The sequence below is a fragment of the Poecilia mexicana genome, unplaced genomic scaffold, assembly GCF_051168715.1.
Source record: "Poecilia mexicana isolate PSO_F unplaced genomic scaffold, ASM5116871v1 scaffold_12, whole genome shotgun sequence".
Lineage (NCBI taxonomy): Eukaryota > Metazoa > Chordata > Actinopteri > Cyprinodontiformes > Poeciliidae > Poecilia > Poecilia mexicana.
In genome coordinates, this window is record NW_028263381.1 from 15,891,490 (window position 1) to 16,157,615 (window position 266,126).

Sequence of the window (266,126 nt, forward strand, 5' to 3'; positions counted from 1 at the left end):
TTTTTCATATTCCTATGATTGCACCACTGCATCATTTCTTTGCAGAGTAATACTGCTTGTTCCTGTGCTGAATGACGGGGATAAATGCAGTGTGATCAGCTCACTTTCATGGTTTAATGAGTAATGATAAGGTTTGTTGCCAAGTACAACCAGCCATTTGAAATGGGCAACATAAAAGTAAAAATCATGTGGTGTCCTACTTTTTTTTCCTTCTTATGGCTAAAGAGAGTAAAATGTTGCAGTACGGATCCAGGGTTTTGTTGCAACAGACCTTCTGCAAGCTTGCTAGATTAGGCAACGTGTTTGGAGACATGTCACATTCCTTTTATGTTATGTAAAATGTGAGCCTTCTTGTACTAAGCACTTGTCAATGTTGGGAAGTTGCCGAGAGCAACGAAGCAAATGGTTAAAATGATCCACAATTTTGCTTTGCATTGCAGCAAAGCTAAAAGTCCTGTATTTGGATATTTGTAGGTCTGCTTTGGCCATTAAAGCTTCTAGCCAGACTTATTTAAAAAAAACAAATGAATAACTCGAGCTGAAGCTTGAAGTAGACCTCGACCATCACACCACCACCACGCCAAACGGGCAAAACGATGTTGTTTTCTGAAATGCTGCTCATTAGACATTAGCACATTCCACGGTTTGATCCCCAGAGTATTTTTCTAAAGGTCTTGGTGATTATGAGGATACATATAAGATCCTATGAAGTGGGCTTCTATTCTTTATACAAATACTCTTTGCTATTGAATCATCAACACTATTGTTGACTGACACAAGTGGGGCCTGAGATACTATATATATATATATATATATATATATATATATATATATATATATATATATATACAATCCTCTAAATCATTTAATTCTTGAAGTAATGTCTTCTTCTGAGACTTTTTTTTTCACCTACTTCGTCAGACAGGTTGTGTTTATGTGATATAATTAGTTATATTGAGGGCTGTTTCTCAAAAGTAGGATTACGAATCTAGGACTTGAGATAAAGACAGGTTTGACGTAGCACCATCAGCTCTAGCTTTATCAGTTTCAGGAAGGCCGAACCAGGCGAGGTGCGACCTTATCAAGACAGGCATTCAGGTAAATATGCGTCCACAAATTTCTTCAGCTGACCATGATATCGATCAAATTCGCTGATGCTATGTCGGTTAAATTGCGTACGCCATACCCCACACCAAACAAACGTCATCGTTTGATGGAGGATTATGAGGAATTGAAGCGCGTTACGCAAAGCAAACTGCCGAGACAATGGTAAACAATAATGATTTGATTGATTGATTGCTCAATTACCCGCAAAATCCTACATTTCCAACCCGTTCTAATCAGACGCGATCATTTGCTCAAATAAACAACTTTAAACTTATATGTGAACAGTCTAGTTCACATATAAGCAGATTCGTTCATGTCACTCTTTTTTGTTCCGTATAGCGATAAACAATACAACAGGCCGGGATTAAATTGAATAACATTTTCCAGTATTTGGGAAATATGTGGATAAAATGTTGACTACAATGTGCACATGACTTGTCCCTCACTGCCTCGCCTTTAAATACCTTTATCTAGGTTAACTTCCTATTTTAGTTATGATGCTTTTGTTTTGAAGGGGCAATTTTTTGTATAGTTGTTAGCGTAAGGGCAGCTTAACGGCAATCAAAATACGGAAGCTAAATTGTTAAGGAATACATTTTTCTTGCAACCCCCATGATGAAAACAAAAGGTATGTTTATGTGCATGTTTAAAATGCCGTGTAATTTAAATTGGCTATTTGTTTTAATTGTCAAAACCAAAGTTATTTTCTTATTTCTAACATCATCAGATGATATTACTCGACTGAATACCAAACTGAGTGATGTTTTAATGCAGGGTGATAAAAAAGACCATAACAGAGGGATATGAAAACTTGATCGCGGACAAAACACATTGGTTTCTGATAGGCGTGACCGCTGACAGAACAAATAAGACTTCAGGATTAACTAAACTGCACAGAATAAATCGCCATGGTAACTTGCGCTACTGGTTTTGTAAAATCGAATCGAGGCTTGCAAATCTGGAAAATCTCGGCTTAGTCGGTTATTCTAGTTATATGAATCAGCCCTTTGGACAAAAAAAAAAGAGAAAAAAAAGGATTAATCACAGTTAATTCATAATTTAAAATGGTGTTAACTGGATGTTTTTTTCCCCTCTTTAATACAATTGTCATTTGATAGCTACTCCATATATGTTATTTTTTATACTAAAATGTATTAATGATGCTACTAATCTGGCACATTCTGCAGATTTTTAATTTAATCATTTAAGCCTGTTAGAAATAAATAAATCAATTAATTTTTTTAAATAAGAAAACAAACATTGTATTTCCAAAATGCAGTTGGTTACTTGATAATTTATAGCAAACTGTGGATCTGCAGCTGAAAAAAAAAATACTTCTGGTATTAACACGAGAAAAGCTCAGCGCCTTCTTCTTGACATGACATCTATACTGATCTGTTTATTTTATCGTAAGTGGAAAATGTATTTAGTTTAGTTTAATTACTACTCTAGATTTTTTTTCAGCAAATAGTTTGGAGTCTCTCCAGTTAACAATTATTTGATTAGCTGACAATTATTTCAATACCCAATTAGTCATGAAACAATTAATCCAGTTAGATTTTTAGCCCTAAAATATATTTACTAACATTAAACATTTAAATGTATTAAATGAGCAAAAACAAGGAAAATTTGTAAGTGGCCAAATACTCAATTTATAGCACAAACAAAACCACCCAGTGCCCTCGATGTGTTTATTTAGGATGTTTTTCAAATTCCAAAAATGTTTTCTGTGCAACTTCTGCATCACACGCTACTTTCTTTGAAAATCATTTCTATAGCTATCATGAACTCTAACCTATACCGGTTTGCTCCATCATTCATGCGGCTGCAGGATAGCCTGTGCCATTGTAATCATTCCAGTTAAATCCAGAAGGAAGAAGAATATCCAAATGCTATGCAGTCTGAAAGAGAGTAGTTGGGATAAGCCAAAATAGTAAGACTTCAATCTGCATAAGATTAAACTACTTGTATCTATTTAACATGACACAAGTAGAATTCACTGATTACTCATTGTGCAAGTGATAAGCACACAAAAAAAATCAAGTAGCAAATTAAACAAATCTGTACCAGTTAAGAAGCTAAGGACGATCATTGTCACAGTTTAGCTTTATCATCATTGCAGTATCAAGCATAGCTTGGCGGTCATCAAAGTTAAACTCTTCTTGCCCGTCACTTTAAAACTCAAGTTAAAATTGTTCATATCTCTTGCTCGTTCTGTTTACAAATGAGCTTGGTTCTTGTCTCTTGTGACGTAATTGATCCAAATGCACAATAAGCAGAATTATCTACTTTTTTCATCAAAGCTATTTTTACCAACCTTTTATTTCTTGTAATTCTGCAGTATTAGCTGGATGCGTTTAATTTAAGGTATACATTTTATTCTAAAAGTACAACAGCAGAGATAAGCTTTAAAAATAACTGCGCTTTTCCAATATCCGTCTGAGATTGCAATCAGATCAGTAATTTACCAGCTTGAAAATTTCCAGGTTAAAGGTCTTCAAAGGCAGAGAAACTGGTTCTTCTAATTAGCACATTTCAACATCCTGTCCTGCCTCATTCCTTGCTAATCTGTTGGCCTCTTTTGTTGACAGTGCAGTAGTAACTGAGTGGAGCAGAGCATGGTGAGGCAGGACTCATTTTACACTGTAACGGTCATTACCGGGTGGAGACGGCTGTGTGGGCTGGCCTGTTTGGGTCCTCACCATTTGAAAGCCAGAGAATTTAGCGGCTGGACTGGGTGGACAGACGGTGTGCACCATGGGAAATGAGCGTATGGGCGTATTCCAGATGGTCTCCACTGGTTTAACAACCAGTACACCTACTTTGACCTACCTTGTATGGTAAATGCTGACATAACATGATTCTTTATTATGACTAATCCCTGTGGATTTAACATGACTTTTGACTTATGCCTTTTGAAAGAATAGAAACCCTACTCCAAGAGTACTTTTTAGATTAAAGAAAAAGTAAACCGTATATATTGTTAGTAGTAGACAGTATCTCTTGTCCAGGATAAAGAAAGGGGTTAAGACAAATTGACAGTTCATTATCAATAGAGAAAAGTTCAGGGACCGCATTATCACTTACAGAACTCACACACATATGAGAACATTATGGGTCAGGGTTCTTCTTTTTTGCATGGATAAAGAAATTTCTAGAAACAATAACATTTTAGAAAGGACAAGTAGGCCTCCAAAGATTATTATTTTTGAAAATGTAATTACATGTGAAGAAGGCCTAAAAACCTGGAAGTTAAGGTGCATTTAACTATTAAAGCTTGGGTATGTACTTTAAATATATATATTATAAAATATATGTATATATTTTGTTAAAACTGTCACCATGCCGTGACTTTATAGTTCTGTAATTAGCATTGTGGGAAGTCAGAGGAACTTGATTTTTTTTTTTTCACAGATTATGCGTATCTTATTATACTGCCATGACATAGTGACAGTTAACAAAAAAAAAAAACATATACCAGCTTTAGTCTGTTGTAATTTGAGTGTGTAAAAGCAGGTTATGTAGGGCCATCCTGCCGCCTTCCACTTTTTTCCTGTAACCGGCAGTGATAAACTCATCCCTCACGCCGGCAAGCCACAAAGGAGCGGACCCCTAGCCTGCCTGGCCAATAAGCAAAGCCGCATTTCCTCTCCCACACCGCAGCAAACCCCACCTCTCCCGGACGAGACGTAATACCATCTCTCTCCATTGGTCCGCTCCAGCCGTCTGTCAGCGTTTATTCCTGATTCACTGATTTGACGCTGACTGACGTGGGCGGGCTCCTCTTAGAAAATTATAAGGTCATTTGAATTACGCCTGTTTGCGAGCTCACCGGTTACAATGAATCGAAGGATAATATAAATTATTGTGATCCCGATGATGATCGTGGGGTCAAAGTCGACGCGCATCGCTCGGGCATTTTCTCAGCAGCAGCAGCGGGAGGTCGTTGCGGGGTTGACGACAGGAGGAGAGCCCAGTGCGAGCGTCTGCCTGGGTGCGTTTCTCTGAATCTCTATCTAGCCGGAGGGAGCGACCAGGCTGGCCTGTAAGCCGATCAAGGTGGAATCTCCCACGAGTTTCACGTTCGGAGCGCTGAGCACCTACATGCTGTAGCAGTGAGAGGAAGGGGGCAAGGTACGTAAAAAAAAATCTCATCCCTGTACCACAACTAAGGGCTTGGTGTGCGCCAACTACGCGGTTTGGTGGTCAGGTTTTTATTCCCTGGGAGAACGGAAGATAGTCCTGACACTTTCTCGGCATTATGAGCGATTAACCCACTGATATGAATCAAAGGGTTCACTCTGATCTGTAATTTCAGGCAGCTTTAGATCCTTAAAAGGTAAATTATGCATATGGAGACCGCATGCCTGTTCATCACGAAAGATACAGCTGCTGCTGTCGTGCTGTCCATCCGCTTCCTTAAGCCGAGGCGCACACGTTACGCAGCGCATCCTGCCTGTGTAGAAAAGCCCGTCACCACGATGAGCCGCATCATGTCACAATACAATACACACAAACCGACCGGCTCACAAATGAAGGCCGTATCTGAGGCGCACATGGCATCTGGTTAGAGAGGTTACCAGCAGTGGGCTGAGCCTTCCTCTCCGTACCAGAGCCCCCACCGCAATATGATGCTCCGCGCCTTTAAATTTCCGGGTTCAGCAACGGCGGATGATGAAGCTTTTGTCTCTGTCCGTCATGTGGCTGCTTCTACCTTTCTGTCATTTGTGATTTTTCTCAAATCCCATTCGTTATTAATAGCAAAGTAAAATTAGGGTATGACACGGGAGGGAGCTTGTTTCGGTTTTATATGTCGGCTTAGCGATGAAAATCACAATCGCAGCCACATGTTGGAAGCAGAGCAAAAGAACACAATCACAATTTTGAAGCAAGAAAGCAAGCTATCCCTGAATGTACGGTCTTCTTTTAGGGTGGTTAAGAGACGAGGCTAGGGCTGGCAAATTTCTTATAAGCAAGGATGTAAACATATTATTTACAGACTGAGATCCTCTTTCCTTGCTACCATGTAGCCGTAGCCACTAATATCAGTAACACTTCAGATGCTTTATGTTTAAGTATGGTTTCCTCAAGGTCTGAAATGTTTCTCAGCTGCAAGAGAAAAGTAAATATTTTTTTTTTCAGGAAGCTGTGTATTTCGTTTAACAGTTTATTTTATTACTACACATAAGCAAATTTCACGAACCATTCATTATGATGTCTTGCTCGAATTTGTTATGATGCAAAATGTCGTTGGTAAACCAACACTACACATAATCCTGAACACACCATCACCACTGTGCATGATGTTGTTGGTGGTGGCAAAATGAAATCTAAGGGAAGATGGATGTAGCTAAATGTAGGACAAATGTCCCCTTTTTCTCTCATATGGTTAAATGAAATCAAGATATTTGCCTTCAGAAGTCTTCTTATCGGTGAATAGAATTAATGTGTTGCTCAAGCTCATTATTAATATGGCGCTGAGGCCCTTTGATGTTAAGGACAACTGGTGAACAAACTGTTAGTCACTGTTAGTCCATTATTTGTTGATGGGAAGCGTGTGGGACAACTGCAAACCAACCAAGCCATGGCCAGGAAGCTGAACGAACTGACCAGGCAATGGGATCATTAATGGGAGAAGCAGCAAAGAGTTCAGTGACTGACAGCTTAAGAAGGAGAATCTCGAAAAAGTCAGCTTGTAGTCATGCATTTCAAGAATCTGGCCTTTATGGAAGAACAAGAATAAAAATGACTCTAAGAAGTCATTTGTGCAGTTTGAGAAAAATCACAGACATGTGCACATTAAACCTTTTCATGTATCAGAAAACTAATGTTTCACATCATCCAAAATGCACCATGCTGAAACATGGTGGTGGCAGCATTGTCATGTGTGGACGCTTCTGTAAGAATGGTGGCGTAAGTCTGACACAATAACAAATTTTGTTGGACGATAAATTATCCCAGTAGTTATTGCAATAAATGATAATTTTGTTGTTTTGAGACTATTTTCAAATAATATAATGTTAATAGCATAATAATGCAAGAACACATAGATCAATAAACTTTAAATTCTAATAAACATTTTAACACTGGAACTGGAAGAGATTTTAAAAATTCAAATGAAATAACAGAAACAACAAATAAAATTCATTACAAAATCTCTGAACAAAATAGTTATTCAAAAAAGTGCTAGTTGAGATCAAAACACCAGCCTGAAGACTTTTGCCATCCAGTTGTATTAATATTCTTAGAAACCTACTTGGGAGATGGTTCTAAAAGTATTGATCCAGAATACAAATCCAATAATAACAGTATTGCATGCCATACTTTTCAGGATTTTTTTTGTGTGCAAAATGTTTAAGTCATGCATGGTTTTTCTTCTATTTTGCAGTAATGTGTTGCTCTACATATATATATAAAGTTTGTGAGAAATGTGAAATAATTCGAGGGACAAAGGAGTGTGCACACCAAGCCTAAGTTAGTAGTTCAAACTTGGCACAGGATGTGTAAACAGAATCACAGTCGATAACATTCTTTGGCTCTATGGCAGCGCAAACTCAAAAATCCCTTCCTGTGTACATACTCTACTAGCAGTATTTGTGTAAGTGGTCTATTGCTTGGCCTGAAAAGATTCTGATTTGTAGTTATATATATATGTGTGTGTGTGTGTGTATGTGTGTGTTTCCCCTCAGGATGATGCGTCTGGCATGTTGCACAGTCCTGCTGTTTGTGTTGAGGCTGGTGGTGGGCCTGCCTTGGTACCAGGTTCTTCCAGCCATCCTGATCTTCTACCTTGGAAGTGGAGGATGGAGCTTTCTGGATATTGTTGCCAAAACAATTGGCAGAGATCTACAGTAAGCACAAAACATATATTTACATGTCAAATGCACTTTTTGAAATTTTACAACACAGAATTGGAATTTCTGCCACCGACCTTTAACAGCCCCTGTATAGGTAATAATCATTCACTGATTAGCTTTAACACATGTAAAATAATAAAACAAGAGCTATATTTATGGGTATTTATGGCTTGCTTGTTTAAAATAGAGGAAAACGCTCTGATATAAAGTAACATCAATTTGATGTTAAAAGTCTTTGAACTGTTGTCTTGTCCTTTCATAAAAATATTAGTTCTATATTCCATCTCTTTTGAAATTTTATCTCATAAAATCATACATTTTAATCTATCAGTAATGATTTATAGATATCAAGATGTCACATTAATTATTCAGATAACATAAACTTCTCATTTAATTTCTCTCTGTCAGGACATAATTGCAAAGTGTCGTTTTGATTATTGATTCCTTCACAGGGCCTTCCAAGAGTATTCACAGTCCTATATTTTATTTTTTCTTATAAATTGTCACTAGACAATTTCAGATTTCGCTCAACCCCCCTACTTAAATACTTTATAGCGCCACCTTTTGGGAGCACTTACAACTGGCCCCAAAAGGTACTTTTTTGCAAAATAGCTCAACTTCTGCCAGATTTGATGAAAATCACTTGTAAACATCAGATTTCAAATCTTGTGATTGATTCTCAACCACAAATGAACTTTGACCTAAACAATTACTCTGCATGCACTTCCAAACCGCTTCACATGAACTTGGACTGCTTTACTTCTTCCTGCTTAATAATCTCACAGCTTTGATGCTACCACATTGTTTTGGTCTACTACATAAAGTCACAAGTTGTATTTTGCAAGTGACTGAAGCCCCATTTCCTTATTTAATACCAAGCCTAAAACATATCTTCAGGTCAGATTTTATTTGCAGAAATGTTGATGGGGCCACTTGATAGTATCCAAGGTGCTAGCTTGACGTATATTTCTGTGGAAAAAATGCCAAGGACGCAGCTAGACAGCGATTATTTAATGTGTGAACCTTGAGCTAATATTTACAGTTAAAGGTTACTATGGTAATGTGCTGTGGTTAACTTCCTTTCCCCCCGCCCCTCTACCACTGGTAAAACGGGAAACTGTAAACAAAAACCTGTCCTTTTAAAAACCTCCTCAGAACAAATACAGTGGTCCATCTAGTAATGGTGCATATTTCTGATTAGTACGTGTAAAATAAGGACTCCATCTTTGCGAGTTAGAGATACATATCCTCCTTTTCATATACACATACCTACATCTTCTTTTGATAAAACTAGTAAGCTTTTTAGTTTTACTCACAGTATCCTATGAATAAAGGTTAAGAATTCAACAATTTCACCTGGGCTGTGGCTGACATTTCCACACTGGCTCATTGGGTGGTATTGTGTGATGTAGTTTGACAAGCCATTGGCATTTTGTTGGCATGTACACTTGTGACAAATAGTGGTAGCTTTGCATTAGCAGTAGAACATTTGCTCAAAAAGGTTACACTAAACGGCTTATTACTGCTTTCAGTTTTGTTCTGTTGCAATAGAGAGAACCCCAAAGGTGATGTGAGTGAAAATTGGACGTCTGAGCTACAGTAAACTCCATTTATCTCGACAAGCATAAAACTAATCCCTTATGCAATGATAAGAATTTCAACAAGAACACAGTACAGCCATGAAATTACTTGGCTTGTTGGTTTTTATGAGGTTTCTGTAATTATTTACCTCACTCAGCCACGGCTTCTGCTTGTACCTCTGTGTGATAAATACAGAGAACTGATTGTTGCTGTTTAGTCAGACTTTGCCCCCTGGATATGCTTATTTAAATATTTTACTTCTCCTGCTGTGAATTGCATGTGTGTCGATAATGGATCCAGTTATATATGAACAATAACTTAAAGGTATATTTGTACCTTCTACGTATAGCTAATATAAATGCATGTTTTGTAACGCTTCCCAGCAAATGAGGCATGCTTCATAAAACTGCCAGCCATTACTTGAAGGTTGTCCTTGAAAAGATCCATTTTGATCATGTAAAACTAAGCAAAGTTGACATTTCTTGTTAAATATTACGTGCAGGTTAGGATTCTTTTGCAGAAGAAGCACTTTTATGTTTGTAGTATCATAAAATCAGTTCTAGAGCTGTAACTCTAAGGTGTGTTGTATTTTTCTCCTAAAGCGCGGCCTACGTGCTACTGCGCGTGAAGCTCAATGTCAAGCGACACGTCAGAGAGAAGAACACTCTTCCTAAGATCTTTGCGGAAACTGTGCAGCGCCATGGCGACAAAACTGCTCTCATCTTTGAGGGGACCGGAGAGAGGTGGACTTTCCGACAGTTGGATGAATACTCCAACCGAGTGGCCAACCTGCTGCTGGACCGTGGCTTTAAGGTGAAAAGCAAAACAAATAAAAACAAAAAAAAGGATTGAATTAGAAATAATTTGTGAAACTTGTTTTCTCTTTTTTTCATTTTTAAAAATGGATACAATTTTTTGTCACATTATAAACGCTAACCTCAATGTACAGTGTATATTTCTTTTATTGTACTGTCAGCACAAAGTTATAGAAGGAAACCGAGGCATGGTGCTCATAATTTTCGTCATGAAAAAGTTGAGAAGAGTTGCCTGTTCTTCAGAAGAAAAGCATCCCCACAGCATCATACTGCCAACATCTTTTTAGGGTGGCGTGTTAGGCCGGAAGGTCTGCTTGCATACACCATTTATTTAGTTAACTCTACTGTTTTAGGTGCCCTGAATTTAAAATCTGCTTCCCAATAGTATAATTGCCCAAGTGTTTGTACATTTTGATTCTAAACAACTGGGCAGTAGACCTGAAAGAGAGACTAGTGATGGGGGAAAAAAACAAACAAAAAAAACTGGTTCATCGCAATCAATATCACAATTTAATTTTTAATTATACGCAAACTGACTATTTATTCACAAGATAACTTTTGTAAGGAATTTGTTTCACTGGAATTTAATTGGGAGCATCAAAGTGGGAGGAATGAGTACAAGTGGATGCCACACTTTTCTGAATTGGTGGTGGCAGTATCATGCTGTGGGGGTGCTATTCTTCAGCAAGGAAAGGCCGGACTTTTCAGATTATTTGTAGGCAACATTTGACAGCCTTATAGGATTTCCTTCTGTCTTAGGTGTGCTACTTCCTGTTTTTTTTTTTAACTGCTTTAAAATTAATTGTAACGTGAAAAACTAAAGTGGCGTGTGTACTATAGATTGACGGCACGTGTCTCTTTTGTCATTCCCACTTTCAGGAAGGCGATGTGGTGGCCCTGTTCATGGAGAACAGATCCCAGTATGTGGGCCTCTGGCTGGGAATGGCTAAAATCGGAGTTGAAGCTGCTCTCATCAACTTCAACTTGAGACTAGATGCCCTGGTCCACTGTGTTACCATCTCCAATGCCAAGGCTGTGGTGTTTGGTTCAGAGCTTTCTGATGGTAAGATAAAGGGAAGAGCTCATGTTCTACAGCCACCCTAAGCCTCCTGCGTGCACAGTACTGACTTATGCTGATGGGTGCTGTTCTTCTTCCTTTGTAATGAGAGAGGCAAGTGCAGGGAGAAAGCAGCTGAGGTCATAAAAGATACATGGTTATTTGAGTAGGTGTCTCCTCAGTATCAGTCAGTGGAGCTGTCTTTATAGCCAATGTGTGGCATTCAAGGTCTGACAAGACTACCACCTGATAAGTGATAATCAGCCACTGATGAAGGTGGCAAAAATGTGTAGAACAATGTTCAACTCTTACAGATTTATGACCTAGAACTCAGAAATATTCGACATTCTCTTTTTGATGATTCAACTTTTTTCAAAATCAGTTGCATGTCTTCAATCCAAGCTTATGTGCACACATGCAGCACATTATGCATTTAAATGTGACTTTGTCCTACCAGTTTAAAATGGCTAAAAAGTAAAAAATCACTCAGCAGAAGCATTGCCTGACTCACTCGGTAGATAAATGAGTCATTAAAAGGTCATGTGCGTGGAATTAAAATTGCATTAATTATCTCCTGTCTACTAATGAACAACGTCTTAATAGACTAACCTTCTCTTGCATATTACATGAACATGCAATGTAACATTCATTTGGGATCTGTTTTACTCCTGGATCTATGCTCCATCAGGGGGAAAAAAAAAATCCTTGACCTCAACATCTATTAAGAGAGTGGAAGTGTACATTCGGAGATTGATGAAGCTCTCTCTGTATTGGTTCTTCAGCCTGTGATGTGCTTAATGCTTTTAAGTAATTGGAACTGCAGCCTTTTTGTGGTGCAGCCAAACATCATGCTTATAGCATCAGCACTGAGCCAGAAGGACATAAAGCTTCACTTACACACCGTTTCTGTTTATACAGTATGAAAAAAACCATTGAGACGTTTCAGTTTCACACTCATTGTCACGGTACTTTCTCCTGTTTTGTTTTTTGTTTTTGGTCGAGTTGCTCTGGGCTTATTTTTTAACCTTCTTTGACCTTATATCATGTGCTCTCCCTGCACCATTGGTTAAATTATGATAATTATCCCACAACATTTCAGGGCTCTTCTTTTTTTTTCTCTCTCTTTTTTTTACAGCGGTGTCAGAGGTCCACAGTTCGATGAGGAAGGCGGTTCTGATGTTTTGCTCCGGAGACTGGGACCCCAAGCGAGTACCGCAGGGAACAGAGTGCCTGGAGCCCCTGCTGGCTGGCGCCTCGTCTCGCCTGCCTCAACGGCCCGATCGCTGCTTCACAGGTGAACACGCGATGTCGGGCCGGATTTGACTTCCCTTACGACAAAGTTCATACAAACTGCCTTTTGTTACATTGTTGGGAGTTGTTTCAATAATTCACTTTGTTCAGATGTAGCTTATGTTTCTGGTTCCAAACATTTCAGCATGATAAGATACAAGTTTATCATACAAACTTTCATTTTTGGAAAACATTGCAGCACTGTTGCTTGTATGCAAACGGTGATCTGCCAGTAGTTGGAGGTATTGGATGTAAATGACTTTATTTCAGCAAACATATACTTATGGAGCTTGAGGTGGCATGACAGACATGTTAGCCAACCTGTGGCTGTCCAGAGTGGGACCCGCAAAGATCACAAAATGCATGCACATGTAGTATTGCCCCAGAGAGAAATGCAGTGTTAGATTTCTGGCACATGTAGCGTTCATCAGTTTTGGATTTATCTGACTAGAGCCGAGTGAGAAAGTAAAAAAAAAATATAAAAATTGTGGTGTACTTTTGTTTCCATCTCCCTGGCACTCTGCAGCCAAAAAATATTGAATGTAGTGAATCTAATTGCTTTCAGAAGCCACTGAATGAATAAATAACCGATTTGTGTATAAATGTATCTATGCAAGGGTACGGATACTATTGCAAAGCATTATATAAACATTACATTTAAAAAGAAACTGCTCTCTATCTGCTTATTCTGGTTCTCACATAAAGCACCTGACACACAAAAATTTCTGTCTACCAAACAATTCAAGAGAGGATGTAACATTTCCACCTGACCTTTACTCACACAGAGCCACAACAATTATTCACTCTGACTTTGTTTCACATCTATACAAGTCTTTTTGAAATTATTCTGCTATGTTTTTTTTATTTTTTCAATCCTTGTGAGTTTAAGATTTCAGGTTATAAGATCAGACAGTGCTGATAGGGCTTACTATGATACACTGCTCAATTCCATCTGTGCTCTGATCAAGAGTGAGTAAGTGAGGAACTCCTTCTAGAAAAGGTTCAACACTCAGGTAGAACACACAGTGTTTGCATATATATGCAGAAGTTGAAATTTAGCAGAAGAAACATTTTTAGACATTTATCGCATTTGCACAATATCAACCTGATATCATCTTCTGTTTCTGTGTTTTCTGTTTTAGATCGGCTGTTTTATATCTACACATCAGGGACCACAGGGATGCCTAAAGCTGCCATTGTTGTGCACAGCAGGTAGGAAGCAGGCATTTGGCCAACAAACGAACACACAGGAACTGCAGCTGTTCTTTTTAGATCCATGTTGTGTATAGTTCAAATAATCTTAGCACAGAAGGAGACGGAGATAAAGTAAATCTCGCTGCGTTTGATTTGACTGATTTGACTCGTATCTACCTCCGTTCTTGTTTTCAGATACTACCGCATGGCTGCTTTGGTATATTACGGCTTTAGGATGACACCAGACGATGTCCTCTACGACTGTCTCCCGCTCTATCACTCTGCAGGTATGTTTGCTTAAGTTTACTACTTTTACTTCCCTTTTGGCTCAATTTCCTACCGTACAAAAGCGATTTAAACAAACTGTAAAAACAAAAACATGTGCTCGAGCCAGTTTCTCACACTAAGGCTAATGAAAAGAAGGATTTACAAGTAGACTTTCACTCCGCCTCAAATGCAAATCAAACTAGATGAGGGAGAGGCTGCAGTCGTTGGCTGTGGGTTGGGTTACGGTTGTAGAAACGTCACATCCATGTTGGTTTGAGTCCTTGTTCAAACAAAGGCAAATTAGTTTGGCCTACTTACTGCACTTCCTCTGAAGAGCCTTGGCATCATGTTGATCTCAACACAATGTGTGTTTCAAATGTCCGAGAAGGAAAGACAGAATTAAACTGATTTTATTGTTCATTTCAGCTGCATCTGCAATTTCAGCTTTTCCATTTTTTGATGACCTCGTACAAAAAGAGTGACGGTGTGATTCTTCATATTCTTCTTTCTCAGGGAACATTGTGGGAGTGGGACAGTGCCTAATACACGGAATGACTGTGGTCATCAGAAAGAAGTTCTCTGCGTCCCGTTTCTGGGACGACTGTGTCAAATATAACTGCACCGTAAGACTAATTTCATTTACACGAGTCACTCTGTTACGTCTTGAAAATATTCCTCAAAACATTTGAACAGCCTGTTGTCAACCTAATTGAATTGCTATTAATCATTGGAATCGTTTCTGTTCCCATTTCCATATTCAACATCTAGATCGTGCAGTACATCGGAGAGATTTGTCGATACCTACTAAACCAACCAGTTCGAGATTCTGAACGTCAGCATCGGGTGCGCATGGCGCTGGGGAACGGCCTGCGCCAGTCCATATGGGAGGAGTTCATGAAACGCTACAATATCCCGCAGATTGCAGAGTTTTACGGAGCCACAGAGTGCAACTGCAGCTTGGGCAACTTTGGAAACAAGGTGGGAACACAACCTGCTAAGAAGCAGTGAGAATTCTTTAGGGAAAATACTTTATTTTATTGTGATGTCACAAACATAAAATAGAGATTGCACGGACTCCTTTAAGAAAGCAGCACATCAGTTGTTGCAGATTCCTTGTGTCTGCAGCATTGTCAGGCCACCTTTGCACCAGGTTAAAGAACAGCCTTGGACCTCTGTAATCTTTTGAACGTTGCTGAATCGCAGCAAATTTGACAAACCTGACTTCAGTGTGAAGGCAAAGATAAGGCTGCTATGCTCTTTGTACTCCTTTTCTTTCCAGGCTGTCTTAACCCCAGTGCTACCACCACAAAGAATCCTGTCTACACAAGCATGTTTCCTCACAGCATGCAGAGTTGTGGTATTAATAAATACAGAGGTTTCATCACATGCACCGTAGGTTTTAGCTTTGTTGTGGTGGAGAAAAAAAAAAAAAAATCTGCATGTTTATCAGCTTAGCAGCCACATGTGGGCCTTTTATTGGTATTGTAAAGCCAATCAGGTCTGGCTAAGTCTGTGCACAATGTGAAGATCTGGAATAATTGCACCTGCTTAATAACAGTGTCAGCATGATTAGTTTGGAGCCTTGGCCAGGCTGTATGGCCAGTCTGTCTTCAGATTCTCAGATGACTAAGCCGCACAGCTGCTCACTAAAGAATCCACGTGAAGTGGAAACGCTGCTATCACTGCCGCCACATTCCTTCCACCCTTCCTCCCAGATCCACATACACTGCAAAAATGAACCAGCCTGGCCTTTTTCTAACTTCTTTGTTTGCCGTCTAGGTTGGCGCATGTGGCTTTAACAGCCAGATTCTGCCCTTCATCTATCCCATCAGGCTGGTGAGGGTTGATGAGGAGACCATGGAGCTCATACGAGGACCTGATGGTGTCTGCATTCCTTGTAAACCTGGTGGGTTTTTACTTTCGTGAGTCATACATTAAAAATTGCTGTGTTTTTTTGTTGTTGTTGTTTTAAGAAACTGTAGACACAGATGTGGCTGCTTATATATTCACATACAAAATAGTTAATAATGAAAACTGGATTATTGATGAAAATATGAACTTAAATAATTAATCAAATGAATCGATTGGTAATATAACTGTCAACTAACTTAATGATTGATTTTATTGGTAACTAGAGTACACAAACTCTAAAAAAGGTAATTTGCTGAAAGAACAACACACAGCAGGATTAAAAGGATTTGAATTATTTGTCTTGTACTTTTAAGTACTTTTTTATTAAAAATTTGCAGACTATGCCAGTTTTTTTTTTTTTATCTGATTAATTGTTAGCATAATCAATTTCCACAATAATTGTTAGTTGTAGTCCTATGCATAACAATGTTTTGGAAGTTCACTTCTTCTTCACACATGAACAGTTTCTAACTATAATATAGCAAAATCCTGAAATTATGAACAAATATTTACCAAAAATGCCAGCAAATGTGAAGTAATCTGGTTCTTCTCTTGCTCAAGGCGAGCCTGGCCAGCTAGTTGGGAAGATCATTCAGAACGATCCCCTCCGAAGGTTTGATGGCTACGTTAACGAAACGGCAACGAGCAAGAAGATCGCTAGCAGTGTCTTCAAGAGGGGCGATAGCGCCTATCTTTCTGGTTAGAATCCTCCTCCAGCACATGTTATTGTATTATAATGTTTGAAGTACCTCATTTGAACAAACGGTTATTAAATCCTCCAAACAGGCGACGTTCTGATCATGGATAAGTACGGCCACATGTACTTCAAGGACCGAACAGGAGACACTTTCCGGTGGAAAGGAGAGAACGTCTCAACGACCGAAGTGGAAGGAACCTTAAGCAGGCTGCTAGAGATGAAAGATGTGGTTGTTTATGGAGTAGAAATCCCAGGTAAACCTTTTCACTTGGCTTGTGTTCATGCTGTATGTTTCCGACATTACATGGTAAGGGCTTAAGAAAATGTCTAACATGTCTCTAAAGTTGTTAGTTGTCCCAAAATGAAATGAGTTCAAAGTCCCACAAACCTGAATGTATTTTATTGAGATTGTATGGGCTCGCTATAAACAAATTAAGCAGAAGAATACAAACAAAAGGTGTTTTTATCGCTTTCAAATATTTCTACAAATAACATTTGAAAAGTGTAGCTTGCATAATTTTTCAGCCTGCCACTCTGAATGCTTTTTAGAACCACCTGTTACTACTAATAAAAGTCATTTGAGTCATGTCACCACCAGCTTTACAAATCTGAAAGTGAAATGTTCATCCAATCTTGGCAAAATGGATAAGTCATGAGCACAGGATATCCGTAGTGTTAAACAGGAAGGCTAGCAAATGAACTATTACATTTTTCTACATTGCCGTACATCAAGAATGTGCTCAGTATGAGCATTGGATTTGAAGGAGGATGAGCATGGATGGTTCTTTCCTCTATTGTTTTAATGGATTAATAGTATTGACTCCAGCTGTCCAGCTCCAACATAGACAATGCAGGTACAGAAAATGTCCAAATGGATGTAAAAATGGAGGCACATTCTCCACTACGGTATGACCAAGAGCTGATTAGTTTGTTGCTGTTTGAAAATATAAATAAAGGGTTTTGGTTGCTCCTGAACCTAGATCTCTACAGTTGTTAGTAGTGAATCATCTTGTATGTCTGACTCTGTGTGCACAGGAGCAGAGGGAAAGGCTGGAATGGCAGCCATCGCTGATCCGTCCCAATCCACGGACCTGGAGAAGTTGTTTAAGGACATGGAGAAAGTTCTCCCTCCGTATGCCAGACCCGTGTTTCTTCGCTTCCTTCCAGAAGTCAACAAGACGGGTATTTATTTGCTCATTTTATTTTCTAAAGGATCCATGTGCTGTGTAGGTGAAGCGTACATGCCCCCATTTTGGGTCATCATATCTTCATCTGTCTGTTGTCTAAACCTGCTGGGCGCTCCGCGGTCCATCTCCAGTGGCCACTGGGCAAGAGCCATATTATATTTGGGTCTTTAGTGATTAATATGAAAGATTTAATTTTCATAAATATTATACAATCAATAGATCAATTGAACTTTAAAAATAATGCACGTTTGAATTCATTATGGATTTCCTCTATACCACAACGGTTCAAACTATGCACACTTGCTCAATTATATACACACTCCACTAATATTTAGATTCATGTTTCTTAGAAAAACAATTAAGAAAAGCTAGATAGTTTTTGTTCTGTTGAGAACTGGTAGGCATAAACCTTTCAGCAATTTTTTTCTATAATGTCAAGGAAAGAATGAAAGTTGCAATGAAACAATGAATAAAGTTAGTTCCTTTCCCCCTCCCTTACTTTCATTGATCTTTCTTCCTTCTTTTCTTTTTCTTTGTTGCCCTCCTTCTTTCCTTGATACAGTGTCTTCACTCATTTATTTTGTCTTTAGTCTCTTTTTCCTTCCTACTTTCTTCACTTCCTTACTTTGATGCAGTCCTCCTTTCATTCATCGCACCTGTAATTCTGAACTGCTTTGGTTTTGGCAGGTTTTTTGTTTCATCTCAAACATTGATAGAAATATCTAACATAACTCCCCAAAATTCTGAAAATTTTAGTCTTGAATTTGGGCTTGAATAATGTGTATAAAACATGAAAGAAAAACAAAATAATAATAAAAAAAAACACAGCCTAGACTAATTTAAACAAAAAATATCTAAACAATTTTCCTCTGCCTCTCTTTTCCAGGGACGTTTAAATTCCAGAAGACAGAGTTGCGTCACGATGGTTTTAATCCCACTGTTGTGTCAGACAAACTGTTCTTCCTGGATTCCAGCAGAGGGCGCTATGTGCAGCTGGACGAAGAGCTCTACCGCTCCATAGTGTCTGGGAAGCACAAATTGTGACGGCCTGACAGACCACTACATCAACTTGTGCACACACTGACATGCAGACATATTTCAATAAAGAAAAGAGGACAACATTGCCTGCCCAGGTTAGCAGAGCATATACATGGATGCTAACGTAAGAGCCATACGCTTCCAAAGGCCAATGCACACACACATACGCTCAAACCTACTTTGCTCATTAAAGTTCTAAGAAAAGAAAAAAAAAAAACGAGATATATGGACAGCACGCTCAAAAGGATATGCTCTGCTCCATCCATCCCGGCTGAAATCTCCCCGGCAACCTCTCTCGCTACCTCAGCAGACAAAAAGAGAGGCACCAACCACAGAGACCAGGTTCTTTCTGGAACTTCAAACATCCTTTCATTGCAACACCGACCTTGAAGACCCCTTACCAAACATGCTTTCCCAGCAAGAAATAAGGCATACAAGCTGCCTGGAATCCAGAATGCAACAACTTGCGAATGCAGATTTAACACAAACTTCAAAGGATGCTGAAGAGAACTGTGAAACCAGTCCTGCATATAAAGTGTGAGGAACAACGAAGGGACCTTTGTGCACCTAAGTTATCTCTGTTCATGTTATCATGTTATGTTCTAGTGAGATTATCTTGTGAAAGATGGCACCTCTGCTTTTGACTTAACCTGCACAACTGGCCAGAAAGTGACGAACCACAATCTCTCACACCATCTGAAGTTCAGATTACCTGAAACATTAGTCATTCCGACCTCGCTGCTCTCCAAAGCGTCCGTGCGTTTCTACTAAAAGGGAACAATTTAAGAGCAGCTGGAAGGAACACGCATGTTAAATTAGACCAGTGGTTGCAGCTTTAATGTGCAATAACTCTCCAGCATCTGCAGTGCAATAATCAGCTGCAAGCCATCAGAACTTTGTTTTTATTTATTTATTAAAATATGTCAGCAACATACCAAATACTTCAAGTTGATGTTTACATATTTTAGTTGATAGAACTTGTATTTTATCATTCTTTTTTTTATGCTGTATGTCCATCCAAATCCATCCTACATTGGCATCTGGAGTCCATCAAAGCAAAGCTGTTGAACCTATTTTATATTGGCTGCTGGAACACAAAGTAAAGCAACAGGATAAAGTCAACCCTGGGCTAAATAATGTTTTTTTTTTTTTTTTTTTTCCTGGTTTGTGTGTTGAACTCTCATGGTAATGTGGCCAAATTGTGCAGGTTTTGTCTGAATAGGTAGACTTTGCTCATCTTGGGATGGGTGTGTGTGTGTGTGTGTTGGTTTGTTTGTGTTTGTGTTCACCTAAAGCATATGAAAAAGGGTGTGACAGAAGGCTTTCCTGATGAGTACTTATGAGGGGGATTCTGCGACGTCCAGGAGAACTGATTGACCAAAACAAAATTCAAAAACGAACAGGAGCTGAAACTGAAGAAGAGAAATCAGAAGTTTACTTTATGTTCACTATGGTTAATTTGGGGCTTTTTATTATTTATTTAAGCTTCTCATTTTCCAGTTTGGAATGGTTATGCAACATATAACTTGAAAGAACAAGCATTGGGTGTGCAAATAGTTGACTTTATGGCGGATTGTCTAATCAGCACAGAGTCAAAGATATAGCTATATATATTCATGTAACCCCATTAATATTTGGTTACATATCCCTTTGTGATTTTCAGCTTAATACATACTTTCTGCAACCATCAACAATATTCAGACTGAATATTTGACCACATTTCATTTAAATTGTTTTGTTTTTTTACTGCAATTTACCTAATTTTTAAGCTTTGTTTTTTGAAGACACGGTGGTGGCAGTATCATGCTTGGAAAAAGAAAATTAAGCTCTGGTTCACAGATTATCAAATGTAGATGTTTAAAAAGTTGGACTCCATTGAGTATAACCATGCCAGAAGTTTGTTGGTGGCAGCAATAAGCATATATTTGAATCTGTGAAATTTTGACCTAATCTAATTCTAATTCTTGTTTCTGAAAATGATTAAACAGAGCAGTTCAAATAAAAAAAAAATCATCAAAAGATCAAAAGTTAATGTAATTTGATCCCATGATGATTGTATGTAAACTTCTGACCAGAACTGTTCTTTCTAGTCAGTGTCGCTGTCCATCGCTTTCGTGAATGAACGAGCGCCATGGACCACGCGCAGAGCACTGTGCCTTACTGCGAGTTCACCTCCCAGTCACACAGGCCCTGGCCCTCTTCTTAATCTGACGTTTCAGCATTTATTTCTTATTTCAGTTTGTTCTCCATCATAGCAACTTGACTACATAGGATCATGAGATTTCCTTAAGTTCTGCAAAAACCAAGTGGGTAGCGTCTTCGTCCTGCCAGGAGCAGGAAGAATTTATCTCCTAAGACACTCCTTTAAGATTTTTTTTTTCCTACCTTGAACTTAATTTGTGTTTGCAGTGCTCGTTTACCGCCCCACCTTCTAATAGCCGCGCCTTGTTTTCTGTTTCCTGTCTACTCTGTCCCAGTTGAACTCACGTTGTCTCAGACGTTGATTAAAAATCGTCCCGGATATGACTGGCTTGTTCATGAATTCTGGCGACATTTAGCTTCACCTAAAAACGAATTTCAAGAAACTTTTTTTTTTTTTTTTTGCTCATTTGAGTTCTCTGCTGTTGCTCTGTAACCCTTGACCTTACATTGCATCCTGCAGTCACATGCAGTACACCAAAGCAGGATGTTGTTATTGTTTTCAGGATGCTGATGCTGCGTGCATTGAAGCATGTTTTCTTGGTTCATACATTGCATTTACTGACATAGGAAATCTTCTGTCATTTTTTTTTTCACCCATTGTTTCCTCATCATTTGAGGGGGGAAAAGTCCAACGGAGACGTTCTCGAGGTCCAGCTTCATTCCAGCCTCCTTTGTCTCTTTCGCTACTGAGTTTATTCTTTAATGATGAGTGTAAAATGGTCACATGAATGTGTTTGGGGGGGGGAATGAACAAATGACTGATTTGTTTTTGTGAGGTGAAGTGTAATTTGTGTGTCTAAGGTTTGGCTGTTATGATGCTTCTGATTGGTGGCGGTTGCATTTGTCAATTCATACCACCAGGGGGGCGAGTGATTAAACAGGCCTAGAGCACTGCACTCTGAAGAAGATGTTGTCATTTTTTTTTAAATAAATATATATATATTTTAAAATTAGCTTAAATTATTTCATTTTTGGAAGCCTGCCAATTATTCTTTGATCCACTGCTTTTTGTCTGTTTTTGTGTGAAATCATAACTTTGTGATTTTGTGGTCTAAAAGGGGTTTTGTGCTTGGATGACAATCGAGTGAGCAGTTTAAATTTTATCTCACGTCTGAGATGCACAAGGAAAGGACAGGAAAATAATTACTCGCAGTCTGTTTGATTTGCCATCTCCGTGTTGGAAAAATACTGATGGAAATTAGAGATGTGGTGTTTCCTTAACACTACAATTAATATAAGTTTAATTGGTAAAAATAAATCTTACAAAATAAACTTTATTGTTCAAATTTTCCTTAGAGAGTTTTGGGTTTGACAACTACATCCACATTTCTAAGGTTACATTTTATTTTCCCATTACTTTCGTGTTTTGTGGAACACAGCACTTCAGTCAATTAAACCATAACTTTGTAAGTTGTAAAATGTTAGAAGGCCTCAGAAGAAACAATTTCCAACATAAACTAATTGGTCAAGATTACTAGAGTCTCTGTGGATTCACCATTAAGTCAGATGCAATAAAGTTGAGTTAAACTTTGCTGATGAAACATGTTCTTGTGATGCATCTGTGTCCTCTAGGGCTCTTCCTGTTTTTTGCACATTTTTTTCCCCCCTCGTTCGTTATGGTGTTAGTAAATCTGCCTCTCTCTGTTTCTGTTGCTTTTGTTTTACTGTGTTGTTGCACTGCAGCAGTTCTCAACCTGTGCAGAGTGTGTAGACGAGGTCTCAGAGGTGTGTGACACACACACACACACACAGACAGTTTCCCTCCTACCCACACAAGGCTAGTTGTGCACATACTGTATTAAAGGAAAGGGAGATAGATGCAGTGCTGCAAATGGAAAAATAATTATTAATAAAACTATTTACATTGTTCACTTTGACTCTGGTTCAGTTTGTTTTTTTATTTGGCCATTAATTAACTGTGGGCTCAATGGCCTTCTTTACAACCAGCAGTTAAAGTATTATTTGTCCAGATTTATTAATTTAACTTCAGACTCTACTGTCAGGTGTGCCGAGTTAAAATGAGGCTTTCAAAGCAAAGAAACCCTCCTACTTTTTTCAAGTATCCTCTGGTGGGGCTGGCTAACATGGTAACTTGGTAATTTATCTTCCTTTAAAAAAATAAAATTAAAAAAAAATCAGACAGGAAATCAACCAATTTGACCAAGAAGAGCAAAATGGTCAGTCATCCAGAATCATGCCTGATGATGGCGACACCAAATGTTATTGCCTCAAATTCTTCTCTTTGAAAAGTAATTTAAAAAAAAGTTTTCTCCAACATAATAGTTTAATAAAGACATGCCAAACTTGAAATGATTACAACATTCATGTCATGACGGGTGTGTTTATGGTTTATGGTTGGAAACCTTTAAAACCACATTGAACTCGTGGCTTGTTGTTCCAAAGAGGAACAACAAATCATTTGTTTTCAAAAACAACAAAAATATATATATTTTGAGGGTCAAAATGTCCTTTTTTCCCACAAAGTTAATGGAACCAATAAAACCAGATTAATATAAAATATTTATCCTAACCCAATCTTAAATATTACTTTGAGTTCTTTGTAAGATATATTTTTTCTGATTGTGACCTTTCACTTCATGTCAGAGATTTCAGTTTGTTTCCTCTTTCTCTGTTTTTGAGAGATTTAATATCAGTTTCTCCCCTTCAACTCTAGATGTCATATTTACCTAAAATAAAACATAAAAAATGATCCTCTTTCTAATAAACTCGCTGCTGAAGAGAGGGTCATGGGGACACACAGGTCATGTGTATTGTCTGAACTATTTGTCAGTCTGCCTAAAAGTAGAGCTAAGTCAGCAATGTTTTTGGTGCAGATGCTTGCGGTTTGTTCCTCCTGGAACATCATCTGTAAATGTTGCGAAACGCCGTCCGGTCCGTCCTGACTTGCGGGGGCAGCACCTGAATCTCAGCTGACCTAAGTAAACCACATTCATGACTCTGCGTGTTTCTGAGAAGTCGGGGGGAACGTTCGCAAGCCACACGTTTCTAACAGTCTTGTTTCTGTTCTCTGATCCTTTGCCTCCATTGGCTGACGACCAGGTGGGTGGATCAGGAGTCAGAGCAAATATCAACCCAGCCTTTGCCCGTCTCTGTCTGTCTGTTGACTTCTGCTGTAGGCTTAGGGCCTGATAAATTGTTTCAAACTTTTTTTGTTATTTGTTTTGTTTTCAGCATATTCGTCTTGCAGCTTTGTGTCCCACCGCAGCCATGAAGACTGCCTTGCTCTCTGTCGCCATGGTGATGATGTGTGTGACGATGGCGCACTCAGTGAAGCCACTAAAGGATTTCAACTTGGAAAAGGTAAAACTCACATCTTGCTTGTACTTTAGGGAGGTTGTGTTTTCTACTAGAATATCTGAGTGTTGTCAGATTTAAGGACAGCTGCTGATGGGTGACACAAACAAACTGCTTTTATAAATGAGGATTAATGTGTGACACAACAGGTGCGGAGAGATGCTGGAGGATATTCCACGTGGCAGAAAGGGAAATTGTTTTAAAAGCGCCAATGTTTGTTTGCCTTCATTAGATTATTTCAGATCTGTCAAGTATTTAATAAGTTTCCCACAAGATTAAGATGCGAAAAATCATGTCTATGTTAACAAGTGTGGGGAGTTTGTCCATGTGTTTATAAAATACAGCTATGAAAAGATGGCGTGTATGACGAGCTGTGCTCAGAGGCACCTTGTTACACTGAGGAAAGCGTCTCTTCGTGATGATCAACATCGCTCATCTGCATTATTTTTAGTCAGTCCATGCCACCATCCCTCCTTAAATACTTCACAGTGCTCTGAGTGTCTACCCACCAAACACTCTCCACTCCCCTGAGGACAGAGAGCTACTTTGTGACTTGAGAAATTACAAACTGCTGAGTCTTTTATAATCTTTAGCTCCACGTAATCCTCTGTGGTCAGACTGCGGGTCAGACTGAGACACTGAGGGTGTGTGAGGTTAAATCTTCACCTGTAAATATGGAAATCTACTTCCATCAGTACCTGTTTGTGTAGCAAGACATTATGAAACGTAATGGTTAAAAGTGTAAATTTTATATTCTACATCAGGGGTAGCCAAAGTCTCTCATCAATAGCCAGCTTCCTGCACATTTTAGTCCTTTCCCTGGTTCCACACACCTGGATCAAATGATGGTTCATCAGCTGGCCTCTGCAGAAGTATTTAGATGGCTCACTACCCAGGGTGCCATTCAGTAAAAGGGTGGCATGAGTGCTTGGAAAAATGTTAGTTATCTTTAATTTTTATTTGCCTATTGTGATGTCCAGTAAAGGTCACTATGCGGTGGAATACATCAGTTTATATTTAACTGTGTTTAGTTTCAAACTAAATGTTTATTTCACACTTTTTTTATATATATATATAGACTCTGGACTTCATTTGATCATTTCAAGTTGCAAAATGTTTCACAGTGAAACAGTTTTATATGAAATTATTTCTGAACTGAGATTTCACAATGTAAGAAAGTTGCAAATATTTTTATGTTAATCACCTTTTTATTCTAACACCTCTAGATCTTGTTTTCATGCAGACTTTGAAGCAAACATTTGTGAATTTGTTAGCTTACATATGCAAAATATGTGTTATTCCAATGGAAAGCTACTAATTCAAACCAGTTTTCCAGATCAAATAGACTAATATAGTTTGCCATTATTTTTCTCCCAGACCTCTACCATGAAATAAGCTTTATTGCTTTTGTTTGGTTTTGCACTCACCTCAGATTTCTATGCTGTCATATGCATTAAGTTTGCAGGTAAATGGTACCGAGTGGGACTTGCCTATGACTCTCCAGGCTTTATCCCTTTTAGAGACAAAGTGAAGATCTCCATGGGCGTCATCACAACGCTGCCCGGCGGCAACGCCAACCTCACAATGTGGGAAGCTCTGTGAGTCCAAATATGTCAAATGATAAAGGGCAGATAAAATTAGCAATTACAGATTATTATCAGAGCTGATAGAAAAAATATATAACTGGTTAAGTGGATAAAGAATTCAGTCCAACACATGCCATTTTACTTATAGCATGATTCACAACTTGCTTGAGAGTCAGCACAAACATCTTATGTTTTTTTTTTTGTTTGTTTGTTTTTTGTGCTTCAGATCTATGGCCTGCATTCCTAAATTTTACCAGTATAACAAGACAAGCGTGCCTGGACACTTCATCTACTTCAGCACCCGTTAGTGGTTTCTAATTTTATCCTGAGGCAAATTAAATTGAGGGATTTATTTGTCTAAATCAGATTTTCTGGCCAATAAGTTAATAGTTACATCAGCAGGAAATTTCCTTTCGCTAACTGGTGCATGAGTAAAAAAATACATATATATATATATTTAATGTCATATGTGATGTAAATCTATGAGCTTATTGAATAAACAATCCAGAGTTGTGTGTGGAAAGACTAAAATGTGTACAAAGATTAAGCAAACAAATTCATAAAGTGCAGAGACCAGTGTGTGTTTTTGAGGAGACTGTTCAGATGCATTGAACGCCACAGGAGGTCATTCAAAGAAATGTTACAATATGACTGAGAAACATTTTAGATTAAGGAACATGAGCAAACACACAATGAAAATCTACAAAGTTAAAAAGAAAAATATGAAGAAGTGTATTGTGGTATCATTTCAAAATTCAAATAGAAACACAATTTAAATTAGGATTTAGTTTTTTAAATACTGAATGTTTACCAAAACGTAGCTTAATTTGTCTACATTCTTCCTATATTTAATTTGTTTTTCTTTTTAATTACCTTTTCCTACCACATATATCATAGTGTAAACATTCATATGATATTTTCAGATTTAATAAGTCATACCACCACACCCAACACAAAAAACGAGGCATTTTTGGTTTATTTTTCCAAGACATTTTCAAGAAATTCATTGTTGTTTTTCCTGTTCAGGCCATAACATGGTGAAGGACGTCACTGTTGTGGACACAAACTACTCTGAATATGCCGTGGTTCTCAAATACGAGAATTTTAACAGAGAATACACACAGGCGGCGCTCTACAGTGAGACCCAAAAAGACACTTTAAATTGACTTTTTTTTTTCCAGCTCCTGTGCTGAGTACATGTAGCTCACCCAGATCTGCTTGAACAGGTCGCTCACCGAGAACCAAAGTACAAGTCCTGCAGAAGTTTAAGGCCTTTGCTTTGTCCCGTGGTTTCCCCCGAGCATCTATTCTGACCCCTCCTCCAGCAGGTAATTATTGATGAAAAATGGTCTAAATATCTGCAGTTTAAATACTATGATATAAGTAAGTTTTCTTAAGTAATGGGTGGAAATGTCCTGTTAAGTTCATCATTGTTTTCTTTGTATTGTCTCATCAACAGAGAACTGTCCAGCGTTAGGATCTGGATAATAGGCAAGATGTTTGTTTGTTACCTAAAAAAGGTAAAAACAAAAAATATATATATTTATTGTAAATTTCCGTGCTAAATTAAATTTTGTTTCTCTTCTAGGTTTTATCTCAGAGGAAGCTGAAAGAAATTTATTCAGATGTTTTGCCCAATATCAACAATAGAGACGCGATCAATACATATAAGTCTATTTTCTCAGTTTCTTTCATTTTTGTTGTCCAATTTAAATAAAAAAAAATTACATATCCTTGTATTCCCCAAACCTCTGTTTTATAAATGTATGAAATTATTTGAAATTTGTTAAAAACCTTCAAACACTTTTAGGATTTGAATCCATCAGTATCTATGTTTTATGCTCCTCAGCTCCAGAAGCAACTGCCTGAAAATCTGAAATCTGCAGAAACTTCACATCTTAGGACTGAAAACATTGTTTACTGCAGATTACCTACAAAGGTCAAAGGGTTAATTTTGTTTTACAATTTCTCTATGATTTCTTTTTATTTACTCAAATTTGATTATTTTTACAGTTTTTTATGTGGTTTTTTTATGTTTTAGGTTGATTTTTTGTTTTGTTTTGTTTTTTATTTAGGTTTCTTTACTCTCCCTGTGAATAACCCCCCTAAATATTAGCCTAATTATTTGAAAGATTAATTGTTTAAGAAATATAAAAAGTTAGTTAAAACAAAAAAAATTGTTGTAATTGTTGTAAGGTGTGGCAAAATACAAGATTTTCATAGAATGTACTTCAATTAGAAAACATTTGAATCTGATGCAACACAGTCAAATTGTCAAATACCACTACTTCAAAATAAAAGTCAACATTATGTAATGCATGTTTTTACACTGCAACAGCAGTAATATGTCAAAAAATAAATAAATCCACAAAGGTGTCGGTTGAAGCACCTTGCATAAAACAATCAAGTCCATTTTGTAGCTCATCTTTAAAATAATCAAGATCTCAATTACCAACAAATTCCCCATGTGGAAAATAATAAACACCGAAGTAATTAAATGGGAAATTAAAGGGTTAAAATCGTAGTTTTGAACAAATCCAAAGTTGACATTTAAGGGGGAAAAAAATTAAAAATGTATTATTTTATGTGTTCTTGGGATGGATAATTTGCATTTGTGGCTTAAATAAATAAATAAATAAATTGAATTACAATAAATACTTAATTTCTAATTCCAGACACCCGGATATATTGTCTTGTAGTGTGATGTTGAAAATGACAGCCACTTGAGAAGTGCATGTCGAGGATTCAATTACTGTATAGCAGTAATAACAAAGAAAATGTGCTGGTCATGAAGGTTGACAGAACCTGGAGCATGGACAGAGTAAAGGACGTGGAACAGAAGAATCGAACAAAGAAACTGAAAAACCAGGAACTTAAGTGAAGTAGGGGAAGAAAACGACAAAGGAACCAGACGAACTGATCAGAGGCGACGTGAAACAGCTTTGACAGAATGAAAGCTGAAAAACTGAGGGAGGGAGACTAATTAACAGCCGAACAGGACTCAAAGGCTCTACACAATGCGGACTCCTGGAAGAATAGCCATTGTCATGGCAACAAGTAATAGGATCCTAATTAAGAAATAAACCAAAAGGGAAAAAGCATCATAATCATCTTAGAGAAATAAATACAAATGTAAAGGGAGCAGAACACAAAAACCGAGAAACTAAATGTGAAGAGATGAAGGAATGCAGGAGCACCTCTGTAACTATAACGAATGGCAAGACCTAAAAAAAACATACTATTGCTATACTATCAATCAAAACATTAACCTTTTTTTGTTAAATAAATAATTTATCCCTTGTAAGTATAATGCAATATAATTCACTAAGCTTTCAAAACCTTGATAAATCTCAGGAATGTCCATCCACCAGCAGATTATGTAGTATTTAGATCATTTAGGTTACAGACCAGAAACAGATTTATTACTATTAATTCAAACTCTGAGTGTCCTTTAGAGACCCTCTTGGAGCAGCAAACCAGCCTTTTCCCCACTGACCAGCTGTTAAAGCCTAACAGATATTGATTGGTTGCATGTTTACAGTTAGTTTCAAACTCTGAAGTCCAGGGATTTATTTCAGATTAGTCCGAACAACAAACACTTGAATGCACAGAAACTGAGAAGGAGATAAAGTGATGCTCGGACCTTCGCTCTCAGTCTTTGAAAGCAAAACGGGGTGGGAATCCAAAAAGCAAATCATGACGGTTAGCTTTGAGAAGGCCGGTTCTCACTGTAGGAACAGATTTTCAGGATGCAAAGAGTTGTGTTTCTGGTGCCTCTACTGGTTGTTGGATCGACATGGACCCACCAGATGGACCCAGTGATGGAAAATAGTCCAGCAACACCAATGGAGAACTTTGATTTTGAGCAGGTGAGTGTTTAAGACAACAGTTCTTCTTTCTCCCCCCCCCATTTTAGCCATCAGTTTGTGCAAAACTGTTCTTTTTTTCTCACCAACTAAAGCATTTAGAAGCTCCTCTGTGAAAATGTTTATGTTGATCTCATCAGTTCACCTGAAGATGGCTGGATGTAAACATTTTTTTCTTCAGTTTACAGGACGATGGTATGAAATGGCTGTGCTGTCCACTTGTCCTCACTACATGCAGCGCAAGAAGAGACACCCTGTCATTATGGCGCTAGACCTGAAACATGTTCCTACTCAGCATAACTTTACAATGACTTCCTCCACCTTCAAGTCCGTTTCTCATGTGTTGTAATTAACTGCAAAAGATGTAAGTTTTTGTGTGATCTACAACATGTTTCTTCTTTCAGGAATGGCACATGTGGGGAGACTTTGACAGTTTATAGCTTGACCAGCACTCCAGGGCGATTCTTTCACCGTGTGGCAAGTATGTTTCTGCCTTTCTCTACATCCTTTCTGCGACATAAGGTTATTTTTACATAGCATGCTACAGCACTCAGTAGCAGTAGCTCTCTGTAGTTAGTTTTGTGAGACTTTATAAGTTACGTTGCTGTGGAAGAATTTTGACTCAATTTCCTTTACGGGTTTGCTTCAATTTCTTAATGTTTGAAGTTTGTAATTTAGCATTTCAGTCAGACTTAGGTCTGAACTTTGACTGGTACATTTCAAACGTCTTGATTGTTTCCTTTGTCAGTCTTTCACTTCAGATTTGCTGCCGTGTCTCTGGTCTTTGTGCTGTTGGTGACTCAGTTTCACCACATTTGACTCTGGAATATTTTGGTATATTGATTAAATCTCGATCAACTCAACAGCTGCAAGGTGCTTTGGTCCTGTCTCTGCAAAACAGACCTGATTTTACCCCTCCACCATCATTGTGTTTTGCAGTTTTTCTGATAAATTTGCACTGAGAGCATGACACTGGTCTTTATGGCCAAATCTTTCCTTTGGTATTAGCTGTCCTGTGGACATTATTCTAGAAATCTTATGGTTCCTTCAGATGCAGCAAACCTAATTTGAGTTGCTCTGTTCATTTTAGAAAACAACTTCTGTAGAGCATGCAACAGGGTACAGATTGGGATTTTTGCATTTTCTTTGAGCAACGCATGGGCTGACCTTGGGGTAAACTTGCAGGGGTTTCCCCTCCTGGGAAGATTGACAGCTGTGTTAGAGTAATGGGCTGTTAACACACAGCTCATGCTCCCAACCAGCAAACCTCCAAAACTCTGTTCTTCAGAGTAGTTACTCCTACTTTCCCTCCTAAATACACTGTAAACAGTGAGTGTGCATTAAGTTTTCACACACGGCTTTTTAAAAAAATCTTCTTTATTTAATAAATAAGAACACTTTAGAATCTGTTTTGTGCTTTGCCCATTTATGATTTAAGCAATTTTACAATCTGATAAAGACCTCAAGGTTTTGCTGTTTGTAGTATGTAAAGTCCTGAGAGAGCGCGTACTTTCTTTTTTCTGTGAAAATCTGTGAAAGCGTTCCTCAGACATCAAATGAAATTTCCTCTCTGCAGGATTTGGAGCTGACGTTGATTCCTTCGTGACTCACACAAACTATGATGAGTACGCTCTGATGCTGCAGCTGAGCACAGAGCAACCATCGGGAAATAAAACCAGCACAGTTAAACTTTATGGTAAGTCAACAGAGGTTTCCAATCTGACTCTGACTGAGCGACCAGGAGAAAAAAAACCTGTGATTCAATAACCAAATCACAACTACAGTTAAAACCAGAGATTAAGGTTTAAAACAAACCCTTCATTTGATCGACATGCTTCCTTTAACTTGAAGTAAAATGAGTGTTTTTGAGTCGGCGTCATGACTCTGAACATGTTTGGTTTGTGCTATATTCAAAATGATTCAGTATACCTTTTCATTCTAATTTTATTTTTTTTAAAATTAGCCAGAAAGGAACTAAATCCAAACATTTTTCTCTCATTTGATTCATCAGTAGGAGACACAGCTACACAGCATCTTGGGTTTAAAAAAGAAACAAAATGCAACATGAGAATTTGTCGTCCAAATAATCTCCTATGTAGGAGTAAAATAATGACAAATGTCTCCTTCTCAGGTCGAACTATGAATGTTAGTGCTGCTGTTCTTGATCAATTTAAAGCACTCATCAGACATCATGAAATGAGTGAAGATGCTGCTATCATGAATCAACACAAAGGTACTTCTGATATCTGGTTATTTTCAATCACACAGTTTTTTGGCAGGAAAATGTGTTTTTTAAAATTATTATTATTATTATTATTAGTATTATTATTATTATTATTATTATTATTATTATTATTAGTCGAGTCATGTTAGCCTGATTTATTAATTATCAAGCTATGTTTTTATATTCCGGCCATTTTAAGATTTTGCATTTTCTCGGGATTAGAAGTATTGTCTCAGATTTGCACTTAAAGCACTTTCAAAAGGAAGTATTCTGTTTACATTATTCTATTTCTGTATTCATTTTTCTCATAGAAAAATATTAATATTTTAAACTAAAGAGATTTAGTTTTTCCTGTCTTTCCAGGTGACTGTTTTCCAGGTAAACAAATGATGGAGGAAAGTGCTAACCACCAGGTAGCCGTTTCCCACTATGATGAACCAGTTCATGACTCTCTATTTGACATGAGAATAATCATAAATAACAGGTCATGTGTTTGTTTTCAGCCTTTTGTTCCTCAGATCTCCAGACAGAATATTACAACAGAGGAAAAGCAAAGTGATGTCTGACCAGGTTACAAATAACTCATTGTTAGAAATTTTAAAAAGCCTTGTCTTAGATTTGATTTCTGATGCAGCTCACAGTCTCTCCAACTTTTTGTTTATGCATCTTTTAATATACAAAGTTCACTTTTGTTTACTTTAGATTTTTCAAGAACCTTAGTGGTCAACAATACCACTGTGCTGGAGCAGCTAAATTAATTTGCAGTCTTTGTCTGTGACATAACACAATTACCCAATGTTAAAAAAAATGTATTGTATTTTATTTTGTTATTATTACTAGTGTTTTTGTAGTATTAGTAGTAGTATAAGTATAAATATACTATAATAAATAATAATATAAAGTATAAATATATAGTATGCATAAATGAACATAATGTCTCAAAATTCAAATAGTCAGAACTAAAGACGAAAAATAATAAAGAACTATTTGTTTGTATGAGAACTGTCTGCTGAACTCTGGATCCTTTTTATATTTGTAATATAACTCAATGCCACATTGTTCTGAGGAGCTGGTTGAGTAGAAGTTCAACTTCAGCTTCACATGTTGAGCTGCTGAGTTTGAGCACGTTGGGGTGTCGCTAATGTGGTGCTGCTTTAAACGTACTTTGGCAGGCAGATGGATAGTGTTAGCAGGGAGACACCAAAGTGTAATTTAATGTCGGTATAAATCCAGCTGTTCAGTGAAGATGTCATGTTAAGGAACAAACAGCATCATGAAGATCAAGGAACACAGCAGACAGAGTGAAGCTGGTTGGAAAACGATATTCCAGACTAGATGCAACGAAGCACACAATGTGGGAGCTGCAGAGATCCTAAGATCAGCTTGCAGAATCCTCAATAATCATACATTCTGCAAACCTGTCTTTGGCAGAAGAGTGGCGAGAAAAACGCCGCTGATAAAAGAAAATGGTAAGAAGTGTTTACAGATTGACACGAGCCATGCAGGAAACAGCAAAATTGAGGAAGAAGTCGTTCTGGTCTTTTGAGGCCAAACCTGAGCTTTAGAGTCTTCATATTATTACGTTTGTCAGAAAATGAACTTTCACATCACTCCTAACGCACTACCTCCACAATGACAGATGGTGGCAGAATGGTGCCGTAGTTTGTTTTTCTTCATCAGGGATAAGGAAATGCATGCCACACTTTTCAGAATTTGTTAACAAATGTGAAAACTCTGAATCCTTTTCATTGCCCTTCACAATTATGCACTACTTTGTGTTGTTTAACACACATAAAATCCCAATAAACCAGTTTGGCGTTACATAATAATAAAATGCAAAACGGTTTAGGGGTTGTGATAAGTTTGTGTTGTTATGTTGGAGCTTTGATAAAGTAAAGATTTCAAAAGGCAGTGATCAGAGGAACACAACTGACCTGATGTGACCAATATGTTCACTTTCTGATCAGCAGGGCGTGCTGTGACAAATGGAAATGAACTTTTCTAGCCATAACGTAGAAATCGCAACAAGTCAACCCATGAGCAAATTCCTTATCGCTTTAAAACCAGTAAATAAAAATTACAGTAAAAAAAAGTATTGTCATTTGTTTAAAAATGTATGTGCACACTTATGTCTGTTTACAATTATGGTAAATGATTCAATGAAAGCAGGCATAGTTGTATTTTGCAAACATTTTTCCAAACGTGGGAACTATTACAGAAAAAAATTTCCAGATTTGTGCCTCTAGATCTGACAGTACTGTCAAATATATATATATAAAAAACAAAGTTTATGAAAATCGTGGATCCTGTTTATTTAATAGAATACCTAAACATTTAAATAAACCTAATTTCCTCGTTTCGTTTTTTTTTTTTGCTCATCTTGTAGCGCATATTGATCTGCCAGTACTGCAGCATCTCTGAAGTCCAATGTTTGAGTGGTTCACTGCCCCTTGTGATAAATCAAACTAAAGCAGAGACAAACAGAGAGACAGAACTTTGCTCCTTTACTTGTTTGCGTTTTTTTTGGAAGCCAGGCTGTGGGAGTGATTATATTCTGAGTCCTTTACAGTTCAATGTGCGGTCCTGTTCTCAGCAGTAGAGAGGGGCTGTCACTGTGCTGCACACCTACAGGACAAGGTTCAACAAACGTGGACACAAAGTTCCGACAAGATGCAAAAATCTGTGGCTTTGGTTTTTTTGCTGTTGTCCGGATGGATAGGGGCCCTCCAGGGACTCCCTGTTCTCCCAGATCCTCTTTACAGCACACAGGAGAACTTTGATCTGAGCAAGGTGAGAGGAGAACCTCTTAAGTTTCACAAGATTATTTGAATCATCGAGCATAACTGCAAGAAATAAAACTGTTTGATACTAAAGATAAAAGCAAGGAAGCACATGTAGAGCTATTTCTACCCGTTTAGTGTTTCTTGCCTTGCATGTTCTTCATAATACTTAAGGAGTACTTTACATATGCAGATAAAGACATTAAAATAAAAAATGTCATAACTTTTTTTAAGTACAAACTATGTATAGGGAAGAGGCTGAATGGCTGAAACAATGTTTTATAGTTTGGTTGCATTTTTAAAAAATGTCAGAATATCTTAAGTGTGTGATTTTCTACTTTCTGTATGTTTTTTTTTATGACAATCCTGTTAACTCTTCATGACAGTTTTTGGGAACATGGCACGATGTTGCGAAGGCGAGTACATCTCCCTACATGCAGCGCTACAGCGGAGAACGAGCCATCGGCAAACTGGTGCTGCAGAAGGGCAGCACGGATGAAAAGCTCAAAATGACCCGAACTGTGCTCAGGTTGGACTACAAATACTGTCATATGTCAGACTTAAAGGACAAAAGAGTCCAACCATATCGCTTATTTTATCAATCAGCAAATGTTTATCATTTCTTCACTTTTCAATGTCTTCTATGAATTGGAAATTTGTATTTAAAGTCACAGGAAGTCAGACAAACACACATGCAAATTAACAGATTGCAAAACATTTGAATTTTATCTGCTTGATGATCAAGGCCAAAATCGATGTTTGCCAAGGCTTTCAAAAGTTCAAACTCAGACACAGTCAAGTTTAATCGATGTGGAAAAAAACTAATGAGACAGTCTTGGCTCAAGTCGAATATTTAGACATCCAACTTACCGAAATATATACCAAAATATATTCTGGTTTCACCAGAAATATTCTTGGAAATTTCTGGTGAAACTCAAATTAAATTTGGGATTGAAGTGACAGCAGAACGTGAGTTTACCACCGCTTTTCCTTTTAAATGATGCACTCGGTCAGGGGCGTCACACTCATTTCATTTTGGGCCAAATCAAAATCATGAATGTCCTCCAAATTTTGTGGAAGGAGATATTGATAAAATCCATTAACGAATTGCAAAGATATTAATTAATGGCTGACCCTGCATTCAATGAGTACTTCTTGAAATAAAATAATATTGGACATCATTTCTCATTGATGTTATTTGGTAGTATACAGATAAAAACTGCCTTGATTTGGTGATAAAAAAGCGGAAACTTTTTGTTTTTCACAGGACAAACCATCATTCCAATCCTCTATAACTTTCAAGATCAAAGTCGCAATAAAAACAGGGGGAAAACAATGATTTAAAAAAAAACTGATGCTACATTTGATTTGTGTGACACAGATGACTCTTAAAATCACACAATTTAATAAAACAAAATATTTAAGCAAAATTCAGCAATTAGGCTCAGTCAGATGTTTCTGTGTTGGGACATTAGGAAGCATTACAAAAGGTACTATTCTGGAATTTGGTTACTACTATTTGCTTTGATCGCTTGAATTAAAGTGTATTTTGTGCAGACGGGGAACATGTCAAGAGAGAACTGGGGATTATGAGTTGACCTCCACACCAGGACGATTTTTCTACCATGTTGCAAGTATGTTGTCTCACTTTTACTCTCTATTAATTTGGTGTTTGTGCTCTGATGATCACCTGAGGAAATAACTCTTGCTGGACGTTTTCTCCCTCTCTGCAGAGTGGGGAGCCGATGTGGATGCTTACGTCGTCCACACCAACTACAACGAGTACGCCATCATGATTATGAGCAAGCAGAAATCAACAGGAGACAAGAGCATCTCACTCAAGCTTTACAGTGAGTTTCCACCTCCTGGAGAGTCACCACTGGAGAACAGATGATGGAAATTGTTGGCACATTCTCAACCAAATACTCTTTAAGGAAGCACAAAGCAAAAGAGAACAGACGTAGGATGTGGATTTCCTGTGGTACATTTTTAACAATACATCAAAGATAACGTGTGGAAAATTAATTAGCTTTCTGCCTGACTGCGATCCGTCTGGGCTATAGCAGGAGCAGGTGGTGATTTTGGTACAAAAAAAAAAACGTATAAATACTTGTCCTGTTCTCTGTAGGTCGGACAAAGACTGTGAGACCAACGATCCTGGAGGACTTTAAAACTCTGGCCAGAGAGCAAGGAATGGGTGACGACGCCATTTACATTAGAAAGGACAAAGGTAGACGAATGCATTTGCATGCAAACATATGCTAAATAGCAAAAAATATATTTTATGTGTCATGTAATACTTGTCCCAACAGAGGCTGTTTTAAAATCTGTACACATTGTATATTAGTTATTCAGTCATATACAAAAAAGATTTCCATTTTCTCTGTGTACAGGCGACTGTGTTCCTGGGGAGAAGGTGGCCGAGCCGACAAGTCAGCCTGAGCCTCAGCCTGAGTCTGAGCCTAAGGTAGAACCAATCATCCACGACCACTGGGCAATATGGAGTTAAAGTTTTACCACAATATTTTGTGGTACTATTGTAATAATGATAAAAGTGACAATAAGAACTACTCATTTCTTTTTTTAGGTGACTGCATAACAGAGAAACAGTAACCCAACAAGCATACATACTCCTCTTGAAAAATTTGTTAATAAGCTTCTTTAGGATGTTAGGAAAACCTAAATAATGTGTTTTTTATGATTTGTTTGTATTCAGTAGCTTTAAAATACCAGTAAAGTCCATGTAATACAACATTTTAACCACCGGGTTAGGGAAAAATGTGACTGAAAATGTCTTCACAATACCTGATATATTGTTTTCTAGGAAAGATAAATGCTTTGTGCTTTTAGCAATGGCTTGCTTTTTGAAATCTACAAACATGCAGTTGCATGGTAAATGGATAATATGATGATTTTGACAAAGAAACCTACACAATCAGTTTGCTCTGCAACCTTTCTGTTGATGCTGACTGGGTTTTGTCTCTCCGTGTTGCAGCGGGTGAGGAGAAGTATTGTCTCTTCTTTGACTCTTGACGACACAGAGGGCTCTGGCTTCGAAATGCCACTGTTCAATGGAACCAGTGAGAGATGAGCTACATTAAAACATCACTTTAGTACCTTTATAATATCTAAAGGAGTCACACACACCCTCTCTGTCTGTCTTTACAGTGGCATGTAACGCCGCTCCAGACACTGGACCGTGTTTCGGGTTGATCAATCGCTACTTCTACAACTCTTCCTCAATGAGCTGCGAGATCTTCCAGTACGGCGGCTGTTTAGGCAATCAGAACAACTTTGTGACAGAGAGAGAGTGTCTGCAGAGATGCCGCACAGAGGGTGGGAAGATATAACATTCTGTTTGGAATATGTCATTGGTATTTGACCAATAAGGAGGATTTAATCGAGGTTCAACTTACTTGATTCTCCAGCTGTGTGCCGTCTTCCCATGGCTGCCCAGCCCTGCACGGGTCAACCAGCTGTCTGGGTCTTCGACCTGTCCACTGGACTGTGCGTGCCCTACAAACAGGGCTTCTGTCAGCCCAATGCTAACAAGTTCTACACTAAGGCAGAGTGTGAAGAGTACTGCGGGGTGGTGAAAGACGGTGAGGCGGTTTGGAGATCATCCCAGACACACGTTTTGCAGCGAAAAAGCTGAACATGTTAATCTTTGTGAAAGTCTGGTAGAATTTGCATTCATTCGTGAACAACACAACAGAAACTCAATGAAAGTGTATGTCATAAAGTAAAAGCCCTATTCAGGACATTTCATGTATTTCTCTGTTTACAGACGGTCTCCTGATGTCAAACTGAGCAAACCAAGGAAGCGCTGGCTGCTGCTCTCCAGATCTCTTTTCACTGAGACGAATCATGAATCAGAATCAAACATGGGGAACAACAAAAGTACATCTTAGCAAGTCAGCTCTGACGTCACATCATGTCAAGCTGTCAATAAAAAGTCAATACTTTGTGGGTCGGTTATTATTGCGTTTCTTTTTGTCCGTGCAGCATTCAAAGTAACGGAAGATTCAAGTTTACATCATATTAGTGTCGCACAGATACAAATGGAACAGGAGTTTCAATAATACAAATCTGATGCCTTTCAAAAGAAAAACCATGGTTAAAATTAATCAATATCTGCAAATATTCTTAGTTTTCTTATTTTAGTTTGTTCCTTCATATATTTTGGATTTAATCTTTAGTACACCATACAAAGAATACTGTGCAAAAGTCTTCATACCTTTGACATCCAAACAGCTAACAAACTGGACACATGATGCTGCTAGTGGTCTCTCATGTTTGGCTAACTGGTCTCTCTAAATTGTTCTTAGGTATGAATGTGTGCTTTCATGGTTGGTTGTCTTTCTGTTCACCTGTGATGGACTGGTGACCTGTCCAGGGTGTCCGGCTTCTAGCCCAATGGCTGCTGGAGAAACTCACCAACTTCCCCATTAATCTTGCTCTGAAACGAGGGTTGTAGGCTAATGGATGCATGAATGTAATGTGACAAAATGCTGGCAGGACACCAAATTAACTCCTCTCAGTTTATATATATTTTGAAATCAACATTTTTAAACTATCTGCAAAAATTGGAACATCTTGCATGTTTAAGTTGCCTCCTTCTCCTTTCAACATCTGTTTTAGAATACAAAGCAGTCAAAATGTGTGCTTCATACTGTAATTTATAGAGCAATGAGTTTTGGTTCTGTTCTGTAAAAATGCAGATGTATATTATCACTGTTTAAAACATGGGCCAATGTGCAAAGATATACATGTGCAAAATTTATTTTCTGGGTTTTTTTTAAAGAAAAAAAAGTGTAATTTGAGTGTTTGTGTTTATCTATCCTGCCAAGAGAGAATCAACAAAGAGCAAATAAGATGCTCTCAATCGAAATCAAGGAGCTTTTTAAGCCAACTTCCTATTCAAGGTCAAAACCAGGAGGTGGCGATATTCTTCAAACTAAACACGACCCTCCTGAGTTTCTCGGTGGCTCTCTCTTGGATTCCTGTTCTCATGCAACGACTTTAGTCAGCAAATGATGAGTCATTCAGAGCTGAAAAAGTCACCACTGCGAGCTTTCTCTCCGGTGAAGGAGCCAGGCTTCCTGTTCTCGGTTCCCAGAGTTCCCGGCTGCTGGCAGTAGAATGCTGGGAATATCCGGAAAGGAAGGGGAAGTGACATCACAGAGCTGACCTTCCGTACCAGGCCAGTTCACCTGGTGCACGCTGCACGAGAGGTGCCAAACAACCAAACACACACAGATAGCAAGAGGAACTTACTTTTGTCTTGCTCTGAGAGAGATGAGTGCATATTCAACAGTGTTCCTGACACATTTTGACACTTTGAGTTTGTTTTTCCGAGAGAGCAGTGAAAGAGAGACTCTGAGGTTCCCATGAAGAGAGAGGAAGCGATAACCTCGATTAGTTCTGCAGAAAACTTTCCGACAGTCTGAACTCGCCACAAATCTGGCAATAAAATTCCCACCATAGCTTCAGCTGCTTCTCACTACAGCAAATACTTCAACTTTTCATCTGTTCAGCAATTATTTTAAATTCTTACTGCCGTACAGACAGCAGAAATAACTTTTTATTGCTCTGAATTTCTTCAGCTCACTGTGAATTTACTGCTCCAGTTACACTTTAGAACATGACCTTCTGCTTAAGACAACATCCAAACTCCAAAAAAAAAAAAAAAAAAAAAATTAAAGAAGATTAAATTTGGTAGGTAGGAGAATTTTGTCCACAAACGCATTACTTCCTGGTCTTCATGTTTCCTCAGCTGCCCGTCAGAGGCTGGGGAACATGTCAGTCCTCCATCCTGATTGGATCTTAAGTTTCTTTTAACTACTTGTTCAAGATGTCCACCACAAAGAAAATGTATCTTAATGTTTCAAAAGCAATTGATTTTATTATTATTTTAGATTTAGCTACTTAACTGTGGTCAAATTATCATAATCTTTAGAGTTTTGGTTTTACGTTTTCCAATGTTTTAAGATTCCTTGTTATGTTTTGTTTTTCATATGTGTTGGTTTTTCATCTCTTAGTCTCTGTATGATTCTCTGTATAGCTCAATGATTTTATTTTGAAAGCGTGTCTTTTTTGCTTGTTGCTTCTGTGTGCTTTTGTCACATTTTTGGTCCGAGTCTTATTTTGGTCCGATCACTTCTTATTTTAAGCTGTGCCTCCGGTTTGTTCACATTACAGATTGTTGCTTCCTTGTTCCCTGTTTATTCTTCAAGCATTTCTCTGATTTCCTCAGTTCGGCTTCAGTTACAGCTGCACCCTGTTTCTAATCAACCACCTGCTCCTTGTCCAGTGATCAACACTCAGTAAGTTAATTGTCAGAAAGTCCTCTTACCTGCTTCACGCCTTCTGGGGCTTCTGTAGTTCTTTCCTTTTGTTAGTCCCACCCACCCACCCACCTCCTCACTGTCCTTGGGTCCTGTGCTACACCATTCTGTGACACAAGTAGTGTAAAAGGCACTTTTTTTTTTACTGTAATCCTCACAAACTAGCTGTTTTCTTTTCTCTCTTTTTTTTAACTCCATAGGTATGACAATTTGTGCACATTCAAACATCTTTCTTAAAATCTAGCCGTGGTTTTGACCGAACAAAGTGACACGGAAATAATTAGGTGAATATTTCACATAGACTGAAGCCGAACATTTTTCCTGCAGATATTATCAGAGTTATCAGCATTTTGAAGAAAGCCTCGGTCATCACACGTCCTACCGTGGAAACTCTAACCACACATGCAAGACACATAGAACAGTTTTCAGCTCCAAACTACAATCTGCTGTGCAAAGCTATTTAAACTTTCATTTATATACTTTGGCTTCAAAGGCTCTTTTTGTCAATTACATTTTTAATTCACTGCATTTATATAGAACAAATTTAGCAAATTTTGTTTGTAGTTTAGATGTTTGTTTTTTTTTCATTTCTTTGAAACCTTTTAGGGCAATATACTTAGTAAAATTAGAAATTCAGATGTGGAGGACAAGTATCCTGTGAAAGACAAATAGTATTTCAAAACACTGACTAAGTAACGGGGAGAAAAAACACCAGCGAATACCTGACAGAGCTGCCTGGTGCTTTGGGAACAAAATACGAAAAACATGGATGTGGCTTGAGACACACAACTGTGTGTAGAAAGGATTTGTGTCGCCAAAGAGCCAGACAAAAGAGAAAAGGAGAAACCTGAAAAATTCAACCTCATGCTCATTTGCTGCTTTTCATAAATTGTGGTATTGTCGACAGTCTTTGCTGAAATAAAACAATTAATAAAGATGCATTAAATAAACAGTGAAGAAAAAATATCCAGTGTCTGAAATGAGATTACTGAGGTGAGCTTTGTTTACTTATTAGAGGACTTCCAAAAGTTTCACTTGATTTTATCCAGAGGTATCAATTTAAAGGATGTCCAGGTTAGTGTAAATGCATTCCAAATGCACACCAAAATTTTGGAAAATGTTAAATTGTTTCCTTTAATTTCACAATCATGCCTGACTTCATGTTGTGTCGGGTTTTCAGGAGTCTGTTTTACTGATTTCTTGTGGACTTTTCCATTCAAACAGCTGTGAAAAGATGCTGAGCCCTTATTTGGGATGAATCATATGTAGGTGGTTCCAGTAATGTAAAGTTAATCTCTGTGTTCAGTGACCTCTGACCGACTGACCTGAAGAATATTCTGCCCTCCACCGTCTGTCTCTCTACACAGTGTGACACTCTGGCCCACTCTGCTCTGCATGACCTCTCCATGACATACACACACAGAGTGTAGCTGACCACTCAGCGCACTCCCAGACGAGATACACACACACACACACACACACACACACAGTCGTAGGAGCCGGGACATTCCTTTCCCCAGGTGGCAGAAAAGAAGCAGCCAGATCAATGTCCTAATGGGCTGCAAACCCGCGGCAGACAATTATTAACCCCTGATGGGTGTGAGGTCCTCCTCTGTCAGGACAGACTATTGAATGACCTGTGTGTGCGTGTGTGTGGTGAGAGACGTATTTCTGTCATGTGGACCTGGTTAACCGCCATACAAGAGGTGTCCTATAGTGAGAAAACGGAACGTTACATGTCAGCAAAATATGCTCTAAATAACTATTTATAGATTTTTAAGCATAAAAACATATTTTTATGCATATTTTATACATGTACAGATCAATATGGTAACATGGAAAAATTTTAAAATGATTGGATGACGTCTCCCGTTTTCCTCACTTCACCATTATGACAGCTCTCTTAAGTTTAGCTCCTTTTTCCTCCAACTCCCCATCTCTCTTTCACCCCTAGGCCTCCACTTCAAATCCAGCATGTCCATGCTTGTGTGTGTGCGTGTGTGTGCGTGCATGGGTTTGTGTGTGTGTGTGTGTGTGGCGGACTGGTGGTGGGAGGACAATAGGCAGTAAGGAGACCAGCTGAATGGGACTATTGAGCCTGCTCAGCCAAACAGAAAATCATCTCCCATCTCACTTCAAACCCCACAGTTTCACTCTGTACAAGCGGGCCTTTATTCTCCATAATTACTCACTGATACACATGTACACACACTTTAGCACACACACACACATTTACATATATACAAATGCATATTACTTGTTTGCTCGTGTACCTTGATGTGTACATGTATGTTGTATCGTAAACACCAATGTGTGTTAACTTGGACAGTTTGGAGTTCTGTCTGAATTGCCATCTTTCTGGATGGAAATAAAATAAAACAAAACAAAATGATTATATTTAAAAATGATCATTCTGAATTTTTATAATGTATATGCTTCATACAAACATATAGATAAATATGTTATGCAAATAGTCTTATTTTTTTTTCTGCCAATATGACAATGTTTTAGCCTGGAACCCGTCAGCCTGCATGTTAAAACCTCGCCTTAGCTACAATCGCGTGGATCCTAAAAGTAGGATGGGAAAAGATTCAGTCTAATCACTATAATCTCCAACCCCATATAAGCCTTATTTTCTCTGCTGTAATAAATAAATATTGCTGCAACATCTGTGTCACACTGTGTGTTAACAACCTAATTCACTGTAAGCCCCTTAACTAGAGGAATTATCAGAAACCACCTGTCAGACAGAGGCAGCAGGCCTCGACAGAGAAAGTGCTGCTGAATGGTGCAGCCGTAGAGGGACGTTTAAACCCATACAGTCACTCCTAGCATGAGATTCTCACCATAAACATAAACAGCATCACTGTTAATGCTGAAAAAAAAAAACAGATTTGATGTAACTTCATTTTAAACTGGATTTTAAAATATTATTCCTCTTGTTCAATAAAGTGATTATTTCAGAGTCATAAATGTCATCTATAACATGATATGTGATGATTTTGACACTAGGATTTCAACATAGATAGTGAAGAGCACACGTCTGTCCTTGTCATCTGACTTCCCCTTCAAATCAGTATTACTTCACAGACAGACTCTCCTGTAAGCAAGAGAAATGTGTAGGAGTGTCTGGCAGTCTACAGAAACAGGTGTGGGAGGGTGAGAGCAGAACGAATCTGCTACTCGCAGCTGGAAAAAACATTGGTACCTCTGGGAGTTTTTCTGGCTAATGAAAGGTTTTTTTTTCATGTCTAGTTAAACCACTCACTGTTCAGTGATTGGTAAGTCTATCTATCTATCTATCTATCTATCTATCTATCTGTCTGTCTGTCTGTCTGTCTGTCTGTCTGTCTGTCTGTCTGTCTGTCTGTCTGTCTGTCTGTCTGTCTGTCTGTCTGTCTGTCTGTCTGTCTGTCTGTCTATCTATCTATCTATCTATCTCTTAGCTAGCTAGCAAGGCTGACTAAGAGCTACCTGAAAGCTCTTGATTTCAGTTCTTGTTACAGTTCATCTGTACGATGATCAGCAGTATTAGATGAATTTAATAGAACTGAGGGTGCTAATTGTGTTTGTTCAGCAAGAGGAATTGGAAAAGTGTGCAAATTTCTCCTGGATACAAGATTCTAGCTGCTCAGCTGCTGTTCTGTTTTCCTCTAATGCACCAATTTCGGTACTTCAGATACATTTTGGACTGATATTTTTTCACCAATTTTGAGTTGTCATGTCTATAGAATAACCCTCAAATTAAATTAAATAAGTTCTAACTATAAAAACCACATCAAAAGAAAGGTTATTCTTGGCATAGATAAAATCAATTTCTATGATGTAAGTTGTAGAAAATATAAACATCTCAATTCTCTTCAAAATTCTGTCAGTGTTTTTAAAAGTGGATGAGTTGGAAACCCAGGCTTTTTTTCAAGTTCATGTTTGTATGCACATACTTTATCTACTAAATTTTAGGACATAACATGTTCATGCCTCATTTTTGGTTAGAAATGACCAAATTGAATAATTGTTGCTGTTATACCAAATTTTGCACTGTCTCTGTCTGTTAAATACATTTTTAGCAAGAGATGATGTAATATAAACCATCCAGCATTGAAGTGGTTCTGGGATCAACACACATTTTGCACCAAATCACATTCATCTTTGGGGAACGGAAAACCATTTCTTTCCAAAAAGAAAGAATGCTACTGTGATGACGGTAAATTACTATTGTGTTTGTACTTATATGTAATTGGTTTAGTTTAGTTTTAGTTTAGTTTAGTTTAGTTTAGTTTAGTTTATTTCAGACAAACCTTTCACCGACAGTGTAAACAACACCAAAAAAAAAAAAAACAATAAAAAAACAAAAAACATAAAAAACAAAAACACATCACATCGGTGATTTGTGAGTCTGAAAAGGAGTATGATGAAGTATAACTTATGTAATCATACCCCGTTTCCAGCTGTAATTTGTCACAGTATTTTCAATATCCAGTATCCTTTCTGACAAAGGAAATAATAAGTGTAATAAAATTTCCTCAACTAGATGAAAATAGTGCATACACACACATACACATCTGTACACATACATATATACATATTTACATATACAAACATATGTACATATACATACACCCATATACACTCCCATCTGCTTATAGACAAAATACACAGCTATTTACATACCTTTATATATTTACCCACACCTGCGCCGACATGCCACCTACTTGATGACATCATACTTAAAGTTTTAATTTCCAACCAGGATTATCCCCCTTGTTCTTCCTTATAACTTTGAATAATAGCTGTCTTGAGACCTTTCTTAAAATGTCTCAGACTTGGACTTTGCTTCAGCTCTTTAGAAAGTTTATTCCAGATCCTCACACCAACACCAGAAATTCACAATGTTTTCATTGTTGTACGAGCCTTCAAAGTTCTGAAGTTAAGGTTTTCTCTATAGTCATATCCCCCCACTCTATCGGAAAATAATTGTTGAATCTTTTCTGGCAATATTTTGTTTCTGACTTTAAACATGATCTGTGCAGTTTGAAACTCTACTAGATCAGTAAATTTCAATAAATAAGAATCTATAAATAGATTGTGGGTATGACAGTAAAAATCAACCTTATGAACTAAACGAATGGCTCTTTTTTGTAATGTGCATAATGGTTGTAGTAACGTTCTGTAAGTGTTGCCCCAAATTTCCACACAGTAACTTAGGTAAGGTAAAATAAGTGAGCAGTACAGAATGTATAGGGCAGAGGAGTTTAAATATTTTCTAGCATTAGCAAGAACTGCAATACTTCTTACCATTTTAGATTGGACATATCTTATATGAGGTTTCCAACAGATCTTGTTTTGAATCAGTACTCCCAAAAACCGAATTTCAGTCACTCTCTCCACAGTCATATTATCAATTTGTATTCTTAAGTCATTCTTCTCTTTACACTTACCGAACAACATAAACTTTGTTTTATCTAAATTTAGTGACAATTTGTTTATATTAAACCACTCCTTCAATTTACATAAATCTTGATTCATTTCAAGCAACAGCTTTCGTAAATCTTCACCCGTGCCAAAAATGGTTGTATCATCAGCAAATAGTACAAAGTTAAGTCTCTTAGATACCTTACATATATCATTTATATACAAAATAAACAATTTTGGCCCCAATACCGAGCCCTGGGGGACACCACAAACAATATCCAAGCATGAGGATTGGAAATCACCCAACTGCACAAATTGTTGCCTATTGCTGAGATAATTTTTCATCCAATGCAACACTACTCCTCTTAGACCATAACACTCAAGTTTTCTGAGTAGTATATCATGATCAATTGTGTCAAATGCTTTTTTCAAATCAATGAATACTCCAACAGCATGTTTCTTTTTATCTAAAGCACTGGTCACCTCTTCCATTAAATGCAAAACTGCCATTGCTGTGGATCTTTGTGACCTAAATCCATACTGACTGTCCGTCAGTAGATGATGTTTACTAATAAAACTTTCTAGTCTGACAACAAATATTTTTTCCACAATTTTAGAAAATTGTGGAAGTAATGAAACAGGCCTATAATTTGTGAAGTCATGTCTATTCCCCGATTTGTATAGTGGGATAACTTTTGCAATTTTCATTTTTTTTGGAAATATTCCTGTTTGAAAAGACAGATTACAGATATATGTTAGCGGTTTAATAATTTCCACAATCACCTTCTTTATTATTATAATGTCGATGCCGTCATAATCAGTTGACCTTTTATTTTCACATTTATTTACTATATCTATAATTTCGTTTTCCTCCACAGCTATAAGAAACATGGAATCTGGATTTCTAACTAATGCGTCATTTAGTGTTTCATGTCCTGTGGGCTGCGGTATTTCCTCAGCCAATTTTGGGCCCACACTCACAAAATATTTGTTAAAATTATGAACTATCTCTTCCATATTATTTAATTGTTTATCTTCATTGTTTGTGAAGTTTTGTGGATAACTAACATGTTTGAAATTTTTCCTAATAACAATGTTTAAAATATTCCAAATACCTTTAATATTATTTTTATTTCTGTCCAACTGTTTACTATAGTAATCTTGTTTTGCTTTTCTTAAAACAGCAGTCAATTTGTTCTTGTATTTCTTATATTTATTTTCTGTCACAGTTGATCTATGCCTTATAAAATCTCTATATAGCTTATTCTTTTTTTTACAGGCATTTTGCAAACCCTTTGTGATCCATGGATGATCAGAATATTTATTTTCAGAAGTAAACTCTACAATTGGACAATTTTTGTCATATAATAATTTGAAAATATTCAGAAAATTATCATATGCTTTATCCACGTCATTTTCTGTTAGTACTGACTCCCAAGTTTGTTTAGATAAATCATCTTTGAATGCATTTATAGATTTTTCCGTCCTTAATCTTTTATGAATTGAATTATTTTTAGTCTTTACTTTCTTGTGGCAGATATCACAAACAACAAAAACAGGTAAATGATCACTGATGTCATGAACTAACAATCCACTTATGGTGTTGTCTATTAAATTTGTAAATATGTTATCTATTAATGTAGCTCTATTAGCTGTGATTCTGCTAGGTCTCGTAATTTGAGGGAAAAGACTCAGACTACATGTGGTATTAATAAACTCTTCAGTCAATTTGTGGTTGTTGACATTTAGCAGATCGATATTAAAGTCCCCACAAATAAAATAGTTCTTTGAATTTATAGCTGTATATGTTTTCTCAAACCATTCTATGAAAAGGTTCATGTTAGAACCAGGAGCCCTATATATACAGCTAACAATTATATTTTTATTTTTTTCCATATATATTTCAACTGTTAAATATTCAAAATGATCTTTAACCACATTAGTCATGTTTTCAATTAACTTATATCTAAAATTGTTGTACACATATACAGCAACTCCTCCACCAATCTTTCCTTCTCTATTAATATAACTAAATTCATAACCCTCTAATTCAAAATCGGCTCCCTTATTCGAAGTAAGCCAGGTTTCTGAGATAGTAATGACACTAAAAGGCTGTTTAAATTGATTTAAACAATCCTTGATGTGGTTAAAGTTCGCATATAAACTTCTACTGTTGAAGTGTATTATGGAGAATTTATTGTCTGTATTAACTGTAATATTATATTGTTGAGTCGAGTAGTAGCAACAGTTATTCCCATTGTTATAGAAAAAGTTGTTTTCTGGGTCCAAGTCCTTTTCCTTATCCTGACTTTTATATTCAGTGTAGTCAAAAGTTTTCAGTTCAGGGTAATCTGCTTTAGTTAGAGGTGTTAATGTTGTATCCATAGCCGATGAGGACAACATGTTGTTTAACTGAGACATGGTGATTTAGTGTCATATGCAATCATCTAAGATCCCAGATATAACATTGGATGTAATTTGATGCTACTCTGGGTAATAATGTGTATGAGGTGGATGTAAACTCCATCCTATTTTAACTCAAATGTTGGATCAACATGTCACAAGTTTGCAAAATGACATCATCATCATCAGGACTTTCTCATGTTTTTAAAGACAGAAATGTGTGTGTGTGTGTAGAAAAAGCAGAAACAAAAAAACTCAAATAACTAATTTCTTGTTATTCCGGAATTGAGCAAATAGCAACAATTTTGCTCATTAAAACTTGCCTAACCAGGAAGATTAATATGAAATTGTGATAAAAAAAAAAGTATGTCTTTTTCAACAACAGCCGCGTTTCCATTAACCATAAAAAAACAAATCATGTTGATCATCTACTCCAACTCTAGGACAGATGAACAGAGTGAAACTCATAAGATCGCAGCTTATGCATCTGCACAGGCAGCAACAAGAATAAAATCTTTTTCAAAAATCATGGTCAAACTAAGAATTCATACAAATATCTGAATTCTTATATAGTGTTCTCAAAATTTCAAGTAAACACTAGTTGCAACAAAAAGTGCAGGCATCAGGAGATGTGCTGAAGCCGCATGCATGCGTGTGACGGACAGGGGAATGCTAGGTTTGGAGGGGGTGGGTGGGTTGAAGCTCCATATGGGCGCCGCCCTCCCCCAACCCTCCCCACCCCCGAAAACAGGCAGATGTCAAATGGGACGTGCCTGCCTGATGGGGCACAGGGTCACACTGCACAGGGGCAAATAACAGAACAGGAGGGGCAGACAGAAAGAGGAGAAAATGCCTTCCTGCCAACAAACCCTCTCGCACCTCCTCCCCCCCCAAATGCTCCCTCCCCCTAAATGCACCAAAAAAGATGCTGCCAGAGACAAAGCTGCTGGTGCAAAACATGCCAACACACAGGCTCTCTGCATAGCATTACATTTATTATTCTGGCAAATAATAATAATAAAAAAAAAATAAAAAAAAATAGAACAAATTGATAAAATGTATTGCTTAGAAAAACATGCAAAATGAATGAACAAAAATACAAATTCAAAAAGCTAAAATAGGAAAACATTTTAAATACAAAATACATTTCAACTCCTCTGTTGATAATGGAGGAACTGAAAAAATATTGTCAAAGAGTTTAAGCATAACTCTCGCTGATGGTGTTTCTCTTAAGCAACACCATAAAAAATAAAGAATAAAAAATATTGAAGTAATACTTGATTGTGGAAACATCTTTTTATCATTTTGTAAGTAAATAACCACGTGTTTGTTTCTAACGCTGTCATTGCAAACGTGAGGGATGCAAAACAAGCAATGCTCAAATTATAACTTGTTTTTCAAGCTATAATATAATATATTTAATATACAGCTGGTGTAGCTCTAAATAATCATTTAGAATCAGTAAATATTCTTAAACATTCTGATTTTTTTTTTTTTAAATGCTTACATATTTATCAATTATTACTGTCAATTCTTAATTTTTCATATTTCATATTTAGTAATTAAATATGCATTTCATTCACAGGAATTCGTGGAAAAAGCTGCAGCAGCCAATTGTAAACGACTGTAATAGGACATAAAAATTATGGTTAAACTGCAAATTAAATATATTTAAACTAATAATATAAATGTGATAATGTGAAAAAATTTAATTAGAGTCAAAATAGATATAGAGATTAATCTATTTTTATAGACCCTAACCCTACCCTAACCCCTATTTTTTTATTCATTTTTGATTTCAGATTGATTCAGATTTGTCACATGTTGCTTCTCGCATTTTTGAGACTTTTTTCCTCTGAGTGGAGAAAATACATTTTCCAGTCGCACCTGAAATGTCCGACTGCAGCTGAAAACCCCAGCCTACCCAAAATGAGCACCGAGCCCAATTAACACCTCCATAAAACAGTTTCACTAAGGACGAAGTTCATCACAGAGCTGTTGTGCTTGTTTTAGTTAACTGTGGTGAATGAAAGGGAAAGTGCTTGTACTTGATTATAAATTGCACAGTGATTGCTGAGTGTGCAGGGCGGCAAGCATGCCTCTAATGCGTCTGGGTCTCTTTGAAGGGAGATGCAGCAGAGACAGGTGTCTGTTCTGTTGTGTGTGGGTGTGGAGGTATGGGCTTCAGTCATAAACAAAGCAGGCAAATGGACACACACACACACAACCACAGAGGCAGATCTCTGAGCTCTGAATGGTTACGCCCGCAGGGCAGGAGTAAGGTTACTTTACATACTGCACTTACAGCTCCCTTTACCACTGGGGTATAAAATGGATTTGAATGAGAAAGAGGAGAACAGAGAAGGGAGGAGGGTGAGAAGAACAGAGGGGAGGAATAGGGTGGGGTGAGGACTCCCTTTTGTGTAGCAGGAGGTCTGCTGCTGCCCTGGCATGGCTATGGAGATGGAGGAGCGGGGGTCACTCTCTCCCTGCTCTTCCCTCCCTCTCTCCTTTGACTATAGGCTGGCTGCTCCATCTCTCCTCCTCGTCCTTTCCTCCCCATTAGCATAGCAGCTGCCTGATACGGGGCGTAGGGTGGAGAATGGCCAGGTTGCTGTGTGCATATGTGTGTGAGAGTGTTTTTCTGCAGAGGGGAGGGATGTTTCAGAGGGAAGGGGTGGGGAGGGGGTGAATAAGAGGGGCGGGGGTGGTCCAGTCAATGGCGGTCCGTCTGGCTGGTGAATAGCAGCTAAAGCAGGCCCCTGGAAGATAGACAAAAGAGCCAGGAGGGGAGGGGATGGGGTCGGGGTGTGTGCGAGGGAGATGGAGGGGTGGAAGAATAAGGCAGTGAATGGAGCGCCTTGTCACTGGAGCAATGGAAAGAAGCACAGAATGAACTGGAAGAATGAAAGAAGAGTTCAAAAGGGAGCGGAGGGCAAGGAAAAGACCAGCCCGACCACCTGTCTCCCTGCCTCTCTCTCTATCCATTTCTTTTACTCCCCTTCTTACTCGCAGGCGAACTTCAGGGGAGGGGGGGATGGGGAGGGGGGGACGGTGGCGCGCTGGTTGTGGTTAGCGACAGACATGTTTTTGTTTTCAGGGAGAAAGTGCGGCATCAGCAGAATTTAAAGCTCACTGTCAATCTGCCTGCATCGGTCTGCGCAGGTTTAAATGCGTTTGGTCCGGGGCCGGAGGCCTGTGACTTCACCGTCTGAGTCATGAACAAATAAACTCAAATGAGTAAAAGACTGGGTAGCGTTACGCTTGCTTCTGACAATGCATGCATAAAAAGTGAAAATAGGACCGTGGAATATGAGGTTGCATAAATCTAAGCAAAATCACTTTGCTCTGTAAACTTTATGAGAGAATAAATAAACTTGAGTCTACAGTGAATCACTCTGGTTGCTGGCAGTTTCGGTGAATGCAACAATTCTCACGACTTAATCCTTTAATTTTGGACTTTATAAGGGCTGGTGAGGGCTTTGGTTAGCCAGCGTGACTGTGACTGGTTGCACCCTGACTAAAACAAACAAGAAACAAAAATCGCCGGGCAAAACGTTGAGGTGATTGTGTTTGGTATAATGTCAAATTAAACGTCACAAGATCAGATATGGCTTTGTGCTTCCTAGAGCCTTGTAAAATTACCACTATTTCAAATTATAAACTGTCTCTAACTGTAAAAAAGAGAAACAATCTGTACCTTTCATTATTGGCTAAGCAGAAAAAAAAATAAATAAAATTTGCCATCAAATAAATACATATTTTAAGCTCATGTGCTTCACACTACAACATGGATCTCCTACTAGTAGCAAGTTTGTTATTGTTGGTGCCCTTTGGTCAGCAATGCGTCTCTTCTGGCCCGCGTTCGCTCTCCATGGTAACCAACTGTTGCTCTCCCAGGGTTGGCTCAGAGATGCATTACAGCATCAGAATAATGGGGGCTGGGATTGTTTTATTTTTTGCAGCAGAACCACCTGTTAATTACGTGGTAAGATGCCAGTTGCCAACACACTGAGCACCTCCAGCTGGATTCAGAATAATCCTTAGACTCGAATAGTCGAGACTAGACGCGCTCTGCCTCTTGTTGTGAACCTCGCTTAGCTGTAAACCTGACAGGATGCTATAAAACCTGATTAATACGTCATAATTTCAAAGGAGTTTAAAGAAATCCATTGTTTTTCCTTTGTTTTTACTAATAAAAATCTGCGAAAGTAGTGTTACTTTTTTTTTTATTCAGATCCCTTTACTCTGATACCCACTTAATAAAATCTAGTCCAGCCAATTGCTTTTAGAAGTCAGTCTTTGTCTGGGATCTGGAGTTGTGCTGCTTGAGGCCAGTTTTTGTCTCGTCTCTGTCTCAAACATGCTCACTCTGCCTGAGGCTAGTGCAAATCAGCCAAATCTTAGCTGAACTCATTCACTTTTCAGAATTATCTGTTTAACTTGTCACCAGCTTTTTTTAGATTTATTGGACAAGTGGCCTAGGGTCTGCTTTCATGCAAGTTTCATTATCCCTAAGAGTTGTGGTCTCTGAATAGCTGACAGAGAGGTCAGAGAGGTATTTTTTTTTACAGTTAGAGACAGTTTGTAATTTGAAATAGTGGCAACTGGTGGAGCACACCAACTCCACCAGTTTGTCTGGAGTCCTGCTATTGGTTAGCATGTCAGGGGCAGTTGTTATTTTAACATTTCCAGCAACACAACATTATTACGATTTCCTTAACTTGGTTTGATCTTAGTCTCACTAGCCTCAAAGTCATGGAAAGGAAATGATGGTGTGGGCCTGTTTCACGAGTTGCGTTCGACCCGTTAGTTCCTGTGAAAGGAACTCGGAATGCTGCAACCAATGTCGATATTTTGGACAGTGTTTTAGTTCCTTACTTTGTGGGAACAGTTTAGAAGTGGTCTCCCAGTAAAGCAACGGCCATAAGGGCATGGACAGGTGAGTTTGGTGTGAAGAAACTTGACTGGGCTGCACAAAGTCCTGACTTCAACCTGATTAAGAACATTTCAGACTAAGAGTGGGGACTCTGAGCCAGCCTTTCTTGTCCAACATCAGTATTTGATCTCATGAATACTGAACAAGTCTACAGGCTTGTTGGAGCTGATTTAGCTGCAAAGGCTGGGCCAGTGCCATAGCTAAGCGTTTGTGTTAAAAATGGGATGTCATTAAAATTCACATGTGTGTAAAGGCAAGGGATTCGATGTTTATAGATATATAGTGTGGCTAAAAAAAAAAAAAGAAAAAAAAAAAGGACAACGTGGAGTCAAAAGTCCATATTTTAGCTTTTTATCTCTCTCCTGCAGCTGCACGGATGATGAATGATCAACACATTTATGGTCCTGCAGGCCCCTCGGTCTGTGTGACAGGTTTTCTGGTCGGTTAGAAGGCAGGTGGATGACGGGAACTGAAAACTCAGACTTTATTTAAAATCACGTCAACAGTGTGAGCGGTCTCACCCCTGGATGTGCATGAAAACTAACAGAGAGTGACGGAGGGAAATCAACCGAGAAGGTGCACGCTCAATTACTCAGGAAATGAAAGTGATGTCACCTGTGCAGGTGAGTCATCAGCGTGCAGGAGACTTAATCCTTCAAGTTGCAAGCGTTTAGCCAGCTGCGGGTTTTGGAACCTGTTCAACCTTTAAATTGACGTTAAGCTGTTAAAATTCTTTTTTTTTTTTTTTGACAACTTGAGGAGAAAATCTAAAATTTTAGCAACAAGCGCATGATTTAATACAGCACTGCCTGAAGGTTGTAAACACATCCATGCTTAAATGAAAACAGTGTTCCTCTTTTTGCGGTTTTCATTGCTCCACATCCTTCCTCTTCTGTGTGCCTATCGCACGACCTTCAAAGAAGTCGTCCGTTGCTCACCATGGCTCAATCAGACTGCAATCAAGTGAAAACCAGTGGACTTAGGAGGAAGTTATAAACTCGATCGCACAATCAAGGCTCATACCGCAGGACACATGTCGAGCAGGGTGCCGTTATGAAATGGGGAATTTGTTGCAAAACCAGTTTAACTCGCATTTTACACGTATCACAATATGTTCGGTTAATCTCATGTGTTGCAGGCCTTTCAAATAAGGGGGTGTGAGCACGGTTATGAATATTTTATGAGCCTCTGAACAATGGCCTTTTTGAATGGAGCTGGAAGATAATCGGACAGATGCACTTGATTGCAGCTGCCGCAACACAAACCCACCGAAAACATTTCACTGTGCTGCTACTGTTGAAGACACGGCAAGCATCTGCATTTGCCAGATTAGATCAGTTACTCTCGTGAAATTGATTTTGTCACTGCTCTGTTATTTATTTATTTATTTTTCTGGAACAGATGCATTTCCCTGAACAAATCACAAGCTTTTTTTTTTTTTCTCTTCCCCCATCCACCTTCCTCTTCAAAAAAAACATGCTCTGTGTTGCCCTGGCTCAGTGACACAGGCCTCGCCACGCAAAGCCAAGACTAAGATGTGTGAGGAAAGCCAAGGCACATGAAGAACCTATTAGGGGGCCTAGCAGCCAGCAGCAACTCTGGGAGGCCTGCCAACTGAGTGTGTGAACAATGGGAACCCAGCTCAACAAAAACATCCTGCAGAAGTGAGGGAGGGAGGGAGAGGCAGGCCAGATAACCCGACTTGGCTGCAACGGTATCAAAACACAGAAGGGCTGGTTTTTTAAAGGAGCTAACTTGCCTTCTGTTTGTATCTGACAGAGAAAATGCATCAGGTCAGTGCAGTTCAAGCGCTGGAAACCTTTGAGTTGAGGTTAAGAGCAGTTCAGCTGCAGCTCAGACGAGAGGGTTCAACAGCTGCTTCAACCGATACCGCACGCTCTTTACGTGTCAGAGAAACCAGAAGAAAGAAAAACGGTACTCCTTTCTTGACTGAAAACTCCCTAAAAGCCACAACCATCCTTTCCATCTCAGTTGCGACGTGTTTTTTCTTCTCTCTTTTTTTTCTTTTTTTTTTTTAAACCAACGCGGCCAACACCCAGAAAGTGTCGCAAGAGAAACACCTCAATCATGTGAAATCTTTTGCTGCTTTTCCCACGACCTATTTGCGTAGCGACACAATATCGCATGCGGCACAGGATGTCGAACCTGACTCAAATAAACATTTAATTTCAAAATATGCAACTGATGAGGCCCGTGAACGAAAATAGCTTTGGTAATTACCTAGCAGAAACCTAAAATTCCCAGCACGCACATTAGAAACTAAGACCGAAATCTTAACAAAACATGACGGCTGGTGTTTCCTAATCCTTACACTCACAAACTGTACAACCGTGTTGTAACTTTATCTTAGCCAGAATCCAGCTGTTCAGCGAAGGGTTCAGAGAGTTAATGGAGAACACTGCAGAATAAACAACGTCACAAAGACCAACCATCACGCCAGACAGATCCGAGACAAAGTTTAAAGCAGGGTTAGGTGCGAAACAACAAGCTCTGAACATCTCACTAAGTTCAATTTATCATGCAATGACAGAAAAATTATGTCACGTGTCTAAACCAAACATGAATGTCCACTTAACTGACAGACAGTTGAGCTTTCATGAGAGTACCAGCCAAGAGGCCTGCGCTGACTCTACAGAAGAGGGGAAAAGATTCACAGTTCAGGTGGGGAAAATCAGTTGAAAGGACAACCATTAGTCATCCATGTCACATTTTCAAAAACAAAGCAACAAGAAGTTCGCTCCGCAAGGTCAGGGCAAACGTGTGGAGAAATGTGCTCTATTCAGATGAGACCAAAAATAAACGTTCTAATCAACATGTGAAACACTTTGTGTGGGAAGACTAACACTCCACGTCACTCTGAACACATTGATGAGTATGCTTTTTTTTTCCTTTTTTTTTTTAACCAGAGAAGAAAATATGTTAGAGACTGCAAGAAAATAAAAAATAAAAAAAATAAGTCTGGGGTAGAGAATCACCTTCCAGCAGGACAGTTGCTTCATCCATACAGTCAGAGATCAATGGATATGAAAATTACTATCCTGTCTGACTGAGTTTGAGCTATTTACATTTTAAGTCACGTTTACTTTTCCTTCCGCTTTTTAGATTATGCATTAACCTGTGCAGGACTGAAGCATGACGTGTCAATGAAATACGTTGACATTTGTGGCTAACAAGTTGGAAGTGTTATGAATAATTTTGCATATTAATGTTTGAACTGAAAGTTGTTACAAGATTTTAACAAGACATTCTATATGTTGCAAGGAGAACCGAAACAAAGTGAGGTGAAAACAGTGATGTGTTTTAAACAAATTATGTGACTAAAGTGAGTTTTGTGTTTTTTAGCACAAGTTTAACTTTTGTTGACACAAAAATAATGTGAAAAGCAACGCATTGAAGACCAAAGAAAGGTCAGAACAGCTGAATAAGAGCAAAAGTTGTAGAAGGGAAGAGTTTTTTGGAAAGTTTGTGCATGTGTGTGTGCGCGCGTGTGTGTGTGTGGGTCTTCGTGGGTAACATAAAACCATTTCTCCCACAACACACACAGGGGAGGGGACCCTACTTTAAAACTGAGCCTACCCACAATGCACCAGGCTCCTTTATCCCGGCAGTGAAAGGATGAGGCCATGATGAATGACAAAAGGGGAGAACTGGGATCTGGGCTGTGCCCGACTTGGAAGCCTGGGAGGTGGTGGGAGGGTAGGTGCGTTTTCCAAAGCCAATTCCTTCCATGAACAAAATCCAGCAGGACGAAGAGGAAGAAACTCATCCATACACAAGATCCTTTTTTTTTTTTTTTTTTTTTTTTTTAGTTTAATGATTTCTTTACTGGCTTGTACACAAACGTACAAAAATAATACAGCACTCATCTCAATGTGACGGCACGTCACCATCATCACAGTGTTACAAATGTTCAAAACGAAAAGTATACAAAAAAATAATAAAACAGACAAGATGGAACATCTGCATCACTCATTAAAGATTTATCTGTTTCCTTTTGCTTGAAATGAAGCAAGACCAGAAACACATGCTGACTGACCCAAAAAAAAAAAAAAATCTGCACTTACTCACTTTCTTTCTTTTTTTTTTTTTTTAAATTATTTTTCTTCTCCATTTTTTCTAGAAAAAAAATATCATCTCACTCATGTACACCATTCCGACAGCTGGCTCCGCGCGTCATAAATGTTATGACACGGTGAGCCGTATAACCACACAAGCGTGCAATTTTAAACCACGTTACAATGATCTTACCATCAAATGTATTATTCCCCCTTTTAAAACGACACAACAGGAAGACAGCACTTCAGAAAAGAAAGTGCCCCAAGATATCATCATCATCATCATCAGCATTGATATATATATCCATATGTATATATACATACACCCAATCACAGAGATACACACATCTTTGTTGAAAAACATGTTTTTTTTTCCACAAAGTAAAACATACATTAGGACATTATCACCTGGAGCGTATACATATACAATAGTATTTTGTTGTGTTTGTTTGTTTGTTTTTTTCTATTCAGAAAAAAATTAAATGTTGACACATAAAAGCCAACTTTTCAACAACAGTCATCAGTGCAATTTTTTTTTCTTAACAAAAAAAAAAAAAAAGAAAAAAAAAGAAAGATCAAGTTTAAACACAAGCGATGCATATTTTTATTTGTTGCCTGATGTGAATCTATACCTTGTCGTAGTGGAGCTTTTGTTATAGGATTCCGGATGATTATTCCAGGGAAGTTTCTCAGTCTGGCTGATGACTGTTTAAAAGCCAGTCACACGGGCCCCCATGAGAAGCAAACACAAACACATGTCAGGCTCACACGGAAATAAAAGATACTTTAAAAAAAAAAAAAAAAGCTTCTCATGAGTTGGACCAGTGTTGCTGTGAAGCAGTAGGCTTTAAAAAAAATAATAATTAATTAGAAAAGACACAAAACAAGCAGCATTGTTAAAAAAAAAAAAAAAAAAGTTAGGGTGTCATGACTTTCAAAATGTAGCAGGCAAGCTTACAAAATCCAATTTTCCTTTTTTATTTATTGTGTGACATCCTGCAATAGTCATGCGTAGTTATTTTTTTTATTTTCATTAAGTCTTCATCATCCATCAGTAAGAAGAATCCTGCTCAGTAGTAGAAAATATTCCAAAGCCTTCTGAAGTTACCCCGTTTGAACACTAGGGGCGCGCAAGGCTCTGTATTTTTGTGCAATAAAACTCCCTGCATTTATAAGTCATGCTGTACAATGAAAAAAATAAAATAAAATAAAATAAAACAGGCTGATGAGGACACAGAGGGAGGAAGAAAGAGTAAAGTGGAGTTCAGAGGCAGGGCGGGGGGCTTGGGGGCACTCATGCTTTAGTCAGCACTGGTTTGGTTGTAGTGTAACATAAACTGTCCTAACTGAGGAATGCATCGCATCTTCTGCACCGAAGTCCATCGTCTCTGTTAAGGTTACATAGCAGACAGATGCTGGCATGATTGGCAAGGGCAAGCTGGGAGAAGGCGGAACAGCTTGAGAATACTTTACAGTCGAGGTAGCTGGGAAAAGGGCAACCAAACAAAAATAATAATAATAAAAAAGAAAAGAAAAGAAAAGTCAGTTTAATTGAAAGTCCTCTTGAGGGTCAACAGGCTAAAGCTGTGTGGGTCAACTAAGGAGGAGGAGGGGGGGTGGGTTGCAGGTTTGCACTCAAAAAAAAAAATTTAAAAGAGTCTGAAGCAGCTTGAGTCACCCACTAAACTCTGACTCTACAGGTGTTTTTCTTTTAAAAAGTAGAACCACAACATATTCAAAAAAAAATGCATCTTTTCAATGTACCTTCATAAATATAAAAGAAAAAAAAAACAATAAAATCAGCCTGCTTTCACAGTGATGACTAGGATGTTAACAGAATACTGAAAGGAGATTATAAAGTGAAATCCAAATTTTCCTCTTTTTTCTTGTTTTTTTTTCCTTTAACGACATACAAAGCGAAAGCAGCGGTTCTTAATACGATGACCACCAGAGCGGAGTGGTCGCACTGGCCTGAAAGGTTGGGACACCAGCAATGGCAAAGTGTGTGCTTGCAGAGCCCATTCAGCTACTGTCAAAAAAGGTAAAGCTATTGTGTACAGTACTTCACAACAACGATGGAGTCACTCACAGGGTTCCTACGCTGTATGGAAAAATTAAATAAATTCTGGAAAAAAAACAACAAAAAAAAAAAAAACGTTTCTGTCTCCAGACTTTATTCGCTGTCCCGTTGTCTAAACGCTGCATCCGTCCGTGCTTGGAATCTGTAATTTTTTTTTTTTTTTTTTGCAGGTCTCCTTTTCCAAAGCTTGACCTCAATAAAATAAAATGTCTGAAGTAAGTAGAGAGCGAACTTTGCAAAAATGAGAACTGTGTTGATGTGAGTCCAGAAACGTGTGGAGTTGTGACAAGAAGAATGAGCAGGAACCCTGAATACATAAAAAAAAATACAGTTGTAGCTGTATGATCCTCATTTTGAGTTTATAATATTAATTAATTTAGGGAAAAAAGAAAAGAGAGACCTCAACAGAGGGCTTCTCCTCTTGTCCGTGTGTCTTCCCTTTCAGATATTCCAGCATGCAGCTGAGCAGCATCAAGTGCCGTGTTTCACATAAAAATAACTTACAAAAAAAGTGTGTTTTTTTTTTGTTTTGTTTTTTACAGGACAATGAGGAGCAACAGGTCAAATCTGCACTCCCACAAAGAAACGATTCACTTTGAATGAAAAAAACTGGGCCATCTGCACTTCACCATCCACGCACACACACACACACACACACATACATACACACGCACACAGATACGGTGTGACAGTTTCTTCTATAATGACACGATGTTGTATGAACATTCAAGATGAAAGCTTTAAGTACCAACAAGCTCACCGGAGTGAGGTGCTTTTTTGTGAGAGATTCATGATGAAGCGCTGCGTGATTGTGTATGAGACAGAACCGGCCCAAGGAATAAGAGAGAAAGAGCACTGCTTGGGGCCCCAAATGAATCAGAAGGGGGACCCATGTTTTGGATAGACTATAGATTTCAAAATTACAGATTTATATAGAGAAATTAGTTTAGTTTTATAGTTGATTAGTTTTAGGAAAGTTAATTTAAAAGATTGGAAATTATATATATATATAAAAAATAGAGAGCAGCAAATGGACTAACAGTAAATAATTACAGAGCAGTTAAATGTTTTGCATTTGTTATTTCTGGGCTTAAATTATAATTATTGCACACTGTAACTGGATTTGAATAAGTCTAATTTATGTATCTTTTGTGGCCTGGGACATAAAAGTTGCAAATATTAAACCATAAAGTGCTGAAAAACACAACCAGCTTAAATATTACAAGAAGATCGTACTTCTAGGATGCTTGCATTTAGAGCGTCTGCATCAGTTTGGCTTTAGGTCTACAAAACATCCCAGTGCAACCAGTCAAATTTTTCCCATCTTCATAGAAACATGTGATTTAACTCTGCCAATGGTCGCTGGTGATTAATTGAAAAAAAAAAAAAAAAAAAAGTATGTGCTCCCCCCTCCACCCCCAACATCAAATTCTGCTAAAGGCCCCTTACAACCTCGGGCCGGCTCTGGTCTGAGTGAACCATGCGGTGCGCACAGATGGCCCTGTTTGGTTTACAGAGAGGGGAGATTCTTGCGCAGTTTTATTTCCTTTTCATATATTTTGGCACAAATATGTAAATAATGGCAGCTATGTTTTGAAAAGAGCATGTTTTCTCCTTGCGTTGCAGTTTTAAGACTGAATTTGTTGCTGATGTGTTTTGCTCTTCTTTTTTTTTCCTTTTCTTTCTTTAATGTTCTACTTTTTACCTGACAGCAGAGACAGATCACCGGGCCCCAGAGGAATACTTGGCCTTGGTGATGAGGTATAGCACAATGTCCTGGTGGCCCCCGAAGGCGGCAATATGTAAAGCGCTCCACCCTTCCCTGTTAGCCAGTCGGATGTCTGCGCCGAACTTCACCAGCAGCTTCACCAGCTCCAGGTTGCCGTCGATGACGGACTGGTGGAGCGCTGTCTGTCCCTCCGGCCCGAAGGAGTTGACGTTGAACTCGCAGTTTGTCATGTTCTGCAGCAGCGAGTGCAGCTCCTTGGTGTTCCCCTTCTTCACTGCCTCCTGGAAGACCCTCTGCGGCGCGGAGCAAGTCGACACATCCGCCTGGCTCATGGTGGCAAACTCGCTCAAGTTTGAGGGGGAACGAGAAATAATCCTGCCTCGGCTCTAAAGCTGTGTCGAGCGTCTCTGGTCTGGTAACAGTGCCACAGTTATGCTGGATTACACCCAGTTTTAAGGCACTTTAACGGCGGAAGGGTCACTGGATATATCCCAAAAAAGAGGACAAGAGGGAAAACGGCACACCTGGTGTGCAAAAACGTTAATATTCGAGAAATCCTAAATCCCCTAAAACATAAAAGTGTCAAGGAGCGCTCCAGGAGTCTCTGGGTGTAATTTTCCTTCTCTAGTAGCAGCAGCAGCAGCACCAGGTAGCCTGGACAGGGAGATGAAGAAGAGGCACCTCCGATTTCACTGGGGAGACTGGAAGTATGACCACAATCACCAAAGGGCAGCCTCCTCGTTGTTGGGTCCCCGTCGGCTTTCCTCCAACGGTCCAACCAGCTTCCTGGCTATATGTGGCTGCTCATGTGGCCATGCAGACGTCTGAGAGAGACAAAAATAATTTTCAAAAAAAAGAAAAAAGAAAAAAAAAGAAAAAAAATCACAAAAGATGTCCGCATGTATCCAAATTCCTTACACACATTCCGCCACATCCAAGAATGAGACAGCGCGACAGAGGAGAGGAGAGCTCTGTGCGCACACGTTTACGCACGGATCTCCCCCAGGCTTGCGTCCCGCAGCCAAACTGCAATCCGCTGACTTACCTGCGTCAGATGGACGGGTCCGTGTTGTGGCGACAGATAAACCACTTTTGCGAAGCCCCGGGATGCGTGTGTTCCTCCTCCTCGCGGTCCTTGTGAGTCTCTGCCCTGCGCCGTGCTCCGGGGGAATAGTTTTACGCGTCCTTTATTTGCATGACAATGCCTTCCCGAAGAATCAACTGTGGAGGAATGGGCGGAGAAGCGCGGAGGTTATAGGCTGCCGGCTGGGTTAGAGGGAGGGATCAGAGCCTTGCCTGTGTGTCTGTGGGGTGGGCGGCGTGGTTTTCAGGGAGAGAGAGTGTGTGTGAGAGAGAGAGAAAGAGCGAGAGAGAGAGAGAGTTGATGGTGGTGGGGGGTTGGAGGTCCAAATAATGTTGCCACAGAATGTTTCTGTTTTGAGCTCTATATCTGATATCCTGCTTGCCACGCAGTGGAGCGAATTGAAAGGAGTGTCGCAATAAGAACCGATGAAGCATTATGGTCAACATGCAGGGCCGGATAAAGATTATATGGGGCCCTAAAACTGGATACCACAGTTCAACTTATTTCTGATTTTAATCATCCATACTTGAATGTCTCATTGTATGATAAACTTAAGTAAAAGTACTATGGTTTCTTGGTCTTATACAAACATTTACTGGAAAAAATGTACAACATGATGTGTTTAAAAACAAACAAACAAACAGAAAAGCAACGATTATTTTCGCTACTACTAAGGCAACATATTGATTATGATTGTAAATCAGTCCAATACATGACAGCTATTTATTTTTTGATAATGATACACACATATATAAACCAAAAAAAAATATAGAACACCTGCTAAATTTAGAAGTTCAGTGGATCCCAACCTTTTTGTGGTTTAGTATTTTGAGAATTCCCCTATTCCTTTCTTTCTTACTTTACTTTACGGAACGAAACTCAAAAATTAGCTGGAGAAAAGTTGCCCACTTGCAGCTATTTTCTCAAATACTTGAAAGAAAATGCAGTGTAATGTGCATTTTAAAATCGACAGGTGGCGCTCTTTTAGTTGTCGGATCATAGCTGTCTGCATCTTGTGTTGTCAAAAACATTTCGCAGCCACCAAATTGTCAGCGTGGGAAAAGCGCTGTTGCAGACTTTCAGCCAGGCGACTGGAAGTTCCCAACATGACTATACGCTTCATCCCATTTAACCTGTCACTTTGGGTCGCACTTTATTAAAGCAGTTTTCAAAGTGAAACTTGGCTCCTGTGTCTATCATGATTATTTCCTGTCCCTGATACTGCCATCACCCTGTTGCATCCTGAGAATGGTGTGCTCAAATTCGACACAATAAGACTTGTGACAAAGTATAAACGAGAGTTCTTATTGCTTCCTTGTGAACATTGCTTTATTCTTGCTGTTTTGTCAATGTGGCCAGATTTGTGTCGTGTACAACAGCTGTACGCACCTGAACTGTGGCTCTCTTGACGATTGTATTATATCATTTCCATTTTCAGATGGCTTTCAGTGCTCAGTGAGATGTTAGTAATTTTGTATATTATTTCAAAACCTGCTTTAGACTTCTGTACTGTTTGCTGAATTCATTGGTCATTATGAATCTGTTTTTTAATGGTACAAGCCTCTACTTATCCAGTTATGAATTAACATTTTATTTAGGGACATGAGAGTTAAGAATCAACATTGCAAAAATAATTTTCAAAAATGTATCATTTTCTTTTCCCTTCAAAAATAATGCATTATTTATTTTTTTTTTTTTTGTTTTGTGCAGTGTAATGCGGGGTGACAAGTGCATATTTCGGCACATGCTTGGTTCCAGGGGGTCCAAACGGCACAGAAGTTTGGATTTACCAGCTCGTATGGGCAGGAATGACCTATAGGAACCAAAAGGTATAAATAGCAGTCAAATGAGTCCCAAACGGGCCCGGGCTCCCCGTGTAAAAACACCTCCGATGGAGGAGATTATAGGTGGCTGTTTAAATCATAAACGGCGGATATAGTCCAGTTGTTTTTAAAGCGACTAGACTGTGGGACTTCAAATAACAAAAGCCCTGCGCTACTTCCTTTTTGCAAGTGAAAAGAGGTGACGCTGTGCGCAGATTGACACGCCGCTCAGCTGCCCCCGCCACCGTGGGAACCGGGCGCCTGTGTGTGTCTGCGTGAGAAGAGAGAGAGAGAGAGAGAGAGAGAGAGAGAGGGGAGGAAGGGGGAGTGAGGTGGTGACAGACGCAAACACGGTGAGACGGAGAGAATACGTGTTAAAGTCGCCGAGAAGCAAGCAGTTAAGAGAAACCGCTGCGAGGGAACATCTCTGCCTCACTCAGAAAGCTCCGTTTGGCGGCTCCGGAATTGATCTCATCTGTGTAACACTTTATGAGCAGCTCGCTGCTCTAATGGTTTCGCACTGTCCTAATTTTCCCACACCCCGAACTCTACCTTTTGGCGCGTATGAGTGGTGCGACTGCAGCCGAGGTCCCACGGCCACGGATGAAGAAGCCGCGCATACAGATTTCAATATAGAGGCGGCACTCTTTATATGACCTCAAAACATGAGCCAAATGACAGGCGTCTATTAAAATTAGAGGAAGCTGACGGCTGTCGGTTCATTCTTGTCCATGACAAAAACTCTGCGCCTTCAAAGATTTAAAACTACACTCTAGATAACAAGCTAACTTTTGAATTCATAGCTAATTTTAATTGTGCAGTAATGCTCTCCTACTTCCGCTTTGTGGCCACACAGGCTTGATTAACCACTTCACTCACACCGCTGTCATTTATTTGTGTGCATCTTGATAACCAAAGCAGTAAAAAGAAGACCAAGAAGGCAAATATTTTTGTGAATAGCTCAGTTTTTTTTACATGCTACCTGTGAGGGCAGTTTGGCCCATTTCTCAGCCGCTCTCCCCACGCAGATTTTCCTCAAGCTGGATGGGTCCCAAGTGAATCTGTGCCAATGCGCTTCATGTTTGCTGCTCACTGATTTTACCAAGTATCTGCAACACTAACAATGCCCTATGAATGTATCTGGCGTTTCTCACAAACTAAAATAGGCTTAAACTCAGCAACACATCTGGGACCCATATGTTTCCTACTTTTAATCCACAGGTTTTGCTTTGTTTTTTCCCCCCACATCAACCAAGTAAATATAACGTGGGAGTTTATGTAACCTGTGGAAAACCCATATGGACCCCATAAGAATGATTCTTGCTGAAGAAGATACGTTCACACTCAGCATAGCCTTTACAGCCTATGAGGGCCCCTCTCTTTGTCTTGAGTTTTCTTGAATCAGAGATTATCCAAATGTTATATTTGGATAATCATATGGGGCATATTACTCTACCCATTTGGCCAAGAATGTTAGCCCCTTATGTTGGCTGTGGTTGGTTTGACTTGAACTGATTTTCTTCCAAATAAATTTTTGCTTCAGTTGAACACATTTCCTTATGACTTGTGCTGTTTAAGGTTTAAAAGTTATTCAGATGTTGTTGAGATTTAGATCTATGTATAAATATAAGACTTTTAGGGTATCTGCTGTTTTACCAAATGATGTCTAACAACTTGACATGGATCTCCACCAACGTGACAGTCTGGAAATCAAAATACATTAACAAAGAATGCAGAATGTGCTGCAGTTTCTGATTTTGGAAAACCTAATCATAAGGATTCTGTGATGATTTTTTTTTTTTTTTTTTAAGTCGGGGCAGTCTTGTGATTGGTCCCCAAACTGACTCAGCAGCAGCATGACCATCGCAAACATAGAACAGATGGCCCTCAACACCTCCCACCCCCACTTTTTGGATCACATGAATGGACAGAAACGGCAGAGAAAGAAGTGTGGCGAGCTCTCCAGGGTTCCTGGATCAAAATATCAAATGAATCTCTTTAAAATTGCATGTGTGCAAAGGGACTTTGAAATGTTTGCGCCAGTTCCAAAATAAAAACAACAGTTCACGTAAGATCGGGAACTCATTAAAACCTTTTAATTTCTCAGCGCAAAAATTTGTGTAAGACCTTTGTGCAGTTTGTGTTTTGTTTCCTTTTTTCCCTTGGTCTTTGCAGAACACTTTCTAGAAAACCAGGAACATCTGTCGGCCATCACAGCTTTAGTTGGAGCCAGTTTAAATACTTGGAAAGCCTGTGCACAAACTGAAGGAGCCAAAAGTTTCTTTTCTGGATGAATTTCTTCCCCACATACAGCTTCACCCCAGTCTGTTTTTCGTAACTTCACACCTTCTGTTAATATCACACATACTTCGACGGAAAATAAAACGTGTTTAATCTCAAATGCGCGAGTTACGCGTGCGTAAATGCGCACAGTAATGAGTGACCAAAACTCACGGAGGATACACTGAATGTAGAACCGGTGGCCTCTACAGCTGAGTAGCTATAGATATAGATGCATTTTTTTTTGTGTTGTTAGCAAAATGCATGTTTGTTTATAGAGAGTCACAAGTTCAAGATTGTGAATCGAGGCAACTTGATGCGCTGATTTGAGATCTGGCGTTTGGGGCCGGAGGGACCGGGGCCAGACAAGACAGGAGGAGACTACCCGTCCCCCGTTCTCCCGGAATGCATGTTGCTAAAAAGTAGAAAAAAAAGAAAAGAAAAAGGAAAAAGAGGAAGAAAAAAGAAAACAAAAAACCCACAGAAATGTTGGCTTCTCATTCACAGAGAATTAAACCATGAAGGAAATTATCCTTTTATTTCTTTATTATAACCAGTTTCTTTCACATACATAGAAAAAAAAAAAGAATGCATGCATGTGTGAATGTGAGGGAGAGAGAGTGAGAAGGAGGTGACGTTTAACCAGGAGGGAGGGTCCTCTGAATCCAATTCATTCCGGACACCACGTGTCCTCAGAGCGTGGGAAAGAGGCGAGCTTTTCTTCCCAGCGAAGAAAGAGCGTGGATCAAATAACACGGCGCTGCAGCGCAGAGCTCTGTGCAGACAGGAGCTGCGACCACCCGGACAAGGACAGTCCGGGAGCCGCATCATGTCTGCTTTATCCATACCAATAAAATATTTCAGGGGAGCTTAATGCAACTGCAGCAATTATAAAGTCTTATTTATGAGAGCTTATGGCTTGTAAGCCGAGATGCGAATGTGTGTAGGTGCGTGTGTGTGTGTGTGTGTGTGTGTGGTTCAGGCTATGCGACAAAGCAGAATTAGTTTGCATGAGCTAAATCTTTATTGTGAAGCAATGATTTGCAGATTTCGGATCTTTTTATACAGCGCCGCGCACATTAGTTTGTCATCAACCTTTTCCCAGACCATTAAAGATAATTTCTAATGACTTAATTGGAAGCAATAATCTAAATTCCAAAACGGATATGCTACTAAAAAATAATTAAATGTTTGCTTGAACGTTTTTAGGAAACTCGGTGCTAACCTATAAAGCAGAGAATTTGTCAACCCCGTCAATGGACTTATTTTTTTATTGAACTTTACCCATGTTTCTATAATTTGGACTAACTTTTATTAATCTGCGCATTTAGGAGGACATTTTTAATGTTTCCCCTTTACATTTTTCACATCCGTGTCTCCCGCATTTTTCTGTGACATCTTCAGATACACAGTTACTTTTTTTTGTAGCTGAAGTCTCTTAAACAGTTAAAGATATTAACAAATAAAAACAAATGGCATGTCTAATGTAGCAGAAATTTCCTTAAAAATATATAATTTGAATAAATTAGATGGGTAAAAATTGTTATGCTGAACATAATAGCAATCATATTTATAATAATTTCTAAAGAGAATTTCTTTGCAGTGTAGCGCAAAAGGAAGTGACCACACAGCAATACATACACATTTATAATAATAAAATTTTAATGATTTGTTAATTGGTTTATGGCAAGATTGCCTAAATGTTTTAGTTTACTCACGCTTATTAAAAGATATATCAATAGGATCCTAAAACACCTGGACACACAAGGAGACAGGATTTCTATAACTGAACTTAACTGTAATTCTGACAACTCTACTTATTATTATTATTGCTAATTTAAGTAGCAATATAAGCATCTCAAACCCCAGATGTTATCCTGCAGCTGTGGCCGCTTAAATTCAGAAAATGAAAAGTAATTTACCTCAGTGACTATGAGCCGTCTGAAAACCACTGCGGCCGTTTTGATGCCTGTGATCAATAGAAGAAAGCCCACATCTGGCTATCGTTAGAGATTCCTACATTTTATGGGTGTATGCCTTTTGTCGTAGCTTTAGCAGAATGCGCACCATATACATTTACAGAAAATACCAGGAAATCTCTAGTAGCACGAACCTAGCTCTCTTTGGGCCGTTTTGGATAAAGGCTCATGTTATGCAATCACACAAATTTAAAGTGGGATTAGGAAAGAGAGCAGAAAATATGAGTGGATTTTTCTGGTATGGGGAGGTTTCTTCTATGAGATCTGACCCGTCTATTCCCAGAAACTCCCCCATGTTGGTGTTACGCCTGAAAGACATCAGCAAACCTTAGAAGATCTCATCAGTCTGTCCATTCTCAGCCCATCAGTCCCTGTGATTTGTTTTCAGAGCATGGAAAATGTGAAAAAGCAACCGGTTATAAGACTTACTGAAAGTCTTGTAACTTTCAGTACAGTTACAGCAGCATTTATCACACACAATTTGTAAAAAAAAAAAACATTTAATCTAAGCAGCATTCTTCAGTGAGAGAAAAAAATGATCGAATGCCAATAAATAACTGGTACATCTAGACTTGGGATGTCTGGATGTACTCCTTAAAAACCTGATACGGACAGAAGCGAGGCATTTTTAAGATGATGAGTGTCTGGGAGCTTTTGTTTAGTAATCCACCACTCCCTCTTCACCTGGTTTAAGTATTACATAACACACATGTCAAATGCCATTCAAAATGGAAAAAAAACAAGAGAATTTACAAATTAATTAAATTGGAAAAACAAAAAAACTAAAATAATTTGACAAAATAAACTTGGAGGACAAGAACTGATTTCTCTTTTTTTTTTTTTTTTTACCACCACGCATAGTGAGCAGTATGGTCATTACCACTAACCACAATCTACATGTGAACCAGAAACGGCCTTTTCTGTCCTACCAACAAAACCTGAAGGCAGAGTTTTATAAACTCTTGTGGGACTTTAAGTAGAGCTGTTTTGGCCATCCAAGACTAAGATTTGAATCTTCGTCAACAAACACTTGTGTTGCGTCTTGTGTGAAACAAAAGTTATTTATAAGGAAAATAACCTGCAGAGCACTTTGAAGTATGGAGGAGGATCTGTGATACTGTGTCCCAGTTTCTTTTCTAAACGCCATGTCATAAAGGACTCTTAGTTTAAAAAAAAAAAAAAAAAAATCAGCCTCTGCCAATGTTGGAAACATAAAATTAGCTTTCTCTCATTGTCATCTCAGTTTCCTAACCTTAATACCTAGTACACCTGTTTATAGGGATCGTGCATGATCTTGTCCAAAAGAGGAAACACCAAGCAATTTTCTATTTTCTAACCTTCTCCAACAGGAGGGAGTCAAATACTTGTGACACACATTCATGTAATTATGTAAATAGTTCTGAACTTGGGATGCTTAACTGAATAAAAACCATTAAAGACTTGATTTTTCAACATTTTAATTTAATTTATATCTTTAGGTCCCAATACACAAGGATGCTGTCTATACCTTTTAAAGTGAAAAAGTTTCAAATTCAAGTAAAATTCTACACATCCTTCTGTAAACAATCAAAAATAAAAACATTCAGATAAAAAAAAAAAAAAACCCAGAAAAAATAGCTAGGATTGTAAACAAATCAGTCTTTGTTTCACTAAGATAATAATAATAATTAAAAAAAAAGAAACCGTGCCAGGATTAATCTCCTGGCACAATTTCTTGACAAAAATCAACAACGTGACTTAAAACTATCAGCTAAAACTCGAGTGCTTGGAACTGCTGGTATTCCTTCATCAGACACAAACTGCATGAAAGATAAATACATGGACCTGAGCAGAAAACTGAATTATCCACAAATAATATAAATAGTATACCAATATAAAATATAAATATGAGCAGCTCTCCATCAATTGAATGGCCCGGCAACTGAGATGTGATCCTTTTCTGTTATGTGTAAGACTTCCTGGAACAAAGAGAGGACACGGCCAAAGTGAGAGCCTTCCCAGAACACCTTGCCACATCTGGTGCAGACATAGAACAGGGGTATCCTCTGCAGCAAAGCGGGGGGCACAGTGTGGAGCTGAATGGGCGACCCCCCGGGAAAGGTCATGGTGTCGCGGTCCAGTCCTGAAAGGGAGGCCCAGCGACACTGAGCGGCGTACCTGGGGGGCTCAAGGGTCACGCTGGGGGTCAGGGTGTCATCGGGCCTCAGCTCTTCCTGTTGACAGGATTTCTCAAGCATGTAGTCACTGGTGCTGTGATCCTGCAGAAATCCTTCGAAAAGAAAAACAGAATTAACTATTCAATTTTAAATTCCACGCAGGTAACCCTAATATAAACACTAACACATTTCAATTTGCTTTTAATATACCTTTCTCTTTGAGCATTGTTTCCATGTCAGCTCTGGGAATGGACACATATTCATCGCTGTTACAAGCCTGGAGAAAAAGCAGAGCAACAGATCTGAAATATGAGAGAAAGAATCTGCTTCAAAACCACAGGAACACATATAATATGTGAAATACTGTAAAAGGATACAGTATTTCACATATTCCTGTTGTTTATCTTTCCAAATTCAATGTATTTTGATTGTTTTATGTGGGATAAAAAAAGAGGTCTTTAAATAGTTAATTCCTATAGCCGTTCAACATTTTAAGAAGCTCTCAACAGGTCCAGTCCATCTTATTTATCAGAAGTTTTGTTATTTAAACTGTCCTGAACCTGAAGATCACATGGGACTTTTGAGTGTGTTGTAGTTTTTAGAAATAAACTGAAAACAGATTTTTCCTTTCACATTTAGAATAGTTCTTAAAGATAGATTGGCTCTTTACTCTGGTCTTAATTTGGCTCATATTTCACTTTTAACAATAATTCATGATTTTTTTTATTTTTTTTTAGAAAAATTGTTATATTTGTGCTTAGTTCACTAAATTTTAATCCCCCGTTATGAATTTATTGGCCAAGTTTTAAGACTACAACTATATTCCCCTCACACACTATTTTAATTTGCTTTTATTTTATTTTATTAAATTACATTCATCTTTATTTTTAGGTGAATTATTTTATTCTTCACTATTTTTTATGTTATATCAAACAATGCATAAAATGATACAATAATGATCATTAATACAATCTGAAATGTATTTATTTAGGATTTCTTCAGATAATGAAGAAAGCGTTTCCTGCAAGTATTTGATCAGGACATTTAAATGTTCATCGGTAACAAATACATAAAGATGATTATGTAAATCTATCATCTTAATTCATATTTTTTCATTATATTTTTTTTTTTATTTGATGGACCACTTAATGGTGATAAAGATTGTTTTCAATGACTGCAAAACAATTTTTGATGCTGCATTTTAAATAAAGTTTGACTGACTGATAAGGTATAAAAATAAGGTAAAAAAAAATAAAATAAAATTACATCCATGTTTATTAAAATTCTCAATAATTCTTCATCTCAAAAGCAAATCATCATCACAGCCTTATCAATTTCAACCAAATTTTGGTAAAATAAAATGATAACGTATGTTAATCAACTGGAGACGGTAAAATGATATGCAAGCCAAGAACTAGAAAAAATATCACCAGCCAGTGATCCATCTTCATTGGGTGGAACCTGAAAGTGTTGATGTAAAATTTTTTACACAGCCTGATGTAAAAGATTAATTTCCCTGCAGATTCAGCAGTAGCAGGAAGGCTCAGCTCAGCGATGTTTCTTAGCTTCAAAGCAAAGTGTCAGGCATGTTAAACTATCTGGCAGCAAGACTGCACGGCCCACTCACTAGTGTTGACCCTTTCACGTCGACAGCAATCAGACGTTTTCCCAGGTTGTTGCTCCGGTGTGAAAGGGTGTAAGTGTTACTCAAAGATCCAGTCGGGGTGTTAGCGTGTCAGTAAAGACACCGTTTACGCCGGAGTGATTTTCACACGTTCCTGCTGGCCCGTCCTTCTTCATGGTAAAGGTCTCACTTGGTGGGAACATTAGTGACCTCCTGCTTGCCGGCCCCCAAAACGAACACACACTTGTCTGTGAGCCATTCTGACAGCACATCAGTGCTAAAAACCTTGTCAACACACCTGAGCTCCACCCTGTAAACAGCATTCCAGTCAGGAGTGGGCAGTAAATCAAATCTGGCTCATACGAGAGATCCTTAACAGGCCGGCTTAATCCTTGTCACTCTTTACCTGGGAAAAAAAATCCAGGAGCGAACCGAGAGAATACGCCCACTCAGCACAAAAGCAGGTCGTCTCCTCTGTGTGCACATGCGGAGCGGTGTTTGCCTCTGTGGTGACTGAGGTCAGGACATGAGAAAGCTGTAAGAGACAGTGGAGGTGTGGGAACAGCAGAGGTGTCTGCTTTGTGTTTACTTCTCCCTCGGTGCATCCTATTCACTCTGCCTTGCATCGCACACAAACCAGCAAAAAAAAAAAAAAAAAAAAAAGAACTCAACCAGAAGAGCTGAGAAGGAGCTCAAAAGTTGCATCACACGCGCAAACATATGGGCACGATGGCGGCGACCAGCACGACAGAGCGAGCTATTTGTTCAGCTCAAAGTTTCCCAGCTTGGAGCATGCCAGGACCTGCTCTGAACTCTGAAGGCTGAACCACAGACTGGCAGACAAACACACATCATCTCACACACGCAATCCCCATATTCTGTAACTCTTCAAAACCAAGGAAACTACAATCCTGGAGTGATTTAATACGCAATTAAGTTCAGTATGAAGAGAACTTATTTTAATTTGAACTAATCACGACATGTCAGTCATTTTAAAAGACACCTGGTTACAGCTGGTGTTGGTCTTTAGCATTTTACATGCTTTAGTCAAATTTAGGACTTTTCAAGATTAATTTTCAACTGAAGACAAACTAGAGTGACTTAATAGATTTTAACTTACTTGAACCTGCAGTATGTAATGTTTTTTTTTTTTTTTTTTTTTTTTTTTACATATTTGTTAAAACCATCAGCTGGTCCTAACAGATAATCTGTAAAAGAAAAAAAATCAAGCTCCTCTGCCTTATCCCCGTGGTCCTATTGTCATCTGCAGAAATACGCAGCTCTGTCAGAAACAACTAATCAGTGTCAGGAGGACTTAGCGCTGTCAATCACCCCGCGTACACACTGCTCACTCCCTCCCCATTGCTCTCTGCTGCACTACAGCTAGTTCCCCACACTGAAGCCTGCCACAAATGCACAGGCTATTAATTAAGCATGGCCACTGGTGACCGAGAATGAACAGTTCCCTGTTCATCTGCTATTGATGTGTTTCTAAAACTGAGTTGTTTCTCTGCCATTAGCACATTGAGTAACACATACATGTAGATGATTAACAACATTAAGACCTTCCTGCTGGCTCTGGTATGGTAGGATGGCAGTAGGACCATAGGGAGGAGACAGAGGAGCCCAATCTTCTGTTTTTTATTTACAGATTATTTGTCTCGTGTTATACTACGACAACATGGTGATAGTTTTAAGAAACATGTAAAAAAAAAAAAAAAAAAAAATTATATATATATATTCATAAAAAGGTACATGCTGAAATAAGTTGAAATGTATTGACTCTGGAACATGCTCTTACAGCCCACTCACCTAACTTCAAAGTCGTTTTAGAAAATCCAGGTCAAACCTTTTCAAATATAGATTCTCTCATGATGAAGAAGCTGGTAGTCAATAACATTAAGAAGATTTTAAATGCAACAAGACAGTTTTATCAGTAAAAACGGACAGAAGCAATGAATAAGTCATAATGGAATATGATTTAAGAGTCTGGAAAATCTGCCCATATGTGAGGCTCTTAAAGGCCCAGACTTGGGAACATTAAGCCTGAGACCCAATACAAAACGCTGCTGGACTACTTACAAAGTTTTGGTCTGGTCCAAACATACAGCTGCCATGAGGTAGCACATTAAAACACAAATTGTTTTCTTCCATGTAGCTTCAGTAAAACCTGAGCTGACAGATTTGTCAAACCTATTTAAAAAAAAAAAGGTCAAACTTTGGATGTCTTCACATACTTCAGATTATGTCTGAAACCAACATGTGGCTTTAGTTTGTCGGTCCTGACACGATTAATAGAAGTGATGCCTCCATGTTCTCCAAGTGCATGTGTCCTCTGAATCGCTCTTTTTTTAATAAAAACTGTGAAACTAAGCTATATTACTTATGGCTTTAATTTAGTATTATTAGAATAACATAGGGAGTATTCAATGTCTTTCCATTTCTGCTTCTTCAGCAAGTCACATTATAGTCATACTGTGACTAATGTGTGATGCTGAGTCTAAATAGATAGAAGTTGATGGAAAAAAGAGGAAAAAAATGGGGATAGATGAAAGGAGACAGAAAAAGTAGGGGGTGGGTGATTATTTTCCCCCTAACGTGCTCAAACAGACAGACACACACGGTCTCTCTCTGCACTGAAGGCAGCTCCCATGGGAAAATCCTCCACCAATCTCCAAAGGCGGTGCTCCATTAGTCACATGGTTCAACCAGCCAATCGGGAGCTGGAAAACCGATTCAAACTGTGGTTAGTCAGGTAAGGGGCAGCGTGGGAACCGGTGGGAAGAAGAGGGGAGCGGGGGAAAAAATGTACCTCTATTTCCTTGGAAATCTCCCTCAATTTCTGATTGTATGCAAATTTTAAGCACAAAGAGGTTTTTAAAAAATGCAAACCGCAACACAACATAAAAGGTTATGTTGCAGTATAAAACATAACCTCTTTTTCTGGAAACTGCAACTGAGGTGCCAGGAAAGCAAAGGACAAAAACCTAAAAAAAAAAAAAAAAAAAAGAGAAAGGTTGTTCCCATGATCCCATGTCTGGGAAACTGTGCCATCACTGACTTATTCTGCTGAGGAGACAGAAAATTCTGCTGACGCTGTGAAATCATTGAGATTTACAAGCCCTAATGAGACAGGCATCACTTCATTGTCCAGCAAGGAGAGAAGCCTCGGGATGTCTTTGTTGCTTCTTCATATTGGGCAGAGTAGCACTTCGAATTTTAAAATAGCACAGTAGTGTTGCAGAGTCAGCAGCGACAACAGCTTTTGGTCTTTCTACTGAGGTGCCTGCTTTTAGTTACAGTAAGGATGGGCTGTTTCTGGTGCCAAGCTATACAGAGTGGAATCATTTCATTTGAGTCGAAACACGGAGATACAAATTAGAAACACATGATGTGCAGGGTTTACTTCTTGGTGTTGTCTGCATCACTGGGGAAATAAAGAACAGACTGATCTGCTACCAGCTGACAGAAATTGAGGAATTCAGTGTATGAATTTATGAGAATCAGTTTGTTAAGACAGAATCATTGCTAGTGACAATTAAGTTTTTTATGTATATTTTGTTCCTACATGTATTTTTTGTATAAGATATTTAAAAACATATATTGTCAGTATTTAAAAGGACACATGAGCTGTTGTGTTGCGTTTACTGTTCTGCAAAGTGCAACAGATACAGTTTTTGAATGTTAAACTGAATTAAATACTGCCCAAAAAATTACATTTTATGAGCAGCCATAAAAACGGTTTGCATAAGGATGTCTACTAATAAGATGGTGTTTGTATTGTTTTCTCTCTCTCATTGTTTAACCTTTTTAAACACTGAGAGAGAACAAAGACACATGTCCATAGTTATCTAGTATTTATAGCGTTCTGGTTGATAACCCGTTTTAGTTTTTACAGCTCCTGTGGGATGTTCTCAAAGTTTTCTTAGGATCTAAAAGTAACTCAAAGATGGAAGCTCTGCGAACTTGCGACAGGATAACCGACCACAAAGCCTTTTTGATGGATTTAGAGACCCGAAGCCAGATCAGGTTTCTGATCCCATAAAGAAACGTTTGTAGAATTATAACCATCCATAATTCATACAAAAGGCATTGGAAGAAATAAAGAAACCTTAAAAAGTAAAACGAGAAAAAGATTTCTCTTTAGTGAGAGATTAGATCATGAAATATACCCCATAAAGATCTTTTCAATATAAATTCCTCCTGAAGGTGTAGTTTCCTTACAGCAAGAGTGTCAAACTCCAGTCCTCAAGGGCCACTGTCCTGCAGTTTTTAGATGTGCCACAGGTACAAAACACTGGAATGAAACGGCTTAATTACCTCCTAGATAGTTCTCCAGAGCCTTGCTAATGACCTAATTATCCTATTCAGGTGTGGTGCAGCAGAGGCACTTCTAAAAGTTTCAGGGCAGTGGCCCTCCAGGACTGGAGTTTGACACCTATGCCTTACAGCAACAGGTCAATTTTAAATGGAGCAGGAAACTGAGGGAGATGGTGAAATGACCCTCTGAATCCACTTTCCCACAACATCCTACTGGTATCTGGTCTGTATCTCAGCCTGACAGACTGAGGTAATTACTAACTCTGTTAACTAATCACTACAAACTGACAGCAACCTAAACTTGGACCACAGTGGAGCCTGTCTGGGCTTGACATCACACACACCTTCATCTGACACACCTCACTCACACACTTACAGACACTCAGATACCTATCAGTAACTCGGAAGATGCAAAAAAAAAATCAGCGTGTAGCTCTCACAGGAAAGCAGCACATCCTTCGCTGTCTGACTCATTCACACACTCATCTCACCTGTATGAAGCAGTCATCTCTTTCCGGCTTCTCCCAGGGAAACAAGTCACCAAAAAGAGCCTACGGGACTAACCATGCAGTTTATTACAACAATTATCTAGCTATTCTCAAGTGTAAAGAAGGCACTGCAAATTTAACGAGCATAATTTCATTTCAGCTAAGACATAGTTCTTAAATGAAGCTATACATTTTAAGAAGCAATACACAAAAATACTCCCAACATTTATTTTTATTAAAAATAAAATTCCATATGTCTCAGCAATGGCAACATGAAGCCTACGTCTAAAACAAGGCAGCCTACTATATAATACCACGATCAGACATCAGCTGCATTTCTAAATCTAAAACTAAAATAAAAGGGTATTGACTTCCATGTATTTAAAACTGAAACCTATGAAATATTGTAACTTCAAATTGCAAACCATTACTTATTTTTACAGGGTCTTCAGGTGTTTTACTCATTGAACAAATATGAGCTTTTATCAATAGTTGGGATACTTTATAAAGCTATTTTGGAAAAGTTTTTGAGTTAACAGCAAAACTGTGGAATTTTTTTATTTTTATTTTTCGTTTTGGTGATATAAACATAGCAACAAAAAAAAAACTATTATGAGAGGGAAGTATACTTGGCAAGCATGAATGCCATTATTTCTTAAAATGTTTTTTTGTTTGTTTTTTAGTTGGGGTGTGTGTGAGAATTTTCATATTACTGTAAACAAAATAAATCCCATCTTTAATCTGGGAGAAACTTTGTTTTGTTATTCTATTATGACACCGTCTTTGACTGCAAGTTTTTTCAGCCCATTTCTCTATTATTTTCACAAAACCAGAACATTTCCGGTAAATATTTAGAGTGACAAAATACATTAATGTAACTTATAAAATATATGACTAAAACAGATCTTACAAGTATATACAAAAAAAAAATCTCTGTCATATATTGTACAGTTTTAGCATCTTTTTATTGGATTTAAGTTAGTGATTGTCAAAGACAGTCATGGATGTAGTAAAAAAGAAAGTGTGTGATTTACAACAACAACCATCACCTATAATCGATCTTAAAAAAAAGCCTGATCTGCCGATTACGACTTTGGCCAATACTATTTTTGTTTTGGTTTGTTTAGTTGCTAAATATATTCAAAGTCAGTAACTTGGAAAAGTGATTATTGTTAACCACACACAGACATAACCTGGTGAGATGCTCTTTCAGTCCATTGCTGAGGTAGATGAGATCAGTGAATAACATGGGTTTCTCCTGCAATTAGAACTCCCAAAATTAAGGAAATCAGGCCCGATTTACTGGTGCACCCATAAGTAGGATTTCATAAAAACAATGAGTAGTATGATAGGTTGTGTAGCAAAAAGCAACAAGATAGATGGAACAAACTAATTGATAAAAGTATGAGATATTTTTTACCACCAAAGTCTGATGGCAATCATTTTAAATAGTTTCATTACAAAAGGTAAACCTTCTCTTTATGTACATATTAAATGTACATATTAATGTGTGTTACTAATTGAACCAAAACCCATAAATGTCAGTTGGACAGTCTATAGTGAAAAAATGAATTGAATAACAATAAATTAAAATTTGATACAGGAAAAATAAAGAAATGCGAAAAAATGCTGTACTTCTGAACGCACTAAAACCTTGACATACACACTAGTTATGTACTTCATCAAAAGACTGAACAAAAAGTACATCTCTAACAGCCTTCTTTAACAACAGGAAAAGAAATGTTCAACATTTTTCATATTTCTTGCACGTTTTTTTTCTTCACAGTTATTTCACCTCTTAAACTATCTGCTCATCTCCTCTTGCTCTTTGCTTTACTACTCAACCATACTTCCTGCTCTCTTTTGGCCTCAACTTTTTTGTTTGTTCTTCCCTCCCAGTACGTAATTCTCATGCTTACCGACTCAGTAATAAAGAGGATAAGAGTCAAACCTTGGTAAATAACAGTCTAGCCATGACACAAATAGAAGCAATGCTCATATGTAAAATACTCAAAAGAAAAGGCAGTTATGATTGGTGGCGTCTCAAGAATTTGCAATCTCAGCTGTTTTTGTGATCACCATCTTCTGTGAATCCTGATTATATCAGACCTGCACAATATATGGTATTACGAATGCAATATCAGTGTTTACAATATCACAACTGCAACAGACTACTTGGATGCAGTTTTCCCACTATCCCACTTAAGATATCGTATCTTCAGTGCCATGCCTGACTTTCAATGCCCTGCATGTTCACACCTGATGTTTCTGGAGTCAAGATGCAACAGCTCAAAACGAGTGGCGGCATTGTGATAAAGAAAAAGTACAGAAAAAAGATATGTTAACTGTAGTCACCATCGCAATACTATCAGCAACAGTATCACAGTGACATGTTGACCTGATACTACATAGCACAGCTAAAAAATAGGAACCAGATGTTTACATACACTGCATGGAAAGACAGGTAACCTTATTTTCTCACTCACTGACGTCAAAATAGAGGGTTGTTTAAAATATAAAATAAAAAATATATTTGTGTGGTACGGCTGTGTACCAGACCAAAAGGTCTGGACTGAGAATTTGTTAGTGTTTATTGGCTCCTGTTCAGCAGGTTGGCACCATGTAAATTACAACAATTTTTGTAGTCATGCTGTGACAGACGCTCAACACAAAAAAAATGCATTGTGTTGAGTGAGAAAATTGTTTCAGTCTCCTTTTCTGATTAGGTGCTTTCTCAGTGGTAGTAAAAAGCACAATTAAAATGCAGACTGTCCATTCAACTGTCAGTTAACATTTGCTTTATCTAAATGGCTTTCCTGCTTGCCTGAACAACATAAGTCTTACTCATGTTCCTACACAACGAAGAGCCTAAATAAACTAATTTTTCCCATGCTTTCACTGCAGCCAATCAACCAACCATTACAACATCCACGACTTTCTTGGACAAGCGCTAACACTTCTCAAACTGTCACAACACCCACACACTCAAACTGAAATTCCACCCATCGAACGAATCAGCTCGAGCCGACTCTGCGGGCGCATGCCTCGTCATGGGAGAGCCACCGGCAGATTCTGTCGCTCAACGTTTATCATTGCCGCTGCATACTTCACCCTTCCAGGTCTCCTCCTCCTTCCCCCTCCTTTCACTTCTTTTTTCCAAATCTCTTGCTGATGTGAAGGCATGCAGGGAATGTTATTGTAATTCAGAGTGATTCATTCAGGACTGTAAATATTGACAGGGGTGGCCACCGCTGCTGCTGGTCTGTTCTCTCCGGAAGAGCAACGAGAGAACAGAGATGAAGCAACTCTCCCACATGGCTTTTTGACAGAGAAAGTGTCAGTGTTAGAGAGCGATACCACCAAGTCAGTTTGTAAAGTCGCTCTGCCGGTCCGCTGATTAAGTAGCTAGTACCAGCATAGGTTTGTACTTTCAAATAAGAGTTTGAGAAGGGCCAAATAAAGCAGCTGAAAGAGCTGTATTACTGAAACTAACCATATTGGAGATCAACATATAATATAAAATAATTAGGATTTGAATGAAATCATAGGAAATAAAGAGGCAAAAATAGAACTGTACTTAATAATTATTACTAGAATGATTTCTGAAGTGATTTCACAGTGCTATACACAGTTGGTAAAATAGGGACGGTAAATTTGGCATCATCAGATCACTTGGGATGCATGTTAATGCAAACACTAAGTTTGCTCAGGGTGGTCAACTTTTAATGAGACTGTCAAACACAAATATTCATGCCGCATGAGAACATGGTTGGACAAATGGAGAGCTATAATTTCTTCACAGTCACATCCAACAGCCTTATTAGGACGTGTACAACTCAGAAGACCGGCTATTGTAAAGTTAGACAAGAGCATCAAAAGAGGAAAAAGGGCATGGGGTTAAGTGGTAATAATGATACTGGATAAGTCACCAGCATGTGTGTGGCTGTGTGAATTCAAACTCACATCAAAGTGTCTCTGGGAGCCTTGTTCATGTCAACAGGAGATGCAGGAGAGGCTCATGGCATTAGAAAAGCAGGGAGGTGGGGGGTTCAAAAGGAAGTGGTACAAGATAGAGAACAAAGGCGTAAGAGAGACTAGACTGAGGGGTTAAGGAGGAGTGGGCTGGGGATGAGAGGTTGGGGTGTATGGGTACAGGGACAGGGGTGGGGGGACTCACGCTGAAGGGGTTCATCTGTGGTGTGAGTGCAGCGAAGTATAACCAAGAGAGAGGACGAAGGAGAGAATGTCGCTCAACCCTTCCTTTACTTCCTCTCCTCCGTCCCCTGCCCTTCTTCCATCTCTGCACCCTTTCTGCGACTGGCCCCGGCGAATTCCCTAGGGCCAGGGGCAGTCCCCTTTCAGTCTCCAGTGACACAGTAATTAGAAGTGTGGGAACTGAATCCATCCCTCGTTCGTAGCCCCGGACTCCCTCCCTCTCTCGTTTTCACTCTCCTTTTGCTGGCCCTCGCCCACCCCCTAACCAGCTTGCGGTTTCTCCCCCTCCCCTCCACTTCCTCTGCCACCTCAATTTTTGCACCACACCTAAGTTTTGTATCTCAGGAAGTGGCATCAAACATTACAAAAAGTTTCACATGGGGTTCATAGCATTTTCACATCAATCATGTCTGCGTGTTGTCAATCTAAAATAAAGAATTGCGTTGCTGCCGAAGTCAATTAAAAATCAAACTAAACCCCATATTGGCTAAATCCTCACCGGCCACCTGTGACGTTGATGGGAGCTTCACATCACACACTCTCACACACACACTCCATCCCTTGCCCCCCTCTCCACCCATTCAGCGTCTCTCCCACCACCCCTACAGTCACATAGGCCCCCTATCTCTTCGAACAGAGCAACGCTGTCTCTCCCGCTCTGTCAAGCCCCACCACCATCACCCCGACCCCCTCCCCAACCCCAATCGCTATCTCTGTGGCGATAACCATGGGAACAGCAGCACTGTGGGAACAGGCCACCAGTTGACCAAAATAGACAGCAGGAAAATGGAGGGAAAGAAATAAAGAAAGAAAAGGGCTTCCTGCGTCTGAGGAGGCCTGTGAGAGAGAGCGCTTGTGTGCGTAGGAGGTCTATGGGATCACTGGGACAGGCAGGTACTCAGGCGCTTTGCTCACCTCTAGTTTCCATCGGCAACAAAGAGGGATGCCGGGTGGCTTGAACTGTGACATTGAGTAATTAACAGAGATGTATCCCTGATTCTTTCTGGTGGGACATGCTTGCAGCTTGTCTTCTCACTCACATACAAACACTTAAAAAAAGTCCCACAGCTACTAGATAGCACTGTCTCATGCGAAAAAGGGCTACACCCTTACCACAGAAACCAACACCCAAACACCGTAGTAATATTACACCATCACACACCCACAGCCATAAACCTCAAAAAGATGTGCACATGAAAGAACTCAGTCCCATGAAATGTATGATGACTGGATTGGTCAAGCAAAAAAAAAAAAAAAAAATGCTGTGGAAATCATCCTCAACACAACAAACTGCTTTCTAATGAGTAAACATCTAAAAATTTGGATTCCAACAAGTGTTATGTCATCTACCACAAGTTCTCCTTCATTATGTTTTTCTTGTTGCTGGTTGGTCAGCACTTGAACAAATGAGCTATTAATAGAAGCAATCACAAAATACTTTATTTGGTGCCGTTTTTAGGAATAGGATATTCATTTTACATGACAATGCCTCATTTGTTTTCAGCAATCTTTACTTGATACCCCTAAATAAAATCCGGAACAACCATCTATTGTCAGAAACTCCTACTTAACAGTGAGTGTCTTTTTGATTTAATCTCAGCATAAATCCACTTCTCTAAGAAAGTATTAGAGATTTGCTAGTGAACAAATTGAAGTTTTTGTCCAACATACACAATGCAAGTAGAGTTTAGATTTATGGCCGAAAAACAAGCAAAATTTAAAAAACGGGAGAAGATACACTGTTTTCTCAAATTATGCTATAAAAACAAAACAGTAACATTTTAGTTAAAGTAATATTTCGGGTTCATCTTGGCCTCGAGTCTATGATCAAAGTGAATTTAGTCGAGTCAGATGGGGCCAGTCTGTGGGGTTGGGTAGTCAGGGGTCAGCCTTTTTAGCCCTAATTGAAACTCTAGAATGAACCTCACATTAAACACTGGTGGTGGCAGTATCATGCAGCAGGACTGAGGATCTGACTGTAGCTAAATATAAGAGAATCCTCAAAGAACACAGCAAAGTAATCCTTAACATACAACCAGAGCTAGAATGGAATGGATTTTCTCTTTCTGTTCATAGATCCTCTCCATTTAATCTGACTGAACATGGAATATTTCACCAAAACAGTGGGAAAATATGTTATTCTTTGGATGAGTAAAGCCTGTAGACTTCAAGAAGCTCGCAGCCAATATTAGAAATGTTCTTATAAAAGCATTCATATTTTTTCCACTTGACCCGTCTCATAAATGTCAAAATAAAATAGCCTTAAGTTTTTGGTTGTCAAATGACAACATGCAAAATAATTTTACGGATGTATGAATACTTTCGTAAGGTTCTGTACATCTTTATCATTACAAATACTTTTATAGAATAAATACATGCTACCAAGAACATGCAGGAGGCGAGAGGTCTCACTGAAGGACACTTGAACATGTGAAGATGCATCGGATCAATCAACTGATGTTCCGCTTGACTCCTCTCCCTCCTGGGCCACAGCAGCCCAATTCATCAAGACTGTTTGTACAGTGCTTGGTATTTACTTGTATTTGGTCCACAGATAATCCCTGTAGTCTCCAGAGAGTACGCACACACAAATGGATGCATGCAAACCCCCTCAGACTGCACGGCTTCAATTAAAACACAGGGATGACGTTCCGATGAGAAAGATTAGAGTCTTGCTTCCAAGAGATGGAGGAGGAAATAGAGAAAAGACGCAAGCAGTGCATCATCTGCCTCGCTTTTTTTTTTTCAGAAACCTAGTCAGTCAAATTTTCCACTCCATTTATATTCTAGACTTCAGTTGGCTTGACATGCAAATGAAGTCATGGTTATATCCCTGTAATGTTTTTTATGTTTCCACTTTAATCTTTGAGTTCAGCTGTGCTTGCTGCGAATCAGTTTTCCCTGTTTTTTTTTCTCGGTTGCGTATATTCTGTTCTTGTTTGATTTCTATCAAGACATCTAATCAGTGATCCGCCACCCTAAATGGTTTCCTTTTTTTTTTTTTTAAAGGTCTTTCCCAGGGCCAAGCACCATGACCTCTTCAGCCTTGTACCCCTTGGCTCCCAGGGGTGAGGGGAGGAGGGATTGTGCCTCTGACCATTCCCACCCCACAAGGACTTTCACTTTAATCTGACTTGAGAGCAAGAAAGGAGAAACCGAGTACAAAAAAAGATAACGTGCGCCCAATAAGCACCAATGCTTATTGGGCAACCAAAAGCATGCAAAACAAACCTTACTGCTAGACTGCATCACATCACACAAACTGTGAGCTTGAAGGGGAGCTAAAGCAAGACATAGCCTAGCATGTTAGGTATGAACTAGGTGCACATTCCAAAAGCCTCAGCTCCACACACAGAAACAGATCACACTTGCAAAACTATGTACACAATGTGCACAGATCTACATTCAGTACTGTAAGCACACCCAGACACGCAGATAACAGTCACACTTTTGCTCATGAGAAATAAGTAAGAGCAAAACATTGCAAGAGCATCAGCTCTGAACAACACCCAATCACACAGAATGCTGTGGTTCAGCTCACAGACCACAAACTCTGAGGGGGGTTACCATGTATTATCTCTGTCTACATGAAGTTTAGATTTGTTAACTCATTCTCACAAACATCAAGCTTGCACTTCAACACAGCCTGCATGTACTGTATGTTGAGTAGAGCTATGTTTACTGTGTCAAAGGTATGTAGGTCAGTAATTTCTGTTCATGTGGGAGCAGGTTTAACATGACAGCCTATAATACAGAAGGCGTGAACCAGGTCATGATTTAATTAAATGCATTATCACAGATCTGTTTGCCGTCATAACTTTCACTGGTACCCTCTTAACGGTTCAAAACTGGAAACACGACACAGGAAGACAGATGCAACCACAGGACTTAAACATCCTAACTCCTTCGTGACAATAAGCACAGACAATAGACCACACACATTCATCATGCAGGGAGACAGCAATCATGAGCCAAACTGTAACTGAAATTATGAAGTTCGTAACCCAACATTAGGAAAACACAGCAGGAGCAGGGGAGGATGAGATAATTTACCCCCAACAGCTTCTTAACACCAAGGGGGGATGTTTTTACTATAAGCAAAGTCAAGGACAGAGTGTCTCTCCTTGTGTTGTGTCAATTATAAACCACAACTCTTTCATTTTGCAGAGTTAAAATTATTGCAAGATATGGTTTTGTATCTCAAATTCTTTAAAGTTCGGTGAATGTGGGGCAAATAAATGTCAATGCAAGGCTTTAAAATTATACAAATCATAACACATCCTCCAAAGTAGTCTATCAAGTCATAAAACATAAAACATAAAAATGTCAAACTTTCAAATTAAAAGTGAATGCTGCTCTATAAGTTATTGCTTTGCATTGAGCATGCATATTTTAACAGTCTGATTCTACCAAAAGCGACTTCATTCTTGAGATTTACAACTCTACTGGCTAGTTGGAAGCTCAAAAGTTTCTGAACAGTGAACGCACTATATCATAAGGACTAGCGATTAGCTGACAAAACAGTTACATTTAGCATGAGTCAGGAAAATACAATAAGGACATTTGGGGAGGGCTCAAGGGTTTGCAGAAAGGCTGAATGTCCATTTTTACACTCCTTTTGACTGGGCTGAAAAATAATATAATTGAAATAATTTGTCGTCAGCCTGATCTACAACATATAGAATGAAGTATTTCTTCATTCTATACTGCGCAACAGTATTTCTATAAAAAAACAAAGATAAAATTTAATGTAATTTATGAAGTACTGTGGCAAATTTGGATGTATTTAAGACCGTTTAAGGCTTAAATTTAAAAGGAACAAATGTAAGATTGTAAGATCCTGCAGAACATCTCCATTTAGCCTTTTCAATGCGAGTTGCTTTAGTGAAGCTAGAGGAAGCACAAAAGGTGTAATATGCTACTAAGGAAGGAAGGAATATTTTCTATGGAAGTGTATTCAGTGTTAATCGACAAAAGATGAGAAGTTATCTCCTTTGCTGCTTTACCATGTTGTACTTTTTCAGGTTTGTTTTTTTTTTTATCCAGACTTTCAGTAGTCAAAACTGGTATTTGTTGGTCTAAGCTTTATAAATAACAGTACAGAAATCAGATGTCTGATTTGTGCAGCTCTACTTCTTTTATTCTATTTCTTGTCTCCTATTCACATTCTTTTTTCCCCATAGTGTTATGCATTTATACGTGTAAATCATGCTTAGGTTTGGGTATGATAAACAACATAGGATCAGCTCATCAGTGCTCAATCACGGGCATGAAAAAGTTAAAATTTTCTTAAAGGTAAATGCAAAAGGCCATGTGCGACTTTGTCGAGCAATAATTTAAGTACCTACCTCCCCTAAACCCCTCGTCTGCAGAACATTTTAACATTTTAATAAAAATATCTGAGTAAAAAAATCTATTACATTTGAGCAAGAACAGCTGCCTAAAGCACATGAATGCATGCTAAGGAGTTACTTTATCTACTAAAGTGGGCTCGTGTGCCAGAGTTGTGATAATAACAGCCCTAAACCTCCCAGCTATTTCTCACTGGCAGGTATTAGCCCAGCTGACATGAGTTCTTCATCATCCTCAGGCGAGTGCAGCATGGGGCAGAATGAGCTTGGAAGCCTCCCTTATGGTGTGGTGGGTGCAGAGTGTGGGAGAATGATCTACGATTCACGAAGCTGAAAAGACCAAATATCACATTTCACTATCGCAAGGGAAACCATTAAACCATGACCACAGACACAATGAGAATCATACCAGCAGTTTCTGGGAGAGAAAAGCATGATGGTGTGGATTTGTTCTCACAACATTTCTAAAGCGTTACCTTTTTTCATTTCAATTTAAATCGACAGAGACGCACAAAAACACGTGCGTTCAATCTGAAGTCACTGACCTACTTTTTTCACCTTCAGAAAAACTGACACGAGTAGTTTTTATGATGCAAAAATAATACTGTAGGATTGTGTCTCTGTGTGGTATTGTAGTCATTAGCTGACCCAAGGTTTGTTATTATACTGCAAAGAATTCAACCTCCCTTAGGGGACTGTTTGGAAGCATAGGGCAATCACTCACAGCAGAACAGTCTGGCTGTGCAGCTACCGTGCTCGGCAAAACATGAGAAACTTCCTCTTTCTCTGGTATGTTTGAGAGGAAGGCATCAGTAAGTGGTTCCCTCTCCCTGAGCGGCAGGGGAAAGTAGACCCTCTCGAGTGCCTCTTGGCTTCCCCACCTCCCCCATGAGCCAATATCCCAGTCAGACAGAGGGAGACACACACACACATACACGCGCGCACACACTTGCTCTCAGACACACAGTGTGGTTTCTCCTCTGGAGGGGAACATAAACAGGGCTCTCTGTCTGCAAGTGGAGATCTAGTTCTCATGACATCACCACCCAGCAGGAATGCTGCGCTTTGCCACGTCAAAGCCCTTGCCGCACACACACACACTCTCGAACACATGTTAAGTGATTTATACACGTCCACGCTTTTACAGCGGAGTGCACAATGCAGGCTCAAATACCTTTATTTTTACCTCTTTAAGAAATTTCTTGCCATTTTCATTTCTCTCTGCCCAGATTTTGCTCCCCTGCATCTCCCTTTGCAAACATTATAACTCTGTTTTGCTCATTCTCTTCTCACCCTTTCATATCAGTGCAGCCTCTGCAGTTCACAGTGTCAGACCACACACACAAACCTCCCAAACACTGATAATGTATGAAAGAGAACTAGAATAACGATAAGACCTCAAACCGAGAGAATAAAGCTTTATCTGCTATGAGAAACTTTTTGTGTACTGTATTTCTGTGTTTGGGTGGTGGTGGCAGTGGAGGCGGCGGTAGTGGTGCTGTGTATGGGAAATTACGCACTACTTCATTGTATTGGTGTCTGGAGGAAAAGCCCTATTGAAGCTTTCTACTTCCTTTTCACCTCTCTTCCTCTGCCAAACCCTCATCCCTTCTACATCCCTCTATCACTTCCTGCTTTATGCCCCACTTTCCTTGCAGCTTTGCCCCTTTGCATCCCACTTTTCTCTTCCCCACTTCACCATCTTTTTCCCAGTTTCTCCCCCTATCGTTTTGTTTGCCCTCTTCTTGATTCTCTGAGGCGATTGGGGAAAGCAGGGACAGGAAGCAGCTTGGCTCTCAGACAATGGAACACATCAAAATCAAAAAGCAGCACCAACCTCACCAACTTTTCACACACACACACACACACACACACACACACACACACACACACACACACACACACACACACACACACACACATACATACAAACACAGCAAGACAAACAGGACATTCCAGCTGCCGGCTGCACCGGATTCCTCGCTCTGGCTAATCTGAAACGGAGAGTGAGACAGGGAGTGGAGCGGAGCGGAACAGCGAGTCCGGGTGAGAACCGGGAGCGAGGGAGAGCGGCAAAGATGGAAAGTGAGAAGGCCAAATAAAGGAAGAGGAGAAGAAACTGATACAGTTGGGTGAAAGAAGCGTTGAACTTACACCGAGATCTTAAAAAGGAAAGGCGCTTAGAGAAGGATTCCCTTAAGAGCTGTCTTAATTAGTCATTCAATTCAAATAATTTCAAAATACTTAATTAATCCCAAAGGGAATCTAAATGTTGTAGTAACTGATATCATTCAAGTATTTTCAAAAAGTTGTTGTGGATGGAGATGCCTACCCTGGCCATAGCCTTCCTATGCTATTCCACTTGTTTCTCATCTCCCTTCAGCCCTCCATCTGGGATTTCTCCCGTTGAGCTCAATTAACCAGGCAGAATTTCAATCAGGCCAATCAGTGAACAGGAGGAGTTGTGAACGCTTGTCAATTTTCTGTGCTGTTTTAAGAATTGTAGTCTATCGATATAATGGGTAGTTTGGCAATGGCAGCAGAGGAAGCCAATGAGTCCATGTAGGCCACACTTCCAAATAGCTAACAGGCTTGTGATGCTGTGGGCAGAAAGGATTTCTGATAAGAGTTCAGTCTTGCAATGAATCTGAAGAAACCTCTGTTGCAATAGTGTCATGACAGTCTTACGTGTCATGACTTGCTAACAGCTTGATACTGTGACAACATTTCACAGAAACATGTCCTGGAAGACACCATTAGTTGTAGACAAGCACGGGTAATGCTCATCTTTCGCTTTTGCAGCTTCTTTTAAAATCTCTGTCTGGTCGGGTGGACAGAAAGCCGGGCAGAGAGACGCTGGAGTCACAGATACGATCCTTACTCTTTGTGATCGCTTGATGGCTACTCTGACAATCATGCAATGCTAATATTAGCATTATATGATTGACTGCAAGTTGTGGGTTCAAATATAGCCCCCCCCCCCCGTGTGCCACTGGGGAAGGCAGTTACCTCAAGTTATTTATTTATACATAAAACTTGAGGTTAAGTTACATTGATAACATCATATAATGATGATGCTGTGATCAAAATAATATATATTTAGAAAATATAAATGTATAGAAATGCACTCAAATACATATCTCAAGAGGAGCATTACTGCAAAAGATGCAACTCTCCACTTGTCAAAGTCAAACTGGTCAATAAATAAATCAAAATAAAATCAATAAATAAATCAATAAAAAAAAAATAAAACATAAAACTAAGTGTTCTAAAGCCAAAGTCTGGTAGGTTCTCAATATATCTAATTAAATTTATAAATATAATTTATGTAGTTCAACGTGTCTAACATGTCTAAAGTTTAGAGAAATTCTAATTTCTGTAATATAAATAGCTTGTAATATGGATTGTTCCTAAACATTTTTCTCAAACAAAACCAGTTCTCCCTGTTGCTCATTATGTGAAATAAAAAGAACAGAACCCCACAACCAACGTGAAAACAAGACAAGGTAAAGTTAACTTACTGGTATCTTCCAAACTGTCAACTATATTTATATATGGCTGTGCATATTTCTAGAAACATTCCTGGCCAAGACTCACATTTTTTATTCCAGCACCTATTTCCATACATTTAATATCCTAAAAAGCAGACATCCAACTATTTCCCATAGTGAAAAAAGTGACGCTTGAGCACCTATAGTCTCAGACAGGCATGCAGACAGACATAGATTTCTATCATGCATGCACTCATGCACACACAGGTGTCATTGCATTGCTATGCTAACCTGGGGCCAACTTGACTGTGGGAAAAAGAGGCAGATCTGCTTTGTTAAAAGCTTGCTGAGTGATTGCTCATCTTCTTTCGTATCCAACAGCTTGCACTAATGTCTGTTGCTTTGTGCTTTCAAGCGGCTGCAGACTTTCTTTTGAGAGATTTTTAGTTAAACTAAGAGAGTGAAATTCTGATACAGTTTAAGACAATTATAAAGATCACAACTAATGTATGCTCAAGTATTGAATGAATAAATGATAAATCAGTTAATGGGCAGGTTATAAGGTAAATCTGTAACAGCAAAATCATTCAATCACATCTACACATGCCAAAGGACTTGCTAAAGATAAAACCAAGTGACTGAAAGTGCAAGCAAGGAGATAAAAGTGACTTGAATGTGGCAAGGTCGTTGGTGACACACAGACAGCTCTGAGTATTTCAGAAACTGTAAATCTGCTAGGATTTTCACATACAGTCATATCACTGGTTTAAGAGATGACCCAAGAAGGAGAACATATCTACTAGGCAGCAGCTGCTTTTACATGATGGCTTAGTTGTCAGAGAAGAATGGGCAGATTGGTTTGAGCTGATAAAAAGTTAGCAGGAGCTAACAGGAGGTGCAATTCTAGATTTTTTAGAAGTACTAATGAGGTCATAATCTACATCACTAATAAGTATGCTTGGGTAGCTTCTGAAATTTCAGATTTCAAATATTTCTACTTTACATAGTGCTTCTCTGCTTGGTGCTCCAGCAGCAGCATTGCAGACAAAAGAGTTCAGCGAAGTTTAGTGAGGGAAGCTAGAAGTGTCACTGGACTGTCTCAGCATTCTTTGTACATTTGTGTGGGACTCAGGAGTGGTATTTTCCGAGTTCCCAGACATGAAAAAACAAAATAAGAACACTAAAGTTGGACTTCTGACTGATAGTTGGAGTCAGTAGACTTACACAAAGTTCAAACGGCTTCAAAATAGCTACATTTAACACTACCATGAGTACTTTTAAGTTCTCACAGTAGTGCTCACAAAACAAATAGCAAAACCCACCATATTTCACTTTCAACCAGAACACTCACAGCTCATGTGTGACTTAATTTAATAACTCTGACTTTCAAGAAAACTCAAACGCAGCTTGTGTCCACAATCTGTTTCAGATTAAGGAGCAAGGCTCTGAACATTATCAGAAAATTCTCACACCTTCTCCATAGGCTGTTCGCACTGCGTTCAGGCAAACATTACTGGAACATCAAAAGAAGAGCCAGCGGACTGCTACACAGCTTAGTGCCTCAAGCTGTGAAAATCCTACACTGTACTTTATGGCCCTTTTCCACTAGCACCTCATCTCTTGGATGGCTTTTCATTATAACTGAGTAACAGCTGTAGTGGAGTGATAGTATTGTTAGGCGGTCATAGAGTTTGAAAAGTAGCGCTAAGTGATCAATATGCAACAATAACACAACGATGGAGGACATGCAAGCAACACCAAATGCGCTTAGTTGCTATTGTGAGATTTCCCAAATAGCAACTTTATCATAAGTTGCTATTGAGTCGCTGGTTGCTCTTGTGATGCAACCAGCGACTCCCCTAACAAATCACTGATATCTCATTTTCAGCAATCTTGTCTCATTTTGTTGCAGGAAAATGATGACAAAATATTTTTACTGACTAATTTGATTGTAATGTAGGAACATGGGTAATGTAGGCTTGAACATCTCTGACTACCGATGCCAATTTTAATGAATGTGACATTTGCCTATGTACTTTTTAGCATTTTACGATGACAGGACATTTGTTTTGTTTTAAGGGAGGTGGTGCTATATAAAATACATTTTTTGAGCTTTATACCATCTCATAATGTTATCCCCTCATGAAAAACATATCTGGATTGTTGCTTTGATTCTTTCATAAATGTTCGAGAAATCCTTGCTGGATGGTTGCTGGCACAAATGAATATAATGAGAGAGCTCCAGTTTGGAGAGAGTCTCCAGCCTCACAGAGCACCTTTCCCCCATGCCTTCCCCACTCCGCTCCTCCAGACTAGCAGCAGCAGCAATTAGCAAACACATAGTGGTACTGTGCTTCTGCTGAGCTTATCATACAAACTACTTCTGAGTCCAGTGATCCTAAGAACAGTTGTAAACGGCACAATGAGAAGCATTGTTGTGATGATGTGGTGAAGGCGATGTATCAGAAAGCGAAGGAGCTTCTTAAAGATACAGAAGCCCAATTTCAAACAATCAATTTGCAAAGAAAAATTTATTTTAAGTTATTTGAACAACATTTATTTTATAACAACTAAGGTAACAGTTACTTGACTGTGTTAATCAAGTAACTATGCATGTGCCTGGAAAATACATGATACCGCCTCTTTAAGAGGAATATTCAGATGAATTATTGATGCCAATCCATCATGCAAATATGCCAGATTTAGGCTTACAAGCTAAAGAAAAAAATAATACCCCAGACACATACATAAAAAAAAATGTTGGCAAACACTTCCCCTTCCAGTGAAGTTCTTTTGTGATGTATGATGAATAATCTTCATTCATGAGTCAACTTCTCATTAAACTGAAGAGGTCATATCCACAACAAACATGATTCCCAGCGAAACCACAGCAAAGTTGTATTAAATTTGTGGTAACGCCTCTTTCAATTCTAAAACTCATACATTAAAAGTGACAAAACAGTCACAATGGCTTTTGCTGACTTGCCACCCACAAAAAGCAAAGCATGCTGGGTTTCATACTTTAGACAAAGCTCTTTCAATTGATTACTGTATGCGTGTGTGTGTGTGTGTGTGTGTGCGCGTGTGTGTGCGTGTGTGTGTGTGTACCGAACACAATGAGTGAAAGATTGACGTGCTTCCTAGAGGAGCAAAGTCAGTGTGTGGGTTGACTCTGAACACTTTGTGAAACTCTGTGTGTGTAACAGGAGATGTGAAACCCTCACCACACACAGTGGGAAATATTTGGGATGGTTTCCCTCGGAATGTCTTGGCGTGCGTATGGAATGCCCCCCCTGTCCCCCCTCAACATCTCTCCACCGCGACCCCCTTCTCACTGTCTCTTCCTCTCATCTATAAAGGAAGAGACAGTGAGAGGCAGGGGATGGGGGGGGATACACAGCTACAATCCTCAGTTTTGACACTGCAGTGCACATGTATGGAACAAAACAAGAAAGTTGTGCAGATTTGAGAAAATGTTCGTCTTTAAAGTTTATATAAGCAAAATCAAAAGCACTGATGTGAACCAGAGCCATGTGAATCTAATAACAGTAATTCTGATTTAAAGGTGTGAGGTTGTTTATGACAGTCTTTGACATATCCATCCGTCCTGACACTGATTAACAGCTTGTGAAGGTTAACATTAACTGCGTCTCAGCCTCTCACATTCCTCCGGTTTCTCAGCTTGCGGCTCTCCAAGAAGATCAAAGGACGGACAAGTCCTTTTCTACTGCCCTGCTCTCTTCCACTCCTCCTTATCCTTCACTCTCTCTTCCTCCTTCTATACTTTATTCAATGAACTCTCATCTCCTTTGCCCACAAAGCAATCCATTCCAGCCATTTTTCCCTCTATATCTCTTTTTCCTCCAAACTTTCTCAATTGGTTAAATTTGTTCCCATCTTTTTTACCTCCTAGCCATCTCCTCTGTTCTCACCCCTGAGCCCCCACTCCCCCTCCGTCTCTCCTGCCCCTCCCTCTCACAGTTTGGCGGTTCCTGTTGCTCTTGTTTTCACTTCCCCAGTAGTGCAGTGCGTGGGAACCAGCGCTTTCACTGCAACAGCGTCTACAGCTGAGCCTGAACAGAAGTGCGACCAAGCCTTTTGAGCCTTTGAAGGTTCTGAGGTGCCTGTGTACAGTATGATGTTATCTGTGCATGTTTGTCAGATCTGAGTTGTGCAGATGCATCGCTGTGCTGTGTGTCTGTTGGATTTATCTCACAGACTATCTCAACGTGTCTACAAAAGGCCAGTGGTCACATTTCATGGAGCTGCACAACTCAACGGAAGTGTGTGCAAGTGTGTACATGCATGGAAAGTTTAGGTGCAGCAGGCATTAGTGGTGGGAAAACAAAGCAACTGTGCAACTATAGGCTGTGCAATGTTAAAATTGTCTCAAAAGTTTATACACCTCTGTTAAAATGCCAGTTCATATAATGTAAATAAATGTGACCATGAAAGGCAAATATTAAACCTTTGTAGCCTTTAATATGATACATATCTTGTCCAAGTCAACAAGAAAACAAGAAAATGTGATGCGTACAAAATGTAGAAAACAAATATGCTTTAATAACTTAGCTGCATACTTATACAAACACTTAATGTTTGTAGAATGATGCCTTTATTTATATTCATCATCAATAGTTGTGTGTTTAACTATTTTCAAGTGGTAGCTTTCTGTTGCAGGTTGAGAATGCAATTACTGAAGGAAAAACTGTGATTTTCCTTCACTAATTGATTATAATTGATCATAAAAAGTCGTAACAAAGTTAAATGGTACTTTGGATGCCTAAAGTGACACCTAACCTGCTCTCATCAGGGCTGTAAATTATTTTCAGAAGCCAAGGTATCTCTTCTATTATTGGCTAAAGTTCAAGAACAAATATTTTTGTCCTCTTTACTTTACAACTGAAAACACACACTTGCATGGATATTGCCAGTTACTTTAAATTAAGATTCTTCACCTTCATTTGTCTTCATGACTTGTCTGTTGGTAACCAACAGAAAAAAAATCTACTGATCACAGAAATAATTCAGTTTTGGTTTAAGTTCATATAAACACACACCAGCATCTGGTTAAAGGTGCAGAAAAACAGAAAAACAAACAGGAATGGTTGGGCCTGTCCGGGCTTCAAAACGTCCTGTCTGTTAGTGTGTGATTGCAATAACAGAAAGTGGATAAAATTAAACTAAACCCCAAACCAGTTACTTCAAAATACAGCTCGCTACAAACCAAAACAAACTGCATGACTGTAGCTGCAACTTTCATAAAGTTTCTAGCTTAATTATTGGGTTGAGATTCTTTTTTAGAAATTAGAAATAAAAGTAAATAAATAAATGTCATATGTTTCAGGTAATGCTAAAATTACTTTCCTTATGTAAATGTTTCAAAAGACCTCTTGTTTTAGATTATATTCAAAGTGAGATTGTTCATAGTAAATGTAACACGAAACATTCCAACACAAGTAGGTATTTTACCAGAAAAATAAATGAAATGCAGTATTTTTTATTGTTGAAGTAAGAAGACAAACAGTATTACTTTAATACTTTTGGACTCCAGGGAGTTCTAAAACGTCCATCAAAAACACATTTCCTAATGCCTCTGAAATCCTAAAGTTATTAAGTCACTGGTTAACCAGGTATTTCTTCTCTTTTACTTTCTTTTTTCATGTGACATTCATCACTGGTGTATATGAATGAGAAGAAGACAAACGGAGACAAAGGAGGGAAACTGACCCGTCCAACGCTAATCAGAAAGCTTTACAATCAGACAACAAAAGGGTTAAGTTTGCCTGGGTGGGCCACAGCGCAGCCCAAGGGTGAGGCTCTCTAGATCTGTGTAACACATAAGGACAAATAAGCGGGGCATCAAATTGTGTTAGGCTTGTCACATTAAGGAGAAAAAGTAAAATAAAAATTGAACTTTAGGGTAGGAGAACAGTATAAGACAAACTAGGAAAGAATAAATTCCTTAACAGAGATTCCAGATGTGCTAATGAAGAAAGTTATGTCAGAGGTAAGGATGAAGGAGATCCACCATTAAACTTGTTCTTTCTCTGGCTGTGTTTGCATCTGTACTGGAGTAATAAAGCATTTAATTCATTTAGAGACACAATTTGCCTCTCTTTGTGTTATTTCAGCAGTGAACCATATTCTACCTTATTATAAATAGTTGTTTAGCTGAGTTTGGACAGCAGGAAGCATCAAGGTGGTCCACATTTGTAACATTTCAAGCCTGACAGAGATGCAGTTTGTGGCGTATCTTGATACATTTGTCTCCTCCTCCAGGAGCAGGCCAGAACACCCAGGTTTAGGAACCCTCTTGCAAAGATTCCCATTGAAACCACAAGAACAAACACACACACACACAAACACAGTCACCGGCAGACGTATGGCTTCCCTAAACAGCCACCCACAGAGACATCTGCAGGTCAGGTAGCATAAATCACCAATTCACTGATAACAATATCTGAATTATTCTCCAGCCTCACCAAACATGGCAAGCATGTAGGTAGTTAGAAAGATAAATTAGCGTTCAATGATGTGCATCAACACCAGCATTATAAATAACATTTCTTTATTTGATTGCAACTTAACAGTAAAAAATCTGTGTGGAAAAAATAAACTATTAAAAACACTGCCCCTCTGTTAATAGTTTAAAATCACTGACTAAGATAGGATGAGGGTTCTTTAGAGTAGTCTAGGTTTGAACTGTCATAATTTCTGTAGAACAAAAAGCAGATTTTTTTTTTACATGAAATTACTTGTGAAAAAGATATCTGTGTTTCTCAAAAATCTTCTGAAATACACATGCTTTTCTTTGCTTACTTTCTTTCCATTTTTCTCAAATGCTGTCCTTAAAATGATATTGAGTAAATCATTGACGACTGCTTAGAATACCTCGTTCCACTGTTAAGCACCAGTACAATTCAAAGCTCTGGTGACCACAAGCCGAACGATGTAATCCAGACGTCTGTCCTCCCTACCACATCCTCCAGTCACCGCTGTGGGTCTCAAAGCATTCCCAGACCAGATGGGAAATGCAATCCCTTTCTGTGTCTCCCGAGTCTGCTTCAGGGGCCTCCCTCCATCTGGACATGCCTGGAATACCTCCACAAGGAGGTTACCAGGAGGTATACTAATTAGATATACCAAGACGCTAATCTATAGCTTTCCACACGAAAGCTGTTCCTTTAGTTAATAATTTAAAATAAGCTATTTTTGACCTCTAAACCTCACTGTACTGCCCAATTTACTGCCAACAAGATACAAATCACTGTCTCATTCCATCTTTTCCGCATCTTACTCAACCTTTCGTCAACTCAACAGCTATGCAGCAGCTTGTTTCAGATCCAGTAGTGCATACAAAGTAAAACATTGCATAGCAATGCATTTCTGCATAGTTTTAGGTTTTTATCTCCAGGAGATTCCCCATTCACAAACATCTCAACACAAATGACAGTTCCTCCCCTGATGGCTTTCCCATCCATACAAGTTAATGTGTTCTGCTTTTGTTTTGCATTTGAAACAAGAATGGCCACCACAAAGTTTGTTATTATAAATTGAGAACTCAGTGATTGCTGAACAAGTTTTAAGACCACAGAAGTACTTCCTTATTATTCATTTTAGAAATGCTTGTCCTCTTTCTCATAGGAGTGGTTTGATTCAACAACAAAAAATTGTTATAGCAACACAGTTTCAACTTAATGCAGGATTAAATACATGCATTGTATACATGCAGTTGTGTAGCATCTTTATACTTTTATGAAAATATGTAGTTTTTCACTGTCATTCTTATGATATGTAGAATTGCGTAATGCATCAAAAATATGTTGTCCCAGCAAAATCAATCTGTGGAATATTAATAACAAAAAGGACCGTTTACATTCACCCTGCTGAATGGAAAAAAATCATTATGCAGATTATGCAAAACCTTACATTGGGAAGACAGTGGTTGGCACGGATACAAAAGAGAAATGTGCAGAAAATTTGTATTTTCATTCCTAACTAATATGATTGTCATAATGCTTACCATTTGGTTCATTTTCTAATGATTGAAGCCCTAATGACGTGCTATTTACTGTTCATTGCAAAGGTATTCTGTGGTCAGATGAGACCAAATGTTAACTTTTATGCATAAGTAAGGCTTTGTGTCTGGGTAGAGGTAAATTAGTTTAAATGTATTTAATAGAAAAGACAAGAATTCAACCATTAATCAGTGTTTGCACTGCACTAGACTACAGAAGAACAAAATTACAAGGAAACATACCTGACAGCGGCTAAATATGTCACTGGGAGTAGGCTGGACATTGAAGTGTCTTAGGACTCGAATAGCCTGGTCTCTGGCCTTCTCTGAACAGTCTAAGGATAGGCAGCGACCTTCACCCACCTGGGAACGTAACTGGAAGACAGTTGAAGCATGTTAACAAAAAAAAATAGGGATAATAATCAGGAGTGCATCCATGGACACACATTTGGTTTTTACATTGCACTTGACTTTGCATGTACTTACAGTTTGGAATGGCTGACCACATGTGAGGATGACACGGCCTTCATCTTGTGCCAACTGAAAGCGCACAAAAATCCTTCCCATTAATTTACTGCACAGTAGCTGGGATTTTTATTAGTCTGAAGTAACTGTAAGTGCTGAATGCTGGACATCTACCTGGGTTCAGACACAATTTCATGTTAAAATTCCATGATTTTTAACACTATTTTAAAAATATTTCAAATTTATAAATAGATGGACGCACAAACAAATGAAAAAATGGATGGATGGATAATTTAATGAGAAAGAGTACAAGCCGTACATGTGCTGTAGCTACATTTAGCTGCTGAATCACACAATCGTAGAGAACTCTAAAATCACAATAACATGGTGTAGCTAATGATGTCATAAACATTTTCCTAACAATAGGTGGAAACATTCAAACTCCTCAAGTACCCAAAAAGGACATACAGACTTTCTGTGGTTAAGTATGACATCACACATTCAAACAACTTGTATCTCCAGTGCAAAAGATTTATAAACGTTTCACTTAAGAATCTGGATTGTGGCTAAAAAGCAAGTATCAGCGGCTGTTTATGTAAACTGGGTGTTGATCATATTACAACATTTGGACAAGATCAATAGATTTTGGTCTGTCCAAAACCTGGATTATATTTAAGAAAAAATATATATTTTTGTGGTAGAGGTTTTACTTTCCAGATTTATTGTTTAGATTCTTTGTGGTATTTTGATTTTTTTTTTTGTAAGTTTTTCTTCTTTGTGAAAAAAAAAGAAAATGCACTTCCTCTTAATAGCTTTCTAACCAACCTTTGCTGCCACTCTGTGATCATCAGTGTTCTCCAGCATGACCACGTCGACTCCCAAACACCGCAGATATCTTCCCAGTCCTTGCAGCATGTTGTCACACACCACCCGCAACTGCTGGGGGGTTAGGGGTGGAGTGTCTTCTGAGGGCTGCTCGCCACACAGGAGGCCTTTCAGTTTGTCAGAATGAGGGGGACTGACCCTCTGAGCCCCCTGACATTCCTAAATGGACACAGAGAATAATGTGATATTTAACCGATCCCTGTAGGGGGATTTTCTTTTCACTTGCACCTCAGTTCAGAGAGGTCACAGCACAGGGTGAGTTATACAACTGCACCCCTGGAGCTGATAGGAACTAGTGAAGGGCCTTTGTCAAACGCTCATTGTCTCTCCCTGCAGGCTGGATGCTCAAATCCAGGGCCTTCAGCTGGAGGTTGCCTTTATTCATTCACACAAGTCACACAAAAGGTCGCAGGTTATCACAGAATTAAGAATTGTCAAATTAGCACAGTTGCTCTTCTTTAAATAGAGCAGGTTATGGTTTCTGATTATAGTCTGGATGTGAGATAACTGCACTATACCAACTCTATGGAGGATAAATTGTCACTTCTCACTTTTCCACACTGGCACACAGTAAAAACTGCTGGGTTAAAAATAACCCAATACGTAACCCAGCGCTGGGTCAAATATGGACCGACCCAACGCTGGGTTGTTTTAACCCAACTGGGTTGGGTTGAGGGTTTGACCCAGCACATTGGGTCATGGCAACTAACCAAACGTTGGGTTAAATTGACTTGCTTAAATTGGTTAAATTGACCCCAAATTGGGTTGAAATTCATAACCCAACACAAGGGTTATTATACCACTATAGTTGGGTTAAAAAAATTTTAAATTTCACTATATAAAAAAAGGATTAAAAGACATATGAATTTAAAGCTTCTTTTATTTCCACATGATACATATATAGAGCCAGCAATTTCATTTACAAAAGTTACAAAACATAAGTAGTTAAATCACTTCAATTCATTTGGCTACAACTCCAGAAGTATCTGTTACTCCACATTAGAAAACATTTAATGAAAAAAAGTCTGTTTTAAAGCAAACTACAAGTTAAACTTTCAGCCATTAAACAAGGAGCATTTTTAACGACACTTTAGCATTTTGCCTGTCTCCCTGCATGAGGACATACAAGTTGTCACATTTTGTAGATGCACCACCAGGTTTGTCCCAACCTGATGGAGAGAGAAAACAGAAAAAACAGGCCATTAGTGATGAACTTATATAAACAGCAAACAATTTGAGCATGATTCAGAGATGAATGTTGACTTACAGGCTGGATATCAATGAAACCTTCTGAACTTCCAGGTTGATGGATCTGAAACTCTTCTCCCAAATGTGTAAGTAGGGAGGAGCACTGGCAGCAGCTGCAGGGCTACATCATCTTGTCTGTCTGGCAAACATAAGCTTGTGTTAAAATGTTAAATGTTAACAGTTTATAAACATATCTTGAACTTCAATACCTTAAGGGAGAAAATTCATGTTGTTGAGAAGATGGCCGCTCCTTTCTCTTCTTGGCCGTACAAAAGATCTTTGTTGAGAACAAGAGAAAGAAGCACAAAAACAGGCCTTTAGTGAATTTAAAGGTAAAGGGATACATTCTCAAAAACTAATTTCTGACTGATTCTAGTTTAACACAAAACCTCACTATTGAATGTGATGCACTTATTTAAACACTTTGAGCATTATTCAGAGATGAAGGTTGACTTACAGGCTGGATATCAATGAAAACATCTGAATTTCCAGGTTGATGGATCTGAAACTTCTCCCAAATTAGTAAGGTGGAGCAGGGAGGAGAACTGGCAGCAGCTGCAGGACTACATCATCTTCTGTATCAAACATAAGTTAGTGTTAAAATGTTGCAGTAACTAGAAAGCATGAAAACATTTTAGAAAACATTTCTTCTGAGCTTCAATACCTTGAGGGAGCAGACTCATGTTCTTGGTCATGCAGAAGGTCTTCGTTGAGAACGAGGAGTTTGGGTTTCGCTTAATTCTCCTGAAGATCCTGGATGTAAAATTACAAAATCTATCAGAAAAGACAAAATCACAAATCAAACTTTAAGAATGACTGACTTAAATCTTATAGCTGTCTCCACTGCAAATAACTTGTAATTAGCCAGCAATTTCAAATGTTCAGAGTAATTTTATGTTCCTAAAAATAAATATAGCACTTAATAAAATAAAATGACACATATAATTTAATTTAGAAGTAAAACTTAACACAAACTTAGTGCTGAATAACTTTCAGCACCAACTTTAAATAAATGTATTTGTAATTAATAGTAACAATAATAATAAAATGAGTAAACATTAACATTAGATATTGTCTTAGTTTTGCTTTTAATTCGTTGCCGAAAACCAGCGGGAGTTTGAAAGCAATGTGCCGGGAGACGGTTGTTCTCTCTCGGCTTAACGAGCCGCTAGGCCCGGTCAACTGACAGAGCGGGCGAGACGAGCCGGCGGTTGCAGGGGAGCGATAAGTCCGAAAACGTCCGAGCATGTTTGTAATTAAGCTATATGTTAATAAACCGAGCGCATAATTCAGGTTTACACAACTAATTTATCGCCTAATAACTTTGCAAAAGTTATTTTATTTTCAACAAGCATAATATACCCACATTATTAAAGCTCTGCTCGCTCTCCTGCGCCATTACTGCTGGTGTTCGAACACGTAGCCTCAGCCCGCTGAGGATGCGCGCGCATATTGCAAAAATCAGGGGACAAACCGTCAACTACCGTTTTCTTTTAAAACTAAATCGATTTTTAAAAATTTGACTATGTTAAGTTACGAACAAATATGATTGAGGTTATATTAAAAACTGAATTTAATTTACTTGACAAATTGTGCCCTTCCCCTTCATCTATTTTTTCCCCAACATCCGTGTTGTAGCAACACCGAAGCTCTTTGTCAGAGGAACTTACCATAATAAACATTTTAAATAACCATAAAAATAAATATCAAACATGTTTGAAATACATCTATTTATTGATAAAATCCTATTCACTTGAAACGTTATCTTCTTTTTACTTACCATGTCTTATTTCAAAGTAGAGGAGAAGTCCGATATGCAACGTTCACAGTCATGTTGAAAATGGAGGCTTGTGAAGAGGGGCGTGGCTTCTTCCAAGTTTCATCTTTAACCCAACCGTTTGGGTAAATCTACCCACCCAACTCCTGGCCCAACAGAAGTGTGCAAGATGTAGACTTCCGATAAATTTCTGACCCAACGCATGAGTTATGAATTTTGACCCAATATTTGGTCAAACTAACCCAACCTATGACCCAACAGCTTCAACCCAGAAATTGGGTTATGAAAATAACCCAGCATTTTTTACTGTGCAGCATTTAGAGAAGCACAACATCAAGATAACATTAAATTCGGACACTATTCCTAAAATGTTGCCATTTTGATAACTATTTTTAACCTATTTTTATCAAAATTATTTGATTTTTTTTATTCATAAATCTATCATATCACTAATTCATCATTAAACTATAAGGAATACGTATAGAATTGTGTTTTTCATCCTTTTCAAACTACTGCTAGTTTTAAATTAGCAGGGACTCTAATATCGATTTTTAAAGTGCTTAAGTAGCCCTTCAATATGCATTTAAAAATACTAATTTAATTTTATATAAAAATCTATGCCTTTCCTTTCCTCCAATGATAACCAAGTATGAATCTGAAGATCTTTATGAAGATTTTAAACAGTTCCTATTAGGTACATTGCCAGGTTTTGATTTGGAGGGTGCATTTTAGACATTATTTGTGCAGTGTAGGACTACAAATGAATTGCACAATGGAAAAAATAAAGCTAACTTAATCTGTTATTTATCCTGGAGAGGCCTTACATGTTCCAGTCTCAAAACGTGTTTCATGTAAGATGATCATTGGTGGTGCGCCGCCTCCTACATTCAGTTTTTATGTAAATAATCACTGGTTTCTGTGTAACTAATCATAATATGCAAACATGAAGATGGGCTAAAAGCTCATAAGAAAGCACTAAATGAGATGCCAGGAGAGTATCTACTGCAAGAAAGATGTGCGAACTGAACTTCACCATTTTGCATAGACACCATCAAAAATCCTTAATTATTCCTGGAATTTATCCCAATCATGGAATGTCTCAGACAGGTTTGGATTCTTAATTCAGTCTTTTTGGGCTGAATTAATCAAGGTTCTGATTTCAGAACAATGATCAACTTAAAAATTAAATATGTCTTGTAAGGCTCAGTCACTAAGTAGACATCCTAAAGATAGCCTAAAGATAATTATAGGGTTTAAGTCTGCTCTTAGTTCTTTACACTCTTCCTTATAGGGAGATGGTATAGCAGGAATAATGTCTGGAATGACTGCCATATCCAGTCTTTGCTGAGTTTATAACCATACATTGCTGTTGCTTAGGGCCCCCTGCTGGCCGGGGGGCTTCAGAAAAACCTTAATTCACCCAGAACCGATTTACAAATCCACTAGTTGTGCACAAACTACAGAAAACCTTCAAAGTTTGAAATTCATGTCATTAAGTGAAAGCTAAATTTATAATCGATGATGCTTGTGTCTGAGTTATCAAATATTTCATGCAAATTATTGCATGAAAATTTTCATGCAGTAAAATATTATTAAAGGAAGATATTATCTGTGTGGAGAATATGTAGTGTTGCTAAAAAAATTATTTTTTAACTCCTGTTCAATATTTGAGACTGTTTTGTATCAATAAAATTTTAAATGGAAGTTATATTTGTATATATTTATGCTATTTTATAATAACACGACATTGTACATTTCTTCAGTTTAAAAGAAAAATCATTAAGCTTTATATTCGCATCACTTCGTCAACAGCAAAGCCATAAAACATTTTAATTTGATATCCACCTAAATAATAAGATAAGAATGAAGACCTTTAAAGCATGAATCAAAGAGTATCCCGACTATCTGAGCTTAGGTAAGGCCTATAAAACAAGCCTGGAAACTAAATATAGAGAAACAAATCTGACCATCTTTGGTAATGCAAGCAGGAGGAATGTTTACATTTTTTACCTGTTTTAAAGTAACATCAATTAAAGTGGCACCATAAAATGTGGCACAATAAAATTAGAAATAGAACTATATTGATGAATTGCTTAGACATATTCAGCGACATGCCCTTGTGAAAATCATTCACATTATAGACTGGAAAGAAACATATTTTCCCAAAAATAAGCAATACGTAGTAGTAACAGAACTCCCAGCCGAGGCATTACCTCTTTACTAGGATTCTGTGCTGCCTTCTTGCCCTTTTTCTCCTTGTCTTTGCTCTTCTCTGATTGGCCTGAAGTGATACTGCGCAGGTCAGCAGGCAGCCCAAAGCTCGCTGGGTTGCTGGAGAGAGCAGAGTACACATCCAGCAAGCAATAGGCATCTGCCGCTAGAGAAGAGATTGGAAAAAAAAGAGAAGGAGTGAGGCAGGACCAAGGGGGGGTGAATTATCAGTTTGCATTTTGTCAGGGGATAACAAAATAATCTCTAATGTTCTATGGAGAGGAGAGCAGCGACCATCTGGCTCTCTGTTATTGTCTGTCTGTGCATGCATAATACCATACCTGCATATCTAATTTGGCTGATGCGCAGTGGACGCTTCTCCCAGTTAGACATCTGCTCTGTCTTGTCCAGAGGCTTTCCCAGGACCTGCTGCACCAGCAAACTGAGGCCTTTCTCTGAACTGTCCTCACCAACCAGGACCTCTCTAGGGGCATTTTGAACTTGATTCACCTTTCCACGCTGAATCTGAATAGGTAAAACACAAAACATGCAAGTAGTGTCAGAAGATTGAATATTACCTACAGATGAAGTTTTGTTTAATTTTTTTTAGGTATCGGATCTAGAGACCCACAAAGAAATTTATTCACAACTTTCTTCAGCGTAGATGATGTTAGTGAGCTAACAAAAATCTAAATGAACTACTAATTGTTTATTTGTTTTGAATTCTAAAGCTCTGAAGCCCATTTAACTTCTGTTTTAAAGGCTAAAATTTAAATCTCTGTCCAGTTCTGCGTCAGCCCCAGAGACATGAAACATGAAACCTCCATAAAATTCACATCCTAACCTCAACTGGTTCCTTTTTCACTGTCAACTTGACTTTTTGGCGAAAAGAACAAGTTGGATTTAGAAATGACTGCAGCTTTTTGGAAATCTCAGTATTAAGGGAGTAATATTACTTCCAAATATTTTGAAAATAACTAATATAAGGTGCTAAACACAGTTTGAAATTTCAGTTCTGTCGTCGCTTTGTTGTCTAAAAATAGCACGTTCTCTTGTGCACCCAGTGGAAAGTCGCCTCTACTGCTAATAAAAACAAATGACAACTCAAGAAAGAAATGCGAGAAGAAAAAAAAACTGTCAATTCTAGTTTTAAAAGAGAAACAAAAGGGCGCAATTTACAAAAACAGGAGATAAGAAATAAACCATAAATCACTGATTGTTTTATCTCTAACGTTCATCTCAATAGAATTTTAGAAACCTACTAGAAATTATTTTGAAGTTAAAATGTAGAATCTGTTTAAAAGAGGAGCTTCTACTTTGAAGGTTTGATATAACTGGAGATCATTGTAAACAGCCTTAGAATTGCTAACACCATTAGATTACATCAGTCCTTTAGAAATGTTAAACCTGTAATAATAAAGGGATATTATGTTTGGCCAACTGACTGATTTAGTTGCGTTTGTAGAAATTTTGTGACTGATGGGATAAAGGCACCTCTTGGTGTACTTTAAGAAGATCGAGCATTCCCTCCATCTTCAGTGGCTCCTCTGATAACTCAGGCCAGGTGGCAGAGAGACACTTGAGATCTCCGGTCATACCATAACCTGTACAGAGATTAGGAGACGTTCTTTGTATTTAAACTCACTCCCTGGATAAAACCAATTGCCATTTTATTTAGCTGTTACTTACCCAGTTTCAGAATATTTCGTTCAGAAAACAAAGCCCTGATGAAACCAACTAGATCAGGCTGGTGACAGAATCCTTTTGCACAAAGGTCTAGTAAGAAAACTTGGTCAAGAACAGCGAGTTGTATCAGAGCAACGTTCTGAGCAGCGATACAGCCGAACGTAGGCTGCCACTCCATGTCAACTCCTACTACACCACTCTCCTGGAAAAGGACACACAAAAAGAATGTGTCAATATAAAAAAAACATATAAAATTTAAAAAAAAATAAACAAACAGGTAAATCTCTGTACCTTGAGGACAAAACTTTGACATCTTTGGAGAGTTTCCAGCGTATCTACAAAGTGGACTTTGTCTTTGGTGAGAGGCGCCTGGTAGAACTTCTGGCAGTGAGACTGAGATGGGATCCACTCCTCCTCTTGTGTGGTGAGATCGTTCAAACATATCTGTCTGAAAATAAAGAGAAAACGTGTGCAACTAAAATATAGCAAAGGAATATGGAAAAATAGGGAAAAGAAAGAAAAATGCAAAATATCTATTGGAAGTATGAAATAAAAAAAACTGGAAGTTCTTTTTATTATTTCATAAAACTAAAGAATTATTTATCACAAGTGACCTACAATGCAATTAAGATAGGTCACTTAGTTTTATTGTAGGATGTGTCTTTGCATATTTTTGGTTAACTCACTGTAGATCAGGTGGCAGACTCTGCTGCATTTCCCACACCCCCTGAGAAAGTCGATCTTTAGGGAGATTGTATCTCAGTGACCACTGTGAGGCTTTCCGAAGACTGCTGTACTTCACCAACAGCTCCACCAAATGGACTTGAAGCTCGAGATCATCTGCCACCACATACTGCACACATATGAAACATTGAACATCTTTAAAAACATAGTGGTGCAAGAAAAAAGAATCTAATAAGCATAATCAGATAAAAACCTACTTGCACGTGGTCTGTCCAATTCTCCTCTGTCATGGTTTTCTAAAAAAAAAAAAACACAAAAGAAACCTAAGGTTTACTATTGTCATTATATTTTATAATATGTGCAGAAATTGACAGTTAAGGTCAAAGTAAAGTGACTTTATTGCCTCTAAAAGTCTGCAGGCTGCAAGACTCTGCTGCATCACTTACGTCCCCAAATGTCTTATACACAAGGTAACGCAGAGAGTCCAGTCTCCTCTTGTGAAGAGCATTTGGACAGAAGCCTATATTGACAAGAAGACGTAGGCGTGTGAATATGTGGAAAAGGAACAAAACACATTAAAACAAAGTGACACGTGTTAGTCACCCACTTTGGTCAATTTTGAATTTTTCCATGAGCCGTACAACATGTTTGGTGAGCATTTTGGGTTGAATCTGTGTCATGTAGTGTTTGGCCAGAGAGAGGCAAGGAAACTTCCTGTGGAAGGACAAATACATACAGTTATATAAGCTTATATGGTGAAGTTATAAGGATGATTTTCATTACAATTGTATGCAAAACTTTTTTGATGTTCTGCTAGTGTCAAAAAACACAATTTTACAGCTATGGAGTGTCCATCAAATAAGAAACGTAATTAAAATTAAACGTGAATAATTTTGTTCATGTCACGTCATTTAAAGTCAGATCTTAAAACTTATATGAGATATATTAATATTTCAGCCATGGTACTAACACTCATCAACAGTTAGAGAAGATATCACCATCCAATGGAGGAGCGACAAACCCCTTATAATGGGGATCAGTTATGAATGTGGCGTTTTTGGAAAATTGTACTCAGCAATTTTACAGAAGATTTATCGCATTCAATGCTTTCAAACTCAACTTTTAATGAACCGTGGAAACACCGCGGTTACAAGGCGCTTGTACACATATTCACCTGTTGTGTTATGCAAAACCAATCACCAGTACTCGTTTCTGAAAAACCTATTATCTTGAGCCACTTTCAGATGATTCTTTCATCTTATGATCTACAAAGGCTCCTTTCAACTCGGGTTCAACTGAACTGTCCTGACACGCAATGGGAGAGTCAAAGTTGATCCATCAGTACCACACACGATTTTGAGCGAGTCGGTCACAAATTGTCAACAAGTGCATTGCAAGGGGATATGCTCAAGTTTTTGTTCAGCCTTGAATTTTCCTGAAACTATGATAAACTTTTAAAAATAAAAGTATAAATAGTTCTTCGGTTACATTCATTTTGAAGGGATTGTTAGGAGTGCGGCTAGTGATTTTATTCGAAACAGTTTTTAACTTGGCATCTTTACCCGCACTCAATAAATGTACTAAAATTAAAAGTTGTATTTTCTAAAACAGTCGTAGTGAGATTATGTTTATATGAAGACATTTTAAACATGTTTACCAAAGATACCAATAAGTATGAAAAGTACAGTTCATAGCCAGTTCCTACAAATTCACATAGCATACTTTCTTATCTCTTCCACATTGAAGTCCGGGTGACACCAAGAGTCTAGTAACATAACAAGCTGCTTTTCAAGCTGTCTGTGTCCTTTGACAAAGGACTCTGCCAAAGGCAGCTTGTCTTGTAAAATCAGAGGGATAAGCATCTGCAAAATAATAATGGATAGAAAAGGGATAGAAATGAAGAAAGAATTACAAAAAAGATCATCTGAGAATTTAACTTTGAACTTGTTTAAAGCTTTTCTTTATCATTTATTGTGCAGGGATATACAGAACATTAATTTTACATAAAGAAAAAAATCTTAGTCTTACCTTCTCCATATTTAGTTCAGTCTGCAATCCGAGCTTTATGCTGAGAGTTACTGCCTGTGGGAAGAAAACGGACAAACGAAACAAGTGCCAAAATTAAGCTGCCTCTTTAAATTGTATGGACTAAGAGAATTTTATTATAACAAAAGTCAAATCACTCATTCACCTCTTTATAACAGTTCAAAGCTTGGAGCTTGTAAATGTGCATACATTGTATGGAAGGATCCAAAGTCTTAATCTGGTAGATGTTCATTAGGGTGTCTACAAAGTTGGGCTGAGTGTCTGTCAGCAGACCAAGAGCCCGCCGCTGGAGCTCCACTGCTTTGTCCTCAGCCAGAGAGCTCAGGCTCATCTGGAAGGGTAAACACGAATGAAAGATGGAAAAAACTGATGCAATATACATTGACACAGAGGGATTTTTTGGAGGTTGTAACATTATCTAAATTGTGGTTGCCCAAAGTGCTGCCGGCAGGCCATTCATGGCCCTTCGAATGTCATTGTGCAGACCCAGAATGTTATTAAAATTATATAAAACAGAATAATACAAATGTGGTTCTACTACTTTATACCTTTTTCAATCCTGAAACAAAACAGAATGCAAAACATGTATTTGTCTTTTAATAACCACTCCTTTTGGTTTCATTTGTATTTTGTAGTAAATAGCATTTACTTATGCAGACTTGGGTGCAACCATTTCCTGAAGGTGACAAAATGATACATTTTTGAAAAAAAAAAAAAAAAAACAGTGATCATTACCTTATTCTTATTGCTGAGAACAAAGAAAACAAAAAATAATTGAACCGGGGGGAAAAAAATAGAAAATTGCATGTTTTTCTTATAATGTGATATCAAATCTCTGTTGTACAAAAATCTGACTAGTCTGTTTCACTAGAACGTAACATGTCTAGTCTTTTGTTAAGCGGGTAAATAAGAAAAAAACAATTAAGTTATATTTTACTTTTTAATTTAAAATAAAAGAAATTTCAGCTCGACAATTTTGGAACATGTAGGAAAAGGTTTGGATACAAATGGTCTACTTTGTATCTGTAACAGTAGCAGACAGTAGCAATGCAAACAGTATTTGATCAGCTCAAAATCAATACTTGCAGCTCACATATTAAGTGTAAGACACATTGGAGCTACAGTCTTATCTAGAGCCAAGGGGCTGAACACCTGGCTCAACTACCTGAGGACCTTCCTTCATCCACGTCTGGAATTCCATGAGAATGTGATAGCCCAGGGTGTGGCTCCGACCCTTCTGTTTCCCCGGACAGCTCTCCAGGATTGTTAGTAAGGCCTCCAGAGGCTCAGACAGCTTTGAAAATCCTTGGATAGCTGCCAAATGTAGCTGTGGGTGGAAAGAAGAGGACGGAAAGTTAAAACTATATGTTTTATGATAGGAACACCACAGCTTGTAGATCCAACAACTCAAGTCTATCACATCACTCTTACTGTTTGCTACTTTCACTGTGTATCAAAACCAAGTTAAGGAGAGCAAAGGAAAAGCAAAGGCTTTCACACAAAATCAATTGATAGATGCACTGTTGATTAAAACGCATTTTTATGCAATAGTTCTGGTTTTTCCTCTGTTGCTCTTAATTATTTCTACAGGCAAAAGTAGTTATGACTAGCGTATACATATTGATGAGGAGAACATTTTTGCATGTCAAAAGTTCATAATTTTTTTTAGAATTGCTGAATTAGAGTATAAACAGAAAACCAAATCAGGGATTTAAGGCAAAGTATTGATATGATTTTGTTTGTTGTGTTCGATCAATAAGAGCACAAACATATGGATAAATAGAAGGACATCTAAAAGAGTCTTTAAATAAAAAATATTTTCCTTGCTTGGTTTTTTTTTTCTTTGTTTTTTTCCTTTGTCCACACTTCTTTCCAGGTTTCGGACCTGATAAATACCTAAGTGAAGTTCCGGAACTTTATCCTCTGTAGATTTCGTTTCCAATAACAAAATGTTTTGCAATACAGATTCATGAATTTTATTTCAGAATATGAGAAATGCACAGAAATCTTGCTCTTTGAGCCAAGAAGACACAAAGGTTTGGGACATATAAGGGATCCTGGCATAAGAATCCAAAGCTTGGCATTAGGAAATTCCAACAAGAGAAAATGATATCTGTGTGAGAATACCTTGAACTGTGTCTTAATTTACAAAACAGATGTCATCCACTCAATAACCTCCTCTCAAGTTCATTCAGAGCAACACAAATTCCTTCCTTCTGCTTTCCTCATTAAAACGCACACACACATACACACACACTTCAGTTAAAGATACTGGGATCTCTCAGTAGTTTGCTCCTTCCTGTGCTTCGTGCAAACACACATGACCTATTAAACCCACATACATTCATTCATGCATGAAAGTGACAATGTGAAGGTGACTCTTACCATCTGCAGATTGTTTTGGTGCCACAGCTCAAAGAACTTCTCACTGAGCTGTAAAGGGTCAAGCCCTGAAGGGATAAAACACACACAGGTGTGGGGGTTCTGTTTTCATTAAAGTTTTATTTCAACACTAATGTTTGTCTAATTTTAAAACAAGTGTAAATTTGCAAATAAAATCTGCAATAGCTACACTTATATGCAGCAGCAAACACTTTACCTTGTAAATAAAGGGTCAACAATTACACAATAAGTTGCTTCCTCATTTATTATTATAATACAGAGGTTAAAATGAGGCATTGTGCTTCAGCCAAATATTTTTTTTTTAATTTGGATAATTAAATATGTTTTTCCACTTTTTTTTTAGTTTGGTCATGGATAAGAATTTTAATTTGACATTTTTGAAGGCTGCAATTTCCTGGCTGAGACAGGAGATGTTTTTTAGGCTCCTTGACAACATAAAGTTATTCCTCTATCCATCTCAGATTGATTACATACCAAACAAACACCAATATGACATATTTAAGCATAGAAGAGAAGAAAAAGAATCTAGCACTAAAGTAAAAAGCATTGTAATTATCATTTCCATTGTTCAATTATCTGTAAACATAACTGTTAATCAAATCACAATTTTAGCAGTTCCTCTATACCATTAATACCCCAAGTAACTGTTTGATTAAGGTTTGGCAAAGCTTGTAACCAAGGATTTGTTTAACCTTTACTTTTATTTCCAAGTCATGTGGATTTATGTTCTAATTTGTTGGTGATTTTCTTCAAATATTTCCCTTTTTCCATCAAGATGTTAATCAAACTTCATCGGTAATGTGATATGAAAAGAAAATGTTTCTTCATTGCTGCTAAAGAAGACAATAGCTAAATACAAATGACGTCAGATGTCATTTCTTGAACAAGCATAACATAGCAGCTACAACTGTGGATTAACAGCTGAGGCTGCTTGGGCAGCAGAGGAACCCAGCATTAGCTCTGCATTCCAGTTGAATCTGCTGCTTGAATGGCCGGTAGAAGACACTGAGCACATTTTAGGCCAAATTACTTCCAATGGAGGAGTTTGGGACCAGAATTAGAAGTGAGGATGCCTGTATATTTCACTGATCCTTCCCAGAAGCTCCAGCTTCGTTCTTGGTTGTTCTGTGTGTTCTCGTTCTGTGTGGCCTCCAGCCTACCTGCTCCCCCTCACCTTCTCCCCCCTTCCTTCCCAGGGCTAGTTTTCCTGTTCTTCTCTCCCTCCCTGCACCAGCCTTTCTTGATTTTGTCTCGGATTTCCCCAGGAAAAAGGCTATGTGCTGGTCATACTGTAAAAAATACTGCCTTCCTGAAACACAGCCTGGGAAAGCAAGCCCATAGTCCTCTCTATGTTGGCCTCTAATCCATCGTAGCCAGACAAACTCTGTCCTTAAGGAGAAATATAGGATAAAATAAAGAAACAAACAACACACTCTCGTTGAACATTTTGTAAGTAAATTGTTTTTGTCCAATATTTTTTGACCAGCACAAATTAATCCTTTTGTATGGTTACACTACCACTCCACTTTCCAAAGTCAAACTAGCAGAGCTCAGGGCTCTCAGTCAATATAAAAAAATAAATAAATTCATTCTGGATTTATTGCAGATTTTTCTAGAGAAGTTACATAATGTTCAGTCTACAAGAATGGATGGGATGAGCAGATGGACAAACAGAAGGACAAATGGACTGACGGATAGATGCTAAGACAAATATACAGACGGACGGACAGATAGATAGATAGATGGCTGTATGGGTGGATGGATGAACAGATGAATCCTGATTAATCGATTGTTAAAATAATTGTCAAATAATTTAGTAATCGATTAATTGTTAACTAGAGTACAAAGACTCAAAGAAAAGGTAATTTGCAGAAACAACATATATTCACAGCAGTAATTTAGCCAAAACTGTACAAAAAATATGTACATTTTGCATTTAATGTATATAAATGGAAAACCTGACTCCCAGTTACTAGGTATTTGTGTAACAAACAGATCTTTAGAGTAGCATGACTCGTCACACCACATCATTTCACACAACGGAAAGCTTGCAAAGCAAAGTAGTTATGCATCAAGTTCACAAAAATGGGCATCTTGAAACATCACAATCACGGCTCCATCAAATGTCGTTCAATTTAAACTGACTGAATGGCTGCAAGGCTCCCTTTGCCCTGCTGTGTGCTTCCCTGCTGTTCTACACCCCACTCCAGCCCATTCATCCCTCTGACAAACATGCATAGACTATAATGTGCACAGGGACTCACACAAACACAAACAGCACAACCCACTTCAGCCTCACTGTTTGCATGAGAAGAGGAATGTTGAGCATGTAGCTTCTTTACGGTCTTGGCTGAAGTGCGAATGACAGAGCTGGAGGCACCCTCATTCATTACAACATAATAACCCTATCACCACATTGAATTACACCGACAACCATCGAGTGCATGAACTCATTCACCTCTGGGAAGGTGAATTCTTTTTTTTTCCCCCTTTTTCTTTTGTTTAGTTCACTGTAATCAGACACAGCATTAATTTATTCCAACTATTGTGAAACATCTGCAGAAATATCTACCGGAGTAAAATCAACAGAGCAGCTCTGGCTGAATGTTGTCAACCAGCTGCCAAAGTTTTAGAAACACCAAGATCAAGTATCTAATTGAGGCATTTGATGTTACTACAGCCACTAGAAGGGCTTCAGTGTGACTTGGAAGTCGTGCAAATGGCTCAAATCCACTGGACGAATGCCACAACATTCTTCAACAAGTACTTCTCTTCTTTTGTGTATCGTCAAAGGTGCTAGAACGCAATCTAGCAAATGAATAGAATGGCAGCATTTGGAAATTAGCATGCCCATTAAAGTACTGTTGATATGTCAGTTGTCCACTTAAAGCTGAACTACTAGAAGCTCAAGTGGATTTAAATCTCTTATAAATCTACAATGACATGTCCATTTGAAAGAGGGTTGTCATTTGATTGAACTGTATTAATTAGGGCTAAGCTGGATTTGAATGGAACAGGTAGATTTTTCTCTGCTGCAGTGAGCAACCATTATTATTTTTTATACATCAGGATTATCGCATGTTAGCATTACTAACACTGCTGTCTGTGTGTGTTTGGCAGAGTTATTCCAATGTTATATGGTATATTTCTTACAAGCGGGGGGGATACACAAGTCACTGTTAAGAAAAGATAAACTGACATTAAAACTAAAAGTGTTTAAAGTTCCCCATCCTCTCTGAAATAAGTAGTACTCTATAGCCCACATATCAAACATAAAATTAATTTATCGAAAAGTGAAATGTTCATAAAAGTACAAATTTCCCTTGATTTGGATTTAGGAACCTGGTGGGGTTTATTTAGTATCTGGCGGTTCCTGGTGGTGTAATTTTAAATGAATTTATGTTGGATATCAAAGGTACAGAAGAAATGCACAATCAACTTGCCAAAAAATGCTACAATATTACCTTAGAGAATGTACTTTTCACAGTCTACTGTTGCCCTGTTACCAGAAACGATGATCCTGCTCAAAAACTAGAATGTGGGACTTTAACCTTCTATGTGTCATTACCAACTAATGCTGGTTTTGTTTTGTGTGGATTGTTTTAGGCAGTAGCTTTTCCTTTGTGGAACTTAAAAAAGGCATAGAGAAATAACTAGCATACTCTTTCGGTGAGAGATATTAGTCCCACTCCTCCACAACTTATTGCAGTTTAAAAACTATTTAATGTGACTCAACTTTTCTTCAGAAAAAAAAATCATTGTGTATTTCAAGAATCACCTATGCTTTCGGTTATGTTTGCTGCCACTCTAAAAACTATTCTACCCCAAATGTGTAAAGCATGTCTGAACTTACAAAACTACCATGTGCAATGAAACAAGAGTTACTAACCCTTTTCTTCTAGAGAAGTAAGGCTCATTTCTGTCTTCAGGTTGATATCCTGCTGTCTCCCTGTAGAATGGAAGCACAGAGATCAGATTGTGAGGTTTCCACTATAACTATTTTAAATTGTCACAGTATATACATCTTACATCGAAATATGTTTACTGGTGAGTACAATTCAAAGATACCAAGTTAAATAGGGAAAATGTGGATTGGTCAACACAGATATGTATCATCGCAATATTCAACAATAACATTAAAACTGCATGTTTTCCTAACATTGCACAGACTTAAATACATCAGTGATTTTGTAGGGCTAAATGCCTGGAAAGGACCCAGAACTGACCAGTATACTGGCGCTACAGCTGCCAGTCATTACATCAACAGACTTCAAGACCACTACACTTATATTATAAAACTATTAATAACTTTCAAACAGTAACAAAAACTTATTTTATTTAGTACAATACTTTTCCTTGGACAACCAATTTAAGGAAACTATGAAGTTGTGATATTATGTTTGAATATTTCTGTGGCAGCCCATAATCTCTTTTTCTCCCATTAATATATCCTTAACTGTTACTTTTATATAATCTCTAGCTACACGCAAGAGTGAGCCTGAACCTGGAGTGTTTATCCATCAATGCCAAAATATCTTGAGGGACTTGTCATATGTTCAGCATTTTTGTGTGTGTGAGTGTGTATAAATCAAGCCTCAACAAAGGCATCAAAATGCGTGTTGCAATTTTAAGCAGCTACATGGAAAAAAAACTGTGGGAACAGAAGCCTGAGAAAGGGCAAGATGCCAGCTGGCTCTAAAGTTTGATTTCAGGCTGAGGATGTTTTTAAAGCCTTAAGTCTGGTTGTTTCTCTCTGACTGTCTGCAGGCTTTGGGAGGCCTTTGGCTGCACGGTATGAAGACAAGTCTTTTTTTGCCTGCAACGCCACCTCGTGGTGAGGAAATCGTCCTAGTATTTTCTGTAAGCAAGAATTAGCTTGTCTGTCACGGGTATGTCAGACATTGTGTTTCTTCGTATTGGTTTCTAGCCTTTCCGGAAACAAAGGCATAAACCTTTACAAAGTCCGTTGTTTTTCAATTCGTTAACACACCTGTGTCATTATAAGCTAGCTCAAAAGCCTGATAGCTAGGTTGACATGTTTTCACTTCAACACTCAGTGGTTTTAAACGTGTCAACCGGCTCAAAAAGGCTTCATTCCAACAGTTTAGTAATTTCATTATTAAGCTAAATAGACTCACCACTGGCTAGTTTGCTCAGTTAGTTAGAAATCGTCACGCAGACTGGCAAACTGTCAGCCTGTTTCTCTAGCTCACTCGCGTCTGTAAGATTCCAAGTTATCCCTGAGTTTGGTTTTGCAGGCAGCTTTTTCTCTTACACAATTATTCACATTTTGTAGATTTTTCAAGTTCAACAGATCTTGAATGCTATTAACTTCAAATAAAATTCTTAAAGAATATTATGGTCCAAGCCCATGCATGTTTTAATACTTTAAAAACGACAATTTTACCAAAACATTTTCATATACACGCCTGTGAGTCCACATAAGGGTAAAAAATTTTTGCTACCCAAAGTCAACCTCCCACTTCTGGTGGAACGTTATAAATGCAGGCAAACGGAAATCAACTCTGTGTAACATTGTATATTCATCCTTAACAAGCCAAAAATAAACTTGTTCTCTTCTCTGAGAAAAATAAATACAATACAAATGAATATGTAAAATCTAATTTTTTTAGTTACTTTTTTAATAGAAAATCAGTAGATTTGAGTGTGTGGTCCAGTTTGTGTCCCTTATTTTTTTCTGATTCATTTAATCTTCCTATTGATGGTCGTAATGCTTTAATTTCAACGTTACTTTACAATTTTGCTTCACTTACTATCCCGGTGTTCCATCAGTGCTACCACAAGGTAGGACGGATTTACGGGTAGTACATATAAAAAAAACACCTGTTCAGTATCTCCTGCTTAAATGGCTGGATGACGTCACTGATTGCATAGCGGTGTTAGGGTATTCTTTTGTGTAATTATACATTGTTTTTTCTTTAAAGTAACCTTTTGAGTTGTCCTGTATTACATGGTTTATTTTGCAGACTATTTAATTATGTAGATGAGTCTGTGAATTAAATTAACTTTTTTCTTGTTTCTCTGTTTAGAGTTTGCTGTTCGGTTTGACCCGTTTCATTGTGGTTTAGTTCAGTGAAGTGCATGTGTTGCCAATTCACGATAAGAACACAAATGAAATATCAGAAGCTCAGAATGGATGTCAGAGCCAAAATTGTAATAAAATTCACCAGAAGATATGGAACTGGCGGCTGATGCTATTTTTTTGTTTGTTTGTTTTTCCACCTTGTTGACCCTTTAACCACACTACTACACATTGAGACTAGACATTTTAATAAGTTAAAATCTATACTTAGAACTAAACTAAAAAACTAAAACAAACCTATTTTGGTCGAAAAGTTTTTGAAAGGTTTCATCATTTTGCAACGTAATGATTAACAGTACCAAGAACAAAGTGTGAATACTAACCTGAAACAATGTAGGTTCTTTTTCACAATTTTGCTAATTGCACATAATAAAAGAGAGAACCACTAAATTCCACTTAGCGACATTTTAAATTCCCCTTGACCCAAGGAAAAGCTTACTAGAAATAAATAGAATCCTGGAGAAACCTCTGACTATGTCACGTGGTACATAGTCACGTGACATAGTCAATCAATACGTCATGTCCCAAAACAGCTGCAGCCTGCTTTAGTTGGAGCAACGGTTGTTGTTATTGTTTGTAGCGCCGACATACTGCTATCCTGAATCATATTTCCACTTTTACTCCCTTGGCTTTTCAGGTCGCTATTTATATCTCAAATAGCTGTGGCGGACAGCTGAGCATAAAGAGGCAAAACTGTGTGGGATTCCTCAAACATAGCTAGCATAGGCTAGCACTTCCAACGGGCACGGTACTCTTGAGAGTTGCTGTTGCAGTTATGGCGTGGATGGGACACGGAGCTCCGTTTCATACAAACGATAAGCAGAATGGCGACCCAAATTCGCCAGCGAGGGGTTTAACTGGTGTCCATCCCAGCCAACAGGTAATGAACTTTTAATGCTAATTATTAGCTGAGGTGTTAGCATTCAACTTTATTTCTCACATGCTAACATTCATTCAGAGTAATTAAGGTGACACTAATTTTACATTAAGTAGGTAGGTCTTTTGGGTAAGCCCTGTTTTTGTGACGTTTGGTTGTCTGAAGTCTTTCAGAAAGAGTTTACAGCACTTAACAGAGCTTATTTGCTGTGTTATATGAGCAGTTAACCTAAATCAAAGACAGCGTTGTCTAAAAACGTGTGCTGTACTTCACTTTATTTATTTATAAGTTCACATGACAATAGAAAACGTGACAAGCAGACGAAATACATAATTGGTGAAATCGAATTTCACAAACTTCCCCCATCTCTGATCCATCCACATCACAAATCATGAGCACACCTCTGTGGTATGACAGTTGCAGTCTGTAATAATAATAAAAAAAGCCGTTTGGTGCCATAAAGTGATTGAAACAATCCAAAGGCTTACAGCAGAGCTCTTATTTATTTTTTTTGCTCTTTTATTCTATATTTGTATCCATCTCACTTTTCTCTGTTCTGTATATAGATGGCCCGTTATTAGAGATGCACGAACAAGTCGCCCAAAGGTTGGAATTAGATCTGGATCTGTTCTGATCAGCGATCGGCTGGTTAAACATGGCAAAAATCAGATTCTCCCCCCCACGCCCCCCCCCAAAACAAACCATTTGTTAAAGGCATCAAAGCTAAAAAAAAAAAAAAAAAAAAAAAACGCCACCAATTTGGGTCTTCTAACCCTAACCCCTAACCCTATCGAAGAGCTTATATGTTAATGTACTTATTTAATGTCAGTTAAAGTTTGGGAAGTTACACTTTGATATGTAAATGGAGATAAATGCATGATAATCTTTATTTTGGATTGATAATTACTGCCAATCATAGAACCTGAACTGAACCACTTTGTTTTTATTCTGTTATTTATGATGGTCATTACTAATAAACACAGAACTATAATAAAATTCAGCCAGAAAAAGCCTGATCATTGCAAAGAGAGGGTGTAATTTTCTTTATTTAGCTTAACTGGGAGTGAAATAAAGCAATATACAATATTACAAGTTAGGGCTTAAGATGCACCTTTTCTCTATGAACTTCATGAAAAATTAGTTGCTGCGTCTGCTTAGGAACTGTTTTGAAGTAGAATAAAATCCCTTGTTGACATCTTTCCAGTCACCGTCGTCCCACCTTTGTGATTGCCCCATGGCGTCACTCTGCCAGAGCCAGCAGCGCTGTGTGAAAGCCTCCATCGTTTCCAGCTGGCGGCTGGCTGAGGCGCAGGATCAGATGTGCTCTTTGGGGGTCCACAGCTCTGAGTCCCTGGAACAGGAGCGTGCACGGACCCTCGTCTGCCCGACTGAGCTCACAAACACAGAGGAGGAGTGGCGTCGCAAGGAGAGCATGCTGGCAGGCCCAGAACCCAGTCGCAGTCCCGTCCTCGGTGCCACTGGAAGTTGGGACGTTTTTGATAAGGTGTATCATAGAGAAAAAATATGTCATACCGTTGGAAAAATAATAAATTTCTCCAGTCTGCTTTTTTTACGTGTTGGTATAATTGTTGTTGTTTTTTTTGTTATTGCTTTTAGAGTATTATTAATTTGCACAATCAGCCTGTGGAAATGGATCAAGACACCTGCAAAACATTTCTGCAAAAATATGAACAAGAGCTCAGGCATTTTGGTAAGTGAGGCACTCACTACTAAGCTTTTGTTTTGAAGTAAAGGATACCTTCCTTTCTTTTTACTTGTTCAGGCTAATCAAAGTTCCAAGTTCCAAGCCAGTTTTTCCTAAATTTGCTATTATCCTTTTCTGCATATTAAAAATGTCTAGACTGTCTAATTTTCCAAATTTGTGTTTTCAGTCTTCAAGTTTTGATAAAACATGACTTTCCTGTCTCAGGTATGTTACGGAGATGGGACGACAGCCAGCGATTCCTCTCACACATGCCGCAGCTCATCTGTGAGGAAACGGCAAATTTCTTAGTCCTGTGGTGCATTCGACTGCAGCAAGAAGGGGTAATATGATGAAGGTGTTATTTTGACATCACAGAAAAAAACTCAGAACAACTTCAAAAGTCCTGCAGAACTCATTAGGCTGATTCAACAGTTATAAAGAGACTAAGCAAAAAGATGCTAAGGTGATTCTTTGCTTTGCACAAGAGAATCTTAAGCTTCTCTCTTATAACCATTTGAAACTTCCCGGAGATTTTCATCACTGTAGTTTCCAAACAAGAGGCAGTGCATACTGAAATAAAAAAATAAAATAAAATTGACGTTTACAGTTCAGGCGGTCAAACATATATTAAACATAGCCCTCTTAATGCTAATTCTGTGTTTTATCTTGCAGAAAGAAGCATTGATGGAGCAGGTGGCGCACCAAGCCGTGGTTATGCAGTTTATCTTAGAAATGGCCTCAAATTCTCAACAGGACCCTCGAGGCTGCTTCAGGCAATTCTTCCACAAAGCGAAAGTACGCCACAGACAGTTTATATATTGTATAATGTATCTATATCTGCTATCTTTATACCGCAACTATGACCCAAGGCTTTATAAACAAATATTTGACATGTTGTCGCTTTGCAGGAGGGACAGGACGTCTACCTTGAAGTCTTCAGAGCAGAACTTGACGCCTTCAAACAGAGAGTTGAAGAATATGCAGCTAAATGTAGAAATGACGTTTTGAACGTTGATCAGCAGCAGAGCGTCGACACAAACTGTAGACCTAACACCAAAGTAACAACAGACTTTATATCACAGGTGAGCACTGCTGGGCTCTCAGGCGCCACTCAATCGTGTGACTTCTTGTAGTTACCCTGTTCAACTGATAGATGGCACTGAAATGCAGTTGTTTTAAAATTAGTACAAGTGTTGCCAAAAATTGCCAATTTTTAAAAAATATGTTATTTTATTATTATATTATTATTATAATATTTGTTATTGTCAAAAAATGCTCAGCACATGTTCAGTTTAGTGTATTTGGCTGCAGATCTTTTAACAACTTCTTCCTGAAAAAACGTCTCATAGTAAAGTTTCTCCTATCTGCCTGAGCTTCAGTAAATCAGACTTTTTCGTATTATGAGGTTATTTAAAATTAGACTTGCAACTATAAATGGAAGTAACATGTTTTGAGCTACAAATACTGCACATATAAGCAGAATAAAAATATATTTGTGCACATTTTAGTAATACCTGAAAGATAAAATAACAGTACCTTCATCCTAGACAATATTTCACATTTCATATTTTATATTATCCATGATAAAAAGGGAGAATACATTCTGTTAAGTTGTATTGTATTGACTAATATTTTATGAATGCTGTTTTTACTAATGTACACACAATATATTGTCATGGTGGAAAAGGAAGTACACTCTCTTTCATGTGTAGTTTTGTTCTTTGGCTCATAATAAGGATGATCTGGTCTTTACTGGGTTTAAAATGACTGAAATCAAACCTCAGTGGAACCACAGTGTTATTTACTGAACAAAGAAGAATGAGGTGGATCTCGGCTTTGGTTTCGTCTTTGCAAAGGACACTCTCCTAGAAACCTCCTTCTGTTTTTGAGCTGAAAGTTTGTGTTGCTGCATTATTATTTTTAGACAAAAAAAAAAAGATAATGTTCTTGCCATCTTTTCCAACCAAACAACATTCAGTATTTTTCATATTTTGATCACTTTAGCATGCAAACTGAGATCTGTGTTAAAGCTGTGGGTACGACTTTTAATTTCTCAGATAATGGGTAATCTGAGCTGGACTTCCTATGCTGGGATTCCAACTGTTTTTAGTTTTTCTACACAACTTTAGTTTTGAATATTCCAGTGTTTGATTTGGGGAAAAAAAGTACACAGCGGAGTCTGTTTTTTTTTTTTTTTTTTTTTTTTTGTGTGTATTTTTAGTTGAATTTGAATGATTTTTTTTAGCTTTAACGAAAAAACAATGTAAATAAAGGAAGGTATTTTTTTCTCCTTTGTGCTACAAATCCATCTAAAGTATCTTGCTTTAAAGTCAAGGTGTATTTAAAAACATATATGTTGCATATTATTAGATATTCCTGTAGTTTTTATTATCACTTAAATATCTCAGTGGACCCATTTCACCTATTTTTTTTATTATTATTTATCTTGACAATAAACACATCTGTTTATTGTTATGGATTTATTGAACAAGTCCTTTTTCAGTTGGAATTCACTCCTTAGCTAATTTTGACACTTTCAAAAGCAAACTATAGGTTTTCAAAATATAGAAACAAATGCTTGTAATCCAGCGATGGATTAAATGCTCTCCTGTTGCTTTAATTGGAATTTTTAACATTTAGACATTTTCCTTTGGTATCTCCAAATAACCAATAATACGCCAGTTCTCCACATTCTATTCAGCGAACCTTTTCATTGTTGCTTTGAAAAGGCTTTTGTAAGCGAGGTAGAGAAAGGGGGCCACAAAACCCCCTCTGCTGGCCTCACAGCTTGGTTAGCAGCCAAACATTTACTCCGCAATAGAAAATCCTGTTTCTCAAGATGGTTGAGCTTGTTGATGTGCAAGCTGGTCCTGCTTTTGGATTTCAATGTTTTTATTTCTTTATCGTGCCTCACGTGGCTCTATTTTTCGCCTTTTCTAGTTGTGTAAAATATATTTCAGAGCTATATTTGTTGGTTTCTTGCATAATTTATTGTCTCAGTAATTTATTTATTTTTCTTGCCTTTGACTTCTAGGAGGATCCTGAATTCAAGATGAAGCACTGTTTAGAGGCTGGACTGTGGACAAATACAGGAAAATGGACAAAGGACGACGCCACAGAAACAGAAGACATCCGGATGATGGAAATATCATAAGGACTGTTGCCTCGACTCCTGCTTTCCTCCCACCCCACTCGTCTGTCCACATAGGAACAATCTTGAGTTTGTAAGCCTTCATCCAGCGCAGCAGGCTGAAACGGCATTACAGAGCAGGAATAAATGGAGACATGGTCATCCTTTGTGTCGCATCTTTCAGCAAAACCAGGAGAAAGTTATGTTTTGCTGATGGCAAACATTTTTTAACATTTCATGTGCATTTGGCTACTTCTGCAGTGTCGTGCTAGCCAATAAATGCGTATGCTACGCTGTAGTGTAACCTCCTTTTTTTTCTCAAGATGAAACCGATCTATTGCTGTTCTTAAAAGACAAAGAATTCAAAACGTACACAGAACAATTAATGTGAAAATCTAAGAGAACAATATCTGATAAATCAGGAGCTTTGTGATTTGCTAAGCTGGGGCAGAAATGTGATTGGATGTTGATGATGTAAAGGGGGGGAAAATGCTTTGAATTAAGTTTATTATCAGCCTGTTTGTAGACAAATCTGTATGTGTGAGAGTTTCCCAGCTACATGTACCTTATTGGCATAAACACCATCATATTATGTATTATAAATCATGTGCAGTACAGGCCTTACTTCTCCAACTTACTCCTCTGAACAATCTGGATTTTCTTCTTTTCTTTTTTTTTTTTTTTTTTTTTTTTTTGCCTTAACCTCACCTACAAGGAGCAGTTAAAGTGAACATGTTAAATGAAGCACTTGTTTGTTGTAATGTGCAGAGGAAAAATAAATAATGTAGTTGCAGTGTTTTGCTATTTATTTTCTCTAATCACCACATCTGTTTTGATCAGGTTTTCTCCCACTCTCACTGCTGATCTCTCAGGCAAAGCTGCTGCAGTCAGTCTGGACTGGTACGCCGGTGTACCAAAACCAGTAGAGAAACATTTCAAGATAGTAACTTTTGCCACCAAGAGTCACCTGTTTTATGTGGTTTTGTGATATTTAAGATTTATAGTTGAGACGGCAAGAATGCTGTTAGCCATCAGTGGCTTTAAGTTGTTTTGAACACTTGTGCTGTGCGAACAAGTGAACAGCTGATGCACTTTAAGGATTACTGCAAGTAACTCCCACTCAAAACGTATCCCAGCATGCTGTCCAGAAAGGTTTAGAGTAGAGATGTGCCGATCAGGTTTTTTCCTCCCGATACCGATCACCCATGAGGGCCGATCACCAATACCGATCACATAATTATTTTTATCAAACACTACCAGTTACATTATGTGGAAAAAGGAACCATGAATTCACCTTAATTTAGACAAAAACTTGTTTTTAATAACTTTTTTCAAGAAGAAAACTAAACAAAACAGGCATTGTGCAAATTGTACTGCTATTGATAATACTATCTTTAACAGACTGATAACATATGAAGGCTCTGAAGAGGCTAAATAATGCAAAGAGCCTAAATAAAACCTCTCAACATTGCCAAAAAATTCAAGTATAAAACTTAACATTCAAAGGCAAAAACAGGATCCATTACAATAAACAATCCAGAGTTACTGAATGAAAACTTCCTGTTAGCATGGCGGCTAGCTGATTACTGCTAGCTCTGATTGGCTGTTTCTGACTGAGCGGAGTAATTATGCAGAACAGGGAGGAGATCGATTATTTTTTTTAGAGATTATCTGTCTCATGTTAGGACAGCGAATGTTTTAAAACGTATGTAAAATGTATTTTTTTAAGTTAGACGCTGCAGCTTTAAGCAGAGGTTCGGTGTGAGAGTCACTACCAGGTGGACCAGAAGCGGCGCTCCGTCTGTGAAATATTGCTACCTGTAGCATAGCAGCGGTTCAACAGCGAGAGCAGAACCAGCGTCTTACATCGCAGCTCGAAGACTTAAATAATTTTGCGGGTATTTGTTTAGCTTTCTGACCGTCATGCTAATCCGGGTGAGTGTTTGTAGCTGTGCGCTGCTTTACCTGCTATCTGATCCTCCTTATGTCTTTTTTACTGCAGTGAGCCTCGATGTAGCCAATCTCCGTCAAGTATGGCTTTGTTTTTATGTCGTATTAGCTTCGTTGTGTTGCTGCATTTTGACGTGCTTCAATTTTCTGCCGCAACACGCAAACTTCCCCATTCACTCAGTGCGATATAGTTCCACATCGCTTAGGATTTGTTGCTGCGCGTTTGCGCAGTGAAGGAAAGAGGAGACCAGCTGCACAGGCAGGCTGCGAAATGAGATGATCGGTATCGGCAACAAGAGCCAATGATCGGCGATCACCGATCATGCACTTTTTCACGAAAATCGGCCCGATTATGATCGGTGACCGATCGATCGGCACACCTCTAGTTTAGAGTCTAAACCTTATTTAATAAACTGAATTGAAATATTTCACGCTGAAAAAATACAATATACAGCATATTTTTAATTTACAGCATTCTTTACAGATGACCTCATGCTGAGTCTATTTCATTAAACATATTTTGGACAAAAAACACTTTTTGGCAATTCATATAATTTTGCATCTTCGTATGATTTATTTTTTTAATTTCTATTTCCCCAGTCAAGCTGAACAAATGCAGACTTTAGCATCGGTTGTTACTAACTTCCATTTTAAACATGTCACCAATTGTCTCCATTTTCTCATCGCTGTGGAGCTTTTATCTCAATAATGGGCTCCCGTTCTTCTGTTCCCATGGTAACAATTTTTATGATCTTAACAAGACTGCATAAAACAATGTAAAAATCTGCTGAGCAACACCATCAGTGAGATGGGTTTTGGAGTTAGGGGAATGTCATTTGGGACTAAAGGCAGATGCATGATGTGTTGATTTTTGCAACACCGTTGTCGTCTCGCCTCAGAATCCTTATTTCCAGCATCTGTTCTGCATTCAGCTGATCTTTACCACTACATACAGAATGACTTAAATGCATCAAAACTCAATAATGTGCTGTGGTCGACTGTTAATACCTTCTGTTGCCTCTTTAAAAATAAAGCCAAAATTTTTTTTACATCAGTTCCATGAGTCATGCTTTGATACATTTTGACTCAGATCCTGTTACTCGGCCTCCGCGGAGCAAAGCAAAGCTTCTGCCTGAGAGGACTGCATTGATACAGATACTAAAAGCAAAGAAAGAAAACATCCTGAGCATAACATTTATTATTGAAATGTTTGTCTAATTTTTAGCGTCATGATGCTGGAATAAAGAGGACATTTGTTCAAAAGCTTTTTAGACATTTACCAATCAACCAAAACAGAAAGGGAGTTGTGCATGATGTCTGGTTTTGGTCAATAAGTGTGCATGTGGACCATTAACACTAAAATTGCCCAATGACACAGAATGACAGAATATTAAACTGCAGGCACAGAAAGAAAGAGGCTACAGTCCTGCTGTGAAAGTCAATAAATGGTAAACAATGAAAGAGAATACACATCATTCAAGTGTACAGTACAAGACATTTATTGTGATTCATAAATATCTGAGTTATATATGAAAAGATGGCTGTTGCATTTAAACAATGCATGGAAGTGTTTATAAAACCAGAATGACCACATAAGATACACTGCACAGGAGTATCATTAAGGCTTTTTCACAGGGTAAACATTCAGAACAATGTGCAAAAACTGCAAGCTGATACCTTCCGACATTTGACCCTGTATAACATGTGTCCGTGTATGTGTTCATCAATTTCTTCTGCTCTCAGGTCAGACTAAATAAATGCCAAATATCGCTCATGAGGAATATAGTCATAACGAGGAATGGACGAGGAAATTTATAAGAGTGGAGTGCTTCAGAGGCATCACTTGTAAGACCTGAGGTGGTTGAAAGGAGCTGTTATGCAACACATTTCTTGTAAGAATTGTAAAAATATCCATAATTATAAATGTCCATTTATAAATTATTTAAATTGGTCCATGATTAGAGGAAAACAAAGTGTTTAAAAACCCAACCTTTATCAAGCTGAATAGCAGCAAAAGGCACGTGTGCATGTATGAGAATCAAACCCAACAGCATGTTCTGCTTAAAGGAAAGAGCCACTGCAGAAGAAATGGGCCACATTAGGCTGATATGCACACTTGTTGTTACACTACAAAAAATAGCTTCCTTTCCAGGATTTATAATTTAAAAAACAACGGCTGCTGCTGCTGCTGATGATGATGTTTAGCTCATGCCAACAGGTTGTGTGTGCTGGAATTACATTTAGAAGAGTTAAACCTGGTTTTGTTCATGCCACAACAGCTGCCGTGTTCCTCCTGCAGCATCTCGTGCAATCTGACCCTTTCATGTTGTGCTCCTGCAAAACTTCAGGTTTAATTCAGCTGTTAACTTCTGACTTCATAAAGGCACAAAGTGGACACACTAACAGCAAATGGTTAAAAAGGTTTTGCACACACTCGTCTGAATTCTCGTCCCCCAAATTATTTCAACAACACAGAGGTTTTAAGAACATATAAAAAAAAAAGAAGACTGTTTTCTAACATAGGTAGTAGTCTTATTCTGTTTTTAGTAAAAAAGCTAAATCTTCATTTGCAAATTTAAGGGCTTTACCTTCAATGAAACATAATTCCTCTATGCTCCACCACTATTTACATGCTGCATTTTTGATTGGACGGTGCACAGTGTGGTTTTCCATCAGTAAACTTGAGCCGTTCTTGGATTTTGCTGAGGCTAAGCAGCTCTTTGACTGAGGGAGGAGAATTTTCTGTGGAGAAAAGCTTCGACGTGCGGCCATATCTTGTTGGTTTCTGTTCCCGTAAAGCTCTCCAGCACACCTTTACTCCTGGGAAGAGAAAAGTAAACACAAACTCAGAAAAGAGTATTTATAAAAGCTGTCCAAAGCCAATGCACACATAATGCAAGCTTTATACTGATAACACAAACAAATCTGCTTGCACAAATGTGGAACTAATATTGTTGAAGGATATTTTAAGGTAATTTTAGTATTTAGTCCACCTGGCATCAATTCAGGTCAACCTCAAATGAACTTGAGCTGTGACAAGAGGATTTCCTGGGAGTTACTCATTTGAATCCTTGAGCCAAAGCACCGCTTTTACAGACAGGTTACACTACAGCAAAATAATCTCATTGTGCAAAGGTATCATTCAGGAGCCAGCATAATCAGAGAGAATCTGGAACAACAATAACATTACAAAAGCTGAATGTTGTCTTTTCTTCCAAGGACAGCATTCTGTCGATGGAACTGAGGATTTTGTCAAGTTGGTAAAGAAAAAAATTGACTGGAAGAAGTCTGGCACTATATGAAGAAAGGATGATCTGTTTATTCCTCCATCCACAGATTGTAGATCATTTTCAATATTAAACCTGAGTTTCTCAAGGCAAACTGTTTGCAAACTGCCAACAAACAAAAAAGAAGAAGAAGAAGAAGGCAGTGCGCTTGGAGGACCAGAATCTTAGAGTCACTTCATGAGAGGAATGATTTAAGTTTACAAATGACCTAGTTCGAGTCCAGAACTAAATCTGTCAGAAAATCTGTGAGGTCAGATGAAGAGGGTTGTGGAGAAAAGATATTCTCACAGTCAATCTGATAGACCTGGAGAATTTCTGCAAGGTAAAACGGATAAACATTACCAACCCAAATAAAAAATGTTAAAAGTCTGGTTTCTATTCATAATTGTTGTTCAAAAAAATAATGAGTAGTATTTATTCATGGAGTCTTCGACTGACTACAGATGCATGCCACACTTTTCAGATTTCATGTCTTTTAAAAAAAAAAAAAACCCGAACTGTTCCTTCCGCATTATGTTGGTTAGCCACATATCATATCTCAATAAAATACACTGAAATATGTGGTTGCCACATTACTGTACGCTCATCATGTTTCTGCTTACATGACATGAGGAGGAACAAAATCTGAGCTGAGCTGAGCCACCCCGTCCCGTAGTTCCCTTGGAATGTGATTCTTAGGCAGCTACTCGGTCACTGGGAGTAAAGAGGTCAGGGTTCATCAGCTGTGACCTTTCACCTACATTTATGCATTTTCTTTCCTCGACTACTTGAAGCTCTAATGCTTCTAACCCATCCAGAGATAAAGCTAGAGGATTTTAATTATTCAGATAAAGCAAGCGAAGCATAAATAGACTGTATCCTGGGTGCAATTCTTGAGAGAAATTATTTAAATTACCATAGTTCATTCAGCCGTTAATAAAGACAGACTTGTTCCTCACTTCCAGTGCTCACATGACTGATCAATGTGTGATCGTTTTTCCAGGATAAGAGGAGCCGATTGTCTCTGGTTCTTCCTTGCTAAACTAAATGCAAATAAACTTAAAAGACTCAAAACCTCGTGGAAGAATCACAAAATCGAAACGGTAAATGAATATGTTGTGTGGAAATTGTTAAAGCAGTCTGGTGAATTTTGTGTGAACATTAGAAAAGCTTCTTCAATGTAAAGGTAGCTGACAAAGTTAATTGTCAGCAAAAATGCCAGATATTCTTTGCACACGTTTTTTTTTTTTTATATTTTAAAAAAGAAAAAGAAAACTACTGATAAAAATATTAATTGCTACATCATCGATTCTAAACTGAACTATCTGAATTCAGTTTACGTTGCAGCTACCTGTAGAACTCCAGGACGGGTTCTGTCTGGGTTTCATAGGACTTCAGTCTCCGTGTGACCGTCTCCGGTCTGTCGTCATCTCTCTGAACCAAAGGCTCTCCTGTCACATCGTCCAAACCCTGGAGAGAGGACGAGAAACACGCTGGCACTTTATGTACTTATTAATAACAATTAGAGTGAGTTGGGTATATTTGAATAAAGGTGCAAATTGTGGGTGTTGCTGCAATTCATACCTAACATTTCTTATATCTTAGCATAAAGGTGTGTAATTAACAATAATAACTTAATAATGAAAATTAACTTATTTGTTTTTAACCACATCATTTATTTATGTAATTATTTACTTGTGATGCCAATAATAATATTAATAAGAGCATAATTATTAAATAATAATTTTCTAATTTAATTAAGAAAAATAAATTTTCGTTAATTTTTTATTGTTAATGTTTTCAACCATTAAATGATTAATATATTAATATCATGTATTGAATAATTTACCATAATAATAAGCCAGAAATGTTGAGATATAATTTTTTTTATATGTGCAGAGAAGGAAAATAAGGGTTCTGAGATCTTACTTTTCCAAGTCTTGTTGATCTAGAATAAAGAGGAAACCACTGCATATTCAGTCTCTTTGACCAAAGTCCTTCTGTAAATATTTCCTTTGCCAAACGGGAGCACTAGAAGCCAATCATGATCCGCATACATGATGCTGCTCCACAATGAACAGGAAATCTTGACATGTGACCAAGGGACCATAAACTATAAATCATCTATCAGCCTTCTGCTTCTAATTGTGTCTCATTTCTGTTGCTTTCGATCTGAGCCTGAATTTGTTTCTTATTTCCCATTTCAATCAGCTATCTGGAAATCTGTTTTTTGGAGGCGGTGTCTTCTACTTCTCCCATCTGTTATTTCAATCTGTGGCAGCTTCTTCCACTTTTGTTGCTCAAATGCCGTTTCTATTTAGACCATATGTCCAAATTTGAAAATTACAGCTTTTTACAGAGAGTTCAATGCATCGAGCAATAATTAAGCAGTCATTACTGGCACCCATGGTAAAGATAAGGAAAAAAAAAACATATTATGAATGGAATTGTATAAGCTTCCATAAAAGTTCTAGAAAAAAAAGTTAAGTCAATTCAGTGGATATTTTTTAAATAATAATAATAAAAAATAAAACACCATAGACGTTACCTTTTTCAGCCAGTCTTCAAAATGGGAAAGACAAATGAACATCTGAATTCAGTTGTAGCCTTACTATTTTCTACAGTCAGAGCAATAATTAACCAGCTCAAAAAACTTGAACTGGCTTAACAAAGACACACTTATATTTGACAAGGTGGGGGAGGGGAACGTTCACCAAGTTTACATGACAACCATTTCCTTCAAGTCTCCAATTGTTTCCCTGGGGTGATGGTATTTTTTTTTTTTTTTGGTTTTTTTTTACGAGCTTACCATCCCTTCAATCCCTTCATGTCTCATTGGATCGCTGGAAAGTAGAGGCATGTGTTTTGTTGTTTTTTTTCCTCTCCGTATTTTACAGTCAAGCTTTTAACAAGGTCAGATTAAGTTGCCATGGCAGCTTGAACCTGCTGAACCATTTGTCACTCTCCTCTCTCTGCTCCCACCTTTATTCCACCTTTATGTTGTTTTGGGTCAACACTGCTCCTGGTCAGAAATCAATGTTTGTTCAGTCTGCCTCTGGGAATAATTTCCCACAGATCCGAAATGAGCTTTTCTCAGAAATGACTCTACTTTTCTCATATTTGGACATAAAATGTTTTTCCCCTTGGTCATTTTTATTAATTGTGGAGTGAAAATCATATGACAGAGAGGGGATATTTACAGGAACTTTCGGTGGGTTGAAATCCGTATTATAGACTCTGCCGCTGGGGATGTGAGTCCAACGAGAGGTCAGCCTTTCTTTGATGGTCTGGAAAGGGACATCCAGGTTGATGACTGTATCTAAAGAGAAGGCATTATCAAGAGCCTCCGCCTGGGACACAGTCCGAGGAAATCCTGGGAATAAAAGACAGATGAACAGACGTGAGGAAGGCAAGCGAACCGAGGGGGGGGGGACAAAAAACAAAATCTCCATACAGATAAGTTACAATAAGGCAGCGGCTCTCTTGAGTGGTTTATCAATAACTAGAAATAACCGATGGTGGCTTGCTTCACACAGGTCGTGTGATCTCAAACAGCCAATGCCGATAACCTGTTCCCCCTGCTATCGTTTCCAAGAAAAGAAGCGAACGAAACAGACAAGCGAGGCCTTGTACCGTCAAGCAGCCAGCCGCTGTTGTCTATCTTCCTCAGGTCATTCAGGATGAGACGGGAAATGATGTCGTCAGGCACCAGCTGTCCCTGATCGATGCAGGACTTCATCAACAGGCCGAGCTCTGACGATGAAGATGGAGATTCGCGTGTTAGAGAATGCTCTCTTTTCTTTTCGTGGCTTTTTTTTTTTTTTTAATCAATCTCAAAGCTTATTTAAATTCTTTGCAAGGACCTGGAAAAAGTATTCTATCATTTGATAACACGTTTTCCCACCTTTTGTCACATTTTAAATCTGTAATTAGTTTTACAATTCAGACCCCTTTCTTCTGATAATTAACATCAAGAGTCACTTCTTAAGTGGAGCCCACCTGGATCTACTTTTCTCATGGGAAATGTTTTCACTTATAATTTAGTTATGGCGACTTAACTTTAAATAAACAGTTTTAAATTGTTTCACAATTCACAGATTTTTCATGTCACAATTTTACTCCGTACCACTATTAAATCTAAACAGATATTTTTTACAGTATAAAGTACAGATGCACTTTGAAGTCCTCAGAGAGAACATAAGTGAACAGACAGATACATGTTTAAAGCAAGTTTAGTTTATCAAACGATATATCCAGCTTTGAACATTTGACGAACACAGCAACAGAAAATGGTGGGGGCAGCATCATGCTAAGGGATAGATTTCTTCCCAATGGTTAGTGAAGCTAGTCGGAGCTTACGGGAGGATTAATGGAGCTAAATACAGAACAGCCCTGAAAGAAAACCAGAGCCTGCAGAAATGGAGATGGTTCACTGTCCAGCAGGGTGATGACTCGGAAATACCACAAAGGTACAAGGTAATGATTTGTATCAAGGCATATTTATGTGACTGAATGATCCAGTCGAGGTCGAGACATAAATTATGCACTAATTTATCTTGCTCTGTCACATATAACTCAATAAGATTAAAGGTTATGGTTGCAGGTGGTTTTGGCATCAGAAGCTGCTGGTTTCCAACAAATATGAAAGGCATTAAAGTCACACAGGCCAGTGGAAATTGTTTTTTTTTTTTAAAAAAAAAAACCTCTTCTCAATATAGCTAATACAGAGATCACAACTCAATTCCAAGGCACACAAAAGGACAGCTGTTACTATTTGCAGCTGCTAAAGAGAAGAAAGCTCCTAAACGTTTTTTTCAATTGAAGCTTCAGACCACAAACAACCAGCCGTTAATCTGGCTCCTCAAAACCTTGTCAAAACAAACAGCAGCCATATGGTCCTTTGAGCCGGATTTGATTTAGTAATTGATGACATTACCGTGGTTGGTAATATGACTTAAAGCTCTTCACAAGAACAGCTGAGGTTTGGATTTATGGCTTCAAACCCTATGCTGAAAAACGTTCCTGCATTTTCACCAAAAAAAAAAAAAAAAAGAGAGCATCTCTACATCTTTTAAATGCAGAGGTTAAACTGCATTTAAAAGATGGATTTGTGTTGCAGCCAGTTGGCACAGATGATATTTCACCACACCAGTGTAGGAGAGAATAAAGTGGATCGAATGACACCAAATTATGGTTGAAAACGCTGGAAAACAATGATTGGAGTATGGCTTCACAACAAGAAAAGTGCACATTACACAACTCAAAGAGCACAAGCAAAGACGTTACTTAAAGTCTGCAAACAGAAAAAAGATACAGAATTCAGGAGAGTCAGAAATTCACAAATTTCTATTTTGAAAAAGCAAAACAGTCCAAAGCACATGGCTACAAGCTGTAATTTGTTTTGACTGGTATAACAGATGGACAAAATTATTTATTAATGACTCAAAAAAATGATGATCAGTGAGTGACATGATTGTTTATGTCTTCATTAATAAGATTGCATACAATTATTTTTAAGTGATTTGCAAAAGTGTCTCTTTTCTACATTTTTTTATTTTTACTTTTTACCATATATCCATAAACATGAATATATGGTCTTGCCAATTGTTGTCGCTCTAGCTGCGTGTATAAGGTCACTCTCCTCCAGAAAGGTTCAACATTCTCAAGTTGTTTAGTAACAGCTTTTCTCCCGGTATTTCCAGTATTTAGCTTTGTCCACCTTCCCATTTAAGCACCTTCCTTTTCTGGCACGATCACGTTTCACAGTAGAGACGGTGTTTTCGGGGGCAGGTACAGTGTTACTTTTCCACCACAGATAGCGTTTTTCAATAGTTACAATGGCTGCTTCTCTGATTAATGCTCTCCTTGCCCACCCTCTCAGATCAGGTGGACGGCCATGTCTTCCTGTGCTTGGATTTGTGCCACAGTCTTCCCATTTTAGGGTGATGGATTGAGCGGTCCCCTGGGAAAAGCTCAAAACGTATGACATTGTTCTATAACCTAATCCTACCTTAAATCTCTCTGCAGCTTTATCGCCGAGCTGTCTGGTGTGTTCTCTGGTCTGCACAGAGCTGCTTGTTCACTGATCTCCTCTTGCAAACCTCTTTACACAACAGCAGCATTTCTACTGAGATGACTCGTTTTACTATGAGTCTTTTGATTGCAATTTAGTTGCACTGGATTTTTTTTTAGAGGTTTTTACGTTAAATATGAATAATTATATTAAAATATTCTAAAACAATGTTTTTACTTTTAAGTTTGTATTGCATAAAAACCAAATAACAAGAGGACATTTGAAAGTGCAAAGGCTGTGAATAGTTTTGCAAGGTGCGAAGAAAAGAAAAGAAAAACAAAGCAATGAGAATGAAGGACACTGGGAAGGTGAAACCACTTTTTTTCTGTCATTTTCACTCGAGGAGCTCAGAATCCAACTGAAGGAAGTCATTTTCTCACAAGTCTTGCCGAAACTTCCTGACTCTGCTTCCGACGTGAGCATGAAGCAGTGCAAAAGGTCAGACTTGACGATCGTCACAACAGAAACTCCTGAAGGTTGTTTTCTCTCGGCTTTAAGGAAACAGGTCAACGACCTGCACAATATATGTCTTTTTAATATCAGTGGCATTGATGCAAGACTTTCTCTACTGTAATGGAAAGAGTTAGTTCTAGGAAAAGTCTCAAACCAAATTTGCATTTCTCTGAGAATGATTAATGAGACCCTGTAGAACAATCAGGCTGGCAAAAGGTCAGCAGTTAAAGTCAGACGACCGGAGAGCAAAATTCAATCAGCCACTATTACTACTTATTTAATGAAACTAAATATCAAAGTTTGGTTTACTTAACAGAAACAATCCTGCAATACATAAATGAGGACTGACTAAATTTATCCCTTAAACTTAATGCATTTTTGCAGAGTCGACATATGTAGTCCCTATGGCCTGCATCAGCAGTTTTTAAACTTTAAGCTGCAAAACTTAAGACAGACTGGAAAACTGGGGGGAAGGGGGGCTAAAATGCACCATTTGAAATTTGCAGAAGACTCCTGATTCAGTGCAGACATGACATCTTCTCTGCTCTGATAACGATTTCTCTGTCGTGCAGCTGTTATAGAAAGCTTCTTTATCACCAATCCTCCTTCCCAGGGAACAAAAGTTCACAGTTAACACTTATCTTTACAGCTCTTTTTTTATGTTCCTCCAAGGTGAATTTAAGAAGAAGCAACCGCCTTTCAAAGTTCAGGTATTTGGTGTGTTTGTAGTACAAACATAAGAAGGACACCTTCATTACACTTGCAAACCTGTTTGACTTTAGATTAACAGGGGAAAAAAATGTTTTATGCCACTGATCTGTGGTATGTAGCAGCAAGATAAGAAATATATAAGGGCGGTGCTCTTATCACAGCGTGCAGAACACAAATGTCCGTATTCCACAAAATTAAAATACAAGGAAAAGTACAGCAGAAAGTACATTGGGTTTGGAAATCCTATTCCAGCTTAAAGATAAATATGCTTGTGATTTTAACTTACCTGTTTTATCCTGGATATTGGCTCTTAAAATGTCCCCACTAGACATGTGTTGCAGTCCAAAACTTTTGATAATGCGCGCAGACATCGTTCCCTTCCCCGATCCCGGAGGTCCCATGATGACAGCACGGATCACTCTCTGCAGAACCATAGCTCCCAACAGAACTGCAGCAGGATTCTGAGGAAAAACTCCCGTGTGGACTGCTCCAACCAGTAGTTTCTTACAAACTACGCAACAATGGGGCGAGTCTTAAAGCAGACGGTGTCAACCCTCTCTCTTTTCCTTGAGCTCCGCTGAAGCTAAGAGGAAGAGGAGGAGGAAGGGAAAGAGGAGGAGAAAGAAGACGAGAGCCAGCTCAGCCCGCAGAGGCAGATGGAGATCTGCTCAGAAGGACGACGCGCATCGTGCAGGAAGTCAATTTTTCCCACTCAGCGTGTGCAGAAACTGTCCGTGTCACTGCATTTGCTTTAATGGCGATCCATTTATTGTATAATGCGGTTATATAATTGGTCTGCCCGGTAAAAGCTCTTTTTGGGAAGGAAGTGTGGACTAATCCCTTCAAATCCTCGATGCCTTTGATCGGACAGACCTGCAGCTTTGGAAGGAGGTTGCACTAAAAAGTCCACTTGCTAAATCCCATTCACAAGAATTATTGTTGAATAAAATATAAAAGTGCTGCTTAAGCATTTGTTTTGCATTGAACGCCTTAAAAATATTGTTCTAGCCACGCCCATTCAAATTTAATGAATGGTTAATCGAGACAGCCTAGTAACTCGGTGGCGGGTGCGCTCCTTTACAGTCATCCGGGGGATGGCCCGGGCAGAAGTAATGATGAAGTGGAGTGGGAAGGGTCTTCTTCTTAAAGGGATAGTTCATCGTTGTTAAAATTAGGTCCTAGTAAAAGGTTAACATGTTCGAAATATGCAACTGTGTAACTCTACATTCATCACATCAAGCCGAAGCTTTCCCCCACTAGTGACAGGAGCTGAAAAAAAAAAGAAAAATTAACTTTATCTGAGAACTACTCCAAACCTCAAAAATATCACAGCAGTTGATGCGAGAAAGGTCAGATTTTAAAAGATATGGACCCCTAGGCTGCAGCAAGTTTTGGTGAAATATCCACAAAGGACAAAAAAGTTATCAATGCAATTTACAGTATATAGTTCTACAAATTGGTGTTTAATAATTGATGCATGGTAAACTATGTCCCAGGCCAGTAGCTCTATGTTGTCCCCAAAATATTTTACAAAAACTTTATAATTTTCAAATTGTTAAGTCGTATTTATATTAATAAAAATAAAAATAAATAATACAACTCATCTGATGAGTCTATGAGTTTTATAAAGTGCAACGTTAACAAATCACACATTTCATATAAAAAAATCCCTTTAAGCCATTTTTAAGGTGTGGCCCATGATGCAAGCACTATTTTTGTTTTCCCTTTAAAATACAGTCTCTTTTCCTTTGTTTATACACAGAGGTCAATTGTGGAGGTGCATCACCAATGATACACATGCAGAGATCAGAATGTCATTAATTTCTGGTCAGATCTATTATGAAAGTAATGTTCTGTACAAAGCAAAGGAAATGTGTGTAGTTTGATTAAAAACAATTTCTTGAATTTTTTTGTGCTTTTTTTTTTTACTTTACTCTGTGTAGTTACCCTGACCTCAAATCTTCTCAAGACAGTTTAAATGTTCATAAAATAGTGTTTGCAGAAAGTACTTTTGAACATTTGTTGTTGTTTAAGATGGTAGAAATCTGCACCCACTTAAGAGAACTTTTTTTTTTTTTTACAGGAAACCGAAGTTGTATTGCGAATCGTCAGTGGGGTTGAGCGCAATGTCACAGTTCTTTTGGCCAAGAACTAAATCGATGCTCTTCCCTTTCAACATCTATATCACATTGATTTGTTAAACATTAACTATTCTATTTATTTACTCTGTAGTAAATAAATAAGTTTACTCTGTAGTAAATAAATAAAATAGACAATTTAATCATCGGTTATGAAACCTTTAAAAACATTTAAATTAATTTAAGTAAAAAATAAATAAACAAAAATCAATTCTGGCGTTGTACTGGCAATTCAAAATGATATTGTACCAACAATATAACAAAAATTCTTTCTTCAGAATAAAGTCACACGATTTTTAAAATATATATTTTACAGTTAATCTGTATCTTTTCAGAATTTTCCTATTCAGCCCAAACCCAAATTAAACTTTCTTATATAACAAGCTGAGAAAAAAAAATACAAACTGACACTGAATAATTAGGTTTTTTTAAATAGCCCTTTACCAATCCATGAACCATAAGCTAACTTCAGCACCGTGTTGTTGTACTCCGTTTTACCCTCCTGTCTTGCCGTACTCCCCCCTCCTTCTAACGTCTCCCTTGCACAAACACACGTGGATTTTTACCTACGCCAGTAACCATCAACAATAACATGGCAAGCCACGGACTGACCTACGACGGATGCAATTTCTTCAGACAGCGACTGGTTCTGTCGACTCTCAGCGGGAAGAATGTTAAAATAAAAAATATCCGCTCCAGAGACGACGAGCCGGGGCTTCGCGGTGAGTTACAGCCCTGCTGTTAGCTCGCAGGCTAACGGGCTAGCTGCTACGCAGTTGGGAGTGTGTGTTTATAACAGGCAGTCAAGAGATGGGAAATGATGGGATTCTTAAGTGAATTATATAAAACTGTGGTCAATATTATTACAACCTTTCAAACATATTTTTCGTCACATTTTTAACGTTATTGTATATAAATATTAATAAAATTTTACATTGCTTAAATAAAAATAGCATTACATTAAGAAATCCCTAATTTGTTAGAAGAAAAAAAAACTTTTTACGTGGGTTACTCTGTTAAACATAACTTTGTCATATTAAACCCCTAATTGGTCGTTTACTTTGCTCTTGTAGTGCAATTTTCTGTTTATTTGTTCTAGATTTTGAAGCCAGTTTCATCAGACTTCTCGACAAAGTGACCAATGGCTCCAGAATCGAGATTAATCAAACGGGTAAGTATTAAAATACGTGCTGGTACTGATACTTATTACATCTGAGACCCAACAAGAACCAGACTCTCATAAATGGAGAGCACCAGACAAAAAAAAAAAATCAGCTTTGTTCTGTGTTTTTTGTAGTCACATATCTTTATATGTCAAACATTTGTTTTTACTCTGTTCTTACTGTTAACAAATAAAGAAATTCATAAGAGAATACTATTTTATTTATGTTTTTCTGCGCAGTTTTTTTTTCTTGTATGAATTACGAATATAATGTAAAAGCTCTCCTTTGTTTGTACTTCTTGTCTTTTGCAAAGTTTAGGTTTTTGCTAACTGGTTGCCAATACATTCAGTGATGTTTTTTTTTTGCTTTCTCCACCAGGTACTGTGTTATTCTACCAGCCTGGCCTGCTGTATGGAGGCCCTGTGGAACATGACTGTAACCCCCAGCGTTCAGTAGGATACTACCTGGAGGCTTTGCTCATGCTGGCGCCTTTCATGAAAACTCCTCTTAAGGCAACGCTTAAGGGCGTCACAAATGATCCTACTGACCCAACGGTATGCTTAAACATGGATGAAGGTTTTTGTACGCCTTTTTAATCATATTATTAGAGTTCCTGTGCAGTATGAAAAATTAAAGTAACATGGTAGGAGTTTGGTTTCTTTGTTTTTCTGGTCTGGAAAAAGCAGAGATTAACAATTGAAAATATTGGAATTTCCCCATTTTATTCCTTGTACCATGATGTTTAAATGTGCGTCTTTCATCTTTATGCCTTGTGCTTGTAGACATGTCAGCTTCTTGAAGATAAAGGAGTCCTATACTGCATCATCTTATCGATGTTATGATCTATGTTTTTATTTTAATTATGTAAAGCACTTTGAAATGCCTTGCTGCTGAAATGTGCTATACAAATAAAATTTGATTGATTGATTTATCTAATTGCTCTGTATATTGCAGGTCGACTTGTTGAAGTCCACAGCTCTCCCTCTGATGAAGAAGTTTGGAATCGATGGAGAGGCCTTTGAAATAAAGGTAAGGACTTTAGATAATGCAGTAGCAGGAACAGGATGGCATCTTTCGGAGGAAATGCGTTTGGATGTGAAGCAGAAACCTGTGCTCAAGCTTTTTCTCATTCTCTGCCTGCTGCTACTCCCTCAGGTGGTGAAGAGGGGTATGGCGCCTGGCGGAGGAGGGGAAGTAGTTTTTACATGTCCTGTCCGCAAAACCATCAAGCCAGTCCAGCTGACTGAGCCGGGAAAGATCAAGAGAATCAGAGGAGTGGCGTATCCTTCTCAAGCTTATTTTACTTATCCATCTTTTATTATTTATGGATAAAACATGTTTCGCACTACAAATGAAATACATTTGCAAAAGTTACATACATATGTGAGTAGTTGCCAGGAAAAATATTATTCAAGTGGTAAATTAGTTCTATGGCTTATTTTTTGTAGCTAAACACAATGGTCATGATGCACAAGAGTGTTTTTCACTGCTACATTAACGTAAAACTACGTTTATTGAGATAACAGAAATTATTTGTCTCGTTTTTCGTCTTTTTAATTATGATTAAAGTGTCAGTTTTGGATTTGAACAATTAAAGCATAAACTTACTAAACTTCTCCTCAGAGCCCTTTGACCTTCTACACTCAGATATTCGGTCCGAGTTTCTCCTCAGATGGGAAACCGGATTGTGGAGTCGGCAAGGAGCGTCCTGAACCAGTTCCTCCCTGACATTTACATTTACACAGACCACATGAAAGGAACCAACTCTGGCAAGTAAGTCTCTGTCAGTGCAGCTTACCAAAATGCAATTTCTCCTTCTCTCAACCTTCAGTTTTGGAGAGGATGTAATTTGTTTTCACAACTGCAGGTCTCCAGGATTTGGTCTGACGTTGGTGGCAGAAACGCTGAACGGCTGCTTTCTCAGTGCGGAGATGTCATCCACGCCACAGGGACAAGGAGAGCCTGTCCTGCCTGAAGACCTTGGGAGAAATTGTGCCAAATTGCTCTTGGAAGAGGTGTACCGGGTATGATTTTGTTGCATACTCTCGTATTTTCATATTGAACATGAGCCCTCAGTTATTTTAAAGTGGTTTGTCTTTAAGAAGGAAAAAGGTAAGTCCCCCCGACCCCCAAAATTAAACAATTTTCAAAGTAAACACATTCCTTAATCTAAAGACTATATAACTGCATGGTAGACATTCAACAGTTTGGATAATAACTTCAACCAAATTTATTAGTATTTAGTTTTAGAAAGTTTCCCAAAATAAAAACTCTTCACATAGGAAGTTAAAGTTCACAGTACATGTTGCCCGTGCTACATAGTGTACAATAGTATTATGATTGTGCTGAATCACCAACAGTCATGTTCTGGTTCATCGTCTCGGCGCACACGGTTACCAAAAAACCTTCAGTGAACAAGCATCTCATTCCGTTGAGCATCTTTGCTCCTAGGGTTGTTTCCTGATTTGACTCAAAACAGGTTTTCTTTGTGCTTCTTTCTATTTGTATATAGACAAAACCTACAGGAAGAGCAGCTCTCTAATATAACTGAGGTATATTATGAAAGTAGAAAAGCCCTGACTATAATTAAAATGCTAAAATTTTGTGAAACATCGGTCGATGCCTTTACAATTTTAAATTCTTACTATTGCTTTTCTGTCCTGGAATACTGAAGCTGAAAACTCTCTGCTTGCTAACAGAGAGTTAGCAATCTCACAAATATAACAAATAAATAATTAACAATATGAATAAACATAATATAAACTAAACAATTATAAATAATTTGCTTCCTTTCTTACTTTGACAGCTGAAATACAAATTTCATTGGGAATACCAGACATACATGAGCTGAACACATTAAACTCTCTTCGTGCAACATTTGCTGCCTTTGTTTGCCCACATTCTCTGGTAATGACTTGTCTGCAGATCAGCTGAGAAACTGTTTTGCAGCATCTGTGCCTCTTTTCCTAAACTTTATTATGATGGTAGCTCACAAAATGTTCTTGTATGTAGAGGAAGATTAAGTCTTGATTCCAAAAAGTTCTTGCCCAGCAGAACATTCTCCAAAGCTTTGCACTTTCTACACAACGCTGCCTTCTTCCTGCAGTGTGTCTTGGTTTGATGTGAGGTGTGATGTCTGAATAGACTCTCTGCAATGTCCTGTGTATTTTGATGCCTTTCTCTTTAACGCAGCTTCAGCAATTTAATCAATTTGAGCTATCATTGCTCATCTGTTGGATTGTCAACCTCTTTCTCCTCAAATGCAACAATGAGCCTTGGGCATAATGTTTTGCCTGATAGAATGGGCAGTAAGATTGGAGGACATTTACTTGCACAATATCAGAATTTCTCCCCGCCCCCGTTTCAACACAATAACATATTTCTGAACTATTACTGATTTACTGTATTTTCCTGACATTTTTTAGCTTATACAAATAAGTTAAAATATCACTCCAGTTCATCTGTCCATGTTCGCTCCAACTCATGTTGAGCTTTTCTTGTGGCTGCAGTTGGAAAGGTTTAATCCTTGGTCCGTGCCCGTCACCATTTAAGTTAACACATCAGTCAGAAACTGAGATATGAAGAGGAAAGAAAATACATCGTGGGACCAGCCAGAATTTGAGAAAAAAAAAAAAAACTGCAACTGGTCTGGAAAATGTAATATATGTTATGAATGCATTCATTTTAAATGGATTAATTAATTTATAGGAGGCCTGCCTGTGAGCTTGATGAGAGAAGCTGAAGTTTGCTCAAAGATGCTTGAAAACCCAGGAATTCTCAACTCGAGATAAAAGAAAGAAATGTGAGGTGGAATGTCTTTCCACCTGCGTGTTTGTACTGCGCTGACCACTGATGGAGATAACTTGCTTGTTAACCGTATACACGCACACAGATCGCCTCGCTTGGCGACGGGTAAAACAGGCAGCTTCCACCGAAGCGTTTACAATGAGATTCTGTGTCTTCGGCGTTCCTCCAACACGGCTGCAAGACTCGGGCCTCTCTCATCGGAGCCATGTGAGTCCAGTTAGCTGGTCAGGGTAGCGCTGATTAACTCTGAAAGAGGAATATTGTTGAGGTCTCCTCTTAACTCCAAGCGACAGAATGCAGAGCAAACCAGTTTCTCTTTGCTGCCTTCTGGAGCGGTAAGTTTAGAAATGTTTCCCGTTTTGAAAAAGGCTAAAGCTGCTGGAAGAAATTTACATTTCACAGTTGAATGTTTTGTTTTGTATTATTCCCACAAGGTTAGCGAGGAAAATGAGCAACAGAGAGGATGTCGGTAAAAGTTGGTGAAATTCTTATTGGAAAGTTTGTTTTGAAATTTGAGGAACATTTTCAGGTTTGTATTTAGGGGCATGCATGGGCGTCCTGCATGTTTCTGTTTGTTTTATGGTTAATGAGTACAGTCAGCTAGTAGTGGACTGTCCAAACACTGTGGACAACTTGTTTTCTAAGGCAACGTCAACATTCAACAGGAGCTGATGTAAGTGTTGCACTCTATTAGATCTCGACTCGTAGTGTGAGGAATCTTATTGTTTTAGATCTGCTTCTTTATTACTCTGCATAGTCTTTGTGTGCTTAACATTTATGTTTTATTTTAACATAAAGCCAGCAAATTGTGAAGTTCGCATTAGCAAACAAGCTTTTGGTTTTAACCTATTGCAGTCATTTCTGCTCACCAATCAAATATTAAAAGCTGGTACCAGATTTACACATTTGATTAATGCCTCTGCATATTTGGATGTTAGCCATATTGTTTTGGTCTCTGCATTTAAATGTTAGGGTTTTTATTTCCTGTGTCTGTTGAGGAAATGGGTCACATGTCGCTCTGAGGATTTAAGGGACTTTTCCATAAATCACTTTCTGGAGGCTGTTGGGCTCCTGGGACATTTGACCACATCCGAAAGGCAGGCGGGGTGTGAAAGTGGCAGTTATCCATTCAAGTGTTGCATCTTGTTTCTTAGTTTGCTCAGCAGTTAGATGCAGATGCACAGCCTTCCCAGGAATTATGTATTTTGTTCCAGGTGAAAAAGGTAAGCTTTTTAGCCACTATCACTTTTTTAAGCTCACAGTTAATCTTTAGCAAAAGGCTAAACATTTATTTTTTGCAGTTTTGCAGTTAAACCCATCTTTCTGTCAAAATGATGGAAGCCGTGGTGCATGGGTTTCAAGTTTGCTGATGAATTCAGTTAAAACTTTGGCCCTGACGACAATGTAAACTGTGTAGTCATCCTTCCACAATGTTTTCAGTGTTGCGATTACATAATCAAATCATAACTCTGCTGACAAGCTGTCACGATGCCACAGGGACTGGATGACTGGGCCAAAAACTCTCCTCCACAAAACGGATTCACACAGCACCAAACATTTGGAGTAATGCTAAAAGCTGCATGGCAGCAGGACGAACTCAGTTTAGAAAATCCACCAGGGTGTGTCCAGCTGTGTGCGACCCTCTGCTTGTGGATTGAAAATTCAAAACTTTGGCACAGCTCTTGGTGACTCACTGTGGCATGTATTGACTTGAATGCACAGAGTGGATCGTCTGTCTGATAAATGTCTCATGTGTTCAAGATGTGGAGCAAAGGGGGGAAGATTCAGGGGAAAATTACACATCTAACAGTAACAGGACACAGCCTTAAACGTGTATTGTTAGAAAATGAGTTGCTAAAGATTTTTTTTACTCCTTTACAGGATCCACTTCTTTTTCCAAATATCTCCACCTCTATGACGTACTTTGCTGTTTTTCAGTGTTAAAAAAAATAGCTTTTTTTTCTTTTTTTGTTCCTTGTAGGGCGGCTGCGTGGATTCATCCAATCAGAGCCTGGCGCTGCTCTTGATGACCCTTGGCCAACAGGATGTGTCAAAGGTTCTGCTCGGACCCCTCTCGCCATACACGTAAGCAGCTGTCATCCAGTACTTTAAAACTTGTGTACATGAAAAGCCTCAATTTCCCAACCCTTTTTACCGTGACGATAGAACCTCCGTTCTGCCGGTAGTTACTTTTCTACTTGATCTGGTTTGGTAGCTAAACTCTAAAAATAAAAAATTCACACTTTTCACTGCAGTTGTTGCTGTAGGTCCTTTGGGGTACGTCTCTACCACCTTTACAGATCTAGAAACTGAAAGTTGATTCATTGTACTTAGCAGATTCAAGGGACTGTTTCTGAAAATCAGTTTTGAAGTCTTGCCACAGATTCTCAGTTGGATTTAGGACTGAACTTTGACTGGGCCATTCTGACATAAAAACATCCACGTATTTACCGTTTCGTCATAGCTCTGGCTCTTAATTTTAGTGTTGTTGTCCTGCTGGAAAGTAAAAACTCCGCCCTTTAATTCTGCAGCAGATTCTAACAGTTTTCTTGGCAAACTTCTCTGTATCAACACTGATCAGATGTCGCCATCTACAAATGTTTCTGTAAGAATAGTATGTTAAGCGTGATGAGCAGTGTTACAGAGCCTCTTGCATGAATTATCTGTGAACTGCAGTTGTGCCATAGACTTTCCATTTTTTTAGATGGACAAATACGTTCTTTAGGATATTGTTTTGTAGCCTAACGTTTCCACTACTTCATCCTTGAATGGTTGTTTGTTCACTAATGTTTTACAACAAAGCTTTGAGGTCTTCGTAGAAGTGAGATTTCATAACAAACAGGAGGATAATTTAAAGGTTCTGCGGCTGGATTTTATTCAAGGGCGCCAGAGTAGAGGCGAATGCAAACTATATTTTTCAAGTTTTAATACAAATAAGCTTGTGAAGCACTGCAATGTTGGTGTGTCACATAAATTTGTATTAAAAATATATTATAGTTTGTGGTCATAATGTGACAAGATGGGGAAAGTGTCCAAGGGGTATTAATACTTTTCCAACGTCTTTTTAATCTTTGTAACAAATGACTGACTTAATATTTAAAGAGTGATCTGTGAAGTCTTATGTTTCAAAATTAAGTTTAAATTCATATATAACACGGTAACAATTGATTTAAATTAAATGAGAGGATGAACTAAAGCAGAGTTCAAACTGAATTCCTCTTCCAGTCTTCATAAGGAGCGAATTATGAACTGTCCATTTTCAGCTATCATGGTACCGGTGCTGTGTTCCTCTCAAGTACAGTACTATGATAACTGAAGATTGGCAGTGCCATCACAAAACACTCTACATTTTACTCAGGTAAGGTTGAAAACTGATTGTAAAGGTATAATTTTTTTATTTTTCTGAGAATACTTTTGTTTGTTTCAATGTTTAGCTGTAAAAAGTTGGATTTAATATACAAGAAATAATGATGCAATTGTTTAGGGCAGAGTTGAAAAACAAAACTGAACTGTCCTCTGTTTCTCTCCAGGATCGAGTTCCTGAGGCACATCAGAGATTTCTTCCAAATTATGTTCAAGATCGAAGTCCAGATGCCTTTAGACGATGAGCGGAAAGGTGGAGATAAAGTTCTGATGACCTGTGTCGGGGTCGGCTATAGTAATATAAACAAAACTGTTAAATAAAATATTTTTTATGCATACACTTTATATATATATATGTTAACTTGTGCATTTGTTTCATTTTATTTTTTTCAGCCTAAAACTTTATTGGATTATTTTTTATTTCTATGAACAAAGCTATGAATGGAGTGTTTTTTTCTGATGAGGAAAGAAGGCACTCATAACAAAATGTCACTGCAGTACAGCACCAATACATTATCAACAAACTGGCACCTACATTTACGTATATAAAACTCAGAATGCCATATTTGAAAGCACTACTTGATTATTTCCATTCATTTGGGTTACGATCAGTCAAACTGATCAGTTATTAGGTCTTCAGGTGGTCATTGATCATCCCTGCTCCTCCATGTTGTATTTGAGGACATGAGAGAAGTCAGCCATCTTGGCCACACAGCTTCTTGAGAGTTTCTCCATAACTACCGGACACTTCAGACTGAAAAATAAAAAAAAAAAAACATAAAATGAGGACTGAATTTAGCCATAATTTGAAATAAAATAATTTAATAAAATAGATTTAAGCTGTAGCGTTCCTAAGAGGGATCCATCCGGTGTACAGACCTCTAACCGGCTGTAGAGGGTATATCCAAACAGCTTCTTGTATTCTTCTTTAATGTCCATTAAATCGATCTCGGAGCGACTGACCAGGATCCTCGTCAGTGTGGACTCTGTGGTTCCTGCTCCCTGAACAGAGCATGAAATTAAACAGTTTTTTTGAGAAATCTGATTAAAATGATTTGGTCTCATCTGCTGTTTAGTGACAGCTTTGCTTTACATGTGCAGTTTCACTATTCTTTTGTTGTCTGCTTTAGAAACCAGTCACTCTGCTGATGCTGAAGCAGCAACAGTAAAACATGGCTTAACATTCCTTTCCACACCACCAACCAACGAGAGAGCAGGCCGATACGGCACAAAAGCAAAAATAATCAAAAAGTATCAGGTAGCCGTTTGATTCTAGATTAAGCACTGATTTTACCTTCATGGCCTTGAAAAGCCTCTCGGCGAAGTATGCAGGGGCATTCTTGACACACTTCACTAGTTAGAAAATAGGTCGAGGTTAATATTAAAGAGTTTGCAGGAGGTGAAGACGGCTCACATTTCAGCTGTAAAATCTGTTTCTCACCAACAGCAACCAGGAGTTCCTCCAGATCTCCAGACATTTCGCTCTCGATGCTTTCCTGCAGAGTCTTCTTGCTAATATTCTTGTACTCAATCAGAGCTGTCAGAACAAAACAGACTTCTTTTTTGTCGTTCTTTTTTTATGGCAGTAATTGGTTTTGCAAATGTTTGCATCTATTGAGAAGGAAAACCCACTTTGTCGAAGCTGAGGAACACTCCTGTGGCACAGGAAGTCGATAAACTTGGCTTCATCAGTTCCCCACTTCTTTTCTCCCGCCTCATACAGAGCCTGTCGGAAACAAATATGGCCATTTAATGTCGAGGCTTCACATGTTTTTGTGGTTGCATCGTTGTCGGTGAATTACAAGAGTAGAAGCTGCTTAACAAGGAAATAACTTGGTCAAATTTGTTCAAACTGAAAATGGTACCTTAGCCTCTGCTTTAGCTTTAGCTGTGTCCACATTGGTGCTCTCGTCTCTCTTTCCCTGTAAAAGTGGACAGATGAGCATTACATTTTATTAAAGCAATGTTCAATAAAAAAGAAAGAAATCGGAAAATGATTTAATACACTTAAAAATTAAACAGTTCAGATAAACATAAAGCTTGACAGGTTTTCTACTACATCTACAAATATAAATGGAAACATTTTCTCAGAATTTAACCTTCAGATTAAGACAGAAGTCAAATTTTCGACGGTTGTTTCAGATTATTTATACGCTTTCCAAGTATTCAGCATGTGAACCGTTTGGGTAAACGCAAATTCTTGGAATATCTTTGGAATGTTGATGACTTTCCGCCTACTAGATGAATGTGCTGCTGTAGGGAGTGGTGCATTGTAGCATGCTTTCAGTTTAATGTACACTACCTCAGCCAAGATGAGCAGCGCTTTGCCGTAATCCCCAGATACCTCCGACTTTAGATCATGACTCATCAATCTTCCAGTTTCTGGAATTAAATAGCTCAGTCTGCTTAAGATTGTGAACTTTTTCACAATCATTTTGCACAATAAACAAAACTATTAACTATTTTCAGGCTTTTGTTTTAGAAGTGACCTACCTTTGAGGTACACATCAGTCATGGCTTTAATTTGCCCGTTGGATCTGGAAGCAAAGATTTCTGTCAGAGTGCTCTCAGTGGTCCCTGGACCCTAGATGTAAAAACACAATGGTATTAAAATAAAGAGATTATAATCAAGTGCTGTTTTGAACAAACTCCACAATAAATCATCATTAATGTTTAATAGATTTACATGGGGTTTTTTTTGCAATTCAAAGACTGAAATTTGTTCTTATAATGTTTTTCTTTTTTTTTTTTTGGCTTGTAACTAAAAACCTGTTCTGGATACCGACTAGATAAAAAGGTTGAAAATCCACCCTCAAGTACCCGTTATTCTGCATATTAATAATAAGTCTCACCTTTATAGCTTTCATGACTTCATGACAGTCATAGGCAGCAGGAGGCGTTACCAAAACAACCAACAAATCCTCGAAGTCTCCATGAGTGTCGCCCTCTAGGTCAGCCACTAATGTCTAATGCAAGGACACAAGAAACTTAACGTTGTGTTGATGTATAAAAAGTCAATGTTTTTGTACATTTTCGATGTTACAGCTACAAACCTAAAGGCAGTTCTTTAGGGTTTTATGTGATCAACCCACACAAAACAGTTGCATACTAAAGAAGTGTAAAATTTTTTTTTTTTTTTTACAAATTAAAACATGTCTATGCTTTAGAATAGCCTAGGCAACGTCCAGAAGAACAATGTGGAATCTGTGACAAAAGGCAATACTTTCCATCAAATCTGACTGAGCTTGAGCTATTCTCCAGAGAAAAAGAGGCAAAACTTTGCATGTGCAAAACAGCCAGAGACACAAACTGAAATGCATCTGTAAGGTGATTTTAAAATCTGATGCAGAATACAAAAGACATGCCGTACTTTTCAGACTATTTAGAAAACAAAACAGGTGCATACCATTTTCTGTTCACTTCACAATTATGTGCTAATTTGTGATTCTCCCATAAAAAAAACTAACTAAATAAATAAATAAGGGGTATAAATGCTTTTTCAAGGCTCTGTAAATTTTATATTCATTTACCCTTCCAGTGGCTTTCTGATAAGCCGTGCCGATAAGCTGACGCTGGGCATTGCTTCTTTGGGTCAGAACATCAATCAAGGTCTTTTCTGTTGTACCTGTGATGATTAAAAAACACCTAAATATCTCACTTTTTCATACATGAACAGCATTTTTTCCATCTTTGTTTTAGGTCTAATTTGGATGGATCATGTGTCTAATTTTTTGAATGATTACAGGGGCGCTTAAAATATTTTATGGATATATAGAGGCTATAATATTCAGAAAATAAGCTGATCATTTATTAACTCACCAAGACCTTCTATTGCTTTTCTCAGGGCAGCGACGTCATCTTCCGGCTTAAAATTAGCCTTATCCTTCACAGTTCCTCTGGCATTAGACTGGAAAACACCAAATTACAAGCAATTATACACAATACAAAATTCAGTTGATAATAAAGTAAAAAGTTGTCTGTTTAGGTAAAAAGAGAGACAAATGTAAAAGAGGTGCATAGGTGATTATTCATACAAAACAGCATGTGAACGTTACAGATTTATCTCTTATATTTCCTTGAAGATTACATCATTACAACATATCATTTTTCTCCATAAATACAATCTGCAGGATTAAATAAATAAATAAATAAACTGGTTTAACTTACAGTTACAGTCAATGAGGAGGGAGAGTCTAAAAGCAGCTCCAGATCTTCCTGCACCACACATTAGCAAATATTGATTTTTTTTTTCCTACCTCACACCGAAAACATATCAAATTAAACTAATACAGGCATTGCTGGAAAAACTCACCCAAGCAGACATTGTTTTCTGGTTGTAGCTTAAAAATATTAAATCTAAAAAGAAGAGCAGACATATATCAGCACCAACATTCCCTCACCCTTTCTTCTGCTACGTTTTTAACTTCTTCATACTCTCGTTTCCCTTGTTTTCTTTATGTATATGTAATCCATTATGCGTTATCATTGCTCCAATTTATCTTTCATGGATTAAGCTTTCGCGTGTCCACGCAGAAAATAAAGTCTGGAATGTCGATGGCTCCATATTAGGAAACAAGCTCTTTTTCGGAGCAGCAAAGCGTAACGAAACAAAGCATGGAACACAAGGAAACAAATAAGAACGTTCCACCAAGTTACAAAAAAATTAATAAAAAAATCAAAGATTTGCATGGTTTTTCTTACCTGATGTAAAAGATAAGCTAATAGAAAGAGTAATTTTACCGAGAAAAGAGGCCACCACACCTTTTTGAGAAGTTGTGAAAGGGGAACGCCCGTTATTGGCTGAATCATGAAACTCCTCCTCCGTTGTGCAAATCAACTAAACCGCATTTTCTCTCTCCGTGGCTTCTTTCTGCAACCTGTTTATACTATTTATTTCTTTAGAAAGGTCACTTCGGTCAAATTAACAATTACCCATTTGTGAGGCTACTTATTAGTATGGTTTGTCATTATCAATCAAGTCAACCAAGTTTATTTGTGTAGCACGTTTCAGCAGCAAGACGGTTCAAAGTGTTTTATGTAATAATAATAATAATAATAAAAAAGAAAATTAGAAAAGAAAACAGCATACATTCAACGATTAAACTAAGTTTTCTCAAGCGAAGCACAGTTTGGTTCGGTGTTCAAATTTCCACGTCACATCAGTGTCAAAATCCCACAGATAAGACCAAATGAAATTATTTTATATTGTTTCTTCATTTCCTTCCTCTGACGCACATCCTTGGAGCTGCCCTAAAGACAAATAGTCGTTGGAACCAATTTTAGAGCTGGGTAATTTCACCATATGCTTTTGAAACCGAGATGCTTGTTACAAATTGCAATTACCAAGATGTTCGTTATTCTCACGTTGTATGGAACTCAAACAAACACACCCAAAATGTGTGCAAAGATGGGTTAAGCTTTTTAGGGACACTTGATCAACAGCGACATCTTATGGCAAACTATTGACACAGCCGGCTGGATAGTAAAATAAGCAAAGAAACTTGACCATCATGTTCATTGGACACAAAAGCTGACTTTTTTTCAATACAATTTATTGGTGTATTATCATTAGAACTACTACAGCAGATGTACAGCGCTTATAAAACGTCAGCTGTCATGTGACGAATAACGGGAGCATCCCTGGCCATGTCAGCCACTGAATCACCCGAGAAGGAGTGACGACGAGGCGGCGTGGGAGGAGATTACGTCTTACTAAGGGCAAAGATTTTGGGGGGGCGGCGGAACGAGGTCGGTGACATGTCAGGGAGATTTAAATTCTCAACCTATTATGTCGTCAACCACTGTTAGAGCAAACTTGTACAAATAAACATAAAACACTGAAAACCACACCCAGAATTTGGAATGTATCATTGACTTTTCATCATTACGGCAACCGTTCCATTATTATTATTATTATTATTATTATTATTATTATTATTATTATTATTATTATTATTATTATTATTATTATTATTTTCTGGGCCCAAAATGCTGTTTATGTTGGTCACATAGTTGAACAGTGCTTTCATCACTGTTAGCCAGTGTTCATCCGGGGAAATTGCCGGATTATAAATGATGCGAACCCACTTGCTGTACTTGTAGGCGTGTGTAGTGTTAAGATATTCCCTAAATAAAGTCTGTCAGGGAAATTTTGCTTTTGTTTTTTTAATGAAGACTATATTTTTATGGAAATCTTGTAACGTATATTTCGCCTTATTAATATAATAAAAATAAAAAAGTACAATATTTTGAATGATAATGGACGTAAAGAAGGAGGAAACAGTCAAAGCGACGGACTCGCCTCACTCTTACGTGGCACTCTCGTTACCTGAAAGACTAATTCAGGGCTAAAATATTCACTTCCACAGCCGGGTAGGCTGTTGTTTGACAGATCCAACAGACGTCTTAGCTTCGCTTTCCTGACTATTGACTTGCTTCGGATTAGTTTTACTCGATAAAACGTAGTTAAAGCTGTTTTAGGATGAAATCTGGTCCCAATATAAGTTTAATTGTTTTTATTAAGAAGCTTGTTTGCTAACTAACTGCCATTGCTAACGACATCAGGCTAGCAACGGGGAGCCTCCCAACAGCTGGTAGAGCCACATCTTCACCTTCTCCTTTCAGTTTTGTAGTTTATAAATAGTATTCCTGTATTTCTACGTCTGGATAGAGGTGTGTTTCCTTTACATAGGCAGCTATTTTTGTTTTTTTTTATTTTTTCAATAGGAGTCTACGAGTCATTTATAGCTTTCTCTCTCCTTTGTTTACATGGAGACACTTCGTCAGAGAGGCTTTGTTTCCATGAAGTGGTCCTATTAAGACTGGACAAACAACAGGGCAACAAAGCTGGGAAAATGGAAATTAGGAGGTAGCTAAAATTGTGCTGTGTCTCTACCAAAACAAGAGGATGAAGGGGACAGCTGTGCCAGGTGGACTGTTTGACTTGCGTGGGTGTTGAATAGAGAGGAGTCTGTTTGTTCCCATTAAAGTTGAACGTTATGTTAGAACACATGAGGAGACTTGATGCTAAATCTCTGAGGAAACCGGGTCTCTGTTTTGGAACCGATATGTTGCTAAAGACGCTTCTGATCGCCAGTCTTCTTGGCTGGGTGAATTGTTTGGAGAATCAGAGCATGACACCAGAAGAGAAGACCAACATCAGGTGAACCCTGGAGTAAACACAGTGCTTTTCTATGTAATAAACAGAAATTACCCGGGGAGAGCGTTTTGCTTAATGTTTTCTCGTTATTTATTTACAGAAACCAAATTCTGGAGATGTTTGACCATGCCTACGGAAGTTACATGGTAAGGACAATTCAGGTTTTGTAATTGGCAACATTTTTTTGTTTATTTTTTCCATTCAAAGTTGCCTGAGTGACAGTTTTATTAGTTGAGTGTTTTGAGGAAACTTAAAGTTTATACCACGAACAAAACAGCAGATATAAATTCAATTGTTTCTCTAAGTATTTCAACACTCAGCTCTGTGATAACCGGATTACAAGCATATTCCATTTCCACAAAATCTTACATGCTAATAAAGCATAAAACCAAACCAGGACATGTTTTACTCATTTTAATGTCATTAATATGCAGTATAATTGGAATTAGAAACTGTAAACTCATATAAAAGCCTTTGGGAGAAAAGTTTAATGGTCAAAGAGCAGCTCATTGGCACATAAAACACTGACTTTTTATATAGAAGAAAAGCAAGATGTGTTCTATGCTGTGTTGTTTAGATTATTGTAGAAAGGGAATCTATTGTAATGGTGAATTAAGTTGCTTCTCCGTCTTGTAAAAATAATGAAATAAGATATCAGCAAAAAGGCAATCAGTGGCAGTTTTTGATTAATCCATATTTACAAGATCCCACTGAAGCATTAGAAAAGGAGTCTGGATGTTTACAGATAAAAATAATAACCTTGAACACATTTTCTGCTGTTTTTATTCATATGTAATCACTGGAGAGTTGATGTCCCAACTTGCTTCTGAGAATATTGGCTCAAACATGAAGTAGTACATGAAGATGTAAAATGACAAAAATCCTCTCTTTTGGAGGCGTTTTCATCATGTATTATTATTATTATTATTATTATTATTATTTTTTTTAGAAATGAAGAAAAGCTATACCAATAGTATGGAGATGGTCAAATGAGTTAAATAGCATGAATTAAATGATTACAAAGTGATGAGCCTAATTATAGCTGTTACTGTTGCAGAAATATGCCTATCCAGCAGATGAGCTGATGCCGCTAAGCTGCAAGGGGAGAGTGCGCGGAGAAGAGCCTAACAGAGGGGACATCGACGACTCCTTGGGGAAGTAAGAACACCTTACTTTGTCCTCTGATACCTTGAAACATCAAATAATGTTTCACAGCTCCCTGAATCAAACAATCAGGTGGAAATTAGTTTAAATAATTTATTTACAGTCTGTACAACCTGTCTGGTTGATTTAGCATTCCTTTTCTGAATCACACGACTGTTATCTTTTCTTTCTTTTTTTCCAAAAATCCTTATAAATTTTACCGTTTTGACCAAAGCCAATGGGAAAGTAATCTAATGAAGATATAAATTGTATTGCAAATGTTTTGGGAATATAAATGAAACACAAAGAACGTACAGCTTAGGTGATGATATTCCTGCAAATTTGAGTTGAAAGAGCTCACAGAGTCAAAGTAGACATTTATTGCTCTGTTGTTGCAAATACCAGATCATGCATAACGTAACAAAAACTTGTGTGAATGAAATCAACATTTAAACGGATAAATCATAGACGTATTATAATTTAAATCAGACTATGTGTAAAGCAGAACGAGTCTAATGTTATTTTATGTAAATTCAAACGGGATGTAGAATTCTAAAAAGTAAATGTGCAACAAAGTGTGACATGACCTCCTCTCACTGTCTCGTAACATTTCTGCCACCTGCTCTGTAGGTTTTCTCTCACTCTGATCGACACCCTAGATACCTTAGTGGTATGTACTTCCTGTTCATCTGTTCACCAGCACAAGAACGTATTTATTGCGCCTTCTTCCTTTTTTGGAAATTGTCGTTTTTTTTCTCTTGGTTGCAACGTGCACAGGTGCTGAATAAGCTGGACGAGTTTGACGACGCAGTGAAGAAGGCTGTGAGGGACGTGCGCCTGGACAACGACGTGGTGGTGTCCGTGTTTGAGACCAACATCAGGGTTTTGGGGTATAAAACTTGTGTGTGGTTTTGATGCTGAACGTGTCCTGTCGTGCTGTTTATCAGTTTGTAAACATGTGTCCAGGGGGCTTTTGGGGGGACACGTGATGGCTGACCTGCTCAGGCAGCGCGGGGAGAGGATGCAGTGGTATCGTGATGAGCTCCTTCACATGGCCGTCGAGCTGGGCCACAGACTGATTCCTGCCTTCAACACCTCCAGTGGCCTTCCCTACCCTAAGGTAATAGTCGTTATTTATTTCTCTAAAATATTCTAAAATATTCTGCCACAACCATTCATAACACTGAATCTTCCAAACATATAAATATTTCATTTTTCTACGTGTACATTTAGTAAAAAAAAAAAAAGCCTTACAAAACTAATGCTTTGACTCAGTATTGAAACTAATTCACTGAACACAAACAAAACTGATTGAAAGTAAACATAAATAGCTTGTTTATCTATATTTTTCATCCAGTTGAGTGACTTTCTTCTTCTTCGTTTCCCAGGTGAATCTGCGGTACGGCATCTTGAACCCACTCTCGCGCACCGGCACCGAATCGGACACGTGCACAGCGTGTGCAGGGACCATGATCCTGGAGTTTGCCGCTCTCAGCAGGCTGTCGGGAGAGTCTGTGTTTGAGGTACTGCCAGCCTGTAATTACAGAGTTCTCTTAATGTTTGTTTTTTGTGCATTCGTGTGCTGTAAATGTGCAATTACTGAAGTGTGAGCTCAGTTCGCCTTAATCTGGAAAATTAAAGCCGGCTGCTTATTGATGCTTAACAGGAACATGCTAGGAAGGCCCTGGACGTCCTCTGGGAGAGGAGACAGAGAGGAAGTGACTTAGTCGGAACTGTGATCAATATCCATAATGGAGAATGGGTCAGGAAAGGTAACATCACTCTAGCGCAAGTACACATCTGCGAACGCCTAATAAATCCCAGAGTCCCTCTTGTTGTTGCGCAATCTTGATAAGAATCCCACATTGCTGTAAATGAACAGCCTTTTTGCTTCTGTTTGTGCAGATAGCGGTGTCGGCGCAGGAATCGACTCGTACTACGAATATCTGATGAAGGCCTACATTCTTCTGGGAGACGATACATTTTTGCAGAGGTTCAACATTGTGAGTGTCCCTTCAACAAACGACTCATCCCATCTTGCCCCATCATTGCTGCACATCTTGTCATTTGAAGCTCTAGTCAACTGTTATTTCATCCAGTTTTTATGATGTTTATTTTTCCCTGTAACAGCACTACAGTGCGATTATGAAGTACATCAGCCAGCCTCCTCTCCTGCTCAACGTGCACATGCACAATCCCACTGTGAGCGTTCGCAGCTGGATGGATTCGCTGCTCGCTTTCTTCCCTGGATTACAGGTCATTTATTTATTACATTTGCTCCAATCAGTAAATAGCAGATGACAGATAAAAGGTTGCTGAGTCAAAAAAAATTATACATATATATATATATATATTTTTTTTTTGCATAGGTTTTAACAGGAGATCTGAAACCAGCCATAGAGACTCATGAGATGCTATACCAAGTCACAAAGCAGCACAAGTTTCTCCCAGAGGTAAAGACTGTCTCATTCCTGTTCATCTGTTGTCATCATGCATTAGACAAATATTTGAAACACGCGAGAATCACGATGTTTTAAAAGTGACAAAGTTCGTTTTTCTTCAGTAAGTGACGTTCGTTCTGTAGTTGCATTGTTTTGCTGTTGAATCTGGTCACGAGTGTCCACAGCCACGGCTTCATGTTTGCTTCCTTTGGTCGATCTCCACCCAGGCTTTTACCACAGAGTTCAGAGTTCACTGGGGTCAACACCTGCTGAGACCAGAGTTTGCAGAAAGCACCTACTACCTCTACAAGGTAGAAACACTTAAAAAAAAAAACACAACATGCTTAGTTCCAGTTTGACTTATCTGCTTGGCAAGAAAGAAAATGAAACCTAAAAAGATCCCAATAAATCATTAATAAGAAAAAAAGAGAGCTGCGAGATAAACGATGCTTAAAAACACAAGTTAACTCTCACAAACACACCCTCTTTAAAATATTTGAGACCCTCTATCCATTCGTCCATGTGGCTCTAGATGTTCATTCATTAAGCCCAAGAAATTGCTGTTTTATAATTATAAGTATTATTTCAGTCTTGAAAACCCAGGTCTTTTCTGTCTGACCTGTGCAGGCCACCGGTGACCCTTACTACCTCAGAGTGGGACAATCTATAGTGGAAAAACTCAATGCCTTCGCCAGGGTGCCTTGCGGTTTTGCTGCTGTGCAGGACGTCCGCACCGGGACACATGAAGACAGGTGCTGTTTGGGACAGACGAAGCCAAAGCTTTGAGGGAAACCATGAATAATATTTCGGTGTCATCGCTCTCGCGTAGGATGGACTCGTTCTTCCTGGCAGAGATGTTCAAGTACCTCTACCTGCTGTTTTCGGAGAAGAGCCAGCTGCCGATCAACATGGACGACTACATTTTCACCACGGAGGCCCACCTGCTGCCCGTCTCTCTGTCCACGACTCAAGTCACCGTCCAGACCAACGTTACGGTAAAAGTTCTCAGCGATCTGAATTACCCTTCTCGAATCTGCACAGGAAGATGTCGCTCTACGAGTATACAGCAAGAATATGTAAATTATATATGCAACATTTTGTTGCGTACAGATACAGATTGACGGTTTGTTTTGATGAAGTGCTCATGAAAGGTGCCTTATCTCTTTGTGCTGCGCTTTAGGAGGCTCCTGCTGCTCACGATGAGGATCTATTTACGCACTCCTGCCCCAGCACAGAGACATTGTTCCCCAACAACCCGTCGTTTGCCAAAACCATTAGGGACGGCTACAAGTACCTGACCGGCGTGGGACGAGCCTTCACCCCTCTACCCATCAGGTGGGACTTGGTGCAAGAGACTCTCAGTATCTCTGTCGTTGATCTGCTTGACGTGAAACTGAGTGTGTTCACGACTCCTCACAGGGAAATTGAGCTGCCGCTCCACGACAGCGGCATGGAACCAGTGGAGTTCTTGAAGAGCATGGGCATCTCTCTCACCCCTCTGAATGACTTTACCCTCGGAGACTCCATTGGTTCAAAGGTGGGCCTCGTTTACCTCTAAATCTCGTACGTGTTCAGTTACAGTTATTATCACCCTCAGAGCGTGTGTAGCAGTTTCTGGTTTAAACCTCGCTCACGTTAAATTATGAAATATTTCAAGTATGAACATTGAAAATCTACTGATTCCAATATGGTGGAAGAAATTGTTGCATGTGTAGCATTAAAAAGTCCTTTCAGACAATAGTGTGATTTAACACGAGCCCAGTCAGTGCCTAATTTAAAGGTGCTGTATGGAGAGCTTAATTTAAGACTTAAATGTATTACTCTGGTCGCATTTACACACTAGAGAGTCATGACTTTGACGACTCTAGCCGGTTGCTATTGTACAACAAAAAAGGTTAATTAAAATTCCCAGCTGGCACAGAAAAGCTTTCGGTTTGCTTAATTAAAATTTACTTTGAACTTCATGGATTTTTGAAAAGTGAATTATTTGAAGGATAGCTCAGTCCTCCTAGCCTGATCCCTTCACTGCATGTCTTCTCTTCTCTTTCTGCCACTCTTCTTGTTGTATAACTCTCAAGTAAAGGCCTGTAGTAACTCCATAACCTGTATCTTTTTCATTTCAACTAAAATACCGGACATGCAACATGATGCTCAGGTATTTTTCTAGTTACAAAAGTACCCAAACATGATTGAATATGTTGAATTCAACTAGATTATTTGTCTTTTTTTAAAACTATTTTTAATATCTGCAGCAGCATAAAGGAGTGTTCCGCGTAAAGCTTGTCGCAGAAGTGAGCCAGACGATAGAGGAGGAGCTGGTGGTGCCGCACGCCGTTCAGCTCATATCTCCTCCGTTTCTGGGCAGGGCGGTCCTCACAGCAGGACCCGCCAAGTTTGGGATGGATCTGACCAAGCAGGAGCACGGGGTGAGATAAAGAGCCTACTATTGAGACCAAACCTGAAAGAGATCTAATGTTTCAAAAAATATTGTCATATTGGGAATAGAAACATTACGGGTGTTGATCCGGTAGACTTGGTTCGATTGGCATTTTCAGCTGGTGCGTTTCACTTTTACACTGCACTTCGTCAAACAAATTAACCCCTTTGAAGTGGCCCCACTTGTGGCGCCACTGTACCAAGAATCACTGAAGAAAATGGAACAAGAACCTCTGAAGGAGACAAGAGCGCAACTTCCTTCATCATGTAAACAAAAATGTAGCGGAGTCAGATTTTAGCGGCTGAAGGATTTCTGTTTTGTCTTCACACAAAAAAATCAATAAGCCATTTCTGTAGCTTGCACTAGATGCACCTATGTTTGGGTTGTATTTACCCAGAATGCCTTGCACTATAGTCCACTTCCTGCTTTCGGAGCAGTCTCCGTTCCACTTGACATTCACTTATGCATCCGAGCGGCCCTAGAGTTCACTTTAACCAAAGAAAAACCTAGGTTTTTAGGCAGTTCTCTTTTTCTGGTTAGCATCAGAGTTTGATTGTGCGTTCACGCCTCCCCAAATGAACCGGGTTACAAACGAACTGGAGATTAAAGCAGACTAAACAGGGTTGGTGTGAATGTACCCTAAATTCAAAGGAGTATTGTCAAATTAGATACAAAAATGTACTTATTTTTGTATGTATTTGCTTTTCTCACTAATGTAGAAAAAATTTGAAACTAAAATGAATTCCCTTCTTACCACAGGTGAAAGGAACCATAGTGAAAGCTTCCCCCTACACTGCCTGTGGGCCAATAGAAAACGCAGCAGAGGTTAAAGGCCGTATTGCACTTGCATTACGCGGTGACTGCATGTTTGCAGCCAAGGCTCGTTGGCTGCAGCAAGCTGGAGCCGGTGGAGTCATCTTTATAGGTGAGAAAAAGTTTGTATTCTAACAATACCTCTCGTAGTTTTTTAATGTTTCGGGAAGTAAATTATCGACAAACTTCCCCGTCGCACAGATCATCGCGAAGGAAGTAACAGCGAGGAGACGCCCCTCTTCCAGATGGTCGGAGACGGCGACTCCACCGAAGACATCACCTTGCCTTTAGTGTTTCTGTTCAGCCGGGAGGGCGCCGTGCTCACCTCCGCCCTGGAGGAACATCACAACGTGGATGTGTTGCTGCTGCCGAAGGAGAGGCAGCTGGGACATGGTGAGGACCCGGAGGAAGTCCATTAAAACATAAAGCACTCCACGTTGTGTATTTCTGTTGCCGTTTAATTCAGCAGTTAGAACTAAGTTTTGCTATGCAGGAAGTTAATGATGGAATTCAGCCACAAGCCTGAGAGTCTGATCGAAAGAGATATTTTCTTCTTGCATATTTATTTTTTCGTTGGTAAAATGGTGTTGCAGCTCCAAACAAACGTATCGGCACGCCTTGGAAAAGAAGTGTAAAAAGTCTTTCACTAATTTAATCTTTCATGGCGGTAGCAAAAACCTCACAATGAAAAATTTAGGAAAATTTTTTTATTCCACCTTTTAACTTTGATATTTTTTTCCAGAAACTTCTAATAAGAATCGAATAACCTTTCTTTTAATTTCACACAACGTGCAAGATAAATATGATAGGTGGAAAAAGAAAAAAAAAAAGCAATTTCTATAACAAGCGTAGAAATTTAGAGTTTTATATTCTCTTCTGGGATTTTTTACAGAGGGTCAGTTCTTTAGTTAGATAAAACTAAGAACAAACTTAAGCAAACAAGTAAGATGTGGACTAAAACTCAGGATAAATCTGTGCAAAAACACCCTCTGCCCCCTGTTGGGTATGGTGAAGGATCTGTGGTGCTGTGGGCTTGATTCTCTTCGAAATTCCATGGGAACTTTTTATATGTAGCGTCATATACTCTTTAGGACATTTAAAATAAAAATCAGATGGGTTCTATCAGTACATTTATTTAAAAAAAAACAATAACACTTCCTCTACGACTTCTCAGTCCCCAGACTTAAATCCTATAAAAGCATCTCTTTTGAAGGTCTGTTTTTTATAGGGTATAGATTTTGAGTTTATATAATTGAGTTTTTCTGAGTTTTTATTCTTGCTAGGATCTAAAGAGGCTACAAAAAGAGGGTTTGTTCAAAAACACCAGCCTCTGGACGCCTCAAGCTTCTTGTGAAATGTTATAGGATAACACTAAGTCCTTAACAACATCAACAATTTAACAACTTTTTTTATTTATTTTTTTACCCATTAAATAGCTTCACTCAAGTTTAAGTTTTTAGGAATGTCAAATGTGTCGATCAATGTGCCTGTTATATTTAAGTTCCAGTGAATGACCTATAATTGCTTATATATGTTAAGTTTTATTTGCTGGACTTTACTTATAACTCCATTCTTAAATATAATTCTTAAAGTAATAACATCAGATCTTATTTATGTGTGTGGTATGAGTGTCCCTTCTGAGTTTATGCATTTTGTTTATGTATTTATTTTTGTTTGTTTTGCTTTTGCAGATAAATCAGAAAAACCTGTCAGCATGAACATAAAACTCCGCCTGAGAGAGGAGGGGGGGTCGGAGGGCAGAGCAGCTCCAGGAACCACACTGGAGCTGGTTTTGGAGGACGACGAGGTCCTCCTTAAAGAGACGGACGAAGAAGAGCTTGGCGGAAAACAACAGTCACAGCGCCAACAGGTCTGCTCTCAAGGCAGAACTGGACCCTGTTCTACAGACTCTCCGCAAGCCCTGAACTCCAAACCCGAACCAGGCACAAACCCTTGACCGCTGTGGTTCCCTAAAGCTGCTGGCTAGTTGGTTTGTGAGCAGCATGTGGCCCCTCTCTCTCTGCTCTGCAGCACAGCCTGCATGTTTACAATTAACAGAGAGGATGTGAATTTACGGCTCCATGTTTATGACACAGTGGGATCAGAGGGACTCTGCTCTCAGCCGGAACATGAGCTGGTCTCCTGTCGCCGTAGCTACAAACAGCTTGTGGCTGCGATGTCGTGTCCCAGTAGAGCAGGATTTAAAGTCGTCCTAACCTAGGGGGGGAAGCTTAGAAGAGGTAACAAAATGTATGCAATTTGCTTTTAATCTAGATTGCACCTTTTTTTAACTTCTTCAAAAATACTGTTTTAGCGGTCCGTAACGATCGGTGGAGTCTTACTTGGCCAGTAGGTGGCGTCAGCTTCCATAAACTCTCAGTTGCAACATGTGTAAGGTGGATGAAGGAGACAAGCTTGGGTTCTTTTGGAAAGTAAATTTTGTACTAGGTAGAAACTTCAGGGACTTGATGAGTGAATGCAGTATGCAAGATTGACCAATTTTATTTATGTTTTTTATGTGCACATTTGAGGGGGAATGTTTTGCACTTCTTCTGGCTAATTAAAGAGTTAGCATTAGACTGTGTGAGTGTAGTTTATTAACTAGGCTATATTTATATAAAAATGAATCTCGGTTGAAACCTCTAAACCTAATCATGCAAATAACAAATAAGAAGAAAAAATTGCGAGTAATATTTGAGATTCATTGCAGGCTTTGGTTCTTAATATTGTATTTGTACAAATTTTAGGAAAGCTAATTTCAAATTACCTTGTGAAAAAAGTGAAAAACACATTCAATCACCACCTTGCAGTCTGGGGTGATCATATCCGATCCTTAGCTCTGAACTTATTTTATATTCCAACCGTGTTTAAGTCCCATGGTGATTCCTAATATAAAACCAAAGTTAAACATCTCCACACAGAAAAAATGTTGTTCAACATTTAGTTATGAATGTTTTCTTTTCAGGTGTGCAGCAAGATTTCATTTCACGTTTGTCACGGTTGCATAAGAAATAGAAAAAACTTTTCTCCCCAAGACATTTGGATGAGTTTTGGATTTATTTGCACCGTTTAGCAGTCCAGTTCACATTGTGAAGTTTTTCACGGGCATTAATATGTGCAATGACTTTATTATTATTTTTTTTCTTCAGTCACTTTCTGTTGCTGGTTTTTGCTCTCACTACTCATAAGTTGCACATTTTCCACTTAATGTTTTTTGACCAGTGGACTATTTTTCACACTCAAAACTGATTTTAGATCAGAAATCCGATAGGGTTTTGTAGGGCAAGGAGACTTCTCTAAAATTTATTGCTAAGTTTTTTTTTTTTTGTTTTGTTTTGTTTTGTTTTGTTTTTACCTCAGGTCTGTGCACATTATTCTTCATGCAGAATAAAATGCCAATAGAGGGCAAACCAAGGACACCTTTTTGTTTTAGATATTTTATGTTATTAACAACTGCAGCCTAAAATGTGCCAAAAGAGCTGTAATAATCTCTACACATTATGTTTTCTTTCAGGTGCAAGCAGAGGGAGTCCTATAGGTTTCGCTCTTTAACTAATATTTCTGTAATTGAGCCTTTGCCATACTTTTTTTTTTAGCCTCGGAGAAATATTTTAGGAGCATTTGAATGTTTTTGGACTTGACGATTTGCTTCTAATTGTTGATTTCTGTATCCGTAGAGTGACATTTTACGTTGACCAATCAAGAAAATATGAGACGTTCACCCAGGTGAATTTGAGAATAAAGATACTTGTAACTTCCTTTTAGCATTTTATTTTTATTTTGTATTTGTTGTTAACTTCTTTTTTTTTCATTTCTATGCTTTTTCTTCTTTGCTGAAACTGAAACACAATTCATGCATTTGCATAGACGCAGAAGAAAGTGATAAAACTTTACCATTGCTGATAAGCTGCAGGGGTTACTGAGACACACACCAACAACGTTTTGGAATAATTCATAAAACATCAGTTCACCACTTTGGAAATCTATGACAATTGCACAGTTTGTCCTGTAATCGTCTGCCATTAGCCATAGCTTCATCATGCTCGGTTAAAAGCCTGCATGGAAACTAAGATGGTCAGGGATTTGCACTTTGCACAGTGAGAAGGGGCTTCACTTTTAATCATTCTGATGAAGCAGATTCTGATCATACATTTACATATATTTATAATTTAATAAAGTTCTTTTTTGAAGGTCATGTTGTGTCCAGTTAAGCCCAGAAGAGTTCACAGTCCTTGCACGTTTTGATTTGAAATATTCAAAACTTGAATCAACCAGATCAGATTCATGACTTCAATATGATAATCTGATGAAGAAGCTAAAGATTAGGGGGATGGCAGTGAGGGCTTTCCAAATACAAAAGATGCAAAGGACTGATTAGCAAACGTGAGCAGCTACATGTTTGCTGTAAAACCAATACAGTCTTTTCCACTGGTTATTGATAAGGGTATAAATAATTTTAATAATACCCCTTTTTTATACAAATAAAATCAGGCAACTTGCTACCCTAATTTAATTTGGCTGTATGTGGCGAATCTGTACATATGATTTTGACCCTTTGTGGATAAAGAAAAAACTAAAATCACACTTGTGTTTTTGTTCTTCTCTGAACAAAGCGTAGTGCAAACCATTAGACTTTCTGAATTAATATGGGTTTTTTTCAACATGTAAATAAACCTCTTTCAGTCTTTTCTTTTTTTGCTATATTTACAAATAAAAGTTTGAAATTGCACATTTTAGATAAAAGAAAGTCATGAAACTCAATTCTGGTGAGTTGAACTTTTCTTTCACCACTGCTTTCATATGGAAAGCCATACTTTCAAGTCAGTCAAAGACAGTGTTAAAAAATATATATTCTGCTTTGACATCTTTTTGCAAACTTAAAAAAGGTTACACAAAAAAAAAGTAGCATAAATGCTTTAGGCCGTGGTTTGAAAGCAAGGCTGATCTACATTTAATTCCTCTTTCGTAACTATTTCATCTCTAACTGAGCTTTGGACTTCCCCTTCTAGAAAAGCAATAAGCACTCGGGCCAGATTTGTTCTAGTTCTAGTCAGGGGCAGAATAAATCTACCATGTTTGTCTTGTCCTCACTACTAGATATATTTCAAACACCCGCTGCTTGGTGAAGAGTTGTCTCATAAGAACAAATTAATTCAACTTCAACAGTTAAAAAAAAAAAAAAAAAAAAAAAAAAAACCCGCTAAATTGGGCGATTTATTTCACTCTGCGTCATGAGATAAACTAATTAGGACGTCATGCATAGTAAACGGGTTCCTCCACGTCATGGCGCTGCTACATCTAATCTCCAGTAAACTGATACCTTCAGGTGCTGTGGGAAAGTGTTGCTCATACTTGATGTGCCTCGAGTGAAATTAAAATGAAACGTGGAAATTTAAGTCACGTTTTTTGGGTAATAAAGTAGTCGGTTCTCCAGCACAAGTTTTTTTTTTTTATTGTTCTTTTCATTTGAATTATTTAAAAGATTGTATAAGAAATCCAAGAGATTTTTATAATAGGTATTGTTTTACTTTTAGTAACTGAGCTCTAGCTGTGCTAATAAAGGGTAAAATCCTAAAATATTCACTCTTCTGTCTTTTATTTACTTAGGGGACACTAGTTTAACAATATTGTGTTAAAAACAACAAACATGATTTTTTTCACACACAAACTTTTCACAATCAAAAGTCAACTAATTGTGAATACTAATGTTTGTTTGTTTTTTTTGTCAGAAAATGTTGCCATCTTTCTGCCGATTTCTATTGTTTGTTTGTTGTTGTTTTTTTCTTTCTTTGGTCACATTGTTCAGATCACTCCAAAAATTGCTAGAGTAAATACAAAATGTGCATTATAGTGATGATTTAAAGTGGAAGGACCATTTACAAAAAGTCTTCGTTTTCCCTTTAAGTGGTTATATTACTCATTTGCATTGGGCAATAGTAGACATTTCCCTGTGCTTATTTAAAGAAGTACATTGCCATTTTAGGAATCTGGTCTGCATTCAACCAGCACTAGCTGTAGTTCAAATCTAAAATCCTCAGAGTGGTGTCCAAAGTCAGTCTTCAAGGGCCAGTGTCCTCTGTGGTTTGGATGCTTCCCTATTTAATCACACCTAAGCCAAATGATAGTTCATTATCAGGTCCCTGCAGAACTTAATTGCAAACTGAGGAGGATTTAAGGGACTGAATCAGCTGTGTTGGAGCAGGGACTCATCTAAAACGTGCAGGGCATGTATGCTTGAGGACTGGAGTTGTTTTACAAACATTTTACTTCTGATTTGAAGCAATGTTAATGTTAAGCAAGAATCTGATACAGAAACTGGAAAGGAAGCTAAAGATTAGAGTAATGGTAAAGAGGCCTTCCAACCTCAAGGAGGAAACATGAATGCCGAAGGAAATATGTAAAAGCAGGGTTTCACTGCACTAATGCCAATAAAGATTTTTTTCATTTATTACTGAGAATGTTTTATATAATTTCCAACAGACTATCTCATTTTCTTTCAGAAACAAGCCTCTTGTTGAATAAAATAATTAATAAAGTAAATCTGCCATGGTTATGAATATTTTTAGGATTGACTCTCCAACTTCAACACATAGCAACCTGTTTGAAAAATAATTGTTAAAAGTTAATTTTGACATCAGACATTATCACTAGGCCTCTCAAATTCTTTATACAGATCAACCAACACACATTCACTCATCTAAATCAACTCTATGAGTTTCTCCTTTTGAACTGTACCCAAACAGACTCAATTTCTAATTTACTGAGTCGGAAAGAGTCGTGTTGGACTTTACGAGGGAACCCTGAAGGTACCATATCAAACACTTGGCCACCCCTTCCTCCTCCGCCTCCTCCTCCGCCTGAAGCTCCACTATCTTTAGCCCTGCCGCGGATTACGCTGCGCAGTGAGTGTGGGATCAGTCGGTCGGCATCCCCTCCGCTCGGTTTACCGCTGCTGTCTGTAACATCGCGCTTTGCTCCGTTCCTGCGCCACTGAAACCATAAAGCAGAAACAGAAACAGAAATAAAGTGATGGGGGAATGACAACAACATTCGTCGGTCCTCCGTCAAGCAGAAGACCCCCAGGATGCTGCTGTTTTCCAGTCCGCGGTGCGGCCACCAGCACCGGGCCTCGATGCCGCTGCTGCTCGCCGCCGCGCTGCCGCTGCTTATGCTGCTATGTTACGTCCCCGTGAGCGCCAGCCTCCCAGGTAAATGCTCACATTTATTAAACCTAAAGCTGGGCAGGAATTGCCCAAAAGAAACAAAGGGTTGCCAGGTCACCTGTTTCCAGTACTGCTGCTAATAGTTTAAAAGAACCCACGGGCCTTTTTGTAATATTTAATTAACGCTTGTTGTTTATTATGTGATGTTTGTGTGAGCAGGTTAAACCGATGGATCTGGAGGAAAGCATGAGGGAAATGAAAATTCCCTTCCTTCTCGGGCAATTTAATCTGTTTCCTTGTAAGCAGTTGTTAATAATAGACTTTTTTTTTTTAATGTAAGGAGGTGAATTTATTAGGTCGGGCCAAGGTAGATGCGAACTTTGCGACTTTTTCACCTGGGTACTGAATCCACATAGGTCAGGTTTACGAATGTACCAGTTGTATGCATACTAAGGCAGAGCATAAAGGATGGAAGTTAGTGATAATTTTACAGTAGGATAATTAGTCCTAAAGTTATTGCTTTTCACCTTTTATACAATTTTTCTTTAAATTAGCTCCACATTTTCAACAAAGGATACAATTCTCTATTTACTATATACTTTTACTTTATTCAGCTTGTGCTTTCATTCTGAGTTAGGGAAAGCTTGTAATAAATTTTGTAGAGAACAATAGGTCATATAGTCAATTTAGTTCAATGTTTTCTCTCTAGCTAATGATGAAACATTAACATGAATGCCAAATTGATAAAAGAATGGAAATTATAATGGAAGGTCAGTGGCGCTGGTATGACTGGTGAGTTTTGCTTTGGGCCATATACCATCTAGAGTAGGCTCTGTAATTGTTATAGGTAATTCTATTAACTATGGAAAACATTAACTAAAATCCAGCAGTGGGATTTTAAAAGCTTACTGAATTAAATCGTTAAGTTCGAGCAATAAGGAAATCTTAAAAGCTCCATCGGTTTATTTATGATTTTGCCCTCCTGAGCTGCATGTGGACAGGTTTGTGAGCCATTGTGAGATTTATTAACCCAATTTACTTCTGGGTACATGTATATCATGTGATAGCCTGGTGTTTGAATAGACAGGGAAGTTAAGCCGCTTCTCAGCTTTTAGAAAACAGAAAAAAAAAAAAAAACGATGGGAAAAGCAGCAGCTGAACCATCCGTCACTTTTAATCTTTAGCCTTTATCAGACACACAAAACCCCCAGACAGTGTCCGCATTAGCGCTGAACATTCGGTGACGTGGCACTGACACAGGCTGTGGTGAATTTATCTCAGGTTTAAGCAGCGGTAATTGTTCACTTTAAACCACTGAAGTCTGAAGGCCATTAATGCGAAATGATGTAAAGGATGAACGGAGAAACTCTGACTCAGAGACCGCAGTGGTTTTTTTAATTTATTAATTTATTGTTTTTACTATGTTGGCCAAGTTTTAATCTTTACCCCTGACTTTTCTAAGCTAAAACCCAAATATTTGGCCACTTTCTTCTTGGATGTTGTGATTTAAATCTATTTATTTGTGAGAATTGTGGCTCTGACTCTAGCAAAAATGTGGATTCTTGAACTCTGTACTGCAAATACTGTGGATTATATTGTCTGTGCTGCAAAATCCTGCTCTGGTTAATGGAATTGATGCAAAAAAAATGCCTGGAAAATTATATATAGATTACAAAATTGCAAATAAAAATCAAAGTCAAAACCTTTGTTGTTCCACCTTTTACTGCAATAACAGCTGGTACTCCTACTGGGCATGTGTCCACCAAAAGGAGACACAGGGAAATTTTTAAATCATGCCACATATATTCTCAACAAAGGTAGCCTGGACTTTGACTAGACCCTTCCGTTGTAGCTCTGACTGAGTGTTTAGGGTCCCTGGTGTCAATCTCTGCCAGTTTTTCAATTCCTTTGCTCTGCTGCCTGTATTTTATATGAATGCTCTTCAAATCGTCTCTGACCAGCTTTCCCACAGCATGGTGCTGCCGCCACCATGTTTTACATGTTTTAGTTTTTTGTTGAATGGTGGATTAAGCAGTGCTCTTTCAGTTTCTGTTTATCTACCACATTGTATTCCCTTAAATGCATTGCAGTTTGTGATTTGAGGTGACGACATGTAAAAAGGTTAAAGGCGTAGGAACACTTTTGCAGGTGCAACGTGATGCAGAATATTGTAATCATCTCTCAAACATGCTCAGAGACTAACAGCTGGAGGATTGCGGGTCTTGTTGTCTTTTTCTTCCTGCAGAGAATATGTTGGGTCTCATCGGCTGTCAGAGGCTTTGATTTGTTTTCAACGTGACAACTGTTGCAGTCGAACGCAGCTTGCTCATAACGGCGAGTGGCAGTGCTGCAGTATGTGGGCTATTGTTCGCATATGTCGTGTGGAAATCACAGGAGCGTTGGAGACGGCGGCGCATTCTCCCACCACTCTACTGTGAAATGGCTGCAGAGGAAAGCTGCGTCAGTCTTGTAGGATCCACAGCTCCGCATAACGTAAACGGGATTAAATTCAATGTGTTTTCCTTCGAAAAGAGAACACGTTTGGGGTCCAGGAAAATCGACTGTAGATGGATTCATGACTCCGCAGCTGATTCAGTAAAACACTGGCGTGTCAAGTGTAAATATGCCATCAAGCTGGTTTCCTAACACTGAGATCTGGAGTTGGAAGTTACCCAAAATCCCCATTTAAGCAATTGCTTGCATAAACTATGTTTAGTAAGCTCTGAAAGTTCCAAATTTATTGAACATTCAGGGTTTCTTGTATTCTGCACAATCATTCTGTAGCTTTTTATTCAAATCTGTTTAGTTTTGCATGTTCTTTGTGACTGAAGTGTTGGAGAAGACCTCCTTCCCTCAATATTCTGACTGAGAACGATCATTGTTGTGCTGCCGAATTTGTTATTCCACAACCCACTTGGAATCAGCGTGTTTATTACTCAGCGAGCCTCGGACTGTGGCCTTTTTTTTTTTCCTCCCTCACCAGGATTAAGCTTTAACCAGTCACATCCTTAAGTGTCACACTCGGCCTCCTCTTTGCATACACAGTGGCTTTTTCCTCTGAGATTTTTCATTCAACCTTTTCTGCCCTGCAGCCAAAGCAGTAATTTACTGTGGGAATTAAGAGCTGGGAAAGGCCAGACGAGAGCACAAGGAGACATTGAAACGCCCGAGAGTATGTAAAAACATTTACATACCTGCACGTTTTTATGCACTTAACACTCGTGCATCCAAGTGTTGGGTTCAGGAATAAAAACAGCAATGCTGGTTATTTTGCTACTTTGATATTTTGTGTCTTTTGTAACCCAACATTTCAAACCCAACGTTTTTGGGTTGTGTTGACTGACCCATATACAGATCAGAACCTCAATCAATGAAGGTTAGATGTAATATTCCCCAAAAGTTAATGCCATTCTTATGAAACCAGTATAGTGACGTATCACTGCTCTGATTTGGATATAGAAAACATTGTAACCGGTGGGTGGGGTGTTTACAGAGTTTTCCCACAGTGTGCGGTTGGTAAATGACATCCTGTGACTGACTACTCTTTTTTTTTTTTTACACTCAAGAAGTCGAGTTTAGGAAAAAAAAAAAGCAAAAATGGTAAAGGATGAGTACTGTCTTAACAGTCCAAATGGTTCAGGTGTGCTGAATTGTTCTTGTCCACATCTCGATAAACTGAAACGCATATTTCATCCCTTTCTCCTAGTGTACGATAGTTAAAGAGGATAAAAATAACAAATTGGAAAGGGTCAAAACGCAAGCGAATGTTAAAAATGGAGGGACAAATTCACGATGGGACATAGTGAAACTTTAAATACTGGTATATAATTGTTTGCAGCACAACTGCTTGTGAAAAGTTTCTCTGGAAGTACAGTAACATTTTTCTGGAATGAGGAACAAATCAGTTTATTGAGAAAAGTACTTAAAGTAGGACTTTTAATTTAATTGTGCAATAATCCGGTCTGAGTAAAGTTTCAGGCTAATTGCACAGTTTGGTTTTGGTTACACCTCCTCTTAACACAGTGATGCCGGACCACGTCAGGATACGGTTTCTCGTAAATATCTTTTGTATGATTAATGTATTTTACATTGAATCTGCCTTTTTAAGGAAGTGAGTCAAAAATTCCAGGCTAAAGATAAAAAAAAAAAGAAAAAAAAAAAAGCACCACATCTGGTTTTAAAACGCCTCTGTTGTACAGCTCCGTACGCTCTTGAGTTTGACATTGACAGCATTTCACAAAGAGCTTCAATACCATTGGTTTCCCGCTTCGGTAATTAAATTACGCAGCAGCCAGAAGGTGCTTGTCAGCAATGTTGAATTGCCTCATTGTCTCTTGTGTTGTTTCAGAAGGAAAGTCTTAAACAATAGAGCTGACAGCCGAGGCTGAAAGGTGGTTCTCAAGCCATCGCCGTCAGATATGTAGCCTATTTTTATTTTTTTTCCCTCTCATTTGTCGGCAAACCGACTCGTTCGTATCCATCTGAAAACTCAGAACCGGGGGGAGCACCCTTGTTTCTATGTCAGCAGGTTTCGGTGTGTCGGTTTGTGCATGTACGGCTACGTGTAGCCCACATCCTTACCAAGAAAGCTGCCGTCATATTTACCCAGTTCTTAAAAAAAAAAAAAAATGAGGAGAACCTCAAGTTAATCAGTAGTGCTCCTGTGTAGATATCGTAGGGATAAAAAGTCAATCCAACAAATGTTCCACAATTGTTAGTATTCTTTATTTATTCAGCTAATGATCCAGCAAGATGATAATTAACCTATCGGTCATGATGAAGAACAAAACAAGATCTAAGATTTATTTTCTACACTATTTTTTTTAAACCCTTTCCACCTTTATTGTTGTGCTGTAAGCTGCTCTGCTTCATTCTCATTAATTCCTCGCGGTGTAATTATTTATATTGCTAATTGGCCGACTTGACAGAGGTTACTGCAAAAGAAACGACACAGTGACAGACAAAGAGAAAAGGCAGACAAAGACTGAAGGCATCCAGTTCCTCGTCATTCTTCCGCGAACTTGCATTCCTTCTCGGTAGCAGATATCTTTAACTCTGTTTTTTTTTCTCACTTCCTTCTCACCTGTACCACTGTCTGCTTGCAGAACTAATGTTGTACTTCCTGTGTCTGCGTGTGTTCATCTGCGCTTTTAACAGGTGCAAAATCATGCCCCACTTTCCGCCGGAACGACACAGGCGTCCATTGCATCACATGGGAAACGACTTCTACACACTTATAAAAAAAACAAACAAAAAAAAAACCGCTGACATAAACGGTTTCCATTCAAATGGCTGTTTAAATTAAGCTTGGGACTTTCCACAATTCTATGAGGGGGAAAAAAATTCATTTGACTCTGCAGCGTTCTTGTACTTTTATTAAAAATCTTTATTGTTGTATGGTTAAATTTAACCCTGTGGAATCTGAAAGTTATTAGATAATTTCCCAGCAGTTATTCAACTGCTTACCAGAAGCAGCTGGTTTGGCAGTGCATACCAATCTGTCCACATGTGTAAATATTTGTTGTACACTGTCATTCCTTGCTGATGTGTGTTACAGTTTATCGCACTAAATGATCCTGATGGCTTTCTTTAACATGGTGGATGTAAACTGGAACTTCGATTAATAATGAAAGTAAAAGATCAAGATCAAAGTTTTTTGGTTTGAATTTTGGATTATTTGAAAGCCTTACGGATTTCTTTACTTTTTGCTTTCTTGTCATTTTCAGATAATCAAATGCATTTTAATGTTGGATAAGAATAAAAATCCAGCATTTAAAGTTACGACTTTATCCATAGGCCCTGAACTTAATAACCGGTTGTGCCACCCTTGATGCCAAAAGCTGCCGCTGCTTGTTTGCAGTTCCTGGCAATGAATCTTTGTTGGGATATTGGTCCTCTATCTCTTTGCAGAATTGTTTTAATCCACCCACATTGGAATGGTCTAGTGGTATAACATCCTGGTTAAAATTAAACCACAGCCTTTCAGTCTGTTTTAAGTCTGGACTTTGATTAGACCACTTCAAAGCCTTTCTTTTCTGTTTATTAATCTATTCAGATGTGGACTTGTGGGTGTGCTTAGAATTATTGTCCTGCCGCATTAATCCAGCATACTTCAGTTTAAGATCAAAAACCGATGGTTGGACATTCATAGTTCCCTTAGCTATCACAAAGCACCCTCAGATCATCAAACTACCTGAGACTAGATAAAAGCCTAACTCTTTTTTTTGATAAATCAGGAGTTAAATCAAATGTATAACTTAATCTTAGTTGGCATCAAATATACACTCTTGGTTCATTTTGGCTGATATGACATTTTACAGTGTTCAAGTTTAGCAAAACTGATATTTGGGTGACCGGACAGAATGATCGCCATCACCCGTTCTTGTCTACTTTATGGAAACGGTGCCATTTTGACAATAAGTCTCAAACTGCTGGATTGGCAAAGCTGTTGAATTCAGCACATTTAGTTGAGATGTACAATACAGAATAATCGAGATAAATATATTTATATTTTGAAAAGATGAGCAAGGTGTAACATGTAAGGGGGGGGAAAAAAACAACAAAAAAACAAAACAAAAGGACTGAGCTCAGACCTGTGGGGAACACCACAATGCTGTCTAAGTGATTGATGTGGTAAAGCTATTCATACTGACAAAACAAAGCATTTGTGAGCTTTGATCCCAGTTAACCTAAAAAGAGATAAAGCCCGAGTAGAGTTATTGAAAAGTGGTAATTACTCATATCCACCTTTTTTAAGTAATAATTTTTCTCTATTATACAGTTCTCAAAAAGCAAACTAAGAAAAATATTTATATATGAATTTGCCCTGCATAGTGTATTTGTGTTGACTCTCCTTTTACGTACGACGTGAGAAAGTAAAGCTCTCTCAGGCATTCAGCGGCTGGGTTTGCCCCAGCTGAGGCTAATGAAAGCAAACATTTAGAAACAGGCTGGCCAAACATTTGTTTGGTTTTTTTGTAATTTGAGATTGAAGTAGAAACTCCAAAAGCCAAACACAAACGCGTCCTTTAGAGCCCAAGCGGAGATACACTCAGTGGTTCTATTAAGTGCAGAGAAACCAAGCTGAGCTCTTTAATGTTTCCACTTGATTTTGAGTGCTTGGCTTACATCCTGTCTGCTATCTGAGTCAGGAAATGCAAACAATGGGAATTGAAGAATCTCTGCCTACCAATTTCCTACTTTTCCAGTTAAAAAAAAAAAAAAAAAAAAAAAAAAAGTTCTGACCAAAATCACAAACGCACACGACTGCATGTTGTGACACTTGTTCCACTGTAGTTGCAGAACAGCTTGAAGGAGCACCGAGCTGCAAACATGCTTTCATATATGTGTTGGTCTGAGAGCGTAGGTGTTTATAAGGCTTTGTGAGAATGTATGCCACTGTTTTGCTCTCAGTTTTTCTTTTTCCTGGCTGAGTTTCTGCTGAGCTCAAACCCTGGCAACAGCAGCGGCAGATGGTTAGTAAAGTTTTTTTTTTTTTTCTCCACTTAATTCCAAGGACCAATTTCTGAGTTCCTCTGTTGCATAATGTGCCCTCACTCCTCCTGACTAAACTGAGGCCGAACGTTCTGATATGCTTTAGGGATTTATTTTATACTATGTTGCATGTTTTTGTTTTTTGTCTGGGACTTTGTAATTTCCTGTGCTGAAAAATAAAGATCTGTGCCTGTTTGTTTGTTGAAAGTAAAGAGCTCCCTACCCGTTTCTATGCTGCTTCTAAATCTCAGATATTGGTTGTACTGCACCCGAGCGTCACCCTTGTTTTTTTTGTTTGTTTTTTTTTTTACTCTGTCGCCAAATCTCACAGTTGGAGTGTGTCGGTGTTTCTGATTAAATGCGTGTTGGGAGAATAATTATCTGCTTCCCACATGGATAACGCACAAAGTGCTGACCAAAAGGTGTTGAGATTTTCACTGCATCATAATTTTTAGGAGAGAGCAGATATTTTAAAATTTAGGACAACTGCTTTCGTAACAAAAAAAATCTGATAAAGGACCTTTTCAGATGGGAGACGCGTTGGCGTGATCATGAGTGTGTTAAAGTGACAACAGAGGCAAATACAAAGAGAGGCACGGGGCCAGAACAGTGTTTGCAGTTTCCACGAAGTTGAGGTAAATCATTAAATTCATCATAGAAATTGTTTCTCACATGACATATTGACATGAAATCTTTGTAGATCACCCAGAGACCTGTGTTCTCTCGTACTTTTCTGCCATCAGTTCACCTCAAAGGTTTTCTACAGGATTTAGATCTGAAGAGAGGTAGGTTTAGTATCTAGTGAGCAATTTCTGCATCGATTTGGCCATATTTCTTGGATAGTTTTACTGTATTTGACTCTTCCAACAGAAAGATTTAAATTTAAGACGCCCTGATATTTCAGGAAAAAAACACGATGGAGGCCCTCAGTATCATAGATCTTCTACCGTACTTAACAATAAACGTATGATGCATTTTTCCACGTTTTCATTCTTTACTTCATGTGAAACTTAAATGAAATGGAATGGAAACGGATTAAAGCTCAAAGCTTTTTTTTTTTTTTTTTTTTGGAAACTCTGGGATTTCTTGTTGTCAGGAGTTAATAGTATTATTATTTTTTTAAATCTGTCCCAAAGCAGATTTCTCAAATTGCACAGCTGCAGGTCAACCAAGGACATGGAAACCCAATATCTGCTTTTGTGTTGCTATTTTTAAGTTCCCTCTATTTCTCTTACCAAAATAGGACTGCAGCTGAAAATTGTGTTGAAATCATATTTTAAAATAAAATCAGGGAACTGAGTTTGTTTCCTGATCTTGGCACAGTAAATGATAGCTGTTTATTAGACATCTTAAAACTTAACTTAGACATCTGCTGATAAATGTTCACTTCTAGCCCAGTTTTATCTATTAATCTATGCATTGCTTTCTTAATCTTATGAGAGTATTGATACATTTTCAGTGAGGAAATCAGTGACTTTCTGCCTCTCGTGTGACAATCAGGTTCAGAGCAGGAAATGGTTGCTATGATCTAATGTCCTAAATTTTCCCACAGCTACATTAATGACTAATTCTAACCATAAAACAAGGACGTTTATCTTGCCACCATGTGCAGTGAGGAGGGAGGAAAATGAAAATCTTCAAAGCTCTGTTTGAGAAAGGAAGGATGCGACTGCAGAGGGCAGCTGCAGCCAAATGTCAGGTCCAACACAGGGCTAGAGAATACTGACCTCATCTTCTGTCTCTCCTCCTCATGTCACTGCATGCTGCATCTGTTATGACAGTGTCTACGCCTGCTGTGCTGTTCACCTTTAGCTGGGCCCTCCACACGGCACCGCAGTGCTCATTATCAGCCTCTCTCTGCCCTCTCCTGCCACACACACCTGCTATGACCTTAACACATCCTTGGGTTCCCACCAGCTGTGCGTGTTTGCGCGTGCATCTAAATTAAATTCATTCAGACGGACGGTAATGAGGGCAGGTGATTATCTGAGCCGATAGCGGGAGAACATCGGTCTTTATTTGGGTTTGACCTGATTAAACCGGCTGAAGAGTTGGGCCATGATCACAACACTGTGCAGTGGAGAGATTGTTGGGTTTTTAACTTTTTATTTTTTTTATTATTATTTTCATGTTCTTTCTGGTGAATGTGTTTGGCTGAAACAAAATCCGAGAGGTTTATAATAAAACACGTTGACGCTGCTTGTTAGGAACTGTGACGTCGGCATGCGAACTCTTCAAGGTGAGATGTTTTTGAGTTTAAGATAAAAGACGCCCACAAACGAGAGATGTGACTTGCAGAGTTGAGTCACATCTTCTTCACAGGATTTTTGGCGCCGCGTCATCTCCTGTGCGGTTTCTAAATTGTTTTTTTTTTTTTTTTTTTGTATGTCTCTCTCCCTTAGCTCACAGAAAATGCCCTCATCCGATAGACTGTGCCCGGCTGAGACGCCACCACTGCCACCCACCGTCGTCTGAGTGCGGCTCCTGCCTCTCCCCGTTTCGGGAGGACGGCGAAGGACGCTGTGTGCTGAAGACGCACCATAAAAATGGTATGGACAGAAAACATCAGACACCGTTCACTTGCACACACACTGCATTCAAGTATGTTGTAATAATAATAATAATAGTAATGTAAAAACAATGATGAATATTAATAATTATTCTCATTGCTAATTTTATAATTATTATTATGGTTGTTATAACACTAATGTTCGTTTTCGAATAAGAAAACTATTGATACAATGGTTTTTAACATACTTACAGTCAGATATGTGGAAACAATTTGGAGACATGGCACTTTTTTTTTTCATAACAAAATGTTAATATAATACATATGAAACTTTATGCTCTAACCTGCTGAGAGGATGCAGTAGAACTAGGTGCTTCCCCTTTATAAAGGAAGTGATGCGCGATGCATTTCTCCATTAAATACATTTACTTCAAAGGTTTTCCCACAATTTCCTGTGTGAGGTTACGCTACTGCAATAAAAGCTGAATTCATTTTAAGACTATGTACACACCTTTATCAGTAGAGCAGCAGATGTGGCCAACGATGCATTTATACTAATCAAGTGAGGATGTTTCAGAGTCTCCGTGTCTCCGGTCAAAGAGACGTCAGTATGTATGTGCTGCTCAAGCAGTTTATTGTCCAAATGAAAACCAGTTCTCTATAAAGCCAAGCCATGGCTGCCCTGTGCCTTTTTAAGCATTTAAGCATCTATCAATTCAATTCAGCTGCACTTGCTTCTCTGTTCAGCTGTCATTTCATCTGTGTTTTTGATTGTTTTTTTTTTTTTGCTTTTCCTTCATTTCTCCCATTTATGCTTCTCCCAGCAACAGAGCATTTTCAGCTTTAATCCTGCTCTGCCCCTGCTGTGTTTGCAGCACACACACACACACACACACACACACACACACACACACACACACACACACACACACACATATATGCACCGCCCCCGCACTGGCAGCCTTAATCACTGCAATAACATGTTTCTCTCTCCCTCTCTCTCTTTTGCCCTTCATCTTCATCCCTGAATTTAATATCACTCAATAAAACAGCCAGGCAATGGAAAGAAGTCTCATTTTTCTGATTTCTATAACAGTTTGTGCTGCGTTCAAAGCAAAAACTGAAATGGAGGAGTGGTTTTCCTCAGTATAAACGATATACATTTATGTTATTGGTGGGGGTGTTGAACCTCTGCAGGGTTAATGAATTGGATGGGAATTAGCAGCAGGAGATGATCCAGGAGAAACTTGACTCAACTAATTGCGAAGCATCAGATAAAAAAAAAAAGAAAAGGGGGAAAAAAAATGTTTGGTTGAGCAGGAGAAAAGTTCCTGTCACGCAGAGGATGAAGGGATTTTTTGTGCAGCACTATGAGTTTGTGTGTGGTATGAATCTGGTACATCATGCAGACGTTTAAGCTGCACAGTGGTTACATAAAGTCTTTGGAGACTACCGAACACTCTGATCCGCTCGGGAGAGAGTGACTCTTATTTTCACACTCGCCACTCAGACCCACGAAGTGGCTGTTGTGAACAGATGAAATCCTCGCCGTTTCCTTTAATTGCTCAGATTCGCACAAAATGATGTGTATTTGCTTCGTCAGAGGCATCGCACGCCTTTCGACGCGTCAGAAAACAATAAGGAGCTTCAGGCCAGCTGCTGGCGTGGTTTAGTTGGGCAGCTTTACTCGCCGCCTGAAAAATGTCACATAACGAATAAATCACAAAATTGAAACTTTGTTGCTTAGTGTGTGTAGCGGTGGGTGGTGGTAATTAAAGAGCTGCGTTTCTGACCCAGGATGTTGCCGTCATCATTTTAGTTGCGCTCCACCCAGATTTAAAGTTTGTTTCGCAGCTTATCGGGCCGCTTTCAGCGAGTTTTATTGTTTGTAACTTCTGTCGTCATTCTGCTCTAAATTTCTCAGAATTGGAAAGAATTTGCAGAACTGTTTATTTCTGATTCACGGACCGTTTCATTTAACATTATTCAGAATTTTTTTTTTTTATCCAGCACCAGTTGACAACAACGCCTGCTTTACAAGCGGGCAAAAACGGCTCCAATTCAATGCGCTCAAGTATCGACCTTGAGCGCATTTATTCCTACACAGATATAAACACTTCTATTTTCTGAATTAGGCTGCACAAAAGGCCTTTTTCTTGACACTAAACTGAAGTAAATAATTTTCTGTTCTAGTTTAGATCAGTTCTACTTTTCCTGAAAAGCCAAAAAGTTCTGTTTTGTTCGTGTTTTGGGATTGTGTCCTTTGACAAGATAAACAAATGGGGTGAAAATTAATTTTTTTTGGTCCGTCAGTGGCAGGGTGGGAGGCATGGATTACCAGGATAGATACACTCATGCTGTACTACAATAAATGCACCAAATACTCAGAGTTCACAACAAAAAAATGTCATATTATTATTATTAAGTGTAATCAGCTGATGGGTGTAGAGCATCCACGGTAAGGGAACAGGTAGGCAGAACTGCCTGTGTTTGTCATGGAGGCGTTCACTGCCATTAGTAAACAGATAATATGCCTCAAAGCCATGTCTTCTGGTGAAAAGCACAAACAGAGCGACAGAAGAGCCATTCTTTAAAAGCAGCTGTGTTGCGTACATGGTGAAGGCAGGGCGTGAACAAAGTGGTTTCTGCTCTTTTACACAGTAGCTTTTGTGTCCTTTCTAGCTTTTATCTCCATCATCCAGTTTGTTTCCCCCTTTCATCATCTTATCTGTCAGCGTCTGGCAACTGTTGGACTAACGGGCAATTGCCGCAAACGTCCAGCTGCAGTTTGGCAGCAGAAGGTCTGAAAAAAAATAAAAAATACATAAACGAAAAGTCCTTGTACAATTTTACCGTACTAAAGATATTAAAGCCGTCGTTTAATCCTGTCTAATGATTTGATTCCAATGATTTCAGCTTGAAAAGACTCTTATTTTGCATAGTTATTGGTCCGATATTTTATTATTTTCACTAATCTACTAATTAAATCTGAGCTTCTTTATTCTAAATTTAACATTGATCATCACATGTGATCAGTTTGAACTTTTTCATTTACACTTTGGCACAGTTGGGAATTACAGCTGCTGACATTTTTAGCAGGTGTTTTATAAAAAGGAAGGTGCCAAGTGTATTTCATTAGTGCCTGCTAAAGACGATTATCTCCTTGCTTAAATTAACAAAGTGAATGAAAATTACAAAATTTTAATGGTTATTAACATTTGACAATATTTATACAGGTGTTTTGCTTGTTTTGGGGTTTTAAACGTTATTTCGGTGATATGGGTGTGCATTTTTCATTTCATTTAGTTTGTCTAGCATTCCTTAGTCTTTTTGTAGATACGACTGACATTAAGATTTGGAATCGATAAAGATTAATACAGTGTGGGGAAAATTTGATTTGAAGTGCGAAAAAAATCAAAATCACCTATTCAAGTTCTGGATAGACGAATGGATCAGGCTGAATATGTAATTTTTGACATTAAACCTCCGTAGGAACCCTTGGTTTTTCTACCAAGGTGTATTATTTGTGCAAAGCGGAAGTTGAAAGGCAGGTGAGGCTGTTTGCAGTCATTCAGAGCTGTGCACTCAGCTGTGACTACCTTTATTCGGCTTGTGGGACACTAACTCGGATATACGGCGCTCTGTCCAGCCAAGAAGGAAATTTCATTATATACTTCTCCGCTCTTTTGTTCTGATACCAAAACACATTAAGTTGCAATTGCATATCTGCTTTCTTTTAACTCAGTGGTTTGTAGAGATTTTCTATAGACTCACTGGACAACAGAGGTGCATGTAAAAAAATTTAGCATAGGAAATTTTATTTCAGTAAGTCAGTTCAAAAATGTAACTCGTATAGATAGACATATAAGGTATATTTATCAACCTGAAGAGAAATAACCAACTGAAATATGTAATGGCATGTGAAATAAATCTTTATAGTTTTTGAATATTATTGATTACTCTAAATCAAATTTAAATATCAATTAGTATCTTATACCTCTAGTTGGATCATCAAATGGACCTTAAAAGTTAAAAATAAAAAAAAATCTCCATGTTGATTGTTGTTCTCTGATTGCCCGCCAGGTGGCAGCAGAACATTATTGCGGTGATTAGCCGGTGACTTTTTCCCCCCCAATTAATAACAATGGGTTCCAATGACTTGTTCCATATTAAGATCAACATTTTAAACCACTATTTATTTATTTATTTAAATTTAGCTCAATATTTGTTTGACTTTCATATGTTTTACAATTTTGGAAAAGGACTATACATGTATAAAGAAATTAAGCTCAATTGATGCCATGGTAACTGAAAGAGGTGCACAGTTTCAGCCTTACTGAACAGAATTAATCAGTGATAAACCAGACCTATTACTGTGTTTTCTTTTTTATTTGAATCAGTATACGTTTCTGTTCAGCTTCGGGGCAAATTATTGCCAAAAACAAATTTTAAATCAGCCATTATGGTTGGACGATTTTGTTTGAAATATTAATGTTAGAATTGCAGATGCACCCATCTAATCTGCCATAAAACAGAAGACTTTTTTTAAGCTCATGAACATATCGCCCTATAACATCTGGATAGTTTTTGGAGCTCCTTAGTTTTCTCCACTCGCTATCAAATAACCTCTAGCACATTTCTTCATTGTTTTTGTTTTATTGTCCTTTGGGAAAAAATACAGTTTGGTCAAAATCATAAATTGGTTTGGGCCAGAAAAGCTAGATCAATGCACAATATGATCACACGAGGGTTTATTGTGGTTGATTGCAAGTTGAAAATCTTGACGCTTCTTTAACAGAAAGAAGTGAAAAGGTAGTGCATGTGTGTATGGTTTTTTGGTGGAGCAGGAAATGTGAGTGGTTTTTAAGTGGGAAAAGACAACAGTGTGCATGTGTGTGACACACAATCCCTGTTGAGATGTTTAGTGTTTGTTTGCTTCCCAAGAGGGTATGGGTCATTATCAGGCCGGTGACAAAACTCTCCTTCTACAGGGAGAGGTGTGTATGCTTACACCCAGCCAGTCCTTTTATAGGTGACTGCTCTGCAAAGCTCATTTTTTCTGAGCAACATTCAAAACGTCAACAACAAATGCGTCCTCTCTGCGTCGCCTCTTCATATTCGGACCTGTATGCAGCCAGCGCACAGGCACAGTTGGCGCGCTCAGCCACCTGCAAAGTGCAGATGGCACATCTCGCCTCCACAGACACCTGCCATGCAGTGCAGTAAATGGCCATTAGTGGAGGGGGGCGGGGGGCGGAAAAAAACAAAGCAGTCAGTGAAAGTGCTGCTATGTCATATCATACACATTAACTGAGCCAGATGGCCAGCCTTCTGGAGTGAAAGTGACACTGTAATCGCCACCATAATTTAGGTGGACACTTATTTTGAAAGAGTCACTGGTCACCACTCGGTTATCTTATATTTTTTTTATTTGATGATTATAATCAACAAAAGAGCGAAAAGACAGGACGCTTTTATTTTAAAATCCACTTTAAGTTTACGTGTTTCCCCGTCGTCTTTGTCGCCTTGCGTGTAATAATAAATACACGTGAGGCTTTATGGAGGGAAATAACTCTTTGATGACCTCCATTACCAGCAGGCTTTGGAGTCTATTGTGCCTGCAACAGGACAGGCCCGGTGAGGCCGAGGTTTGGCTGATTGCTCCGGGGACAACCCCCGCCCCCTGCGGTGCTCCTTCCCCTGGCCACACACACACTGTGGACCCCGGTCGCCCTGGAGCCCGGGGCTGTCCTGCTGGAATGCGGTTCGCTGTCTGGCGCAAAGGGCTGTTAACAACAGTTTAGTATTGTCTGGCCTTTTTTAACCAGCTCCTCAAACAAACAACACACACAGGCACACTCCATGTCTGTCATTGTGCACGTAAGATGCTGGGAGCACCTGTGCATTCATGTACGCATGCTTAAACCCAAATGTGTGTCTTTCCTGAGCGTCTCTTTTATCTAAAGTCACTGCGATAATGTAAAGATGGTCTATATTTTCCATGTCTGTTTAGAAAGTCTTTGCTTTATCTTGTCTAGCTAATAAAGTTATCCTCGTGTTGCTTGTGATATTTTAAGAACCGATGCAATGTTTTTTTTTTTTTGTTTTTTTGTTTTTTAAATGAAGAAATGCTCATTTGGCAAAAATCCAGTAGATGAGTAGATGTCAGTTTACCAAAGTAAAATGGGACAAGGGTTAAACATTTTAAGATAAATGTTTAAAAAAAAAATACTCAAATATGTTAAAAAGTAAAAAAAACAACTAAATTCATAAATAGTTGAATTTTCAGTATCAGTGGCTAAAAACCACTGGTATCAGCAGCTCAAAATGGCCATAAATAAAAGACATGGCTAAATATAATTAGAAATAAATGAATATATGAACAATATTTCGAGATATTTTCTGTTTAGCTGCTTTTTAAAGGCTTAATGAAACAAATTCCTTTCTGTTTTTCCTGTTTTTGCTGTGAGCTTATTTTTGGAGATTGTTTTAACACAAAATGCACTTAAGGGTAGTTTTTATCTTCTAGCTAAACATTAGTTTGTGAGCAAACTGTACTTTTTTTTTTACTTAAATTCTGAAAATGTTCTTATGTATCTTATATGGATCACTGGTGCTGATATAAGACTGATATAAGCTTGGACAAGATATCACAACCTCTTCATTTTTCTGGCTTATTTGAAGTTCTGTACTAATCATTTAGTTATTTTTGTTATACTGATTCCTGGGAGGGAAAGAGCTGTAAATCTGAGAAAATGGCAAAACATTTTCTTTCTTTAGTTCAAATTGTATTTCTAAATTTAAATTAAATACAAAAAAAAAACTTTAACAGCAATTTATTGTTACAGGAAACTAAAGCAAGAGTGAAACAGTTTCCCACTTACAGTGAATGCAGCATAATTCAAAAGCAAATTAGGAAGTAAATAAAGATAAGAAAGGTGGGTTTCCTTCACTGCTGGAAGCCCAGCAGTGCAGGTATGTGGTATTTTTCCACTGGGATTCAAAACTGCTGGAGGGACCTAGGGGCCAAAACCCAAATGTATAAATGAGTTTGAGCCATTTATGAGTTAGTCATGTTACAATTGACCTCAGCGGTCAAAAATATGTTTCCAAAGACGGATATATATATTTATTTTTTTTAATCTCATCATTTCTATCAAATTTAAAGATTTCATATTAAAGCGTTTTAAGTTTGAAGAAGCACGAAAGTTATTTATTTCTAAACATAACTGAAACTTGAAATGTTTTTTGCTGGCTAGGCAAAGTGAGGACCTTCACTGATCTGGACGAAGAAATAGATTTCCTTCACTCCATCATAGAAAAACAGGAAGTGTCGAAAATAAAAACAACAAAACATCAACCGCAAAAAACTGGTAAGAAATCGGCCACAAATTTAGCAAGGTGACATTGATATTATAGTTGCTGAAATTTGTCTAAAAATCTCTGTCTGACCTTCCAGATTCCATTTCCTCCCCGGCGGATCTTGAGGACAGCAGGACAGGGGCATCTGAGCAAAAGTCCCAGAATAAGAACCGACTGTCGGGGGAAATCCCACGTAGCACCACGGCAGCTCCGATCCCCACGGGCGCCGCCGTTCCCAACACGCCAACCCCGCACCCCAGGTTCACCGCAGCTGATGGCCGAGCCGGCCCTTTAGTTGTGCCCCATCCCAAAAATGACACCATCATTGTCAGTGAGTGTTTAACTCTTTTTTTTTTATTATTATTATTTTTTTTTTATTGGCAGATATTGTTGGGAGTTGAATCATACTGATTTCTAATGAAGCAAGAATACCCTTCATACAGTAGATATTAAATCTTAACCAAATGTTAGAACCATAAAAACTGCTAAAGAATTACATTTTTTTAACCACATGAAGAGTATCTCATCTAACTTCTTATCACACTTTTAAATTACATTTTATAAATGCTTAATAAATGATTTTCTTCTTTGTGTTCATTTTTCTGCAGTCATAATCTCGCTGTGTGTTATTGTGGGCACCGTGTGTGTGATCTTGGCTTCTGTCTGTTACGTCAAGTAAGTATAAAGAAAGGCGAAAACGATGCGATGTTTTTGCTGCAGTTGGAAGCAAAGTGTTTGGTTGAATTCCTCGGGAACTATTTGACTCTTTTGAACAGTTTTTTATTCCAGAGCCAAATGATGATAAAGCTTCGCTGATTTTTTTTTTTTTCCTCAGAACTGCGCATTTTTAATTACATGAAACATTTGATTAGTTTCTTGTTATTTTAATTATTTTAAATGACACGTAGGATAACGATAAACATTTGAAAAGCTCTAACCTGACGTATATTGTAAGTTTGTGTACATAAAAGCAGACTGACTTGATTTTACAGAACAACTATTTATCCACAGTCAGTCAAACACAATTAGTTCTTTTGGCCCATTCATTGGGATTGCTGAATTATATTTAACTTCCTTTTTGAGTGGATTAAGTTTAGAAGTCTGCCTTTGAATAGCAACCACATTTATGAGGAAATCTAAAATAAAATTTCTTGTTTTCAGCAGATGGATTTAGGATGTTTAGTGACATCTGCAGGTAGTTGTGCGTACTGCATCCAGAGTTGCTCAAATTCCACAAAATGTTATTCTGAGTTAAATTCTTCCACATAAATACTGTACACTGCCGTCTTTAATGTATTTATTAATCAGACTGAGAGATTATTTTATGTGTACTGACTAAAGACAGCTTTTTAAGCATGGCTGTTCTTTATTTTAGTTCCCACTTTCTCTCAGACTGTACTTAAATGAATGCTTGAAAAAAAAAGTCTTTACACTTAATGCTAACTGAAATACAAACCATAAGGAGTTTAAAATGTATCAAAAAGTCAGACTTTAGAAATCCTCATAATTTGAGGGAAATATGAGAGCCTAAGTTGATCCTAAAGTTGATCATGACTCCCCCTGCAGGCTGCGCACAGAATCGCGTCTTGCTGAGAAGGTGGACTACCCTGCTTTCAGAGCACCGAGCGTTCCTCCAACTCCAGCCAACGGTTCATCTGTAAGTCCCCCCTCAGCTCTGTTTTTTTTTTTTTTTTCTTCACCCTTATTCTGCAAAAACAAGCTGTGCAACACCCCCCACCACACTCTACGCATCCAGATTTCAGTTTCTAACATCATTCTCTCTCTGTTTTGCCCCCATAAGACGCTTGATAAGACGCTGGCTGAAAACGCTCAGATGTATCACTATCAGCACCAGAAACAACAGATGCTGTCGATGGGAAGGTACGTTTCCCGTCTCTGTCTCCGCACAGCCTTTTGTGGAGTTTTTGCCACAACTTAAAATCCCCGTTTCTCCATCAGTCACAAACCCGAACAGAAAGGGCTCGACGCTGAGGCCACGTCGGACGAAGAAGAAGTGGGAGGCGGCTTCACGGTGTACGAGTGTCCTGGACTCGCCCCGGTGAGCACGCACACACACCTGAGCACCTTCAAATCATTTCTGATCGGATGTTTTATTGAAATGCTTTATCGTCTTTCTTCCCAGACTGGAGAGATGGAAGTTAAAAATCCTCTGTTTGATGATTCAACTCCGGATTATCAGGGGATTCCTAAGTGAACACTGAACACACACACAAAAAATTTTCTCTGGATGAAAGCTCCTGTTTTCTCTCTCTGCCTGCATGGAAATCGAGAATGATGTTGTGGAAATGATTGTTTTCTCATCCGCCTTTTTAACACATAGGCCCCCACTATGGCTTTTTAGTGCTACAAATATGTAATGGGTTCCCTGTTAATTTATTCCTGTCAATGTTGTAGAGAAACTCTATCTTTTAATTTAATTTTCGTTGATTTAAGTCGAAGTCAAGCTAGTGTTAGTGTTTTGTTCTGTTTGAGTGTTTGATTCTGAGTTAATGTCTTTATTCTTTATTTTTGCAGCTATTTCCAAAGAATACCATAACAGATGATATATATCTGTGTATATATATCACACATATACATAGGAATATTCTACTACCCTCTCTAATTTTTGTTTTAACAGATTTCATATCGGTTTTCTGTAAAAATGCATCATAAAATGGTCATTGAACTGTAACTGCTGGTGTTGCTCGTGTATTTTCCTGTCCTTATAGGCTGCACATGAAGATTTTGAGATGATAAAGTATAGATATTAAAGTTATATAGGTAAAAATGAAGTACTTAATGCTGTCTTGCATGGTTTGACTGTATTGTTTTAGTCATGGCGAAGCTTCGATGGATCGTTCTGCCTCCATGTGTGTGCGTCACGTCGCTGATGGAGGGGGGAGGAAAGTGACTTTCCGAGCACTTGAATGAAATCTGAGATGAGCTGTACCTCTAGATGTTTTACTGGCAATCATAATGATCCTGTAGTGTCCCTCTTTCCAGTCTTTGGGCTCAAACTATCCACGTGCTGCAAAATGTACATACAAAGAGTGAGATTGTTCACTTTTTATAGATATTTGTACATGCAGACTAAAGATTGAAAATTAAACTTTTTACCACATGTGGAGGAAAAAGTGAGGTTTTCATTTTGTGCTTGCCATAGTTTTCATTTACAGTGTCCCTATGCAGCCTGGAAACGTTTGGAATTTGGTTTCAGTGTTTTCCAGGCCTGGATAAGTGTGGGAAAATATCTTTTATTCTTTTCTTCCTTCCTTTTGTCATCCCATCCTCCTATATTTACATTTTTTCCTTGCTCATCTACATTCTTATACTTTCCTTGTCCTTCCTTCTTTCATTTAATTCTTTTCTTTCTGTTTTTCCTTTCTATTCCTTCCTTATTTTACTCTATATTTAAAAATGAGCACAAAGAACTGAAAACTGTTTACTCTGAAATGTTCGCAAAACATGGAATAACCCTCCATTTAAGCACTTGTAGAAAAACATGGGTAAAAGATGCAACAAATAACACACACACACACACACACACACACACACACACACACACACCATGCTTGAATATATATATATATATATATATATATATATATATTCAAGCATGGTTACTTAAATCATTCAAAATGAAAGTTAGTTTTCAGTTAAAATCCCAGTTTTAATACAAACATGTTAAGTGTACAGTTTGATTTCCTTAAAATGTGTCATTCTAGTTGTTTCCATGATTAGTAGAGATTTGTAAAAAGTATTTTTTTTTTTATTTTGTATAATCTCACAATAATGCCACATTTATTGACACTCCTAATATTCCTATAAAATAATCAAATATGTAAAGCTTTTCTACTTTGAGTGTCTCTTGAGTTTAGAAGAGTTTTTAGAAATTTCTAATTGAAAATCTATTACATTCCGTTTCCCTTTTGAATAAATATATTTCACTCTTGCCAACAGGCTTGGTGTGTGGCTATATTTACCCTCCTTCCCTGGCTTGGGAAAGCGGGTAAAAATCTTCAACCCCCACTGTTAGAGGAGTAAAGAAACCCATTTTCAAAAACTATTTCCTACAGTATCAGGCACTGAATAAAAAACAAAACACACAGAAAAAAACAGGCTCAACTGGAAAAACTGAAAACTTCCAACACAGATTTATCTTGCTTTTCATTCAGAGTCAAATTCTGCAGTTTCTGCTCATCACAATCTTCTCTTTCTGGTTCTTGGGGATACATTCAGTATTTGTCGTACTGTTACTGCACAAATAACACTTAGAAACAAGTGTGGAAGCAACAAATAGAAAAATGGACCCTACAAGTTCCTCTGTTGGTTTATCCTTATTTTATTGTGAAGTTGTATGTTGATGGGGAGGGGATGAGTCAGTCTCCCTTCCCCATTGAGCCACATGCCAAGGGCCATTTAAAGCCTTTTGTGCTGGTGGACAGTGGAAAGAAGGCGGCCCACTGGCCCTCGATCAAAACCCGGGTGGGGTGGAGGTGGAGGGCATGTGAAGGTGGGTGTCAAAGGCAGGAGGATCGTTGAGGAGAATAATCAAAAAGCCGTCAGGCCTGTTTGTGGGGGGTGACTGTGCTGCTCAACAGGAGGGACAGATTCAGGAATCCAAGTGTCGGTATTTTATCAGATCAGGAGTAAAAAGAAAGCTGGAATCTTTGTCACAATTCCTGTATTTACAACCTGAAATTGCAAGAAAGACAGAGCATGTAGTCTTTTGATGTGCTTTGTGGGTAATCTTCACCTAAATTAGACATGTTAGCTGTTGGTAATCATTACTTTTGAAGTAATGTCCAGAAACAAGAAAGCTTAAACTACGTGGGCCCAAAGAAGCGCCAATTAAGTATCAGACCATTGCAAAAGATGAATGACGTGAAGAAAAGTTACATCAAACTTCCTGTCTGCTTGAGGTATATTGGTAAAATTTAAAACAAACTTTTTCTCAGACAAAATAAGAAATATAGTTGCAAGAGGATATTGCAGGATCCTCTTGATCCTGCAATAAGAAACTTATTATAGGAACTTTAGACAGGTTTCCCTAGTCGGCTACAGTTGGGGAAAATGCATTTTCCAAATTTTACAGCGGCAGTCTTGTCAAAAAGGCAGAACTGACTCTCAAATTTCATAAAATGATCAGGAACGAAGCTTATCTGCAGCACAGGGAGGTTGTCACACTTGGTAACTCAATAAAAAGCGAGCAGGAGATGAACTAGATTAATATATTTCTTGTCACCCGCTTCCTTTTCATCACTCACTTTCCCCTCCCTGCTACGGCCTGGATCAGTCCTGTAAGCCGAGGTCACCTAAAACACACATTTAAACACAAGATCTGAGACATCTGTGGGGGTTTCTGGCTAAATACTCACCCTCCCCACCTCACTGTACCAAGCTATTCAGCAGTCGGTCCCCTTCCCCCCTCTTTTGGACTCCCTGAGATGAGTGCTCTGTAGACCCCCTTTCTCTCCCTCTCAAACCCAGCCTGAAGTCTGCTATCTCTCTTGCTGTTTGCCTTTTGCATGACAATTATCCTCCCAAGTCCATGGCCCAGGACAATGCTTGTAAGAATGGAGTTTGATGTCTTTTAACCCATTGACTCTGTGGTTGTGGTCTTACAGAGGATCTCTAGTCATGAGCACTGATTCTCAGTGCAAACTGATATCAGAAAATTCAGCATGTCACTAATTGCAGCATTCAATTAGCCACATGCTGAACTTTCTGCTGAATGTTATATAGATATATGAGATTGGGGGGGAGGGGAAACGAAACATTTTGCATGCTTTTTAAAATTGGTTTTCAAATAAAACCTGTCAAGTGTGACAGACATTTATATTCAGCCCAAACTGAGTAAACACTTTGAGGAACAGCCTTTTGCTCCAGTTACAGCTGCACTCTCTTGAAACATGTCTCTACCAGCTTTACACATCTACAGACTGAAAATTGGATCCATTCCTGGCTCAGACCCAGAGTGGATGGAGAGAATCTCTCTATCTATTTTAACTTTGTTCATATAAATATGTTTTGATTGAAACCATTCCACTGAGTTTATGGTTGTTATCCACGGCCTGCACCCCATTTTAAAACCTGCAGACTCAAATCTGCCTTTGACCCATCTTAATATCAACCTTGAAGAAAAAGATTTTCTCTCTGCACGATGCTGCCATCACCATGTTGTAGAAGTTCATTCATATTTTTGTCTCTGTGCACCACAAAGGTCCGTTAGCCAGCTTCAGGACTCTCCCACCCAAACACAGAGGATCTAAAATAACTTCATTTATTTTCATGTAGCTGAGGAGAATTGAAAGGAGGTGGTTTTGAGGTAACATTACAGGACAACTGTAGAAGGAAACCTCCTTGAGGCTGCAAAATATTCCAGCAGGGCAGACTTAACTATAAAATTCCAAATGCCCAAATAAAGGAGTTTAAAATAAAGATAAGACGACTAAAAAGAAGACAGAGAAGGAAAAATTTCAAACCGTCTCTTGCATTGATCAGAATGGGACAGAGATTTAAAAAGGAGTAACAAAAGCAAATGAGGTGGATTAGCAGTGCTTACCAAAAACTGATGTCATTAAAGATTAAAGCTGTGAAATATTGTCTATGCTGCCCACAAGTTGTGTGGTTAGCATATCAGGACAGTCATACGAGTTTCATACAGAAAGCGTCTCCAGTCAGAGGTATCTTCAGGTTGGTTGTAAGACTGACTGCTAACGAGATCTGTCCGGCCCTCAGAAACAGTCTTTGAAGATGATTCGATTAGTTTTGACGACATTCCATTTTCCCTTGTGATAAAAAAAAAAAAAGTTTTTAATTGAACTAAGTTGAATTGAGTAATGGGGTGGCTCAAATCAAACCACAATATTGTAGTAGACTGACCTAGTCAAAGACTTCTACAAAGTGTGAATCTGTAGCTAAGATTTGTTTTTAACACTGTATCATCTTCCTTCTAATTCAACATGATGCACTGCTTTGGATTAGTCTGACATAGAATGCTATTCATGTGCAAAGAGCTTCATTTGGGGGATGAACAAAGGTTTAAGTTTTTTTTTCTTAACCCTTTCATGCATGAATTATGATCCCTTGTGTCAGGTTTTTTTTTTTTTTTTCAATTTTTCTTTTGATTTTCTTAAGGCATAAAAAGGTAGGAAAAACATTTTTGTAAAAAAAAAAAAAAAAAAAAAAAAATTGTATTTTACTTTTTTTTTTAGGTGATCAATTGTAATTTTATCCAAATACAAAGTTGTTATTTGAAAAATACATCAGTAGTATTCTTTAGGGGTTATCTGATGTCACAATATTTTTTTTTACTTGCAAGAGTGGAAGGAGGAACCAGGTCAATTGGCATGCATTTTTTTTTCTCTGTCGGCCATATTGGATTTAACAAAACTAATTTCTTGCATTTGCAGCTGATGCCCAGTAGTTGATGGTGTATTTTATGATGCATTAGTGTCCACTTCAGTGGTCTGTGTGCATTTATAACATAAAAATCCACAAGAAGCACAAGAAAGGGGCTTTTAGATGGCTGTCCACTGTAGTGACCACTATGCATGAAAGGGTTAATTTCTTAGCACTGTTTCATTTGGACTTTCACATTCCACAGTCACACATCACTTCTTTAAAAGCCACAGTGAAATGTAAAAATGCGGAATTTTATCCCACATGCATCAAGCTCCAGACTCACGTACTGTCACCAGGAGACATTCCGGACAGTGGGGTTATTGCACCTGTAGACAGCTTGGTTCTCAGACCAGTTTTGGAGCTTTAGGCCAAATAACACCGATACCACGTACAGAACCAGGGCGAAACTGCTGGCTAGAGTTTGTTTCAGATGACCGAGGGTGTGTGTGCGTGTGTGCGAGAGAGAAAGAGAGAGAGGTGATCAGTGTGGGGTGGAATCAAAGGGTTGAGACTTATTGTTCTAATGTGAAAAGGAGCTAATGGTCGACCATCGAAACTCGGGATCTGAAATCAACGGGGTGCCCCGGGGCCACGAAGCACAATGGCACCCCCCCCTCCTTCCCCGCAGTGCGTCTTCCTGCCGCAATCTGCGGCCAATGACTCGCGCTGGGGGGAGCACCATCTGCAGCGATGGTCCGGCCATCCAGGCCCCTGACTGAGCACCGATCCAAGGTGAATAAGAACTCACCTGAATGAACGACCCATCCATTGGTCTACCACATTACCAATGCAACGACTAAAATATCGACTGTAGTTTAAGAGAAATATTAAATCTTCAAAAAAACCGAGACCAATAGTTGTTGCAAATTTAAATGCAAATTCCTACTGCAGTTTGTATAAAACACATGCATAAAAAATATTCATCCAATTTAAAACAAGCTTATCAAAGCAACATCCTCCTAAACTAATGGCCTAAGTAATGCTTTTTTTGTTGTTGTTGCCAAAAGTAATTTTTCTTTTCATCTTTTGGAAAAAAAGAGGTGGCGACTGTTGTTTTCCCTTTTCTTCTTTCTTTCTTTTTCTTTTCTCCCCCCCCCCAAATTATTATTATTATTATTATTTTTATTTATTTTTTTTCAAAAATACGTCTTAGGCCATTATTTCAGGAGGTTGACGATGAGTGAAATGTGTTCACGGACCACAGCTTTGAATGTTAACATCCTACCTACAGAGTCACCAAAATGTGCCATTGTTTGTTTCTAATTAAATATGTCCCCGAGTAATTAAGTTAGCATGTTTGATAACTGTTCCAGCTTAGGCCCACAGGGTTATCTTTTTTTAATAGATTAATGCAGAGCAAAGCGAAGTATTTTCACAAGGATTATAATATCAAAGCCATTTCCGTAAGAAAGCATAATTTAAACAAATATAGCTTTATAATTCATGAATGAGGAGAACAGTATGGTGTTACAGTATGTATTTATAGTGGAGGTGACCCGTGTCTGCTTAGCATTGTAAATCCGCTAATTTCCCCCCTGTTTTCGGCTGCATCAACTATGTTTCGCCTTAGTGCAACTTAGATTTGCTTTTGCAAAATTTGCGAAGATTCTGTGGAAAATGAACCCCGAAGTTGCCAAAAGACACGCCCACTTCTCTGCGGAAGAATCAAGGTCATTCACGAATGTCCCATCAGCTGTGCGTAATTGTCCGCACCAGCCAATGGGCGCACAGTAGGCCGATCGCCATCTCCCGCAGCCGTGATAAGGAAAACCTGTGGAGCCACCGCAAGGAATGAACATTTCAGTTGAGAGGTGGTTGTGAACACAGGGGTCTGAGGGAGGAGGCCAAAGAGAGATGACAATGTTATCGTTTAGGAAACTTAACACGTTTCTGTCGTCTTAGATTTTTCTTTTCTTTTGTCTTTAGATTACATCAGATGGGTAGCTTTCAAGCGAGCTATTTCTAACTTTTTGAAAATTATTTATATAATTTGAGAGTTACTTGTAAGCAAGATTTTACACTCCCACGAAGATGTCTGACAGATCGCAGACCCCGGAGATCCAAAGTCGACCTTATGACTTCAGTCGGGCTGGCACTTGCAACAATCAGGTTTTGGGTCAGGAAGGCATGGGCAACTCTTCGTGCTTCCAGTTTCATCACCCGGTTTTGCACGACCCGAGTCTGCTTTACAGCAAGCCAGCCTACGGAGGGATCACACCCGCGCCAACCCAAACGTTTCTCCCGTTTCCACACGTCGCCGGTGACTACAGAGGATCCGATCTGCAGGCTGGGGACTTCGGGCAACCAAAGCATTGGTATCCCTTCGCTGCACCCGAGTACACTGGCCAGGTACCCGGCGTGATTGCGGCCACCCAGCCAACAAACGGGAGCCCCCACATAGCCGAGACTCGGGAGCAAATCAGATTGCCCGAGATCAAGACTGAGAAGGACACTGGACATGATTATCCGACCGAAATGAAGGTTCAACAGTATCCGATTCCTGCACCTTCCACAAGCATGACCCATGGAGTCTTCTGCCCACCGAATTGGAACCCCTCCTTCTGGCCCGGGGTCACTCACATCACCCAACCAGGAAGCAATAACCAAAACCCCTCAGCGTCCTCGACATCGTCCCCGTCAACGTCCCCTTCACCTCCAAGCAATGGGACCCAGGGAAACGCGTTTTTCAGCGCAAACGCGAACCAGGCTCCGTCAGAGCCCCAGGCACAGAACACGGCTCCCAACACGCGGAGCAGCGGATCCTCAAGTGGGGGTTGCAGCGACTCTGAAGAGGTAAGTTAAGATGCGCCATAACTGTCTTTTTAATTTGAAACCCAAAGTAAATGTTTACTCGGACTAATGCAATCTAAAAATGTTCCTGTTCTCAGGAGAACCTCACCACTGAAGAACTGGAGCAATTTGCCAAAGAGTTGAAACACAAACGGATTACTTTGGGGTTCACTCAGGCAGATGTTGGCCTAGCTCTTGGTAACCTTTACGGTAGGCTTCCATGAATTGCTTTTCTCCAGAATTTAATTACTGCATGATGCATGTTTATCTTTGAACAGTTCTGTCAAATCTGAATGCTGACTTTTTAGCGACTGACACACTTCATGTCTTGGTCAATGTTCCAACTGCTTTAGAAACTCAAAACTTTCCTAGAAAAAAAGTTAAATTTGTCTTTGTCAACGTAGGCAAAATGTTCAGCCAGACAACCATTTGCCGCTTTGAGGCTCTGCAGCTGAGCTTCAAGAACATGTGCAAGCTGAAGCCCCTTCTGCAGAGATGGCTGGATGAGGCAGAAACTTCGGAAAATCCTCAGGAGGTAAGTACAGCTTGCAACATCTGCCAACTAGTTTGCAAGAAAACAAAAGCTGCATCCATGGCTTGATGGAGCTGGTCTTTTCAGGCTTACAGTAGTTAAACGTCCTGCTGAGCAAACATGAATCAAAGCCATCTGCTCTTGTGATGCGCCACCTAGTGGGAAACCCATCTGGTTAGTGATCACATGAATCTTGAAGTAGGCCACATGGGTTTCCAGTCGAAGTCCAGTCCTGGAGAGCTGCTGTCCTATTTTGTTGTAGGTGTATTGGTGAAGGGATGTATCCTGAAAAAGCGTAAGCTAGCTGGAGTAAAATTCTTTCAGGCTTTAATTTTTCAGATACAGCTGTAATTATCAGTATTTTTTTTATTCATTTATTTTTTCCCAGATGTACAAGATTGAGCGAGTGTTTGTCGACACCAGAAAGAGAAAGCGGAGGACCAGTCTGGAGGGAGCGGTCCGGTCTGCGTTGGAGGCCTACTTCATCAAATGTCCCAAGCCCAACACTCAAGAAATAACCCAAATCTCTGATGATCTGGGCCTGGAAAGAGATGTAAGTGTATAAAAAATGTCAGTAATCTTTTAATTAATGTTTTCTGGAGTTGGCAGGTTGTGTTTTTGATGATTTGCTGTGTGTGGCAGGTGGTGCGCGTTTGGTTCTGCAATCGAAGACAGAAGGGGAAGCGTCTGGCCCTGCCGCTGGATGAGGAGTGTGAAAGCCAGTACTATGAGCAGAACCCTTCACCGTTGAACATGGCCCCTAACCCCGTCCAAGGCCAAGCCTACCCATCCTCCAGCTACACCGGAGCACCTCCTCCAACCCTCTACATGCCCCCGCTTCACCGACCGGATGTTCTGAAACATGCTCTGCACCCTGGATTGGTTGGTCACCTGACTGGTTAAACTGGTGGGTAGTCTCCCTACCAGACTACAGCTTTTCTTCAAGCATCCATCTACACCCAACCTGAGCTGAAAATGGGATCTGATTCCATATTGACTTGATGTGAAACAAGGCAAATATCAAGTGGGAGAGGGCTGTTTCTTTTTGACTATTAAAAAAAAAAAGAAAAAAAAGACAATAAGCCTTAATCAGCGTTTGTAAATCGGTGCCTTTCTTTTCTTGCCTTGTGGATTTTTTTAAACCGTCAGTGTTTTGCAGATTTGTACTTTGTTTTCTGATATGGAGGTAAAGTTATAAGGTTAGACTTTTAATACTGCTGAACCCCAGAGTAGGCTTGACCACAAATTATTCAGTCATGTCTATTTGTGCAATACTTTATCGGAAACTGAAAGCTGGTAACATTAAACTTAGATTTTTTTTTTTTTTATTTGCACAAACTTGTAATCATCACTAACGCCATAAAAATGGGTTTATGGTTTCATGCATTGTAATTTAAAATCAAGAAGATTTTAGAAGTGAAAATGAGTGTTTCATCGGTATTGGCTGCTAATTTTTTTTTTTTTTTTTTTACAAGCTTCTTATTGTAACTTTGATTTTTAGAGTTCTGTGTGCTGTGGTTTGACATCCAGTTCAAGTTAAATTGCTGGGTTTTTGTTTCCTTTTTTTTTTTTTTACTTCAGCTGAAACATTTAAAGAAAATGTTCTTTACTTAAACATGTGCATCAAATCCTTAAGTGCTGTTAAACACGCTAAAGTAAAGTCTGATTTGTTTTGAATCTTATTTCCCTTTGTGTCGTGTTAACCTGAAGAGCTGACATCAGTGCATTTGTAATGTTTACTTTAGCTGTTTTAATGTGAAATTACTAAAATCAACAAAAAAATTCTAATATATTGTGGCAGGGAGATGATCATCTGAAAATGCCTCCCAAGAAATTTACATGTGCTTAAAAGTGAAGCTGCTGTTATGTTTTTCTTTTTTTTTATGTTTGAACATGCAATGAATTGTCTTTTACTTCCAGTAAATTTTTTTCTCATCCAAAACCTGTTTTGTTTTGTTACTTAAAAAGAAAAATCCTTTAATGCATGTTAAAACAGGGGGGAAAAAGTGAAATTTCAAGTGGCTTCCTGCATACTTGCATGGAAGTAAGTTTGGGGTGACAGTTAAATGGGTTTTAAAGACTGGTCTCGTTTTTTGGGCTTGATTCCAATTGGTAAAAGTTTTGAACTGTGGTTCGCTTTATGCCTTGTATCCACAGATCAAACATGTTTCTGGTATGAATGTCAAGTTATGAGGTTGAAGGGCTTTTTTAAATACTGCTGATCCAAGGAGATGGTTTGACCTCAAATCATTCAGTTATGCATATTTGTGCAATACTTTATCAGAAACTGAAAGCTGTTGGCAACATTTATTTTTTTTTTTGCAAAAACAAAAAAGTAGTAAGTAGTTTAAGTGGAAGGATCTGTAACTTATGAGAATTTATTCCAAAGTTGTGTTTTCTTAAGATGTTGCAAAATTAAATTAATTGCAAAATCCACATAGTAATGAGCTGTGCTTTAATAAATGCAGCAGTAAATGTTTTTCTTAAAGTACAAACAGATGTGGAAATTCTGCACTTGTACTGCAGTCATAATGGTGATGCCAAAGATTTAACATGCACAATTTTTTTTTCTTGGGTTTTGATGTTATGACGGTGTGAGATCAATGTAAAATTATGACTAAAGTAGATATCTATACACAACACATTTTCTTTTCTAATAAACCATAAACTATTTAAAAGGAACTTCCACATACTGGCCACTCAGTGCAAAAATATGTTTTCAAACAGATGGCCAGAACTTTATTTTAACCTGAAAATACAATTGATTATCAGCTTACAACAAACATAGTTAATTTGTGGTATTTTGATTTTATGTTGGTAGAAAATATTATTTAACCTTCTGTCCATTAAAATAGACATTAGGCATCAATAGCTGTGTTCTCTGATTGTATTTTTTTTAAAAGGATGGTGGGTGTTGAACATCCATCCATTTTTTCCATTCATTTTCTGTACACCCATGTCCCTTAGTGGGATCGGGAGGATTGCTGGTGCCTCTCTCCAGCTAACGTTCCAGGTGAGAGGCGGGGTCACCCTGGACAGGACGCCAGTCTGTCGCAGGACAACACAGAGACAAACAGGACAAACAACCATGCACACACACACACACCTAGGGAGAATTTAGAGAGACCAATTAACCTGACAGTCATGTTTTTGGACTGGGAGGAAGCCGGAGCCGGGTGTTGAACATGTATGCTAAAATTAAAAAACAAGACTTTTTTTCCCTTTATTTTTGGCATTTGCGTCCACAGATCAGACTCAAATGATGGATAAGAAACAAAATTCTAGTTTAACATGATTTCATCCAGTTAGGCTGGTGCAAGATGTAAAGTCTTTTAAATGAAATGGGCACACTTGAATGCTCAATCTCTTCTAAAATGTAGATTTTGAGTATTCCTGAGTTCTGAGGCAATGATGGGAGGAAAAATTCATTCTCATACATTTTTAAAGGCTTCTTTGAAATAATATTCTATTTGTTTTGCTGTTAAGTTTGTAGTTGACAAACTGGCGAAACAGTATTAAATATGAGTAGAACAATCATGGAGTGGATAAACATTGTGGCTACATTTTCTGAAAAGTACCTGATTTGGTTAGATTTTGGAAGGACGACTTTTGTGCAGGACCTTAATTTTCAATGTTTTAAATAAGCAATTAGTACCTCACCTGCAGTGTGCAACTCATTGGATCTGCTACTGCTGTCATGTTTGCATTCATTTCCTCTTTCTTTCTTTCTTTCTTTCTTTCTTTTTTTTTTCTTTTTTACCACAGACACATGCTAATGCATGTGCTAAATACCACAGCCCCATGCAGCAGTATGTCCTACTTGATATATAATTCCTTCAATAACTCATATTATTCTAAGATTTAAGTTTGTTGCTAAGCTTGCCAGGAATTGACACAAAAAAGATAAAAACACAGCCACATACAGAAGTACACTTTGTAAGCAAATAGTAATTTTATTATTTTTCACTGGGAGTTATCAATAAAGTTAGCTGTTCTAAGGATGTGAGAAACCACAGAAAGGAAGTTCCTCATGGAAAAGACAAAGCGTTTGCACAAACTAAGAAAGACCACAAGTCAAGACATTCTAACTGCTCTGGTTTCCATGTCATTTCCATCTACAGAAAACGAAATGCTCAGTGGTGATCATTAAATAAATAAAATAATTAATGCAATCTGTTGGGAAAACTTTTGAAATTAGTTTATCATTTATATTTTCAATACCTGCAATCAAGTTCATTTCATTTAGTTCGCTGCTGTACAAAAGCATGTGAGAGACGTGGTGGATGGAAACTCTAACCACATTATTCTATGAGAGCTTGAGCTTGATGTTGTCTCACCACAGTCAATGTCTAGCCCTGTTTTGTTCTTCCGTGTTAGTTGGGTTAGTGTGACATACTTTCTGAAAACATTATGCAAACTGATACAGTTTTTGAGGAGTCCAAATGATTGGGTTGTGAAACCTTTCTGCTTTTCAAAATGGTGTTTCTGATCTCAGTTTATTGTGACTCGGTTGCAGGTTCCAAATATTTGTTCAGTCCCAACTAATCAACAAAAGAAATAACAAATGAAAATTCATGGTCTATATCCTTTCTTGTCCCAGGCCTCTAGATCTGAATAAACTTTGTGCTGAGGTAAACTGTTGTACTGTAAACATATCTTGCACAGCCTTTCCCTCCAGTCCCCACGAACTTTCACCTTCCAGTGTTTTTTCCAGTTAAAATATTCCTCATATCGCTTCCTGTCCTCTGCAAGTCTTTGAAGATACTTCCCCAGTTCCCGTACTGATGAAAACTCATCGACATGGATAAAAGAATGTTCTGGAGCCACAGCTTTGTAGTCACTTATTGGGGGTCCCAGTACCACTGGTACAGCCCCTCCTTTGTAAGCATTATGCCACAGCTTCTCAGTCACATAATCTTTTGCCAGAGAGTTCTCAAAAGCCAAATAAAAGTAGCAGCGAGAGATTGTTGGTAAGAGGTCTTCAGAGGAGAGCGGCATTTTATTCCAACCTCCATAAACCTTCACAGGAACCGTGGCACTGAGCTCTTTGTAGACTTGGCTTCTTCTGTGGTGGTTCCTGTAGTTGCTGACCACCCAGCAGACCAAAGAGGTCTTATTTATATGGCTGTCCTCCACCAGGTTACTTTCAGTCTCCAAAGGCAGCAGCTCACCATAAGGTATGGTCACATCAGCGTCTCTCCTGTAGGAAATGGTCGTGTTGAAGACATTTGCAAACTTCTTCAAGTTTCCGTTGTGAGCAGGAGACTCCAGTGACATCCAGGCCCATCTCTGGCCTTGTGGACGTGGGAGTTCGGTTGGAAGCTGCTGACTTCCCTGTATCAGTTCTCTGTTGTGGAACACCACAACATGAGCTGAGGAGAACAAGGAGCGCTGATCCACCAGTGTACAGTTTGGTATTTTGTACAGATCCAAGCACACATTTCCCTTAAGGGTTAATGTGTTGCCAAAAGGCCAGTACCAGATGAGAATGGTCACAGTCCCACTGCTTCTTGAATAACTGAAGTAGGATAATTGAATTTCTTTGGGTAATCCATAATACAAGATAAAAAGCAAAGCCACAATAGTGCAGAAGATGATGCCATTCTTGATGGATCTGACCTCCATCTTTTTAGCAAGATCAGTTTCCTGTTTGGAAAAAAAATACCAGTTTTAGATCTGAAGTGTACTGTGCCATATATCTTGCACTTTTTAAAAATCAAATTACAACCACACACTCAATGCTTTTGGCAGAATCTGAGACAAACACAAACTATTTAATAATTTAGAAGTACCAGGAAGAGCAGACGTGCTTTTCAAAATTTTTGAACAATAAAAATCTGAACTGTGCAGTCAGTATTTGTATTCAGCCTTTCTGATTTAGTACTTCATATTTTATTCATTTCATGATACTCTCTTCCTAAAAAAAATTATGTATCATGTTAAATTATTCCTTCTTCAGAAACATATCTGGAGTTTTGCTTTGATTTTTTCATGAATATTTGAGAAATCCTGAAAGGTGCATTTCCACTGGTATGTTTTGTACTAACTGGTTAATGTTTGGTTCAGTTTTACCACAATTACTAAGCTTGCCTGGCACTCAGTATTGTGGGCAGGATGTGAGTGCGCAACAGCTGTTGTCACCTCTCTGCTGGTGTCTGCAGTGACACTCAGTAATAGAAAACATCGAGGTTCTGGTTCTGATGGACTCAAAACCAGATATTTCATTTTTTCCTATAGAAATTCTTTGCTGGCCCAAGTATAATGACAAAGACTCAGATCTGCTGATTATTTCACTATAAATGTAATTACATTACATCCTTTTGGCTTGAGGTAATATCAAAAGACATAAACCGATACCCATATGGCACAGTTACTTTGGAAAAGTAACTTTAATCGGATTGCTGATTACTCTTTGAAAGTGTAACTTTGTTAAACTACTGACTACTTGATTTGAAAAATAACTAAGTTACATTAAAAGTAACTTTTTTAGTTACTTTCAGCAGCTGATAACAACAACGTTCCGCCACCTGTGAAAATTACATTGATCTTTGCCAATACTTAATTGGAAGTTATTTTATAATGTGTCTCCACTTATGTTTTACTGAAGGGGAGATTATTCAATGGTTACAACAGCATAAAAAAAAAACTTTAGTAATTTATGCATGTTTTTGTGTGTTCCAGTATTGTCTGGAAAACTATAAATAGGATTCTAGTCCATAATCAGTAACCATGAATACGCTTGGCACGGCAGTGTGTATACTTTACACAACACATTGCAATTTTCCATCATTTTCTAAACCTGCAAAATGAATTTAATTCACCAGTCTGTCCAGCTAAGCTAAATACAATAAACATGAAGCCTAGCGAAAGCTTACATTTGAATTAAATTAAGAATTTTTACCACTGTTATTCGGCTCCTGTCTAACCACTGCAAACAGCTGCAGAAAAGCAGTAGTGAGAATATATGATCAAAAGACAATAAAAAGATGCTAAAAGTAAAAACAGATATGCGTAAGCTATGTGAAAAGTGAGACCTCATAAATAACTCCTACCTGTATGGATTGTTGATTCCTCATCTTGTGAAGATCCTTTCACCTGTAGACGATGTGAGAAAAGTGCCAAGCTGATGATTGCAGTAGTTGATGTTGGTGAAGGAGGAAATGAGTCACAACCAGACACAAGCCTGAGCCAGAGGAGTAAATTGTCCTAAATGTTTAAAAAATGTCCTGCATGACACACTTTCACATAGCTCAAAGGTTTTCTGTATGTCTGTGAATGAGTTTTACCATATACTTAAACAAGCTAAGTCTAATCATTGTTCTATTCTTATTGATACACATAAAGAGTTGCTTCTAGTAGCTATAACAGATTACTGTAGTTCTCACATTTTGCCTTCTGTGTACCATCCAGGTCCTTTTACCAGTTCCGGGATCCAACCAAGACCCCTCAGTGTTATTACCTTGAGAAATAATGAGATTTAGTCAAATATAAAACAGGCTTTAGTATCAGAAATGTTCAAATGTTACAAGTTGTACAAATGGAGCAGATATTCACGGTCCAGCACTCAGATTCACCTTCACCTTCGCTACAATGAAACAATCTTTGCTTCATCTGGTTTGCTTCATTTGCTTCATTGTAGCGAAGCAAAGATTGTCGTGCGAGTTCTGTTTTTTTTTTTATTCTTCTCCTCCTTCTGTGCCCTCCCTAGAGGGTAATGTTAACCAGTTTCATTTTGTTTTTGTGTGACAGTTGCCAGTCTTATGAGCTATGTGTGCATGTAAACACATAAAAGATAGAGGAAAGAAACATGATCATTTTATCCATATCAGTACAAACCAAACCAAACCAAACCCAGACACTTGTAAAAAAAATGAACGTTGTTAGGTGTCTCACTAAAGCCTTGGGGACTACAGAAAAAACTGTTTCAGCAAGCAATGCACTATGAAGCTTATCTTGAAATCGCTGTGTGGCTCTTTGCAGTGATGATGAGTTTCATTTAGCTGAACTGGTTTTGCCACCCCTGCCCTAGGGACATACCACAGCATCTGAATGACATACTTAGCTTCATCAGTTTTACTGACTTGTCAAAATCCCAAACAGCATCAGACCAACACTCTACCATCACCATTTTTAAGTATCCATTAAATGTCGTTTTTGAAAAACACTGTGTCAGTTTTTGCACCAGATGTAACATGTGAAAATCTGTTTTATGACCTGACACAAAATCTGTAGGAGAGCAAATACTTTTTCACAGCAGCATAAGGTTTGTTTGTTTGGTCTACGTTTATGCACAGGGAACTTCTTATGAACAAATTCTCACCCCCTTATTACTGCAGACTGTGCAACAATTAGATGTCCTGTTTACAGTTGTGGGCACCTGTGCACTGGTTGTCTGCTGCTCCTCCAGAGTTACCAAAAAGGGTCTAGCCAGGTCTGTTAGTTTTAGTCGACAGATGCAAATTATGTCATAATCCTTCTTCTTTGGATGATAAATAGTTCAGTGCTTAGTTAAATTAAGAAGAGGGTACTCAGAAATGGATATGACTAAGGCTTCTGCATGAGTCTTTAAAAAACTGTGTGTCAATATCCTGATCATGTTTGACTTTTGAGCTTTTGGGATCGGCAATCTCATCGATACATCTCTCTTTTTCTCTGTATGTCTATCTCTGTTATTTTTTCCTTACTCAAAATGATGCAGATCCTCATTTATAGGATGTGTTAGAATATGAGAGAAAGAAAAGCTTTGTAATTACTGATCCACTATTTAAAAAGCACTTATTAAAGTTATTTGTAACAACTTTTGGATTTTTAATCTAAACATTATTCACAGTTATTTCAAGAGACTTGCGTTCTCCCTTACCATTTGCATTCTCTAGAGATGAGATGTTGGCTTTTCTTTGTCCATATTTATAACTCAGTAAACTTCAATCTATCAGTCTAGATCTTAAGTATTTCTCGAACCTCTAAATTTTAACAAGTTTATTCAGTTTTCATCTAATTTGTTCCTCTTTTTGGGTCTATGCTTCCCCCTGCAGGCAAAGATGATCACTGCTTTAAATTGATTGATAACTCACAATTGGCATCTACTGAGTTAAAGCCTCACTCAATAGAGGCTTTCACTCAATATTCACCTGAATATTAATATTAGTATTAATATTCAGGTTAACTTACACACAACTGGACATTGCACAGTGATCTTGTGAACTCTGTGTCTTTGTTCTTCCACTTCACATTTGTTCACCCGACTTGTGTTTATCAAAATAAAATCCCAATAAAACACCTTGAAGTTTATGGTTATAATGTGAGACCGTTTCAAAAAGGCTCTTACACATGGCCAGGTGAAATGAATTGGATTCAAGTAGCTGAAATACGATTCCTTGGTGGGGCTTGGAGATGGAAAGTAACAGAGGGTGAGGAGCTCTGTTATCATTTTGGAACTGGTCAGACTTGAAGTGATGGGGAGCCCATCTTTTTCCAGAGGTCACAAAGCACCTCTCGACTGTGTGCATCCATGGATTTCAAGCTAGAGCAGCAAAATGGAGAGAAGAAAAACCACCTGACTGCCTGTCCTTGCCATTTAACTAAGTAAAACAAGGGTTTTGAATATAATAGAAACTATAACTTATGATACTGTGAGCTAAACCTGGTATGAAAATACATGCTTGTCTTTTTAAATAGTAGATCTTCACAAGTTTTCAGTTGATTTTACATCTGCTTTGCTTAGTCTCAATATAATTTTCAATAAAGCAGCAAATGAATGGAAACTGAAGAAGCCTTTGACTTTATGTCGATTAGCTCCACCTACTGGTGGAAAAAGAGATAGCAGTTTGTAACGTCTTTTTCCCACATTATGATACAAGACCGTATCATAATATATATTTGTTCTCTTTTTATATACCTTCTTCTAAACAGCACAACTTTATTATTATTAATAGTTATTTTAGTTATTTCCCCCCTAACTAAGCACAATTTCTGGTCAACCACACCATGACTTTTGCAGAAACGGGTTTCAACACTTTCAAAAATAAAGGAACATGTCAGCAAAAAAAAAAAAAAAAAAAAAAAAACTTTAAAAATTTTCACCTTCAGTGTTGAGCAAGTTGTAGCCTCATTAAATGAGTAAAAACATATGTGGTGAGAGCCAAAGTGCCACACAACATATGAATCATTAGTTAATTTATTTATATAATTGCAAATTAATTTAGCAAGTAAATAAAAAAAAAATATATGTGTGGTTTCAGTCAATTAACTTTGCTAATAATTAAATTAACAATTAAAATTAAACTAAACAAACCCACATTTTAAAACGTGTGAAATTCACCCATCCATCTATTATGCTGTTATACCTGGTGGAGTTGCGAGGGGTCCTGGTGCCTCTGTCCAGAGGCGGGGTAAACCCTGGACAGGTTGCCAGTCCATTGCAGGGCGTGTGCAAAATTCATTATTTGAAATTGGACTGGAAACCACATCCAATATTTTATTATCTCTTTCATTATCATGGTCCCTGAGCCGCAATGTGTCATAAAATATTGCTGTAGCTGGTCAACACTAACAAATAATATCCGGCAAATAAGACAATATTATCTAAAAAGTAGGCTCATAGTGTGTTGCAATTATGAAACAATGATAAGAAATAATTAAAAAAAGCATATATGTTGTAAATTTAATAAATATTTATCAATATTTCTTTAGCCAGTTATCAGTACATTTCCTTTGCATTTGAGTTAATTAATAGTTAATTTAAATTAATTAATGCCTAATTTTATTCATCAAATTACGGTTCCATGAACTTCAACACTTCTGCATGTTTTTGTATCAGGACAGATAAAAATGCCAACGTTCTGCTGACAATTTGCATTCATGATGCACATGTGAAGCCCTTTGATTCTGGTGGTTAAATTTAGCTGCTACACCACGTTTCATGCCAGCTGCATTCAAAAGAGAACAGTCTACGCTGGGTTCATTCTCCATCAGCGGTGCTTTTATGCACAACTCTGAAGATGCTTTAAAGTCTCTTTTTACAGTTGTACTAACTGTCAAAGGCTTCCACACTTTGGTATTATCACTGTGAATGTTTAGTTAGTTAAGTGACTTCTGCTTTGCGCGAGCAACTGTTCTGTTTTCTAACTTAGTGTCGCTTTCATCTTTATGACAGTGGTGTAATTCTTTAGGCTTTCACATCGTTTATTCTAGTCAGGTTGAGTAAGAGTCAGATCAGCTTAAGAGTTGAAAAATGTTTATCTTGGGTGTGGTTTGCCTTTGGTTACTGATTGTTGTCTTATTCCATCTGCAGCTTCCGCTCTTTTTCCGGGTACCTTTTTGATGTCAGTATAACTTCTTGCAGAAATTGATATGTTTTTATTTAGCATATTGTAATTTGAACTCATTTGGGACAGAAATCAAAATGAGTGAAACTGTTAGCAAAGTTATAGCACGATTAGAGCTTTAGCTTTTCAGCAATAATGGTTTTATTGTTAGTTCCAAATAACCAACTAATATCTGCTTTGAATTACCCATTTTATGCATAATACATATATAATGCTACTAAATTGATTAAAAATTATCTTTTTCATTTCTCTCACAATTAGAAATAATTATGGTGATCCCGACTAACCTAAAACCTAGATTTTTTTTTTTTCACCCAATTCAATGTCAGACACTAGGAAAAAAGAAAGAGTTAATGTTTCATACAGTATGTGAACATACAAATATTTACATACGGGACCAAGAGAAAATGATTTACATTGACAGACTGCTTGAAAGTAAAATTGTGCATTGAAGTTTAAATCTAAGGAGTTGAATTCAGCCACGCAGTTCTTAAAGGTGATTAATTAATCTAATACTTGCTAACATATTATTACAGATTAAACATATTGGCATATTCAACATCAAAGGTTTAATATTAATGAACATAGATATTTTATTTTGTGAATATATGACGAATCACATGTATAAACATACAGTAGCTGCAGGGTGTTGGCCATAGCAGCTTCTGCTGCTTGCATGAGTAAGCAACCCATGGACGTAACCTCCACTATTATTGCTTAAGATTTTAATGTCTTTGCTTGTGAAAGGCGTTGAACGTTGTAGCTCAGCAAGTATGGGAAACTGAATTATCACAGACACTCATCTTTTTTTTCTTGGTTCTAAATTTAACAGGAGAAGCTGTGATGTGGTCAGATCACAAGTATCTCACGTTATCTCTGTCAAACGACTGTGGAAGTTCAGTTCTGTTTCTACCGGTAGAGACAAAAAATACACAAAGTCACATCATAGGTAACACAACCAAACTTTTATAATTGAGCCAAGATATTTTTGCAAATGAAAATGAAAGAAAAATAGCAGCAAGTAATTTACAAATACAAATATACTCCTGAAAGGTTTGGATTTTCCATCAAATAGACTTTGTCACTTTAATTTAATCCTTTTTATATAGGACTACCGTTTCAAATGCTGACACAAAGGATCATCATTCATGCATGAAAGGGTTAAAAATCCCCATTTATATGATTACGCTTACTATTGTTTACATCTGCACAGGTGCAGTCTTTCATATTCAGGGCATCCAAATTTGGTAGTATTTCCTCTTTATTAGCTGGTTTCCGTCACATCAAAGTCTTGCATGGCAGCTCCGTTAGTGAAGAATCAGAATAGAGAAACCTATTTTTTACTTGGTTGTTCGAAGTGCTTTTCAGGTCTACACTACACACTATCTTCACCTTTTTGTATAAAATCTTGTCAATATTCCTGAATTGATTTTTTTCTTTTTCTCCATATGACACAGACTGAAGTGAGACTAACTTAAACATACCTTAGTTGGGTTTTTTTTTATCTTTAATGCAAAATGTAGACACAGCAATACAGTTATTTTTGACTTAATTGCTGTTTTTCCAGTAAATGGCATTTTTTCAGTCTGTATACTCCAGTTAACGATTAATCAATAACAAAATTAGTTGGTTATTTTAAAAATCAATTCATCTTGATTAATTGGAGTAATCATTTCAGCTCTGATAGTGCAAAGTTCAAGGATTTTAAATACATGCTATTACAGCTTTTACTCGTAAACTTCTCATATTTTAATTTACCATCTTGAGATAAGTGCAAACTTGAAAGCGACATATGTTGTAAACACATCAAACGCAGCTACACTGCCTCATGGTTAGGTGATGAGAGCTTTCTTGTCCCAGGCCTCTAGATCTGAATAAACTTTGTGCTGAGGTAAACTGTTGTACTGTAAACATATCTTGCACAGCCTTTCCCTCCAGTCCCCATGAACTTTCACCTTCCAGTGTTTTTTCCAGTTAAAATATTCCTCATATCGCTTCCTGTCCTCTGCAAGTCTTTGAAGATATTTCCCCAGTTCCCGTACTGATGAAAACTCATCGACATGGATAAAAGAATGTTCTGGAGCCACAGCTTTGTAGTCACTTATTGGGGGTCCCAGTACCACTGGTACAGCCCCTCCTTTGTAAGCATTATGCCACAGCTTCTCAGTCACATAATCTTTTGCCAGAGAGTTCTCAAAAGCCAAATAAAAGTAGCAGCGAGAGATTGTTGGTAAGAGGTCTTCAGAGGAGAGCGGCATTTTATTCCAACGTCCATAAACCTTCACAGGAACCGTGGCACTGAGCTCTTTGTAGACTTGGCTTCTTCTGTGCTGGTTCCTGTAGTTGCTGACCACCCAGCAGACCAAAGAGGTCTTATTTATATGGCTGTCCTCCACCAGGTTACTTTCAGTCTCCAAAGGCAGCAGCTCACCATAAGGTATGGTAACATCAGCGTCTCTCCTGTAGGAAATGGTCATGTTGAAGATATTTGCAAACTTCTTCAAGTTTCCGTTGTGATTAGGAGACTCCAGTGACATCCAGGCCCATCTCTGGCCTTGTGGACGTGGGAGTTCGATTGGAAGCTGCTGGCTTCCCTTTACCAATTCTCTGTTGTGGAACACCACAACATGAGCTGAGGGGAACAAGGAGCGCTGATCCACCAGTGTACAGTTTGGTATTTTGTACAGATCCAAGCAGACATTTCCCTTTAGACTGTACGAGCGTCCGAATGGCCACTTCCACACCAGGATGGTCACGTTTGCAGTGCTTTTCCAGTAATTGTAGGTGTTTGCTTGGCGCCATCCATTGTGAAGACACAGCAATAAACCGCTCAAAATGCAGAAGAGAAGTCCTCTCTTCATGGAACACCATTTCATCTTTTTAGTGTAAGGATCCCCCTGTTAATAAAAAATAAATGAAACTGGTTATCTTAGGTTTAACAGTGCTCTGATTTACTTGAGATTTGCTCTTGCAAATTGAGATATTGTTAATTTCCACATATTTCTATTAATCTCATTTTTTTTGATGAAAAGATACTGTAAATATAATTCAATAAGAGTTGGACTGGAAACGTGTGTGTACCATGTGCCTCCCGCACTTCCTCTGCTGTTTCAGTACTGAAGACAGGCACCATCCTCCCTGCAACTCTGACATGGAGTAAACTAGAAGCCTAAGTAAGTCTATGTCTACTTAGACATAAGTAGACATATTTTAAGTGTATTAAAATTGAAAATTAACTAGCAAAGAGTCTTGATCTCAATCTGACAGAACAACTTTAGGATGAATTAAAGACTATAAGCCAGACCAGATTATTTAGTTTCAAAATGTGTAGTCAGGTTGTGAAAACCAGCACCGTGCAAAGCCAAGCATCGAAGGTGTCATTGATTCTAACAGCCCAACTCCTTCATTATGGCTTCCTGCCTCTGTTTTATGTGCACTGGTCGTGTTGGTACAACAGGATGCTGAATCATTAGATTCTTTTGCTGGACTTGGCTGCAAGTTCACAGCTCCACCTACAACCTACTTAGTAGTATATGTGTTGTATCTAAATATAGGTTATATCTCTATGTTTCAGTAAGATATAATCTAAACTAAAAGTCTTTGCTGTTGGAGAAATGTGTCCATGTCAAGGTGCTTACATTTCAGAGCTGCAGGCTGCCTTATATGGAGATGGGCGCACACAATAAGCAGTGCCTTTAGATTCAGTGTACACAAGTGATGGTTAGATATAATGATGCCAAATATGGGAAATTGTTTGTGTGCTGCGTCCACACCTATGAAGAGGCAGAGTAGCTGTAGCTCTGGAAGGGGTAAATCGAGGGAGGGGGGGGCGGCCTCTTAATGGCTCCAGATTGGTCTGTAAATGTGGCTTGTTTAATAAATATGTTTATTTACTTCAGACTGTCAAACAGAGTCTTCACAGAGTCACAGGCATAACTTAGACAATGCAACCCCAAGTTAATACTCTTCAGACATCTAACTTAAATCGAAACAGTTTTATTCAAACTAACTCTAACTCTAAGATCCTCAAAAGTTAACATTTAAAATTTTCAGAGTCGTCTAAAATGGGAATATATTTTCATGTTTTCACTAATACATGGCCTGTCACTCAGTTATGGTTGAACTTATTTGAATGCATTGAAATACACATCACTTCCTTTATTCTCTTGATGCATCAACTTACATTTATTAGCTTGCAGCTTTAAATTGCTTCCTTTAAACCAGCTAATCTTTTTGTGTTGGTTCGGCTCCTTTTCCAAAGCTGAGACTATAGGAGAAACCGCACATTTATTTTAATTTCAGTTATGAATACAATATTCAGTGTCTCTCTGGAGATACAATCTTGTCTCTGATGAAGACAATAGTAGACAATATTTGGCACATTAATATTTTAACTTTGCATCTTTGCTTCAGTTCTGCTTTTCTTTTTGAATGACAATTTGAAAACACCCCTTCCACTTGAATACAATAAGATTTACTGGTTTTACATCAGTAACCAGTACATGTTTTACAGTCATCTGAAGTCATCTCGGTGGTTTCCAGGCAGCCAACAATTGCCTCTAAGAATAAATTAAAGTACCTCTCTTATGGAAGTTGGTCCACATGGGAGGGCGAGCTCACAAAGGTGTAGTGTTTTTATTTTTACAGCAAAAATAGGATTCATTTTTTCTACATTTTTTAACAAAGTTTTCCTTTGTTTGTTAAAAGTTTTTTTCTGGCCAGAAAATTACTGTTGCATGCTTGTCCTTCAAGCAAACTTAGACTGTTGTTGGATAATTTTACCTAAACACCTAAGCCAAAATTCTGACTTATTTCCTTAGGATTAGAAAAGACACTAAAAGAAGCATTGACATCTTCACAGGTGGCCATCTTTACCTAGACAACAACTGGACTTTTTGTAATCCATGTATTTTGTCAGATCATCCAACAAACCAGTGACAAACTATGTACATCATTCAATTCTGCCCCAACCCCCATCCTGAATGTAATAATGTAATTTTAAGCAAAAGCAGAAAATGTCACAGAAGATTGCTGAAGTATTTCCTTTTTGTCCACAAAAGATGCAGTGTGTTCTTTCCTTAGCATGAATTGTAAAATCTATTCAGAACAGGATGTGGTAAAAGATTTACTTCTCCAGCCTAAAAGCTCATAATCTAACCTTTCACATGTACATTTTATAAACACATCACAAACAACATTAGTTCTACGCGTAAACTTGTGCTACTTGTCCTATATTTTCAAAGAAAAATAGAAAGAAGAAAAAAAAAAGACAAAAATGAGGAAACAAACTTCACCAGACATCCTGCACTGACCAAAATCACACACACACACGAGGGAACTTCACAAGCTTCAACCACTAACCTGATAAGAAGCGGACCAGTGTAGTCGGCACCAAACCCAGTTCTTGGTTGCTGTTGGTTGTGAAACACCACAGAGCTTCAGCTGCATAAATACCACCACCCTTTTAAGGAAGCGGAGGAGCAGCGATCTCTTCTTTCCATCACTTGTGCCACCCCAATACGTCTACTTCTTTATCAATCTTTTCTTTGTAATGTCAGCAATTTCTGTTCAGATGTTTTCTCCTCATTATTGTCGACAACAGCCGTCTTCCTTGTGAGAGCAGAAGTTTTCAGCATGTCTGTAGTAATGTAGAAAGAGGAAGTGTAAAATGTGATCTGCAGAAGAGAGCACATTTACACATGGGGCACTGGAGTGAGTCATTCTTAAAAAAATACTAATATGGTGAATAATAGTACACCATGTTTTAAAATTGTGTATAATAGTACATCATACTATATGATTTAAATCATTACGCCATCTAATCTATTAGTAAACAAGTGGGAAAAAGTATGAAAAATTTGTCAGGATTTACTGAATATCTATCAAGATATTTCCTTCCCTTTATCAGTTGTCTTTGGCATTGTATTTTGTGAACCCCTTGTCCACTGCAGTCTCATTTTCCTCAAGTGGTCTTTGAAGTTGCTTGGAAATGTAAAATATTAGCTGGTGCAGTTCAAGAGAGATCTCTGTCCATTTCTATTAAAAATAACCTGTCAGACGCTAAGCAGGTGGCGACCTTCATTGTCTTACACTTATCTTTATGAGAAATTGAGAAATTTCATAAGGTGACAACACAGCCACATGAGCAGAAACAGGAAAGTGAATATGGATACCTTCCATATACATAATGTGCTGCTCCTAAGTTCAAATAGACCTATTGTGGACATGAATGTCATTGACAGAGCTATATTCATATTGATACATCCATCATCTGTACCCGCTTATTCTTGTAGAGACATAGGGATGGAGTTTGGTGGTGGATCAAGAAGGTCACAAAAAACTTAGAACACCGACTAAGCCACTAACATGAAGCCTGACCTTACTTGCCTTGGTTAAGGCCAGTGTTTCTAATTCAGCATTAAAAAAAGACTGAACCAAAATAGCTGCCATTGGGATTTGGTTTAATGCAGTTTAAATCAGTTCAAAATTATTTTAGTAATCCCATCAACCACAAATCCATATCAACCTCAAATCCATGTCCACGAGAATTATTAGAACAGGTGAAGTACTTGACAAGCTGAATCTGACTGAATAATGTAATACTATTCGGAAAACCCAAAAATGAACTTTGGCAAAAATATATTTAGAGGGTTTTATTTATTCTGTGGTACAGGTTAGCAGGAAATAGGTGTGTGTGAGAAAAGGAGCAAGAGATAAATTTACTCTCGTATGCAAGGAAACAGGCACTGCCAACTGAAACAGGATGTAAAGTAACCACAAACTTGAACAAGGAAGCACAACATAAAGAGCCTAAACAACTGAATAAGGGTACCAAAAATACAAAGATGAACATAAGTTTAACTAAAAAATATATGTCATACAAAAAGCAGCATGAGGGCTCTTAATAACAATGTGCAGAATATGCAGACTGTTAGAGGTTTACGGTTCATTTAAGATATGTTAAATATCCCTCACCCATCAAAAGTTTCTGTCAAGTAATACTAAAATCTTCTCAATAAAAACCAAAAAAGTAAAAGGGTTATTCAGTTACTGTTTGGGGAAGTTAGAGCCGTGTGTATGAATTGTTTATGCTGCTGCAGATACACAACTGCTTCTAGCTTCAAAAACTGCACTATTATGATCATGTTGACAAGGTAACTTCATCTTTGTGTCTAATGATATTTGCCAAAGTGTAATTTATATAAACAACCATTGACTGAGAGGTTAGCAATGAGGGAAAATAATGGACCCAACAAGACTTTCTGTATTTGTGCAACCTACTCAATATTTGAAATACCTTCACATTTACCAGCCCAAAGATGATCATCAGAAACTTTGCCATGCTTTGGTAGTTGCCTTAATCTTAAACAGCCACTAGGTGGAGACATTTTTTCTCCAGAGTTTTCTGAATGAAAAAGTGAAGTGACGTATTCTGAGTGGGGAAGTCGTGCATCTTGTGGTGAAACCAAAGATTTTCTCTTAGAACCGTCAGGATGGTGTGTGATATAAAATTAAACCAAATTATAATTTTTATTCGTGCCTTTTTTAACATCTCTTTTTTTAAATTTTTCCACAAATAACTTACAGGGAAAATATGTAAACATAACTACTGAACTGGGCACTTTCAGAAATGTGCACACAGCATGGTAAGTTTTTTCTTCTTCTGTATTTTTTTTTTAAACCTGTCTAACTCTGACCTGCATGCCTGTTCCTGCTAGACTTCCTGTGTCTTTTTTTTCTGTCACTCAATGCTGTTTTTTGACCTATAGCCTACATCTCTTAGCATTTTTTACTTTTTACCTTTTTCTAATGACTTGTTATACTCTTCCTTGTCTAAGTTAAAGATGCAGTATAGAACCTCTATAATTTTTTTAACATATTTATTGAAACTGTAAGTATGTTGTGACACAGTGTAATATGAGACAGATAATTGAGCTCCACTGCCTTCTTCCAGCGCTTACTACCGAAACAGCCAGGAGGCGGGTTTTGTCATTCACTTTCCCTGTGGCGCTGCACCTGTCCCAGGGCTCCTTGCCTCTGGTCCCTTTGCCCTCTTGCTCTTAGCTCTGCTGCAGCTAGGAGAGCCTGCTGTGAATACTCATGCTAGGCAGCATGGCTGCTGATGATGGCGGATAAACTGTTTTCTTGTAATGGTAAGATGTTTCTCAACTATTAGCACATTGAGCAATGAGCACATGAAGTTGATTGACAGCGCTAAGACCCGCCTCCAGGCTCTGGTTGGTTCTTTTGGGTCAGAAGAGGTGCATTTCTTTAGACAGCAGTAGTCCCTCGGGAAGGAGGTGAAGGAGATTCATCTTTTTATAGATTATCTGTCTCATAACATACTATTATGACATAATGACAGTTTTAACAAACAAAAAGCTTCTTTTTTTTTTTTTTAATAAAAATTACATACTGCAGTTTTAAGTGTTTAAAACACATGGCATTTGCTGCCTGTTCCTGGAAATATTTTTTTAGTCATATGCTATACACCTTTTATTTTCAAGAAACATTATAAATATTTTCGTGAATGCTACAAAAACTTAAATATGTACTCTGATGCTAGAGCACAAAAAACATTTTTTAACATTTGTAAAGAAACAACAAAAATAACACTTGGGAATAAAACATACGTACGGACCCACTAAGGGAACATTAAAGGAAAAACTAAACAAATACATTTCTCGTACATACCAGATATTGTCTCGTGCGTACCAGATAGTATCTTGTGCACAGAAGATAGTATATAGTGTGGACGAGACGGTATTTGGTGTGTATCAGATACTGTCTGTCTGGCGCTCACCGGAAAGTATCTGGTGTCACGAGAAATTTTGTTTTATTTTATTTTTACCTCCATTGTCCTTTGAGGGGTTCTGTACATAGCAGCATCTAGAAATATTCTTCCAGTAGTAGATCCAAAAGTGACAAGTGAATTCGCCTATGCTGGACATTAGAAAAACATGTGTAAGTCACTTAGAGAGGTGAGCTGTGAACAAGAAATTTTACAATACCAAGTGGAAAAACTCCTCCAACCCAATCTATGGCTGCTGAAAGTGAAATAATAGTTGCTTTAATAAAGTATTAGTCAAACAGAATGCATACCAGTGCAACCAGACCTTTGCATCTTATACATAATTTTCACCCATAACATGTTTCTGTGCTTTACATTTGAATTGTACAGGATATATATCTCAACATAGTTGAACATTTTTTTTTAAATAGTTTATTAAGGTCTGTTTTCAATACATCACAAAAATGGCATTATAAAGTGATATGAATACACATTTGAGGGCCACTTAAACCGTTCATTTCTTCGGATAAATTCTGATAACCTTTTAGTCGTTCAACTCTTTTTAAGCCTTTCTGACTGGTTTTGCACATTTTCTTTCAGTCTGCCCAGAGGAGGTCGTTTGGTTCCTTTAAAATGTGACTGGACCGAAAGAATGAAACAGTTCATTGCCTGGGTTGCAGGGACCTTCTCTTTTAGTTACATATTGAGGATTGCACCATCTGTTGTTGCAAGAACCAAAACCCTTCCTCTGATACTTTTGCAACCCCAGCAAACATGAAGAGATTTTTTTTTCCTATAGCCTTGTCTTGTTCTTGTTCTGCATTTTAAGCTAATCTGTTTTTGTTACAGAAGCAATAACATTTTAAGGGAATAAATTTCTTGAATGACTTCCTCCTCACTCTTCATTTTGATGATTTTTTTGATACCCATTTTATTTATTTTTTTTAAATTTAAACTCATACTTAGAATATGGAAACCTTCATTAGCTGTTCTGATATGTCAACTACTCTCTTGTATTAATTGAACATCATTGTTAGATTGACATTAATGTTGCATAATTTCTCGTTTGATTTATTCCAGTATTATTTGGAATGAAAATGTGAATGACTAGCATACTTATTTACACCCCTTGAACAAGGAACTTCTGATGCTCTTCTGGGATTTCTAAATACTTTCTAGTCATTTCAAGTCAAAGTTGCAGCACATTTTGTAGCACATTTACAACAACCCCAGCTGACCAAAATATACATCTAATCTATTTTAGTTGTTTCACAAGTGTTTGCCTGTTGGTCAGAAAAAAATTAAAACATTTCTAATGTAGATGGTGAATTAGAATATTTTTGCATCTTAATGAAAAACTTCAATGTGTTAAGCTTTTAGTTGTGCATCCCATGAAAATAGCAAAAATGAAAGAAATGACTTAAAGTTATTTGAACCTGTTTCAGTCAAAGTATATTCAATGCATGAGACAGGGCAAGGATAGTTCTTCTGTAAAGCACATTTCATCAACAAGGCAATTCAAAATGCTTTACATCACATGTGTCAAACCCAGCGATTACTTCATTTTTGTTTTTATTGATCTAAGGAAAGTCAGGGCAGATCCACTCAGTCTATGCATCTACTCATCCCTCCAATTGTTGGAGGACAGACCAAAAATGAGACAGGAGCTGGGAGTGTGGATCATTGTTAGAATATTTTAATGGCATAAAAAAAACAACTAGCAAAAATCACATCACAGAAACAGGGCAAGCAGGGTGATGCGGGGAGAACACAGGGAAGTGACAGGAGAAGATGAAAGGATCCGACAAGGTCTGACTAAGAATGAGAGGCTTAAATACCAGGGAGGTTGAATGCTGAACAAAAGACCTGGGCTGATGAGCTGTCTGACCACAGGTGTGAGTGGAAGAAGCAGGAGGGAGACAAGAGCAGTCTCTTTATTGTGGTGAGGAAAACCGGACTGAATGACATGAAAACAGTTGCTCATAGTTATGTAACTATTTAACTGTTGAAATAATGCTTACTGCACAAATAGGCCCTTTAAGACCAACATGTTTTCAAAAACAGTCAGGTTGCGGCTGATTTCTCTCCTCAAAGATATTTTGGGCTTCCTCATTGTTTCATTAAGGGACAACACCTTCCTGAAAGGTTTGAAGCAAAAGCACACATTTTATTCTACAGAAACCTGCAAAGTTTGTTCCTTCAACGTGTGAATTCCTTAGCTCAAAGTCACTGATGAATGACACCAGCTCATGAACACACCCTTTTCACTAGTGACACCTGTGTGGCTTAAAGCATATCTACTGTGAACTTTCTGGTTTTGGATCGCACTAAATCAATCTTCTTATCTTGCGTCCTTTCTTTTCTTTGTGTCGCTTTACTTTTTTGTTTTTTCCTCCTCCTGTCTCCAAGAAATGCTTCCTTAAGTAAGTGCCTAAAACATGACAACACATTTTCAGCCAGCTTTAAAGGATAACCAAAGCTAAAAGATTGTATGTTGGCTAAAGACTATAAACAAATCAAAAATATAAGAATGAAGAAACAGAACCACAAAAAACATCAAAGAGATACAGAAAGAGAGAGAAAAAGAGAGATGGAGAGATGCAAAAACACAGCTCCAGGTTTGGTGTTTTTGTCTGAAACATAAAAAAGGTGTTGTTGTGAAGGAGTCATTCACAAAGCCTTGCAAAAGTGTCCATATCTTTTGTTTTTCCCCATTTTGCCACACTGTAACCACAAACTACTTTTTTTTTTGCAACAGTGCTGATTGCTTATAAATCTTACATAATGTTTTTAAACCTTTAAGTGGCCACAATTGTAAGGCCTATACCTTTGTGAGCTGAGCTGTAGAATCAAGTATGTTGGCTGCACCCTTGGAAAACTGGTCAGATTTTCTCCACTACTGACCAAACCCAAAAGAAACAAGAAATCCGTTGTTGAAAGAAAGTCTAGTCCCATTTGTTTTGCTCATATTAGACCAAAAAATAACAATTAAGCCAAAATGGGAAACACTATGTGTGGCCAAAAACTGATAACATGCATCACCTTGAAACACGGTGGTGGCAGCATCGAGCTTTGGGGGTGCCTCTCTTCAATAGGAGCAGGAAAGTTGGACGCAGCTGATGGGAAGAATAACAGTTTGCAGCTAAAGTGTACCATCTTTTTAAAAAGTGATCAAAATTTTTAAAAAAATACTTCCTCTTCCCTCGTCTTTACAACTATTCACATATTATTTTGGAGTATCAGAAATATCCTTGGCGTTTTAACTTGCTTGTAACTTAGCTAAATTTAAAAAAGCTCAACGGGTATAAATAAAAAATTAACTTTAGGAAGCTACTTCAGTGTCCATGCACATACTAGCCTCAAAATCTGTATAACTATTACCTCTGGACCCCTCAGACTACCTAAAAGAGTTCTAAATTTAAAGTTCATTAACATCCAGTGGTACAATGCAACTTAGCAAATCTTTTAGGTCTTCTGGTTGGCAATCATGTTGGGACTAAATACACTAAGAAGAATCAGGAAACAATGTTTCAAGACTGTGCTAGCATGAGCACACTCTGATTTTTCCCAGAGTGTGTGCTGCAAGGCAGCTTCAACAGATCCAGATATGCTGGTCCAACTGGTAAAGCCAGTGGGGGGGGCGTAGCCTGACTTAAAGTTTGAGGGGTGTGACTAGAGAAGAACAAAAATAATAACAACAGCAACAGGTGCAGTGAACACTGGAAGGAGGAGGTGAAGAGGCATCACATAATACCGGTAAAGTAAGTTTAAAGTAATGTTTTTGTACCTTTTACAGGCTGTGTAGGAACAACTTGCCTGTACTCACCTTACTACCAGTTTTTCAAGAACCATGAAAGTACATGAGCGCGCATGTGTCAGCCGAAGGATTACTGCATCTTTACAATCAGTTTTGACTTATCTTTGCGTGAACAGAAACAAGCCATCGTGAGAAAGCAACAGGAATAGGTGGACGCTATCAGACAAAGAGAAAGAAAAATGGCTGAGACTCCAAAGATTGAGCTCTTCGTGAAGGTAAGATCAAGAGACCTACTTTTTAACTAACATATAAGGTTGACATACTATAACTGAGTCTGTAGAATGTTGCCCTGAAAGTTGTTTTTTTTCCCCTTTAAGAAGCGGCAAACTTTTTGTCGACTTAACAAGCCAGCAGGTCTTACGCCAAGTCAATCATTTTTAGTCATGAAAGTCGACTTTGTCATTGAAGCCAAGATCTCAGAGAGGTTCTCTGTTATATTTTTACCCATTTCGAGGTGGTTAGTTAATTGATTGGATCCAGATATGTCACTGTATGCTACAACAGAGATAACAAGTTTAATTCAAACAACCAACTTTTTAATGAAGGGTATCAGAAGCCCTAATTCTCCATTTCAAATTTGCTTTCATAGCTGTCTCTATCTGTCAGAGGAGATCAGGACTGATGAGGATGCCTGTACGGGTATCTATAATTTATTCAGACACATTACAGAGCTGGCTTTGGTATCCATGTTGCATTATGCTAAAAAATATCAGTCATCCTGTCATTTTTAGAGTACACCTTTCACATATCCATGAGATCTGGTTATGGTTTCCCTGTCTGTATGCAGGCCAGCGATGATGCTGAAAGTGTTGGAAACTGCCCTTTCTGTCAGAGGCTCTTCATGATCCTTTGGCTGAAGGGGATCAATTTCACCCTGACCACTGTTGACATGAGGAGGTAAGATCAGATGAGCTCATTCTTTGCTTGGGGTGTGCCGGAGTCGCCACCTGTCTGACATCACACAATTATTATCTCCCAGGGAATGTCATTGAAAACACTGCTAATATATAATATGTCTTTGTGGTGCATTTTAGGGAAATATTTCTCTTTTTGAAGATTTGTCATGGCACTAGTGGCCATTACTTGAGGTATTTAGATAGGAAATAGGCAGAGAGAAGTGGGGAAGACATGAAGGAAAGGTACCATGGTTCAGAATCGAACTCCAGATGGCTGCGTTGAGGTCTAATAGCCTGTGTACAAGGGGAGCCCATCCTCTTTAGGTGTAAGATAGTATAAGCAAGAAGCAAAGCTAGCTGCTACAAAGGACAGAAAAGTCGCAAAAACAGACCGTTCTCACAAGCTTTTTCTTAAAAACATGTGTATCAGACATCTGTTGATTAAACTTTGCAATCTTGGAACAATTTAGGCCAAAGTTGTAAAGCTATAGTCCTCAAGGGCATGATCCCAAGGCTTTTAGGTGTGTCTCTGCTGAAACACACCTCGTTCTAATCATTAGGTCATTAGATAGATTCTGTAGAACCCAACTGTTTGATCGAGAGGCAATTTAGCCATTTTATTAAGGCGCATTGGAGCGGGTTGTGGGATCCTGACCCTCACATGACTTCAGTCTGACACTTCTGATAAAGGTAGACACTTTGTACAATTGCCCATCTATGCGAAAATAAAGCTGTGTTAAGGTGAGTTAGACAATAGATTATCTTTGCCATGTTGAAATTCTGACTTCTTGACTTGAATGCAATTATCTGATGTCAAACACAGTTCAGAGTTCTGGTACCTAACACCAGTTATTGATGCTGCTATCATTGCATCTTTTGATTTTGGACTTTTCAGTTTTTATGCAATGAAATGCAAGTTTTGTTCAGGGAATTTTCTTAAGTAAATTTAGGTATATTTCTACTGCTAATTCCTTTCTGGTTGCTGTCCTGTTGCAGGGCACCTGATGTGCTGAAAAATTTGGCTCCGGGATCTCAGCCTCCTTTCCTCATCTACAATGAGGAAGTCAAAACAGACACTAACAAGATTGAGGAGTTCCTGGAGGAGAAACTTGCCCCACCGAAGTAAGTAAAGCGATCTATAATAGATCTTTTTATTTTTTTAATGACATTAAGTAACTATCAAAATTTGTAACCATACTTTGTAAAAATCACAGCTACCCAAAACTCGGCTGCCGATACAAAGAGTCCAACACCACTGGACAGGACATCTTCAGAAAATTTTCAGCATACATTAAAAATCCCAATCCTGGGCTAAATATCAGTAAGAAAAATTCCCGGATGTTCTAACTTACATTCTGAACAAAATGGCCTCCTTGTTGCAAAGCTTTCAGAAAACTTTACAAAGGTTTGTTTCTTGTCTTCCAGTGCTTGAGAAACAGTTTCTGTCAACTCTGGTTAAGCTGAGCATGTACCTTGACACTCCACTCCCTCACGAACTGGATCAGAACCCAAGTATCGCAGAGTCTACACGCCTCTACCTCGATGGTGACTCCTTCACCTTGGCAGACTGCAACTTGCTTCCCAAACTCAACATCATAAAGGTAAAAGGAACTCACAAGAGCATTGCTTATAAAAAAAAATAAAAATAAAAAATAAATCACCACAGCAAATCTCATGGTTCTCCCAATAGGTGGTGTGTAAGGAGTACCGTAACTTTGACATCCCCAGGGAGCTGAAAGGACTGACACGTTACCTGGATAATGCCTACAAACAAGAACAGTTTCGCTACACCTGCCCAAATGACTCAGAGATCCTCACTGCCTACAAATCTGTGGCCAAGTACCTGACCAAATAGACCAAGAGGGAATGACAAACTATCAGGGTTTTTTTGTTTTTAGTATTTATCTGCTTTAATTGAAACTCATTTATCCTTTGTGTTGACAGGTTTATTTGTATGTAACTACGTTGCTAAGTTGTACTTGTGCTTTAATAGGATCTCTCTTCCAACTGGTACCAACATGATTCTGTAAGATGGCCTCCACTGAGAGTAAAGAAGAAGCAAAACTGTTTCAGAAGAAACAGAAATGCATTTGCACATAAACCTTGCAACATAAGGTTTACATTTGCATATTTAACAGGTTACTGCAAATATCAAAGATTTTGTACATACTAAAAATGCTGTGCTATTTGGTCTTCTTCAGTCTTTATAAGGTGCAGGTCTGCTTTGTGCATCTTGCCAAAGCCTGATGGTTTACAGGTATATTGTTGCTGTGTTTCAGAAATCAGTATTTTGCATTCAGTTAAATAGTCACAAATAAAAAAAGGAATGAGTCAGTTCTGTATTTCAGTAAAGTCTCTAAGCTATGTTTACTTATGACATAATCTGTAATTGAATGAAGTGTGGTAACATAAAAAATATCTTATTTTGTTCAATATTAAAGGCTACATTATATACAGAAATCATGGTGTTGATGGATTCATTTGTTGAATTTTGTGATCTTCAAACTCACAAAAAATGATGCAAATGTGTGCATGTCTAATGTTTGCATTAGCAGTTCAGTATTTCATAGCATTCAAGCTTAATTTGATTATTACATGATATATTGGAACATAACTTTACCATAAATGATCATGCCATGCAATTGATAGCAAATCATGTTTCTAAAATCTAATGGAAAATCTGTACCAAGACTTGAATTGTTGTTCACAGTCATTTCTTGTGCTTTATTATTTAACTGAGCCTGTGACTTGAACATCAGACCTTTCAGATGTTTTTAACATTATTTTTCCATTTCAAATTTTTGCACCGTTTTGTGTTGAAATGTCATATTAGATCTAAAAAAAATAAAGGTAATAAAAAACTACATTAAAGTTCATGGTTGTAAACTAAGAAAATGGGAAGCATTTCAAGGAATATAGATATATTTGCAAAGTATTATACATAAATATCTTAATAAAACAAAAAAGTTTGTTTGAGGTCTGTTTGCAACGGGGTAAAACTGCAATACTGTTTTATTCCGACGGATTAAATATTTCTCAACATCCTGAAAGTCAGTAGTAGAAGTGTTCAGGCAGGAGCCAGAGTATTTAGCTCTGGTTAGGATAAGAGTGAAAATAAAAGCAGACTTCACCTTGCTCAGTTCAGGCGCCTAACTTGTAAAATTAGAATGAAACTTTCCATTTTAACGATAGTGAAACATGCTTCGTTCTGATTGGATACCTGCCTCAAGCGAAACCAAGGCAACAGCAGAGAGGGGCGGGCCAAAGCAGCTGACAGCATAAAGAAAACTTTGTTAGCGCGTTGCTAACAAATTTGTCTGTTCAGCGATGTAAATAATAGGAAGGAGCACTTCGAAAATCCCATAAAAGTAAGCATTGTTACTCCCGTTTTTCTCGGATTACTTGAATAGTTGAATTAGCTGTTGAATTTGGCTATGTTGTTTCACTAGCAAGACGGTAAACCCTGTTCAGTCAGCTGCTAGCTAATGATAACCCAAGCTAATAGTATTTTTCTTTCTAACCACGTCGGAAAATCATCAGCTGTCAATTGCTTTGTTTGCCTAATTACACGAGCATATACTTATTTCATGAAGCTGGAGGGGGTTACCGACTGAGGCTAACATTCAAATCCAGGTTCCTCTTTTCAATTATTTCTTTCCATTTCTCCAGAAGAAAGAGAAACCTTCACAAAATGGGACTTCTCTTTTTAAAACGCTGATATCTTTTCTTTTTGTAGGTCACGTTTTATTTAAGTGTGAGGCTAATCGTTTACTGGGATTCTTGTTACACAGGATGGACTGTGCTGCAGATGAGAGGGAGCTGTGCCAATGGTCCAGTTCGGTATGCATGCAGCACAACTTCTTTTGATACTTATGACAGAAGAGACATTCATTTGAATTCTTTAGTCAATGTGTATTTTTTTTTTATTAATCGGATAGGCAAACTAGTGCTAATATCAAATATGTCTAGATGCTGACGGGCAGCAGGAGTGCTCTGAAGGCACGAGTTCAACAGTTTGTGGAAGAGAGGATGCAAACCACGATGGTAAGAATTACTGAATAATAAAAACTGACAACACTTTTTATTAGCAGTTTGCTTCTTATTTCCCTTGTTCTGTGCATGTCAGAACCATTGTGCATAAAAATATTAACTTATAGCTTGATTTTCTGTGATGTTGATGTTTATACTGGTAAAGAATCAACCAGTGTTTAATTTAACCTTACTGATTTAAAATCTTATTGTTAGCTCGGATTATTCATCACATTATTTCTTGTGTACATCCAGCTAACAGGTGTACTGATCGGAGCAGTGGTCGCTGTCGTACTGATTGGGATTGTGGTGCTCTTCTATTACAGAAAAATCAAGCTTGCTCGTGAGTCTTCCAATTACATATTGTTCAAATAAATATTTAATTTTATATTCCCCTCTAAAGGAACTGTAATGTAATTGTATCTGCATTTTACATTTTGATTCTCTGACAAAGGTGAGCAGCAGCCTGGTGTGCCCCAGTATCGTTTCCGAAAACGAGATAAAGTGCTTTTCTATGGAAGAAAGATAATGCGAAAGGTTTTTTTTTTCTATTTACATTTTTGTTGGCATGTCTGAAAACAAATAATTACATTTTGCTAGATTATGGTTCTCTAATTTACTTAAGTCTTGGGTTACTTTTCACATTTTTTCCCCCTTTAATAAATTACTGTATATGTCACTATAAACCTGGTGTTTGTGTGATACAGCGAGTGGGTCACTGTAGAAATGGTGAAGTAATGTAAGCCAAAAGGAAACCAAACTTTGATCTCTATATTTAGACAATTCATTTTTTAAGCTTTTCAGTAATTTGGTGTACGCCTCAAAGAACAACAAACTTGATTGTGTTCTCTCTGTCGTCTCTGCTCAAGGTTCAAACGCTATCCTCTACTCCTCCCCCCTCCTTATCCTCAGTGTCAAAGCAACCGCAGCGCATACGCAAAAGAACCAAAGTTCTGACCATAGCTCGCAGGTTTGCAACATTTTTACATGTTATTCACGGTGAAAACAATTATTTTTAGGTCTTGCTCTTAAATCAGTTTCTCTGTTCTAACAGAATCTTGAGGATCCGTAAAGACCCACCCACTCTGCAGCATAAGGAACCTCCTCCATCTTTACTGGAGGCAGATCTAACAGAGTTTGATGTGCAGAGTTCAAATCTTCCTTCAGAGGTTCTCTATATGCTAAAAAATGTTAGGTAAACAGTTTTGCAACATCTTTCCTTATAAAATGTCGTCTCCCTATTAAGACGGTGTAATAATGCTTGTTTTGTCACACTTCTTGTAGAGTCCTGGGTCACTTTGAGAAGCCTCTGTTCCTGGAGTTGTGTCGCCACATGGTGTTTGTTGAGCTTCAAGAAGGGGAAGTGCTTTTCAGACCAGGAGATGACGATGACAGTATATATGTGGTCCAGGATGGTCGACTTGAGCTCTGTGTTCAAGAAAATGTATGTCGCCAACAACAACAACAATAGCTCTTTTAAAAAATATATATTTATAGATAAAGTGATTTCAAGTTGGGTTTCAGTAATCCAGTCATTTGTTTTCTTATGTACAACATGTATCACTCTACAAACAACTGTTAGATTGCAATGTTGTGTTTAAACGTTGATTTTAAAAATGGCATTTAATAAATATGAACAGCAGAGGGCACTAAAGTAACATCTATCTATATGGATTATAAGATATTTTGAAATGTAGTTTTTTTTATTACTTAATTTTTTTGATGGCATATTCAAGCAGACATTGAACAAATACTCAGCTTTATGGATGCTTTTACTTTTAAAGGATGGCACGGAGCCAGTGGTGAAGGATGTTCACCCTGGAGACAGTGTCCACAGCCTGCTCAGCATTCTGGACATCATCACTGTGAGCTCTTATTTATTCTCTCATTTTACGTTTGGCTGGCTTCTGTCCTCATTGGTGCGTTCATCTGACTGTTCATTTATTAGTTTTCCTTTGAGAAAACTAATAAATGTAAGTATCTAGTTGGATAGTTTTATTTCCATATTATTATCATAAATAACATGTTTACTTAACACCTCGTAATTTCATGAAACGCTTGATTATAACTCTCTCTCTTTCTATATATATATATATATATATATATATATATATATATATATATATATATATATATATAAAGATTATCCCTTTCAGAGTGGAGATTGTGCTATCCAGATTATCTATTTTAAAAACAGCAATTTGAGACTATAAAACACATATAACGGATATTAAAGTGAGAGAATCAGGCTATAAAAAATAAGAGTACACAGTTTTATAATTAAACTATATAATGACTGTTAAACATAGAGAGACATTCATATATTTTTATGTATATTCTGTTTAAATACAGTCACTGTATGTGTATATATATATACATACATATATATATATATATATGTATATGTATATATATATATATATATATATATATATATATATATATATATATATATATATATATATATATATATATATATATATATATATATATATATATATATATATATCCTTCATGAAGTTATCCAGCTTTTCGTGGCCTGTGTTCTACTGGCAGGTCAACCTTTGATCTTAAGAGTTTTCTATCATTTATTCTTTTTTTTTTTTTCAATTCACAGGTGTATATTATATAATGGTCAAACACAAAAAACAGCAATAAAACTAAAATGCAGTGAAGTTTGTGGTTGTGAATTTAAGAGACGTTTGAGGGGAATTAATATATTTGCATGGCTCTGTGCATAGATATAATTACAGGAGAAGTTATTTCAATTCTCATGTAGTTACCCAGTTTTTGAAATGTAGTTGAAGTTTAACATTGATGTGTGGATTACAACAGAATAAGCTTTTATTAGACCTGCAGGGTAAAATTCAGATACATCCAGAGATGGAATAGACTGTATAGTAATGTTAAATGTATACAATAACAGAAAAATAGCAGCTGTTGGTTATCCTCTTCTATTTTCAGAGTTTTTATTGTAGTTGAATTTGTCTTCTCTCTTATTTCCAGGGTTATCCAGCTCCATATAAGACTGTATCAGCACGAGCTGCAACTCGCTCCACCATCTTACGCTTATCTGCTTCAGCCTTTGAGTCAGTTTTCAGGAAATACCCCGAGACACTTGTTCGCGTCATCCAGGTATGGAAAGTCTAACAATAAATAACAATAATTTCCATAAATTAGAAGTAATCACAAACTTGTGACGAACATATCTTGCTCTGTTTAATTATTCTTGACTTTGTTGGATTTGCAGATAATCATGGTGCGACTTCAGAGGGTGACCTTTCTGGCGTTGCATAACTATCTGGGCCTAACAACCGAGCTCTTCAATCCGGTAGGAGGGAAATTAATTGGTGCACGCATATTTGTGTGTTTACACAGAGTCACGCAGAGAGGCTCATGCTGAATACCTAAGCTTGGCGTTTGATCAAATTACACATAACAAACATTAGAAAAGCATTTGCACACTAGATCACACACGGGGAAGCTACTTTTACAGATCATTAAGCACAGCTTCACAACTTTGTCATTCCTCCTGGTCAGGGAAATGTGAATAGAAATGAATGCAAACGTTTCACAAAAAATGGGGATCACTGACCTAAGGTGGTTACTGACTTTAGTACCATCTGATAATTTCAGTAGTATGCACAAATCATTTTCTTCAAAATCAGTATATTTTTTTTAAAGAGGTGTACTCATTTGTGAATGGATCCTGCTCTTGGAGCTTACAGTTGTCTGTGCTTCTAAAGATTAAAGACCTGAATTTATTTCTCTTATGTTTTCTTTGGCAGGAGAGTCAGGCTGTGCCGTTGTCCAATATAAACAGTGTGATGTCTGAGGTAAATTCTGTAAAGACGGCTCGTCGTCACCATTTCCAGGATGAGTTTCCAGCTGTGACCAATGAGACCACTTCAGAACCAGGTATAACGATCTTACACATGCACACATTTCAAATGAAGCTTTTAATTTCTCATGTTTGAGCTGCTTCTTGTACTGTTTTCCATTTTAAAAGATGGTGTTAAGGATAGTCCTCTAAACAGCAGCAGGAGGTCGCGGTCTGTCTCTGCTCCCACTGATTGTGGAGGTGGGTCACTTTATTTATTTTTTCTGTCCTTCACATATTTTTTTAAGAGGAATTATGATTGTAAAATTTCTTCCTTGGTACGTTGCACAACAGGAAATGACCTTAACATGGCTTGTGAACGAGCTCGTGTCACAATAGAGGAGACTCCATCCAGTCCTCTCACTCAGAAAGTAAGACTTTACGGTTTAACTTCTCATTTATGTTTGCTCTAATGTTTCTCTGAGAAATTAACCAGAAAGCTGCTGTACCTCACAACGCTACAGCGGTTACTGTCTGATTTTAAATGACTTCCTTGTGTCCGGCTTTGTAGTCTGCTCTAAAGAAGAATGTGACGATGCAGCAAACACCGTCTGAGGTGTTCCACTACACTGACAGCGGAGGGCAGTCTGACGCCAGTAACGTTGGTAAAAGCAGCACTGTCCTCCAGGCTGCTAAGAAAGACTTCCTGGGAGTCATCCAGCTGCAGGTAACTGTATCAATACAAATGCATCTCAATAAATGAGAATCTCATTCCAAGATGGTGAAAGATTCTTTTTTTTATTATACTGTTGTAATGAAGGTTTTAATTTAATTTCTTTTTTTTTCTTATAGGACCCCAGTTTACTTGATGGCAGGGTGACCCTTCACCATGTGAAGGCTGGTTCTGTTGTAGCTCGTCAAGGAGACCAGGTTAGAGAAAACCTTTCCCTTTTTATACAAATTTTTATGACTGTTGTCAATTTCTTTTCACAATCCATTAGCTGAGTTGTTTGGTATTGTTAGCTATTATGTACTTATCACAGGAGGTAATAAAAATGTCTAACAATGCTTATTTGACAAGACATCCTAACTTTTGAAAACACAAATTTTCTCTAAATGATGCTGCATTTGAAATAGAATCCCATTGGATGATTTAAATCCAAATCCATTTTATTTATAAAGCATGTTTAAAAAAAAGTCTTTATTTTAACCAAAGTGCTATGCCGCATCAAAACAAACCAAATAAAAACGATAATAAAATCAAAATAAAACATACTATAAGTACAGTACGACAGAAACTACAAAACAACTCGTACTGTGTAAGAAGCCACTGAAAGCAAATGTTTTTAAGAGAAATGAGATGTTTGCAAGTTGAGCAGCACAGTTGAAGCTTGTGGATTACATCCATGAAAATCCTCTCTGTACCAAATGACTTATTTTGTTTCTGATTTTCATTGGGCGTTTTGTGTGATCAGACTGGTGACCAGGATGAGGAGGAAATGCCAGGCTGCTGTGGTTGTGTACGATTCCCCCTGCACGTTATTAATTGAACTGTTTGTTGAATTTAAAAAAAACGTTCAAATGTTTGTCCGTACTCCAACCATTCAACCTAATAAACTCCACCAAATACAAGTTGATATCAGAAGAAGTAGTTTGGCAGAGATAGAAAGAATTTGGCAGGTATTTATTTGTTTATTGGCACAGCCCACATGTTCAACTTTGCTGCTCAAGCAAACCCCTTCACCCCTTTTTTATTTATCTTTTTTTTTTTTTTTTTAAAGATGTGGCACCATTTAAAGTGAATAAACAAGCTTTCCAAGAGTATAAGATTTGGTTCAAAGTCATTTTGCTTTTCTTTTTTGTGTTAAATTAATGTAACATATCAATTTTTGCAAGGGATTTTTCTAGATCTTAAGTTACATATTTGTATTTACATATTTATTACTTGTGCTGCCAATCAGCCTTGTGATACTTTCAGGAGATTATTAGATCTTCTGATCAAAATGCAGAAATGCAACATACAGTTGACACTTAAACATCAGGCAGATTTTTTTTGCTGTCCAATAAACATCCATCATCAAACCCTCTAGCTTTTTAATTTTCCCTCAGTTGACTCGTCCCTGCTTGTTTTCTAGGAAGTGAGCATCCAGTTTGTGATCTCCGGCCTCCTCCATGTTTATCAGAGGATGATTGATCGTGAAGAAGAAACTCGTCTGTTTGTGACGCATCCTGGGGAGCTTGTGGGTCAGCTCGCTGTGTTGACCGGAGAGCCTCTCATATTTACGGTTCGAGCCCAGCGAGACTGCAGCTTCCTCTCCATTTCCAAAACCCACTTCTACGAGTCAGTCACGTCCTGTTTGCGATCATTCTAACGTGTTCTCATTTTGTGCTAAAATCCACTTTAACTTTTGATTTCTCCATACCTGTGTTTCTTTAATTCTTTAGGATAATGCGTGTTGAGCCAAAAGTGGTCCTGAATGTTGCTCACACCGTCTCCAGGCGGATGTCGTCTTTTATCAGACAGATAGACTTTGCCCTTGATTGGATGGCTGTGGAGGCTGGCAGAGCTGTTTACAGGTTTTTGTCGTCAAATCTTTGTCATTTTCATAAACGTTGTCTACATTTATGAATGGATAAAGATGAACATCCCAATAAAAAGAAGTTAATAATTGAGCATATTCAACTAAATAAGATTTGTTTAACTAAATTGAAGCTATTTTATTTACTTTTCCTAGGCAGGGGGAAAAATCAGATAGCACCTTTATAGTGCTGAGTGGTCGACTGCGCTCTGTGATCAGGAAGGACGACGGCAAAAAGGAGCTGATAGGAGAGTATGGACGTGGTGACCTGATTGGAGTGGTAAGACATGAGGCAGAAAGTTTTTTTTAAATGTGGAAAATCAGAAAAAAAAATTACAATTTTTCTTTGTGATTTTTATAAATTTTATTTGAAAAAAAAAAAGAAAAGCCAATATGTACAGTGATGAAGAGGAAAGCATGTTTTTTTGAGTTTACTGTGAGACAGCTGCAGCAGAGAGTAGCATTTTAGGGTCGCCAAATCTCCATAACAACTATTAGGGGGTCACAAAATTATTCCAAGGACCACAAAAGGCCCTAGGGCCTCACTTTGGACTAGATGTACCGCTGATGTTTACTTCAGTATTGCTTGCCAATGGGGAAAAAAGCTGTTTAAAACAAGATTTACATTTAGTTTATTAAATTAATTAAAAAATTGCTGTCAATTAGAAAAAAAAAACATTTTATTAAAAATGCACCTCAAAAATATTTATTTATACCATTTTCAATAATCAGTAATCAAAGTTTTTTTATTTTAGCTGAGCAACTTTTTACACGTTGAAGTTTTATTTTCCCCAGATTCAAGTTTTGCTCTTTATGGCTAAACTCTGCTGTTAAAGGCTATGCTGTTTATAGCTTTACACCTGGGCTACTTTTTTAAAGCTAAACCTCTTAGTTACCCTCACCTGGCCTCCCACTTGCTGTGGTGACGGGTTTCTGCCACAATGCTTCTAATAATACCTGGGCTGATGGATGCTATGGTTACTGCTACTTGGAGGAGGAAAGCTGTCATTGCAGCTGTTGTGGTAGTGAAAATAGGGATGCGATGGAGGTGTCTAGCACTCGGAGACACATTTAGCCTCACTGTATTGACGTCAGCTCTTCTTGATGAAATGAAATGAAGACAACTCATTTACAGCTCCTTTTTTCACTTGTGATCTTTGTTTCACACTGTGCTATTACAGGACTCGTAAGCAGTAAATGGGTGTGTAAAGAATAACTGATTCATGTCTTGAAGGAGCTGAATAAGGCTTTTCTTTTTTTTTTTCATAAGTTAATAATTTCCTGCAGTCTTAATGAAATTTCTGTGGTTTGCTTTGGTCTAAATACTGCAAGGATAAAGTGCCTTGTCACCCCTCTAACTTGTTTAGGTGAGTTATAGACCTTAGCTCAAATAGGCTACCTGCCCACGCCTCTTATAGATTATAAGAGGGTATAAGCTCTGGGCAAACTGAGAGCCTACACTTAAGCACACCAAGACATTTTACTAGCGGTGACATTTTTGTGAAGATGGAAGTCTTTGAGGTCGTTGTTGTCGCACCAAACAAGTAGTGAAGTATGTTGATCGCTGCAAGCAGTGCTGGGTTGACCTAAATGGAGAGCTTTTCTCTACTAATACACAAGTAAGGAAGTGTACGATCCACAGGACGCTCCACAGTTATGAGTAAAAAGATGCTCGAAAACCCTTGAAGCATTTAGCTTCAATTGCATTGCATAATCTCACTCTGAAACATTTGCTACTCTCCAACAGTGAGTTTTGCATTCCTCACTGCACACGGTGCCAAGACAAACCTCGTTTCTCAGTTCAAGTTGTTTTTTAGACTTTTAAATTGTGTAGAGATCAGTTTTGGAGAGAAACATTTCCTTCACATGAAGATCAACAGTACTTCGCCTGAGTTGAATGACAGGTTCTCTGGTGTTTTCCACTTTGAAAAGTAGGTTAGAGTGATGTACCTCTATGCTATATCATACTTACACCATTTCAGACTCTTAATTGCCTTTGAGAAGGATAAGATACAGTAAAACAGCAATTGTGAAATATTTTGTGGGGATTTAGTATAAAGCAACAAGTGTCTCTACAGGTGGAGGCCTTGACCCACCAGAACCGAGCCACAACTGTTCACGCTGTTCGAGATTCAGAACTGGCTAAGTTACCAGAGGGGGCGCTGAACTCCATCAAGAGGAGGTTCCCACAGGTACTCATGATCTAAACTGTACTTCATGTGCAAGTTCAGTGTTTTCCTGATGTTTTTTTTTATCTTTTAAAGCAAAATTGGTTATAAAACATTTTGATCTCATAGGTCGTCACAAGGTTGATCCATTTGTTGGGTCAAAAGATTCTTCAGCAGGTCAACGTTCCTCTTTCAGGTGTGTGCTTGGTTTATAATGTTACTTTCTCATGATGTTACAGTACACCAACTGTGATGCCGATTGTTTAGTTGCTTAGATATTGAGTTTTTTCCAATGCTTTTATCTTTTTGAGGGACATGTCTACAATTTAATGATTTGTTCAGCTCGTAGCTTGGCACTCCACACTCCAGGGAGCAAGTGGGATGCAGGGAATCAAGCCTCCAACCTCTCTACTGTGACGGTCCTGCCTGTATCAGAAGAGGTGCCTTTGACTACCTTCACCCTGGAGCTGCAGCATGCCCTCATTGCTATAGGTAAGACAACGGTCACACCGACATGATGCTTTCATTTTACTCTTATGTCATTCCGCATAAGAGTCCTTCGGAGGTATTTATTAAAATTAAAGCCCTGTCATCTATAGTTATTACAATAAAAAAAAAACAGTTAAAGCTAAAAGACACAAAGTCGATGTTCTTGGAAAGGAAATCTTTCATTTGAAGCAGAAAACTGTGTTTGTTGTGATAATTGGTGCGGAAATGTTATGTGAAAAGTTAGCACAAAGAAAACAGGTGGCTATTCCTCAAAAGAGATTTCCAGCATACATAACAAAGCCATAGAAACATGATTGGTCAGGATTACTGACAATGGACTGTTAATGACTTTTAACCGCTTATCCTGGTTTGAGCTGCGACTGAGCGTGTCAGGACAGATTTGCTTTGGTGACTCCATTGCTTTGTATGCGACAAAGCAAGCGAGAAGATTTACCCTTTTAAAGTTTTCATTTTAATACAATCAGCTTTTGAGTCTTTAAAGAATAAAATTTAAATAGGCACACGTGTACAGTTGATCTAAAAATTGTAAACTGCTTAGCTTATTATTTAGGGAAAATCCAAGAAGAATTAAAGCTGCGATTAACTTGTAACATAACTGTGCAAATTCTTAAGCTAATAGTTTAAATAATTCAGTCGTTTTAAATTCACCTGATTAACCTGAAGAACCTTTGTAAGATACTGGGGCTGAATATTGCCACAATGAGATGTAGCATGCTGATGCTCTTCTCCCAAAGAAACACGAACGAGGTCATGGAAAAGTTTTAGTTTTAACAGGGGGCTGTAGACTACTGTAGAAGTTGCCTTGAGAAGACGTTGATTTGATAAATGTAATTTGATCTCGCGCAGGACCAACTCTTCTGCTTACAAGTGACATTATCAAGCAGAGGCTGGGAGCTGCAGCACTGGATAGGTATGTTGATGTCAAAACTAAAAAGAGTTTCATATTTACATTTGATAATTAGGCTTTAGGCCTTAGGCTTTCCCTGAACATGCATTAGATATATGGGAAGTATTTCCTTTGGTACCGCTGTTGCTCTTTCATTTATGTTTAAACTTGTTTTATTGATGCAAAAAATGGATCTACACTATTCTTTATTTATGGACTCTCTTTGTCCATAGTGTCCATGAATATCGTCTTTCCAGCTGGCTGGGCCAACAAGAAGACATACATCGCATAGTTCTGTATCAGACCGACTACACGTTGACCCCGTGGACTCAGCGGTGCATCCGTCAGGCTGACTGCATCATTATTGTGGGACTTGGGGAGCAAGACCCTGCTGTTGGGGAGGTGAGATGGAAAGACTTAGCTGCAAACTGAGAGAAGATGGAGGTCATACTGATGCATGCAAAAAAGTGTTTTTAATAGCTGTGTTGTTTTTTTTTATCAGTAGCTGTTTTGTAATTGTTTTTCCTACAAGAGCAACTTCAAAATAGTAATTTGTAATGAGAGTGAAATCATTTTATCGTCTACTTTACTAGTTATCCAGTCCCAACTGAACCTTTCAGAATCAACTACTTACCATTCATAAGTTAAAGTTGTCTGATCTGCACTGATGGAGAACATTGTGTTCAAATTGTAGCTAATTTTGTCAACATGATCTGATCATCTCAGAATTGTTTCTATCATCTAACTTTGTTTTTGCAAGCAGTGCGCTAAAGAATCAAAGTTGTTTGAGTGCAAAGGTTGGTTATACGAAGTCTTTTATTTCTAGAAGTGCTCAGTGCACTTCTTCTAGATTTTTGGCAGCAGCTTGACTCTGCATTTGTTTTTATGTTTTTTAATCTGCGAGTGGATATTTTAAAGTTTTAGTAACACATCTGTAGAAGGACAGTTTCTCCCCCTCAGTTTTGCTTAGGATCCTCATAGTTCATCTTTTAAAATTTTCTGCATTTTAGATAAAAAAAAAATCTGAACATAACAATCACCTCTAATGTAATATGAAGGCCACTTCTGATCATTACTCAGTCGAATCAGGTTGTGGCCTTATTGTTTAACCATTGTAATGGCTGAATCGGGTCAGGGTGACTTGTGTTTAACCCTTAGATATGTTTGAGAAATGAGCAAAGACTGGACGGATGCTGTGAAAGAGAGTGCATGTTTTAAAGTGACGAAAGAGAGGTAATCTCCTCTAGAGGGGAGTGGAAAGAGGAATGTGCCCCTGCTGACCAGGAAATGGAAGCAGAAATCGAAAGACGGATCAATATTTACCCAAATTCAGAATGAGTCGTATCTTTTACTTGGTTTTTATCTGTGGGGCAAACACCTTCTCTACAAAAAAAAAAAAAAATCACACCCTGATCTTAACACTATCTTCAGCAGAAGCAGAAGGGGGTAATTTGCTAATAATCTGATCGGGCCATTATCTTGTTTTCTTTAATCAAAATGTTCATTAAGGAGTTGATTAGATAAAGGGAAAAACACATGGAGGGCAGCATGCTTTTTAAATTTGCAGTGGCATTAAGTGTTATTTAGAAAAGTCAGTCATGACGTGTGGCTTTGGGCTGATGTAAGAAACTTCAGTATCTAAAGATTCATCCTTTATTCATGACAATTTACCAGCAGAAATGCCATGTCTGCCTGTTTACTTCTGTTAAGTTTTCCAAACTTTTTTTATCACCAAGCGCTCGTCTATCTGTGCCGACATCACACAGGAAAAAGTGTCAAATGTAAAATGTTCTGAAACATCTGTGCTCGATGGCTCTCTCTCTCTCCCCTCCCTCAGCTGGAGCGCATGTTAGAAGGAAGTGCAGTGCGGGCCCAGAAGCAGCTGGTGTTGTTGCACCGAGAAGATGGCCCTCCTCCCCAAGGAACTGTGAACTGGCTGAACATGCGAAGCTGGATCTCCAGGCACCTCCATCTCTCCTGTCCCAGAAGGGTCTTCTCTAAGAGGAGCCTCCCCAAGCTGGTTGGAATATTTCATCTATCGAAGCACCTTACGTGGTCCAGTTTGGCCCAGCTGCGCTTCAGCGTTCTCAGTCTACATCATCGTCGTCATTTATTCACTCATTCCTCTTAACTTCCCTTTCTTTGCTTTTTTTTTTTTTTTTTTTTGCAGTTGGAGCTGTACCAGCGTGTGTTTGAGAAGCCTGCAGACCGCCACTCTGACTTCTCCCGTCTGGCTCGGGTTCTCACGGGCAACGCCATCGCTCTCGTCCTCGGCGGGGGAGGGGCCAGGTAAACTAGTTCCTCAACCAGTCTTTTTACACAAATGCAGTCTTTTTACAGTCGGTGTCCCGTTTCATCTTCTTCGTCTCCTAATCAGGGGTTGCTCCCAGGTGGGGATCATGAGAGCGCTGTGCGAGGCCGGCATCCCGGTGGACCTGATCGGTGGGACTTCGATTGGAGCGCTGATGGGGGCTTTGTATGCTGAGGACCGCAGCCTCAGCCGCATGAGGATTAGAGCCAGAGAATGGGCAATGGTGAGACCGGTCTACATGAGCCATGCTTCATCAGTCACACAATAAAATCCAACACTGTCGCAGTGTTGTCTGGCCTTTAGACAATTTGACTGTCAATGTGGAAAGAGAACATGTCTGTCTGTCTGTCTGTCTGTCTGTCTGTTTTTTGCAATTTGATAAAATATTTTTTCACTGCTAAACTGCTTGCCACATTTATTGGCACCTCTGGTAAAGATTTAATTTGAATATATGGAAAAAAAAAATCAGCTTAGACTCCCTTCTGGTCCAGTTATTTTTACCTTTGTTCTTATTACTTTGCACATTGATTTACATGACGAGCTTTTGATACATCTGGGGTTCCATTAAACTTTTTTCCATGTCTTTATATTCAAATTGGACGTCAGGTGCAAATAAACATGTAGAAGAGATGTATCCAACATCTGCTACATCTGTTTGTGCATTAAATATCGACTTGGTTACCAACATCCTGCTCACTGTTTATAGCATATTACTATTTTTAAACGAGGCAGCTGATGCACAGCAGTCAAGCGATTATTTCAGTGCCTTAAAGAAACATGTACATATTTAAACTATTTTGTAACAAGAGCTTTTTTTTCTTATTTTTTGCCAGCACATCAAAAACCTCAATCCTTTAAGTGTTTCAGGAACCTTTGTGATTAGCAGCTGCTGCAGTAAGATGTTGTTCAATGCTCTTAGACATTTTAAAATGATCTTCGCTGCAGGTGTGACTAATAGTGGTTAAACTTTTTGTTCAGATAACTAATATCTTTGAACTGAGGATAATTTCGTCAACTCGGGTTGTTCTAGATTAACTGACATACAAGAAGCTGAGTAAAGTGAACTGAAAATCCCTCTCTCTTTAAGATTTTTTTTTTTTTTAAACATTTCATCTATTCCTAGAGACAGCAAACTGCTGGCAGCATTTTAAATACAGTTCTTCTTCCTGACCTTTTTTTTTTAATGTGGTTTCATTTCATCAAGATTTGTGTTTTGCTAAAGAGCAGTGGCAATCTTGGGTGTTACAAATAAAATTTACGAAAAGATGCTTTGTAAAATAGTCGTTTAAAAAAGGAAAATATTTGCGTGTGGCAAGACAAATACTGTCATTACTTAATGAAAATATGTCTTTTGCTCTTTTCCAAAAGGAAATGACCTCAACATTTAAAAAGGTTTGGGATTTCACATATCCCATGTCCTCCATGTTTACTGGTGCTGGCTTCAACTCCAGCATCAGTAAAGTGTTTCAAAGCAAACAGATTGAGGTGAGCTACAAAAAAGGAAGTATATATTTTATATGTTGTTTTTTATTGTTCTAATTATTTTATTTTATTTTATTTTTTTAAATGCAGGACCTTTGGATCCCATATTTTAATATTACTACTGACATTAGTGCTTCAGCCATGAGAGTACACACTGATGGTAAGTATTGCATTTGTGTGTTTGATTCTCTCTCCTTTTCACTTCTCTTTTATTAATTCATTTTTAGGTTGTCTTTGGAGATTTACCCAAATCAAAATTCTAGGAAATGTTTCTTCATTTAGCAATGCCTGCAAATAAAGGTGGTTTAATCTCTATTTACTTATAAACATTATATCAAACTCGAGTTTAGTGGCTTTTGCTTTAAACAGTTTGTGGCCAGCACAATTATCAAGATCCTTATGAAATATATGAACAAAAGCCTTAAATAAAGTTATTTCTATGCAATGATCTGTGCACTGTCTAGCTTTATTTGTCATAGTTTTATTTGTTTTATCAAAATTTTATTTATTTAATTGTAGATTTGAGGAAGTGTAGGCCAGTAGTTGCTTAGTTTTAGCTTTTCTTGATTTAAGGTCAACCAACATTTGTCTGGTTTACTAATTATAATTTCCAAGATGCTCTGATTTAGTTTGTGTATTCTTAGTATAGTTTTTTATTTATTTTATAAGAGTTTTTGCCAATAATTGTGGCTTTAAGAAAAAAGAAAATAATTTTCTTGAAATACGTTTTTGCTTGAATAAATCTACTCAAATACACATTATTTCAGTGATTCCTTAATATTGAGGCTTTTTGCACACGTTTACCAGTCAATAAATGTAGTTGTCCCTGTATGTAATTTCTAAAAATACAGTTTAATAAAATGTCCTGTTTGCTGTTTTAGGTTCTCTGTGGCGGTACGTTCGAGCCAGCATGTCTCTCTCAGGATATCTGCCTCCTCTCTGTGACCCCAAAGACGGACACCTGCTGATGGATGGGGGTTACATCAACAACCTGCCTGGTTTGTTAAGCTCACCCTCTCAGTTATCAACATATTACAGATGTTCTTTCTGTACCTCAATATGTGTTTCTTTTTTTTTTCTTCTTCTTCTTCTTTGGGCTACCTTCGATTTTCCCAGCTGATGTGGCGCGCTCCATGGGGGCCAAGGTGGTGATAGCTATTGACGTGGGCAGCCGGGATGAAACCAACCTCACTAATTACGGCGATTCGCTCTCAGGCTGGTGGGTGCTATGGAAACGCCTGAACCCCCTGGCAGAGAAAGTGAAGGTGATGAATTGATTAACGAATAAAAACCCAACAAACGGTGGGAGGAGGTTTCCAAGAAATAAACCAAATCTATGAATAACAATGAAGATATTTATGGAGGTGTTTTTTTTTTTTTTTTTTGAGCTTTACGTTGATTTCAACAGGTGTTGAACATGGCAGAGATTCAGACCCGGCTGGCTTACGTATGCTGCGTGAGGCACCTGGAGTCCGTTAAAAGCAGCGACTATTGCGAGTACATCAGGCCGCCAATTGACAGATATCGAACTCTGGAGTTTGGCAAGTTCGATGAGATAGCTGTAAGTTTGAGACGCACTTGGCTTTTTGTTCAATCTAACACTCTAATGGTTATGGTTTCTTTCCAATCCTAAGAATGCCTGGTGGGTTCTTATGATATATTCTTTCAGATCAGTGAATATTTGTGTGTTGTAGGAAGTGGGCTACCAGCATGGCAAGACCGTGTTTGATGTGTGGAGGCGGAGTGGCGTCGTGGAGAAGATGATGAAAGACCGGCACCAAGAGGAGACCCGCAACACCCAAACCATGAGCAATGTAAGAATGGGACATGATGTCTGTAGGGAACACACACTTTGTTTCATCAAATATGGATAATCACAATTAAATAATGTGAAATTTGTTAGATTCAGACAAAAAAATCATTAATGAAAACCAGTTTCTGTTTTAAGTTCCACTCTTGAAGTAAAAACAAAAATCCTCTGGATCTGATTCCTATCAATATTTAGAAAAGGCTGCATCCTTACAAAGCAAAATAAGACGGTGACAAATTAACTCCAAAGTGCTGCAGTAATGTGCACAATAAAACGAGAGCAGAATTGACATGCAAAATACTCAGCAGCAACAAAACGGCAGAAAACTTATGCACCTTATTTAAAAATGGAAGCAAGATTGAAGCTATTGTTAGGGTTTCAGATTTGAACAGTGATGCTGTCTTTTGACCAACTCCCATTTTTATTCTTTAAAACAACAGCCTTCCCACACAAACATTTAATGATGTCTTGCTATTTTCAGATCGTCTTGTAGGATGTGTCTCAAGAGAAATAATGCATGCCTTCCCCTTTAAAAATCATGTTACTTAAAAAAAATTCAAGACACAAATTATTTAGCTATAGAAACAAAATATGAAGATTTGATTTAAAACAAAAAAAAAAACTGGGTTCCTATTTTGAAGGTTAAATGTTTACGACTAGTATAACTTTTAGTTCTGTCTTTTATGCAACTTTTAAGGAAGCTAAACAAATATGGGTTATGCATTTAAGAAATTTCTCACCATATTGTTGGTAAGAATTTGGTGGCAACAACAAAAGTTTTTAAACTATTTTGCACATTTATGTCTTTCATAGACACATACAGTAAACTTCTGGTTTACTGTATGTGTCTATGAAAATAGACACATGAAAATAGACATGCTTTTTTTTTTTTGCCCCCCAGTGTCTGAAATGAAATCAGACCAAACTTCTCTTGTTTTAGGTCAGTTAGAATTGGCTAAATGCTGAAAGAATGAGACAAAGAATATGTCAGAGATTTATTTATTAATGTATTCAAAATTAGATGTTTAACTAACAGAATGGTGACTCTTAAAAAAACAAGAAAACATGGGAAAAGCCAAATCTAGCAAAAATATTCAAACTGCATTAATATTTTTTCCTCTCTTCACCGTGACATGATTGCAAGATCTTTTTGCAGACTCCATTGGATTTATGTACCACTTTCATGCTGCACAGACAGATGGAGCCTGCAGATGGAGTACAAAGATGAGGGATTACAGTTCTTGTTAACAACAGATGCAGTGATCCATGCATGTTATCTTAAATGAGCATCTCTGTTCCCCAGTCACTAAAGTCATAGCTGAGAATTTCTGTTCATTTTATCTATGAACAGAGCTGACTTGTTTTATCTTCCAGTCCTGATCCATACTTCTGTTCTTTCCAGCATATGCATTTGTGTCCGTTAGGTATTTCCTACTTGAACTCCTTTGGATTGAGTTATTACTTGAAGTCGTGCATTATTTTGGTCAGGAAAGCTTTGAGTGACAAGTGAGGACTCCGAGCGCAAAACAAAACGGAGATGCGTTGTCATCAGGTTGTCGGTCAAATTTATCCCATGCATGTCACATTAGACTTGCCAAAAAATGGCTGATTGCTAGATGAGAGTTTTTGAGGCTTAAAATGTCTGGTCAAAAAAAAACAAAAAAACAATTTCTGCTATTTATGAGTTGAATTTGTGTGTCTTTCAGGTGGTGACATGTCCCAATGCTTCCTTCACTGACCTTGCAGAAATCGTGTCTCGCATCGAGCCTGTCAAGCCTGCGGTGGTGGATGGTAAAACTGACACATAATTCAGCACTGCCACTTTCAGCAACACATCATGGTTCTTCTAAAAATGTGTTGACATTCTGTCTGGTAGATGGATCTTTTACATCTCTACACTTCTTCTGTTTTTGTGTTGGTTGTTTTTTTTATCCATCAGCTGACATGTTTTGCTGAAAAGACCAAATTAACAGTTGTATCCATTAGAACTGGGTGTGGACACAGAAAGGATTTTTGTTGTTATATCTTAATGAGAAAGTAGACGCACTGAAGAAAAGAAAAATGTGTTTTGACTCTTTAAATTAGGCATTTCTATAAAAAAAAATCCAAACAAAATTATCTACAGGGAGGTGGTAAATTCTTCTCTTAATCCTCATTGTGTCTTTTGTCACTATTTGAATTCACATGGTTTTAAACATTTTAAATCGGTCGCATGCATCTTGTCCTCAGTTCACACAATCTTTTCTTTTTCACCCACTACCTGCTTCCTTTCACTCTGTCTCCCCTCCTCAGAAGAGTCAGACTATCAGACTGACTATGACGAGGAAGCATTGGAGAGTGCCCTTTCTGATATAGAGCTGTATGGTCACTGCGGGGAGCACACTGAAGGGGAGGAGACGGCTGACACGGTGCGGACTTCTAGTCTGGACAGTCCCTTTCTTTAATCACAGTACTTTTTAAACATGCTTCACACGTTTAAACTTTCCTTTAAAATTATAATTTCACTTTTTATTACCCCGTGTACTCATTTTTCCTGCTGAAGACGGCATGTTTTAATCATGTTTGTACAACATAATTAGATTTTTAAAAATTTTTTTTACATGCTCTCATCATGTAATAAGACATTATGGATACTCCTGTTCTGACCGGCATTGTTAGGTGTCACCAGAAAACGTTACATTATGAAGCAGTACAGTTGTTGAGTGAAACTTATCAGTAGTGAATGGAAGCAGCTAAAAGTTCCACTCTCCTATGATTAGTTGCCAATTAAAGTTGAACTATTTTAATAATAGTTTTAGTCCACATAAAGATGAAGAAAATGGCTTATTGAAATGAACAGCACAGGTGGAGATATAGTCTTTTTATTTTCTGGACCATTTTTAACTGTCCTTTTATCTCATCTCTCAACTTTCAGGATGAGGAACAGGAGGAGAGAGGATTCCCCAGTGGGGAGCCTGCAAACGTCTCCTTCAGTCCACAAGAGCAGCTGAAGACGCCTACAAATCCGTTTCAACCGAGCCATTAAGAAGACAACCGTCTGAGCAATACCCAAACAGGTCGTCACAATTTCATCACAACTAATCGTCTTTCTTTGGCTGATCTCTCATATTGAGATATAGTTGATGTGAACTTCTTAAAGCTTTATGTGAATCACAGCTGTTCAGTGGAAGATGAAAGGACAAGTGAAGAAACACGTATTTCTGTGAAATACTCATCACTGAGACAATGTTAGGGAAAAAAAGGTCGATTCTGTCATGATTGACTCTATTGATTTAGTTTTTAGGTTTAAAGTAGTCAGGAAGTCACTGTCATATTGTTGATGGGGTTTTTTTCTGTACATTACTGCTGTTTACAATGATTATTTAAAGAAAGTACCCCCCTTTGTGGTCATACACAGAAATATGAACCTAAAACACACATTTTAAATCAAGACGAACTGAGGCATTAAGGAAACGTAAGGAAGACAATTTTTACTTAATTCTACCTGAAAATATTTGGATTTCCAGGCCAGAAAGAGTGTCTCAAAACATTTAACCCACCCAGGCAATGATGGGGCAGTGGTTTTATGTTTGTTTTTCTTTTGTTTGTTTGTTTTTTACGGCGTTTAAAACATAAAAAAAAAAAAAAAAAAAAAAAAATACAGTACTTAATGTAACCAAATCGATGGAGCTCTACAAGTTTTTAGTTTTATTCAACTGCAGTTTGATAGGCACAGGTTATGATGGCATATATTTTCAAACAAGAACCAAATTGCACCAAGCTGTTTGACTGCTGGATATAATTTGAGTTGACCAAGTAATGTTGTGTGCGTTTAGATTCTGAAACTCAGAAGTTCAGGCTACGTTAGGGTTAGGTTAGGTCAGCTATTTATATTTATGTTATTTCACTGTTTAAGTTATCTATAATGGTCTTTCCTATTTTCATGCTTAACACTGAAACTGGCATAAAGATAAGGATTTGATAGAAGTCTAAAATAGTTTCTTCTTGAGGCAAAGTGGCTGCTGTTCGAAAGAAGAAAATAACCACTGCTTAAAATAAGTTATTGCTTTATATGACTTAATATAGATAACAATGATTTATACATGGAAGCATTGATTGGGTCTCCTTAAAAAAATCAGAGCACAAACTGTTCAGGAATTTTGTTGTGTTTTGTCTAAACTGATGCATTTACACAGATGTATGCCAACTTCAGCACATGACCAAAAATTCAGTCAGAAAAGCTGTTTATCCTGTAAATAAATTTAAAAAAAAGTTTTGAAAATTGTTGCCAACATGCAACTCCAGATGTAAGGACACAGGCTGGTGTTGCAAAAATGTTATTATGGAAATAAAATACACAGAAACCGCTGCCTTAACATAATATATATGAATCACAAATTGCTTAGAAATGCAGCACAAAACAAAGCAGCAGACTGTCCAGTGACGGCTATCGGCACAGTTTTGTTATTCCCGACGTGCCGGGGACATGCAGGGGGAATTAATGATGGCGGTCCACTTCAAAGCACGAGTTTCCCTGTTGGCTGCTCAGACAGCCTCCCCCCTGTTTGTGTTCTGGCTTGAATCTATCAGACACAGACTTAGCAGCAGACAATGTGACTTTGAAGCTCATCTTGTTAGGCACCTTCCTTACAATATATTGGATATGTTTAAATACTTGTATAAATACAAAGGCAATGGCCCTTGTATGAACCAATAACTACAGTATTCCAACACTAAGGTAATATCAAACTCAAAAGGATGTTCATTCCAAGTATCATGATTTATTTCACCCCCTGAAACTGCACACCACCCTGAAACACACTCTTTATAGGTGTGATACTACTGGTGCTACACGTGCCTGCGGCCTTATGCGTGTGGACAGTGGGAGAAAACCTGTTATAAACACTATGGATGTGTTGTGAATATGTGAACACTGGAAAGAAAGAAAAAAAACTGTTGCTGTTTACCAATCAGATGATGATGTTGATGATGAGGTTTGCACTTTTTTTTTTCCTTTGAAGCCTTGCATAATGACTTGAGGATCGATGTTTCACTTCTTTATTAAATGGGTCACTGTAGTGAATCAGCTGCTGGAGTAATGTATGGAGCCCTGCCATGAAGTTAATATAAACCTCCTTTGATGACCTATATGAGGGGAAATTACTTATCGTGCACTTGTTTTACGCTCATGTTAATAATGATATTGTGTGAGAATGTTTACTAACATGCCTACAGCATATTGTCTATATATTTGTTTTGTTTGATCAGATGTTGCTAATAAACCTGTTTTTCCTTTTCTCTTTGACGCTTTTTTCTTCCTTTTTTAAGTTTAATATGATAGAATTATGCCTAAGCAGTTTAATTATCTGTAGTATAAAATTGTGTTAACCCTTTAAAAAATAAAAGAAGGGTTTTGGTTGTTGGCTAAAATGATGAATATCTATTGGAGTCTAGTTCTTAGTTTGATTTCATACTTTTAAGTCCAAAGGTTTTCTACAGTGATTAGGCTTTACATATCAATCAATCAATCAATTAGTCAAATTTTATTTGTATAGCACATTTCAGCAGCAAGGCATTTCAAAGTGTTTCACATAATTAAAATAAAAACAGCATGTGACATTGAATAAACAGTGAGAAAGAGAGACATTTTGAAAAAGATTAAAAAAGATAAAAACATTAAAACCCGGACCCCTTTTAGGTCTTCAGTTAAATGTCGTTTAACTGGGGCTCTAACCCTCTGGGACTTTAGTCAAAAACACTGTTTGACAAGGACTCCAACCTCTAGGTTTTTAGTTGAAACGCCGCCAAATGGGACTCTAAACCCTGTAGGACTTTAGTTAAACGTAATTTAACAAGGATTCTCACACCCCTAGATATAGACTGGGACATTGTCCGAGGGGGCTTTACATAGACAGTGTGAAAGAGAAATAAAAAGAAGTTAATAACTACATGAAAAGTAAAGATAAAAACATTAAAAACATTGAGGACATCAAAACCCGCATTTTAGCCATAAGCAACTCTAAACAGGTGGGTTTTAAGTTGAGATTTAAAGGCACCCAGTGTTTCAGCAGTTTTACAGTTTTCTGGAAGTTTGTTCCAAATCTGTGTTGCATAGAAACTGAAAGCTGCTTCTCCTCGTTTGGTTCTGGTTCTGGCGATGCAGAGCAGACCAGAACCAGAAGATCTGAGGGGTCTAGACATATGAAACATTATGGACTGAAATGTTATCCCAATGATTTGTTTTAAAGATATGGCAAGATTTGCACAATAGAATAAAAAGATTAATATGTAAATCCATACATTTTTACTAATAATTCCTTCTCCCATACGTTTCCAAACCTGGAAACGCTCGCATTCGTTCATTTTGTGCTTGGGAACCCTGATCGAGCCTGAAGCGTTTGCTGGCACATTTTGTGTAATTATATTAATAAGCGAGCAAGTATCTATGGAGAAAACGTCTGTACCCAAATGATTAATAATGCTCACTGCGTTTAAATGAAGGTGGTGAGTTTGTTTAGTGTCTGAGCGTAACACCTGGAGGACAAGTGGAAACATATAGTCTTTGTTTTGTGCTGGACTGTTTGTGGCATTATCCAAAAAAATGGATCCCACGTGCCTAACGTTTGATTAATCCCCCCTTAGTGATGGGCCCTTTAACAAGCTCTTTCATACTCCCACTTTCCCTCGGGAAGGCAGAATTGCAACAGCTAATTAATGACTGTAAGGGGAGGAATTTAGGTCACAATGGGGCCTGGAAGAGGAGAGCGGAGTAAGTGGCACTCGTCTGGATCAATATATCACTGGGAAGGAAAGTGGAGGGCAGAAAACGGGGTGAAAGAGATCAGGCTTCTTGGAAATTAGAGTCCTGGCAGAGAAGTCAAGGTTGACGGTGGACAAGTGGAGCCACGGAGCTGGCAGACAATGACCCCATCTGGACTAAATAATTGTGACAAGCTACAAGATATTTGGAGAAGCGTTTATGGAAAAAGCAAGAAAGTTTCTGACCTTCAGCAGACGGACACTTTTATTTATAGTCGGCCAGAGGTCCACGTACAACACATTATATCATGCATGGTGCTCTTTCCTTCTCCTCTCGTCCCTTTGGCTTCTCTTCATTCCTCCTTCTCCGCCTGTAGTTTATTGGGAAAATGGGGACAAAAAGGAATTTAACGGGTAAGTGGGTCACAGTTTGTTACTGTGGTAAAAGTGTCTGTGATGTACAAAAAGGGTGTCCTTCCATGGTAACTTTACATAAATCATTTGAAGAGCTTCAGTACAGTCTAAATTAAATTAGTGATTTTACATAAAACATGAAAGTCTTATGACCGCTGGAGATAGACACCAGCACCCCTCACAACCTCACTAGGGATAAGTGTTTTTAATTTGATGGATGGATGAAAGTCTTATAATGAAGGACAGAACCAAACTCTCTCTACCCACCTTATGTGATCAACAGACCTGCTTCTAAAACCTTGTGTTTAATTCACCAGCAAGACGTTTTATAGCATTTTTGAGTCATAACCTACATTTAATTTGAAACATTATAAATATATTAAAAGAAAACATCCAAAAGTGTCCTTCACGCTCATTGACACCCCTAGTTAGTATGCAAAGAAAAACAGAAAAAAAATAAATGTTTTATTTAATGAAAATCATGAAAATTTCATTTGAAATTTTATTCATTTCTACCACAATTTGCATTTGTATTGTCTCAGTGGCGCTGCTGTATGTTGTCTTCTAAACCCCAACATAGCACCAAAACGTGCTTTGCATTTTGTTAAATAAGGTCCCCTAAATTACAATCTATGTAGGTACTACAGTGTAATACAGTAGTAAAATACAAATAAACCTAGTGATATACCAAAATTATTCCAAAAATGACAGGAAACAGTACAAAGGGGTTTTGAGAATGCTCAATTAATTAAACAAATTCAAACTAAATCTACATAAAAGAGACTGAAAGTCTGGAAAAAGCTCAATTGTTAGAGCAACTTTCAAAACATTTTACTTGGTAGTAAGTTACTGAACTTGCTATCATAAAACATTAGGATGATAAGGGAGGTGAAAATATCTCCAAACCTCATTCACAGTTATGTTGGTCTTCCCATATCTCCATAACAATGATCAGGCACTATCTACATGCTAACTTGTATGGCTGGGTCTGGTGTTAAACAAAAGATAAATGTTTGGAAAATCATCTCCACCGTAAAGTATGGTGAAGAATGTGTGATGCTTTGGGCCTATTTTCCTTTCAAAGATCATTTTTGAAAGACTTTAGCCAGGGTTGCCAATTATTGTTGGTGTCGCTGTGAGCTCAACTTTGCCACAAAGCCTTTAGCGCTGAAAGAATGGATTTACAAATACAAGAGGCATAGATTTGATAAAATGCTAACATTCACATCCTATAAAATTGAGGGGACACAAGAGCCAGAAGTCACCTCTACAATACTGTTACTTGCCTGAAACAATAGAGGGAAAAACTTAAGATTCCTGCTCCTTGTCTCATTTAATAAGTCTAATATTTTAAACACTTTGTCTTCTGCGCTGCAGCTGCGCCTGCATATTTGAATAAGGGGGGAATAAATAATCCCCCATAGGCCCAGCAATGTGCCCAGCAGGAAAAACAATAACAATACATCTTGGTGGAAACCTCAATTACAATAATGGTCTAAGATCTGGCGGCATCTGTAACAAATCCCTCTGCCAAACCTCATCATCAGTCGTGAAACAACACGGAGATAGATCCTGGGTGGATATTTTGAAGCTGTGATCAAGAACCATGCATTCGCTTTACATCGCGCCTGGATTGGTGATGGATATGGGAGTGAGTGGAAGGGTGCAATCAGCGTGCATTGTTTATACCCTCCTCTCACAAATGAAGAGAATCAAAAGTTGGATTCGTGCCATGCGATATGCCGCACGTTGATCACTGTGCAGGTGAGTCTGTTCAACATCAGTGAGATAAACATTTGGGACAGCTGAGGTGTTTTTCCACCAGGGTATCTTCAGCCTTGATGTTTTGATCAAAGACAGACAACCCGGAGATCATGAGTTGAATTGCTGAAGCACAAAGGGAAATAAATAAAAAGGGATGCTAAAGCTAACTAAAACTGACTATTCTTTGTAGGACCTCCTGTGAAGAGAAAACAGACAGACAAAAGGTTTCTCATTGTGTCTTAGTGCTTCCTGTAAGGTTTTGGCTGAGCTGAAATGTTTTGCTTGTGGAATGTTTACAAGCTCTGCTCCATCCGAGACATGTCGCCACGTTCCCAGATCCAGCAATTAACACACGGGCCAGACTTCAGGACATCTGGCTGTGACTTTCTGAGGAAAACAAATGCTTTTCACACATGTCCTACCGCGAAAGCTCTCCACTGGAACATGAGTGCATAAATATAATCCTGCAAATATAAATGCCTTTTTTTATTTTTTTATTTTGGAGATTCATTTTGTTAGCCTCATTGTCTCTCAGTAGATTTCCAGTGCACACTTCTGGAACTAAAATGTAAATGTACAGATTCTCTAGCCTTAATTAAAATGATTGTCCCTTCTGCAGACAACAGAAAGACATCATCCAACAAACAAAGTCAGACAGTCATTTCAATAAAAACTTTGTGCTGCTGTTGCTTTAGCGATCCATTGTCTGACATATTCTATTTTTAAAAAATCTAAACCATAAGCAGCCACAAAAATATATATCTGGAACATTTGATCTCAAACTTCCTTTTCTCTAAACATCTGCAGTCTCAGATTTTTCTTTAGCTGCCATTGGAGTGCTCTTCTAAATGTATAAAAAAAATGCATGCACTATAATATTTCACCATCATTCATAAAGTTTAATTGTTTTTTGTCACTAGTTTGTGCTTAAAGCAAGGAATCTAATACTGATGTTTCCCTCATTAATAAATGTACTTTAAATGTTCTTCTTATACCACTCAAGCTTGAAGGTGCAAAGTTTTGGACTTGGTGTTTCAACTTGGTGGTTCCTTTTGTCAGAGGTAGTTTGGGTTTGATGACTGAAACATGGACACAAACTCACATCTTAAATAGATAGCGCTTTCTAACATGAAGGTTTTGGAATTACATTCAGGCATGGCCTTGCGAGGAATCTAACTAATTTAAAATAGATTTTATCAATAGTGCAAAGCAAAATGGTCAACTATTGATGCAAAATCATGCCAAGACCTCACTGAAGGCTACACAATCTGTGTTTTTTTTCTGCAGCTTGCAAACGGGACATTTATCCAGGTAGTTGTAGGACTAAAATGTAGAACTTGTGTGGATTTGAGAACAATCAAACTTTTCTGCAAAGTCTTGTCTTCAAAAACAGTTGAAGTTGTTAATTAGATCATCAGTGCTCATAGAACAGTTTGAATGCATCACTAAAGAGCAAAACTAGCAAGGGACGCAATTAAAGGACAGCACAGTGTGAGCGCCTGAATGGAACTGTACATAATATTTAACACTCAAACATTAAAGGTTCAAAATGAAGCCAGTTTTAGCTTTTTTCAGTTTTACATTTTGATAAAATGTAAGAAAGAAGGAATTAAACGCTGGTGTTTATAAAAAAAGAAAAAATATATGTCCTCTGGTTGTTAGATTTATGTGGGCTGGAGCGATGCTGAGTTTGTAAAACTCAGTAAGGCTTGGATAGCTGCAGATTAGCGTGTGGGAGGCCCTGTCCATGTCCTGGTGTGGACTGTGTGAGTCTTTAACAGGTCTGCAGAATCAGAGGTAAGCACGAAAACAAAGATGGAGCCACAGCTGCTGCCTGTTCCAACATACGGTCTGTGCTGAGCTGCTGTTTCTCTCAGCTCTCCACCAGGCTCATAATAACATCGCGGCGAAGCTGCTGATCTGAAGCACGAGGTGAGAACACCTTCATGTCCAAACACGTCAGAGGTTCACAGCTTCTAAAAGGAGGATATCTTTACCCCAGATAGAAACATGCTTAATTTGAATTATCTCAGCACAAAAAAAGTACTCCCACGTTCTTGCTTTTAGATCGTGTAATGACGTAAATCTTTTTTTTTTTTTTACACCAGGCATCACTTTAGGTAAAGAAAAGCTCTAAAATAGACATGATGACTAGTGCAGTTGCTCACAGGGGCAGAGGAACTCCTGCAGAGGCTTTGAGGCATGCTATTTGAACTCTTGGAAAACTTGGATTTGTGTCTAACAGCTTTAAAATAATGCATCTGAATCATTTCCCCCCGTGATTCAAAAACAATAACAACAACAACAACAACAACAACAACAACAAAAAAAACAGGTTAGACTCTGTTGGAACAAATAAGATCCCAAGGCATTCAGTCTGCTGAGTCTACGCAGTCTGATGCGTCCTTGTGTGTTGAGCAGACAGAAGCTTTTATAATCACCACTTACTAATCAACACCCATAGGATAACTTGAGGGATATACAAACAATCATTTGAGGTAGGTGTGCAGACTACAGTTAGGATCCAGCACCTAAAAGGGATTTAATGTAATCCTCTTTGTGTTTGAGAATATTCTCAGCTGATTGAAATTTTTTGTAAATTTCACGAGAAGAGCCGATGACCTTCCCTAAATTTCCAAAAGAAAGATGATTTAATCCTTTATTAGCTTCTGAATGAAACACTGGATTATTAAATGATGGGAGATTATTCTGTTGCATAATCATAGATAGGACTCAAAAAAAGTATTTCAAGGGAGTTCTTTGTTTTATTTGTTCCTTTTTAATTAACATACATTAGTTTAAGTTAATTGTTTGTTTTTTTTTTGTTTTGTTTTGTTTTTCAAATTAAAGTTGCTAATAGTTTGTAAATATACCAGCTAATGTGTGTACAGTGCTTTGAAGATGTCTTTGCTCGCTTACAGATTGATTCTGTTTTGATCATTAAATAATTTTTAATATCAGACAAATGTAAGCTGATTAAATGCAAAAAACACATTTCAACATTGTCTTACCATCCCACACATTTCTCATAACTGACAAATTTAATCCCATCTGCATTTCTCACCTAATTAAGAGGTCAAATGTTGGGGGGTAAAGAGGAGTTATTAATCTGGACAAAGCTGTCAAACTTCTTTAGCAAAAATTCAATGATTCCCCCCCTCCACCCTCTCTCATACCTTTATCTTTTTGAAATAAAAGACACTGAGTCCTCTTTATGTTTAACGGTGATTGTTTGATTATGGGTGGACCTGATGTACGTGGGACATCTGTGGAGCACAGAGCTCATACTGCAGTCTGTCCAGCACCTCTTGAAGTCCCAGAAGTCACTGAGGCCCCAATCCACACAAGAGCTGTGGAAAACACACTCAGACGGTTCAAACAGCCTTTCTGACATGTAAACGGAAAAACTGAGAACTGATGCGGCCACTAGCTGAAATAATGTTACATAAAGCGAATTGTGCTTCTGCTAACTCAGACTCAGCTTAAAATAGAAAACAGGCATATTTTAAACATGCTAAGTTATATACTAAAGTGCATAATTTGAGCTCAGGAAAATGTGAACAGTACAATGAATTTGTCTTACAAGAGGCAAACTCTGATCTTTAACAAATGTATATATTCTCTCCTCCTTGTTTATTAATATCTAAAATAAAGTGTTGCTATGGAGACAAGGTAGATAATATTTTTGCAGACTCTTCCTGATTTATAAAAATCAACACCATTACAGTTTTCCTGAACTTTTCTTTCCCATTTTGAAGAATAGCTAAGAAATCGGGGAAACAGATTTCAATAAAAAGCTCTTGAACACAGAATAAGAATAAAGTATATGCTGAAAATTATATATTTTTTTGTTTTATTAGAAGTGATGCAGACCTCTGATTATGGTACTTATTTTGTTACAAACTAATATTTCTTAAAATTGGTCATTTTCTTTTCAAGTTAAATACAAATACCCAATTTGTCTGAGTTTGTTGGTGTAAGATTATGCAACAGCAATAAAAGACAAATTTCTTTGTTTTGCTTCATACTGGTCCTACTGTGTCTGTGACAGGAAAAAAAAAAAAAGAAGCTGCAGCACAGGACAAACAGATGCTGTCCAGCAGTTAGGCTTCATCGTGTAGTTCCCTGTGCCAAAAATGGCCTCTTTACAAAGGACACATGGTTTCTAGCAGCTCTGACTCCCACAGAGTTTACACAGTAAGGAGCAACAGGAAGGTGAGCATGAGAAGTAAAGCTGAAGCCGACGCCTGGACATGTCACATGAGTTTAACTTTACAACCACAATGCCTTAAAAAGCCTTTGCATCTCTCTCCCTTAAACACGTTTTAAGCTAAAGGGCATATTTGTCTGGGTAAACAGAGACGAGTGAGCCTCAATAATTCATCATTCAGCCTCTGGGAGGACAACCAACACTGCCTGCGGCTTCTCATTCAGATGCATTTTAATACCCCTGCTGCCAAGCTTTATTCATTCTGGGAGAAGCTTAAATGACACCAGTGAGCTACCAATGCAACCACTCAACCCAAACACTCCTCTGGTGAAGCTGCAGCAGGGCAGTAAATTAGAAAAGGTGGAAATATTAGCACCGTTTGTTGGTCTCATCCAAGACATGAAACTCCTGTTGCACAGAGACCACAGAAATATAATAATAATTTTTAGAAAATCACACAAACTACCTCAGCTGAGTCCTTTTGATTTGGAGGAGCTTCTGCTCGACTCAAGGGTCGGATGATGGAAGTCCTAACACTACCTGGGAGTCTGAGTCCACAGATTCCTGTGGAGGAGGCTTATACCAGACAACTATATCTCATATCCTGGTGTTTTGATCATGACCAGAGGCGAGGGGTGGAATGTAGACAGATTATTTAATAAAGTACTATTTTTTTTGGCTGATACTGGAGCAGCATCTGCTTTACTGCAAATAAAGTCTCCATCCTTCTACCTATGCCCAGTGTCCCTGAGTTATGGTTGGGAATTCCTCCCATGTCTGCTGAAGGTCATGGCTTGAAGAGACAGAATCAAAAGAGATAGAGAACTTACTGTGGAGACCACTTTGATGTTATTCCAACAGGATTCATCGGGTATTTAATTTGATCTTGTCTGCAGGAACTGAAAACTCTGTGTAATTTGTGCATGTTGTTTTATTCGTTCACTCTTATATTGACAAAATAGTAAAGCTGTTCATTGGGTTTTGGATGGTTTCCCAGATTTTATGACGCAAATAAACAGATTTATACTAGTTTGGCTCATAAATTCCTGCTCCTTTCAGAAGTTTCTTTCATAAGCTGATGAACTTGTAACCGAAGGAAGCAGCTAGTCAGCTCAGAAAAGGATTTTTAGGTTGCCTGAACTAACATAATGAACATATTAATAATGGCCTTGTTATCGCAGAAAACTGGCAGTAGATGTTGGCGATAGATTTTTTGCTGTCAAATGCTAAAAATGTGCATTATTTCTGAAATTGAAGTTACTTATTTTCCAGTTAAAAGTCATATATGATAAATATAATTATATTCTGGTAAGAACAGTCAGAGCTCTTCAAGTTTTGAATAATTAAAAAGCATAAAATTTTTTAAAAATAGCTAAACATTTGCACTTTGTGCTTGAAAGTTGTGCAAAACTTAATCATATAAAATTTAATTTCACATCATTACAACTACAATATATATATATATACATATATATATATATATATATATATATATATATATATATATATATATATATATATATATATATATACACACACACAATTAAGGTTGAAGCTAGAAAAGCCTTAAAAATGCCTTAGGATACATTTATGGCCTATTGCTTATATGGCCCACAGGCTTATGGTAAAATGTATTCAGAGAGAAAAATAAACTATTTTTGAATAAATATAAATCTAACCAAAGTATTGTTTAAATATATGCTTTGTCCCACCTATAATTAGTTTTTCTTGATTTTTGATTTTCTGAGCTACAGTGCCTATAAAATGTTCATCACCTTGAATGTTTCAGTCTTTTCATTGTTTTCATAAATCAATCATGATTTGATGACTGAGCCACAGTCGGCCTTTTCATTGTCTTTGTTTTAATATTTAACCTTTATTTTACCAGGATCAAAAAACCCACTGAGATTAAAAACCTATTTTTAAAGCGAGTCCTGGTGATTGCGATGCTTTTATCACCGGTTGACTGAAACTCTGTTGAATTAGGCCCGTCACTTTAAAGGGAACTAAAAAAAACAAACTCAGTAAGAGAGAACTGAAGCAAAGAGTCCTGTCCGCTAAAAAGAGAGAACCTTTACAAACCTTTGCACCTGCCGAGTGGCCTACTCTTCACAGACTATTAACGTTCATCTCTCCTCTGACAACAGCACATAAAGACTACAGGAATCAACTGTATTTTTTTCAATCAGGTTAAAATTTACTCTGCAGCAGAGGGCTGTGATCACTTTGTTTCTCCGTACACGGAAACCTGCAGTGCCACAGACGTTGCACCCTCCTGCGCTTTTTCCATTCCACATTTTATCCCCCTTTTATCTCCATTTGCTTTTCATCTCTTTGATGCCTTCAAACCTCCTCTTGCCATCAGTTCTCCCTCTCTCCTCCTGGTGACTCTTAAAGAGTCAGGCCACTGTTTCTCAGCCAACCGGAGAGCACCGTCAGCTATTAGACAAAGTAGTGGAAATATGTCATCGGGGGAACGATCTTTAAAACTGATGCGGAGAGACGAGAAGGCTGGGAAAGAGGAGAAATGGGGGAGTGATGCCATACGAAGGTGAACCAAGGTGGGGATAGACATGATGGTCACGTACGGAGAAGGCTTTTCCACTTCACATTTACACACACACATAAACTGTGGCTGAATCGCAAGAGCTGACACAAATACCATTAGTCTCAGTGGTGATTCTGGAGCAGTAATGAGATTGGAGGACTGCCCCCTTAGCTCACCCTTTACAACACCATAAATCCACCTGTTTACACGATAGAGGGCATGCTAACATGTCAACTCATCTCCTACCATGTCTGCTAAAGAGTGACTCACTTCTCCTTGTTGCTGTTTTAGCCACGGTACTTCATGACAACATGCAAGGGAATTACATTTTGGCAGACGTTTTCTGTCTAAATGTTAGAAGACGTTTAAGATTCATTTAAATGTTTCTATTTCGCAGCTTTTTTTGTGAGTCACTTTACATTTTGCAAGTGTTTTGCCTGAAAGTTGTACCAGTAGACAAACATTGCAAGGGGTAGTTTATTTGTAGTTTAAATCTGTGTTGATTTGGCTTTATGTTTAGAAATGTTATCCTTACAAAAGACTTACCAATGTGCCACTTCCAGTTTTCCAACAGAAGCTATCACTCTTATGTCACCCAGTTTCAAGTTTTTAATTTTCAAAATTTTATAATGCAGAACAATCTAACAAGATTCCTCAAAAAGGGAGGATAGGATGGGGTTGCTGAAAATTTCAATCTCGTTTGATCAAAGCCCAAAGCTCCAGTTTCTTAACAGAATAAATAGCAATAATACATTGTTTGGATTAAAAGCCAAACAATGTAGCAAAGGAAAAAGAAAAGAAAAAGTGGTAGAAAAATAAGAGCTTTCTAAATTAAAAAAGAAAACACTATCTACCAAACAAAATGATATTATTGATGCTGTTCCTTTTTAGTCAGAAGTGTTTGCTTCCAGCAAAGTGTCCCCTCTGTTCTAATTGCAGTTTAGTCAACTTCCTGTTTGATATTAGGTCGGCTTTGTTGTGATTCACAACCAGCTCTTGCAAACTGCTGCGAGAATTTCCCAGAATGTAATTTAAACCAGTGGGGAGCGCTGATAGAAGCGGAGATTATTTTTGCAAATAAATGTCTAAAGCATTTGATCATTTAATTCTTGCTATCTGCAAGCAGTGGGAACTTGATTAGAGACGCCGAATCTTTCGCAAACAGTGGGTGCAAATCCTGAAACGGCAAAAAAAAAAAAAAATAACTAAGAGACGTTTATATCTGTTTGGAAAAATCCTATTTATTTATTGGAAAATAGTTCCCTGTTGATCTAAAGTGAGCACAGTGACTCACATGGTTCACTCAATTGGGGAATTTGGTACAGCTTGAGTGTTAAATGCGCGTCTTGTCAGTGAGTGCTGCACGGAGGGATGTGACTGTTTGACCTTAAAGCTGGAAGAGCTTGTCTCCGGCTCTTCTCTGCGCTGCCGTCAAAAACCAGAGCCAGCTTTTGTTCAGGGGCGAGCGGATGACAGAGTTGACAGTAATAGCTGGCTTTGTAGAGCAAAAGGCCGTCCTCATCACTGTCGAAACCATCCGGAGCCGCTCTAAGGGAGACTTGCTGAAGCAGCTCAGCGTACTCAGACGAGAGGGAATTGAAATCTGACACTGTGAATGGAGCCATGGAACATTTTGACAAATTAGGGAAGAGATATACCTAAGTGTGAGCGATATGAGGCCTGAGCAGTCCTGGGTGACTTGTGAAATGCATTGGATCTCAAGGCAGAAGAACATATAATTTAAGGCAAATATCTTAGAGAAAAATGCCCTTGTCCCACAAGATCTACAGAAGTATGAGTTTGTAAAAAAAAAAAAAAAAGATCCTAAAACTTTGACTGCAGACATCCCCCTGTAGTTCCCCTGAAGGCCGAGCTACATTTGACTTGCTCAAACATGATATTCCCACATTTTGTTATAAGTGCACAATTTGCACCAGTACTTGCATTTATACTGTCAACTGCCATCCCACTTGGACCCTACAATATGGTGCTCATTTCTGCCCCATCATTCAGGCTCACAGAAAAGTGCCGCTCACTCTGCTCCCGCTTGGACCCCACATCACTACACAAGCCACACATTTCCACCTCCTCAGAGACGTGGACTTCCCATCACGGTCCCAAAACCAGACAATGCAAGCGTCATGTGAGTTCCTTACTTGAGCCAATATTTGGATCCATGCACCAGGACATCACTTGTGTCCCAACATGCCCAGCCCTGATAAACTACTGGGACATTTTGGGTTTCCACATGGACACATAAATGTAGACAGCACTTGGTGGTCCCACTGATTTATACCTACATCCCACTTTTCTGCCTCCTGACCAATTATATCTTGCTAGGTAATGACTACGAATTAGGATTTTGATTCCGTAATGCCAAATCCCAATATCATAGAAATCTATGCTCTTTAATTGCATGTGTTAAATAGCTACTAGATAGTTCACAATGTCTGCAGGAGAGATCAGAGAGAAAAAAAAAAGAAGAAATCAGCATTATGGGGGGAAAAAAAGAAAGAAGGAAGTTATATAACAGCTGAGTTGAGCTAATCTGCAGGGTGTTGCTTGAATTTTGTCACTCCTTTTGTTGCAGCCTTCCTCGTCGTGCAAGTGAATTAGGAGCTTTAATCCTCCACATCATCTCCGGGATTTCGCAGCTCATTTGTCGCAGCCGGCTGAATGTCACAGGGGCGTGGGCAGTGGACGTGACCGTGGGACTCCCGTTAACAGAGGGAGAGTGACAATTACCGTCCTGCTGCCTTTGCCAAGCAGAGAAGGGATGTGAAACAGAGTGCCGGTGGATGACTCACTTGAACAGAGAGTCTGGTTTGGCTTCGCTCTAATGAAGCCACCATCCACTGGTGATAAATAACAGGGGCTGCCCTGAAGGAAAGAGAGGAGGGTCCCATGTGTGATGCAGATTTGCCTTTCAGACCAGGTCTCAGCTCTCCCTCTGTTGTCCACACACTTTGTCCCCCTTTGTTTTCTTTATGTCATCAGTGTCATTTCCCCCACTCATTTCTGTCGTTGAGGATCTTGTCCTCCATCTTCTCACTTCCTGCCCTCCATTTCAAACAATGCGTTCCCTCCATTTTTGTTTGTCTCCTTGGACTCATTTAGGGTCAGCCATTTGTTCCTCAGACGGTGCCAAATGCTCCGTCTAGGTCATCCGCGGCATTAGTATTCACGACAGTCGTTTTGCTCTGTAGTTCTGCGTCTGGTTTTCAGAGCCATAAGAAAAGCTGCACTTTTAAATCTATAAACACAGAAATCATTCGCTGCACCAAGACGCTTTATGTCACCTTGTTTTTCCCCATTTACTGGTGGCAGATTCTGCTGGGACAGCCCTGAAACAGACTTACTTGATAGGACAGGCTGAACCAGCTTTATTACTCAAAACACTTTCTTGCAAATATAGAAACCTGACAACTCCACTGATGCGGCAAAATCTCCTGCCTTGGAAACATTTGGAAATTGCTATCAATATTCTCAAAAGACTATTTCAACATCCCACCTTTTAAAGCTTTAAATTTTGCTCTTCAGATGAATTAGCGTTGAAAGTAGTCTGAGCTGCGGGAAGTAGAAGTAACCAAAGTCGAACACATTCATAACTGCTTTCCAAAATTTAAAAAGTAAAGAGTAAAGTGATTCTTACCCCCACAAGGTAACCAATTCAGTCTGTAACTTCACTCCTCATACCTGTGGATGAAGTGCCTTCACTTTTACAAAGCAGAAGAGATGAAAACCAGCTGACATCGATCGGTCCTCAAAGGGTTTAAAAGTCATCTCTACGGCTCAGGTACTCCAGCAAACCACCGAAAGTCAAGTCAGTTCAAGTTTATTTTTATAGCATTTTCAGCAACCAGTGCATTACTTCATAAAACATCATGTAGTCACCAACTATGAATCAAGCAAACATTGCATTATGTCAAATGCCGTCATCAAAATGACCAAGCAAAGACTCATCAACATTCCTGTTACGACAAGTCAAAGGTAACTCGAGACAGCCGGGGTTTTAGCCTCAATTTAAAGGAACTCAGTGTTTCAGCTGTTTTGCAATTTTCTGGAAGTTTGTACCAGATTTGTGGTGCATAGAAAGAGAGAGTCACCACCCACACATGGAGAAAATGCTGGAAAAATAAGACTAGCAAGGAAGTCTGAGAAGAACCCAGGCCTCACTTCCCTCAGTTAAAGTCGGCGTTCACAAATCAACAATTAGAAACAGACTGGAGAAAAATTTGCATCAAGTTTCAAGGTGAAAGGTTCAAAAGAAACACAAAAGCCCATCTTACATTTTCCACATATCATCTGGATGATCCCTAAGACATTTACGAAACAATTCTGTAAACCGAGGCTACAAATGTTGCACTTTTTTCAAAGGTGCGTATCCCGTACAATCTGGAGTAAATTTTGTTTAGCTAACATACCCAGTTGTGCCTAATCTCGCTACTCCGTGCTACATCTTCCTGTGGTATCCAGCTGTGCTGCAGTGCAAGTGTAGCTTGTTTGAAAACAGAAATATTATTATTGTTATTCGGCACTTCTCTCTTTGCAGGTGAGGATGTTGCTGATGTGCTTTTTCTGGGCACTACTCTTAAAATTTTCAGACAATTGATAGAAAATTTGAGCATCTAACAGAATGTTCTATTTGGTGGTCATATAGATTTTTTTTGCATAATTTATTAATAACATGCTCTCAGCATGTTTACTGATTTAGCAACAGCTTGTAATATGTTATACTAATTCTATAAAGACTTTTCCATTTGCTAAATTGTGTTTTATATGTATAAATTTTAGTACTCCTGTTACAGCTGCCTTAACTTAATTGTAGCAATAATGAAAATGGAGGTTTCTAAGTTCATAAAACTAGATTCCTAAGATATCAACTGTTGTATGAGATTTCTTTTTCCTAATAAAATTTTGCTCTACACTGTTTGGCAATCAGAGATAAAACTCTTGACTGCTTGAATTTAGATAAATAGGAAATTTAATTTTAATCCCTCCTAAAATAAATTTGAGGAAACCAATGTGTCAGCTTCTCCGTTAGGGAAATTTCTAAGATATCTTCCCAATCTATTCAAAGGCAGGACTTGTCGGAAGCTGCATGTCTCCATGTACCTGAGGAAACTGCCAACCTGACACAGCAGGGAGTGCGAGGAGATGGATGTCAGCGGTAAAATGGCAGACAGCAATGCACAGAAATGAAACGCTCTGCTGGACGCATTTTCATAGGCGCATGATGGGCTGTGTGTGTCAGAGACCAGAGAACATGCGAGTGTGTCTGCATGTTTGTGCATCAAGTTTAACCAGGGTGTGATCACGTAGGCTGATACATTTCTGATTTCTGCATGGACTGACTGACTGACAGCGCAGGTCACAAAGTAAATGCAGCATAATTAACTCAACAAAAAAACATTTTGACAGTGGTTGCTATTTCCAAATGAAATACTCACTTTCCAGCCAATTTTCTGCTGCTCAGCTTGTGGTAATGACAAAGTAACAAACAGCCATAGCCAGGGAAAAATCTATCCTCTCTTTTAGACGCACTCCCTAAATCAACCTCACAACAACACGCCTGTGTTTAAAAATTAAAAGGGCACACATTGTCATCTCATACATGAGCAATGAGCACTACTAAAGGCAGGCAGGCTTTGCAGAAACTGACAAACATGAAGATCCCCATCAAAGAGCTGCGGTCAACATACTGATTTGTTCTTTATTGCTGCACCTCCAGGATCAGTGCTGAACAGAATAGACACGCCGCCAGCAACAGGTTAAATGAGCTGTTTGTTCTGTCCAAATCAGTAATAGGGAATTATGTTAATGTGGCCTCTGACAAATTGTTCATATTAAAATGACAGTGGCTGAACATTTTAAAGTTGAGGTCGAGGGTGTTTGGGTAATTTGTAGCCCTTGCAGGTGATCATCACTGACATCTGAGCTCACAAAAAGAGGAAATAATACAACAAAGCTACTAGGCATTGTTTTGTTTTTTTTGGAACCTATTTTTGCTTTGCATCATTTCTCTTAGTTTGTGTTTAGTTTTAAGTTCATTTTTCCAATAAATCAGAAGTTGAATTCTCTTCTTTGCAGAATTGTTTTAATTCAGCTCCACCGAACTGTTTACAGAGTCACCAGCCCATTTAAGAGAAAAGTACCTCGACTGATTTTTACAGACGGCAAACAAGAGGTTAAATAAAACAGACGTTGTTATTCTGAACATAACCCACGCAAAAGATTTAAACTTAGTTAGGAAAGCGACAGTTCACAATTTATGGCCAAATATCTCAAAAGTTGCAGGATTGTTTATAATCTAATAATAAATGTTTTCCAAGTTCCAAAGTTTGCTTAGTGGCTTCCCATATTATGCTGATAAGGGCGTTGCTTTGTAGTTGAGGTGTAGTCACTATAACAAAACTTCTTCCAGCAGTTATATGTACATACATAAAGTCATGAGACGGCAATAGCTGCTGTCATGCTACATGAGTGTTTACTGTGCGCAACATTAGAGCAGGATTTACAGTCCTATCAGGAGATGTGATTTGTGCCTGTCAACATATTTGCTTCTTAGTCAAGCAGATATTTTAGCCTAATGGCCTGAAGGAGAACATCCATCAGCTCTTTTGTTTTGTATTTTCGAGCTCTTCTGCACCGGTGGCACCTTTGACATTGAATGAGTAAATCCATCTTTTATACACAATTTATGAACTGAAACCTGAGTGCGGCTCGGGCTGATGGAAGCCGCATTAGTTAGGGCTTGAACAGATCATGCTTTTAATTTAATGACGGGACTGACAATGTCGTTGAAGGTCTTTCTGAGGGAGACACACGAATGCCTGAACCAAAAGCCGTAGGTTTTCCTTTATCCCGTTTGTGCCACTGACCTCTGGCACCTTGCAAAATCATAAATTGTTCTTGAAACTTTTTGCTTTAAGTAATGCTGAAGCTTTTGGGGATTTTGTTGTAATTTTATTTGAGGAGTGGAATTTAAAGGGTGATTTTCACATGTTTTACAAGTAAAAATCTAGAATGTGTGACATGCATGTGTATTCATCCAATCTAAGAAGATTCCTTTTAGGAGAATCTTGCAGATACAGCAAGTTTTTAACAGCAAGTTAACATAACGTTTTATCACAGATTTTCAATTTTCAACTTTTACATTATTGACATGAAACTGTGACAATAATAGCAGAAGCAAAAGAAATGCAAATAAGTATTAAGCGATTTTTTTGAAAGCACTGACTATTGCAAAGTGCTGTGTTTTACTTTGATAATAGAAAATGTTTTTTTTTTATCTAAATAAAATTTTTTTGAATAGTATTTTTATACAGCATATTGGCTGTATAAGGTTTTTGCTTGTAAGAAATGTTGTATTTAATCAGTACAGACCCAGAAGAAACGGTATTAACCTAAGAGTTAAATAACAGCCCTGTGACTAAGATTATGACTCATGACTCAGTCTGTACTTTTTGCGCTGTTAACGTTTCTACTCACTGCAAACTATGTGTCATAAGTTCTTTCTGACTATTTCAACATAGAAAAAATAAATAATATACCATGCAACAGATGCAAATGATAAAAGGTTGTTTTTTGTTTTAAAAGAAGTTAACTTTCCATTTAAAGCTATGATGCTATTCTTTCTACATATCATGAGTGTGTCACTTAATTGAGTAGTTAGATACAGCAAATGAGCCTCTAAATGAGCTTAAAACACACTATCAAAGTTAATTAACACTGGGCAGCATAATCTGTTAACTCTCTACATAATTCTCATTAAATTAAATAAGAATACTTAAAAGAAGCAGGATTTTTAAGAGTTAAACGTTATTAATAATGCCTTGCGTGGTTATCATAATTCATAAATGTCTTAATTAAAGCTTTTCTAGTCTTAATCCATTTTTGTGATTACAGCATCCCACCGCATCCCATCAATGCATGCATAAATCATTCCTATCCCCCAAACAGTTAAAATATCCCTATAGCGGATCCTGAACTTCCTCACTTTGTATCTCATGGATGGCAAAATGTAGTTTCTGTGCTAAAGTAAATCAGAATATTCTTGTTACCTCAAGTTTGCAGACAAATTTGAATGTTTGATGGGAGGAAAAGAAAACTGTTGCTTCCTGGGTCTGCTGGTCTATCAGCTTAGCCAACAGTGAACTGCAACAATAAAACTGACAAAAAAGATAACTTATTTGGATTATTACTTCAGATTGTTGTTAGGAGCTGAATCTTGTCTTGATATGCAGAAAAGTTATTGGCTGGACTTTCTTTTCTTGAAATGACCTCTGAACATCCCAGTGGGTTCAACATAGGATGTCTTAATCTGAAATAAAACTGTTAATAGTACAAAAAAACTAATAATCTTTCTGGGTAAGTTGGGTTTTAGTTTCACTGAAGGTGCAGGAATACAAAACAAAACGAAGGTTGCTGAAACTTTCAATTGCATTTGGTGGAAATGGGTGCACAGGACAAAACATTGTAATTGGATCTGAAGGTTGACTAAGCCTGTACAATATTTGGCTGCTGCAGAACTTCTTTAATGCTGCTGAGTGTTTCTCTGTTTTGCTAATCCATTACTCTCTGACTCTTAAGCAAGTGCCCAGCAAATCAGTGCTCCATGCAGCGATTACGTAATCAGAACCTCATCAATTCACCAAAGGAAATTGGAGTCATTAAGAAAAAAACGGGTTCTACTGTTTCTTTCAAACACTCTTGTTTCTTGTTTAACAGGCGCGGGGAAGTCCAAAAGACTATCAGTACTTGTTCTGACAATAATGCACACCATCTGTGCAATAAAAAGGATATTCCACCTCGGCATAAAGTCATGACAAAGACCTTCTTTAAAGGTCTTGGCAGTGGTTGTGAAATGTGGAAAATGTCCCTTTTCTGAGAGCCCGTCTGCAGTATATCGAACGCAATTCCTGTGCCGACCACAACACAGCCTTTTGGGCATGCCAGTAGGAATGACCAATTTTAGCATGAGTCATCCTCTGCAAGTCTCGAATGTTGCACTAAACGCTTGTGATGAAAACACTTTATGGATTGGAACGGCGAGGACCGCCATGTCTGCACTCACTGAGACTCACGTCACAGGTTGCAATCACTCAGTTTTCACATCCACTGCACTGTGTTCACATTACCACTGTCATATTTAGCAGATGTTTTCTGAACAAATGCAAAAAAAAAAAGAAAAACGAAAAAAGATTTTGAATGATTTGAGACTGGGTCGGACCACTTGGCGGACTGCTGCTGTAACCAACTCAAACATTGATCTGTTTTACAATCAATCAAATGGAGAGTGCGTCTCAGGGTCAGTAGAGACACTATTACCCGGAGCAGATGTGGATTAATGACTGCATAAAGCTTTTTCCTCATCCTGCACATTTTATTGCCTCTTATTTGTATTTTTTAGCACTTTCCTTTCCCAGTTTCTGCACTGTTAAATCCTACTGGCACGGGCGATATATTATTTTTTTTTCTTAGAAGAACATGCTGCACATTTATGCTTAATATCTCCTCATGATGTTTATTTCCATCACTTTTCTTGAAGCAGGAATTGTTTTCTGTAATGTATTTTCCAAACATTTATGCTTCCTCCTGTTGTGCTCATCTACAGTCCGCCCGCACACTCTTCCTCAGTCTAGTCAAGAGATGCCTGGAATTATTTACTGCCTAATGGGTTACAGCAGCTCACACCAGCCCAGCGGTGCTTTACTTTATTTATCGATTCTCATTCCTTTTGTCTTATTGTGTCTGGGTGTGTGACAGTGACCATCTGTGTGTACGTGCAGGACAAGGACGCAAAAGCGAAGACGAAGAAAGAAACCCCAACAACAATAAC

At 38.2% G+C, this 266,126-nt stretch overlaps 17 protein-coding genes and 2 long non-coding RNA genes across 38 annotated transcripts; 12 read left to right on the forward strand and 7 right to left on the reverse strand.

The window, feature by feature from the left end:
* Positions 1 to 4,851: 4,851 nt before the first annotated feature.
* Positions 4,852 to 19,074, forward strand: slc27a4 (solute carrier family 27 member 4). 2 transcript variants are annotated; one of them, XM_014987977.2, is made up of 14 exons: positions 4,852 to 5,241; positions 7,797 to 7,958; positions 10,148 to 10,358; positions 11,240 to 11,423; positions 12,553 to 12,711; positions 13,850 to 13,919; positions 14,097 to 14,188; positions 14,682 to 14,791; positions 14,937 to 15,146; positions 15,948 to 16,074; positions 16,641 to 16,778; positions 16,866 to 17,030; positions 17,812 to 17,958; positions 18,850 to 19,074. In XM_014987977.2, the coding sequence occupies exons 2-14, from the start codon at positions 7,798 to 7,800 to the stop codon at positions 19,005 to 19,007; spliced, it is 1,932 nt and encodes a 643-aa protein (XP_014843463.1). In that variant the 5' UTR covers positions 4,852 to 5,241; position 7,797; the 3' UTR covers positions 19,008 to 19,074. The 2 variants fall into 2 exon arrangements, with proteins under 2 accessions (XP_014843463.1, XP_087867132.1); XM_088011006.1 differs by lacking the exon at positions 4,852 to 5,241 and having other exon boundaries at positions 7,777 to 7,958.
* Positions 19,075 to 24,311: 5,237 nt separating this feature from the next.
* ptgdsa (prostaglandin D2 synthase a) lies at positions 24,312 to 27,835 on the forward strand. Of its 2 annotated transcripts, none has more exons than XM_014987982.2 (7): positions 24,312 to 24,524; positions 25,977 to 26,116; positions 26,331 to 26,407; positions 27,131 to 27,241; positions 27,331 to 27,432; positions 27,564 to 27,624; positions 27,693 to 27,835. In XM_014987982.2, exons 1-6 carry the CDS (start codon positions 24,432 to 24,434, stop codon positions 27,590 to 27,592), a joined length of 552 nt encoding a protein of 183 aa, XP_014843468.2. In that variant the 5' UTR covers positions 24,312 to 24,431; the 3' UTR covers positions 27,593 to 27,624; positions 27,693 to 27,835. The 2 variants fall into 2 exon arrangements, with proteins under 2 accessions (XP_014843468.2, XP_014843467.2); XM_014987981.2 differs by having other exon boundaries at positions 27,564 to 27,595.
* Positions 27,836 to 27,983: 148 nt separating this feature from the next.
* LOC106918330 (protein AMBP-like) lies at positions 27,984 to 34,873 on the forward strand. The gene is made up of 7 exons (XM_014987978.2): positions 27,984 to 29,973; positions 30,152 to 30,297; positions 30,375 to 30,451; positions 31,547 to 31,666; positions 32,102 to 32,203; positions 32,558 to 32,607; positions 32,698 to 34,873. Exons 1-7 carry the CDS (start codon positions 29,854 to 29,856, stop codon positions 32,758 to 32,760), a joined length of 678 nt encoding a protein of 225 aa, XP_014843464.2. The 5' UTR covers positions 27,984 to 29,853; the 3' UTR covers positions 32,761 to 34,873.
* Positions 34,778 to 38,939, forward strand: LOC106918328 (protein AMBP-like). Its single transcript, XM_014987975.2, has 10 exons — positions 34,778 to 34,984; positions 35,361 to 35,503; positions 36,532 to 36,608; positions 36,708 to 36,824; positions 37,103 to 37,204; positions 37,368 to 37,441; positions 37,970 to 38,054; positions 38,143 to 38,310; positions 38,403 to 38,576; positions 38,762 to 38,939. The coding sequence occupies exons 1-10, from the start codon at positions 34,865 to 34,867 to the stop codon at positions 38,782 to 38,784; spliced, it is 1,083 nt and encodes a 360-aa protein (XP_014843461.2). The 5' UTR covers positions 34,778 to 34,864; the 3' UTR covers positions 38,785 to 38,939.
* An 18,938-nt stretch (positions 38,940 to 57,877) lies between these two features.
* On the reverse strand, positions 57,878 to 63,188 carry nrarpa (NOTCH regulated ankyrin repeat protein a). The gene is made up of 2 exons (XM_014987973.2): positions 63,006 to 63,188; positions 57,878 to 62,784 (listed from the first exon to the last, which is right to left on the reverse strand). Exon 2 carries the CDS (start codon positions 62,290 to 62,292, stop codon positions 61,954 to 61,956), a length of 339 nt encoding a protein of 112 aa, XP_014843459.1. The 5' UTR covers positions 62,293 to 62,784; positions 63,006 to 63,188; the 3' UTR covers positions 57,878 to 61,953.
* A 7,378-nt stretch (positions 63,189 to 70,566) lies between these two features.
* exd3 (exonuclease 3'-5' domain containing 3) lies at positions 70,567 to 118,708 on the reverse strand. 3 transcript variants are annotated; one of them, XM_014987970.2, is made up of 22 exons: positions 118,623 to 118,708; positions 116,086 to 116,145; positions 112,179 to 112,243; positions 110,959 to 111,120; positions 109,939 to 110,124; positions 109,776 to 109,829; positions 109,470 to 109,609; positions 108,355 to 108,461; positions 108,194 to 108,267; positions 108,005 to 108,043; positions 107,750 to 107,916; positions 107,355 to 107,511; positions 107,067 to 107,265; positions 106,872 to 106,981; positions 105,719 to 105,902; positions 105,380 to 105,543; positions 100,082 to 100,300; positions 99,278 to 99,331; positions 99,035 to 99,166; positions 71,493 to 71,559; positions 71,284 to 71,395; positions 70,567 to 71,084 (listed from the first exon to the last, which is right to left on the reverse strand). In XM_014987970.2, the coding sequence occupies exons 2-22, from the start codon at positions 116,111 to 116,113 to the stop codon at positions 71,069 to 71,071; spliced, it is 2,436 nt and encodes an 811-aa protein (XP_014843456.2). In that variant the 5' UTR covers positions 116,114 to 116,145; positions 118,623 to 118,708; the 3' UTR covers positions 70,567 to 71,068. The 3 variants fall into 3 exon arrangements, with proteins under 3 accessions (XP_014843456.2, XP_014843453.2, XP_014843454.2); XM_014987967.2 differs by having other exon boundaries at positions 70,567 to 71,395; XM_014987968.2 differs by lacking the exon at positions 118,623 to 118,708 and adding an exon at positions 117,335 to 117,430 and having other exon boundaries at positions 70,567 to 71,395.
* On the reverse strand, positions 101,004 to 105,358 carry LOC148156007 (uncharacterized). 5 transcript variants are annotated; one of them, XR_015764883.1, is made up of 6 exons: positions 102,756 to 105,358; positions 102,054 to 102,142; positions 101,847 to 101,964; positions 101,599 to 101,666; positions 101,409 to 101,528; positions 101,004 to 101,310 (listed from the first exon to the last, which is right to left on the reverse strand). It is a non-coding gene; the product is annotated as an uncharacterized LOC148156007 (long non-coding RNA). The 5 variants fall into 5 exon arrangements; XR_015764886.1 differs by having other exon boundaries at positions 101,409 to 101,524; positions 102,054 to 102,163; positions 103,170 to 105,357; XR_015764885.1 differs by having other exon boundaries at positions 101,409 to 101,524; positions 102,054 to 102,163; positions 102,756 to 105,357.
* Positions 118,709 to 118,823: 115 nt separating the features above from the next.
* Positions 118,824 to 124,804, forward strand: cdc37l1 (cell division cycle 37-like 1). Its single transcript, XM_014987971.2, has 7 exons — positions 118,824 to 119,179; positions 120,381 to 120,680; positions 120,794 to 120,887; positions 121,107 to 121,222; positions 121,554 to 121,676; positions 121,790 to 121,963; positions 123,916 to 124,804. The coding sequence occupies exons 1-7, from the start codon at positions 119,075 to 119,077 to the stop codon at positions 124,033 to 124,035; spliced, it is 1,032 nt and encodes a 343-aa protein (XP_014843457.1). The 5' UTR covers positions 118,824 to 119,074; the 3' UTR covers positions 124,036 to 124,804.
* Positions 124,805 to 127,436: 2,632 nt separating this feature from the next.
* Positions 127,437 to 137,274, reverse strand: ak3 (adenylate kinase 3). The gene is made up of 5 exons (XM_014987966.2): positions 136,751 to 137,274; positions 132,861 to 132,980; positions 132,428 to 132,600; positions 130,579 to 130,697; positions 127,437 to 128,781 (listed from the first exon to the last, which is right to left on the reverse strand). Exons 1-5 carry the CDS (start codon positions 136,896 to 136,898, stop codon positions 128,670 to 128,672), a joined length of 672 nt encoding a protein of 223 aa, XP_014843452.1. The 5' UTR covers positions 136,899 to 137,274; the 3' UTR covers positions 127,437 to 128,669.
* A 1,843-nt stretch (positions 137,275 to 139,117) lies between these two features.
* On the forward strand, positions 139,118 to 147,280 carry rcl1 (RNA terminal phosphate cyclase-like 1). Its single transcript, XM_014987962.2, has 9 exons — positions 139,118 to 139,324; positions 139,702 to 139,773; positions 140,144 to 140,319; positions 140,720 to 140,794; positions 140,921 to 141,045; positions 141,413 to 141,538; positions 141,633 to 141,789; positions 145,554 to 145,657; positions 147,103 to 147,280. Exons 1-9 carry the CDS (start codon positions 139,195 to 139,197, stop codon positions 147,254 to 147,256), a joined length of 1,119 nt encoding a protein of 372 aa, XP_014843448.1. The 5' UTR covers positions 139,118 to 139,194; the 3' UTR covers positions 147,257 to 147,280.
* A 56-nt stretch (positions 147,281 to 147,336) lies between these two features.
* Positions 147,337 to 151,743, reverse strand: LOC106918323 (annexin A3-like). Of its 2 annotated transcripts, none has more exons than XM_014987964.2 (14): positions 151,637 to 151,743; positions 151,248 to 151,291; positions 151,103 to 151,150; positions 150,755 to 150,842; positions 150,466 to 150,560; positions 149,788 to 149,901; positions 149,429 to 149,519; positions 149,238 to 149,317; positions 148,801 to 148,857; positions 148,568 to 148,661; positions 148,377 to 148,472; positions 148,230 to 148,288; positions 147,815 to 147,937; positions 147,337 to 147,689 (listed from the first exon to the last, which is right to left on the reverse strand). In XM_014987964.2, exons 2-14 carry the CDS (start codon positions 151,257 to 151,259, stop codon positions 147,630 to 147,632), a joined length of 1,017 nt encoding a protein of 338 aa, XP_014843450.2. In that variant the 5' UTR covers positions 151,260 to 151,291; positions 151,637 to 151,743; the 3' UTR covers positions 147,337 to 147,629. The 2 variants fall into 2 exon arrangements, with proteins under 2 accessions (XP_014843450.2, XP_014843451.2); XM_014987965.2 differs by having other exon boundaries at positions 151,697 to 151,737.
* Positions 151,744 to 153,204: 1,461 nt separating this feature from the next.
* Positions 153,205 to 164,686, forward strand: LOC106918321 (ER degradation-enhancing alpha-mannosidase-like protein 3). Of its 2 annotated transcripts, none has more exons than XM_014987961.2 (20): positions 153,205 to 154,097; positions 154,195 to 154,240; positions 155,152 to 155,252; positions 155,868 to 155,907; positions 156,015 to 156,127; positions 156,204 to 156,357; positions 156,626 to 156,760; positions 156,904 to 157,009; positions 157,143 to 157,240; positions 157,368 to 157,493; positions 157,607 to 157,690; positions 157,906 to 157,989; positions 158,306 to 158,430; positions 158,508 to 158,673; positions 158,859 to 159,013; positions 159,098 to 159,215; positions 159,934 to 160,104; positions 160,875 to 161,040; positions 161,130 to 161,321; positions 162,620 to 164,686. In XM_014987961.2, exons 1-20 carry the CDS (start codon positions 153,934 to 153,936, stop codon positions 162,883 to 162,885), a joined length of 2,610 nt encoding a protein of 869 aa, XP_014843447.2. In that variant the 5' UTR covers positions 153,205 to 153,933; the 3' UTR covers positions 162,886 to 164,686. The 2 variants fall into 2 exon arrangements, with proteins under 2 accessions (XP_014843447.2, XP_014843445.2); XM_014987959.2 differs by having other exon boundaries at positions 153,207 to 154,097; positions 159,931 to 160,104.
* Positions 164,687 to 167,794: 3,108 nt separating this feature from the next.
* npdc1a (neural proliferation, differentiation and control, 1a) lies at positions 167,795 to 188,590 on the forward strand. The gene is made up of 9 exons (XM_014987958.2): positions 167,795 to 168,136; positions 177,988 to 178,134; positions 185,354 to 185,467; positions 185,554 to 185,787; positions 186,065 to 186,131; positions 187,023 to 187,113; positions 187,258 to 187,337; positions 187,416 to 187,515; positions 187,600 to 188,590. Exons 1-9 carry the CDS (start codon positions 168,013 to 168,015, stop codon positions 187,669 to 187,671), a joined length of 1,029 nt encoding a protein of 342 aa, XP_014843444.2. The 5' UTR covers positions 167,795 to 168,012; the 3' UTR covers positions 187,672 to 188,590.
* Positions 188,591 to 194,625: 6,035 nt separating this feature from the next.
* Positions 194,626 to 198,127, forward strand: pou5f3 (POU domain, class 5, transcription factor 3). The gene is made up of 5 exons (XM_014987955.2): positions 194,626 to 195,656; positions 195,752 to 195,863; positions 196,058 to 196,188; positions 196,574 to 196,738; positions 196,828 to 198,127. The coding sequence occupies exons 1-5, from the start codon at positions 194,895 to 194,897 to the stop codon at positions 197,086 to 197,088; spliced, it is 1,431 nt and encodes a 476-aa protein (XP_014843441.2). The 5' UTR covers positions 194,626 to 194,894; the 3' UTR covers positions 197,089 to 198,127.
* Positions 198,128 to 200,113: 1,986 nt separating this feature from the next.
* On the reverse strand, positions 200,114 to 203,859 carry fut7 (fucosyltransferase 7 (alpha (1,3) fucosyltransferase)). Of its 3 annotated transcripts, none has more exons than XM_088011009.1 (4): positions 203,760 to 203,853; positions 203,571 to 203,644; positions 203,238 to 203,280; positions 200,114 to 201,831 (listed from the first exon to the last, which is right to left on the reverse strand). In XM_088011009.1, exons 3-4 carry the CDS (start codon positions 203,259 to 203,261, stop codon positions 200,758 to 200,760), a joined length of 1,098 nt encoding a protein of 365 aa, XP_087867135.1. In that variant the 5' UTR covers positions 203,262 to 203,280; positions 203,571 to 203,644; positions 203,760 to 203,853; the 3' UTR covers positions 200,114 to 200,757. The 3 variants fall into 3 exon arrangements, with proteins under 3 accessions (XP_087867135.1, XP_087867136.1, XP_087867134.1); XM_088011010.1 differs by having other exon boundaries at positions 203,238 to 203,368; XM_088011008.1 differs by having other exon boundaries at positions 203,238 to 203,391; positions 203,571 to 203,859.
* A 4,599-nt stretch (positions 203,860 to 208,458) lies between these two features.
* On the reverse strand, positions 208,459 to 213,156 carry LOC106918309 (alpha-(1,3)-fucosyltransferase 7-like). Its single transcript, XM_014987934.2, has 2 exons — positions 212,874 to 213,156; positions 208,459 to 210,409 (listed from the first exon to the last, which is right to left on the reverse strand). The coding sequence occupies exons 1-2, from the start codon at positions 212,958 to 212,960 to the stop codon at positions 209,345 to 209,347; spliced, it is 1,152 nt and encodes a 383-aa protein (XP_014843420.2). The 5' UTR covers positions 212,961 to 213,156; the 3' UTR covers positions 208,459 to 209,344.
* Positions 213,157 to 214,853: 1,697 nt separating this feature from the next.
* Positions 214,854 to 217,591, forward strand: LOC148156008 (uncharacterized). Its single transcript, XR_015764779.1, has 4 exons — positions 214,854 to 215,008; positions 215,100 to 215,158; positions 215,467 to 215,665; positions 216,904 to 217,591. It is a non-coding gene; the product is annotated as an uncharacterized LOC148156008 (long non-coding RNA).
* A 2,362-nt stretch (positions 217,592 to 219,953) lies between these two features.
* clic3 (CLIC family member 3) lies at positions 219,954 to 223,476 on the forward strand. 6 transcript variants are annotated; one of them, XM_088011012.1, is made up of 8 exons: positions 219,959 to 220,064; positions 220,237 to 220,335; positions 220,908 to 221,017; positions 222,013 to 222,138; positions 222,231 to 222,337; positions 222,442 to 222,617; positions 222,707 to 222,898; positions 223,010 to 223,476. In XM_088011012.1, exons 2-7 carry the CDS (start codon positions 220,300 to 220,302, stop codon positions 222,869 to 222,871), a joined length of 720 nt encoding a protein of 239 aa, XP_087867138.1. In that variant the 5' UTR covers positions 219,959 to 220,064; positions 220,237 to 220,299; the 3' UTR covers positions 222,872 to 222,898; positions 223,010 to 223,476. The 6 variants fall into 6 exon arrangements, with proteins under 6 accessions (XP_014843435.1, XP_087867138.1, XP_014843436.1 ...); XM_088011013.1 differs by adding an exon at positions 220,710 to 220,759 and having other exon boundaries at positions 220,023 to 220,064; positions 222,707 to 223,476; XM_088011015.1 differs by adding an exon at positions 220,710 to 220,753 and having other exon boundaries at positions 220,023 to 220,064; positions 222,707 to 223,476.
* A 683-nt stretch (positions 223,477 to 224,159) lies between these two features.
* pnpla7a (patatin-like phospholipase domain containing 7a) lies at positions 224,160 to 245,888 on the forward strand. 3 transcript variants are annotated; one of them, XM_014987945.2, is made up of 36 exons: positions 224,162 to 224,384; positions 224,808 to 224,856; positions 224,986 to 225,060; positions 225,301 to 225,388; positions 225,500 to 225,582; positions 225,915 to 226,015; positions 226,100 to 226,240; positions 226,330 to 226,489; positions 226,830 to 226,910; positions 228,052 to 228,180; positions 228,296 to 228,376; positions 228,834 to 228,963; positions 229,055 to 229,126; positions 229,220 to 229,296; positions 229,437 to 229,592; positions 229,718 to 229,795; positions 231,001 to 231,206; positions 231,311 to 231,442; positions 231,601 to 231,724; positions 233,523 to 233,636; positions 233,742 to 233,808; positions 233,955 to 234,104; positions 234,969 to 235,032; positions 235,242 to 235,410; positions 236,846 to 237,028; positions 237,179 to 237,297; positions 237,386 to 237,542; positions 238,688 to 238,804; positions 238,892 to 238,961; positions 239,683 to 239,799; positions 239,918 to 240,066; positions 240,210 to 240,362; positions 240,496 to 240,615; positions 242,318 to 242,402; positions 242,904 to 243,019; positions 243,526 to 245,888. In XM_014987945.2, exons 2-36 carry the CDS (start codon positions 224,809 to 224,811, stop codon positions 243,634 to 243,636), a joined length of 4,023 nt encoding a protein of 1,340 aa, XP_014843431.2. In that variant the 5' UTR covers positions 224,162 to 224,384; position 224,808; the 3' UTR covers positions 243,637 to 245,888. The 3 variants fall into 3 exon arrangements, with proteins under 3 accessions (XP_014843432.2, XP_014843431.2, XP_087867137.1); XM_014987946.2 differs by lacking the exon at positions 242,904 to 243,019 and having other exon boundaries at positions 224,160 to 224,384; positions 243,526 to 243,645; XM_088011011.1 differs by lacking the exon at positions 229,055 to 229,126.
* Positions 245,889 to 266,126: the final 20,238 nt, after the last annotated feature.

Coding starts and splice junctions, on each gene's coding strand:
- nrarpa (XM_014987973.2), bottom strand. CDS start 62,292: ATGAGCCAGGCGGATGTGTCGACTTGCTCCGCGCCGCAGAGGGTCTTC.
- LOC106918323 (XM_014987964.2), bottom strand. Junction 149,520..149,787: donor AAGTCATGAAAGCTATAAAG/GTGAGACTTATT, acceptor TTTTACATCTAG/GGTCCAGGGACCACTGAGAG. Junction 148,662..148,800: donor AAGCTAAAGCAGAGGCTAAG/GTACCATTTTCA, acceptor TGTTTCCGACAG/GCTCTGTATGAGGCGGGAGA.
- LOC106918321 (XM_014987959.2), top strand. CDS start 153,934: ATGTTAGAACACATGAGGAGACTTGATGCTAAATCTCTGAGGAAACCG. Junction 157,990..158,305: donor GCACCTACTACCTCTACAAG/GTAGAAACACTT, acceptor TGACCTGTGCAG/GCCACCGGTGACCCTTACTA. Junction 158,674..158,858: donor CCGTCCAGACCAACGTTACG/GTAAAAGTTCTC, acceptor GCTGCGCTTTAG/GAGGCTCCTGCTGCTCACGA.
- clic3 (XM_014987949.2), top strand. CDS start 220,300: ATGGCTGAGACTCCAAAGATTGAGCTCTTCGTGAAG. Junction 221,018..222,012: donor ACCACTGTTGACATGAGGAG/GTAAGATCAGAT, acceptor GTCCTGTTGCAG/GGCACCTGATGTGCTGAAAA. Junction 222,139..222,230: donor GAGAAACTTGCCCCACCGAA/GTAAGTAAAGCG, acceptor TAAAAATCACAG/CTACCCAAAACTCGGCTGCC.
- npdc1a (XM_014987958.2), top strand. CDS start 168,013: ATGCTGCTGTTTTCCAGTCCGCGGTGCGGCCACCAGCACCGGGCCTCG. Junction 168,137..177,987: donor CGTGAGCGCCAGCCTCCCAG/GTAAATGCTCAC, acceptor TCTCTCCCTTAG/CTCACAGAAAATGCCCTCAT. Junction 187,114..187,257: donor CTCCAGCCAACGGTTCATCT/GTAAGTCCCCCC, acceptor TGCCCCCATAAG/ACGCTTGATAAGACGCTGGC.
- LOC106918328 (XM_014987975.2), top strand. CDS start 34,865: ATGCAAAAATCTGTGGCTTTGGTTTTTTTGCTGTTGTCCGGATGGATA. Junction 36,825..37,102: donor CATCTCACTCAAGCTTTACA/GTGAGTTTCCAC, acceptor TGTTCTCTGTAG/GTCGGACAAAGACTGTGAGA. Junction 38,055..38,142: donor GCCACTGTTCAATGGAACCA/GTGAGAGATGAG, acceptor CTGTCTTTACAG/TGGCATGTAACGCCGCTCCA.
- LOC106918330 (XM_014987978.2), top strand. CDS start 29,854: ATGCAAAGAGTTGTGTTTCTGGTGCCTCTACTGGTTGTTGGATCGACA. Junction 31,667..32,101: donor CAGCACAGTTAAACTTTATG/GTAAGTCAACAG, acceptor TCTCCTTCTCAG/GTCGAACTATGAATGTTAGT. Junction 32,204..32,557: donor TATCATGAATCAACACAAAG/GTACTTCTGATA, acceptor CTGTCTTTCCAG/GTGACTGTTTTCCAGGTAAA.
- exd3 (XM_014987967.2), bottom strand. CDS start 116,113: ATGAGCCTTACTTCTCTAGAAGAAAAGG. Junction 112,244..116,085: donor TACTTCTCTAGAAGAAAAGG/GTTAGTAACTCT, acceptor TTATCCCTTCAG/GGCTTGACCCTTTACAGCTC. Junction 105,544..105,718: donor CAGCCAAATTAGATATGCAG/GTATGGTATTAT, acceptor TCTCTTCTCTAG/CGGCAGATGCCTATTGCTTG.
- cdc37l1 (XM_014987971.2), top strand. CDS start 119,075: ATGGCGTGGATGGGACACGGAGCTCCGTTTCATACAAACGATAAGCAG. Junction 120,681..120,793: donor GTTGGGACGTTTTTGATAAG/GTGTATCATAGA, acceptor TATTGCTTTTAG/AGTATTATTAATTTGCACAA. Junction 120,888..121,106: donor ACAAGAGCTCAGGCATTTTG/GTAAGTGAGGCA, acceptor TTCCTGTCTCAG/GTATGTTACGGAGATGGGAC.
- slc27a4 (XM_088011006.1), top strand. CDS start 7,777: ATGTGTGTGTTTCCCCTCAGGATGATGCGTCTGGCATGTTGCACAGTC. Junction 11,424..12,552: donor TGGTTCAGAGCTTTCTGATG/GTAAGATAAAGG, acceptor TTTTTTTTACAG/CGGTGTCAGAGGTCCACAGT. Junction 14,189..14,681: donor CCCGCTCTATCACTCTGCAG/GTATGTTTGCTT, acceptor CTTCTTTCTCAG/GGAACATTGTGGGAGTGGGA.
- pnpla7a (XM_014987945.2), top strand. CDS start 224,809: ATGGACTGTGCTGCAGATGAGAGGGAGCTGTGCCAATGGTCCAGTTCG. Junction 229,127..229,219: donor TGCTCCCACTGATTGTGGAG/GTGGGTCACTTT, acceptor GTTGCACAACAG/GAAATGACCTTAACATGGCT. Junction 240,363..240,495: donor GCAAGTTCGATGAGATAGCT/GTAAGTTTGAGA, acceptor TGTGTGTTGTAG/GAAGTGGGCTACCAGCATGG.
- ak3 (XM_014987966.2), bottom strand. CDS start 136,898: ATGGTTCTGCAGAGAGTGATCCGTGCTGTCATCATGGGACCTCCGGGA. Junction 130,698..132,427: donor TCAACCCACCGAAAGTTCCT/GTAAATATCCCC, acceptor TCCTCTCTCCAG/GGTTTGGACGATGTGACAGG. Junction 128,782..130,578: donor CCCGTCCTGGAGTTCTACAG/GTAGCTGCAACG, acceptor TTCTCTTCCCAG/GAGTAAAGGTGTGCTGGAGA.
- ptgdsa (XM_014987982.2), top strand. CDS start 24,432: ATGAAGACTGCCTTGCTCTCTGTCGCCATGGTGATGATGTGTGTGACG. Junction 24,525..25,976: donor AGGATTTCAACTTGGAAAAG/GTAAAACTCACA, acceptor ATATGCATTAAG/TTTGCAGGTAAATGGTACCG. Junction 26,117..26,330: donor CTCACAATGTGGGAAGCTCT/GTGAGTCCAAAT, acceptor TTTGTGCTTCAG/ATCTATGGCCTGCATTCCTA.
- pou5f3 (XM_014987955.2), top strand. CDS start 194,895: ATGTCTGACAGATCGCAGACCCCGGAGATCCAAAGTCGACCTTATGAC. Junction 195,657..195,751: donor GTTGCAGCGACTCTGAAGAG/GTAAGTTAAGAT, acceptor TCCTGTTCTCAG/GAGAACCTCACCACTGAAGA. Junction 196,189..196,573: donor CTTCGGAAAATCCTCAGGAG/GTAAGTACAGCT, acceptor ATTTTTTCCCAG/ATGTACAAGATTGAGCGAGT.
- LOC106918309 (XM_014987934.2), bottom strand. CDS start 212,960: ATGCAGCTGAAGCTCTGTGGTGTTTCACAACCAACAGCAACCAAGAAC. Junction 210,410..212,873: donor ACTGGTCCGCTTCTTATCAG/GTTAGTGGTTGA, acceptor TTTTATTAACAG/GGGGATCCTTACACTAAAAA.
- rcl1 (XM_014987962.2), top strand. CDS start 139,195: ATGGCAAGCCACGGACTGACCTACGACGGATGCAATTTCTTCAGACAG. Junction 139,774..140,143: donor AATCGAGATTAATCAAACGG/GTAAGTATTAAA, acceptor TTTCTCCACCAG/GTACTGTGTTATTCTACCAG. Junction 141,046..141,412: donor AAGAGAATCAGAGGAGTGGC/GTATCCTTCTCA, acceptor TTCTACACTCAG/ATATTCGGTCCGAGTTTCTC.
- fut7 (XM_088011008.1), bottom strand. CDS start 203,261: ATGAGGAATCAACAATCCATACAG. Junction 201,832..203,237: donor GGAATCAACAATCCATACAG/GTAGGAGTTATT, acceptor TTTTCCAAACAG/GAAACTGATCTTGCTAAAAA.